The 267,406-nt window shown below is 38.8% G+C and overlaps 11 protein-coding genes and 2 long non-coding RNA genes across 55 annotated transcripts in view; 8 read left to right on the plus strand and 5 right to left on the minus strand.

Annotated features, from left to right (window-relative positions):
* Positions 1–2,444, minus strand: part of LOC128016742 (histamine H3 receptor-like) — a 3,167-nt gene extending 723 nt beyond the window's left edge. The window contains exons 1-3 of the mRNA XM_052601456.1: positions 2,103–2,444; positions 1,840–2,006; positions 1–753 (exon numbers count right to left, since the gene is read on the minus strand). The exon at positions 1–753 is cut by the window's left edge and continues 723 nt beyond it. Coding sequence (XP_052457416.1) covers positions 1–753; positions 1,840–2,006; positions 2,103–2,442 — 1,260 coding nt within the window. The 5' untranslated portion in view covers positions 2,443–2,444. The remainder of the gene's footprint in view (positions 754–1,839; positions 2,007–2,102) is intronic.
* Positions 2,445–14,495: 12,051 nt separating this feature from the next.
* LOC128016741 (ADP-ribosylation factor-like protein 5B) lies at positions 14,496–27,716 on the plus strand. Its single transcript, XM_052601454.1, has 6 exons — positions 14,496–15,023; positions 19,300–19,360; positions 23,506–23,653; positions 25,079–25,162; positions 25,273–25,424; positions 26,089–27,716. The coding sequence occupies exons 1-6, from the start codon at positions 14,978–14,980 to the stop codon at positions 26,135–26,137; spliced, it is 540 nt and encodes a 179-aa protein (XP_052457414.1). The 5' UTR covers positions 14,496–14,977; the 3' UTR covers positions 26,138–27,716.
* A 1,354-nt stretch (positions 27,717–29,070) lies between these two features.
* LOC128017506 (MAM and LDL-receptor class A domain-containing protein 1-like) lies at positions 29,071–58,598 on the plus strand. Its single transcript, XM_052602926.1, is given in 28 exon segments — positions 29,071–29,125; positions 37,946–38,074; positions 38,463–38,615; positions 38,928–39,032; positions 39,092–39,460; positions 39,558–39,820; positions 43,067–43,154; positions 43,341–43,433; positions 43,436–43,501; positions 43,886–44,045; positions 44,182–44,338; positions 44,546–44,656; positions 44,837–45,050; positions 45,828–45,982; positions 45,984–46,023; positions 46,026–46,079; positions 46,169–46,312; positions 47,899–48,056; positions 52,002–52,161; positions 52,290–52,442; positions 53,493–53,650; positions 54,581–54,686; positions 54,883–54,949; positions 55,867–55,964; positions 56,072–56,165; positions 56,258–56,318; positions 57,054–57,137; positions 57,567–58,598. Coding segments are annotated over 28 exon segments (3,570 nt in total). The 3' UTR covers positions 57,642–58,598.
* Positions 58,599–62,046: 3,448 nt separating this feature from the next.
* On the plus strand, positions 62,047–144,724 carry LOC128016737 (plexin domain-containing protein 2). The gene is made up of 14 exons (XM_052601450.1): positions 62,047–62,731; positions 111,508–111,707; positions 113,091–113,237; positions 113,657–113,726; positions 115,244–115,366; positions 117,038–117,156; positions 118,497–118,596; positions 128,653–128,748; positions 129,006–129,087; positions 134,999–135,059; positions 135,582–135,735; positions 139,531–139,569; positions 141,956–142,116; positions 142,800–144,724. Exons 1-14 carry the CDS (start codon positions 62,629–62,631, stop codon positions 142,917–142,919), a joined length of 1,575 nt encoding a protein of 524 aa, XP_052457410.1. The 5' UTR covers positions 62,047–62,628; the 3' UTR covers positions 142,920–144,724.
* A 3,847-nt stretch (positions 144,725–148,571) lies between these two features.
* Positions 148,572–161,297, plus strand: LOC128016745 (transcriptional repressor NF-X1-like). Of its 36 annotated transcripts, none has more exons than XM_052601472.1 (26): positions 148,572–148,744; positions 149,112–150,215; positions 150,291–150,365; positions 150,441–150,611; positions 153,067–153,228; positions 154,174–154,251; positions 154,420–154,525; positions 154,814–154,885; positions 154,975–155,114; positions 155,194–155,293; positions 155,557–155,774; positions 156,227–156,324; positions 156,410–156,440; positions 156,551–156,633; positions 156,720–156,828; positions 156,914–157,033; positions 158,081–158,160; positions 158,278–158,508; positions 158,814–158,887; positions 159,038–159,136; positions 159,422–159,463; positions 159,567–159,659; positions 160,127–160,193; positions 160,296–160,441; positions 160,617–160,721; positions 161,164–161,297. In XM_052601472.1, the coding sequence occupies exons 1-26, from the start codon at positions 148,723–148,725 to the stop codon at positions 161,237–161,239; spliced, it is 3,702 nt and encodes a 1,233-aa protein (XP_052457432.1). In that variant the 5' UTR covers positions 148,572–148,722; the 3' UTR covers positions 161,240–161,297. The 36 variants fall into 36 exon arrangements, with proteins under 36 accessions (XP_052457432.1, XP_052457439.1, XP_052457441.1 ...); XM_052601479.1 differs by having other exon boundaries at positions 149,112–150,140; XM_052601481.1 differs by lacking the exon at positions 150,291–150,365 and adding an exon at positions 150,240–150,290 and having other exon boundaries at positions 149,112–150,089; positions 150,366–150,611.
* An 861-nt stretch (positions 161,298–162,158) lies between these two features.
* On the plus strand, positions 162,159–198,081 carry LOC128016748 (SWI/SNF-related matrix-associated actin-dependent regulator of chromatin subfamily D member 3). 3 transcript variants are annotated; one of them, XM_052601499.1, is made up of 14 exons: positions 176,655–177,156; positions 184,015–184,211; positions 187,844–187,933; positions 189,176–189,218; positions 189,907–190,029; positions 190,474–190,596; positions 192,153–192,248; positions 192,529–192,630; positions 192,858–193,019; positions 193,211–193,308; positions 193,767–193,902; positions 194,102–194,224; positions 194,774–194,875; positions 195,002–198,081. In XM_052601499.1, the coding sequence occupies exons 1-14, from the start codon at positions 177,079–177,081 to the stop codon at positions 195,053–195,055; spliced, it is 1,527 nt and encodes a 508-aa protein (XP_052457459.1). In that variant the 5' UTR covers positions 176,655–177,078; the 3' UTR covers positions 195,056–198,081. The 3 variants fall into 3 exon arrangements, with proteins under 3 accessions (XP_052457458.1, XP_052457459.1, XP_052457457.1); XM_052601498.1 differs by lacking the exons at positions 176,655–177,156; positions 187,844–187,933 and adding an exon at positions 162,159–162,499; XM_052601497.1 differs by lacking the exon at positions 187,844–187,933 and having other exon boundaries at positions 176,658–177,156.
* A 1,792-nt stretch (positions 198,082–199,873) lies between these two features.
* LOC128016747 (chondroitin sulfate glucuronyltransferase-like) lies at positions 199,874–206,270 on the minus strand. Of its 2 annotated transcripts, XM_052601496.1 has the most exons (5): positions 205,616–206,270; positions 205,040–205,522; positions 203,354–203,918; positions 203,028–203,210; positions 199,874–201,876 (listed from the first exon to the last, which is right to left on the minus strand). In XM_052601496.1, exons 2-5 carry the CDS (start codon positions 205,300–205,302, stop codon positions 200,605–200,607), a joined length of 2,283 nt encoding a protein of 760 aa, XP_052457456.1. In that variant the 5' UTR covers positions 205,303–205,522; positions 205,616–206,270; the 3' UTR covers positions 199,874–200,604. The 2 variants fall into 2 exon arrangements, with proteins under 2 accessions (XP_052457456.1, XP_052457455.1); XM_052601495.1 differs by having other exon boundaries at positions 205,040–206,270.
* Positions 206,271–216,079: 9,809 nt separating this feature from the next.
* On the plus strand, positions 216,080–216,751 carry LOC128016306 (uncharacterized). Its single transcript, XR_008184137.1, has 3 exons — positions 216,080–216,255; positions 216,434–216,487; positions 216,663–216,751. It is a non-coding gene; the product is annotated as an uncharacterized LOC128016306 (long non-coding RNA).
* A 4,594-nt stretch (positions 216,752–221,345) lies between these two features.
* LOC128016760 (uncharacterized) lies at positions 221,346–223,344 on the minus strand. Of its 4 annotated transcripts, none has more exons than XR_008184274.1 (5): positions 223,124–223,344; positions 222,313–222,345; positions 222,161–222,230; positions 221,931–222,029; positions 221,346–221,502 (listed from the first exon to the last, which is right to left on the minus strand). It is a non-coding gene; the product is annotated as an uncharacterized LOC128016760 (long non-coding RNA). The 4 variants fall into 4 exon arrangements; XR_008184273.1 differs by having other exon boundaries at positions 221,931–222,036; XR_008184276.1 differs by lacking the exon at positions 221,346–221,502 and adding an exon at positions 221,702–221,778.
* Positions 223,345–232,979: 9,635 nt separating this feature from the next.
* Positions 232,980–238,627, minus strand: LOC128016752 (GRB2-associated and regulator of MAPK protein 1). Its single transcript, XM_052601528.1, has 6 exons — positions 238,263–238,627; positions 237,084–237,224; positions 236,328–236,458; positions 234,911–236,089; positions 234,274–234,443; positions 232,980–234,175 (listed from the first exon to the last, which is right to left on the minus strand). Exons 1-6 carry the CDS (start codon positions 238,381–238,383, stop codon positions 233,323–233,325), a joined length of 2,595 nt encoding a protein of 864 aa, XP_052457488.1. The 5' UTR covers positions 238,384–238,627; the 3' UTR covers positions 232,980–233,322.
* Positions 238,628–240,392: 1,765 nt separating this feature from the next.
* On the plus strand, positions 240,393–245,189 carry LOC128016753 (uncharacterized). Its single transcript, XM_052601529.1, has 2 exons — positions 240,393–241,929; positions 244,140–245,189. Exons 1-2 carry the CDS (start codon positions 240,825–240,827, stop codon positions 245,186–245,188), a joined length of 2,154 nt encoding a protein of 717 aa, XP_052457489.1. The 5' UTR covers positions 240,393–240,824; the 3' UTR covers position 245,189.
* A 2,444-nt stretch (positions 245,190–247,633) lies between these two features.
* LOC128017507 (uncharacterized) lies at positions 247,634–254,824 on the plus strand. Its single transcript, XM_052602928.1, has 2 exons — positions 247,634–248,996; positions 249,064–254,824. Exons 1-2 carry the CDS (start codon positions 247,634–247,636, stop codon positions 252,534–252,536), a joined length of 4,836 nt encoding a protein of 1,611 aa, XP_052458888.1. The 3' UTR covers positions 252,537–254,824.
* Positions 254,825–255,653: 829 nt separating this feature from the next.
* Positions 255,654–262,781, minus strand: LOC128016758 (regulator of G-protein signaling 9-binding protein B). Of its 2 annotated transcripts, none has more exons than XM_052601540.1 (8): positions 262,613–262,781; positions 262,210–262,263; positions 261,967–261,999; positions 261,731–261,808; positions 261,107–261,180; positions 259,264–261,010; positions 257,496–257,802; positions 255,654–257,175 (listed from the first exon to the last, which is right to left on the minus strand). In XM_052601540.1, exons 6-8 carry the CDS (start codon positions 259,351–259,353, stop codon positions 256,808–256,810), a joined length of 765 nt encoding a protein of 254 aa, XP_052457500.1. In that variant the 5' UTR covers positions 259,354–261,010; positions 261,107–261,180; positions 261,731–261,808; positions 261,967–261,999; positions 262,210–262,263; positions 262,613–262,781; the 3' UTR covers positions 255,654–256,807. The 2 variants fall into 2 exon arrangements, with proteins under 2 accessions (XP_052457500.1, XP_052457501.1); XM_052601541.1 differs by having other exon boundaries at positions 259,264–261,033.
* Between the last annotated feature and the right edge of the window lie 4,625 nt (positions 262,782–267,406).

Below are 267,406 nucleotides of genomic sequence, written 5' to 3' on the forward strand. Positions count from 1 at the left end.
GTGCTGGACGCACTGACCGTGGCATGCTGCCCGAATGATCATCAGCAGCGTGTAGGGCGCCCAACAGAGTCCAAAAACACAAACTATTACAGCTAGAGACTTTGCCACCTTTTTATCTCTAGACAGACGAAAGCGGCTGGCCAGACTGGCAACCATATCAGGACGGTGTCTGTGTGATCCAGCCGAATGATCCACGTAATGAAACTGTGCCTCACTGGTTGTCAGGATCCGGTCTCCGACCTGCAGAGGAGGCAAGTCTGCGATCGTGCTGTCTCTTCGTTTAGTCGGTCTTCCGTTGCCGAACTCTGCGGCAGACACCTTTACAGTAGAAGGTAACCGGCAGCAACGTGGCCTTGAGGACAAGTCGACCCCCCTTTCCTCGACAGGCCTCACAAAAAACACACGCTGCACATCGCCGGTCCTGACCGGCCTCATCTTGAAGCTCCTAAGCCGGATATAAGTGGGCTGTTCTTCCCTCACTGCACATCTGTTGCGGATGTTGATGTAAATGCTGAGGTTGAAGTAAGTGACGCTTATGAAAGGTGTGAAGAACTCGACAGTGGAGGCAGTCATCAGAAAATACCAGTTGAAGTAAAATTCAGCGTAGCACTCTCCATCTGGCACTACACTTCCTCCTGTGATGTGTTCCCAGCTGATAATAGCTGGACCATAAAGCAGGAACGCTGCCAGCCACACGCAGAGCATCTTCAAAACAGCCTCTCTGGTGATGCCCTTCTGGCAATGGTAACTCACCTGGAACACAGATTTAGCATTGATTTAATATGCATTACACTCAGGCCTCGATGGAGGGATGGATGGATGGATATAATTTGCACTAGAAAATATAGCCTTTTCCCTGGTTGCCAGCTGAAATAATTAAATATTATGAACTTCACTATGGACTTCACAGTGCATTAATCTCCAAGTCAGAGACAAAAGGGTTCACGCTTTTGTGTGCTGTTGCATAATAGGATACAAATAAAAGGTGACCGATGATTGTTAAATGTAAAAGTGCATGGCATTTGCACTCATTGTGTCTGCCCAAATAGTTATGTATATGTGATTTTGTTTCAAAACATTCCGCTTTATCTTGTGACCAGCTGACTGAGTTAAACTGTCTGAACACATTCAGAATTTATCTTAATAGCTACTCGTTATTTATTAGGAATCTAACATTTCTAATTTTCAGCATTATCCGTTTTACTTTATTCTAAAGTTATTAAAACATGTATAATTATGCTATTTATTTCCATCAGCATTCTAATATTGAAGTTTTTGTATCGGTTCATACTTATTTACAATGTACTTGTTAATCTGATTTATCTATGTTCAAATTCAAAAAGTATTTTCACCTTTAAAAAAAGTACATTTAATGGCCTGATAAAATATTATTTCTGTACTGTACGCTATAGTTTGAAAACATTTCAGACAGTATTTCACGCAGACATGAAATCTCTTTTTTAGTCACCCTCCTGTCGTTCCAAACCTGAGCTAAAACAAAACTGAGCCCATATGTTTTCTACTGTATTCTTCAAGAATATCTGTTGTGTTCCACAAAAGAATTTTCATACAAGTTTGGAACGAGATGATGACGGTATTTCAATTTACGATGAACTATCCTTGTGAGTAGTCATCTTTATGTTGGTGTTATTTTGTGCTGCTCTTCTCTGTAAAAATGTAGATAAGTACATTTTGTTGCAGTGTCTGTCAGTGGTGGCTCAGACTTGCCATTCTCCAACACAGATTTGGACAAATTATGGACGAAAAGGATTCGCCCAATTAATGCCATTGTCAAATTGCATCACCAGCACATTCCCTGTGTGACCGCGCAGCACTCACCGCTTTAGTGACGGACTGAAACCTGTCGAAACTGATGAGCACTATGTTGAAGACCGAGGCGGTGCACAGCATATAATCCACCACCAGCCACAGTTTACACAGACCTCTGCCCAGCCTCCACTCACCCGTCAGGACATAAGGAATATACACGGGGATGCAAAACCCGCCTGAAATTTCAATAAAACACACACACACACACACACACTTAAACGACACAGTAGAGTTGATGCCAAAGCTGAAATGCAGTCATCAAAATCACTCACCGACAAGAAAGTCCGCTATGGCCAAATTTAAAAAGAAAAAGTTCCCTTGTGTGCGTAAACTTTTTTCAACCACAAAAGCTAAAATGACAAGCGCGTTCCCGAGAACTGTGGCGAACACCAGCAGTGTCATAAGCACAGTTAGGAATATTGCGGTGGATGGAGAGAACTGGCCATACTGCGCGCGCCGGTTCTCGAACGCGTCCAAGTCGCCGAGACTCGTCGTGTTTTCTCTCTCCAGCCCGGTCCAGTTGGGCGACTGCGGATTTCCTGATTTCCACATGAATGAAACGGCTGTAGGTATCCCGGGAGAGTGTGCGGCGGACAATAAAGAAGTCTGCATGGTGCTTTCCTCGTTAAACAAGCAATTACGCATGACAGTCCGCGCGCAAAAGCTGCCGAGCCATCCGCGCGTCCGACGGAGACCGTGAGCTGCTCATTCACAGATCAGCGAGCGAGCGGGCGGTCACAGGTTTTTATACCGACGGGGAACAGAGCGTTCATTGGCTGCTTATTTAACGCTGCTCGGTCTGATGTCGATGACTGGGTTAGAAGTTCATCCAGGATTAGTTTAACAGTGTCAAAGCTCATCTCTCGTTGTCTTATATGTTCTGCACACCTCTGATAACAGCCTAGTTTGCTGTGAAACCATGCTGCAATTAACTTGCTCAAAAATCAGTTTCACAAAATGTGATATAAAATCACACGTCCTGCTCTGGTGAAAAATTGAATTAATCTGACTAAAATGGTTTGTTGGTCTTAGCTGGTTAGCTGGTCTCCCAGTCTGGTGGTCAGATGTTTAAGGTGTCTACTCACTGGGCCAAGCTGGTCTTCACCTAGTCTTGCTAACCACCAATCTTGACCATATGAAAAATGGCTAAATCCTCTCTAAAACCACTATAGGACCACCAAACAAAGACCAGAAAATCAGATTAGGCTGTGCAATGTTCTATAGAAGATCATTATTTTAAAATCCATTTTCTGATGCTGTTTAAGCCTATCAATGAGTCACTGTAACCTAGATGATCCTCTGACACGCAAGAAGGTAAAATAGCCTAAACAAAATGCATCTTACTCCAAATGCATAGCAGATTAAACAGCAGGTTTTGTTGTTATTCTTTTATTACTTTGGGAGATTATCTTGCCATTCCTTGCCCAAAGGACTCTGAAATAGCAGGTGACATTTAATTCTTACTGTCTCGCTGGAGAACTAAACTCAAAACGTGATGTCTGACAGGTTGAGTTTTGTCATAATTAAAAACACTGTGCCTGAAACGATCTGCAAGGAATTAAAACAAATACCCAGGGAGATCAAATAAATTCATGCAGATTTAAATGTCATATCTCTTGAGAATTTACTAAAGAGACATGAAAGGCACGTCAGCATTAATGAACAGCCGCATGTAATATACAAAGCTGCTCCTGTAGAGAACCGTCTGCATTTTTTACTTTTTTTTTTTTTTTTGCAAAACATCAGAAACTCTGTGTATTGTTACCTATGTTTTTAATTGTTAATGCCTTTTAAAACAATATTCATTGCATAACTAATTTCATGTGCAATAAAAGCATTTAACTAATGCACTTCTAAGAAAATCTTTTTTGTCAGTGTCTCTCTGAATAGAGTGTAATCATTAAGTCTGATTCGGACACATTACAATCATATTACAGGTCAGATATTAGCAGGCAAAGACAGAATAAATATGGTATGTGGAGAAGGAACCAACTGAACACTGCAGAAATAGGGAACATTTAAGCTTGTGTGGATGAGCGTCTTATTGTAAAACTGGGACATTGTGACTTGTCAAATTCCTTTCTGGATCTGAAGTTTCATTATCGTTGTCTTCGACAGCACAAAAGCATATCTGTAGAACACCCAGTACTTTTTCTGCTTCAGAGTAATGATTCGAGTCAATGAGAACATGAGAGTGAAAGAGATTCATGCACAAAGCACATTTCTGTGTACAGATGTGCCGAGAGATGACACACAAAAGAAACTGAAATGAACCGAAAATTCAAAAAATATGGACAGTAGTGCATCTGATGCAAAATTAAGATGTCCAAAATATTGCTAATGCTCGCCTTTTATCAATCATATTTGAGCATCATTGAGAAACATCTGGGTATGAAAGGAATATAGACAATAACAAGATGGCAGCAAAACCTACTTGAATTCACCAAAATAGATCATCATAAACATGGAGCTTGTGTTATGCCAAACAGAAACAGATGTGTTCTCTCCACACCCACTTACATCATCATAGACTCGCTCTCTCTCCCTTCTCACCTCATTCACAAACACTCACTAATTCATGTTAATTGCAAGAAGTGGGAACTATAGGCATATCACATGAATTATGTTTTTGGAAGCAGCACATAATTATAGGCTGAAGTTTTTGGTCTTCCTGTTTATCAGTTTCACTTGGCTTTCACATATCTCCTCACACAAAGCAGGCATCCTTCCCACAAAAGGGAGAAAGATGCTTTTGTCAGAAATAAAAAAAAAAAACATCTCTGCCCAAACTCCTTTTTTATCTGAATTTGGGCAATTTATGGTTCTGGAGAGATGGATGTGTTGGGTAATTGCACCTGCAAGGGTGGTGAGTGAATGGGTGGTGAATCTTTTGAATGTTATTCATTTCTAGGTTCTCTACTCTCCTACTGTTCCAAACTTCACTTTTTTTCTCTTGCAGCAAATCCTTTATCTTCCTCCTCTTTACATGAACAGTCACACTATAGCTGATTTGTTGTTGCATGCTTATGAATAGGCATACGCTCCACATGAAAGCAAGTGTGCTTGTGTTCCAGTGTCCTTCAAATGCTTAGAATGATCCTGTAGCACATGCAACAGGTGCCTTTGTGGCCTAATTAAAGCACAACACAAGTGACTCTTGAGTCATCAATTACAGAATAATGTATTATTAGTCTCAGACAAAACTCTCTAGAGTTAAAGACATCAAATCATAACCCAAAATTACCCAGTCACATTTTACAGTATGAGTAATTACATGCTTAAATACTTATAACTACAGTAATAAATAAATAGTCTTTTAAAAATAGCACGATACTAGTTCAGCTAGTAGCATAAGTTGCATATTTTTAGTCAATTATTCTAGCATTCAGTGAAGTGCCAGTACCAGTAACAATCTATTTCTCCAATGATCACATCCCATTTCACACTGAACACTGTGATATCAGCAACAATCATTTCATTATAAGCAACTTCCCTAAATAATACATGTACATATTAAAATACATACATACTGTACACAATAGATATTTTAGCTTAGCAGGCTACAGTTTCAAAGTAGCTTTACCACACTCTTAAAATAAAGTTTCCAAATGGGTGTTTTCGCAGTCCTGCAACAGAGAAGCCATTTTGGTTGCCCAAAGAACCTTTCAGTGAACAGTCTTAGTGCGGAGAACATTTTAAAAATCTTAAGAACATTGTTACACTTTGAAAAATGATTTGTGGAATGGAAAGGTTCAATGGATGCTTAATATTCTTCATGGAACCAATTATAATTTTTTTTATATTCATATTTTTAAGATTGCAAAGCTATGTATTTATTTCAGATATTCACTTATAATCACACATACATTATTGTTTTTTTATGGGGTGGATAAATATATCAGCAATGTATGTGTAATGTATATACAATGTAATTAGTATGGATGCACATCCTCATATTACTGAATCTCTTTTAACATTTCATCCCCCAGTTACTCTGGTATTCATACTCATTTATCAGTCAGAGCTTTTAAAATCATACCATACCATTTTTTTTAAACATCCACTCTGCACTTGGTCTCTAATTGGAGTATGCCATTTAATGGCCCACAGTCTGCAAGTACAGAGAGAGCTAGCATGTAAGTTTGTCCACCAGCTGTCTTAACCTCATTTATTTTTAAAAAAAAATTTCTACAGGTGCTGAAAAAATGACACCTAATTTCCTGGTTGTCAAGCATCAATCTACATTCAACATTTGATTGGTGGTGACTTTTAAGCATAGTGATGATGAATCATGAGGTGTCTGCTAGTGCTAAACGTGTTCGCTCTCCACCTCCGCAGGGACTGACTCTAACTATCCACACCGCTGAGAGTTGGCCTTTTCCCCAGTTTTATTTGTATTTTTTCTTCTTAGTCTAGGAAGCTCACAGATCCATTCTGCTCCAATTCAGAATTTGCTTTTGACCATTTAGAAAGGTTTTGTAGTTTTATTAGATCTTTGTTGTTATTTACCCATACAGAATATACTCTGAACCACTGACTATTAGCTGAAGCACAATCATAACCTCATAGCAATGTTATGAAATGGGTTACCTCTGTCCTCCACAGAAGAGAGCATCAGGAAGAAACAAAAAATAGTGGAAATGCAGCCTATGGGTGACCGTTGCCATGGTCTGCAGAGATTGTGCCACTGAGCTGTAAATGTCTTAATGGATTGGCAGTCAGAGGTCTAATGGAGAAACCAGTGATGGACAAAATAATGCTCATACTGCAGGGAACGCTTCTCAGATTACAAACCAGCTCGCTTTACCAATTATAGCATCAAAAACATGTTTTAAAAAAGATGATCCTTCGCACTACACGTCTATCCTTGAAAAGTGTCACTTGGTTTAGTGATACTTATACAAACATTCTTCCACAGCAGAAGGCTATGGCTGATAATGCAGAACGAAGCAACACAACAGTAGCAATTGGCAATCGTTTTTAATAACCACTTTCCAAAAGAAAAGAGGTCATTATTTCTCAGACCCAGAATAGGAAGGTCGTTGCTGAGGGAAATCAGGGTTCATGAAGCCTTCTGGACGATGGATTTGGTTCTAACTCTTTCATGTAGGGCTGGGAATCGATTCCAAAAAGAATCGATTCCTCGATTCCGAGGCGTTGGGAATCGAGAGTCGATTTCAAAGGTTGGAATCGATTCCATCAAGGGGAATCGACTCCTCATTCAGAGTATTTTTCAGTTCAACAAAGCTTATCTATGGGAGTCTCTCTAACGGAAGGCTACATCCGACAAAGTCTGCACACATTTAAATTCACGAAAATAAACAGAAAGAAAACAAGCCGGCACTGATCATTTGAATTTTAGGACTACAATTCACCTAAGCTATAATAACAACAGCTGTGAGATAAAAGATTATTTTCAATTTTATATATATATATATATATATATATATATATATATATATATATATATATATATATATAAATGATTCAGAGGTTATTTTACGGTGGAACTGGCTTGTCTACAATTTTGAGCGCTGCATGAACGAATAGATCATGACGTCACTGAGGGTCTTGCTCGTATTACCATCTAATATATATATATATATATATATATATATATATATATATATATATATTTGAAAACATTTCTATCAGCCAATGATAATTATAAATAATATGTCACGAGCATAGATCAGTGGACGAGAGCGCATCTGATTGACAGAGCTCTATCAGTCATTAATGTTCTGGTTATTTTGTTTCAGTGAACGGTTTGTTAATATTATGAAAAGTATACAAAGTAAACATCATTCAGCTGAACTGTGCACATTTATTTTAGACACTTCATGTCTTATTTAATTCATGCGATAAACGCATGTCCCTGCTGAGCTGGGCTATGACTAATTTCAAGGGCAAAGCTGAAAAAGCTAAAATTTTCGTATCGTCATTTTTTTTTCCAGCTTCATATTATAGGAAGGATACATTATACGACCTATCCTGCAGTCATCATGGTGAAATTAGGTTCCTTTTAATCTAAAAAATAAATAAATAAAAAGAATTGGAAAATAATCGAAAACAATATTAAGGAATCGATTCTCGGAATCGATTACCTTCGATTCCAGGGCCAGGAATTGGAATCGGAATCGATTCCAAAAATGATGGAATCGAACAGCCCTACTTTCATGTCTTTCTCTTCACTGCCATCTCGTGGCTTTATTGAGAGACAGCATAGGGTCGATGCCTTGATGGAGTTTGTGAAAATACCGTTAGAAAAGATACTGGTTAAGGTTCAGAGTTGTTCGTGTTGTCCTAATTGAGGAGCTTGTAGCCTGTGTATTAAAGGTGCTGTAGTTAACTTTTGTAAAAAATATTTTTTACATATTTATTAAACCTGTCATTATGTCCTGACAGTAGAATACGAGACAGATAATCTGTGAAAGAAATCAAGCTCCTCTGGCTCCTCCCAGTGCTCCTATTGCCATTTGCAGAAACTCCATCGCTCCAGGTAAAAAATAACCAATCAGAGCTGCGGTCGGTAACTTTGTTTGTGTTCAAAATGTAGAAAAATGTATATAATAAGCGAGTACACCATGAATCCATTTTCCAAACCGTGTTTTTGGCTTGTCCTAAATCACTAGGGTACACCTATAATAAGTGAAAATAATGAAAAATGAAAGACTTCGATTATGTCATGATTTGCCTATAACTTCATAGAACACAGTTAATTATTAAGAATAGTATTTTTAATTATTGTGCTTATTACTACTTTTACTTACTATTACTATACATGATAGAACAACACTGTCACCACTGTTAATTAAGCGTTTTATGCTTATGCTTCGACCTTACATAAAGTTGTGCCAGTAAACAAGTTGGCTGTGGATAAATGTTGATACATCATTGTCAGAGCTCTGACTCTGACTCCTGTAATGACCTGAAAATACACACTTAAGTCTACAGTTGCTTTGACCTTTATAAACGCCTCACTATAGTGCACTGTAAGACTTCATATGTTTTATATGTTCATCTGAGAGCAACCGCCTGATATTCTATATCGTTTCTTTATACGACAATTTGAAAATTAACATACGAACAATAGTTTAGCAGTGATTTAGTGAAGTGAGTGAATAATATAGAAAATTGTTAACCACTAAGTCTCACTGTTACATTTTTGCTAGTTTGCTTCAGAATTTTTGTTTTGAAGAAAAGAAAAGAAAAACAATCAGAAAAATTGTCTGAAAGACATTTCTATTTGGGATATTTTTCTATTTAATAATATACTATATAAGTGAACTGCACATGGACAAATAAAGATGTGTGTTGTGGATTTTTGATATTTCAGCACTGCATTCTGCACATTAGGTGTGATATTTGTCTACATTCTTCAAGAATGTGACAATATATATACTGTATATATCAGGTTTCTCCATTTATCTTCAAGATTGCCAGTGTTTCTGGTGACTGGTTAAATGTCAGTGATTGGAATGAGCACGCCGAGTGGAAGTTAGTGAAAAGCTGGGTGAGAGAGTTTGTATTAACATTCTGGATTAAAATGATATGTACTGTATATACTGTATAATGCAAACATACACTGTAAAAACTAAAGGTGCCTCAGGTATCCTTTTGAGTACTCCAGGAACCTTAAAATGTATTTTAAGTGCCTCAAAGCTCTTTTTCTCATAATATGGTTCCTGGAGGAACCATTATAGTCTTTACAGTTCGTGCAGGAACTCGTGGGATCCTTGAAGCACTTTGTTCCCAGCTCTGAGGTTCTGGAGTCACCCTTTCATTACACTGAGACCTCAAAGTGCTCTGAAGGTTCCTGGAGGAACTCACATTTTAAAAAAGGGTTACTGCAAGCTCTGTTAACATTAAAGTGGTTCCTGGAAGATCTCACTTGTAAAAGCCAGCATCTGGAAGAACCAAGAGATTCATGTGACAAAAATGAAATTTGACTGATTATTATTATTATGAATAATTACTTTTTAGGAATGTGATGGAACAATGACTTTTGTGGCACTTTCCATGTGAAAAAAAAAAAAACTAAATGTAAAAATCTTCACACTTGTTCTGTCAAAACATAAATAAATAAATAAATAAATAAAATAACTTAATAACTTAAAATAGTTTTATTGAAATAGGCTAAATGTTAAATCATTTGAAGGTGGATAGTTTACCTTGAAACTTTAAAGCAAACATCAAAAATATGATTGAACTAAATATGACTCATTACGCATTACTTTAATAAAAAAAATATTCTAATTATAACAATCGGTACAATAGTAGCTAATATATATATATATATATTTTTGCCTAATAAAATAAGTTTAAATTATTCAGAAATAATTGTTCAGCTGTTGTCAAGAAGAAAATGCATGAGGTTTGGACGCGTCCTCGCGCTCCTACTGTTTGCTCGCGCGCGCGTGCGTGGAAGAGCGATTTCAAATACAAAGAAGTAACGGCTCCATTCCTCAAAGAGAGTAAGAAACAACCGCTGCGCAAGGTGAGTAAAGACTCCGAAATAAATACACAGATTTATTATTTGTATACTAATTCCTACACTGACACATTAGACTAAGTTTTTTTTTTTTTGGTATGTTTGTTTTAACCATTAATTTAATAGCCGCGATGCTTACGAGTCTAATGCACTTTGTGGGACGAAATGGAGACCACAAACACAAGGTCACAAACAATAATTATTAGTGGTGTACGCATGATGTTTACGTGTTTATTCATTGTTTACGTGTTTATTCATTGTAACTCTTTCGTTTACGTTTGTTAAATAGTTACACATCCATGTTAACGTACGTTACATTTGCACATAACGTACTTTAACTGGCTTTGATCATTTTCTCTCCTCAGAAAATCCAGTATGACTTCTCTGAAAGTCTCAAAAGCTTCACAGAGCAGCAATATGTAAGTTAAGTATTTAATTATTTATTTGACATTGAAATAACTGAAATAGTGTTTCAGCTTGGCCTAATCCAAAATTATATATGACTATACACTGTTACACTGAACTGAATTAAACAATAAAAAACTACCCATATGTTATTTTTTATTCAGCAGTTAATGAAGAAATGTGGCTCTGTAGTGGACACCTGTGAGGCAGTGGACAGACAGCTGCTGATGTCTGATGCTGACTGACAATAAACAGATCTCTGGACGTACCCCATCTTTTGCAGGTGTGTAAATAAGTGAACGGTTGCAGACACACACCAGAAACCCTTCTAAAACATTCAATTATTTATAGGTTATTAACAGTCCTTTTTTTATTTTTTTTATTTTAGAGAAATTATACCATTGCCCTTCCTGTTACATGATGATCCTGCTGTCCTGGACTGTATATGATGAGGTAAGTATGAGTTTGTTCATGTGTGTAGACCATAGACTGTAAAAAAATAGACATATGTAGTGTACACACACACATTATAGACACATTGTGTACTTAATTAGTCTACAATCATTAATCAATGCAATAATATGACATAAATAATTCCTGTGGTGTTCCTAATTTTTAAGATAATAAAAAAATACCTGTGCTAAATGAATAAATGTAAATATTTTATTATTTAATTTTATGTAAATCACTCTTTTTTTCAATGAACAGCCTACACAGAATCTCAGAACAGCAGTGATAATAACAGGAGATCCATTAGATGAGAGCGGCACTGCAGACTTTCCTGATGGTGAGGAGCTTCTTGCTGATGAACCTGCCGACATGAGTTCACCTTACTATGAGTAACTGTGTTCTGTTCAACATTATATAGAAAAGCAATTAAAAGTACACTAAAGCACACTGTTTTTCTGCTGTATCTGTTGGTCATTCAGGAGGAGATCATGGACCATTTTCACAAGACTGATGATGTGTTTCAGCTGTGTTTGTATCGTAAATCCTCACAATGTTTGTATATTTTGATTTTTTTTTTTTAATTATGTGCATTTATAACACTATACTTTGTATTTTATCACATTCATATCAAATTACAGAAAAAAATAGTTAATGCTAATGCAAGAGTGTTTCTAATCCAGAGTCTTTGAGAGGAATGCTAAATTTGACATTGTTCTCTCTTCTGACTGCTGTTATCAGTCGCTGTCAGATTTTTTCCTTTGATTGAAAGTTGTGAAAATGCTATTGTAGAGTTTTTCATTTTGCTATTTGAGTAAATGAGAATGCAAAAATATATTTGTGATACTCTCCCATTCACTGCTCTCGAAGTTAACCCAACTATAACCACTTACGCTGCTGAGAAACTGGTTTATTAAGCTAAATACATCTATCTCGAGGCTTATCAATTTCTTGAAATGTCCTGTGTGAATTCTCCCAATCAGTCACCACTATTTAGAACAGGGAAGAATATGTTACTATTAATTGCATTGTGTCTAAAATTTAAATCATTGTTTTAGGTACATAAAATGTTTTTTTTTAAAGTTCTAAGATTATTGAGTCACATTTATTTGTTTCTAATTTTACCAAGGTGTAAATGCTTTTTTTGCTGTTGTTGTTTATAGCAGTATTAACACTGATGTTGCCATGAATGGGATTGTGATGTGCAGTATTGTTATTATGGATATTGTTGTTGTTTATCAATAAACTGTTTTATACGCATTTGTTTTATTTTTAATCATTAAAAAGGTCAATAACAGGACAAATAAACCGGTGGGGGGACATTAAAGAACTGAAATTAGGGAAATGGTGCCTTGAAGCACCCCAGGTGGTTCCTGGCCATCATAATAAAAGGGTTCCTCCAGGAACCATTGAAAGTTCCTCAGAGAACCACCCCCATTTAGAGCAGTGCCTAGAGGCTTTTCAGACGGTTCCGCCGGTGTGGCGAAGTGAAGAACCCCAAAAGGTGCCTCCAGGAACCTTTAGTTTTTACAGTGTAGTTTGCATAAAAGTACCATGGCAGTAGGCCATTCTGAATTTAGTCAGTGTTTCACTTGAATTTACTTGACATTGACTTTACCCACGGGGATATTATTAGGTGAAATCTATAACAGAATCAAACTTTGACAAGAAATGTTGTCATGCCTCAAAAAGGATGATTTAAAAAACTTTACAGCTCAAATATATTAAAAATTAAAAATAAATTAAATAATAAATTTAAGTAATAAATCAACTTTTATTTAAAATAAATAATGTAAGAGCTTGACTTTACTTGCATTAATAACCTGTTAATATTCCCGTATAGTCTATACACTGATAATTTAATTATCCAAAACATGTCATGGGTGCTGAGCATTAAGGATCTGCTAGTTCTGATTTAAACTGAATATATAACCTGGAATATTCCTTGAAGTGTTCAGATTTCTGATGAATGTGATAAAGGCAAAGTGTTTATAAATCGGATTGCAGCATAACAGTCAGTGATCTCATGGATTAAAGTTCTCCTTATAGCTACGGATTTCCATTAATTGAAAATGCTGGGTTGTTTCAACCCAACTTTGGGTCAAATATGGACTAACCCAGCTGTTGGGTTAAATTTTGTAATTAAATTTTTAACCCAAAAGGTTGGGTTAGTCCATATTTGACCCAAAGTTGGGTTGAAACAACCCAGCATTTTTTAGAGTGTACGACGGATTTCCATCAATTTAAACGTAAAAAAAAAACTTAGCCTAGCGCACTGTTGTTGTTCTTCTTCCAGTAATCATCCCTGGCGCAGCTGCAGCTTCAGTGAGTGACAGTGATGCTGCTCGCATCATTCACAGTCGGGTTATTGGCAGGGAACACAGCAGAGCTTGAATCTTATTAATAGCAATCCTACTATATGTACTGTAAATTTAATTTGCATATTGTTTTTGTTTGTGCTATGTTTGTCATTAATTTAATTGTTCTTATTTTATTATCTACTGTTTACTTGTCTTTTTAAGTTAAAATAAATTCAGTGGGGATGGCGCGTGGTCCATGGGAAATAGTCCTGCAACCACAGCTGGAAAATATAGGAAACACTGCATACATTTAATAAAATTAGAAAAATGCCATTACAAAGGTAAAAAGAAAATGCCTGTAAATCACTTCGAGTCAAATGTTAGGAAGGCTAATATTTGATCTGAATTCTTTTTTGAATTTTTTTTTATTATTGATCAGACGTTGCTCCTTTTTTTTTTTTTTTTTTTTTTTTTAAGGAGGACAAGCGCTCCTAATTACAATAAGAAAAAAAAAACCTGCTCTTAAACTGTGTGTGTGACAGGTATGGCTGTGGAATGGGGTTTGGCTGAGGAAAAATCTTCAGTCAAAAGATTTTTATTTTATTTATTAGAGTTTAATTATATGCCACTTTTTGAAATGTTTTGATTAGTTAGATGATCTAGTTTCTTTCACCTTCTTAGCAGACAGTACTAGGCTCCATTTCTCTTTATCACAGAAATGATGAGCTGTGTGCAAATGAGCTCTGCTGGCAGGAAGGAAGCTGTGGTCAAAGAGTATACTCTTTGCTGTGGTTCAAATGATGTGTAACCAGCTCCACCTCATTCAGTGGTCTCTACCATATTGTCATCCATGTGTGATTTCTGGACCCTTTAATCTGACTTGGTTTAGGATATGTCCATGTCAATTTGAATAGAAAATTATAGTTATTATGTGTGTTTATCCTCACACGTGTAACCTGACACTGATGGGGGATGGTCTCTCTCTTTGTGTGTGTGTGTGTGTGTGTGTGTGTAAGAGAGAGAGAGAGAGCTAGCTCTTGTTGTTTACCCAGGAGCAGCACAGCACATGCGCGACTCTGCGAGCTCTGTGTGCCTGAAGTTTACTCTCTTGAGCTCTTCCCGAGCTTTTACACGAGTGTAGCCAGACAAAGGGAGCTGATGTGAGTTTTGTGTGTGTGTGTCCCTGATGAAAATGTGGATGAGGTCAGAGCGATCTGGGAAGTATAGAGACTTGTGTTTGGAGAGAGAGAAATGCATTTGTTGCACACTTGATCTGACCACACAACAAAAGCAGAGGTGCTCGGCAGCTGTTTACCTGTGTGTGAACACAACGTGGACACACACACACACACACACACACGGACAGACGGAGGCATGTGCTCCGTTACCGTAGCCGTATGGGGTTTATGAAGAAATAACGGCTTCACGGACAGCTGCTGTAAGTTAGGCCTCTCCGCTAAACTCAGCCTCACCGGAAACGGTCTCTCATCCACCAGGAGAAATGGGTCTAATTTTCGCCAAACTATGGAGTTTCTTCTGTAATCAAGGTAAGAGCTGGTGTTCTGGCTGTTTTTCAGTCAGTGTTTTTGACTGTTGTTGTCCCTCTCGGGCTGATATCCAGCGGAACTGAGCTAATGTTCATGCTAGTGAACTCGTTAAAACCCGCTGCTTCTTAACCTGTGAAAACCAGTCTTTGTCTTTTTATTCTTGCTATCTTTTAAACCAGAGCGTATCGTGTTTTCACCTCCTAATTGTTATAGTTTGTTAATCGTTAGCTAGTCCGTTACCTTCTCCTGGTAACGTTAGCTCAAACACATCAGATGTTCGTGCTAAAGGTAACGGATAGGGTCATTATAAATGTCTTTTAAATGATCTGCAAACTGAGTATCTTCCACTTGTAAATATAAGTGTTTTATGAAAACTGTAGGAAGTAACCAAGGTAAGATTTTTTCCTCCAAAATTACAGCTGTGATGCTATCAGGTAACGTTACCATGGAACTAAATGATTATTATACACCTTCATATTGTATTTAAGTGATATCTCACAGTAGTACTATTATGGTTCCTTGCCAGAAACGTGGTATTACCTTGGTACCATGTTGAAATTATGTATAATCATTCCTATGATGCCCAAAATATTATGTTTAGCAGCTAACTAGGATTTAAGGCAAGACACCACAGGTTAATAGTGTAAAAGAAGAAAAAACAAAAAATAGACACCACTAAACCATTCATCACAGTACATTAAGACAGTTGTTTGTATTACATGTTTTCTAAAATAAAATAAAAATCTAATGAAATATACATTTAAAGCTGCAGTAGGTAACCGTGTAAAAATGTATTTTTTACATATTTGTTAAACCTGTCATTATGTCCTGACAGTAGAATATGAGACAGATAATCTGTGAAAAAATCAAGCTCCTCTGGCTCCTCCCAGTGGTCCTATTGCCATTTGCAGAAACTCCATCGCTCCCGGTAAAAAATGACCAATCAGAGCTGCGGTCCGTAACTTTCTTTGTGTTCAAAATTTCAAAATGTATATAATAAGCGAGTACACCATGAATCCATTTTCCAAACCGTATTTTTAGCCTGTCCTGAATGACTAGGGTGCACCTATAATAAGTGTTTATATTCAAACTATTTTAGATTGCTTCGGGGGTACCGCGGTGGAGTAACCCAGTACCTTTGTGATTCTTCATAGACATAAACAGAGAGAAGTAGTTCCGGCTACAATGTTCTTCCGCAAGACGCAAGCAGTTCTGTTTATTAACCCCTAGAGCAGTGGTTCCCAAACTGGGGTGCGTGCACCCCTAGTGGTGCGCAGACTGAGCACCAGGGGTGCGCAAGAGAATGTTTGTAATGGCGGGGAAAAAGATCGCTCTTTATTATTTTTATGTATTTAACTGAGGTAAACTTTACATGCAAAGGTTTTATTAAGAAATAAAATTTCACATTTCACATTACATACTACATTACTGTATAAATTACAATTGATTTCATTTCATTTTACAAGCACGTTTGTGTCACAATAGCCCCGCCCTGTTCTTTTAGTTCAAATTAGGTGCTAACCATAGACAGTAAAAGAAATCAGTCATCGCTGTCCCTTCAGAAAACTTGTGCACATCTCTAGTCCTCCTATGTATTATATGTAGCTGTTGCTGTAATGTTCAAATATAACAATTAATTTCAAATAACCCAATAAATTAATTAAATAATTATTATTATTTGGATTTAAGAAAAGTCTGGGGCTTTCCTAAATTTAAGAAGATTATCTTCAACAATCTTAAGAAAAGATAAGAATATTCTTAAGATGAATTTTTTTGGGAATACAAAATATCCTTAAGTTTTTTCTAAAATTAAAAAATAAGAAGAAAATGGAAGTTGAGAAGAAATTTCTTCTTAAGAATGTTTCGTGAATCCAGGTTAAAAACGGGCACTTTAAAGAAATTAAATATTTATATTTATATATCATATATATTTAATGTATATGATCTGTGTGCAAACACGCAGGCCCATCCATCTCACAAAAAAAGGAAGTGATCTTTTATTATTATTATGTTTTCTAATTTACAGTGAATATTTGTATTTAGTTATTGCAATTAAAAATGTGAAATCTAACCAGAGTAAGGTGTTGGGGGGTGCTTGACAGGTGCCAAACACTAGAAAGGGGTGCATGCTGAAAAAAGTTTGGGAACCACTGCCCTAGAGCATCAAAAGTTACCAACTGCAGCTTTAAGGGCATTATGAATATCCATTTTTATCACTCCATAAATCAGGAAAAAACTGTCAACGGCTAGAAAAGAAAACCATCTTCAAAAACCTGCGAAATATAGATTGTGTGTTTTGTTTCCACTTGTTTGCTATGGAAGCAAAATAGCCCAAAATCTGAAAATTTACCAGTGTGTGAAAAAACAATGGTTTTGGTCTTGATGGGCTTGATCTAAAGTTAATTTTGCTACATACAACTGTCCCGAGATAAAACTCTATAAACTGTCCCGAGATAAAACTCGGACTATTCTCCAGTCTCCTAGCTCTTACACGTGCTCTGGTTTAATTTGTTCAGATCTGATTTGTTCTCATAGGTTTTGTTCTCTGACGAATGTTTGTTTTCACTGCAGCAGATATGTCTATCATGATGTAGGGCTCAGATATCAGCTTTAACTTGTGCAATGACAATAAAAAAAGCTGATTTTTTTCATTAAATGCTTTTGTGTAAAGAAACAGATGCCATGACCACCTGGCAAACAATAGTAGTGGGAAGAAACCGTTTTCCTCTCCATTGTTTGCCAGTTTCAGCAGTCCATTCAACCTGCCCAGAGAGATCCAGCCTACAGGACACACAACGATGGACGAAAACTGCAGAGTTTTTTACTTTAGCACATAGATTGTGTCTGAAAGTTACTCTTCTAACTGCATTTGAACCTGAATGCATATTTTTCTATAATTGAGAAGATGAAGATTGACAGAGTGTGCAAACAGCAGAATGTTATTCCCTGGTTATTTTTGTTTTGTTAATTTTATTTTATTTCCCCTCTTTTTTTAGCAGTTTTCTCCAATTACATTCCTGACCAGATCTAGATTGTTTGAATGTCAGACAGATGCTGCTTTAACACTGGAATGGACGTTTTTGATATTGCCTGCACCTTTCAATAATTTCAGACACCAGACTGTTTGCATTCCTATAACGTTACACATTTTATTTGTTGTTGAATGATGGTTACCTTGTTAGATTCATTCATTACAAATGAGCTAGCCAGTCCTCTGGGCTAGATGCCAAGTAGGTCCAAAAGCAGGAGAAAGTAGGATAACTCTTTGGCCTTCTTTTCTAGATGTTGGATTTGTAATCTCATTCTCGTTCCTAATTCCTTGGATTAGTGTCTTGAAGAGGAACATCACTTCATTAGTGTTACTCTCTAATAAACATTCCTGCAGTCATTCACAAAAAAAGAGAATTCTTGCAGTGTATTGTAAATATTGTAAATAGTTTAAGAACTTTTTTAATAAGTTAACTGTAGCTTTAACTATTGGTCCTGTAAATAATTACTCGAAGCTCATAGCTTTTGTCCTTTGGCTGAAGCTTTAAGGAGTAGCTTGTGTAGTTTTAAATTAGAGGCAGGTTAAATTTGTCATTGGGTTTGTTCTGAAAATTCCACCAAATCTGTGGGTGGCGTTAACTGTAGACTTGAGTCTCTTTATGGCTTCACTTTGTCCTGTAACATTTTTCCTGGAGGCTTAAAATAGTAAAATGGGGGTCAGTCATTGAGGAAGTAATAGCTGTGAAATATTAGTCTTTGGATAACTCATGTTATCTCTAACAGCTCGACAGTCCTGCTTCCTGTAGTTCACATTGAAGTTCAAAGGTGAAAAAAAAAATCCATTCTTTCTCACATACAAACGCACACACACATGCTGTCAGTTTTTCGTCTCGTTGCTCTGACAAAAGATGAATCTCTACTAGTTTATCTAATCACATCCTTATGCAAGCGTGCAGCTCACGTGGCAGAGCTGTGCTTTTCTATGGGATTGTTGGACCAATTATCTTCCAGTTAATAGAAATGAGAGGCCAACAGAAACAAGCTAGCAATAAATGAAAGAAAAGAGCACAGCTAATGTGACGAACCAATGTTAACATTTTATCTGAGGCTTAAAGTTTTCTCTTTATATTTCATGTACATAATTGATTCCATTATATTTTACATTTTATTGGCATACATATCCTAGTTTAGTGAGAAGAATTGATTGCTTTTCATTTGTTGTTTGTTTGTGTATTAGCGGTTTGACCATTCTCATAATCAGTTTTGTATTTTTATTTCTGTTATGTAGAACACAAGGTGATAATTGTGGGGCTGGACAACGCTGGGAAAACCACTATACTTTATCAGTTGTGAGTAATGTGTCTTTTGTTTTTCTTTACAGTCATGTAAAGCTTTAAGCAATTATGTAAATTGAATCTGATCACTAATTAATCTAGAAATAATGTGAAGGAACTCTGCAACATCTTAAGCTGCAAACTTTGACAAACACAAAAGTTTTCAGTTCCAAAACATTTGGCAATAACTGTAGACTATTTATTGCTCTTGTTATTTTTATTTATTTATTTTAATTAGTAATGAGTCTGATACAATAGAACAGAATAGTTTATTTATTGCCACACACCTGGGCCTGTCAAAACTGTTGTACCTAGTTACTGCTTTACAGGTTTCGTATGGTCATGAAAAACCTGGAAAAGTCATGGAATTTTAAAACTGCAACTTCCAGGACTGGAAAGGTTTTGGGAAATAAATAAACCGAAAAAGTTTTGGAAAAGTCTTGGAAATCTATTTTACAAATCTCATAGTAGAATTATGCTTAATGAGGCCCTAAACGGCAAATCCTTTTTGTCACCATAATAACTGATGGATATCTAAAATATAAAAATAAGGAGGAAGCCTAAAGCAAGCCGTAATGTGAAAATTGTCCCTAAGATAAGTGGGGGCCCATTTGGCTCAGGCTGAAATGCAAGGCTCTAAAGCACAGCTTGTTGTGTTTATGCAGCAATAATGCACACAAAATGACATTAAAATGGCCATCCTGGCAAGTATCTTGATAAGCTCTGTCAGTTTTTTCTTAAGTTAATTATAAACGCTTGCGAAAGAGAAAAGTTTCCAAAACTAAATTCAGGTTCTGCATTTAACTGAGTTAAATGATAATATTCAGTGATGCAATATGTTCTCTGTGTGGAGCAGAGTATTTTAACGGAGCACAGAGCGGTGTGATTTTGACTGGAGCAAGGTGCAGTTTTTTTAAAAGTAGGAGCGTCGGGGTTTTCACTCACTCCAGTAGTGCTCCACCACCACTCCATCACGAGTACAATTCATGCCAACAGCCCGTAATGTAACTGCATATTTAGCAAGAATTCACATTTAACATATTTAGGTAAAGCTTGACACAGATGGATCTCTCAAATCAGGAGGTTATAATGATGGCACAATAGACGAGCGGGAAATTACAGGCTAATTCTCAAGGAGTTTGTCTGTTAGATAAAATAACTGATGAAATTGTACCGTTATTTTCAAACTCAATTTGCTTAGCAGAAAGCAGCAATTATGCCTTTAATGCTGATAACCATGTTATTAGTTTGGCATGTGATAGGAAAAAAAAGTTTGCACACAATAGCCTGAGCCACTTTGAAACTCTCGTGTTATTTTAAATATTTTTTTAATTTTCATTTTAATATAGGCTACGCTACGTTATGAACATAACATTTCAGATATACTGGAATACTTTAGCCAAGGAGCGAAGGCGCAGTGGTAGCGGGAAATTGTGAACCCGGAGCACAGCTGGAGCGGAGTGATTATTAAAGGGGTCATATGATGCGATTTCAAGTTTTCCTTTCCCTTTGGAGTGTTACAAGCTCTTGGTGCATAAAGATCTGTAAGTTAAGACTCTGCCACGCCCCCCTAAAACATCTCATTCAAACACGCCCCACACGTCTACGTCTGCGTGTGTAAATATTAGCGTAATGCCGCCCAAATGTTCACGTAAAGAAAGAAGACATTGTTTCATTAACCACAGTTAGTGTTGAAGCAGTCATGTCAGAAAGATGCTGTTTGTATCTAGGCAAAAACAAAAGCACTTTATTTGGTCTTCTGAAAGTAGATGCATTTAGGAATCTTTAAGATTACTTACAACAGAACAAAAACACATTTTATGGACGAGTGTTTTGTGAACCTAGGAGAGAAGGTAATTCTGACTTTGCTAAGACAATCTCACTCTTCTGAATTAGCTACTGGAAATATGTTTTGTTTTTAGGTTAAGTATTTGCTATTGACTGTTCAAATTGTGCGTCTGTGTGAGTGTGTGTGTGAGAGAGAGAGAGAGAGAGAGAGAGAGGGAGGGAGAGAGAGAGAGAAGGTCACACAGTGGAGTCAGCTGTCTTAACGGTCCGTGGCTTCTGTACTGCAAAAGCAAACGAGCTTCACCATTGTGTGTCACACCACTCTGTTCCCCTTTTATGGTAAAACTAGGGATATTATTAAAGCTCCAGTATGCGACTTTTGTAATTGACCACAAGAGGGCGCATTTCCAACAATAACAAAGGCGAAGCTTGATGACGCTATGAAGCAGGTGACGATGGGAGATGTCGTTTTTAATGCATTTTCACCATAGCAATGTATCTAAATTGGATAAACGAATCATGATCATGGATGAGGTAATTTATTCGTTTTTGTATTACCTGTATATCTGATCGTATTCTTTTATGTCATCATAATTAATGAACTGCAAGGAACGTGAAATGTTATACAATATTATCCCGTTACAACTTACAGCTATTTGTTAAATGATTTGTTGGGTTAATGTTGTGCAGTGTTACGTGTTTATCATTAATGCCGTTTTGTTTAACGTGCTCAAACCAATCGTTCTAAAAGTAAATTTGAATGAACATTTGCAAGTAATGACTAAATATATTTTTAACAACACATATCCGATTGTAATTAATTGTACTGCCATAATCTCGGTCACCACTTGATAAAAATCCTTACCTTAGTACAAAGAGCAATATAACAGTCCATTTGCCACGTTATGTTATTTTCTCACAGGTAACGTTATTGATAAAAAAAAATGCTACAGTGACAGAATGTACAGGCATGTGGTGTAATTCATGTCTATTAAAATCATCTTTACTGTAACTATTACGTTACTTGTACAATAACAAAATAAATAATTGATTTGCTTACCTGTCTATCAATACACTCGCGAGAGCAGAGTCTCTGTCAAGTCCAAGATTTTCGCGCAGCTCTCTCCATCTCGTAAACGCCTGGCCAATATTTATCCTAGTTTTATTCCTCCGTTTGTCACACAGTTTGCGTGTATCGAATATGGACGCTTACGTTTTACTGGCACTTCAATACTCGCCAAAGAGTAATCGTGATCCATAACAACGACAACCAAACCATACGCGTGGCTATAACATAACCACCATTTCCGCATTTAACCATGTGATATTCCGGTGTGGTGGAACATCACATGGTCTACACCGGAAAAAAAGTATAGAGCAGACATTGCGTCACTGAGAGGCGACATTTCTTTTCCGGGACGGCCAGTTATTTAAAATCGGAATTTCTCTGAAATAAAAAATCTTTGGAGACTTTTGAGATATTGTAAGTACACAACTGGAGGAAATATATCACACTGTGATACATTCCTACATATTGGAGCTTTAACATTGCAACATTTAACATTTAACATTGCAATCTTTAAATTTATTTTGAAAGATGAAGCTTGTGATTATTGAAAGGGGCGTCACATTTCTGACGAGTTTTCGCGGTGTTCAGCCAATCACAATGCACAGGGTCAATTGGCCAATCAGAGCAGATTGTGCTTGTCTGAAGGAAGGACTTTGTAGAAAACTACACGTTTGAGAGAGGCGGGGCATAGAGGACCTACAATAATGTACAGTATTTTAAAAATAATGTTTTTTTTACTTTAAATCACGCCAAAGACACAAAATAGTGATCTTATAAAAAAGCATCATATGACCCTTTAAATACTCTTGAGCGCGGAGGGGATATTGTTGCCGCTCCTCTCCGTTCACATACTCTGGTGTGGAGTAACGTCTGGCACAGTTGCAGCTTGTAGCTATTAATTTTAAACCAAGAAAGCAAACAATAGCGTTAATAGTCATTAATTCTAGTTAACATATGCTAATTTGAACAGATTTATATTCTTATTGTAAAATAATGGAACATTAGGTCATGAATATCATCTCAAAAATCATGAAGAAGTCCATTGGTAGTCCAAATTTATTGGTAAAAATGTGTACGAACCCTCGATTTAGGACATAAGGTAATTGCCTGAACATACAATACACATTAAACATTACAACTTATTCATTATGTAATATCATGTGTGGTTTATATATTCAGCAAAGTAAAACAATAGCTAGAGACACTGTACTGATAGGTAAAGCAAGTTTCAGTGTGGTAATTAATGTGAAATATAAACTGAATCAGTGTAGTTTGTTTCATCTGAATCTGTTTTGTTGTGCAGTTTAATGAATGAGGTGGTGCACACATCTCCTACAATTGGCAGCAATGTGGAGGAAATAGTGGTGAAGAAAAGCCACTTTCTGATGTGGGACATTGGTGGTCAGGAGAGTCTCCGCTCCTCTTGGAACACATACTACTCCAACACTGAGGTAATGCACTTACTGCACTGCTGGAGGATGAAGGGGATAATTAACAGAAACCTTCACACACTTCTCAATTCATGTAGAGGGGACCTTTCTAAATAATAGGATTACATTAATTAAAGAAGGCTTGATAAGAGAAATAGAAGTGTATAAAATTTTTAGCAGTGATTTTCTGTGAACAGACACCAATCACATACAGCCTGTACATTGTAAATATGACCGGCACTGGTTGGAATGGATGGATTATGTGTGATTAGCTGCAGGCCTGCGTTTGTGTTCACAGAGACCTCAGAGTGGACAGGAAATCCTTGGCAAAAAATATAATGGGTTGGAATTGGGAACATGACGGTTGAGTTGAACCTTCATCTCCCAAATGAGCCTGACAGCATTGTTTTTTTAATGTGTACAGCACTCTTTACAGTATACATTATTTGAATTCCACTCTACAGATAAAAATTGAAGAGAAAATGATTGGGTTTGTATGCTGCCATTCAAAAGTTTGGGTTTAATTTTTCCCCCAAAAACCGATCATTTTGTGGCAACATTTAGAATAACCTTTGAAAATAAAGATTGAAAATATTTTGAAATTTGATTTAATTCTGTGATTGCAAAGCTGAATTTTCATCAGTCATTATTCTAGCCTACAGTGTCACATGATCCTTCAGAAATCATTCTAATATGTTGATCAAGAAACATTATTATTAATTTTATTTGTATTATTATTATTCTCAATGTTGAAAACAGTTGCTGAATCATTTTGTGAATGATTATGATTTATGACTTATGATTTTAATTTGTCCTTGATTAATAAGTATTAATTTATTTCAATAAATCTTACTGACAACTCTCTATTTAAGTGGACAGACTTATTCGGTTGGAGAGGTCTTAGAGTTTTTGCAATCTTAAAACAAAGAAACTTTTGTCGAAGCTTTTCCACTTCATAATGTTTTCACTATCAAAATAAACCTCCTTCAGACAGTTATTTAAACTGATATTAGTATCAGTACCTAACAACACATTCTATAATAATAGCATTTTTAAGGTAGTATGTTGAGATGGTTTCTGAGTAACAGCTGTGTGTTCAGTCTGCTGTGAACAATAGTTTGAACAAGTTAATTGAGTAACAGACCTTAGCAGCTGGTGTCTGATTCAGAGTTCAGGGTTACACAAAGAGTTTTGAATGGCGAGACCCCTGTCCAGCGTTCAGAAAGTGTGCGTATGTGATTTGTGGTGTAGCCCTGCTGTCAAGCTCTATTCAAGAACACTCGCTCTTGAGACCATGGATACATTGTCTGCCAAGGACATGCACACTGAGCAACAAACAATTCTGTGGCCTTGCTAAACTTAGAAACCACCCCTGAATGCAAGTGGAATAGTATGCTGCCTGACATCTGATAATAAAACTGTGTGCGTGTGAATCTTCTCTTGTAGTTCATCATACTGGTAGTGGACAGTACTGACAGAGAGAGACTAGCCATTTCTAAAGAAGAGCTCTACAGGATGCTAGCACATGAGGTAATGCTGCTTTACCATTTACAGCACACTGAGCATGAATATTAATCCCATCTCAAAAAAGCAAAATTTTGAGTGTGTTTTTCGGTTGTTTTCTATCTTCATTCTCTCAGGATCTGCGCAAAGCTGCAGTGTTGATCTTTGCTAATAAGCAGGACATGAAGGGTTGTATGTCTGCAGCAGAGATTTCCAAATACCTGACCCTCAGCTCCATCAAGGATCATCCCTGGCACATCCAGTCCTGCTGTGCGCTCACTGGAGAAGGGTAAGACCTGCAGTACAGACACCGGGATTACTGTCCTAGACCGTTGGTGCTGTACGGTGCAATAGACTGATGATGGCAAAACATACAGTCAACCCAACAGAACGATCATCCCAGGCTCATTGGAAAAATGTGCCCCTACCTACATTTTTGCTAAACTCTGCATGTACCTGTATGTAAAAATGTACCTATACACATAGTCCATTGCAGTTTCCAGCTTAAATGAATGAATCCAGCTTCCTTTTCACAATAATTGGTTTACGGGGCATATTAGTGATTAATAAATACTTATTTTCACATGGTTCATTGCACAATGCCATGAGATGAGATGACCTCACCATAGTACATTATTTGTAAATTAATATATTTTGATGTTTGCATTTCATTCAACTCAAAAATGCATTGGGATTTTCTGAGTAAAGTAAACTTTCTTCGTAGCTCACCTATTAATTATGAAGTCATGTAAATCATGAGTCAGAATGAAAGAGCTCAAAGCTTTTCTTTTCATATTTCTTCATATGCACTGGTGTAGGTATTAATATTGACCATGATGTGGAAAGAGTTTATCACATTTGTAAATATTTCATCATACTGGCTAGGATTGTAGTATTGGTGCATCCCTACTGAGTATGTTTGTGTGTGTGTGTGTGTGTGTGTGTGGTTTCAGGCTGTGTCAAGGTTTAGAGTGGATGACCTCAAGTGCCGGGCTCAGATAGCCTCTGATCTTCTTGTTGGACTGATTGACAGCCATTCTCACCTCCTCTGGTGGCATTGCCAGCTCATCCCATTGGCTGCTCATGTTTTATTTTTAATCTCTTAAACAGAATTGCCGCTCTGCAGCTGAACTCTCTGGACACCTACCTCAGCTGGGATTTATCAGTTACATGAAGTTACAGTTACATGAAGTATTTCAGCTTAAAGAGAGGCTCTACAGTGCTGTGTGTTTGTGAGGAGGGTCAACTCCTGCTCTGACAGTGGAACAGAAGTTCTCCAGATAAATATATTAAGATAATCGTGTGTTATACTTTAAATCTACTGGGAAGAAATTATTTGTATGGTCACAATGTTACCATGTCTTTTTCACATGGGGAATCATCGTTTCGTTAAGGTTTTTGGATATCAAATGTTTAAAGTGCCAATGGTACCCAGCAACACCACCACATATCATGAAAACACTTGAGCATATCACTTCGTACACATTACCTCAATCTTTAGTTACAGTAGAGGGTGCTGTTACCATTTTAGACATGGCCATTACGGCTTGAATGTCATTGATGTGAGATGCAATTTTAAGAAGGGGGTGGGGAGGGGAAATGGTACACTTTAAAAACACAGCAGTTGGCTGGATTTATTGTAATGTCTGTTACAAGTGTAAGTAACCATTCTCCTTGCTGGAGTGTGGTTATAGCATAAAGGTCCTTTGGTTTTTATGAGGAAATAATGTTCAAAAGTAACACAGTGTTATGATTTTTTTTATTTTTTTATCATCTTTCATCCCAATCCTCTTGGTGCAAATATTCTCTTCATATATTCTTCACAGGTCAACCAGCCATAATAGCTGTGTCTGTTGATATAGAAGTGATTTCCATTTTATTCCGATTTGTTCATCTTCCTTTTTTCAGGTTATATGAAACAAAATGAACACATGAGCACAAGTTCTTATTTGTTTGCTTGGTGATTTTGCCAATATGCTCATTGGTTCTAGATGAAACTAGAACTCTCTGTGTCCTGTGCTCAGTTAAGGGAAACTCTTACAAGACTTAAATGCAGTGACTACAAATTGGTGCTCTCACTGCTATTTCCCTCCCAACATTGAAATCTAGTTGCATAACTCTTATTGGCTACTGAATTAGGCAGATCCATCCTATAGACCAGTCTCGCTCTGTTTGCAAGGGTTTTATTGCAGTGGCTCTTTGACGTCTTGGAGACTTCGGCTTTGGTCAGACTTCTGTCAAATCTATTCTTTACCCGATCACAGTCTAAAGCAGTGTGTTTTTAGTCTGTGTTAATTTGCATCTTTACAAACCTGATATGAGTTTATATTGTATCATACCATGTTGAACGGGGGTCCTTTGGATAAAACAATACCTAAATTTGGCTTACCTATCAGAATGGGAGTGACATGTTATGCCAGTGGTTCAGAGGAGTCTAATATTCAGTTTCATTGCTGAAGATCATGGTCAAACCATTTGGTTGTCTCTCAGATGTGCCATTTCTAAAGGAGCAGGTGAAATCTGTAGCAACTTTCCTAATTCTTATAGTTTTATAATAAAAGCTTCTATTGTAAAATCTGAATTGTGTTATTGTTGCATTATTTGGTCATGCAGGTTTTTGTTTTTCAAGATCTGTAAGAATAATTCTCAAGTGAGTTTAGCAAGGTTTTGATTATGTGCAAGACTAAGGTAAGTTCCATGAAGCCATTTTTAGTATTTTTGAATGTTCAGGTTATCAGAAGATAAAACCCAGGCTCCACAGCATTGGATTAAATCTCGTGTATCCATTTGAGAACAGTCTATGCTTGCACTTTGTTTGAATGAATCTCTCTCTCTCTCTCTCTCTCTCTATATATATATATATATGTAACGATATGAACTCCATAGTCGTCGGGAAGAAGGAGGTGGGAACCGGCGCACAATCAAAACATAATTTTAATATTCAAAAATAAACAAAACAGCGCGTCAGCCCCTCACGGCTACTGACGCGCACAAATAAAAGCCAAAACATAAAATAATGTCCCAGGCCTGGTCCTCTCTCGTCCTTCACAGTCGTCACTCCAGTTTTATATCCTTCCATCTCCTACGTGGGACTCGATACTGGCGGTGGGGCGCAGGTGTAGCTCATTTCCAATCACTACACCTGGCCTCACTCCTCGTTCCCACGCCTCTCGGCCCCGCCCCACTCGCCACAATATATATTATCTGATGCACAGGAATCTGTGAAAGGAATAGATTCTGATGTAAATTGTCCATATGTTGAGAAACACACAGAACACAATCTTGCTGGATAAAGGGGGCACATGAATAAATCAATGAGTTACCGTTTTATTTTGGGGGTTTAGCTTTTTATTTATAGGAGTGTTAAACAAGAAATACTGGTCTGAGATTTGTACATGACCCAGACTGGACTCCAGTCCAACAGCTGTTGTTTTATTGTCTTAGGTTATGTTTAATTCAGTCCCCAGAATCGTCAAAGCTTCTGGAGTTCTCCATTTGCTGACCTAATAGTTTCATGTAAAGCAAGTACGATTTTTATCTGTGGCTATACATATCAACATGTAGAAAGCTTCACAGAGTACAAATCTTCTGTATAGTCAGACAATTCTGCAATCAAATTTAGTCAAAATAAGCACAGATGTGATTACATTTTCTGACATCCATTTTGCCTTTCGTTAGCCTAGCATGTTTCTCTTTGTATTTCATGCTTGCTCTCTGGAAAATGCTTTAGCTGGGGTTGAATGCTAATCAATCTATCAAGATAATCATAGCCTGTCACTTGGTTTAATGATCTATCTATCAAGTATTCCAGTAACACTGATATACGGTGCAGTGCTTACATCAGACTATGAGTAATCTTTACAGTTCCAGACTGTGAATTGTACGATGCACACTTGTCTTCTGATTTAACTGCTTACATTTAAGATCCAGTGGAAATGAACCTTACGAACCTCGGTCCTCTGTCATCAACAGCACAGGTCATACTGACAGGTATCCACTATGATGGATGGTATGTTCACTGTTAAAACAAGTCTGCAGTCTGTTCTGTGGCCTGTAGGTGTAGCTCTCTGTTACACAGAATATTTCTGCCAACAAAGAGAAAGCAAGTCAGAGACAAAAGGAATGGAGGTGAAGCACAGGGGAATCTGAAGATGAAACCACTGGATCAAATACAAAGTGCACCACTTCATTTGAACCCTATGTGTGTCAAGATGGGACTAGTCTGTTTTAATGCCAGGAATATAATTTTATTGTCTCTTTTAATAGGATGGGAATATTTAGTCCTAAAGTACCAGATAAAACTGTAGAGATGTAAAGGTGGTGCTGCATATAGTTCTTGACTGAACTGACAAAATATTTCCCCCTGATATCTGTCAATACTGTTCTGTGACTTTAGGTCCTTTTCATTTCTTCGTCTGCATAGTTTTGGCCACATCAATGATAACAATTAATCTCTTTTAGGTTATTACTAAAAGATGACCCATGGCTAAATTTCATTTCCCGAAGAAAATTTAATTCTGGCTAAAGCAATTAGAGCCAAAGCCATCGTAATAGGCCTATATCACGTCTGTCTGTCTGTTGTCAATGCTATTTTGGTTACAGGAACCTATTCTGTGACTGCAATTTCTAAGCTTTGTCCACAGAAAGACATTTTAAGCTCCTACAAAGAAAGACAGACTGAGCTCCTGCATTTTATCTATTGCTAAACCTAGTTATGTTGCTTCTCATCTGCCTCAAACATTTTTGATCATTTAAAGTGTTTGTGTAGCAGAGGTCAACCAAATATAGAGAATTTAGATGAGCTTGTTGTTATATTAAACCTTAAATTCATGACTGATGGCCAATTCTTTCATCTAACTTAAGTGCTAGCTGCATTTATGTTCAACATCTGGTGTCGTACATTTCCTTTTTGCCTAATTTTAAGAATTATTTTCTGAATATATATATATATATATATATATATATAAGACTTAAGCATCACCTAGAAGCAACACATGATAAAAGATTGATATGTAATGTTTTACCGTGTTCCCTGTTGTACAAATACATTAAAATCTTCAAACATATAGGCGATTAATCTTGACAGTGTGTGTGCAGCCTTGTTAAAGATTAAATTTATGTTCCATGACATAAGGATGAGTAAATGACAGAATAATAATTATTATTTTGCTGAACTATCACTTTATTTTGTTTTTATTTATTTTTAATGAAATGTTACTCTAAATAAGAAAAGTAAATTTTTCCTTTGCAAAACCATATTTTGTTACAAATGCAATCTCTAAAACAATTTTTTTAAGTAACTACTAACAGTGCACAAATTATGTTTATCCTACAGAATACAAACATTTTATGATTTATTTATATTGAAAGTTAACATCAACTGTTGTAAGCAGACTAGACCACTTGTCACCACAAATGAAGAATGACCCTGTTATTTACTCAACTATTGTTTAAAGGGTTAGTTTACCCAATAATCAAAATTATGTCATTAATAACTCACCCTCATGTCGTTCCAAACCCGTGAGACCTCCGTTTATCTTCGGGACACAGTTTAAGATATTTTAGATTTAGTCCGAGATGTAACCGGTAGGGGTGGGCAGATCGATCTAAATATCGATAATATCGATGCCAACACTGGTATTGGTATCGGATCGATACAATTGTAATTGAATCGATATTTTAATTTAAAAATCTCTCATCTATGTTCATTATACTTTGCTTGTGTCTTCTACCTCTACAATCCTGAACAAACACTGCTTTCACATCCTGGCCCACTTTGCTACTCCTCCCCCTCCTGCTGCTGTGCTGAGAGTCGTTGTTGTGTCGTCACGTGATTCACTGACACAACGCATCGAGGAGCAGCAAACTGAGTGAGCGAAGCTGATAGCACATTGTCCAGAAGTCCAGAAGGGGGGCTCAGGGAATGTATTGCACAGGTATATTTGTTCTTTGTTTGTTCTTCAGTAGTAATTGTGTGCACTTTATTTCATTTGCTTTTAAAACCAGAAAAAAGGGAGATATTTTTATTAATCTTTTTTTTTTTTTTGGGACTTACATAATAAATAAATTGATCATTCATTCACCTCAGAAATAATGACATAGACCTACTGCTCTCCCCTAAACAAAAGTGTTTATTTATTTTTTTTTAAGTAAAAAGTATCGCATTGGTATCGGTATCAGCAATACTGACCCTATATGTATTTGGTATCAGATCGATACCAAATTTTGCAGTATCGCCCACCACTAGTAACCGGATCTTTTTGAACCAGTTCACCAAATCGAACTGAATCATTTTAAACAGTTCGAGTCTCCAATACGCATTAATCAACAAATGACTTAAGCTGTTAACCTTTTTGATGTGGCTGACACTCACTCTGAGATAAAACAAACCAATATCCCATAGTAATTCATTTACTCAAACAGTACACTGACTGAACTGATGTGAAGAGAGAACTGAAGATGAACACCGGGCCGAGCCAGATAATGAACGAAACATTGACTCGTTCCTTGATATGGATGCTTTCCCAAGCAATTTGTTTGGATCATTGAGCGGTGAACACATAGTTGTAGTCCTAACATTTTTTCCAAAATAACTAGACAGACTTGCCAGTAAAAGACAAATACTGAGGTTACACCACCACCAGAGAAGCAAAGAAAGAGGATCTGATGCTGATGATACACTGGGCAACTTTTTGAGGAACTTTGCTGGGCAACTTTTTTTAGCAATGTTGCTTGGGCACTTTCCCGCTGAGAATGGGTAACAAATTTCTATCTGTATACTATAGATCGGTCGTGGGCCCTGTGTCTCACCTAGTTAGCCATTCCCCAAAGTTGCCCAGTGTGGCATCAGCCTGAGAGTTCCTTTCTTTCTTCTGTAAACCACAAAAGCAGATAAAACTAATATGTTTTGATGTATTGACAGGACAAAAAAACCCTGAGATTTCTTAAAATATCAGAAGTCAGTACAGGTTTGGAAACAACATTTTAGTAAGGTTTCTTAAGTGATTATAAAATATAGTTTTATTTTTGGGGCTGGACTACATTTGGTTGCCTAGTTGCAGATGTGGAGAACATTTGGGAAACCTGTTTGAAACCAGTCATTTAAATAAGAAGGATGAACAGTTTTCCTTTATATTGCTATAGAGTGTATGTAAATGTCTGAAAGTTTATTTAAAGACCAAAGATCAATGCTTAATATACTATGTCTTGTGTTGTGTTGTAATAATTAGTGTCCATTAAGTGGGAACACAGCCACTTAAATCTCCTGGCACTGACAATCAATAAACCCAACTAATCACATAGACCAAAAGTGACATCCCTGGTGACACAAGATTTGATTTGTGTGTCTTAAGACTCCATTATCACCACCCTCAGTCTCTAGATCTTAACACTCACAGCCAGCAGGATTATTAGTATAGTCACCTTCTGTTAGACAAGCTATTATCCTACAAATGCAATTTCAGCTAACGTCTTTAGAGGGATGATTATCAGTAATAAAAATAAAAAAATCCCTAATTATGTATTCGTTATTCTTATGCCTGTGTCATTTTGATATTATTATGGCCAACAGAGGTTCACTTCTATCCCACCCCATTAATGATTTTGAATTGTAGTCATAGATTCATGAAACATGAAATTATAGCTGAATGAACATTTGTAAAGATAGAGGGCGGGACTAATGCATGACTGATTACTTTGCCATCTTATATTTCATTCAGTGCTGTTCTTCAAACTGAAAATCAAGGCAATTTAGATCGTAAAACATTTCTATCAACACTTGTTTAAATAGTTTAAATAGCTTTTATATGTTTTCACTTTTATATTTGTTTAACTCAAACTTGTTAACTTGGTTTCATATTGAACAGAAGATTACGTCTTAAAATAATAGATTACGTTTTACTGCTACTTTATCACCAGCCAATTGCATGGAGTTTGATACACAGTTTGACATCAGGTACACAAACATGATACATAATGACAGAACGCAGGGCTATTGTGTAGCCATAAAGTTATATGCAATACTGTTCTCTGAGACACAGGTTGTCCATAGCACAAAGTCGAGAGGATACAGTACACTGTAGTGTATCATCTACGCCATGTCTGACTGAGGAGTTTACTTGTGCAAGAGGCAGCTGTGTGTCTGAGGAGCATGTATGTGATTTCAGAGAGAACTGTGAAGATGGCAGTAATGAGACTAAACTGTAAATATTATCTGCTCTTCTATTTGTGCTTGTGCAGGCAGTTCTTTGACAGAAATTGTCCTTTCTTTTCCTTTCTGTGCACAACATGATTTTAAGTGTCCCTAAAGACCTTCATGTAAATAGTGAGATTTATGGCACGCTCATAAAAGGGGCACACTGGGAGGTCTTTTGTAATATTGATAAAAAACTTTGAGGGCTTTTAAGAAGCAGAACATTACAAAATTGAGGTTGATTTATTAGGGTTGACCTCATACAAGGTACAAAAGTGCTTTTAATGATGCTAAGAAAAGATTTTTCATTAGCATTTTCATCTTGTGATGTCCATGTAAACACCAAATAAATATTTTCTGCATACCTGTTATATATATTATTCAACTTGTATTTCCTTATTTTGCATCTACTGAATCTATTTTATGACAACAGATTTTCAGTCAAGTGCCTATTAAATGCAGTGTGATGGATGCCGTTCTGAGTTGCATGTGTGTAATGGTGTCCCTGTAACAGATTTGAAATGAGTAGCAGATAGCAGTGTTTATTTTACTGTAATGGCCTGAAATAGCTTGGAGGTTCCCAGTTTGTGAGATGTGACTTTGAGGAAGGTTTCTGTGGTTTTCAACTTCAAAATGAACATCATGTTTGGATGAGAGGATCAGGTTTAAGCCATCCTATTACTGTGGCAGACCACAGAGAAAATGTTACAGGTAAGTAACCAGTCTTATATCTGTATGGATACTACTTATCTCTATAAAGCCTACTGTTTCAAATTTGATAGATTAATATACAGTCCTCACTTCCAGTCTTCACAGACATGTTGGGTACAGAAAAGCATCTTTTGGTGTTGTATTGCATTGTTTTATTAATTCTTTAACTCTTATACAACAAAAACCAGTAGTTTATTTGGTTCGACACCATAGATCATGACATACTCATAGATCGATTACAAAACTATACAGGTATTCAAGGGCAGGCTCTAAGATGGTTTAGATCCTACCTGTCCGATCGCTACCATTTTGTTTACTTAAATGGGGAGTCATCTCATTTATCATCAGTAAAATATGGAGTGCCACAAGGATCCGTCCTAGGTCCCCTTCTATTTTCAATATATATGTTGCCCCTTGGTAATATTATTAGAAAATACGGAATTAGCTTCCACTGTTATGCTGATGATACTCAGCTGTATATCTCAACGAGACCAGATGAAACTTCCCAATTATCTAAGCTAACAGAGTGTGTTAAAAATGTAAAAGATTGGATGACACACAATTTTCTCCAATTAAATTCGGATAAGACAGAGATACTAATTATTGGACCAAAAAACACTACACAGAATCTTGTAGATTACAATCTGCAACTAGACGGATGTACTGTTACTTCCTCTACAGTCAGAAATCTGGGTTTTATATTAGACAGCAATTTGTCTTTTGAAAATCATATTTCCAATGTTACAAAAACTGCATTCTTCCATCTTAGAAACATTGCCAAGCTACGAAACATGTTATCTGTTTCTGATGCAGAAAAGCTAGTTCATGCATTCATGACCTCTAGACTGGACTATTGTAATGCACTTCTAGGTGGTTGTCCTGCTTCGTCAATAAACAAGCTACAGGTCGTCCAAAATGCAGCAGCTAGAGTCCTTACGAGGTCAAGAAAATATGATCATATTACCCCAATTTTACAGTCTCTGCACTGGCTACCTATCAAGTTCCGTTTCAGTTACAAATTATCATTACTTATCTATAAGGCCCTAAATGGTTTAGCTCCTGCGTACCTAACTAGCCTTCTACCACGTTACAACCCATCACGCACCCTAAGGTCACAAAACGCTGGACTTTTTGTCGTTCCTAGGATAGCGAAGTCCACTAAAGGAGGTAGAGCTTTCTCACATTTGGCTCCCAAACTCTGGAATAGCCTTCCTGAAAATGTTCAGGGTTCAGACACACTCTCTCTGTTTAAATCTAGATTAAAAACACATCTCTCTCGCCAAGCATTCGAATAATGTATCTTTTTAATTGTGAGTGTAGTTGCATCTGATCAAAGGTGCATTTTTATTCATTAGCTTGGGTTAAACTAATTTTACTTTGTTGGATCAGCAGCTATGCTAATGATGTCTGTATTTTGTTTCTATGTTTCGCAAAGGGATTTACATCCCGTGGTAACTTGGATTTACACAAGCTCCAGTCTGGATCCAGAAAACCTGAGAAGAGATGATGCTGACCCCTCAGAGGACCCCAGATTATGCTAACCCTGAATCAACAAACAGAACTAACAATTATTGCTAAATGTGTGACTGAATCATATAATAACTTAATTAATAATATTGATAGTTCATCGTCTAGCTGACTAAGTCTTGTATTATTATTATTTTTTTTTTTTTTCTAAAATCCTGTCAAATGTGCACAAACTACTAGCTACTACTAAATATTGTAGAAACATAATTTTCTGTAAAGTTGCTTTGTAACGATTTGTTTTGTAAAAAGCGCTATACAAATAAACTTGAATTGAATTAAACTTGAATTTGCTAAACCACCATTTGCTTTTTAAAGCAAGCTATCAAAACACTAATTTCCATCAAATTCCATTATTACTGTGTGAAACTGCTTTTATACAACTGTTCAGTAAACCATAAATGAATATTGACTTACATTTTAGACACAATACATAATACCCCCTTTTTTTTTTACTTTATACATTTTTGCACCACCATTGAATAAAGTTCAGAATTTGTTCACTGTTTAAGAACAAATCAGTTAAATGAATGATTCTATGACTTACTCTGGTTTAGTTTCTGAATGAATAGTTTGACTGAATGGTGTAATCATATAGGCCCTTGCAAAACCTGCAACAACAAAAAAAACTTGCTGACAGTCTGTCTCAAACTAACACAGACAAGTGGAGTAATATAAACAATGAAAAGTCCCAGTCTCAAATTATATAGCCTATTAAAAAATATAATGTTAGTAGTTGAATAAATTAACCAATGCAATATTATTGTTTTTTGACAAAAAACTTGCAGAGTTTACCTCAAATCTAAGCAGCATCTTGTTAAGTGCTTAGCTCAAGCCCTCAATTATGTGTGTAGAACACTTAGCTGCCAGGGCTATACACTCTTATTGGCAACAGAGGGTTATGCAGGCTGTCAAAGCCCTGACACTGTGGGTAGTGCATTCCCTCATTGTGATTCATGGTTTTAGATTCTCTTTTATTGTGTCATTTATTTTGAGTGCTTCTCTGTTTAAACAAAAATAAGATGACATTGAACTTGGCAGTAAGATGCAATAATATAACCTCACTTCACAAAAAAACTGCTTTGAGTATGAAATGCTTTTAGCATTAATTTTGTCTCAATTGGCAAAATATGTTAGTAACTGTAATGTTTCAGCTTTAAAGTTCAACCTGTGTAATGAAACGAGCAATGCACCACTCGAATCCTTTGTTCACATTTTTTGATGATTTATATTTTCTCTCTCTTTGTTGTCCTTTCCTTTGAACAGCTAACTTTCTATCAGCATATTGGGATGCTGACAGGGGCTTTGCAAGTTCTGATCCAGTTCATATCTTCAGGAGAGATGCAGGAGGTTTGGTTTCAGTCTGCCATCCATACAGTCTTCCCTGGAATGCGAAGGGTGGTGGTGTTAAACAGCAGAGAGGAGTTTAAGGTTGCTGTGATTTCAGTACTTGTTGGTATATTAACATTATATCAGTTAATGAAATTACAGTATTTAACTGTAAATTTAAGTTAAAACCATAAAACCTGTTGTTACCATATTTTTTATGGTTAAAACAAATGTTTTTAACCATAAATTTTACAATTTTTTGCAGTGTAGCTGTTTGTAAAGGCAAAAATATGAAGTTATATGATTGCTTTGCTCACTGAGATGACGTTTCTGAAGGTTGTGAGGTGCACAGAGCTCAAGATATGCAGGGATATAAAGCTTTAAATAAGGTCTAATACATTTACAGCCTGTGCTGGACGGATTGGGATATCAGAGGAACCATTGTGACAGGCAGAAGAGAACCTCAGCATATTTCTAATTTACAGTTCAGCCCCAAAATAGAAATTGGGAGAGACATCACTGACATTTTTAATTCGAGTATATATAAGTGCCATGACAAAATCATGGTGTGATTTTATTATCTTCTGAAGATTTTATAGGTCTACATTTTAAGATTTAATTGCTGACACAGCTTTGCGGTAAGTCAATAAATTTTATTTTACACATTTGTCACAAAAATGCTTAAATGTTTATAGGAAAACATAATCATACTTTATTTTCCACCATAAATACAAAACTGCACAGAACAGAACAAGGCTGATTGTATATTTTCTTTGACCCAGTGTTTTAAAGGGAGGTTTATGTGTTATAAATGTGTGTGTGTGTGTGTGTGTGTGTTACGATACTGCATTATTGTGATTTATTTCAGTCATACCCTTGACAGTCAGATTAATCATAATAATGTGTCCATGTTCAGATCTACAGTACATGACACCGTTAACAGAGGTGATAATGCAGGAAGGAGCTCTAGCCACTCTTCAATTTATGAGTCCCATCTTGACCCTTTGCTTACCTTTACTATGAAATATGTATTTTGGCTTTATTGTTTTCTCCAGAGACTGACATCAAGGCACCTCTTCCAACTCAGTGCCCCCCATCTCAGTTTTAAAACGTCTGTGTAGATGGGGTGAAAGTGTGTGACTTTTCTTTAGATTGCCCAAATGGAGAGGACAAGTCCAAATGTTGTGAGTATCAATGTAACCGTGTTTATGACCATTTGTAAATTGAATGTGCAAGGCTTCAGGTGTCATTCACAGTTGTTTTTACTGTAGAAATAGTTTACTTCCACATTGCAAAAGACTGGATACTCAAAGATCAAAACAGCTTAAAGATTAAAGATTCTGCATAGGTTTTTGTTAAAAAAAGTTCACCCAAAAATTAATTTGTCTGTCATCATTTACTCACCTTCATGTTGTTACAAACCTACTGGATATGGCTTTCTTTCTTTGTGTGGACATAAAGTAATTAAGATATTCTGAAAGTTTTAACTGTTTTGTCAATATTTTGAAGGGCGGTTTTATCCTTTTAATTTATTGTTTCACTATTATTTCAAAATGTTAATTTGACTTTCAGCGGCACAGTGTGATTTTGAGTCTGATTCATGTGGCTGGTATGAGCTTGTCCAGGGTGATGGATTTGAATGGGTGAGAGGCTCAACTAATGGAGTCGCCATTGATTATCTAGACCAAACACTACCCCAAGACCACTCTACTAATACAAGTGCAGGTGACATAAATACACAGTATTTAATACAAAAGTTTTACTTAGTTTGTATAAACAGTAAAAAAAAAAAAATTCCCACTTGCATAATAATGTTTATCTACAAATCAGGAGTGTAAACTGTGTGAGAATCAGGAGTGTCATTTCAGTTTTGAGAAAAGTAGTGCTGATTTTCATAGTTTTGTTGCTAAATATCTGTTGATGTTTATCATAATCTACTAATAATTTACAAACAACATAATGTATAATATGATCGTACATGTTCAGGTTTCTGTTAATACCTTTTAATGTTTTACTATCTTTTTCTCCCCCTTCAAGGCCACTTCATGTTTATTTTCAAGAGGAGCAGCAGGTTTTCCCAGCAGGCTTTACTGCGCAGTCCTACATTCCAGCAAACAAGTTCAGACTTTGACCTTGCTTAGTGAAATTCATTCATTAAAAATGAATTAAAATATATGTTAATATTTGCAAAAAAAATCACAGGCACTATAATTCTGGCCATTCTGTTGGTGCTGCTGAAATGGACCTGGTGATAGAGGACTCAGACAGCATCACTATACTTTGGCAAACACTTTCCAACCAAGGTAACCAGTGGCACCCTGTAACCATCCAGACTGGAAGACAGACCAGGCCTTTCCACATCTCAGTTGCAAAACTGAGCCTGGCTGTGTATGAAGGAGTCTCCGCTTTAGATGATTTTATGTTCCATAACTGCTCATTGCCCGAGGCTGTGGAGATGTGCCCAACTCCTAATCACCTTCACTGTAGCCAGAGCAAAGCATGTGTGGACTATTTTCAGATCTGTGACCTGATCGATGACTGTGGAGCTGGAACAGATGAGGAAAACTGCTGTCAGTATTGGTGGTCACAAAACCGTTTATATTGTTTGATGTTAGCAGTCTCTTTTTTTGGCAGTCGGTTTACAGTGATCTTTTCTTCTCCTATCAGCACCAGAACTAATGTGTGACTTTGAGAAAGATCTGTGTAGCTGGACTCAGGAACATGAGGAAGACATGTTTGATTGGACCCGTATCCAAGGACCCACTCCCACTTTCAACACGGATGGCACATGGAAGGACCACACACAAGCCAGTGTGGATGGCCACTTCCTCTTTATCGAATCTTCAGAGCCACAGAAGTTCAAAGACACCGCCATTCTTATCAGTCAGCCTTTTCTCCAAACTTTTCGTCTAGGTCCTGAATCCAAACCTGTGTTTTCAGATCCCCAAGATTCAAGATTCAAGAACTTTATTTGCCATTTGTGCTTGCACACATGGGGCCCTATCTTGCACCCAGCGCAATTGACTTTGTACACCGACGCATGTGTCATTCCTATTTTGCACCCGCGCAAAGCGCGCTTTTCCCTCCACAGAAGCACGTCGCTAAACTAGTGAATGAACTTGCGCTCCCTGGGCGGTTCGGCGCAAAAAAGGAGGCGTGTTCCGGCGCAAACAATCCCTGGTGCTATTTTACTGTTCCATTAAACAATTGCGCCACTGACCAGAAAAAAACTAGTCTAAAGTCAGTGGCGCGTTGCACGTTGTTCATTATGCTATTTTAAGGGCGAATGCTTGACCATAATTTATAGCGTGCACAACGCGCATACACTTTGCTCATGTGATCTACACAGATGCAAAATCAATTATTTTTGCAAATCATAAATTGTTACACTAAAAAATATTAACACGTGAGATGACGGAAATCATTGTGGTGTGCCACGAAGATGTGAAAAAATAGGCATAAATCTAGCTTACAAATTATTCAGGCTAATTGTAGTAATTAAGGATCAGACCTGTTGGCCAAATAGTGGCAAGACATATGTGTATATAAGTACATCTGACAAATTGTGGCTATTTCCTCCCACGCCTGTTTAACCGACGCTATTTTGGGTGGGTTTCTCCCATCCCCATACAACACAACTTCTCTGTCTTTCACTGCTCTTACAAGAACATCAGTCTCCTCGGCTGTGAACCGCTCCTGGCGTGCGCCTGGTAAATACGTCATAATAATAGCAATCCATAATGGAACTTGCGCACCTGCTTTTAAAGGGAATGTTGGATGACGCTCTGATTGGTTTATTTCACGTTACGCCCAAACCACACCTATGAATAATGAAGCTACTTAAGACCAACCCATTTTAGATTTGCGCCGGGCGCAAGAGCCATTTATCCCGCCGGGAAAATAGCAACAGCGCCGAGACCCGCCCACAAACTTACTTGCGCTTCGCGCTTTGACACTTGCGTTTCAGATCGTTAAAATAGGGCCCATAGGAACTCTTGTGCGGTTGTTGCTCAGAGAGTCAAGTCAAGTTTAAAAAACACACAAGGAAAACATAAATCTACAGTATCTATAACACATATACATTGTAAATTGCACAAAACCCATAAAAATGTAGATTTTCATTCTGAATTGCACTAGTATATTGCATATTGCACAGGCCCCAGAGATAACAATAATATGTTACGTTATAAATAACTAAATAAAATACACCGGTATATTACACAGGCCCCAGAGATAACAATAATATTATAATGCAAAAGTTACGTTATAAATAAATAAATCAAATACACAGGCATATTACACAGACCCTATAGACAGTAGTTCATTTTGTTTTGGCCAAGAGTCTCACTGTGGCTGGGAAAAAGCTCTTATAAAAACGTGATCTGTTTGTGATAATGCTGTCCGCTTGTCTGTGCCTGAGATTGTATGTACAGTTTTTGTGAATGAGCAGGGAGTGAGCTGGATGTAGTGTGTCTCTGATAATTCTCTCTGCTCTTTTCTGACAATGCTGTGTGTAAATTGTGTCCATGGAGGGGAGTTCTGTTCTGATAATCCTCTCTGCAGTCTTTATGACTCTTTGCAGAGCCTTCCTCTCTGTCTGTGTGGTGTTTCCATACCATACAGTGATGCCTGTGGTGAGGATGCTCTCTATCAGTCCTTTGTAGACCTGGGTGAGAGGACGACAGTGCAGACCAGCTTTTCTAAGCAGCCTGATGAAATACAGTCTCTGCTGAGCTTTTTTCACTGTGGCAGCAGTGTTCAAAGTCCAGTTCAGATCTGATGTTACTTGCAGTCCCAGGAATCTGTAACTGTCAGCCCTCTCCACCTCAGTCCCCTTGATGATGAGGGGCTGCAGGGGGGGTGGGTTTTTCCTGAAATCCATGATTACTTCTCTTGTCTTGTCTGTGTTAAGGCAAAGATCGTTCACCTCACCATATAGATTCCACTATCACATGTTTGGCCAGCATGCGTTTAGTTTGGCCGTGTACATGCGCACACGTAACAGTGGCCAAGGGAACTTCGTCACCCATTGGTTTCCGAAGCCTTGCCAAATACCCACACTTGCGGTCTTTACACTTGACTACTTCTATGACGTATTTCCTGTATTTGTCCCAAGTGTTCAAGTGAGGATGAAGACCACAAGTGTGTGTAGAACTTTTCATTACCTGAGGAGACACACTTATAGTATTGTAAAAATGCAAGTGTTTGCATAGCTTAATTTTAATTTTAAATACTTTGCATTTTAAAATCAACTTATAAATGTCTATTAGTTCCTATAACATGACAATTTAAATTTGTGGTGCTTATAATTAAGCGTTAAAAAGCAGTTCCAAATGTTGTACAACATAAAAACTAATCTATAAAGCAATAAAAAGTGTAGTAATTTGTTTTATATTATATGTAATAGCCTATCCAAGCAGCAACCTCCCGCTGTCTCTTATGAAGCCAATAAAGAAGTGACTTAACTCGTAACTAGCCATGTCCCTGAATTGATTGTTTTGCTAAATTAAGCTGATCTTTAGGCTAACAGATGAACAACCCACTAAATTTAATTAAATTTTTGAAAATTTGATTATTTTATATCATCAGAGCATGAGTAAGGAAATGAAAAGGATATACTAGTATTGTTTTAATTTATAAAGCATGACAAGACAATTAGTGTTACATATAATTATCTGTCATGCAGTTGATAAATAACGCCAGAATATGCTAATGTGTCTGCTATCTGCCATTTAAATTTTCATGAAACTTTCATTGTCTTTACTACATTGCAAAGCATAGACTTTTTCCTCCCCTTTATTCCCAGATTATTTTAAAATAAAGAAATCAAGAAACTTTTATTTTTACCGGCCAGTGATGATTCTGAAAGGACATACCTGTAGTCTGTTGCAATAGTAACGAACGCAATTTCATACACATCCTGCTCTTATTTTAGTGCAGTTGTTAAGATTGTTGTTATTTCAGCAAACATTTTCTATGCATTTTAACAGTGTTAAGTTAAACTTTTATATATCATTCAATGGTACTATTTAGAGATTAGTGATGTGCTAGTGAACACTTTTGTGTTTTTACTCAGTCCATGTAATAAATGCACACCCTTGAATAAGCAATGCATAATTTGAACTTCTGCAAGCTGCAAAATAAAGATATACTCTTCTTTCCTCTTGCTGCTACAGATTGTAGTGGAGGGGACTGTTGGTGATGACTTCAGAAGAGATATTGCCATAGACGATCTGTCTTTCCTTGGCTGTCAGCCATATGATGGTGAAGTAAAAATTGCATGCAATTAGTTTCAGGTTAAAAACAGAAAAAAAGGAAAATAAACTTAAAGTTACATTCTTATTAGGACTAGTAGTGTCAATTTGAATACAGTTGTCTGTTTCAGGATAGCCTTAAGCTAGAATTCTTGGATTTAATGTAGTTATGTGTCTATATCTTTGTATACTGTAGGTGAATTGCCCTCAAAGGAGCCCAGCATCTTTGCCCCCGTCCCCACCTTGTCTGCAGCACCCCCTCACAGCTGCCCTTCTGACCAGTTTGTGTGCTCAACCTCATTCAAGTGTGTAACATCACACCAGACTGCTCCGATAGCTCAGATGAAGAGCACTGTGGTAGGCATCTCATCTATCTGTCTACCAACTGTTCATAAGTTGTTGTTTTGGATAGAAATTAATACTTTAATTTATCAAGGATGGATTAAACCGATCAAAGTTGACAGTAAACACACTTTTAATTTTGCAATATATTTTTATTTCAAATAATTGCTTTCTATTCATCGAAGAATCCTGATTGATAATAATGAAAAAAAATTTTCTGAGCAGGAAATCAGCATATTAAAATGATATCTGAATGATTAAGTGACTGGAGTAATGATGCAAAAATAAATGTATTTGCCATCACAGTATTAAATTGTTATTTTAAATTGTAATTTAATGTATTTAAGTTGTAACCCACCCCAATCTATCTATCCATCCTACTGTTTTCTCTGTCCTCAGTGAAGGAGTATTGTGATCTTGAAGGTGATGCTCTCTGTGGATGGTATTTACGTGTCCCAGCCACTCCTGTTCCTCCTCATGCCTTTCGCTGGCAGACAGGACAAGGAGAGAGTATCCACCAAGGAGAAGAGAACCACAGACCTGCTAATGACCACACACTGTGAGCAATAAACTGCATCATTTATTAGAACGTGTTTGTGCTCTTGTTTATAAAAGCATGGTCAAGTTTGCATTACATTTTGGGGTGTTTTTTGCTTTACTATGTTTACTCATCTGTACACGGGCTTGTTTTGCAGTGGTTCATCAGAGGGTCGGTATATATTTGCGGAGAGCTCCAATGGAGGATATGGTCACACCACTGATCTCTTGACTGCTCCCATTAAAATAACAGGACCCCAATGCACTCTTGTGTTCTGGTATCACATGAGTGGCTTTACTGTTGGAACGTTACAGGTGCAGTTATCTAGAAATGATGAATATAATTGTTATTCATTTGCTGCACTGGTAACCCATGCCTAGAAAATATCAAAACATCTTATCAATGTGTCCGAATACATTTCATGCTTCATTTTGTCTTTCATTGTGTTTAAAATCTAAAATGGTTGGTTTCCAGAGAGCAATTTGCAGTGTGTCAAAACAGTCTCAAAATTGCATCTGCAGGTCTTTATCAAATCAGGTGCTGCCACTCATGAAGTTTGGTCCCAAAATGGTAACCAAGGTAACCGCTGGGGGCGGGGTGAGGTCTTCATAGGAATCTGTCATAAAATCCAGGTCAGTGTTTCTGTTTTATGAGGACTAAAAAATGCTTTTTCAAAAAGTAAATAACTGAAAATATATTTGAAAATATATTTTTGAGAAGCAAAAAATGCACCAACAGATACCGTGGAGCAAATGAAGATGTTTACTGCAGTTTAAAAGCATGCATATCTTGGTTTATGAATGCATCAATAGGTGGGTCTTCCCGCCAAGTGAGTCATCAGCTACATGGGTGATATTGTTGTTGATGATGTGGCATTTGTGGACTGTGTTCTTCCAATAACGTCAGATCTTCCTTGTGCTAACAATGAGTTCATCTGTGCCAACGGTCACTGTATCTCTGAGGACAACTTGTGTGACTTTATTGATCACTGTGGAGACGGCTCAGATGAGAATCATTACATATGCAGTGAGAAACAAATCTATCACCCTCTTCTCTGTCACTTTTAACAGATATTTTCAGCTGTATTTCAGTGGTCAGTCACAGAATTAGTGTATGGAATAACATTGTTACAAGCATGGGTTTATGCTAAACGAAAGACAAAGAGCTTGAGGAGGATAGGGATCAAATGAGGAGTTTACTGACGATAGAAGGAGAATACAGACAATATACTACACTTACAATACATATACAAATATAATCACTGACGAGGAAGAACTGAACAGAATGGGTATTTAAACACACAGGAGGTAATCAGGGAACTGGAGACAGGTGGGGATCAATCAAATACCAAAACAAGAAAAAGAAGATGACCAAATAAAAAAACAAAAGTTCATTAACGTAACAAACATAACACCTCACATACTGTATTGAACGTACAGTATTTTGACCCTAAATGTATTTTGCATTTACAACAGTGTTTGTTTTAAAGGGTTACTTCACCCAAAAATTTAAATACTGTCATGATTTACTCACCCTTGTGTCTTTCCAAACCTGTTTGATGGTTTTTAGTTGCCTGAAGCGCATAAGAAAATTCTGTAAAACATTTTGAATTAGATTTTTTTGTCCATACAGTCTCAAAATCAGTGGGTCCCAATGTATTTCAAACAAAGTTTGCAAAATACCTACAAAGTTCTTCTAAATATCTTTTTTTTTTTACAGGTTTGAAACAACATGAGGGTGAGTGAGTGATGACGAATTTTCATATTTCACTATCCCTTTAACAATATTCATATTTTTCCCCAGAGGGATTTAGTGGTCGCTGCAATTTCGAATTTGACCTTTGTTCCTGGAGACAGAGTCAAGATGATGACTTTGATTGGTTGATAAAACCAGGAAATATGCATACACATGGGACTGGGCCATCCACTGGTCATACCCTGCGTAAACCATCAGGCCATATACTTATATCTAGATGGGTCCTTCCCACAGACAACTGGACACCCTGCCGAATTCTAGGACCTCTTTTCCACCACTGCAGCAAAGATGGCAAAGTAAGTGCTCACTGGTGTTTTTATGTGATTAATTCACTCCAGGATGAGTTAGTACTTGCATTATATTATTGATCTATGTGTGTGTGTTCACAGGATCCTGTCCTCCAGGTTCTCTACAGTGTACCAATGGCAATAGCTACAAACGAGAGCAGAAATGTGACTTCACTGATGACTGTGGAGATGGAACTGATGAATTAGATTGTGGGACGTCCTGCTCATTTGAACATGGCCACTGTGGTTGGAAAAGCAGCCTGGCAGACACCTCTAGTTGGGCTCATGGTGTCGGCTCCATTCATATGATCAGACCCCCTGATGATCACACACTTAAAAATGAAAACTTTACTATATACCACTGCAGATTTACAACAAAAAGGCATGGATTTCTTGCGGAGGCTTAACCTTCACAACCCACATAAGAAACATATTGCAAATAGCGTGTCTACAGGACATTGACACAACTTAAACAGATAGAAAGCAAACACTCCTGAACTGATATCCCTTTTAATCCAGTGTAATTACAGTGTTATAAACATACTTCATTAATTACAGAAGCATTCATAATTTTAATTGCAGTACATCCTTCACATGCTACTTAGATGTTTGAAATAAGAGACTTAATTTCTGTGGAAATGTTTGCTCATTATCTGAAGTTGTGGGAACGGTGTGATACTTGAACTAACTACTGTATCAGTCATTCAGCAAGTAAATATTTATTGTTTAACATATGGCCCTTTACTTTATACATTTCACGAGTTCGCCTGCCTATCCAGTCACAATGAATAATGATAAATGAACATGGTTTGCTGACCTCTGCTTGGCTCAAAGTCCAAACTAAAACCCCTGATAATTGTAGATTATTGGCTAAAATGAATAGAAAAAATAGAAAAAGGAGGAGAGATGGCAGAAGAATCGTCACTGAAGTGACTCAGTGACTGCTGTATATGATAATATTTGACAGGACTGATCAGGCTCCTCCTAAACTCCTCTCCCCCCTTTTTTATATAATACACTTAGTCTGGTGGAATAAAAATGAACATTTCTCCTGCAAACTATGAAGTCTTACCAGTCTTAGACATGGTTTTATGATTTCAAGGCCCCGTCTCTTCGGTGTAGCCTCCTTTATTGATTTGGTGCTCTGCTTCACTTTATCTCAGCAATATATCTTTTTCTATAAAGTAGCTGGGAGCTTGTGATTCTGTGTATATCCTTCCATAAGCAAGGTTCTCTACATCAACAGAGCTGTACGAGTCCCAAACTCCTGTGAAAGATGAAGTAAGTGGGAAAGCCATGTTCAGATGTTCTAGCAGAGACCTATAGATCGCCAATTGGCAGTCCTATGTTTCGATTATTTCTGACTTCAACAGCAGGCATGATTTCAATTTAGCATAATCCCTGTTTGAGTACATCTGTTTGTAATTTTCAGAATAACTATAGACTTTAATTTGGTTTTATGGCAGAATAGGATTAGTGCATCCAAAATTATATTTGTTACATTAAAAATACTAAACTTGCCTGTTTAATCTACTGTTTTCAATGAATATCCTTGCTTTATTTTCCTAATCAATGGAAGAGGTGGAGTTTGCACTATTCAACTTTCAGGGTGAATGCATGCAGATATTTTTTATTTTGTTATTTTTTGCAATACTGCTGAAATGAGTTCTTCTTAAAGTGACAGCCTATTTACAAAAGTGTGTGAAGTTTGTGAAATTAAATCTTGACTAATGCTGCCAGAATGTATGTTTGAGCACCACTGAGGATGTAATTTGTTGATGATATAAAAGCTATTACATGTGTATTATTAATGTCAGTTTTTCTCTATTCAGGCCACTTTGTATATCTGGCAGCCACTCCTGTGGGATTGAAGGCTGATGAAGCTCACATGAGAAGTTCTGTGTGGAAGGAGTCTAGTGCCATATGTAAACTCACCTTCTGGTACTATATTTCTGAGAAAGCCACAGGAATCATCCGGCTCTTCGTTAAGGTACATGACTTGATCTTACCAAGCTGACAAACCTAAAGTGCCACTAAAATATATTATTATTGCTTAAATCAGGGAAGGTGTTGAGGTCTTTAGCTGTTGAAATACTGAACTAGTGTTGCTTGAATTATGTCAGATTGCTAAACATGTTCTTACATGACTTTTCAATGCTATGTTATGTGATTCTTAGCTGCGATGAACCATGGGAGTTGATAAATGTAGCTTATGAAACTTCAGAATTATGAAAATGTTTTAAATAAAGTGAAAAAAACATGATTTTACTTAGTATGAAATGGAAATGTGATTGTCTTTTGTGCCTACTGTGACAAAAACCCAAATGAATCGGCTTCTTGAATGGGAAAAAGTATAGGATGGGACTTGATCTTGTCCAGTGGGAATTGGTTGGATCATTGGATTGTTGTCGTTTTCTGTTTGCTGTGATGATTTTTGATTAAAGATTATTAGGGCACATACATAAAAAAGATGTGTATTAGAGGTGTAACAGTACACAAACATTTTAGTTTATCAAACGGTTTAGATATCACAGTTCGGAAGTTTCGGTCAGCAGGGGGGGAAACTATAAATATATATTAAGCAGTGGTTTACTGAATAAATTGCTCTTTCTTGAAACAAACTTAATTAAAATTTCCTTAGGGATAAAAATCTACTTCAGATCTAAACTTAAAGGCATAAGGTTACATTTAACAAAAGAGCCCAGACTTAAATTATTATTATTATTTTTTTATTAGTATAACAAGCAACACTTAACTTAAAAAATAAAAAAATTATGCAATCATGTAAATTTGCATATAATGTAGTTTTTAAATTAACATCAAAATTATAAAAATTATATATGTTGTTGAAACATGATTATTTACACAGTGCCTCTCATAATTCGTCTTCTAACAGTTTTATTTAAACATTAAATAATGAATACTTTGCTATCATGTAAAGTCAAATATAATGAGAATATAATCTAATATTTCGGGAAATGCTCTTCTCTAGACTTCATTTATATTGCGCTGGTGATCTGTGGATGCTGATCACTGCCTGAGGTAGCCTAAATGAAATGCTATGTGACATTTTGTTTACAAGCTGTTTTATTGCCATCTTTCCATGTTTGAAAAGCTGATTGAACGATTACATGAGGCATGAGATGTTCATTCATGTTTATTTAACATTAAAACAAGAGGGAGAGATGATCGTGCTGCTGTTTGACCGAAGGCGTTTATACAGCGATCTATCGCACCACATCAAAGACCGCCAGAACGGCATTTATCGTTTGAATTTTCTGGGAAAAAAAAGAACCTAATTTGAAAGATGAGATTTTGTTTCCTAATCAAAAGTAAGAATATACAAAACTGGAAGTTTGCAACAAAGTTCTGCTCGCACCGAACTGAAAGACCCAAACCGAAAATGTTTGGTATAAATAAGTGGACCGTTACACCCCTAATGTGGATAATAACCATGTATAAATGAATTAGCAAAAGCTATATGTTTTTTGCCTTTTCTGCATTATTACACCCCGGAGCAGTGGGCAGCCATTTATGCTGTGGTGCCCGGGGAGCAGTTGGGGGTTCAGTGCCTTGCTCAAGGGCACCTCAGTCATGATATTGCTGGCCCGAGATTCAAACCCACATCCCTAAGGTTAGGAGTCAAACTCTCTAACCACTAGGCCACAACTCCCCGACTCAGCTTAAATTTGATATCTAATGTAAGCTCTATGAACAAGTGAAAGCTTGAGGAGAGTTTGACTAGTTCAAGCAGTGATGCTTAGAGGGAAGCAACATTGCCTCCGGTTCATCTCCACATGTATTTTCCAGAAGTCTCTTTTGCTTAATGTTCTTGTATAAGCTTGACCAGCTCAGGGCTCTGATGGTTGTGCTCAGCAGTGCCTGATGGAAAGCAGTACTAACATCTAATTGGATGAGAATTGGTTTGCTAATTTTGACAAGCCATCGGGGAACAACATGAAAGTCAGAATAAGTTCCTCTTTTGGTTCTCAGACTTGACATGGAAAATGTCATATTTAATTTGCATACTGGTGCATCTAAATCACAGTAATTACACTTGAGCTTTTGGATCGTTTAGTGAAACTTTGTGTGTAAAGCAGATGTGAAACAATCTGTAATCAAAGCTTAATTCATTGTTGGTTTGTTTGTTTGTTTTTAAACAAATACAATGTTTTTTATTAGAAATTGCGGTTGCACTTTATTTTACAGTACGTGTACTAACATGTATGTGGCGAGTGGGGCGGGGCGAGAGGCGTGGGAACGAGGAGTGAGGCCAGGTGTAGTGATTAGAGATGAGCTGCACCTGCCCTCACTACTCGTTCCCACGCCTCTCGGCCCCGCCCCACTCGCCACAATGTACTTATAGTGTACCTACAGTGTATTTATCTAAGAAAGTTCTGGTAATACAAGGTAACTACATGGGGTAGGGTTAGGTTTAGGGGTAGGTTCAGGGTTAGTACCTAGTTATTACATAGTTATTGTAATTACTATAATAAGTACATAGAATGTACATGAGGAACAGGACTGTAAAATAAAGTGCTACCGAAATTGAAATTCGTGACTTTATCATGTATTTTAGGTGTAGGAACCTGACGCTTTTTGCATTTTTGGTCTTTAATTTTTTGTCTTGAAATGTTCAGTAATGTATATAATTAAACTAAACTAGAGTTACTCAGAGTTGTCTGCAATATAATAGGCTTTTTAACTTTGTATAAGTGGTAGTGTAAATAAATTAGCTCTATCAAACCATGAAGAGGTTTGATACAAGCTGTTTTATTACCATCTTTCCATGTTTGAAAAGCTGATTGAACATGATGTCACGTTCGGTGATACAAGAAACACGGGAGAGATCCAAATGCAGGTAAGAGGTTTATTGAGGGGCAATCCAAAAGGGTAAACAGTCCAGGCAGGGTCAAAACCAGAAAATCCAATAAACATAAAAACAAAACAAGAACACACGGGATGAGCAGACTCTGGAAGGTATCACAAATAAGACAAGGACTCCGTAATACAGACTCAGACAGACCGGGTATAAAAACACAGAAGGATAATGAGGGAACTGGAGACAGGTGGGGAACAATCACTTAACTAAAACAAGGAGGAAGGTGACCAAATAAGGGAACAGGAAGTGATAAGGTGACAGACACCGTGGGAACGGAGGACACCTAGTGGAAACCCAGGGAACACAACCCAGACACTGACACATGAGGCATGAGATGTTCATTCATGTTTATTTAACATTAAAACTAGTGGTAGAGAGGGAGAGATGATCGTGCTGCTGTTTGACCGAAGGCGTTTATACAGCGATCTATCGCACCACATCAAAGACCGCCAAAACGGCATTTAGCGTTCGTGACTTTATCATGTATTTTAGGTGTAGGAACCTGACGCTTTTTGCAGTTTTGGTTTTTAATTTTTGGTCTTGAAATGTTCAGTAATGTTTATAATTAAACTAAACTAGAGTTACTCAGAGTTGTCTGCAATATAATAGGCTTTTTAACTTTGTATAAGTGGTAGTGTAAATAATAGGCTTTTTAACTTTGTATAAGTGGTAGTGTAAATAAATTAGCTCTATCAAACCGTGAAGAGAAGCAGAGAAATGAAATCAATTTTTTTACAACCCATTTCTTCGAGTGAATATGTGCTTGATTGAATTTCTGTTCCTAAATTTCTAGGCTTTTCACCCACATGACATTATAACTCAACATTTCTGACAATTGTACAGGACACATTTAAGCTTGAATGATCTTACTTTGCAGTCATGTTACATTCAATGAATTTGAAGCTGTTCATACTAAAAAGCTCTTAATTAAATGATGTTTTATTGCTATTTTGAGCAATGATGCTGAATATGATCATACTTTCATCTTTTCATTGTTAGATGATCATTTTCTTTATTCGGTTACCTTTAATTTCTTTAATGATGCGGTTTCAGATCGGTGAGACTGAAAGGGTTTCTTGTATTTCAGGAGCTGTGTATCCTGGGTCATGCCCTGCTGTTACAGATTTTGTGTGTAACAATGGAGACTGTATAGAGAGTCATCCGGAGTGTGATGGTAAAGCTGACTGCTCTGAGTCTGATGAGATAGACTGCAGTAAGTACAGTACATCTGCCCTAACCTTGAAATTCTTGACTGTTAATATAGATGCAATGCAAATACAAAATAGATATTAATACAACATCTATGGAGCTAATATCTCATCTGTTCATGTGGTCTATTAGTGAATGTTCCAGGAGCTTGCCATTTTGATTTGCCCAGCGACCATTGGCAGGAGAGCTGTCAGCTGTCTCAGGATCCTCTCGATGACTTTGACTGGGAGATAGGCTATGGCAGAATGTTTAATGGGACAGGACCATCAGCTGACCACAGCGCCAGTTAATATAACCTAAACTTCACATTGACCTTGAATCACCTGGGTAATATAAATATGAATATTAAACACACACATATATACACCAAAAGTAACATGAAATTTTTAGTTTGCTTCAAGTAATAGGAAAATGTGCATTACTTAGTGCTAAAAGCTAAATGTTATTTTTATTATGTGTCATAATGGCTGAGATTTGACAGTCCCTGTGGATCACACGGACTGTATTGCCTGGACAGTAACTCTTATTACCCCCCTTTAACAGCAAAACAGACAGATTCTGGATCCAGACAACCACAAATGAATCGAAGTCCAAACCCTTCTACTTTATGTAAATATCTGTGGACAAAATAGCAGTTTTGTACAAGTTTCCCATAAATATGGGATGCAGTTTCTCTTAAATTGAAGCCAGCCGTCTGAATCATCTCATGAGTTGTTGCATAATTTAAAAACCAAAGGGTTGAAGCTCAGAAAAATCCATCACCAAAAGCCATTTTCCGGTTACTTCATCAATGGGTTTAATTACGATCTGGATTTCTGCCCCTCATGTACTCATGTTCTGTTCTGCTGAAAGATCAGCGTCTCTCAGATAAAGTGTTAAGTATTCATTACTTTAATTGTGAAAACGAGTCTGCCCTCTAAAAGGTGATTGATTTACTGAACCTATTGATTTTAAATGGCAAACATAGAGTCAAGGAAATTACTGCACATGTCTTTTTGAGTAAAGTGGTGGAGGAGTCATGCAGTGAAATCTAGTAATGTTGTTACATTCTCTACCATAACACTATAATCTGATTTTGGACAAGAAAATAAATTGTTTCTTATATTTGTAGGAGTGTAGTGCTGTAAAAGTATTGAAGTCTATGCAAAATGAAAATTCACCCAGTCTTTTTTGTTAAAGCATATCATAGATTTTATGTTATAGTTTTTTATGCTTGTAAAAGATTACATTTTTTTTTTAACTCCTGGGTAATTTTTATGTAAAAACGTAGCATGCTAATGTGTTTTAGCAGGCAATATCCAATGCTGTGAAGATGACATTTGGTTTATCTTTCAGGTGGAGGAGGGGACTACCTGTATGTGAGCTCTGGTGCTCAGAGAGAAGGAGATATCGCCAGATTAATAAACCAGCTGGAGTTTCCTGCGAGTGTCGGTGTATCTCATCTGCACTTTTGGTTCCACATGTACGGCTCACGTCACATGGGTACACTGAAGGTGAGATAAAAATGTACTTTAATACAAATCAATCACACAGATCTATTACATAAGTTCTAACCATAACATTCAAAAGTTAATGTTTTTGGAAAGATTTCTAATGCTTACCAAGGCTGCATATATTTAATCAAAATACAGTGAAATTTGTTTCTTCAGTGTCACGAGATCTTTCAGAAATCATTCTTTTATTCAGATTTTCTGTTCAAGAAACCTTTTTTTTTTAATAATTATCAGTGTTAAAAAGAAGACAGTTGTGATATTTATTTATTTTTTGTGCGTGTGAAATGTGAGACATCAGCGTTGTTCAAGAGAACAGCATTTACTGGACATTTACATAGACATTTTTCTTTAAAAAAATTAACCACGATGAGTCTTCACCTCTTCCCTTTGCATCATGTGACAGTAATCAAAATAAAAATTAGCATATCGGAACTTTACAGTCTGCTAGATATCAGTCATAACGTAAATTTGAGTAATAATATGAGTAATAAAAAATACATTTTAAACTTTTGCAGCCAACTGTGCAGGAGTTAAGTGAAATTCCTTCCACTGCCTTTAATTTATATCGAGAACACTGATCTTTAAAGCGGACATCAGATGCCCATTTTCCGCAAGCTGATATGTTTCTTTAGGGGGATAAAAAAAAAAAAAAAGAATTTTTTATCATTGAAGGGTGGTTGTGTGTGCTTAGACATATTACATATAAGGGGAAAAATCATACTGACTGTTCATCAGACAATGTAAGAGAGGATGGGAAGAAGGGAATAGACAAAGACAAGATCAGTTTGTACTTCTCTGACTTCATTGCCTAAATGAAAGGTTAAATGTATAGCTTAAAAATGTATGAACAACATAGAGTACATCAAATTAAAATGACTTTTTTGGAGTTACATAATATATTACTTGACATTAAGTGGGTGGTTTCTTCAGGGGACTATCCCTGCAGTTTTCAGATTAAAGGATCTGTGGCCCAGGAGTACTGTACGGGTGAAGTGCCTCGGTCAAGGACACGTCATTAATGGAGTGGAGACTATCAGTATCTCTCTTGTTGAGGGTTAACCCTGACCGAGTTGGAACCTGCCCGTGACTTTAACCACTATTAAAGTATTGCTTAATCTCTGGTAATTAATGATGTGAAACCAGGCCCTTATCACATTTTATTATTCAGTTATTGTGATGTTTTTGTCATAAGTCATTATTAAATGTGGATGTGTTTTTTTTTTATTTTCCAGAGTGTCCCATTGGGTACTGTCTCAATGGAGGGAGGTGTGCAGTAAAGGAAAACGGACAAGTGTGTATGTGAGTTTCTCAAGCACAATAGTATTAAAAAATATGAATAATCAAATGCTGACTCTTTTTAAAAAGAAATAAGAGTATTCATTCAAAACTGTCCATTTAAAGCAACCGATTAAGGAGGCTTTATCTTACTGTTCACTTCTCTTGTACTCAAATGCCTATTAACATAATATTGTAATGGACTGTAGCTGCTAATACAGATAAATTCAAAGTATATGTTTGTTATGGGAGACAAATATATTCTGATTTTTGCTGGGATACAGAAACCGTTTGTAAAAGTCTTACCGAAAATTCTGACCTTTCAGTTTTATCTGGTAAAAAAAAAAAATCCCTTCCTTCACCTGTAGGTCATGGTCAGGCGGGTGACAAGACCCTGTTGGAGATCTTTGCATTGAATTATTCAGTGCCAACCGAATATCTCATTGAAATGTGAGCGAGTTATACAAAGAGTATCAGCACACTGACTCTCAGTTTAAACATGTACTTTTCAGCAGACTGCCAAAGCAGGCTTTCTGTAATTACTGTTCAGCTTGTGCCAAGAACCACAGTCTTTATCTAATAAATCATCTATCATTGCTAATAAATTACGAGAATTACTTACGTCTCTTGTCCACAAACACTACTAGTGTATCTGCGTGGGCACGAGGTTGATTGCAGACTAGCTTAAGGACATTCTTTATATGAAAAGAAAAAAAAAAGAAAAGAGAAAGGGACAAAGGGAAAATGTGTGTCTTTTTCTCATTACAGGAGCAAAGGGAAGGCTGTTTCTGATATTAAGCTCATGTGGATGTCTCCAGGCAAATTTTCATGCACTTTCTTGGAAAGTTGAGGAGCCAGCATTCCTTTATGAATTATCTCTGTCATTCAAAATCAGTCTGTGCGTGTTTCTGCATTAATGATGTTTTTCTCTCTTTCTCTAGTTGTCCATCACAGTGGACTGGTAATCGTTGCCATATCAAAGAAGAAACTTTTTTCAGAACTGCTTCCACAACACCTGTGATACCAGATAGGTATCTAGGTAATCTGATTGGTGAGTATATGCGCATGCAGTTATTTGAATATAAATAAACTAATTTCCACACAGAGATAAGTGACAAAATGTGTGTGTGATTGTGAACTCTGCAGCTGTCAGTGTTGGATTAAGTGTAGTGTTGATCCTGGTGGTCATTGCAACTGGAGTCATTTTGTTCTCGTTATTTCAAAGGAGACATTCACTAAAGTAAGTCCATTCACATTTAAATGAACTCTACGTATTTTTGAAAGTGTCAATAAAATGTTTGGGTATTGACTGCATTGTTCTTGACTGAACAGAGACTCTAGTCTTATTGATAATGAAGAGTTAGATTGCTCAACCTTTGACTTACAGATAAAGGTAAGTCTTATGCCTCAGTATATGAATGCTATGATCAAATAAGTTGATTTCTCTGACAGCTCACATTATGCAGTTGCATGTTTGTTTTCGATACGGAAAATTTTTCCTTTTCTGTCATGTTACATCATACATTTCCTTTTCATGTTACGTCTCTCTAATACACCCCCTAGACTCTCTTTTTCCTCCCACTCTATTTCATTTAGTTTTTTTTCCCACTTACTGCCTTTTTTCCACTTTGGGGCGAACAGTGTTCTTCAGTAATTTGAACCGCTCTGCAGGTGTGAGAGAGAGCTCTGTCACACTGCTGACAGGAAATATTGACCCCAAGCTTGATTTAGTGCGTTTGTGTTGGTGAGAGCATGTGTACATTCAGCTCTCAGTGCTAAACTCGCTGTATTTTGCATGCGGCACACAGTCATTTTCACTCTTCTGTGCAGTAATGGGTACTTTTTAGAGAAGTCTGGCATATTTTAATGCTAAACTGAGATTTCTCCATATTGTGTTAAGTTGTGCTTTCATGTAAGTGAGCTAATTCAAAAATGTAATGCAGTAGGAACCCTAGTGTTTTGAAGACAATTACTGATTTTCATAATTATTAGAATGTTTTAATTCTAGCCTATAATGCTGATCCAATTTGCTTACTTTGGAAGGATTATATATTAAAGCATTATTACTGTTGTTGTTCCTATAGCTGTCTTGTTATTAAATAAGATTACTGTGTAATTCTTATTTCAGCTGCGTTCTCTTGACGTTAGACCCAGGTGGCCAGTACATCCTCGACTAAACATCAGCGTTTACCCCTGGAGAGAGGAACCAAAGGTATGAAATTCAGGTTGTCATTATTAACATAGTGATTATTCAAGTTCCACCCCCCCCCCCCCCCCCCCCAAAAAAAAAACACATTAGTTTTAAAAGACATAGCGGTGATGTACAATGCAATCTGTGAACTGTTTTATTGCTCTGCACTCATTTTTACTGCCTGCAGTTATAGTTTTGATATGCAGTGATTTGATCGAGGGTTGGGACCAGAGGACCTAAATAATACTTTAATCATCTGCTTAAGCAATAAGTTAAAAAAAAAAGGTACCAGAGGTGAGAAGGCAACCAACAAATCATAATGGAAGAAATGTCCATCCTAATGTCTCATCATAAGGACCCTGTGCTCAAGAATTGCTCTTTATAAATGGATAGAGTCAGTGGTTTTCATTTGTTCATCTGGGCCTGTCTTTGCTTGTGTGTGCTATTCAGGTCTCCAGCTCAAAGGAAAACAAGCTTTCTTTCTCCAACCCACTCTACAAGTGCTCAAACAGTTCTGAAGCTTGAAGGAAACGCACACGCAAACACTGCCTGTCACGTTCCTATAGATTTACAGTGCTTTCCACTTCATTCAAGTCTCCCTGATAACATGGCTGTATTTGCTTAAGGTTTAGAGGGCTTTTTTAAACACAAACTCTTGGGAAGAACAACTGTGACCACAAACAATTTCCAATTAAGCAAAATGAGGCAGTTAAACTATACCTGTCGTGGAAAGAAAGTTTCTTGTAATAATCTATGACATGTAACACACTCCATTTGTTGCGAAATCTCTCTGAGGCACTGCAATTAAACTTCCATCATATTACAAGAGCTAACATTTTATGTCAGTGCCTGCTTTAACATGAGGGGCTATGCTGAAAGATGCTTGTATGTTCAACAGCTCAGTTAAAAGTATCTGATATAACCCTGCGAATGGTCATGTTCAGTTTTAAGACTTTTTAACGTTCCTTCCTATTATTTAACATTTGGCATTTCTTGAACATGGTCTTGTTTAATTGTTTCATTGAAGATGTCAAACAGTGTCTTTCAGAAAATAAAGGTAAATAATTTAAGAAAATCATAGCTTTATTAAATAAAAAATTTAAGATGATCACGATTTAATCTGGGAAGGTTTATCAAATCTAGAATGGACTTGTTTCAGAGATTGTTTTGTTTTAGCCTGTTCTCCTTCCAGTTCTCTGTGGTTTTGAGAACATTGTATTTTCATTACTTTAAATGTGTGTTCAATCACCACTTGGTCTCCTTTAGGATTCAAGCAGACCACATTTTGACAGATGATAAAATTGAAAACCATAGTGTTACCAAAACATGAACAAAGACAAGTGAAGTAGTTAACTGTGCAGTGGCAGTGTTTAAGTGAAAATGAAAAATGTTCTTGTTTCCAGAACACTGCACAAAAGCTGTAAATATACAATAATGAACTCTGGTGAAATATGGAATGTCTCAGTATTACAAATCGTCAGGTTGTGGTGTTTTAATCCTGCATTGTTCTTTTTTTTCTGGTTCTCTTTTATCAGAAGTCAAAACAAATGCTTTGATTTTTCATAGCTCAAAAATGATATAAAAAGCATGAAATAAAAAATTATGATTTGATATGTATACGCATGTAGATGAATTATTCAGGAAATGTCAAAGAATTTTTTGAATTTAGAATACACATAGATCTGAATTCAAACTGTAATGCAGGGAATTCTTGTAAATTTTAAACTTCGGATTCTTTTTTTACATTGTACCCAATTTATTTTCTTTCTCTCTTTTGATATAATCTGATTTTATCTCACACAAACAGATCTAATTAACACATTCAGTGGTTTCTGATTGTGTTTAATAATACAGCATGTTTGAAGACTTCTACACTTACATATTTAGTTTACACTTACTTGAGGGACTTTAAAAAAAAGATTTACATGTTGGCAACTGGCTTACAGTTAAATACATTACCTTGCAAACCCCCATCAGAGGAATGCTGTCATAAACATGAGCACAATAAATCAAGGACCTCAGATCCAAAACCAAGGTTTTCAGGCCGCATTTCTACGTGTTTTGGCTCTTGATGCATCACTGTAAGGGTATTTAAATTGGAATGCTAATGTGTAGGCTTTAGCATGCTTCATCCTTAAATGTTTTCACTAGGCTGCTTGTCCTGATCTAAAGGAGCAGAGGGAGGTGGTTAGCACTCAACCACAGCTCAATGCCTCTCGGTGCTCTAGAGGGACTCTTTCTGGCAGACGGTGTGGAAAAGCATGCCAGTGCCATTCCCAAACATTAATGATCCCCTCATACACCCCTCCATTGCCTGTCTTGCCTCTGGGCTCTCAGGAAGAGACAACAGAAGCAATCTTTACAGAATTTAATACTAACATCAAGGACAATTAGTACAGAGAGCGATTCAACATACTGATCTGTAATTCTCATCCATAGAAGATATAACTTAGTAAAAGCCTAAATTATGTGAATCCCTGGTTCTTAAAACAAGGGTCAAACAGGCTTGAAAAACAATATATTCAGTTTTATATTTTTTTTTATTCATTTGGAAAAAAGAAATTCAAGATATTTATATATTTTATATATGTATTATATATTAATATTATATTACCCCCCCCCCCCACCCCAATATGATGTGAGGTCTCAAATATTTAATAGAAAAAAATACAAAATGTGAGATGTTACATTTACTGTATACTGTGAAAAAACAAGTCGTCACAGCATATTAGTAAAGTTTATATTTATTTAATACATATTTTATTCATCTTTTTTTATATACTATATTAAAACATCTATAGCTATAAATAATATGTCGGTCTATATGAAGTGTTGAGTTACTACTGTCTAAGGCAGGCATGTACTAGCCATCGGGACTACCGGGAGATTCCCGGTGGGCCGCGGTCTGGTTGGGCCAGTGTGTTATGTATTTTGTTTTTAAATCATTATTTATCGCAAATATATTCATAAGTATAGGTTGTACTATTATAAGTACTATTGTTGTACAGTCCAATTCCGGCCTTATGTGTCTCTCTCATGAAGCCGCATGATGCTTTTTTTTTTTTTTTTACGTTAGTCACAATAATTTATTTAAAACATTACAAAAAGCAGTATAAAGAACAGATAAAACGGCGCTTGCGCATGATGCTGATGCGAGCTGCGAGACGTGACGTGTTCACTGCTCATTGGGCAATCAGAATCAAGTTCTAGCCTTGAAAAGCAGCTGTTTTACAACTGCGATGAAATAATAAAATATGTAAGCGTAAAGGAGGGGCCAAACGTTGAGAGAGAGAAAACGACAAGCACTTGAGGCATATGCCACCAAATGTGTCAAGATAAATAAATAATTTGCTGGAAGGCAAAAGACTTCAGTGAAGATGTCCTCAGGGCGGGACTTGACTGCTGAGGTGAGACAGAAATGTAATGATACACGTAGGCTACTGCATTGTTTTGTTTCAAAAAGTTAGGATATTCCAGATGTAATATGCCACCACTCACTGATCTATATAAATTACATTTAAAATTCTCAGCTCTCAGGTTCAGTCCATTTTATTACAAAATTCAGACAATACCGTTTTGGCGTAAAAAAATGTGACGTGACAGATCGCTTTAGCGCCTCAGTTCAAGTAAACCGATCATCTGTTACTTTCTGTTTAAAGATACAGTACAACTTACCGAAATGTATATATGCCTCAGAAATAATATCGATCAGTTATCAGTCAAAACAGCAGGAGAACAATTATTTCACAGAATGTTACATTTACCTCAAGAAAGCCCTTTAAAGACCATAGCAGGTTAGTTGAGATTGAAAAATAGCCATAAGAAAGGAGTATTTTGCTAAATATGTGCACTACAGAACATATTTATTATATTTTCACCTAAAGTATTTTACATTTGATTATGCAATATCTGTACCTGAAAACGGTGCTATTTATGATAGGCCTAATTAAAAAAAATGTATTACTGACTGTTCACTTGTCTTCATTAATGTTTGAACTTAATAGTTTTTGTTTATTGTGGTATTGGAATTAGAATTGTGAAATGAGATTGCAGCTTATTTACAAAGAAAACAATAGCAATTTTATTTTTATTTTTGTTTATGTATTTATTTTTGGCAGGGCAAGAAAAGTTCTGAACCCTAGCATTGAGCTCTGCATTTGAATAAAGTGAAGTGACATTCAGCCAAGTATGGTGAACCATACTCAGAATTCTTGCTCTGCATTTAACCCATCCGAAGTGCACACACACAGAGCAGTGAACACAGCAGTGAACACACACACACACACACACACACACTGTGAACACACACCCGGAGCACTGGGCATAATTTATGCTGCGGCTTTTTAAAGGCCTTTGATTATGTTATGAAAAATTTAAAATAAATCACTACACAACGTTCTTTGTCTTAATTACTCTTTTATTTTATTGTAGATCAGTGGTCTTTATAAATAATGCTTACATACTATATAGTTCAGTGGTCTTAATACTAGCCTACTATAAGCAGCCAACAGGTCAGAGGTAATTTGTGTGAATTAATATTTTAAAAAAAATGTGTTGCAGCACATGAAATATAGTTACAGCAGAGATTGTGTACCCTAAGCATTAATATTTTATTAGAATAATAAGAAGCACATAAATTAAGACCTTTAGATATTTAAAATAAAGCCTGATAAAATAATTTACATTTTCTTTGTTTATTATTTTAATAGTTTTTCCTTGGTTTTGATAGTAATACATTCTTATCAGTAATTTTACATGCAGATTAATGTATGTATAGACATGTAGTGTGTGTGTGTGTGTGTGTGTGTGTGTGTGTGTGTGTGTGTGCGCGCGCGCGCGCTCATGTTTACATGCATGGTGGGCCGGTCTGGTGAAGTCCAGGGCTGGTTTTTTGTCCCTGTCCAGCCCTGGTCTAAGGACAGGTGGTTTGAGGGCTTGTGAGTTAAAATGATAAAGAGAAAATCTAGCCTAATCAAATTATTTTTGTTCAGAACATTAGTGATCGTCACTTGTGACTTTAAAATAGTGGAACTGTTTCTATTTTAAAAACGAATAGCAGATAAAGTTGCGTGACATGTTTTGTTTCATGCCTGAAGAAACAGTGAACTAAGCTGCACTAAGACCAGATCCACCTCATGTCTGAGAGCCCCCGTGCAAGTCCGAGTCAGGACACTATTGGTGGTACATGTGTGACGCCATCTACACCTCCTGGTTTTGTGGTGAATGCTTGGATGGATGAGAGGCGAGCTGGACGAGATTATTTTCTAGACTATCTCGAACTCTGCTAGGATTTGTTTGGGTCTGGAGTCTCAAGAACCGAGAGCGCGAGCCCTCACTTCAAAGGAGCGGTGGGGCAGTAGCTTCAGCAGCGGGCGCGACTCTCGGAGTCCGGGAAGGAGCGCGGAAAGCTCAGCGACGGACCAACCGCTGTTTGTCGTTATCTTACTTTTCTTTTTTTTGGCGACGACTGAGCAAAAGAAACTGAGGACATCGATCTCGGTGGATATCTGATATGGCTGGTTCAAGCACGCTCGATGTGTTTGTGGGAATTGTTCTAGTTTTACACGCTTTGGGAAGTGTTTTCCAGATCACCAGAGGAGAACTAACGGCGGAAGGTGAGTGAGTGCTCGTGGACTCCAGTATATGCTGCATTCATGACAGGAGTTTATTTGGCGATAGGGATGAGGAAATCAGGTAACATTCACAACATGACCTGAGCCTATGTCTATTAGTCAAATATATAGCTACCTTTGATATATATGACTTTTAAAATATTGAATGCATTTCCATAAGAAGTTGATAGAGTACTTTCATCTCATCTGAATGCGTAAAAAAGCTGACACGTCAGTGCATATTTTTTCATTTCTCACTCATGGGGCTTGAGGTTTTCTACGCATTAGCCTATTTGATTCTTAATAATGCGATGAATATAGGCTATGGGTGGTTTTTCTGAGCTGTTTGTATGCATTGACGCGCTGTTTATCAGCAGCTGTTTACAAGCGGTATTTGAACGTATTATCGCTTCCTGCAGAAATAATATGAGTGGGGAAATCTTGTCCCTTAGCTTCTTTTATGTGGAGCAGGATTGTTTTCGTTGACTTTGCCCTGAAGCACATAACCTGTTCATCACTGGAGCAGCTGGGTTTCTAGTCGCCTTCTGCTGTGTCGTTTCAGATTGCGCAAGGCTATTTAACGTGAGACACAGGAGGCTTCAACACACTGTACTGAAACTGTTACTCATCATGTTTATAAAAGCATGTACTCTGTTTCGTTTGGAGATGCAGTTTTTTAAGAGGATTTAAAGAGGATTAAAGTTTTTTAATGGAGTAATTTACTCTTCCTCAAGTCATAAATTCCAAGGTGTTTTCCATGTTCCGACCCATCCGACTTAGCTCATTGTGTCCGATTTATAACCTGCCTTTGTCTGTCTGTCTGGGTCTCTGTCTTATATAGAGATACTATTTAGACTGATATCGCAAGCTGTATTTCTGAACATCACCACGATTTTCAGAATAACAGCACAATAGCGGGTGTGATACTGGGTCAATAGTTCACCCAAAAATGAAAATTTTCTGTTATTTACTCACTCTCAGCAGGCCATCCAAGAAATAGCTATGTGACTTTTTTTTCAGTAGAACAAAGAAGATTTTTAGCTGAAACCATGGTCCTGATGCATAGCCTAAATTGCAAATCAGCAGCCACTGGTTTTTGACAATTAAAAAAAGCATATCAAGGAACACAAAATTAATACCAGTGGCTGAAATGTGAAAGTCTGATTATTTTCAGCAAAATGGTTATTTTTGTTTCTGGTCCAAAAACTGATTCACCATTTCATTGAGGTATTCACGCAATGATGTAACATGTACGCAGTTAGCCTATTAAAAGCACACAAGAATGATGTGAAACGTGGACTCATTCAACATATCTAAAGCATATAGAGTGAATGAACTAGTCTTCATCAGCGCACCTTTTTACATAAACATTGGGAAACCATAAAAACTTTAATTTCACATCTTCATTCATGTGCTTGGTTCACGCGGTGGTTATCACGGCTCAGCAGTTTTTCGTTCAGAGTCAGTGACTGTCAGGACATCTGAAAGTGAGTTTTGATTGAGATCTGTGCTGCTCGTCAATGTTCTTGTTTTTAACAAAGAATTCAAAATTCTGAAACAGAAACAGAACTCTGTGACCTAGTTTGTAGCCTACTTTACAGGCCTTGGCAGGATGGAAACTACATGTGAGTTGTGAAAGAAAAGAAAAAAGACATAATGCTTTTCACATGTGTGTACATTGAGTGTTGTGGTCGTCTGTGTTTTTGCATAATAGTTTATCTTAAATTTCTTGTGATAGAGAAAAACAACAAAGCAGGCCAAGGGTTGTAAAAGATTACGTAATCATATATTTAAATCACCATTGTGATAACCATGACTTCCCTGCCTCATACAGATACAGATCCTGAGACTGAGCGAATGGTAAACATGTTCAGATGACTCTAAATACTAAAACACAGTTCAGGTTGGTAGAGAACAACAGTCAACCCTCAAAATGACTTTCAGTTCTTCTTTTAATACTAGAGAGTTCTGTATAAATGGAATGTCATATCTTCAATTGGAACATTTATTTGGGTTAAGATAGTTTAAAGGGGACAAAGTCTTATTCTGGTTCTCTAATAAGCAAAAGGTGAAGAGAGTCCCTAACTCAACAAGGGGGGTTTATTTATTGTGGTTAACATTTGTTAAAAGGAGTATGTTGGCACTCTGCTTTATATGATCAGTAAAAGCAGCTCTGAAAACTGCAGAGATATAGAATAGGACAGATGATGGGAATGTGGGGCCCCCATAGTTCATCCAGTGGGTTGGGTTTAGGTTTGTATAGTCTGTCTTTGTGACCCCTCCCTTTGGCTGCTCTCCTTTTCTCTCTCTGCCCTCAATTTCTTCCTAAGGGTTATACTTTTTACTATAACATTTTTTTGCTTTTGGTTAGCATGACAATAGTAAAAAAGCATTTTTGTATTTTGTCGAAAAAAGCAATATGTATTAGGAAGACTCCCTCCACTATTTCAGTCTGAGTTCAGATCTCAGTCCATATGGAGTTTAAAGCCTGAAGTCTGAGAGTTTGTTTCTTGTGTGGAATCTGTTAGCTTCTTAAATTGCAAAACATTACCCTGTGGAGATTTTTTAGCAGTTGCACAGGTCAAATTCTCATTGTTTTTGCTCCTTGGCACTGTACATCTCCCCACTGTGAAATCTCTAAGGGAGTGGTATAGAGCTTTGATATCTTATCAGAAAATTGAATCCAGAGCTGCTCCTGGGCTGTAGACCACCTCAGAGCTTGAGTGATGTCTTTGGCCCTGGATTATCAATCTGTTATACCTTGGCAGCAATATAAAACTACATCTTGGCAGCTCAAACCCATCACTGAGTATATTGCTTGCTTATCTGCTTGTATCCAGTAATGCTTTTCTTTTACTTGAACCGTCACAGCTCACATGAGCAGTCGGGTAACTTCATCTCTTCATGTGGTCGAGATGTGCATCTCTTGTACACATAAAGTATCTGTCTCTCGGCTCGTGGCCCAGATAAAGCTTTATTTATAGAGTGTGCTGGCCATCAGCAGTGCTGTGTCAGAAAATACTTTATCTCACTACCGATACAACAATATTAAGAGATTGTTGCTCAATTCGGTGGAGCAAAGTGAGAGGTCACACAGGTGGAATCCCCCATTTGTGGACCAGATTTTGATACATTAACTTATGCTTACAGTAAAAGCTATTCAAAAAATTCTGTTATTCTACAGATATATTACAGGTACCATATTCATGTTCACACACACACACACACACACACACACACAAACTTGAGTAGTTTAGCCTGTTCACTTAGCAGGTTTTCTACATGTGATTACAAACCGCATGAAACAATCATAATTACTGATTATTACAGGTTTTGCCCACTTCTCTATAGAAAGTTGCCATGTTAACACATCTGATTATCTTAATCTCTTGTGAGTCAAGAATACAGCAGATATTTATAAAGGATTAGAGTGTGTCTATCAGGTAGTATAAAACGATCTACTGTGATCCCTCTTCTTTGTCATTTCATAGTGTTAAAAGGGTTGCCAGTAGTTGGTGTCATTCTTATCATAATACGCCAAGAAGTTAATTTGTTTTTGTCTCCAGTGAGTCTGGTCTGAATTATGTGCTGGACATGTACTGGCTCTGAAAATGTTCATTTAAAGGGACAATAAGTAACTTTTTAGGTATTTTATTATCTAAAATCAATATTTTTATTCATAAATATGCCCTCAATGGTGTACAAATACCTATGCCAATGTTTAAACTAATCCTCGTAAATGAAGAATTTATTATCTTTATATACATGGGACGGGTAGGTCAACGGAGGCTTCCATGTAGTTCCGCCATCTTGCAAAACTATAATAGCAGAGAGGGACAAAAAGCACTAAGCCAACGCGTTTCCACAGCGCGTTTTCGGTCAGAGCCAGAAACGCAGGTGCAGAGCAGTGAGAGGCGCTTGAAACTGCACCGGCAAGTTTAAAAGTCTGGATTGCATTCTTATTATGGACCATACATATGCCGCGCCACAGGAGAAGAAAACATCGTCGCCAAAACAGTCAAAAATAGAACGTAAAAGGAAACGTGACCGTAGATTACAGAAAACAAGAGTTAATGTCGGGGAAGCTTTTTCTAGGTGGAAAGAGCTAATGCTGGATAAAGATTTCAAAAGAGACGCTGAAGTGGCCATTTTTCTTCTCGACAGGTAAGTCAGTGTTACAATCTATATTACAATATTTTTTTATATCTAACAATGCACATTATTCAGAAAATATAACGAATAAAGACATAACTACTAATTACAATATTTCATGTTTTCCACAGTCAGTAATTCATACTGTAACATTCGTTTGTTTATGGTCATGTTGCAGTTTGTTTGAAATAACACACCTGTTCACCTGAAGGAAAACTCGACGAAGTGCTATTAGAAGACATCCCGTCAAAGCTTTTTGGTACATATCGCCTACCGTAGATGCAACGCGCATTTGAAAAAGCCAGGCGCTGGAGAGCAAAATTAGTTTGAATGCAAAATACAATTTCACCACTAGATGGGAGTAATTCCTACTTAGTGTCCCTTTAAGCTTAGTATTGATAGGTGGACATTAAATGTTTTCTTGAAACATCCTGTTATTATTATTTTTCCTTCCACCCTTGAAGAATAAGGAAATTATCCTTTAAATCTGTATATTGAGAATATGTCAAGTGTTAATTATAGGACTATTGGAGTTGTCCTTTAGTAACAGATAGTTGTGGTTGCTCCATCTGGACGTCATTAGAGTTGCACTTCCTTCCTGCATATTTTCTGTCCCTCTCTCCTTTTCTGTAAATCTTTTGCTGAATAAGACTACCTGCAGTCTGTTTGAATAGAGTCTGTAGGTGTGACCGATGTGTGAGTTTGAGACAGTGAGATGTTGATTGTTCATTGGCCATTTGCTATTTCTGATTGGCTTAATTGGCAATGAATAGACCCCCCCCCCTCTCTCTCATGCACACACTGTTTAGACCAGGGGTGGGGAACGTTGATCCTGGAGGGCCACTTTCCTGCGGCGTTTAGCTCCGACCCTGGGAAAAAAAATGCATACTTGTATCCTGAAGACCTTTAGCTTGTTCATGTGTGTTACGCTCCATGCGTATTATGTTTTCATTGATCTGTGCACGCCGGTGTATTGAGCACGTGTCGGTTGTTATGCTCATTATCTTCTCTGTCTCTAGTTTACTCTCTCTGCTCACAGGTTGCTGTGATTGGCCGAGTTGGACGTCAGTCATCATCAAGGCGCCGCTTCAGAGCCAATCGGAGGCTGCCCAGCTGGTTAAAACGGGTTATGTGTTCATTCATACTTTCTCTCCGGAGCACATTGTGAACTTCTCTGTGGTAAATCGAGCGCTTTACAGCGGAATGAGTTTATCTGGTGTAAACTGAGGTTTTGACTGTTTCTGCCTGCCAATTAAGTTGTGTGCTATGTGCTGTGTTTCTAAGTATTTGTTACGCCTTAACATGGGCGAGATTAGTTTGTGTCTAGCTTTTTATTCGCTTTGAGATATCTGTTAAAAACTGCCATTCTGGGAAGAGAACGCAGGTTAGTATATCGCGATATACACTGCACCCGTAGCCGATGATTTGTTAGACACACTAGGTAAGGAGTGAGCGCCATCCTTTGTATTTCTGTTTTATAGGTAATTTAGTTAGGGTGCCGGATGCACTGAAGATTTCGGTTTGTGTTCTACATTTTTGTTTTGGTTAGATTAGGTTTAGATTAAGGATATTTTTGTTATATTTTGTTCTTTCCTTTAGGCGCCACTTTTTGTTCTTTTCCCATTTATTGTTTGTTTGTTGTTTGTCTTTGTTTATATCACATTGTATTAAGCGCACATTATTGTTGTTTTGACTGGGTCCAGTGGCCTTTTGGCTTGTTGAGAATAAAGCCCAGTTTATTTTTCCCTTTAAAAAGAGTCTGTCATGTGTTCTTCCACCATATCCCCACCTTCAGCAGTACGTTAATATATAAATGTTGCGGTACATGCCCTAGACAATTTCAAGTACGTAACATTAAATGGGGGCTCGTCCGAGATCTTTAAATTCTATATATATATTTTCCCGAGATATTAATTACTGCTGGTGTGGATGGTGGAATATCCATGTTCAGTTTTTTATTTGAAGAGTTAGTGTTGTGTGAGGTAGTAACTAGTGTGTGGGGTTTAAAACCTTAGCTTCAGGAGTAAGTATGGCTGATTTTGATTTAGACACTTTTGTCAGTGCACCTACAGTTGAGCAGTTAAATAAAAGTAGAAAAGATGACTTGCTGCGTATTGCTGCTCATTATCAGATTGCTGTTTCAAGGCAGCGGCTAAAAAGAGAGATTAAGTATACTGTGTCTCAAAAGTTGGTGGAGCTAGGTGTTTTAGTGTTGCCTGCAGTAGTTGAAGGTGTTGGTGGTCGCCCTGGCGAAGCAGAGCGAGGTGGAATGGCTGAGGTAGAGGATTCTGGTGCCAAGGCCGCTCTGCCGCCCTTTGAGCCTTTTTCTCCGGGCTCTGCTGAGTCTGGAGGAGGTGATGTGCGGCTTAAAGTCCGCTTAGCACGAGTCCAAATGGAGTTGCGTGAACGGGCAGAAGATCGTCGGGCTGATATGGAGTTTCGACTTGAAGTTCGCCGACTCGAAATTGAGGCGGAGACTCAGGTTAAGCTGCGTGAGCTTGAATTGAGTGCAGCTAAAGTGACACCGGTTCCAGTTGTGCAACCCTTACAGCCAGCTGATGTTTCGACGGGGGCTGGCTCGATGGGGACCAATTTTGATGTCAGTACACATATTTCTCTTGTACCGCAGTTTCGTGAAACAGAAGTTGACTCCAATTTTAGCGTGTTTGAGCGGATTGCATCAACTCTTCACTGGCCTAAAGAGGTTTGGCCATTGCTGTTACAGTGCAAGTTGACTGGTAAGGCTCAAGATGCTTGCGCTACATTGTCCGTAGAGGATAGCGTGAATTATGAGGTAGTGAAAGCTGCAATTTTGCGTACATATGAGTTGGTGCCAGAAGCCTATAGGCAACGGTTTAGAAGCCATAAGAAACATTCCAGTCAGACATATGTTGAATTTGCGCGGGAGAAAGGCATTTTATTTGACAAGTGGTGTACTTCGAGTAAGGCAGATGATTTTAAAACCATGCGAGAGTTAATTCTTTTAGAAGAATTTAAAAATTGTATCCCTGAGCGGGTTGTCGTTTATTTAAATGAGCAGAAGGTAACTTCTTTGTCTCAAGCTTCTGTCCTGGCAGATGAATTTGCATTAACGCATAAAAATGTGTTTATTCCTGCACGTTCTGAGAAAGCGGTGTCTCTTCAAGTGAATTCGAGTAGTTAATCACGACCAAAACCAGTTAACTTGAAATCAAAGGAAGATCGGGAATGTTTTTATTGCCACAAACCGGGGCATTTAATTGCTGATTGTTTTGTGTTAAAACGAAAACAGTCGAGTTCTGTACCTAAGAGTGCTGGATTTGTGAAACTGGTGGATTCTGTTAAAGTCGAACGTAGTGATAAGCCTGATTCTAGCTATGCACCTTTTCTGATGGAAGGGTTAATTTCCATTACTGGGAATTCTGCGGAACAGATAAGAGTTAAAATGCTGCGTGATACTGGGGCAATGCAGTCTTTTATTAGTGCAGAAGTACTGCCATTTTCTGAAAATACTTTCTGTGGCAGTAATGTACTAGTACAGGGCATAGAGATGGGTCTCATTAAAGTTCCATTGCATCAGATTCACCTAGAATCAGAACTGTGTACAGGTTTTGTGAAAGTAGCCCTTCGTGAACGATTGCCTGTGAATGGGGTAGAATTTATCCTTGGCAATGATTTAGACGGTGGGAAAATCATGCCTTTGTTGGAAGTTTTTGATAATCCAGTTGCATCAGATCAACCTGATGAACTTTTGAGTTCTTATCCTGACACTTTTCCAGTTTGTGTGGTGACGCGAGCTCAGGCTTGTAAGATAAATGCAGTGGATGATTTGGGTACATCTTTTATGGCACCTGTTTTTATCAGTGACGTTTTAGCTGATGAGAGTAAAGCTGTAGAGAAATCCCTTGTTCCGAGTTCCTTAAATATAAATCTGTCTGTGACACGCGAGAGACTTATTTCTGTCCAAAAGGAGGATTAAAGTCTTCAAAAGTGTTTTGTTGCTGCTGTTTCTTCAAAGCCTGCTCAAGAGAGGAAAGTTACATATTATGTGGAGAACGACTTATTGATGCGTAAGTGGCGCTCTGATATTGCAGATGATTCTGAATGGGGTAGTGTGTATCAGATTGTGATTCCTTCCTGTTACCGACAGCAAGTTCTATCTTTAGCTCATGATCACGATTTGGCGGGACATCTAGGAATTAAGAAAACTTATCACCGAATTTTGAGACATTTCTTTTGGCCTAGATTAAAAACTGATGTCACACAATTTTGTCGCACCTGCCACACCTGTCAGATCACCGGCAAACCGAATCAAGTCATTCCGTGTGCTCCACTTGTTCCTATTCCAGTGATAGGGGAACCATTTGAGCATGTTATCGTCGATTGTGTCGGCCCTTTGCCTAAGTCGAAGACCGGTAACCAGTTTTTATTGACTGTAATGTGTACTGCGACTAGATTCCCGGAGGCAATTATTACAGCACCTGTTGTAACTAGAGCACTGGTGAAGTTTTTTTCTACGTTTGGTTTACCGAAAATTGTGCAGACAGATCAAGGCACTAATTTTCTTTCGAAAATCTTTTCTCAAGTGTTGTCCAGTTTAAATATTTCCCACAGGGTCGCAAGTGCCTATCATGCTGAAAGCCAGGGGGCACTTGAGCGTTTCCACCAAACGCTGAAGGCAATGCTCAGAAAGTACTGCATGGATACGGGTAAGGAATGGGATGAGGGTGTACCGTTACTTTTGTTTGCGATCAGAGAAGCAGTTCAGGAAAGCCTTGGATTCAGTCCTGCTGAATTGGTATTCGGACACACTGTCAGAGGACCCTTGAAAATGCTCAAGGAGAATCTTTTGTCTTTAGAGACTAATCCTAAAGTGAATGTGATAGATTATGTGATCAAGTTCCGTGAACGCTTGCATAAAGCTTGTTCAGTGGCAAGGGAGTCACTTGAAGTTGCTCAGAAAAAAATGAAGTGTCGCTACGATCGTAAATCTGTACAGCGTACCTTTAACAAGGGCGATCAGGTGTTGGTGTTGCTGCCTATGGTAGGGTCTGCTTTATCCGCACGATTTTCTGGACCGTATGAGGTGGTGAGAAAAATCAGTAATACAGATTATGTTATCGGAACTCCCGATAGGAAGAGGAAGACTCGTGTGTCATGTGAATATGTTAAAGACTTTTCACAACAGAGAAACTGTCCAGAATGTGTTACTTTCAGATGAAATTACTGTCCCTGTGTCATCTCCTGTTTTAGTAGCTTGCACGGCTGTAGAAATCACTGATCCTGAGGACGATGGAGTAATCTTACGTCACACTTACCAGCAATGTGCTCGACTTACGAATTCTGAGGTATTAACTAATTTTGCATTTCGAGTGTCTCATTTAACTGAACAACAAGGATGTGATATTATGCAATTGGTTAATGAATTTCCAACTTTGTTTAACGATGTACCTTCTCGTACTACAGTGTTAGAGCATGATATTGACGTGGATGGTGCTGCTCCGATCAAACAACATGCGTATCGCGTGAATACAGCAAAAAGAGCTCTGATGCGGAATGAGGTTGAGTATCTGTTAGAGCAGTGTTTCCCAACCGGGGGTACGTGAGCAGTCCCCAGGGGGTACGTGGGATGATTCTCAAAACATAATAATCATGTTATAATATGGAAACCATTCAGTTAAGTCACCCTGTCCTTCCCCCCAACTGATTCTCAGCTGCTTGTCCGTGGCCGCGCGCGCGATGCCTGGCGGTAGTGTAACCATAGCAACAGGCAGAGAGTCTAGCTTTGAGTAAACAGAAACACTAGCTAGTTATGGATCAATGGCTAAAAAAACGCGCCGCTCCAAACAGCAGCAGTGCTAGCGGCAGCTCATGTGAACCAATGGAAAAAAGAAAGAAAGCTGATAAGTCAAAGTACCGTAAATTTCATGAACAATATGTTGTTTTCGGTTTTACGTCCACATCTACTGAACCGCCTCAGCCGCTGTGTTTCCTCTGCGGGGATGTGCTCTCTAATAATAGCATGAAACCAGCCCATTTACAACGTCACCTAAATACCAAGCATCTTTCCTGTGTCGGTAAGACAGCAGAGTTTTTTCACCGAAAACTATCGGAATTTAAGGGAAGTCAAGAAAAACTAAAAAAAGCGACTGCAGTGTCAACCAAAGCATTGGAGGCTTCATATGCTGTGTCGCTACTTGTGGCTAAATCCAAAAAGCCATTTACTGTTGCTGAGGAGCTAATTTTGCCTGCTGCGGTAATTCTGGCAGGAACAATGATTGATAAGAAAGCAGCTGATGCACTGAAAACGGTACCATTGTCCAATAACACAGTGTGCCGGAGGATTGATGACATGGCCGTTGATATTGTCGATCAAGTAGTGGAAAAGTTAAAACTGTCTGGTTCATTCGCGCTGCAGTTGGACGAATCAACAAATGTTAGCGGAGAAGCCCAGCTTATTGCGTTTGTGCGATACAGAGACATTTCTGAAATTAACGAGCATATTCTATTCTGCAAGAAGCTAACGGGGAGCACTACTGGTAAAGATGTGTTTCACGTTATCGACACCTTTTTCTCAGAGCACAATCTGGATTGGAAGTCCTGTATTCATGTGTGCACGGATGGTGCTGCATCAATGACTGGGAGGGTGAAAGGATTAATAGCGCAGATTAAGAAAGTAAACCCCGACGTTCAGTGGAATCACTGCATCATCCACAGAGAGGCACTGGCCAGTAAGAGAATGAGTCCCGAGTTACATGAAGTTTTGAATGACGCAGTGAAAGTGATAAACTTTGTCGAATCGCGGCCTCTGAATCACAGACTGTTTGAAAGGCTCTGTCATGACAGTGGCGCTGAACACCAACAGCTACTTCTTCACACCGACGTACGTTGATTATCGAAAGGGAAAGCACTACAGAGGCTTTTGGAGCTGCGCAATGAAGTAAGCGCTTTTCTGGCAGAACACTCACATCCCCTTGTTGTTATGTTGGAGAACACAGACTGGGTAGCCCGCCTTGCATATCTCACTGATTTTTTTAGCAAACTGAACAACCTGAATATAACTTTGCAGGGTAAAGACACACACATCCTAAACATGTATGATAAAGTGTGTGGATTCATGAAGAAGATCAAACTGTGGGAGAGTAAATGTGAAGATGGGGACACAACTTGTTTCCAGCAGCTCAACAGCTACCTTTCTGCAGGTGATGTTGACAGAGCTCCTATAGTGCAACTAGTAAGCACACATTTATCCAGACTCAACAGTGAGTTCAACCACTACTTCCCTGATATTGAAAGCAAGTCTGCCAAACTTGACTGGGTCCGTAATCCTTTCATGACTGAAAGTACGGATAACAACATTCCAACCAGACTACAGGAAAATCTGCTGGATGTGTCCTCAGACCGTGGATTGAAGATGAGGTACTCAGAAACAAACCTGTCACAGTTCTGGTGTGATGTGGAGAAGGAATATCCTGATTTGGGGAAACATGCACTGAATGAACTCCTGCCATTTGGATCTACATATTTATGTGAAGTGACATTTTCATCCATGGCCGTAATCAAGTCCAAGCACAGGAACAGACTCAACTTGGAGAAAAGCCTGATAGCTGCTGTTGCCACACTGCCCCCAAGACTGAACAAGCTTATGAGTGAGAGACAGGGTCAAGTTTCTCATTAATTGATGAGTCCTTTTGTGTCATACACAGGTCTAAACATATTTAGAGTAGGCTGCTACTATGTATATAAAATGTGATCTTTGTTTTTGTATAATTGTTCTGGACATGTGAAGATGTGAAAATAAAAGTCATACAAATATTGAACGAAGACAAGTATGAGTTATTATAGGAAGTAAAAATATTATTATTTACAGGTAAATTAGATGTTACACTGTGCAAACCTAAAATTTACACCAAATCTAAAAATCACACCGATCACATGCGCTTGTGGGGGTACTTCAGGAAGGATAAAGTGTTTTGGGGGTACAGTCCCCTAAAAAGGTTGGGAACCACTGTGTTAGAGCATGGATTTGCTCAGTCCAGTTGTAGTCCCTGGAGTTCTCCGTGCTTATTAGTGCCAAAGAGCGATGGTACTGCGCGATTTTGCACTGACTATCGAAAAGTAAATGCCGTAACTGTACCGGATTGTTTTCCACTGCCGCGCATGGAAGATTGTGTTGATAACCTTGGTTCAGCTTGTTATGTCAGTAAATTAGATCTGTTAAAAGGTTACTGGCAAGTTCCTCTTACGTCTCGTGCTTCTGACATCTCCGCATTTGTAACACCTGATAGTTTCCTTCAGTACTCCATGATGGCTTTCGGCATGCGCAACGCACCAGCCACTTTTCAACGACTCATCAATATTGTGTTGGCTGGGGTGCCTAAGTGTAATGCATATCTAGATGACCTAGTGGTTTACTCTACTGACTGGTCAGAACATGTGTCTTCACTGCGAACTGTTTTTGAGCGTCTTGAGAAAGCATCGTTGACCTTAAATCTAGCTAAATGTGAATTTGGGCAGGCCACTATCACATATCTTGGGAAGGAAGTCGGTCAAGGTCAAGTGCGCCCAGTAGAAGCAAAAGTTACTGCTATAGTCGAGTTCCCTGTTCCCATCACCCGACGTGAACTCCGTCGATTTTTAGGGATGGCTGGCTATTATCGTGGTTTCTGCAAAAACTTTTCAACGATTGCGCACCCGCTGACTTCACTTCTTAGTCCATCCCGAAAGTTTTTATGGTCTGATGAATGTCAGTATGCTTTCAACTTGATCAAAGGTCTTCTTTGTAATGCACCCGTTTTAGCTGCACCAGACTGTGATTCTGCTTTTAAACTCGATGTAGACGCAAGTGCCGTTGGTGCTGGAGCTGTGTTAATTCAGGAAGGTAAAGATGGTATTGATCATCCTATCTGTTATTTTTCCAGGAAGTTCAACAGACATCAGTTGAATTATTCGACGATCGAGAAGGAGGCACTAGCACTCTTAATGGCCCTTCAATATTTTGATGTGTATGTCGGATCGAGTAGTATTCCAGTCATGGTGTTTACAGATCATAACCCTCTAGTTTTTCTGTCACGTATGTATAATCTGAATCAACGGTTGATGCGCTGGTCTCTGATTGTACAGGGTTATAACCTGGTAATCAAACATAAGAAAGGCGTCGAAAATGTTATAGCTGACGCACTATCTAGAGTTGCTTATTGCGGGATTTGATCACTGTTTGAACAACTATATGTTTGATCTATGCCATATAGTTGGTTCTTAAGGGGGGAGGTGTTACGCTCCATGCGTATTCTGTTTTCATTGATCTGTGCACGCCGGTGTATTGAGCACGTGTCGGTTGTTATGCTCATTATCTTCTCTGTCTCTAGTTTACTCTCTCTGCTCACAGGTTGCTGTGATTGGCCGAGTTGGACGTCAGTCATCATCAAGGCGCCGCTTCAGAGCCAATCGGAGGCTGCCCAGCTGGTTAAAACGGGTTATGTGTTCATTCATGCTTTCTCTCCGGAGCACATTGTGAACTTCTCTGTGGTAAATCGAGCGCTTTACAGCGGAATGAGTTGATCTGGTGTAAACTGAGGTTTTGACTGTTTCTGCCCGCCAATTAAGTTGTGTGCTATGTGTTTTGTGTTTCTAAGTATTTGTTACGCCTTAACATGGGCGAGATTAGTTTGTGTCTAGCTTTTTATTCGCTTTGAGATATCTGTTAAAAACTGCCATTCTGGGAAGAGAACGCAGGTTAGTATATCGCGATATACACTGCACCCGTAGCCGATGATTTGTTAGACACACTAGGTAAGGAGTGAGCGCCATCCTTTGTATTTCTGTTTTATAGGTAATTTAGTTAGGGTGCCGGATGCACTGAAGATTTCTGTTTGTGTTCTACATTTTTGTTTTGGTTAGATTAGGTTTAGATTAAGGATATTTTTGTTATATTTTGTTCTTTCCTTTAGGCGCCACTTTTTGTTCTTTTCCCATTTATTGTTTGTTTGTTGTTTGTCTTTGTTTATATCACATTGTATTAAGCGCACATTATTGTTGTTTTGACTGGGTCCAGTGGCCTTTTGGCTTGTTGAGAATAAAGCCCAGTTTATTTTTCCCTTTAAAAAGAGTCTGTCATGTGTTCTTCCACCATATCCCCACCTTCAGCAGTACGTTAATATATAAATGTTGCGGTACATGCCCTAGACAATTTCAAGTACGTAACAATGTGTGTTTGATTAGAGTTGGAGCTAAACTCTGCAGAGACACAGGCCCTCCAGGTTCATCATTCCCAACCCCTGGTTTAGACAGAACTAGGCCTCCTGGTATCAAATAGGCATCAAGTTATCTGACCATAGCACTGATGCACGGCCTGTTTCTAATACACAGCCTGGCTCTAAGTTCATCATCCATCATAATGCCAAAAGCAGAGGCCTCCAACACACTTAAAATCACGCACACACAAAAAAACGTGCCCTGCCGAGGCAGCCAGTAAAACTTCCACTGACCTTCATGTCTCTCAGAAGTGACTGCTGCAGAGGGAGAAGGCCATTTGTTGGAAGATCCTGGGAGGAGAGTGGGAGAGAAGCTAAGAAAGAGATAGTCCAAAAAGGAATGCATGCATGCAATGCAAAGATAGCATGAATAGAGCTATGAAGAAAAAGATAGAGGGGTCCTTCTGGGTAGGTTTGATTGCACTGTCTGACCATTGTTCCCATGCACACAACCATACATCCGCTGATCCATTAATAAAAACTCATATAGAACTTTATGAGTGAACAGTGATGCTAATATAACATTTTTCAGTTACATTTGCCACAAAAGAAGGTAAAAGTATGCCTCGACCTTAACCAGACTGAATCACATTTTAAAAAGTGCACCACATGCCCTCAGTGAATACAGCTGTGAAGGAGAGAGGGAGGAGAAAGAGAGTTTCTTGGTGAAAGTCACAGAGTTTTCCAGTAGTTGTCTTTTGTGCTCTATGGGTCTTGTGTGTTTCACATGCTTACAATGCTTTTCAGGCCTCCTGTGGTGCTTTTGTTATCAATTCTTCCCTGCTTCTCTTTCCATCTTTCTCTGTCTTTCTCTCCAGGGGTGCAATAATGTTACTCAGTATGAGGTCCTTTTCTTCATAGCTTAGCTAATAATTTTTCGACAAAAGTTAATTGCACCACTCTGAAGTGGTTGTTATTCTTTCACAAACATATTCAATTAACTATTCTCAAACATAGCCGACTAACAGCAGATTATGTGTGCTATTAACCTCAGTTGTGCATTTACATGTTAAAAAGTTTAGACTAGAAGCTAGAAGCTGTGTAGATGCTATAATCTGCTCTCGTGACACTTAAAAGGATTTATTGTACTGAATGCAGAGCATCTAGTGACTTTCGAACAGAGCCTATAGTGTAAATGAGATGAAATGGGTGATGAGGCAGAGATTGGAATAGCAAGAAGTTGTAAATGTGTCCCTCAGGATTTGTACATTCATGTGTGCGTGTGCGTGTGCGTGTGCGTGTGTTTGTGTATGTGTGTGTGCGTGTGCGTGTGTGTGGAGTGTCACTGTGGGGGGTTTAGCAGAGGATAGCTGTATGGGAATGAAAGTTTCAGTTCACTCAAGCAAACTCACAAGCACTTGAGCACTAGGCATCCTCAACCCTTACAATAATGCAAATACAGTAATTATATGCTGCTGGTTGCTAAAGACCCGAGGAATGTGTTTTAGGGTTAAAGTGGAAAACGGTTATTTTAAAATAAATATAATATATAACAGAAGTGCTGTTTTACTGGTTTAATCAATTCAATGAAATCTTAATGAGCATTAGAGACATCTTTCAAAAACATCAACCCAACGGCAAACCTTTGAAAAGTAGTGGATGTTTTGATGTGTTTATAATGTAACACATGCTATTTTATGCTCACACAGTAGAAATGCATTTAATACAGGAAAACATAGAGCTACCTAAATATTTTATGAAGTTGCTTCTTCACAAGGGGATCATCATAGGAGGTTCTTGACATCAGAAACCCTGATCATAGAAGATATTATGGAGAATTTCAAAATATGACAGAGTTGGACGGATTTATTCTGAATTATATTGTTATGTTACTTTGTGTACCCCTTGTACAGCTAAGTATGGTTATCACTTCTCTTTTCAGTGTTTAAATGAGGTGCAGTTTAGAAGTTCACAGAAAGAGTAGTATGTCTTTGCAAATGTTGATATTGTCTTTCTTCATATTATTTTCTCAAACACACAGTCCAGAGAGATGGTGCTTTTTAAAAGCAGCACTTTAACAAGCATAAACAAAACACCACACCCTTGTACCAGGGCGCTAATATTTCATCAAAAATAGCTAACACCAATTGGCCAGTGGCACTTTCAAAACATTGGTCTGTTTGTTTGAGCATCCCCACCAGTCCAATGCAGCAACGCTGACTCAATTAATAGTGTGGGTTTGGGGAGAGACCGTCTGTTTGGCTGCCTGATGGCCCATAGGGCAGTGTTTGTAAAGCCTGTCTGAAAACAGTCTTTATTTTTGCATTTTTATTTAATGCTATTAGGGCTACTACTAAGGTTATTGAATCTTTTTTTTCAATTTTTTTTCTATTTTTTTCTTTTTTTTTTGTATTAACAAACTGCCTGCTCATTTTTTGCTAAAATGTAAAAAAAAAAAAAAAAGCCCATAAACTCCAGACTCGTGTTTATAATGGTGTTTTCAGCTGCATGCAAGCCTTAACAGGACCGTGTGGGCTCTGACTAACTCAGTGTTTCTGCAACTGGAACCATGTGTGTGTCTGTGTGTGTGTGTGTGTGTGTGTGTGTGTGTTGTTGGTTGAGGGAAATTTACTTCAGCAGAAAACAGACAAAAACACTCAGATCTGCAGGGCTGAAAAGCATAAACACATACTTAGTGCTCATGAGCATTTTTATGAGAAACTCCCTGGGCCTCATTCACTATAAAACACCAATGTGTTAATGCTTCTGTAAGTAAATAAGAGAAAACATAGGCAGGAATTCATGGAAGAGAAATCAAAGACAGACGGTGCTAGAAGCAGCTAATTCTCATCATCAGATCATGTAAATCAGTGGAAAATGAATATAATTTATGGTTCTGTCTAAGCAATGCGTTTTAAACCGAAACGCACTAGTGTAAGTATAGCCTAGGGACATTAGTCCTGGGGGCATCATCAGTGAAGAGAGGTCTGTCTCCTGAAAAAGCAGACATGCTCATTTTGAAGAACTGCAGAGTGATTTAAAGATCTTCAGTATGCAGCAGTGAGCCTCATGTACTGACTTAAAATGTTCATTTTGCACTGAAAACTATTCAAAATACTTGCCCTAATTTATTGTGTTGGTGACATTTTGTTCCTTTGTGCTTTTTTGTTCCTTTGTGCAGTGGCTCGGGAGTCTGTTTTTGAGTGTGTAATAACCTCAACAAACTGAAAAAATGTATGTGTTTTATGAGGTAATATGTAATGTAATGTTGTTAAAATGGATTTCATAAAACTGGTATCAAAAAAAATTGTCATTCAGGAACCAGTATCGAAGTCAAGATATAGGTGTCATTGTCCATATAAAAAAAAAAAAAATGTGAATGACACCCTGCCCTATTTTTATGACTGTTTAAAGTTTGCATTGGCTTTCTGTTCGCATTTGTATTATAAATCCATCGGAGATCAACTCTTAAAATGGGGTCATATCCTATACTCGTCTTATGGCTTGGCAGTCTGGTGTTGTGGATCCTTTTGGACGGCGGACATCCTAATGCTGATGAGGGGAGCGATGAACCTGTGCTATATTTGCGGATTATCCCAAGAGCTGTGACTTCCCCAGAGCTGGTTGGTGGAGGTTGTATCCTGAGGACTCAGGTGTTTGAGATGCTCTTCATTCTGAGACTTGAACCGAGAGGTTTGCGATGCCTGCAATGGAAAAAGTCTCCCTGTGCGATGTCCATCTGCAGCTGGTTCAGTGAGGGGAAACTGGATGGTCTTTCTTTTGCTCTTAATATTAGGCAATATCCGTCCTTATCCAGGCCCAGAGCTTGCACGGCTTCAAACTTGTGATTTTCTATTAGAAAACCTAAATGTTTTGAACTCCTTGCAGTTAAATTACTTTTTTAAATGGTCCTGATATCATCATTGTCAGATGTTATCATTCACCTTCAGCTTCAAGTGGAGCTATTACTGCACTATGGACCTTCTTCACAACTGGACTAAATCAGAGTTGATATTACTTGGGACTTAAACAGGGATTGGTCATCTCATGATCCATTCAAAAGTATTTCCGACTCTTTGCTTGGAGCAATTGGTAAATTCACCCACTTGATTAAATCAAAAAGATCTTGTTAAATCCACACTACTTGACACCATTTTATCTAATGTTCCTTTGCGTTTTTTGTAATGATGTTAATGATCATTGTGCAATACTATGCATGAAAAACTGCAGGATTCCAAAGGGTTAACCTCATTTTATAATGAAATGACAGTTTAAATATTTTAACAAGAAAGCAAAGAAAACAAACCATCACATGGACTGGATTAATTATAGAACAATAAGAAATAATTCTACAAACTAAAAAAAAGAAAAGAAAACCCTAAATGTTACTACTCTAAATATGATAAATTTACATTTAAATGGTCTGTCTGAATTTTGGAAATGACCAAAAATATTTTTTTTTACCAGAAACTGTCTGGTAAAAATAAAAATAAAAAAACTACCTAAATGAGAGTATAATGGGTATGAGAGTATTAAAAATAATGAAAATATTGTGAATTCCTTTAACAGCCATTTTATTTCAGCGGGATTAACTTTAGATTCTAGCAATTTAATGGAATAAGCAGAGGCGAACAGAGTACACCGCTTCATTACTTGAGTAAAAGTACAGATACCCCTTGCTAAATTTTACTCAAGTACAAGTAAAAGTACTACAGTCAGATCTCTACTTAAGTAAAAGTAGCGAAGTACTTGTTTTTAAAAGTACTTGAGTATAAAGAGTACAAGATTACATTTTCTAAATACTGCATTACTTCTGCCACAGTGCTTACATTTATGAACAGAAACGTCCTACATGGAGTTGTTAATGTTAATACCTTGGAGAATGTAACAGGAATTGAAAGTAAAATCAAGTCATTTTCATCTTTTAACTATGTTGCTTTATTTAAAGGGGGGGTGAAATGCTCGTTTTCACTCAATATCCTGTTAATCTTGAGTACCTATAGAGTAGTACTGCATCCTTCATAACTCCAAAAAGTCTTTAGTTTTATTATATTCATAAGAGAAAGATAGTCTGTACCGATTTTTCCCGGAAAAACACGACCGGCTGGAGGCGTGACGTGTGGGCGGAGCTAAAGAATCACGAGCGCCAGTAGGATTTTGTGTTGAGAGCGTTTGGAAGCTGTGACACTGTGAGGACAAAACCAACCAAAACAAACCATGGCTAACAGTCAGATTCAGCGTATATTTATGATCCAGAATCAGATCCAGAGGCTGAAATTTAACAAGAGCAGCATCAGCAACAACGTCTCTATGTGGTATGTACTGAAACTGTATATATTTGCTTAGCGGTTTTGGAAATTGACTAAGTTCCACTTTATGTCGTTTTTTTTTTTTTTTTTAAGCTGTACATGTGGAAAGTGCAGTTTGATGACAACATCGCATGTTGTTTACTTTATGTGCTTACACGCCGATAGCTAAATTAACAACACAGAGATATTTGAAGCAGTTTTACTCACCGCCTGCAGTTCCAACACACGATCGTGACCCTTTTTCGTTGGGACTGCATCATCCTTAAGAAATAAACGATGTGCAAATCCGGCTTCAAACTGGGCCTTGTTTGTAAAACAAGCATCTTCGAAATGCAGGGAACAAATACAAACACTTGCACAACTCCGTTGATGCTCTTTAAAAATAAACTCCATCCACTGGTCCCTTAATGCTGTTTTTTTTTTTTTTTGGTAATCTGTGCAGGGTTGTCTTGCCCTGGCAACCAAAAACACACTTCTTTTGTGACATTTCGCGACGCTCTCGCTCTGATCAGTGAAGTCTGTTGTGCTCTCAGTGCTGTGCTATACGGGAGCACGCGCTCTTCTTCTTCTCTAGTAAAGAGCGCGCGCTCTTTCGGCAGACGTGCCCTTAGGACCCATATAAGGAAATTCCGCTCCATCTAACGTCACACAGAGCCAGACTCGAAAAAAACTTTCCGAAACTTGTGACAAACCGGAAGGAGTATTTTTGGAACAGAAATACTCTTTCAAACGTACAACTTAATTTTTCAAACTTTGCCCATGTTTAGCATGGGAATTCAACTCTTTAACAGTGTAAAAAACTCAGTATGCATGAAATAGCATTTCACCCCCCCCCCCCACTTTAACATTTCTCACTTGCCCACGAGGCAATAGCACAATGGCAATGCTCTGACAAACCTCTGCTAGAGTTTAATGGATTTTTTGGACCCACATTTGAACCTGACTGTATTTAACACACTGCATACTCAAGAACATCAAAGCAAATGCTCAGCTTACATTAATGTGTAATATCAGAAAAGAAAATTCAGTTAAAAATTGTGTACATGTTAGTTTCTATGTTTTTTCATCAATCAAATCAATAAACATAAATCAGCAAAGAAGGCAATAAAGCAATGCTTTGAAACACCTCCAAACCTGACCGTGTTATACACGCAGCATAGAAGAGAAAATAATAATAATACATTTTATTATAAATAATAAAGCTAATCAGCTGTTTTTAGGTCAGTGTACAAAGAAGGAAAAATTAAATTCAGCTCATTTGAGAGACAGTTGTAAGGGAAACAGGTCAATTTAGCTCAAAGGGAATCATTTAAGATTTTAAAGGGAATTTGAACAGAATCACTGTTTCATGGCTGATCATTGAGACGCCCTGCGATTCAGTGAATGAGCCGTTTAACATCAAATCTGCGCTGGATACTAATATCCAAACTATAGTGAAACACTATCAATTAGCACAGTAACAAGATCGGCAGTTTAAGACATTAACTTGTAAGCACAAAACACAAGATACTTCTCTTTTCAATATGAATAAGGCTTTATTAGATAAATCTAAGACATATAAACTAATCTAACACATAAACGCACGCACTCACACATTCACACAAGTTGCAGGAAGATCGAAAGTTAGGAAAAGATGAGTTTAAGAGAATGGAAATATGGAATCCCAAGTTTACAGCAATACGTTAAATTGCATAGACATGAACAACCATCAATCACGTAATTAGCGCTCGCATTGAGTTCCTCAATGTGACTAAAATTATATTAGATACACCAGCACAACAAATATCTGGGGATACGTTGCCTTCGTGTCCTGTGAAAGGGACTCCCGTTGAAAGGGGTATCCCGGTGTCGCTGATTGGCTGGAAGTTCAGTAGTGGCTGAAGTGACGTCTTGGGAAGCCCGTGGTTGTTGGGCGTTGGCTGAAAGTGCAGAGTCGTGTGCGCTGGTTGAAGTTGAACAGGCACCCGAGGTCAGGCGTCGGAGACTTGACGTTACAAAACTTAACTCAGAACACGAAACTATCAAACGGAAAAGAAAAGAAATAAAGTTTGACGAGACAAGGTTGTGTTCCTTCTCATCGTGGCTAAGTAGCAGCAGGCGTGCAGGCTGAAGCACGCAGAACCGCGCTCAAAGAACAATGACGATTAACCGCATGGCTAGATGCTACAAGCTAGCCGAAGCATAGCTAGAGACTAGAAGCAGACACTAAAAGCAGACTAAAAGCAAGGCATGACTGATAGCACAAGCAATGCTAGAACTAAAAGCAAAGATTTTACGATGTCCTAAGTATTTAAACTGGCCTGTTGGCCACACCTCAAATGTTGTCTTGACCAATCAGATATTGTCTTGGCTCGGGGGGTATCATAAATCATTTGTTTATCTTACCAAGCATGTGGTCCGAATGTTCCTGCTCTGGCAGGGTCTAATTTTGGACATGATTCCTATTACCAGGTTATGATATATATTTACAAATAAATGATTGTCAGGACAACATCAAGCAAGAAAATTCGATTATATCAATACTAGACATGACTATGTATCCTATAGTTATCAAAAGACATACACAATAAGTGATTATACATGATAGTCAAATGTGTGGGTTACACATAAATGAATATGGAGTTAAGCAATGGAACGATTCATTTATAAGTCTTTTTGAGTTCATTCTGGTTCATTCTGGGGGGGGGGGGGTCCAATGGGACTTGTGCAGTACTCTCATGGGTTTTCATGTGATGTCCAGCGTTGCATTTCAATTATGAACAACAAATTTGACAATCTCTTCGAATTGAAATTGTAAATAATTGCTCTAGTGGTGTTCATGTTGAAAGCTGTTGTGTGAACAAGTTGGTTGGTTATCTTGCTTGGTTCTTGTGGCACTAGAACTGATTTATGACTTCCTGAGGAATTCAGCTCGTGTTTCAAACATCGCTTTGATAGACTCTTTAATTTGTCTGGTTCGACTCATTTCTGTTACACAGTATTAAGCCTTTTCCTCTCACACTGACATACAGACAAAGGCAGGAGAAAATATTTCAGCTGAATAACACCATTCTCAAACACACAATGTGTGTGTGACAACTCTGTGTGTGTGTGTGTGTGTGTGTGTGTGTACTGTACTTCAAATCAATCAAATGTCATGAAGTCTTTGGCGGAAAGCTGAATGTGATTGCTGATAGGCTGTCCCAATCAGTGGCACCTGCACAATCCAATCACGTTTGACAGGGAAACAAATTGAGGGTTTCCGAGATTTTTCTTTTTTCCTTTTTTTCCATGCACACGAAGACACATTTTTTTAATCGGATAGGCGTTTCGTCCACATGGAATCAGCGTTTAATAAATGTAGATTAATAAATGTATTGTTGCATTCTTTTGTGTACTACACGCAAGGTTTATGAGCATAGTCCATGTCTTCTCCGTTTGAAGTGTATCTCTGTGGCAGAATTACAGCACCACATGCTGGTCTGGCATGTATACTACATTGTTTTGTGGTTTCATTTTTGAGACGAGGAAAATAAAAGATCAGATTTGGGGTAAGCTCCGTCTCCATGTGGACGGGGCCGAAGAAGTAACAGGTACTTACGGTTATGGATAGAAATATAGCGGAGTAAAGAGTACAATATCTGCCTCTCAAATGTACTCGAGTAAAGTCATGAGTACTCCCCAAAAATGATACTCGAGTAAAGTACAGATCCCTCAAAAATGTACTTAAGTACTGTACTCAAGTAAATGTACTCCGTTACTGTCCGGCTCTGGGAATAAGACATTGTGGAATCTGCTTCCTCCCATTCTACTTACCTTCTACTTTTCCCATTTTAGCTAGAATAGTCAATAAAGCTTTATCAAATTTGGATCGTAAAAAATCAGCAGAGTCTGATAAAATAGAAACACCTCTATTTTCATCCTCAAATATTTTAACTTCAAATGTTATTCCTTGTGCATGGAAACAGCACTTTGTTTTGCTCAGTTCATTCTAATCATGGCAAGTTTTCCCCTCATCCGGAACAAAAATCACAGATTTTAGTAGTTTTATCTGTTATTGCTACATTTATTAAAATGCATCCCTGTAGCTTAACCAGAAGAGCATGGTGCGACAACAGAGTCACAGGAAATGCATAAACATTGAGTGTTGCTTTGGATGAATAAATGTAAATGTATATCTAATTAATAAATGTTAATGTATTAATAAATGTGTTTATTTTTAATAAATGCAAATATATGTTTTATTTACGAACAAATGAATTTGCACAATGCTGTAGATTTACTGACATTTGGTCCACACTCCGCAGTCTTATTAACATTGTGGTTTGAGGCAGACTGAACACTTGTGCTAAGGGTTTGCCTACATGCTGATAGTTATTGTTCATTACTGAATGTCTTGTAATGGGAGTGGGGAAAAAAAAGAGAGACCCAGCTCCAGCTTTGTGGGTGAGTTTCTGAACTGCTTGATCTAAGAACAGCCCCAATGCTTTTCCCAAGGCAGTCAACTGTAACAGCATCATCCGTAACTGATGCTGTATTTCTGTGTTTATAAGTGTATAAATTAGAGTTAAACCTCATATTATCACTAATGTCAATGATCATTAAAATATCTATAATATATCAACTAAATGTAGCTTTTTACTATCTTGGCACTCTTTATTTTCAATGTATTCTCCTATCAGTATAATAATTTTAGCAACCTGTGTGATTAAAAATCACTTTTTATATCCAACTAACTATGTTAGAGCACCATTGCAAGTGCCCAAACACTGTATATTGTCTAGTCATATTTTAAGAGTAAATTAATTGTAATGGCCTTCAGTGTTTTTTTTTCCTCATTTTTTTTCTCATTCTTTTGAACTTGTTGTGGAGTATTGAGGGTTTATGCTTCTAGGATTATTTAATCAGCAAAACCTAATTGAGCTTAATGAACATGCTTTTTTTGTGCTGTGGCCCTGCTGACACATTCTAAGCACAATGAAATTAAGTCTGACATGTTAATTACAAATAAATTATGCATAGTATGCACTGTCCTTGGCGGGAGCTCAGGGTTAATGTCAGTGTGTTGCCAACTAACTATGGTAGAAAATGCATACAGCCAAGTGGCTGATATAATGGAGGAAGCTAGCTATGGGATCTTCTGGTGTTTGTGTGTCATGCATGCCATATAAAGGAACACAAAATGAAAATTCTGTTATTATTTACTCACCCTCATATCATTCCAATCCTGTTTAACTTTCTTTATATATTTAGTTTGTAGGTGGCTCTGTATATGTTCCTTCTCTGATTCAGATATTTTTAGGTGCTCTGAGTTGGAGATATATTGATTGTTTCATGTGGTGCTGCTGTTAACTCACTGGTCTACCAAGTTTCATCAGTCTTGAACACGTTAGTGCTTCTAATGTCATGTGGATAGTTTTTTGTGTGTTAGAGAAAGCCAACATCCCTCTTTCACATTTTTTTATTTTTCTATAGGTTTATTTTAACAAATTATCATGCACCTTCATATAAATTATTACGCACCTGCAGCCCTACATAAAATATTTTTCACTTAAATAACAAATTAAGATGACAAAACGAAAACACGCACTGAATACTTCGATGTGTTTTGAAGAACAGTATGTTTCCTCAGGCATAAAAATAAAAATTAGGTCTACCTCAGTGCACAACTTGTGTAGTTTTTATTTTAAAAATGCATGTGTCGGTGTGCTGTGGGGACATATTCTGTTGCGCAGCATGTTCCCCAGCAGAAAATACTGGTTTCTGCAATGTTGAGCTTTTTAGCCAATCACAGACATATATGTTGATTTCATGAACACAATGGCCAATCAGAGGTGTTTTTGTTCAGTGTTTCTGAGTTGTGCACACTCCTAATCCTGTCATTAGAATAAACAAACACACCATGTAAATAAGGGATTAACTGTGCAGTAGTATATAGAGCTTCATTGAATATATCTGAACTTTTTGAAATTGCAAAGAACTGAGGTGAGTGACAGCTTTTTAATGATTATAAGGGGGAGCGTTCTTCACATACTTTCTAGGCTATAATCCATTCAGAATTTGTAAACATTCACCCACGGATTCAATCTCTGATAACCATTTATCCAGTATTGCCTTTTTCCATCTCATCTTTGTTATATCGACATGTCCCCGTGAGTTAACAAATATGTATAGAATATTTTTCTCTAACAATGCAGCAAAAAATACTTGAAAAAAAAAATACATTTAAAACCTTTTAAACCTTTTAGCTGTATTAATGAGTCAAAATTCTTACTTGTGCTTAATGGTTAAACGGACAGTATGAGCATCACTACTTGCTAATAAGGACAAATTGTTTATTTAAGCATTATTATGTGTGTTCAGATGTGTTCGGTCATAACAGATTATGGAGCATTTAGTAATAGTTACAATATGATTCGTGAGTACATTGGTCTCTGTCTGTTCAACAGCAGCTGGTCTGGAAGACATTTCTTATTAATGTGTTAAACTGCAGATGTCAAGGTTTCAAGCCTTTTTCAAGGGGTTTTGCTTTTCATGAGTCAGTGTTTGCTACAGAACACTGCTCTTGCATCAATTCAAACTGTTCAAATGCCCTGACAATTGTGCATTACGATGTGTTAAAAAGTGATGCAGTTTTGGTAAATGTTAGGGATTTAAATATTTAAATTAATAGTGTTGTAAGGGAATTACAGTTAAAACCCAAGGACCAGATATGATGAATGAAGACCAGGATTCAGAGATGCGTTTAATTAAAGAAAAATTTACTGAAGAACATGGTTTGCAGTTTCATCAGCAGAAGTCAGCTTAACTCTCGATGGAGTTCGTAGGCTGCTCTGCGTACAATTCAAAAATAACAACAATAATACTCTGACAGAGGATACTAATTGCATCAATGCATAAAACAACAAAATTCTGATTGGTTCCAAAACCTAGATAAACATAGTTTCCGCATATGGACGTAAATGATGCAAACGTATCTTCTGACAACTATTTTGGTGATAAGTGATCCGAGGTCAGACGCAATATATTTCTCCAAACATGTATATCTGATACGCTGGACATCAGCAGTTGAATGTTTGTCCTGGGACTGTCTGAGCTTCTCCCTGTACAGACAGATACTAACACATATACGCAGAAAACTTATCAGAACTTGAAGGCCACCATGCCCTAGCTAGAATTTTATCAGTATGGTTCTTTACACACACACACACACACACACACACACACACACACACACTATGAAGGCATCATCTTCGAGAGTAGAAGTACAGCATAAAGCAGGATTCTTTAATATCTCATAAGCACACATAAGGTTACACATTTTACTCTTGCCATAACTTGATTAATAGTCAAACAAGAAATAATGTAAAAATATAATTAAAATCAATATAAAGTATATGGCAACTCTGCATTCACTCTTTCAGTGTAATGTTGTTTAAATTAAAATTAAAATGTAGTTTATTATACAAATTGCAAATGGCCGTCCCTTACTACATGTTGTTTTTTAAACAACCAGTCATGATGATACTGATTTTTACTGAGCTTTTACTGAAGTATTACGAAACTGTTCTTTGCTTAATTTCAAGTATCACGTGATATTCAGTAAATGAATCAGGTGATGATTCAGTAACCACTTGGAGGGATACAGTGAATTCATTCAGTGAAGGATTTGTTTTTTACATTTAAGATGATTTGTTGATGCTGGTGGTGATGGTGGTGAAGCACTAAGAGGCTTTTAGGTTGAGTCACATATGTCATAAACAGTAGGACCATGCTGTGTGATTGCAAATCTGGGCCATGTGTTGGGAGGTCTATTGGTTTCTCAGAGGAAATGAGCATGGCAGTCAAACCAAAACATAGAAAATCCACTTTGAAGTTGCTAGTTGAGGGAAGATCCTTGAGAATCATATGTGCCTCGTCTGAGGTACAGTGCTAATAAAACCTATAAAAACAAAAGCATTATAAATTTACATATACATGTTACACATACAGTGTTTGCCTTGTTACTGCTTATATAGTCAGTGTACAGTATAGAGATGTTTTTTTTTTTTTTTTTTTACCATTTTTATTGTAGAAAGTTGGCTTAAGATTTTAAGACATCTTTTTTGCTTAATTAAGAAAAAAAACTTTAGCATATAAAGTAGGAACAGCGGGGAATGGGTTGCTCAAAGCACTGTTGCTCTACACAGTATGTTTGAGTGCTGAATACAAATGAGAATGTTAGAAATAATTGTTATTTTGCTGCTTTGCTCAGGCTGGGGTAAGACAGGCGCATCAGCACTGCAAGTGCAGACATAATCTTTTAAAGAAAAACAAGAGATTTAGTCAACTAACATACAGTATGAAGTACACATATAGTACATGACATGTGTTTGTAGTGCTAATAGCAATGCTAGTAGTGCTAACTATTTGTGACTTATCACAACAAAAAATCACCAGAATAAATACATGTAGGTAGAGTCGTATTAAAACAAAATAGACACAGTCATTTGCTGCCTTGTTTGTAGCAGTGAAAAGAACAAGATATGTTTGGAAGATTGTTGTTGATGGGCCAACAATTTTCAAGTAGATTTAATCAAGACTTTTTGGCTTTCTTTGAAACAGATCAGTTCTGTCGAATCCCTTTGTTATCATTATTTTTTTTATTAAATCTGAACATGTGATTTCCTGGAAAATGTCATTAAAGCACCAGTTTGACATTCTGGAATGTGAGTGTGCTTGGTTATCTAAATGGCAACAAGTTCAAACTTTCTTTAACTTTTATTGTTATCCACAACCATTTAACTTTTAACATTTCACATTAATTACACACACTTATAATGTAAACATATGTATAAAGAAATCACACGGCATGTATGAACACAGTTTGACACAGTTACAGTGCCCTAAGGGAGATTAATAAGACATACAGGGTGAGGTTGTTTCATCCCAGACCCGCCGTCTTCCTTTTACAGCCCTAATAAATTTGAGGTAGAGAGAGAGAGAGAAATGTATGTTGGGTTAACTCTTGAGCCCTTTAAAAACAGGAAATGACAACACTCTTGCCTGTTCTTGTGGATTCCTTAAAAGGATTTTTATGTAACACTGAGCATTGCTGTTAGAGTGCATAAGAGAGCAGATAACAAAGCAGAGAGTTTACTTTTTGTCTGTTAATGCCATTTCAGTGGATGCTGGATTATTTATCATGCATACATACAAACACATAAACTTTCATAACCTTTTGTTTGAGAATGTCTGATATGTGTATAAAGAATAAGTGACTCTCCCTTATGTGAAATGAAAATGTGATATATCAAAAATGTCATGTAATAAGATTTTATTTAATTTTTCTACGAAAATCATGATTCATGATTTTAAAACGATTCTTTGTTATGTTTGTTTTGCTATTTTGCAAGTTGTCTGAGCAGTACTGCCAAACTAGTTTCCCTATTTACCACGGTAACAACCTATGTTCCCTACGGTAACAACATATGAAATAAAAAACAATGGTAGATAGATATTTAGGCTAAAGTGGGCAAAGATAAACATCTTTGTCATTATTTTATATTTGTTGTTAAAAAAATAAGAACAAAGATATATATTATCAATACACATAATATAAAAATAAAACAAACAGTTCTTTATTTTTCAGTTACCGTTATGTGTATTTAGCAGTAGCAGTCAAGAAATTGAATTAAATCTAAAAATAAAATGCTATATATACTCACTGTATAATTTATACAGTGATATATACATATTATACATATTACAGTTCTTCAGTTAAGTGCAATGAGTGATTTTTGTCTTTGTGAGAGAATTTTTTATTTTTTGGGGTGAACTATCCCTTTAATGACAAGCGGCAGCATGTTTAGTACTAGTCTGCTGTCACTGTATACATCTAATATACTGGCACGCATGCATTTTTCTCTTGACTGTGTTGCTTGTGTTGCTTGGAGACGCATTACAATTCTGATACTGCTCTTAGTATTTTGATATCATACACTGATCTGTCTGCATTAATTGCATCACTTCAAAATGTATTTTATTTTTAACTGATGGAAAAAGGCTTTGGTTAGTGTAGTGACCAAGAACCTGATTGTCACTCTAGTTGAGCTCCATGATCATATGTGGAGATAGGAGAAATCTACAGAAGGATGAACATCTCTGCAACACTATACCGATCTGGGCTTTATGGCGGTGTGGCAAGACTTAATCCTCTTTTCAGTGAATTCCTCTTTCACAACTGGTCAAGGAGGCAAGCAGGCAGATTCAAACAAGCAGGTGAGTTTAAGGCAACTGAGGAGAAGCTTCCAACTTAGGAGAATCAAAGCTGAATTGATCAATAGAAGCAGAGTTATCTGAGCTGAAAATTCTAGTTCTTCAATAGACAGCCGAGACTTCCAGGATCGACAGGCTGACAGGTAGCCAAGGGATCCTCTTGAGAAGCTTGTAACCTTGAGTGGTGAGTGTGTATTTGAATGGTGTGGTAAGTGGATGCAGGTGGCCTTGATAACCAGGTGATTGTGAACGGGTGTAGGAGGCTGGTTTGTCTGGTGAGGCATTTGATTCCTTGACACTACACAACTTGTAAAAACATTTTTTGGAGCATAACTATAATTTACAGTAAGATAAAATTAAAAATGTATTTCTGAACCAAATATTTGACAATCCTATATGCTATGCTGTGCTGTGCTGTACTATGTAATGCTGTGTTATGTTGTGTTATGCAATGCTATGTTATACTTTGCGTATCATTTTGGTTGTGATTGCAACTAACCAGTATATGTTCATTCTGAGACAAACACGCCTTTATGGCTCTGCACTCATTTAGTTAATTGCATTTGCTTGTCAGCTGAAGCTTTTATGTGAAGAGGGGATTACTGGAATGACTTTACTGATATACACGCCATGTCGTGACATTTCTAAATATCTAAATGCTTGTCCCTTCAAATTAAATGCTTGTGGCAAATTAACCAGTGCCCTAAAGAGCAACTTTATCATACATTTTATCATGTATGATGCTGATCTTTAATCCTTCTTTGACAATGTGTATTTGACTTATGTTTCTGTTATTCTACACTGTCAGTAATTTCCTAAAATTGTATTATTCTGTTTTTGTATGTGTTTGTAAGCTGACTTGTATGTGACATAATTCATGTGTTTTAGATCCTTTTATGATCTAATGTCACCTTCCACTCATTAGCACTTTAAATTAGCAGGATGTTTAGCAGGTCAAAGGAAATAGAGCCTTTTGAAAAAAATGACTGGTGTGACTGAGCAATGCAAGATAATGACCTGCTCTGTGAGAGAGCAGGAGATGGATGAGGTTAAATGGTGAGGACGACATTAATTAAAAGCCATTAAGCAAAGGACGAATAACCTACTCTTAATTATGCGCTGCACACACAAACGCACTAGTTTAAAAATGAATGTGTCTATGAATGCGACTGCTTCATATGAACTGTGCTAAGATATTAGATTGGAGTATTCAGTGTTTTAGAGGTACACAGCTTTGTTTTAAGATTAAAGCAAGCAGCCACACAGTGGTTTTTGAAACGGGGCAAAGAATTTTGGTGTCCGTGTCAAGAAAAAAAAGTAACTTGTAGAGTTGTCATTGCTTGTGGGGGTAATGTTCATATCACATGTTTTACATTTGGCAGTACATTCAAGCTATACATGAATGTACTGCCACAGAACAGATGTGAAGTTAAACTTGTCTTCATTCTGTTCATCATAGCATTATACTAAAAATGATGTTCTGAAGCTGTTTGTGGTTGGAGCATGTGTTTGGGGTCTGTGTTTAGCTGGGTTAAGTATACCTCTCTGTGTATATGGTTAGTAAACGAAACCTTGTATCACCCTAGGCAAACCGGCCCATCTGTATTCTGTCATTATTGTCAGCCACAGACCATACAATGTACCCAAACTATCACCCAGACATACACTATGCAATACTCTATGCACTCAAGTACTGTACATACACATAACTCAATTATGTGACACTATCCGTCATACTAAAACAAAGTAGAAAATAAATGTTTCCATGAAATTAATTTTCTCCTGGTACAGTATGTATGCCGTGTCCAATTGTTTATGCATGTGCATGGACTGTAAGTCTTTATGAAAACTCTATGAGACAGATGTGGATATGTTTTTCCATCACTGTAAGCAGCTGTTTACTGCTGATACCAATAACAACCATGCTGTAAGTCCGTTCACCTTTAATGTACATCAATACTGTCTGTGAAAATTTGGTTACATGAATATATATAAACCATATCATTTAGACTTTTTGTGATGTTCCCTAGGTTTGATAAAGGTGAATGCTATGATCATTGATTACTTTTTCGTTCTTTCACATGTAGAGGTTTTTTATGTCAATCAAACTCCTCTAGACTTCTGTAGCTATATGTCTGCACTGTACATTGGAGTGTGTTTTAATGGTTTTGACCTTTAAAGTGCCCTGTGAATGCTTCTGAACCCCATGACCCAGGCACCCCTCAACCAAATGCCAAACACCTTATTGGTACCTCGTATTATTATTATTGTATTAATGTATACTTATAATAGTATTAACATACTATTGTACGTTTTCTTTTGTTCCAGAGCAGTGACTCAAGATGCATATGGTCTATTAACTTTTGTTTTTCGCCTTTTTTTTTTCATTTGTTCTCTCCCTCTGGCTGTCCTCAGATTAATTAAGAGTAATATATCAGTCATTATGATCTTTTTAGGCATTTTAATTAAAATCTTTGGGTGAATTTCTCCTTCTTTCTCTCTCTTTCCTCTCTTTGTCACACACAAACCGGTTCCAATTCCTTGTAGCAGAAATGAGTCGAACCAGACAAATCAAAGAGTCTATCAGAGCTGTGTGCATTGAAACGAGAGCCGAACTCCTCAGGAAGTCATAAATCAGTTCTAGTGCCACAAGAACCAAGCAAGATAACCAACCAACCAACTTGTTCACACAACAGCTTTCAACATTAACACCAATAGAACAATTATTAACAATTTTAATTCGAAGAAGAGATTGTCAAATGTATTGTTTGTGATTGAAATGCAACGCTGGACATCACATGTAAACCCAGGAGATCATGTTAAATACTTGCATTGACTTCCCCCATCCAGCAGAACCAGACTGAAATTCCTAAGGGGGAAGGGCTTTAAACCTTTGTCTTCACAGAAAAGTCCCTTTGCCAGAGAATGGCAAAGAAACTGCTTGTTGAACATTATATATGGACCAGAATGAACTCAAAAAGACTTATAAATGAATCGTTCCATTGCTTAACTCCATATTCATTTATGTGTAACCCACACATTTGACTATCATGTATAATCACTTATTGTGTATGTCTTTTGATAACTATAGGATTCATAGTCATGTCTAGTATTGATGTAATCGAATTCTCTTGCTTGATATTGTCCTGACAATCATTTATTTGTAAAATATATCATAATTGTGTTATAGGAATCATGTCCAAAATTAGACCCTGTGAGGCAAGAACCACATGCTTGGTAAGATAAACAAATGATTTACGATACCCCAGACCCAAGACCATATCTGATTGGTCAAGGCAACATTTGAGGGGTGGCCAACAAGGAAGTTTAAATACTTTGGACATGATTAAAGTCTGCTTTTAGTCTGCTTTTAGTTCCAGCCTTGCTCGTGCTATCAGTCATGCTATTAGTCATGCCTGCTCTTAGCTTTTAGCTTGTAGCTTTGCTACCTAGCTTTAGCCTGTAGCATATAGCCATGCGGTTAGTCATCATTGTTCTTTGAGCGCGGTTCTGCGTGCTTCAGCCTGCACGCCTGCTGCTACTATGCCACGATGAGAAGGAACACAACCTAGTCTCGTCAAACTTTATTTCTTTTCTTTTCCGTTTGAGAGTTTCGTGTTCTGAGTTAAGTTTTGTAACGTCGACCTCGTCTGCGAGTTTGAACTCCAACCAGCCACACAACTCCAGCTTCAGCCAACGCCCAAGCACGGGCTTCCCAAGACGTCACTTCAGCCAACTGAACTTCCAGCCAATCAGCGACACCGGGATACCCCTTTCAACTGGAGTCCCTTTCACAGCAAACGAAGGCAACGTATTCCCAGATATTTGTTGTGCTGGTGTATCTAATATAATTTTAACCCCATTGAGGAACTCAATGCGAGCGCTAATTACGTGATTGATGGTTGTTCATGTCTATGCAATTTAACGTATTGCTGTAAACTTGGAATTCCATATTTCCATTCTCTTAAACTCATCTTTCCCTAACTTTCGACCTTCCTGCAACTTGTGTGAATGTGTGTGTGCGTGCCTTTATGTGTTAGATTAGTTTATATGTCTTAGATTTATCTAATAAAGCCTTATTCATATTGAAAAGAGAAGTATCTTGTGTTTTGTGCTTACAAGTTAATGTCTTAAACTGCCGATCTTGTTACTGTGCTAATTGATAGTGTTTTCACTATAGTTTGGATATTAGTATCCAGCGCAGATTTGATGTTAAACGGCTCGTTCACTGAACCGCAGGCGCGTCTCCGTGAACAGCCGTGAAACAGTGATTCTGTTCAAATTCCCTTTTAAAATCTTAAATGATTCCCTTTGAGCTAAATTGACCTGTTTCCCTTACATCCTCTTCTCCTATTAGTATATACATTTTACATTTAACTTAAATACACGTTATTGCTTCCAATTGGTTTTTATGATTCATTATTTCAGAATGTTGTCCTGTCTTCCTCTTTTTAGGAAAGTTTTTGTTGTGCAAAGTTTTTGTCGCAGTATCTGTATGTATAGCCTGATATGTATTCACGAGTTCACATCTACGTATATTAATTCAGTAAGGTTATGCGTATTTGGCGTGCTGTCCGGGTGGAGGGCTCCGAGCTCGGGATGTGGCCCGAACCCAGAGTACTCCCCCCGGTTGTGGTAAGAGTAGATGGATCTATAGTGAGGAGAATGGGGTGGAGGAGGGATGCTGAAAACTGTAAATGAACAGAGGTAGGTTCTGCTGTTATTTATGCCTTGTCATGAGTTGATTACTGGTTGGTCTCCACTTGTGTTAATCAGGTTAATGAACTTCGACTGCTTCTCCTGAACTTTGTTATAAAACTACATTTAATTCATTGGACATCTTAAGAGCTGAAAAGAAAGGTACCTTCCTCTGATAGAAAGAGAGGGAAATGTGGGACTGGATCTAGGTTACGTCCACATGAATCCAGAGCTTTCCCTATTTGATCATTTTTTTTCCTTGTCTCAAGAAATATTTGCGTCCACACGAAACCACAAAACGATGTAGTATATGCCAGACCAGTATGTGGCGCTGTAATTCTGCCACAGAGATACACTAAAAACGGAGAAGAAGACATGGACTATGTGCATAAACCTTGTGCGTGGTACACATACGAACATGGAACAATACATTTATTAATCTGTTTTAATGTTAGTAAATAAAAAGACAATCGTTCAGTGTATGTTCATGTTTTTGTTGCTGTAACGTGACATAGAGGTTGACTAGGGGCTGATGACATCATCGTTTCAGAAAATATATGGACTCGCTGTCCAAACGAAAAAGCAAAGGCGGCGTTTTCAAATTGCTCCACTCTGGGACCCGGTTTAAAAAAATATTGGTTTCACTCTCTCAAAACGGCGTATTCGTGTGGACGAAATGCCTATACGATACAAAATGTATGCGTATACAGTGAAACACGTCTCCGTGTGGACGGGGCCTTAGTCTGGCAACAAAAAGAAAGCACAAGTACGAGAGAAAGAGATCCTGTCCCTGCTGCGGTGGCTTTTCAAAGCATGTCATGGACAGACACTGATTTCCACTCAGCAACAATAAAAGTCAGTGACAGCCGTATCTTTGAATCCTCGGTCCGTGTACGTTTTGATAGTTTGTTTTCCAATTTGAAATGAAATAAGCAGAAACGAGAAAACGGCCCCTTTATTCGTTTTTCGTTTTTTTGAAAAAAACGAAAAACGAGATTTCGGCTTGATTTTTCGTTTTTTAGTTCAGAGACATAAAACGAATAAATGACTTCAAAATTCGTTTTCCACATGTGGGCGGTGCTAAGACGCCCCCTTCCGCCGATTGGTCAAGCAAATCTGAGCATGTGACGTCATCAGTTGTCGCTCAGGTCTGTTCAACAAAATAATAGTCCTCTAACGTTACTATGGCTACCGATTCTTAAACTGTGCAGGGCAGGTCCTGTTGGGCTTTCTTCCGTGCAACTTTACGCGTTTTACAGAAATCTTTACATCAGAAATATTAAATATTAGTCTGCCACCAGCCCGTTTTAATTAGCGGTGCGGGGTTAAATCTGTGTGTTGAAGCTGCCCTAGACAGCGCCGAGCGGGAGAGGATCAATGACCAGTGTTCGGTCAGCAGTCAGAACTTGGGTACCGATGATGATGAAATACATTTTTACTGAAAATGACCTGCGAGTATGATTGACAGGACGATAGCGGAGACAATTAGAAGCGCAATATAACGTCTGTAAAAAAAAAAAAAAAAAAAAAAAATATATATATATATATATATATATATATATATATATATATATATATTCATATAAGTGACTTTGTCTTTGTTTTTAATAAAATAATTGTGAACCACAAACCGAGCCTTCGTTTTAAAGGGCGATTTGCAAATATATTTTATTTATTTGTTATAATATGGGTATTTTATGTCACCCGTCTTATTAGTTTGATTATAGTAGGCTATACGCGATTTTCTTTTTATTATTGTACTATTTTACTGTTGTTTTTTAATTAACAATATATCATAACAACTTAAAAAGATCAAAATCTGCAGAAGATATTAACAAATAACATTGGTGTTGTCATAAGGCTAAATAGGCAAAACACATCTGCTTTACAGTGTGATGGAAATAAACTTTTCTTAAAGCGTGTTGTATGTCACCACAGCTTTATTGCCACCCTTCTATATGTGTTGTATACTGTAATAGACAATTATCCTGCAAAATGATGAGTTTTGGTAAAATAAAAATAAAAAAATCATTGCGATCATATGTCAAATTGTGTTTTGAAATTTAAATAAACAACGTAAGAGGCTTCAGGCTGTCTGATGAATTCTGTATGAACAAACATCCAGCTTTGCAGTATAGGTTGCACAGAAACAGCATCTATAAAAAATATTATAATATTATTATTATAATAATATAAATATATATATATATATATATATGTGTGTGTGTGTGTGTGTGTAAAAGCAGGAAGTCCAGTCCTGGCTGTATAATCAAACAATAAAACGAGAAACAATGAATGCCATCAAGAACATTTTTTATTCCACAGGAATTTGATCCAGTTCACTTGTTAAAGGATACTCCACTTTAAAATAAATTCTGTCATCATATACTTGCTCTTATGTTTTTTTCAATCCTTTATGAATTTCTTTCTACTCTCTGTCAGGAACACAACTGGACACAGATGCAGGTATGGTGTGAGAATTTATTCAAAAAAAAGTCCAAAAGAAAAACTCCCTCCAACTAACAAAAACAGGCCGGGAAATAATAGAAAAATGTCCAGCAGGAAAATAAGAGGCTTGAATGTCCTTTCGTAAACACCCGGCAGGGGGCGCCCGATGGCGCGGCCGCGTAGGAAGTGGAGGAGGGAGGAGAACACGAGAGAGCCCGTCACGGAGCAAACCAAAAACACTTCTGAGGAATAAACAAAAGAGAACTGGAGCGCTGCTGGAATCCCTTGTATCCTCTGGTGCTCTTGGAAGGGTTAAATATAGAAAAAGATTTTGGAAAAAAATCCAAGTCCAGGCACTCAATAGGATGCAAAAGTTAAAAAGCGGACTTCTGAGGAATGTAGGGGTCCGGTCTAGTAAATGAGGGAGGGGAAAAAATAGAAAAAGCAAAACAAAACCAGTAGCAGCAGACAATGGCACGACAGAGCAGGACTAGACAGAATGACTACACATGGGCTGTAGTCGAACGACGATCTGGCACCGATTGGCGCGACAGACGGGAATAAATAGAGGAAGAGATGGACAAACATTGAATGCAGGTGAGTGGATTCAAACAATTAGAAGCGGAAACTGTAGTAATGAGGGGGAGGGAGGAACGCCACAGATAGGTGCAAGACGAACGATCAAAACCAAAACAAAACACCATGTGCACATGAAATGACGACATAAACAAAAACACACACCGAAAAACAGGGTGATCAGACAGCTGACATGACAGTACCCCCCCTCTGACGGACGCCACCAGGCGCCGCAGGAAGGGGCTCACCTCGTCGCCGGTAGAAGTCCTCGACCAGTGTCCGATCCAGCTCCTCTCCTCTGGGCCATAGCCCTCCCAGTCCACAAGGTATTGAAAGCCCCGCCCCCTACGTCGGACATCTAGCAACTTCCTCACCGTATAGACCGGGGAGCCATCCACTAGACGGGGGGGAGGGGGGGTTGGGGCAGATGGAACAAGATGGGAATGGAACACAGGTTTAACCCTGGAAAAATGGAAAACAGGGTGTACCCGACCAAGCGTGGTAGGGAGCTTGAGCTGCACCGCCGCCGGACTCAGGACCTTGGTGATCCGGTATGGGCCAATGAACCTGGGTGCCAACTTGCGTGAGGCTACCCTGAGAGGCAGGTCCTTGGTGGAAAGCCATACCCTTTGACCACACACATAGCGGGGGGCAGGAGTCCGGTGACGATCGGCCGCTGCTTTGGTCCGCCTACTAGCCTGGGCCAAGGCCGCCTTAGCTTTCTTCTAGGTGCGTCGACACCGTCGGACAAAAGCCAAAGCAGACGGGACCGCAGCTTCGGGTTCCTGTGTGGGAAACAAGGGAGGTTGATAACCAACAGAACACTGGAATGGGGACATACCTGTGGCAGAAGCCGGAAGGGAGTTATGGGCGTATTCTACCCAGGACAGCTGTTGACACCAGGAGTTGGGATTGTGGGATGCCAGGCAGCGAAGAGTGCGTTCCAAATCCTGGTTTGCCCGCTCGGACTGCCCGTTGGTCTGGGGATGGAAACCTGATGACAGACTCGTAGAGGCCCCGATCTGCCGACAGAACTCCCTCCAAAACCGAGAGACAAACTGGGGACCCCTATCGGAGACCATATCGACCGGAAGACCATGAATCCGGAATATGTGATCAACCATCACCTGAGCAGTCTCTTTGGCAGAGGGGAGCTTGGGAAGGGGAATGAAATGGGCCGTCTTAGAGAAACGGTCCACCACCGTAAGAATGACGGTGTTACCCATGGATTCTGGGAGGCCAGTGACAAAATCAAGGGCCAAATGTGACCAGGGGCGGGAAGGGATGGGCAACGGGTGGAGCAGACCAACGGGGGGCGCATTGGAAGTCTTGTTCTGAGCGCACACAGAGCAGGCAGCCACGAACTGCCTGACATCCTTGGCCATGGATGGCCACCAAAATCGCTGACGGATGGCAGCCAGCGACCTCCGGACTCCTGGATGACAGACTAGCCTGGACGAGTGACCCCACTGGATCACTTCAGAGCGCAACTTGGTGGGAACAAACAGATTACCCGCTGGACCCCCCTTCGGCACAGGACCCTTAAGTAGAGCCTCCTCTACTCGTCTCTCGATGTCCCAAGAGAGGGATGCCACCACCACCCCTTTGGGCAAGATGGTGTCTGCAGACTCCCTCCCCTCAGGAGCCTCGAAAAGACGAGAGAGTGCATCGGGCTTGATATTCTTGGACCCGGGCCTGTATGACAGGGTGAAATTGAACCGACCAAAGAAGAGGGCCCAGCAAGCCTGTCGGGAGCTTAGCCTCCTGGCCGAACGGATGTACTCGAGGTTCTTATGATCCGTCCAGACCATGAAGGGCTGAGCTGCGCCCTCCAACCAGTGACGCCACTCCCCCAAAGCCAGCCTGACTGCCAACAACTCCCGATTACCTATGTCGTAATTCCGTTCTGGGGGACTCAGGCGGTGGGAGAAGAAGGCACAGGGATGCACCTTACCATCTTCGTGTGACCGCTGAGATAGGACCGCGCCCACACCGACATCTGAGGCATCCACCTCAACAATGAATTGACGTTCAGGGTCTGGAATAGACAAGACAGGAGCAGAGATAAAACGGGACTTTAATTTATCAAAGGCCTCCTGTGCCCCAGTATTCCACTTGAACAGTACCTTGGGAGAGGTGAGTGCCGTTAAAGGTGCAGCAATCTGACCAAAGTTCCGGATGAACCGCCGATAGAAGTTGGCAAACCCCAGGAACCGCTGCAGAGCTTTACGAGAGTCAGGAGCTGGCCACTCGGCAACGGCCCTTACCTTACAGGGGTCGGCTTTGATCTCCCCTGCCGAAACAACGAACCCCAGGAACGGAACCGATTGGGCATGGAAAACGCACTTCTCCGCCTTAACATAGAGCTGGTTCTCCAGCAGCCGTTGTAACACCTGGCGAACATGCTGAGTGTGTACCTGCAGAGATGGGGAAAATATCAAGATATCATCAAGATACACGAAGACGAATTGATTCACCATGTCTCTCAACACGTCGTTAACCAGGGCCTGGAAGACAGCTGGGGCGTTGGTCAGACCAAATGGTAAGACCCGGTACTCAAAGTGTCCCGTGGGCGTGTTGAAAGCTGTCTTCCACTCATCCCCCTCACGTATACGAACCAGGTGGTAGGCATTTCGAAGGTCCAGCTTGGTGAAGACCTTGGCTCCCTGCAATAGCTCAAAGGCAGACGACATAAGAGGCAAGGGGTACCTGTTCTTAATAGTGATGTCATTCAGGCCTCGGTAATCTATACAAGGACGCAAGGAGCCATCCTTCTTCTTGACAAAGAAGAAGCCAGCACCTGCAGGAGATGAAGAGGGTCGGATGAGACCGGCTTTGAGGGATTCATTAATGTATTTGTCCATGGCCTCTCTTTCAGGGCCTGTAAGGGAAAACAAGTGACCCTTGGGCGGAGAAGTGCCTGGGAGGAGCTCAATGGCACAGTCATAAGGACGATGTGGAGGTAACAAGGTGGCCTGGGACTTACAAAACACCTGGCACAGGTCGTGGTACTCCACTGGGACCCCCTTCAAATCAGCAGCCTCCACCTGTAAGACAAGACACACAGACACAGGAAAAGAGGCAGCACCCAAAAAAGACGCATGACAAAACTTACTCCAAGACAAGACAGAGTTGCTCGACCAATCCACGTGAGGGCCATGTTGCACCAACCACGGGTGCCCCAGGACAATGGGAGCACTCGGGGATTCAAGAAGGTACAGCGTGGTTACCTCACGGTGATTGCCCGAGACTATTAGACTGACAGGAGGGGTAGCATAGGAGACAGTGGTGATCAAAGTGCCATTCAATGAACGGGCAGGAATAGGTTCAGGAAGAGGAATGACAGGAATCCCCCAACGGGTGGCTAGGGAGAGGTCCATAAAGTTGCCCTCAGCTCCCGAGTCAACCAGTGCTGCACAGGAGTTAGAAATATCACCAAAATGAATTGAGACAGGAAGGAGAGTGCGAGAGGAGGGGGAATGCAATAAAGGGGTAGCGCTCACCAGGATCCCCCTCTTTACTGGTGAGCCTTGACTTTTAACGGACAGCCTGCTGCGAAGTGACCGGACTTGCCACAATACAGACATAGCCCTTGGGTGAGTCTTTGCTGCTTCTGTTGCGGAGTGAGCCGAAGGCGCCCCACCTGCATAGGCTCCGGCTCAGTGGTTTCGGTGGGGGAAACAGGTGACGACTCCTCGGTCCTCCAGGGTGGACGAACTGCCAGGCGCTGACGGCGGCGGCGAAGGCGACCCTCGATCCGCAACGCCATATTAACGAGATCGTCAAAGTCCCGTGGCAAGTCCTGAGTGGCCAGCTCATCCTGGATGTCATCATCAAGCCCTGCACGGAACATAGCTCGACAGGCCCCCTTATTCCAATCGCAGGTCGCTGCCAGAGTCTTAAAATGAATAGCGTAGTCCGTTACTGAGCGACCCGCCTGACGGAGCCGTGCTAGCTGGTCAGCCGCTTCCTGACCTCTGGCAGAGCGGTCAAATAGCCTCTCCATCTCCTGGCGGAAATCCTTAAAAGAGGCGCAACAAGGGGCTTGAGTCTCCCAGACGGAAGTACCCCAGTCTCTAGCTTTACCAGTTAGAAGAGTCAATACATAAGCCACTTTGGACATCTCAAGAGCGTATGTGCGTGGCTGCAAGGCAAACACCACCGAACACTGGGACAAGAAGGCCCGGCAGGAATTGGGGTCTCCATCGTAGGGTGGTGGGTTATTGCATCGGGGCTCAAGCTCATGGCGAGGAAGATGGTGAGCTGCACCACCCTTTGCAGCCTCTCGTTGCAGTTCTTGGATGCGGGTGGTCAGCTCAGCCACTTGGTTGGTTAAGAACTCCACCTCCCTTGTGGTGTTCGTCAATCTGGCTTCGTGCTGGCCTAAAAGAACACCCTGCTGGGTGACTGCGGTTCTGACAGGATCTGCGCCTGCTGTGTCCATCTTGGCCAGATCGTTCTGTCAGGAACACAACTGGACACAGATGCAGGTATGGTGTGAGAATTTATTAAAAAAAAAGTCCAAAAGAAAAACTCCCTCCAACTAACAAAAACAGGCCGGGAAATAATAGAAAAATGTCCAGCAGGAAAATAAGAGGCTTGAATGTCCTTTCGTAAACACCCGGCAGGGGGCGCCCGATGGCGCGGCCGCGTAGGAAGTGGAGGAGGGAGGAGAACACGAGAGAGCCCGTCACGGAGCAAACCAAAAACACTTCTGAGGAATGTAGGGGTCCGGTCTAGTAAATGAAGGAGGGGAAAAAATAGAAAAAGCAAAACAAAACCAGTAGCAGCAGACAATGGCACGACAGAGCAGGACTAGACAGAATGACTACACATGGGCTGTAGTCGAACGACGATCTGGCACCGATTGGCGCGACAGACGGGAATAAATAGAGGAAGAGATGGACAAACATTGAATGCAGGTGAGTGGAGTCAAACAATTAGAAGCGGAAACTGTAGTAATGAGGGGGAGGGAGGAACGCCACAGATAGGTGCAAGACGAACGATCAAAACCAAAACAAAACACCATGTGCGCATGAAATGACGACATAAACAAAAACACACACCGAAAAACAGGGTGATCAGACAGCTGACATGACACTCTCAGTCCAGCCTCTCTCATTGTTAAACCATGGTTTATCACATGATCGACTACTGTAGCCCTAATCTCATTCGAGACCACTCTTCTTGTTCCTTGTCCTCCATTTCTGACTCGTCCTCTTCCTTCCCTTGCTCCCCTTCCAACTCCTCTTAGTCGAACTCATCCTCTGGCTCTCCCTCCAACTCCTCTTACTCTGTCTGCATTGTTTGCATCTATTGTCCAAAACCTATTACTTGACCTTTGGCCTATTTATAGGCCACTAGTAAAGTCATGATTGGTTGTTGTTAAGTAAAGCAACAAGTGTCTGCACATGTGAGGAGTTAGTGTGAGGCACGGATGAATTAGTGTGGCATTTTGATTGGTTGTGTTTATAAAAGGAAATAAAGAAACTTCCTGTCAGATTTTTGTGTGTTGTATAGAAAATTGTGTGTCGTGTTTTGCAAAAAGTGTTTAACGAAATTGAAAACTGAGTAAAAGGCCAAACATTTGTGTATGGTTTTGCAGATTTAGTGTGTGGTTCTGGTGTCTGAGTGTCTTTAGAAATTGGTTTTTAGAAATTGTGTGACAAGTAATAATTTTGTGTAAGCAGTTGAAAAAAAAACTGTAAGCATTTTAGAATATTCCCTTGCTTTGATAATAAATTCTTTGCTGAAATGTATTAGCTTGTGGCTGATCTGATTGATCATAAATGGGCAAGCAACCACAATTTTATCTTTTTTACAAAGTGTTGTTTTCATTTAATGTTTGCATTAGAGTTATTTAAATTAGTATTAAGCTTATTTAGATTAATTTAGTTTCTTACATCTGAAACTTATACTTGCATGATATTTTAATATACATCACAAAAATTTAAACTTGTCATTACCAAAGACAATTTTTTAAAACCTGTTCTTTATTGCAATACTATTAAAAAACTTGAACCTTAAGTAATTACTGTGATATGAAATTTTGATACTTGTACATGCCTATTACATAATTCACATTTAAACTTTGTTTTACCTGGAATCCGGTGAGCATACCAGGACTGCACCACACGGTCAAGACGAACTGTAGTAACCTGACAAGATAGCGCAGACACGCAATAACGTTTCAGGTCATCTTCCATGTCCAGTTCCTCCTGGTTCACTAATTGCATCAGTGCCCCTTTCACTGGATAATTCACTCTGTTATTTAATTCAGGACATATTCTTTAAATTGTGTGATTCTGTTTATTTAAAAGGAAAAAAAGGAAAGCAATTAGACTAGCACAACAGCTACATACAGTTAAGGAAGTTAGTTTATTACATACAATCTTGGACCTCTAGAGCAGTGGATCTTAAATCTGGTTGCTTTAAGGAGGTATTTCTACCTGATTCTACATAGAAATTCTAATGTCGTCGTTGTGACCTACTTCAATCAGTTCGTTGAAACATAAAACAGGGAAAAGCTGTTATAACCTAATTGAGTTACATTGACTTAACATACAATTTCCATTAATGCTTGCTCAGGATGGAATGTGTCTGTCTCCCTTTTGCTATTTTTAGTTCAAGAACGTTTCCTCTAAAAATTGTAATGTTGAAAATCTTTGGATGTAAATTATTCTACAGCGCATTCAGGAAAATCTAACACTTTTGGCAAATATTATTTCATGATAGGCCCTGTTAATTATCGCAGTAAATCTTACAGAGTACAGGCATATGTAATTGAATCAATCGACTGCCAATGTAAATGCCACAGGCCATGACTGTGTCAGAGTCAAGAATGCCTCCGATTTTGTAAATTACCTTCTATCATCTGTTAAAAGTCCCTTTCCTTATCAAATTACTGAAATTATGTTGATAAGATACATGTTCTTTTGTCTAATTAATATTATTATTATTATTAGAAAAGGGGGTTCCTAATGTTTTGGCTCATGGAGGATGCCAAAAGAGAGTGTCTGTGGATCTTTTGCCAAATGCAGTGGAGGCTGCAGACTGGTATGACCGTGAAGCAAGATCTTCATTGACACCAGTTTCAACTTTTGGGCAGAATCCATTTCAGTCAACAGAGGACCAGGTTGCTGTGGAGAGGCAGTTCTCTATGCAGTGTCCTGATATTGCATCTCTTTTTGAACGATGAGGGGGTGGTGTTGGCGCAGTAGATAAGACACATGCCTTTGGTGTGAGAGACCCGGGTTTGAATCCACTGTGAGACACCAATGTGTCCCTGAGCAAGACACTTTACCCCTAGTTGCTCCAGAGGCGTGCAACCTCTGATATATATAGCAATTGTAAGTCGCTTTGAATAAAAGCGTCAGCTAAATGTAAATGTAAATGAACGTGTTGTCAATTTCCAACAAGAAGAGTTCCAAAATGCTTTGAAAATACTAATTGATCTTTTTTGAATTCATGCTTAAGAAAGAAATTCATAAAGGATTGAAAAAAACATAAGAGCAAGTATATGATGACAGAATTTATTTTAAAGTGGAGTATCCTTTAACAAGTGAACTGGATCAAGTTCCTGTGGAATAAAAAATGTTCTTGATGGCATTCATTGTTTCTCGTTTTATTGTTTGATTATACAGCCAGGACTGGACTTCCTGCTTTTACACACACACACACACACACACACACACACACACACACACACACACACACACACACACACACACACACACACACACACACACACACACATAAATATTTATTTTAATTTTTTCATGGTATAATTATGTAATCTGCTTATTGTGAGCCTAAATTAGTAAATTGGTATTTAATCATTATCAGGGTGACTTGCTACCAACTGCTGGTGTTTTTTATATATATATTAAAAGTAGTGTTTCATGTTGTCACTTCACATTTAATAGCCTCTTAGAATGAAATTGCAATGTAAATTCACAGTGCCTCCTTTGAGCTGCAATAGACAGTGTGTAAAGTACATCTAAAGCCAGGTCAGATGCTGTTTCTGTGCCACCTATACTGCAAAGCTGGGTGTTTGTTCATACAGAGTTCATCAGACAGCCTGAAGCCTCTTACCTTGTTGATTTAAATTGCAAAACACAATTCGACATTTGCTCGCAATTATTTTTTTTTTTTTTTTACCAAACCTCATCATTTTGCAGGACAATTGTCTATTACATTATACAACACATAAAGAAGGGTGCCAATAAAGCTGTGGTGATATACAACAAGCTTTAAGAAAAGTTTATTTCCATCACACTGTAAAGTGATCTAGAGGAAAAGCAGATGTGTTTTGTCTATTGGCATACATAGCCTATTACGTGTTTTTTTATTTATGCTATTATAATCACACCGGGTCACCAACTAATGAAAGATTGAATAAATTAACACATCCTTCTTGACTCTTCAACTGAATGTGATGGTATTTAAGAAGCCTTTAACATTATGTGCTCAACATTAAATCTGTAACATGTAGCCAACATTAAAAATAGGGTTGTGCCGGTGAGGAAAATTTCCCATTGATTAGTTAACTTATGACAACACCAAAGTTATTTGTTAATCTCTTCTGTAGATTTTGATCTTTTTCAGTTGTTATGATATATTGTTAATTAAAAAACAACAGTACAATAGTACAATAATAATAAATAAAAAATCGCGTATAGCCTACTATAATCAAACTAACGGGTGACATAAAATACCCTATATTATAATAAATAAATAAAATATATTTGGAAATCGCCCTTTAAAACGAAGGCTCGGTTTGTGGTTCACAATTATTTTATTAAAAACAAAGACAAAGTCGCTTATATTAATATATATATATCGTCCTGTCAATCATACTCGCGGGTCATTTTCAGTAAAAATGTATTTCATCATCATCGGTACCAAGTTCTGACTGCTGACCGAACACTGGTCATTGATCCTCTCCCGCTCGGCGCTGTCTAGCGCAGCATCAACACACAGATTTAACCCCGCACCGCTAATTAAAACGGGCTGGTGGCAGACTAATATTAATATTTCTGATGTAAAGATTTCTGTAAAACGCGTAGAAGCACAGAAGAAAGCCCAACAGGACCTGCCCTGCACAGTTTAAGAATCGGTAGCCATAGTAACGTTAGAGGACTATTATTTTGTTGAACAGACCTGAGCGACAACTGATGACGTCACATGCTCAGATTTGCTTGACCAATCGGCGGAAGGGGGCGTCTTAGCACCGCCCACATGTGGAAAACGAATTTTAAAGTCATTTATTCGTTTTATGTCTCTGAACTAAAAAACGAAAATTCAAGCCGAAATCTCGTTTTTCGATTTTATCAAAAAAACGAAAAACGAATAAAGGGGCCGTTTTCTCGTTTCTGCTTATTTCATTTCAAATTGGAAAACAAACTATCAAAACGTACACGGACCATCCTCATTGACCTGTTATGTATAATGGGCTTCACAGAAAGACTGGGCACTAAGAATCTTTCCTCACATCGAGGGTTTAAAGGAAGAACAGTAGACCGTGATAACATAGAAACAAAGTGCATTCTACAAGTTGTGAATTTTTTCACCCTTCATTCTCACTTGGGTTGTTTGGAAGTGCAGAGAACAGCTTAGATACTCACCTGAATGAAGAGAGATGTGTGCTGGGATTATCAGTGTAATTAGGGTTGGGCCAATAGACGATGCCATCTTCCTTCGCTGATGACTAATAGACATCACAATGTTGCGCCTGCATCGTTATACTACCATACTGTAGTATTTTGTTGCACCGCACCACTTGCATCCGGTGTAGACACAGTGATTAGAATCGTTAGTTGTTTTCAGTTATCACTGGTCTTGTGGTCCAGGGTCACAAATGGTACAATCTTTCTTTCAGAGTTAAATATTTTATTATCCTAAATGTATACCTTTTGAGGGACTAACTAAGATTTGTTTCTACAAAACAGAAGCACAAAGCAAGTAAGTGAGGATGAGTGTGAGCTCTGGTTCAGGCAAGAGGAGCTGCTGCATGCTAATCAGAGGTGTTTATAAACAGAACAAACCATGCAAGCTATAATGAGTAGACAGAGAATTGAGAATCATTCTGGGTAGTTTTTGTCAAGCCTGTGTATTCTCTAGGAAAATTTTTATGTATTTAAGCGTTCATTATCTCTTAAGCATTAAAATAAACATTAGCCATCTCTGTGTGGAATGTGAATGAAGATCAACCCAAGCTGTTGAGGCCTAAACTGATTCTGTCCTCACTCAACCTCAGCTTCTAAAAACAGAGAGATTATGACTAAACCTGTTCAGACAACTGAATTGGACTTTTAGTTTAGATTAAGCTGGTGCTCGGAGAGCACTAACCCACATTCCAGGGTGAATCATTGATCTCTTTTTTGTTTTTTGTTTTTCCCCTCCTCTTTGTTTAGTCTGCTGAATCACATTATGAGGTGCTTTTGTGATTCCCATTTTGGCCGTTCAGTTGCCCTTATTTCTAGTGTACACACTCCCATCATCTCTCACATCTTTATAATGAGAGGACTAGAGAGCAAAGTAAATAGAAGGTTTAATTAAACTCTGACCACATGAGTCTTGATTTGCATAAGCATTTGGCCCTGTGTGTGTTTGTGGGTGAATGAGAAAGAGATTAGGCACATAAAGAATGACATACAGACCATAGAAGAAGAAAAGCAGACTGGGATTGACTGAGATTCTTGGCTCACAGCTGAAACCGTTTCTTTACTTTTCACCCTCGGCTCTCACAGAAACCATTTTATCATCATAACACCATACTCAGTTTAACAATAAACCAGTTGTTAGGAGTACACTGGACTGTCTGCTTGAGTACAACCACTGTTAAAGCAGGTTAATCTGGAACAAAGAATAAAGAGAAGGAGAATAAAGAAAAAAGTTATGCTTTTTGTGTCTGTATAAACCATTTGAAAATACATAAGTGCATGTAATGTTTCAATTGTGAGTGCCAGTAGTAAGACAAATGAGGTTTGTCTGGATTGGATTTGACATTATTGAGCAATGATTCTCATGACCTTCGTAAACCTAGAAAATAAGTTTTGAAGAGGGATTTCTGTCTGCATTTTCAAAAGAAACCAGCATCCTTTTTTCTGAAATGAAGCTTTGTGTATTGTAATATCAAAATGCTCTCATGCTTGTAGGATTGACTGTTGTTTTTGCGTTGTTCCAGGAGCTGCTTATTCAGTTCTTCGGGGATGGTCACAGGATGGTGATGTCTCTGTGGAGCTGTTGAGGAGGAGACGCTGGCTTCTCCAGGAGCCCCTCCCAATGGAAAGTAACAAAGCCAGTCAAGACAGTTTGAAGCCTGAGTCTCAGGATTCACCTGGTATACTGACTGATGACGACACAGACAGCAGCTCCCAAATAATGGTAGCCTTTAATCTTTAACAAAATATGATTTTTTTGGGGCCATTCATGCCTTTTTCCATTCCACTGCGCTACTTTTCATTGTTTTCCTGTGTACTGTGTAAACACATGCTTGACAGACATCTTTGACCATTATGCTTGCATCTTTTAATCTTATAGATAACTATATTAGCATCCACATCAGAGGCTTAGGTTTATTATTCTAAGTGCACACTCATCTACCGCTTCAATCTCTCAAGCTCATTATAACAGGATTAATTCTGATTGGGTGTCAATGTTTTTATCATTCATCGGCTGGAAAAAAAATGTTCTGAAAGTGATTCCAACGATATTGTTTCTCTGTGCCTTTATCGTTGTAGCTGAGGTGGGGATTCTTTAATATTGAGAACATTTTTTTTAGAACTACATCTCTTTATTTATCGTCCTTAGTGTGAACAGGCCTCAATACAATTAGTATTCAAACTTATTCCTGTATAAAACATTCATGCACATACAGTAGGTGCATCATTTACTTCACACACAACAAAGTGCTTCTGTCATTTTTTATTTTGTGAGTTTCAAAGGATTGAATTTCTGTTGCTTTTTTATGACATGGCCCCAGGCTTTAATTTTGGCTTTTAGGCTTTAGTTTCAGCCTGTGCCGCTCTGCTTTTGCGCTTTAATAGATTAAACTTTCAAAGATCACATACCTTATATTCCCCTCTCTTTAACTCTGACACATCTCTTTCTTTATGAGAATTGTATTATTTATATAATTCCATGTGGAATTCTTCAGCGCCAGAGTGTTTGATAAGACAGTGCAGACATTTTTGAACAGTTTTCTTCCTCCTAAGGTTTTACAGACAGTAAACAATCACAGTTTAAGCCAGGATGATTTCATCAATGCTCTAAGTGTCATGTCCATTAGCTCTTCTTTTGGATTGTTTTGTTTGTCATGCATCATATCTTCTACTCACAGAGCATGTGTCCATATGGAAACTCAAGTTATAATGTTTTTTTTTGTTTGTTTTTTTACATTATTATTATGACATGAAAATGACAACATTCTTAGTCACTTAGTCACCATTTTTCATCTTTTCCACTTGTTCTTATCAAGTGGATAGGGAGAACTGGGCTAAAATAACACCTATACAGGTGCTGCCAATCAAATCTCAGTTGGTTAAATTATTTGTTTGTGATGTGAAAATCAGAATGGGCTCGTGGCCCTTGATTGTTAAAAGCCTATCATAAACAAATATGGATTGTGTTGAGCTGTTTCTTCTGAGTAAATTAAAGTGATAGCTCACCGAAAAGTGAACATTTCATTCTGTTCCAGACCTGTATGATTTTCTTGACATTAAGTATTGTATCCTTTAACCGGACTGGCTGTTTGATATTTCCCTGCAGGAGGACACTGATCATAACTACTACACCTCAAAGACTTATGTCCCCAGTGACCCTATGAGCAAAAATTTATGGGTAAATATCGATCTAATGCACAAGGAGAATGTGAAGATTCATGGCATCCTCTCCAATACACACCGTCAAGCAGCGGTAAGACAGTATTCATTCATTCATTCATTCATCACTCACACACAAATAGAAAGCAGTAGATTTCTGAAATCTTCTGAAATGCAAATTATATGAAATTACAAAATTTAAGAACAATTACTGTTCACGTTCATTTTCAAATAAAAATAAATACTTAAACATCTCTTTGTGTGGATTATGAAAGTAACAGACCAAGTGTTGATCCTCAAATGCCCCATTTCTCTGAAATGGGATCAGGTTTTGGTGTGTCGCCATCCCATTACTGGAACAGACTGAGATATCCTCACATCCCACTTTCCAAACAAAAGAAACCACAGCGGACAAACACACCATATATTTAAGACAGAAGTCAAATTTATTCTGCTTACTGTTTAGATCTTTTTATAATTGCAAGCTAAACTCTGTCTTGTTTTCATCCTCAGCGGGTCAATCTCTCCTTTGATTTTCCATTTTATGGGTATTTGTTGCGAGAGATCACTGTTGCAACTGGTGGTAAGTAACCTGGCCTCTAGCATGTGATGTGTGCAGCACAACCAAAGATGAGGCTATAAGAGATCATCTTCCTGCCTCCATGCGATATGAGTATTATATAGCTAAACCAGGACATATGATCTGTATGAGCTTAAAGAGGAATATATAATTGATTGGTTCTTGCTTGTAGGCATAAGAGCTTGACTGTGAGTCACTTTGTTCTAGTGGATCAGGCTGTGTTTATCAGCTGTGAGAGGTTCCTGATATCTGGGCATGGGGATTTTTATTATGATGGTAGTTCATGTGACTCACTGCCTGCTGGAATATGTGTCTCAGATGAATGAGTGAATGAAAGATAGAAAGAGAAAACCACCATATGATTTCTCCCTATAATCACATCAGTCATCTCTCTGTGGTTGGAAACAGTGAAACACAAGTGATGTAAATATCCCAATCCCAGTGATGTTTTGTCAGGAGCAAAAAATTGTGCACCATATCAGTGATATAAGAGGTACTTTTCCTGCTTTAAAAATAGGTAATGAACAGCACAGGAAAATGCTTGCTAAATCATGAAAATCTGAGTATCTATTTACATTAAGTGGAATCAGCCCATGAACGCTTTTTGCATCAACTCTGTTGTCTGGTTAAATAAGACAAAATTGCTAAAGAAAAAACTGCTTTGGTAACTAGGATAGGAGTCCAGAGATCAAGGACAGTGGATTTAGCTTTTGATGTGACCAACTTGTTTGAATAAGCTTTTTTCAGATCATATTTGTCTCTCTGTTCCCATTTCAACTGGAAGAGGTTTATTTTAAGTACAAATGGCAAAAAATACAAATAAAATAATAATAAATTGAGAGGTGGAAATAAAGTTCCTTTGAGGACACCTATGCGGATCAGCAAGTTCAATATGGTTAAGGGTAGGTGTATGGTTGGGCTTTAGAATTAGGCACAAGTAAGGAAAAATAAGTGTGCACATTGCTATAATAAATCGATTTTGAAGATTTGTTTTTCTTTTTAATTTTCTTGGATTGTCAAATGATATGAGTCCTGGTTTTGTCTTAATTATTTTCTTTTTATTAAACTGAATATGAGTTTTTAAGTGCTCTGTGTTTACAGGGTAAGTTGGTCAGTAAAGTCCAGGTTAGCTGAATTCCTGTGGTAAGATTCGCACACAAATGTTGAAGACACATTTTAGATTATGTATGTGTGGAAGGTCCTTTCTATTTTCTGTGAGTGGGAAGGAAGGAGGCATTTATATGGCTAATTAGAGTATTAATCACTTTGGAGACAGACCAGGGCTGTTTGCCAGGATGCATAGATGAGAAAGGAGGAGACCACAGAGATTAAGTGTAGAAAGACAAGCACATGTTCATGCATTGGTGCCAAAAAAAAAAAGTTTTTATGAACAAAATGAGTAGTTTTATCTTATTTTCATCTTGAAGATTAAATTTTAAATGCCTTTTTAATATTATTCTATATTGTGAATTTGTATTGTAAAGGTTTATAGATTGTGTGTGGTTGTGTTGTGTTTTCAGGGTTCATCTACACAGGTGATGTGGTTCACCGAATGTTGACAGCCACACAATATATCGCTCCACTTATGGCAAACTTTGACCCCAGCCTCTCCAGAAATTCAACTGTCATCTATTTTGACAATGGTAAGAGACAGATGCACTGGACTGTGTGTGTGTGTGAGTGCGTGCGTGTGTGTGTGTGTGTGAGCGAGAGAGACTGAGGGTGTCTTGTCTGACAGAAATATACAATGGAAAAATATATTGGTACAGAAATTGGTCAGACCGAGTTATGTTCACATGCACACACCCATCAAAAACACTCTACCTTGACTTGAAGAGAGAAATGTGTCACTTGTTGTTTTCAAGATGCTCTTATTTACAGAGGCATACAGGATCAGAAACTGAAACTGTTATTAGTAGAGAATATAAGTATTAAACTACCTACTCATCTTTTTAAAGATGTTTTTTCTACCGTGAGTTCTAGCCTAACAGCTATAATTAATAGTTCTTTGATGAGTGTAGTAGTACCTAACAGTTTCAAATATGCAATTCTTCATCCCTTGTTAAAAAAAACTAACTTGGATCATACAGTCTTTAACAACTATAGGCCAATTTCTAAATTGCCACTTATTTCCAAGATATTAGAGAAAGTGGTTTATTCACAGTTATATTCATTTCTGAATACTCATGATATTTTAGATACATTCCAGTTGGGTTTCAGGACCTGTCACAGCACAGAATCTGCACTGCTCAAGGTTACTGATGATATATTATTATCGTTGGACTCTGGATCACATGTTGTTCTGGTTTTGTTGGATCTGAGTGCTGCCTTTGATACGATAGACCATGAAATTCTTCTTAATCGTCTGGAGTGTTGGATTGGTGTTCAGGGTATAACTCTACAGTGGTTTGCATCGTATTTAAAAGACAGGACAGTTGCTGTGAATCTGTGAGACTTCTCTTCCACATTGGCCCCTTTAGTTTGTGGTGTCCCTCAGGGGTCGAGTTTGGGACCGTTGCTGTTTTCTCTTTACATGCTTCCTCTAGGCACCATTTTTGGAAGTATGGTATTTCATATCACTGTTATGCAGACGATTTCCAGTTTTACTTTCAGGTGAGCTTAGATAAAACCTGTTCATTGGATAAAGCACAGGAATGTTACAGTGACATTAAAGAGTTTGGGGGTTATAATGGACTCATCACTTAACTTTACAAAACAGATTAGTGCCGTTGTTAAAGGTAGCTTTTTTAACCTGAGATCAATTGCTAAATAAAGCATTTTTTATCTAGTAAGGATTTAGAAATCTTTACATTGGCTTCCGGTCAAATTCAGGATTGTTTTTTAAATTCTCCTGTTTGTCTACAAGGCCCAGTCAGGCCTTGCCCCCCAGTACATCAGTGATCTTATTGTCCTTACTCTCCTTCTAGAGTCCTTAGGTCCACCGATCAATGGCTTTTAAAGGTTCCTCGTTGTAATTTAAAATCAAAAGGAGATCATGCTTTTTCTGTGGTAGTTCCCAAACTCTGGAATAGTCTCCCTTTCCATGTGAGGTCAGCTCCATCGTTTATAATTTTTAAGTCTTATTTAAAAACGTATTTGATTTCTTTAGCTTTTGAATAAGGTATGTTTGTTTTGTTGTATGATTTTAATCTTGTTATTTTTGTAAAGCACTTTGGGGCAGCGTCTGTTGTTTAGGAAATATGCTATATAAATAAAATTGCTTGCTTGCTTGCTAAACATAATGTATAAAAGATGTATAAAATGTATAAAATATTACATTTAAAATATTATTTAAATGTGTATATGTTTCATAGGAACTGCTTTGGTTGTCCAGTGGGATCATGTCCATCTCCAGGATTCTTTTAATCAAGGAAGTTTCACCTTCCAGGCTACATTACACAGTGATGGGCGAATTGTCTTTGCTTACAAAGAGGTCTGATAGATTTTTTTTAATTCCTCCATGTCTTTCATCCTTTTTTCTATTTCTCTCCCTGTCTGTGACACGGCTCTTCTGTGATTACTTCTTTTCCATCAGAGTTTGTATGATTGTGTCAGTGTCACTCTCTTTTCAATTTTCCACTTACAGACACAGTGAGGTACTGTACCATGCAATGGCAAAATGATGTAACCAGTACTGTTAAGATATTCCATTAGTTTCACAAATCATGTGCAATCAAATGTGACATACTTGAAATGCATGAATCCATTTTAATCATCAAATAAATCAATTGTTTTTAACATTCTAAAATAAAATATGTAGAATTGGAGATAGAAATTGTCAGGGTTTGTGGAAGGGATGAGGCAAGGACTCAAAACACAAAAACACAACTGGCAACTTGAGGCAGGACAGGGCAGAAAACACAATGGCAAATATTAAACAACAAACTGGCACAGGACTGCCAACACAAGGAGAATAAATAGGAAGCAAACAAGGAGGCTAATGAGGGAAAATAGGTGGCCAATAATCAGCTAACAAGGTTGGTGGGGTTAGACAGTAGACATGAGAGTACATGGCAAACAGAAACAAACAAAATAAGATCCATGTGCTCATATAAATCAAAAGCACAAGCACATGGCCAGCAAAACATTCAGAAGCCATGTGCTTGAACAAAACAAGACATGAACACGCAGCTAATGAGAAGACTCATAAAACCGACTGAGGGAAACCTGAGCAGAGTGCTACAGAAGACAAAACATAATATGAAAGCACATGGCTGATATAAGTATGAACTGCATGCTACACAGAACACCACAACACATGCGGTAAGAAAAGCGTATGGCCCCAGTGATCTCAAAATTACACTCTTAACACAACAAGACAGAACATGGAGCACGAGTGTCCGAACCCCAACACAAAACCAAAACTGAACAAGACATGAGTGCCAGGATCTGAACACCACGCTCCAATATGAAACAAGGAAAAAGGGCACGCAGAAAACAAGACATGACAGGAGTATCAGGGGTCTGTCACAAAAGATAAAACCAGGAATAAACTGAGACTGATGAGACAGAATCCTGACAGAAATATTGTAACCCTCTAGTCAGAAGACATTCTTGTAAATGCTGTTGAGATTTATTTGATTATTGCAAATCATATTCAGCCCACAAACTTCCTAACTGAATTATGCTTCTCCTTCTCCCCATGTCTGCCCTGCTCACTCCCTATCTTCCTTCTTTATTTCTTTTTTGCTTTCCTTCTTTTGATCTAGCTGTCTAACCTCACCTCCTCAGGTCAATGATGGATGAATTAACTAGGATGTGCTTTTATTTCAGGTCCCAGTGCAGATTGCAAAAATCAGCTCTGTCAATCATCCAGTGAAGGTTGGACTGTCTGATGCCTTTGTGGTGGTTCATAAGATTCAGCAGATCCCCAGTGAGTGAACATAGCAAATAACACCAATGACAAGTTGCATTGTGTAATCCAAGTGTATTTTTTTTTTTTTTTTTTGGAGATTTGAGTTGATGACTAAATTTGACAGGTGCTATTCAGCCCATCAGAAAACTGGGAATATGTTTGTTCTGACAGTCGATTACCTCTGGGTTGATCTCACAGCTCCATCCTTCTCCCCTCTCAAGCAGTCTGTTTGTCTGGTGTGCCAACAGTGAGCCCGGCAGAACCAAACCCGACAAATTTAGCAGATAGATATGCCTGAAGTTGGACAATGAGTGAGTGTGGGAGAGAACAGGAGAAGAGGATGTGTTTGCTGTCAGGACATCATGAATAGATTTTCCATAACGGCTTATTCTTTCTGAGCATATGTGTGTCTGTGTTTGTTTGTTTGTGTCTGTCTGCTGAGAAAGGGCAGAATTTGCATAATTGTGTCTGTCTGTTACAATATGAGAAAGAGGTGAAGGAGAGAGTTGAGAATGAGGTGGAGTGATTGAGAGTGTTAATAGCCTGTGTGGGTCTCGCCTCTCTTTCACTAATTAGTGTCTGGAGACTCATCAGGTGACACTGTTTAAGATGCATAAGCACAGACATGCATATCTCCAGGCATTATCAGCATGCTACTAAGGATTTTTGTGACACCCCATGAGCAAGAAATGTAATTACCCACAGGAAGAGAAAAACTGTCTACACTGAACAAGCTGAACAATAATTTCCTGTCTTAAAGTTTAGCTGCTCATTAATGTATTAATAATCCAGCGATGTAGGTTTCAGCCAGGTCAGACAGATACATCCTCAGCTGCACACACACATTCACTTTATCAGAGAGATTCTCCCCTACCGAACACATTCATCTAGAGAGGTGACACACAAAAAGCCATATACACAAACACAAACACATTGGTATCACTCTATTAGAAAGGACACTGTTTTATACAGAGGTGACCCCAACTCTTTACACAAACCTGTAGACACCAGTAAACGTAAATCAAAATGTGATTTGCATAATTTATGAGCCTTTTAAATAGCAAGGAACAAAAAATTAATACTAAAAAACGTCTAAAGCCCTATTCGGATGGGACTAGTTTTACATGGGGTCGTTAGAGAAATCTGCGTTTCACAGACGTACTTGGTGATTTTAATCCCGTCCGAATCTGCCACGTCTGTGTTTTTCTCACACAACCTCTGTGATAATTCCAGAGCAAATTACCTACCGTTTTTCAGCAAACTCAGTGATCCTCTGAGAAAACTAATCCCGTCCAAATGCGAATGTCTGTGATTGTGAACGCGTTTCCATGTGTGTTTTGGCCAACGTGAATTACCGTAGATGCTCTTACCGCGCGGATGTTTGATATATTTGCTTAGCGGCAAATAAATAATAATGAAAAAAATAATACAAATAATAAAATTAAGAGCAAGATCGCGTAAACTGTTAATACCAGCTATTGTAATATCTTGCATCAGGTAAGACTACTCACGTTCATTTATGTACTCAGTTACATAATGTTTTAATTACACTTTAATAAAAAAAAAATTTAAAAAAGGAAAACAAGTTAAACTAAAGGAACCACACATTAACATGGTTTTGCTATACTAGCCATTTAGTATTTATTGTGTAATAAAACTAAGGCAATCATTCTGAATGAATGCAATGCACGCATACAGAGCGCGTGATCTCTGTGACGCCCAGATGCACAAATCAGACCCTCCCACCTCTGTAATAAACACGGAGATACTAGTCCCGTCCGAATTGGTACATGAAAATCACAGACGTCAGGTGGTAAGAATCTAAACTCAAACGTAGTTTAGAAAACTAGTCCCATCCGAATAGTGCTTAAGGTTACGTATGTAACCCTGGTTCCTCGAAGGAACGAGACGCTGCGTCGAAAACGTTTGGGGAACGTGTCCAGCATGACGTCTCTGAATAGCGTTTATAATCAGTCCAAAGGAAGGGCGAGACGTCATAGGCGAGTGACGTCAGAGACCAGGAAGCATAAAAGCATGAGCGACGAAGCCGGTAATCAGCCTCAAAGGATGAAGAAAGCGCCAGCCAGATATGCCGGAAGTGTAGCACTGCGACGCAGCGTCTCGTTCCTTCGAGGAACCAGGGTTACATATGTAACCTTAGACGTTCCTCTTCAGGAACTCGAGCTGCGTCGGGAACGTTTGGGGAACGAGAATGCCCACGCCGCCAGACTTTCAAATCTCTGCCTAGTGTGGAAGAGCACAGCTAAAGCAAGAGAAGGAGAAGGAGCCTGGCAGAAATCGGGGACAACCCGTCCAATGGCCAAACTTCAGAAGGAGTGAGTCTTGACCCCAAGGAGAGGGGAGATCAGAGGACTCGAGGCTTAGGATAGCATCCTGATCACCGCTTAGCATAAGCTTCTTCTGGCCGGAGGCCTCAGCCTCAGCGCACCATGGAGGAAACATGTAACCAGCATGTAACCACCTTCAGGGTGGAGTGTGTCAACCCTGCGTAGATCCTGCAGGAACTCCAGCACTGTACCATCCGGGCAGTTAACTGGGTCCAGCTGGCGGTCTCCGCACCAAGAAGTGAAAAGCTTCCACTTCAAGGCATAAAGTTTCCTCATTGAGTGAGCTCTGGATTGGAGAACAGTCTCACAACCTCGGTTGAGAGACCAGAAGCTAAGAGTTGTGCCTCCTCAGATACCATACCTACAGCCTCTAAACTCCCTGCGGGGGCGCACCCTCCGCCTGCGAGAGGAGATCTCTCCTGACGGGAACCTACCATGGAGTGCCGTCAAAAAGAGAAATCAGGCCCAGGACCCATTCCCGTCCCGACCAGAACGGGGCTACTAACAGCAGCCGGACTCCGTCCCTACGCACTCTCTCCAGAACTCCCGAGAGCAGAGCAATCAGGGGAAAAATGTACAGATGAAGCCTCTGCCACGTCTGTACCATGGCGTCCAGCCCCAGTGGAGCTGGATCAGTCAGAGGAAGCCAGAGGGGACAGTGCGATGTCTCTGGAGTCGCAAACAGATCCACAGAGTCTGGCCAACCTCTCCAACTCTGATTCATCACCTCGGTGTGAAGTCGCAATTCCCCGGGCCTTTGCCCCTGCCTCAACAGGATGTCTGCTCCCATATTAAGATGCCCAGGAATGTGAACTGCTCTGAGCGAGAGGAATTCTTCTTGGGCCCACACAAGGATCTTGTACGCTAGTTGTATAAACGGCGTGAGTGCAGACCTCCTTGGTGGTTGATGTAAGAGACCACTGCTGTGTTGTCGGTGCGCACCAACACATGGTGACCTCTTAGGTCTGGGAGAAAATAACGAAGTGCACAAAGCACGGCCAGCATCTCCATGCAGTTGATTTGCCATGTCAGATGGCGACCACTCCACAGACCACGGGCAGGGTGGCCACTCATGTCCGCACCCCAGCCGGTGAGGGATGCATCCGTCGCTAGCATCCTGCGGCGACAAGGAGCTCCCAGCACCGGGCCCTGAGACAAGAACCAAGGCTTCCTCCACATATCCAAGGCACGTAGCTAGCACCGCGTAACCTTTAGCATGTGAAGTGGGTTTCCCTTGATCTTGAGCCACCACTGTAGGGGTCTCAGGTACAGCAGGCCAATAGTATTCACGCTGGACAAAGCTGCCATCAGACCCAGCAATCTCCGTGACTGCTTGACAGTGAGTGACCGGCCTTCTCTCACTCTCACGATTGCAGTGAGGATCGACTCAATCCGAGCAGGTGACATACGTGCCTGCATCGTGGTCAAATCCCACACCATGCACAGATAAGTGGTTCTCTGAACTGGAAAAAACACCACTTTCCTTGGCGTTAAGTCTTAACCCTAGCTCTTTCTTGTGAGTGAGAATGACACCTCCATGCCGAACCGTCATCTGCTCAGATTGAGCTGATATCAACCAATCGTCAATGTGGTTGGGTCGTGAAAGTGTGGGGTTGGAGTGAGAGTGCAAGGCCAGTGGAAGATCAGTATTGGTAGGCTTTTGCCCCCAAAAGCAAACCTCAGGAACTTCCGATGAAGAAGGATGGAGATAAGTGCATCTTTTGGTAGATCGTGACACACCAGTCCTCGGACTTGGCCTGTGCAGGCTTGCTAAACTTCAGTCCCCTGACTGAGAGGTTAAAAAGCACAGATCTAGAAAAGGACACAACACCTCATCCTTCCTCGGAACAGTGAAGTACCGGGTGTAGGACCCGGACTCTGCAACCCCAGGAGGGACCACCTCGATGGTCTTCGTCCTCAGAGAGAGTCTACTTCTGTTCCATTACCAGAGCCTGCTTGGGGCCCACCAGAATTGGATTCTGTGGCCTCTCACTACAGTGTGCAGGACCCACTGAGACACATTTGGCAGTAGTTTTCACGCTGCAAAATAGTCTACTAAGGGAATCAGCCTCTCAAGACTGATCTCTGGTGGCATCAGAGCAATTAGCTCGGTGCCCTGAAGCGGCGCACTGGCAGGAGACGGCCGATATAGCTGCTCTGGAAACCTCCCAGGAGGTCGCGAGCCTCTTAGCACCGCTACGTTTCTGGTCGGTAACTGAGAGAAGTGCTCGCTGGAGACTGCTGCACCCTTGAACACCGGCAGGGTTGGCAGATCGATCTCCTGAGGGCACTGAGGAGAGACGGGCCCTGAGTAATGCGGTGTACACTGCTCTTCCCCAGAGGGGCCTGCCCTCCGAGGTCCTGAGCCGCAGCATCAGGACTCTCATAGCTGAAGTCTCCTAAAAACGACGGTCCTCAGACCCACATTGTCTGCTAGGAAGATTAGACCAGACCCTGCTCAGGGCAGGACCACGTGAAGTTCACTTGGCAGGAGCTCCCACACCGCCATGTGACCTCCTAAGGGAACCAGTCTCGCGAGACTGGTGCGCCTAGAGCCACTAGCTCGGTGCCCTGAAGCGTTGGACCGGCAGGGTCGACCATACTAGCTGCTCTAGAGACCTCCGTAGAGGTAGCGAGCCTTTCAGCACCGCTACGTTTCCGGGCTGTAACTGAGAGAAGCGCTGAGAAGATCGCTGCACCTTGGAACACCGGCAGGGTTGGCAGAATGATCTCCTCAGGGCACTGAGGAGAGACAGGCACCGTGTAATGCGGTGTACACCACTCTTCCCCAGAGGAAGCTGGCCCTCAAAATGTCCTAGGCCTGGGCATCTGGGCGTTATGATGAAGGCTATCCTGCAAAAACAATGGTCCATAGAACTGCTTTCCACTAAAAGACTCCGCCTGGGAGCGCCACTTTGACTCTAGCGTCTGTGGAGTACAAAAGTGACACTCCCAGCACGAAGGGCTGGAACACGGTTGGGACTGCTCCCCACAGCAGCCCCTGACTGCCTCGACCTCCTCAGAGGAAGAGCAGTACACACGTGTTCTCACACAAGAAATTACATCCCTAGAGCCCCTGTACATCTAACTTCACATAGCCTTAGAATTAAATGTAGTCAGCAACCAGACTAGTCAACACGGTCTGTAGAAAAGACTCACATAAAAATGAAACAATGTAATACACGCATTGCCTCTGCAGCGTGCATGTCTTTATATATATATATATATACAGTTTTGTTCAAAATAATAGCAGTACAATGTGACTAACCAGAATAATCAAGGTTTTTAGTATATTTTTTATTGCTACGTGGCAAACAAGTTACCAGTAGGTTCAGTAGATTGTCAGAAAACAAACAAGACCCAGCATTCATGATATGCACGCTCTTAAGGCTGTGCAATTGGGCAATTAGTTGAAAGGGGTGTGTTCAAAAAAATAGCAGTGTCTACCTTTGACTGTACAAACTCAAAACTATTTTGTACAAACATTTTTTTTTTTCTGGGATTTAGCAATCCTGTGAATCACTAAACTAATATTTAGTTGTACGACCACAGTTTTTTAAAACTGCTTGACATCTGTGTGGCATGGAGTCAACCAACTTGTGGCACCTCTCAGCTGTTATTCCACTCCATGATTCTTTAACAACATTCCACAATTAATTCACATTTCTTGGTTTTGCTTCAGAAACAGCATTTTTGATATCACCCCACAAGTTCTCAATTGGATTAAGGTCTGGAGATTGGGCTGGCCACTCCATAACATTAATTTTGTTGGTTTGGAACCAAGACTTTGCCCGTTTACTAGTGTGTTTTGGGTCATTGTCTTGTTGAAACAACCATTTCAAGGGCATGTCCTCTTCAGCATAGGGCAACATGACCTCTTCAAGTATTTTAACATATGCAAACTGATCCATGATCCCTGGTATGCGATAAATAGGCCCAACACCATAGTAGGAGAAACATGCCCATATCATGATGCTTGCACCTCCATGCTTCACTGTCTTCACTGTGTACTGTGGCTTGAATTCAGAGTTTGGGGGTCGTCTCACAAACTGCCTGTGGCCCTTGGACCCAAAAAGAACAATTTTACTCATCAGTCCACAAAATGTTCCTCCATTTCTCTTTAGGCCAGTTGATGTGTTCTTTGGCAAATTGTAACCTCTTCTGCACATGCCTTTTTTTTAACAGAGGGACCTTGCGGGGGATTCTTGAAAATAGATTAGCTTCACACAGACGTCTTCTAACTGTCACAGTACTTACAGGTAACTCCAGACTGTCTTTGATCATCCTGGAGGTGATCATTGGCTGAGCCTTTGCCATTCTGGTTATTCTTCTATCCATTTTGATGGTTGTCTTCCGTTTCTTCCACGTCTCTCTGGTTTTGCTCTCCATTTTAAGGCATTGGAGATCATTTTAGCTGAACAGCCTATCATTTTTTGCACCTCTTTATAGGTTTTCCCCTCTCTAATCAACTTTTTAATCAAAGTACACTGTTCTTCTGAACAATGTCTTGAACGACCCATTTTCCTCAGCTTTCAAATGCATGTTCAACAAGTGTTGGCTTCATCCTTAAATAGGGGCCACCTGATTCACACCTGTTTCTTCACAAAATTGATGACCTCAGTGATTGAATGCCACACTGCTATTTTTTTGAACACATCCCTTTCAACTAATTCAACTAATTGCCCAATTGCACAGCCTTAAGAGCGTGCATATCATGAATGCTGGGTCTCATTTGTTTTCTGAGAATCTACTGAACCTACTGGTAACTTGTTTGCCACGTAGCAATAAAAAAATATATACGAAAAACCTTGATTATTCTGGTTAGTCACATTGTACTGCTATTATTTTGAACAATACTGTATATATATATATATATATATATATTATCTTATGCTACTCAGTCACACAAACAACATCAATCTCCTCAGAGAAAGATGGATGCTGCAGCGAGCTGTCTCAGAGGGTGAAGAAATCGCAGCGCTGGTTTCCAAGCCTCGAGAATGAACTCTAGATCTAGTGAACACGGGTGGAGATAGGACAAGCCGTCTCCAACCCGTTCCGCCAGATCATGAGCTCATTGACGCCTTTCCACATCAATCTCCTCAGAGAAAGACAGGCAGCGCGTCGCGCCCTCTCATCTGAGAGAAAGTACCACAAACGCGGGCTTCCGACCCCCGAGAGCGGCATCGGATCTGGTGGCTAAGAAAGAAGATAGGGACTTGCCCGTCTTACATTCCCTACATTCAGAGAGCCTTCTGAGAGTGAAGCAAAGGCTCGCATCGCAGCCGTCAAGTCCCTCGAGAGCTGACACTGCGCGCTTCACTCTCAAGCAGACAACACACGAGCTGCATGTGTCCCTACCTTTTTTTTGGGGGGGGGGGGGGGGGGATGGGGGGCAGGAAAAACACACAGCCTGAACGCTGCCTGCTCTCTTGATTGAAGCTTTGACAATGGAGTTTATCAGTGGACAAACGACACTAAATAAGACTCACAAACAGATAGCGACTGACACACACACAGAGCGCTTGCTGAAGACACAAGACTGATTACTGCTCATGCTTTTATGCTTCCTGGTCTCTGACATCACCCGCCTATGACGTCTTGCCCTTCCTTTGGACTGATTATACACGTTATTCAGAGACGTTACGCTGGACGCGTTCCCCAAACATTCTCGAAGCAGCTCGAGTTCCAGAAGAGGAACTAATAAATTTGCAGATATTTTCAAAACTGTTTCTCTATTGCTTAAGTTTAGGTAGTTTTGGTAGTAATTTTAATCAAACCTGCACACACATACACACACATATAGAAATATTGCTACACTACCCACCCTCTCTTCATTCTAATTCAATTTTCCATTTCACTGCTTTTTGGGTGATTCAGCTACCAGTCATGTAGATGATGATCATTCATTTGATCCAGTGTGTGCCGATGATGGTGAGCTTAACTTTAACTCGAAGACTATTATATACTGAATTACTTCCAGATGAAGCACATCAACATAAAGTAGGTTTATCAACCAATACATTTAAATTATGAAAAGTCCATTCTGTCTTCTAGGGTGTCATAGGGATTCATGGCATTAGAGACCTGAGTATGAGCACTGAATAAACAATGTATAGTTCACCAACAGATGCTGATGAATGGCAACAGACACATCGTCAGGTTTTGTCTGATCAGTGTCACCCTATTTGCATCTGATGACATTGATCGGTACTTGAACGCCAATTTAATTTAATTTAAATTTGTAATTTAGTTTTTATCTTGTAAAAATTCCAGTTACAGTTAAAAGGTTAATTTAGCCAAAAATGAAAATTAGGCTGAGTTTTACTCACCCTGAGGCATCGTAGGTGTATATGACTTTCTTCTTTCAGAATTCTATAAAAAATTGTCTTTGATCTTTCAAGCTCTATCATTGCATTTAGTCCGGGAGCATGACGTATGGAGGTCAGCGTTGTGCATGCGCCGGTGAGTCTCGTGAAAACCATTGTATGTTTACAGGATCAAAAGAAGCAAAGTTTCCTTACTTACTTTTTACTCACTCTTGGCTTATATGGAAATCCTCTGACATTCTTCTTTACAAATCCTTTTGTATTTCCAATTAGTGACCATTGTTTAGTTTTGAACTCTCCACTGCTTCTCCGTGCGCGTCAATTCTGAGCGGAGCATGCGCAACGCTGACCTCATATGTCATCCCCCGGAACTGTTTTCTTGTACAACAGTGAGCCCAAGCTGAATTAAAGTTATTATTATGTTTTGAATATGGATATTTTTCTTACAAAAACACATCAGTTTGCCACAGAAGGCCTTTGTTCACCCCCCGGAGCAGTGTGAGACACTTTTTATTATGGAAGGGTGCTTTTTTTTAAACTTCTTTTGGAATGATGCACTGCAACACCCGCTGAGTGCAATGATAGAGCTTGAAATATCAAAGACAATTTTTTATATAACTCAGACTGGATTTGACTGAAAGAAGAAAGTCATATACACCTAGGATGCCTCAGGGGTGAGTAAAACGCAGCCTAATTTTCATTTTTGGGTGAACTTATCATTTAATGTTGACACATTATTCCAAAATAATAGACAACAACAGAGTAACAGATTTTGGATTTCATGTATGTTTTATTGCGAACTGATGTTCTTTTGAATAGTCAAACGTAGATTTGGATCATCAGTCATCAAACACTGCAGGTGTAATGATGTAAACATTGATTCAAGATGCATAAAGTGCTGTTTTTGTACAATGAAAAAAGATGGAAGCAGATTATTAAAGAAGCCTTGCACATTCAAGTTAAAAATGCCCACACATTAAAAGTAAGGAGAATTTAACAAGTTAAGTACTTTAAATGTGTTCAAAATGGCAACTAAGAGCTAATGTACATGAGAAAACAGAACTTTACAGAAAAATGCTGCTCCTCCCTCTCTATTTGCTTGTGCTATAGAAGTTTCGGTAGCACTTTATTTTACAGTCCTGTTCCCCATGTAGTAATTACAATAACTATGTAATAACTAGGTACAGTACTAACCCTGAACCTACTCCTAAACCTAACCCTAAACCATGTAGTTACCTTGTATTACCAGAACTTTCTTAGATAAATATACTGTAAATACACTGTAAGTACACTATAAGTACATGTAAGGACACGTACTGTAAAATAAAGTGCAACTGAAGTTTCGACAACTTGAATGATTTACATGGTAATTGTAATATGTGTTTGTTTGGCTCTAGATGTGCGGAGAAAGACTATCTATGAGTATCACCGAGTGGAGCTGTTAAAGACCAAAATTACTAGCAGTACAGCTGTTGAAATAATACCACTACCCAGTAAGCCAATGGACACACACAATATATATATACACACACATAAACAGTCTTGCTAATAGAACTGGGAAAAAAAAGAAGTGATTATAGCTAGTAGAGGCTTATATTGTTATACCTCTTATCTGCAATGTCAGATTTTGTGTTAGAGTTTTTATCACAACTTTTATGTAAATCCAGCTCATTGTTATATTAGCCTTTTGCTCTATTCGTGATGAATTCTGTGCTGATGCATTTTCTATGTCTTTTTTTCTTTTCTGCAGCATGTCTTCAATTCACAAGCTGCACTTCTTGCATAGCGTCTCAAATTAACTTCAACTGCAGCTGGTGTCACCGGCTCAATAGGTGAGAAAACAAACCGCTATTCATTCTGTCTCTCGTTCCCCTATTCTAATCTCATTTTACTGGAATAGAAGATGCCGTTCTCAGACCACTTGCCTTGAGGTGGTGCAATGTGCAATGTCTGTCAGCAGTTGAACTCTCAACACAGACCTTCACAAGATGTGTGGAGATAATTCACCATTTCTAATTCCGCAGTCACAATGTTACAAGATTGCCTTTGTATGTAAAGATGGCCTAAAAATTGAAACGAACTGTAAACCATGTGTAAACCATTAACAAAATGTAATTTGAATTTTTGGAAGCGATAAGGCTTCAAATGTAGCAGAGATTCTTCCATACCAGGACTGCTTTTCCTGAGAGTGTGAGAAAAAGAGGGGAAATAAAGTCACATTCCTGATGATTCATGCCTGGCCCCTCACCTCTCGAACCCAGACAGCTTTTCTCTATAGATCACTTACCAAAGAACAGACGAGACCAAGACAACCAACCTCGTTTTGCTTTATTTTCCTGGCAATCCTTCCATCAGTCTACTCTTTCAATCCCTCGCTCTCATTCTCAAGCACATGTATACACACCCCCACACATGCATGCACATACTCTTAGGGATTCAGGAATATAATATCCCAGGTGGTGTTTATTATAAGATTTAGTTCTTGACAGGCAGAGAGAGAAAAGACCAGTTCGCTTGTGTTAGAGGAGTTGGTTTTTCCCTATCAAGTACATCCTGCACACATTTTTTGAGCTGTAGCATTTTTCAGTGCAGTTTGTTATTTTATACATCATTACATACCCACAATAATGATGCACAAGCACATCTTTCATTGTCAGCGGGGCCTTGGTTTTTCCATCTACTTTTGGAAACCTACTTCTAAATTAGCTGGATTGTGTAATTAAATCGGAAGTCGGAGTCTTGAATCGTCTCCTGGTAGACGAGGGAGTCATATTCAGACTTCATCAATATGCATAACCATTTTTGTTTGGCTGGAGGTTATGGAAACAATGTGGAGTTAGAAATTGCTGCAGTAATTAAAGTCAGTTTTTTTAGCTTGATTACGGCTGTGTTTGTTTGTGAGGGAGAATAAAAGAGCAGACTAATGATATAGTAAATGCAGGTAAATGCCAGGTAAATGCCTTCCAATGCAATTTATCAACAATATAACCCTTGTCTTTGGAGAGAGCAGACAAAGTCTAATCTGATGCAGCTGACACACACAAAAACAAACTCTAACTGAACAGAAGACCATAATACTGTAGTAAAGTGTTGCACTTAATATCTTTCATATTTCATTACTCTGAAAGAATGAAATTACTTTAACATATGAGTGTATTAGTAACGATTATGTACATCAAAAAGAAGATGTACACTAGATTTGCATACTTGGAAAAGCATTCTTTCACTCTCAAGGTCAGATTATTACGGGATCAGAATTTGAGGTGATTGCATTTGCAGTCATTAACAGTACCTTCTGTTGTACTGAATCATTCATATATATATATATATACAGTACAGACCAAAAGTTTGGACACACCTTCTCATTCAAAGAGTTTTCTTTATTTTCATGACTATGAAAATTGTAGATTCACACTGAAGGCATCAAAACTATGAATTAACACGTGGAATTATATACATAACAAAAAAGTGTGAAACATCTGAAAATGTCATATTCTAGGTTCTTCAAAGTAGCCACCTTTTGCTTTGATTACTGCTTTGCACACTCTTGGCATTCTCTTGATGAGCTTGAAGAGGTAGTCACCTGAAATGGTCTTCCAACAGTCTTGAAGGAGTTCCCCGAGAGATGCGTAGCACTTGTTGGCCCTTTTGCCTTCTGTCTGCGGTCCAGCTCACCCCTAAACCATCTCGATTGGGTTCAGGTCTGGTGACTGTGGAGGCCAGGTCATCTGGCGGAGCACCCCATCACTCTCCTTCTTGGTCAAATAGCCCTTGATGCCTTCAGTGTTACTCTACAATTTTCATAGTCATGAAAATAAAGAAAACTCTTTGAATGAGAAGGTGTGTCCAAACCTTTGGTCTGTACTAATATATATATATATATATATATATATATACATATACTGGGCTTTTTGATAGGGTTCGGTTTCGGCCGAACCTTAGGTTTTTTTTTCACTGAATCGAACCCTAGGCTAGCGCTACGCTGGTCGACGTCACGCGGCCGTTGATTGCGTGAAGGTGTTTATATGAGGAGGAACATGGCCCGACAGTTCGCTCTAAACTAAAATGTTCAGGAATCTTGAGCGGCTGGGACAATTTATAACGTAGCAATACAGAGCTAGCCAGTCACATCGGGTGCTGACGTGGAGATAAGCATTTTTTTTCAGTGAGTCTTTGATTCCTCTAAAAGAGAATCCTCTTCAGTGGTGGAAAACAAACCAGCAGCGATTTCCACTGCTGGGAAAAATGGCAAAAATCTACCTCTATGCCCAGTGAAAGACTTTTCAGTACCACTGGGGACATTAGTTCCCACACTAGCGGCTGTCACCTGTTAATGCAGAGCGTCTTGTTTTTTTTGTTTTTTTTTTTTTATTAAACTCTCATTTCATGTGAAAGATTAGAGTTTTTACGTTAATTTAATTATGATGCAGAAGATGTGTGTGATCTTCCGTAATATTTTTCGTAATATTTGGTTACTGTTCTAATTGTAGCCTATCCTATTGTTATAAACGAAAAATAAACAGCCTACTATCCATGTTTATTGAGTTAATGTTCAATTACATTCATTTCAGTTAAAGGTGCCATCTGTCATGTCTGGCAAAAAAATCAAGTCATACTCCACATTCCATACCAGATGGGGGCAGTATGCCTCAATAAAGTGAATTGGTCTACTCTAGAGTAACAAACGAGAAACGGCATAGTCTCTATGCTCCGCCCCTACCTTCACAACAACCCTACAGTCATAGCCAAAGCCTAAGAGGACGTTTTGATTTTGAAACATGACATCTTCAAGCTACTCCCCTTCACCTTTACCAGTGAATATGTTCCTATTCGTTTTGTTCATATTACATTTTGAGTTGTATATACACATTATTTGAATTAAATTAATTTGACAGACAACATTCTGTCAACATCATTGGTCAACATCAGACAGCTGATGTTGACCAATCTAGCGCCAACCAATGTAACCAGAGCTGCCAACTCTCAAGCATTCACCGTGAGACACACACAATTGACTCTTTTCACACGCTTTCACGCCACACATCAATTTTCTCACGCACAGAAAAACCACGAAGCAAAGAGGACACGGAGACCAACAGACTAGACAGAGCAGGTTAGTTATGATATAAAAAAATGGGTAAGTTATAGCTAGCTAATTATCAAACGCAGCTATGGTTTGCCATCGCTAACATTAGCACGTTTATCGAACAGCCTTCAATAAATTTCTATGTTATAACTTGGCAAAAAAAAATACACAAACATATAAAACAAACTTCTAGCGAAATACTAACAGCATCTAACTTACCAATCCAAAAGAAATGTTGCAAGTTCGGAGTCGAGTCTCATTTCTTTCAGGTCCACCAGTTGTCTCCAGCGATGGAAAGCAGTGCCGATGTTTACTCTGGTTCGGCTCCTTTTCTTATCGGATTTGATTTGTGATTCTGAGCCCGGTTGTTTCCCTGTAGCGGGTGGTGGTCTCTTGCCAAGGGCTTCAGTCATCCTTCCGCTCTCTTCTCTGAACTGAAAGTAGTGGGCTGTACTTTCCACATGATTGAAATCAGTTTCAGGTACGCCCTGCGAGTTATTCGTGTATTGCAGATTGGCTGGTGGTTATGTTGCTCGCATACTGCCTCCCATGGCCGAAACTGGTATTACGACACCTGTCGGGCCAGGGCTAGTAATGCTAATGCTAATTAAGGTTGATATCTCTGCAGCACTATAACTTGAATTTTTTCAATGACATCATCGCCCTTATTTCTTCTCATTCTTTTGATGCGTGTAGGTCATTTTTTTGGATATTTTACCTCAATTTTTGCAAATGGCACCTTTAAGTCACCAAACATATTCTGACTTTTAAAAAGAAAAGAAAAACACTTTTCTTTGCATTGCTGCACTTTTATTGAAAGGTTTTGGTTGTTTACTTGGGTAAGCGTAAGCTTGGTAATTGTCAAAACAGTTTCTCTCACTAGTCATCCTGGCATAATGTAGCCTATTCTTTTTTTTTTTTTTTTTCAGTTTAAATAAAATAAAATGAAAAAATGCATTGCTGTGGACGTTGTTTACTTCATTAATGTGTTTTACTGTGTTAATGGAATATGCGAGTAGGATTCGGTATTCAGTTTCGGATTCGGACGAATCATGAACAGTGGATTCGGTATTCGGCCGAACCCCAAAAATCTGGATTCGGTGCATCCTTAATATATATATATATATATGTTAATGACTGCAAATGCAATCAGCTCAAATTTATTCTGATCCAGTAATAATCATATATATATATATATATATATATATATATATATATATATATATATATATATATATATATATATATATATATATATATATATATGATTATTACTGGATCAGAATAAATTTGAGCTGATTGCATTTGCAGTCATTAACATATATATATATATATATATTAAGGATGCACCGAATCCAGATTTTTGGGGTTCGGCCGAATACCGAATCCACTGTTCATGATTCGTATATATATATATATATATATATATATATATTTTTTTTTTTTTTTTTTATGATAATTATTTTAATGTTATTGCATTTTATCTAAATTAATAAAATAAAAGCTTAAAAAGAATATTTGACCATTGGGCAAATGCAGCAGTAATCAAAATGTAAAATAAGGGGAAATGTAGGGTGATAGAAAATGCAATTTGTACAGTTTAAAACCATTACGCTTATGGAGAGTCCCTCCAAAACCACAAATGCAATTATGTGTGTGTGTGTGTGCATGTGTGTGTGCGTGTGTGTGTGTGTGTGTGTGTGTGTGTGTGCACGTTCCAGTCAGTAGCTGCTCAGAGCACAGCTCTGCCTCCCTTCTGTTGGTCATGAAATCTCTAATCACAATCTTTCAGTTAGACAGTGACGCACATTATAGTGCCCTTATGCCACCACTGGTCAATTTGCATCCTTCCCAAGAGCACATCATGTGTTTAGAGCAGTGTCTTTGTTTGCTGATGCCGACTCTCTCACACAATATTGCAAGAGCTGAGTATAAAAAAAGGAACAAAAGAAAGAAAACACATTGAAAAATACTGTTCTAAGACACTCAGATCCCATAGACTGTCAGTTTATATTACCTTATTGCATGTTTATTTAATTGCTTTGTCCATTTACATCAACTCTTGAATAAAATCTGTTTTTTAAGCACAAAAAGGAATAGGATCCTTTTGATTTTAGTTTTTATGTGACGGGTTTCACACAAACACACACACATAAAAACAAATGGTTTGTTTATTACATGTGAAGCAAATGTGTGTCTCCTTTTCTGACCCCAAAATATCAGCAAGAAACACAGGGAGAGATTATGTGATGTGCGTGTGGTGAATTGTACTAAACTAAAAACAGATAATATATCACGAACAGATGAATGAAGAATGGGGAGTTGCTGAAGGATATGGAGTAAGGGGGACTGTATCTCAGCAGACATCAGGAATATCAAGCAGTCGAGGCCCATTGTGTTCCGTTCTGTGCACAAGAAAAAGTGAAGACATGGGAGGAGGAAACAAAATACTATGTACTGACTCTATTAGCCAGCATCTATTAGTGATATACTGCTGTAGACAGTCCTTCAGCTTATTGAATTTCTTGTTCTGGACCACAGTGAACAGAGTATTCTTAAATAAAGTTTCTTGGAGGACTCACAAATGAAAATTAATTTCATGATTTATTAGTTTTTTGTTGTTTTAAACTAATGACTGTTATCATTTAAATTAACAGATGCTCCAGTGGCTTTGATCGCCATCGGCAGGACTGGGTAGATAACAGTTGCCCAGATGAGGTATGTTTGTGGATGTGTGTGGATGTTTGTATGATGGATGAAAAGAAAAAGATATGCTATGCTCTCTCTCTCTCTCTCTCTCTCTCTCTCTCTCTCTCACTCTCTCTCTCGCTTTTTCTTGTACAGTGAAGACCACTAGTAATTAACATGTACAGTATGATAAGATATTTAGGGTTTTGACTATAAGAATTTATTTATTTATTGCTTTTTTTGTTTGCACATGATGGTGTTTTTGATGTTTTTAAATTTTTGGTCTACTGTAGTACAGTCTGACGTCTTTGGCTGTTATTGCCTTTATTATGGAAATTCGATTTAAAAAGTGTGTGTGTGTTTAGCACATTATTTTATTTGTATTACTTTACTGCACTAAATTAACATCACATTAACATGACAGCCCTAGTTTTTAAATAATAAAATATTGCCACATTTAATGTTAGAGTATCAAAATGTATGCCTGAATCCCAACCAACATATCAACCATATCTCAGATTTCACCTGTGTTCATCTGCCTTTCATTCGCAGACTAAGGACAACACCTGTGACATCATCAGCACTACTGATCTCAGTATGTTGACCACTGTATCAGTTGCTAAGAAGACCACAAGGAACAAAGGAACTACTGAGGGTCAATCTACCCAAACTCCATCACATGTGCCTACCAGCATCCCAACAGAAGGTACTGTCATGCCTGAAATAACACACATACCACTTAGAGGCTATTATGTGAGTCTAGGAGAGCATAAGTCTAAGTGGACGTCCATGACATGTGGAGTCCCACAAGGCTCAATTCTTGCACCGCTCTTGTTTAGCATGTATATGCTTCCTCTAAGTCAAATAATGAGAAAGAACCAAATTGCCCATCACAGCTATGCTGATGATACCCAGAAAAACTGAAGTCATTTGGAAACAAAGATGAAGTGTTCATGGTGAATGCATACCTTGACTCTAGGGGTCAAACAACTAAAAATCAAGTCAGGAATCTTGGTGTGATTCTAGAGACAGACCTTAGTTTCAGTAGTCATGTCAAAGCAGTAACTAAATCAGCATACTATCATCTAAAAACATTGCAAGAATTAGATGTTTTGTTTCCAGTCAAGACTTGAAAACTTGTTCATGCCTTTATCACCAGCAGGGTGGACTATTGTAATGTCTCCTCGCCGGCCTTCCCAAAAAGACCATTAGACAGCTGCAGCTCATCCAGAACGCTGCTGCCAGGATACTGACTAGAACCAGAAAATCTGAGCATATCACACCAGTCCTCAGGTGCTTACACTGGCTTCCAGTTACATTTAGTATTGAATTTAAAGTACTTTTACTCATATATAAGTCACTAAATGACCTAGGACCGAAATATATTGCAGATATGCTCACTGAATATAAACCTAACAGACCACTCAGATCACTAGGATCAAGTCAGTTAGAAATACCAAGGGTTCACACAAAACAAGGGGAGTCCGCCTTTATTTACTATGCCGCCTGCAGCTGGAATCAGCTTCCAGAAGAGATCAGATGTGCTAAAGCATTATTCACATTTAAATCTAGACTTAAAACTCATCTGATTAGCTGTGCATTTATTGAATGAGCACTGTGCAATGTCCGAACTGATTGCACTATATTTTCACAGTTTTTTTTTTATGTAAAATCATTTTCTAACTGTTTATAAATTTATTTTAAGTAAATGTTTTAATCATTTTAAAAGTTTTAAAATTGCTTGTTTTATTTTTGTTATTATTTTTCTTCGATTATTTTACTTTCTTTTATGTAAAGCACTTTGAATTACCATTGTGTACGAAATGTGCTATATAAATAAACTTCCCTTGCCTTGCCTTGCCTTTTAATCCTCTGATTACAGCAAACCAATGGGTCACTGATCTAAACCATTAGTTACAAGTGAATGCTCACTGTAAGAATGCATCAGGATAATGTTAAGAGGCCACCAATGGATTCTGCGTAAATCAATAGACACGGAAAAAGAAAGGATTTGTGCTTTATGAGTCTGGAGAAAATCAATTACTGGAGAAGAAAAGACATTTATAATGTAGCTGAAGGGGTTTGCTAATAAATAGGTTCCAATAGATAATCATCATTCTCCTTCGTGGCACATAAGATTCTTTCTTAAATAAACACTGACACTTACAATAAACACATTGAAAATACACCCTCATCCATATACCACTTAACTATTGTTTAACTGAAAACTCGTGTTGTTTTTCTGTGTGGTTTGTGCAAACACATTATCAGACAGTAAACAAAACAGCATAAATCATAAATCTTGCCCGTGAATTATGAATACACTTATAAATAGTTCAAATCTAGAGGAGCAATAGTTGTACCCAAGAACAAGAATATAACATTCTGATTTCATTTCCTTATTTGTTAGCCAAAATAAAAAAAGTTTTTTTTTTTTCTAATTATTTCTTGCTTATTATTGCAGCAGTTTTATCAACCGTGTCCTAACAAGGTGCAAATTCCTGTAATTTTTTTTCTTGATGAAAGCAAAAATGCTGCATGTCTCTACACAGTCACAGCCAGGGAGAAAATATTTGATGTGCAATGCACATTTATTAAGGGGGAGGACTTTGGACCGGTGAGGTTTGCTGACAGTTCCATAATGAATAATCAAAACATTTATGTACGTTTAAAGTAAAATTACCCTAAAGGCACAGTTCAACCAAATACAATCATTTGGCATCATTTACTCTTCCTCATGTTGTTCCAAACCTGTATGATTTTCGTCTAAATACAAAAGATATTTTGATGATATTTTTGGATATTTTCAAGTCAAGTCAAGTTGAGCTTTATTGTCATTCCGCTACATGTGTGGACATACAGTGGAACAAAATGTTGTGCCTCACAGGACCACAGTGCTACATAAATACATACATACAACAATGACGTAAAACAGTATAAACCTATACACAACTTACCTACTGACATATTTTGACTATTTATATTACTATATATAAAAGTTTAACTGTACATAAGCTAAAAAAAACTACACGAATGCTTCACATAAAACTATACTTATACAAAACTAACCTAAGAATATTGTTAACCAAACAGTTTTGGTGACCATAGATTTCCATTGTATGGACAAAAATCTTTTTTTCTGTTCCACAGAAAAAAGTAGGTCTTACAGATTTGAGTAAATGATGACAGAATTGTTATTCTGTTAAAGAACCTTAAATGTAGATTTGTTGGCGTAATTTTGTGTCATAGTTGATTCAGTGAGGTTAAATAATATGCTTTAATTAACAAAAATTAAAATTAAAACTACCACTGGCTCTGCACCCATTTACCTAAATTTGTTACTTCAGACTTATGTGCCCTCTAGAAGCTTGCGTCCTGCAAGTGAACGTTGCTTGATTGTTCCATCCCAAAGAAGCACAAAGTCACTTTTACGGACTTTTAAATTAAATATTCCCTCCAGGTGGAATGACCTCCCCAACTCAATCCGAGCAGCTGAGTCCTTAGCCATCTTCAAGAATCGGCTTAAAACCCATCTCTTCCATCTTTATTTGACCCTCTAACTTTAACACTCACTATTCTAATTCTGTTCTTTAAAAATCTAACAACCTTTCTAATTATATATGTGTGTATGTATAAAGACCTCTAACTAGCTTGCTCTATTCTTTTTTAAAAAAATTTATTCTATCTGTTTTCTTTTTATTTATTATATTATTTAAAATCCCATGCTAGGTGTACTGTGTTAACCTAACTGAGACTTGTTATAGCACTTATATATCATTGCTCTTTTGTTGTTTTTGATTGCTTCCACTGTCTTCATCTGTAAGTCGATTTGGACAAAATCATCTGCTAAATGAATAAATGTAATGTAAATGTAATAAATGTAAAATCTATGAATTTAAATGTAAACAGCATGAAGCACATTTTATGTTAATATTTTATATTAATTGATTGAATTGGATTATTACAGTCATCCCGAAACAAACTTTCACATACTTCTCTCCATCTCTAACCCTGATGTAACATATGCCAGCAAATCAGGTGTGTGAATGAAAGCATGTAACATGCTGGGAATGAGAAACTTGATATCTTATGACACATCAGATCCCTTAGCATCATCAGCTGTTATTGTGCTGCTTCTTTCACTTCAGTCTCCGCTCTCAGAAGAATTGCCTGCAGCAGATGTTGACCTGTCTGTCTCACACAGGAGCTCTTCTGCTCACTAGAAAGCATATTCAAGAATCTTGTAGTGGATTGCTCATTAACGATTCATTACAAATCTGGAACTTGCTCTCCAATCACAGACATATTTTCCAATCACTTTGAAGTTCTCATCACACACTTGTGCGACCTGTGTACAGCTGTTGATGAGATGTGGGTGTTTTCAGAGTCTGATATTACAGTTCACTGTAAATGAGAAATTGAGAAACGTGTAAAAATTAGCTTTAATATTTTCTCCCTTTTTTCTCTCCCTCCTTCTCTCTTTTCTCATCTGTTTTTATAGACGACACCAAGATTGCGCTACATCTCAAAGACAACGGAGGTAAGGTCTTAGCATTGCTGCAGTGCATGTGGTTTCAAAGTGTGTCTGTGATCTATACAGCAACATGCTGCTTCACTCTGATCTCACTTTTCTGATAAATAATGAATTGTTCCTGCTTATAACCAAATAAACATGTAGCCAGAAGACAGCACTATGAATGTTATCATTCCTGACTAAAAATGATAAGAGAGCTATCCACTATTTAAGGTGAATATATATATATATATATATATATATATATATATATATATATATATATATATATATATACACACACACACACACACGCACACATACATGTACATACAGAATTATATTAATTAAAAGTACAATTTATTGATATACGCCACCCTCATTATAGAAACAAACTGTAAAATCCCCATCTACCTGTATTTGTTTCTGGTGGCAAATCTGGCTGAAACTGGAAACTTTGCTCCTTCTCATATCAAATGAGCCATCTGAAATAAAATTGAAAAAATTAAATAACATGCATTTTATTGCCAAGGAAAAAAAATGTGTTTTGATTTTCTGAAATGTTTTCATGAGGTACCTTGGGGTCCGTGCCAATTTAATTAGTGCAGCCAACTTTTCATTTAACTAGCGCTGCCACATTAACTAGTGCATTTGATTAATGATTGATTTCAACAAAATGTCACCATTAGTTTTATTGGAACTAGACGAAAATGTCACAATATTATTCAATTTCACTGAACTCTAGAAAGGAATTTGACGGCATCAGATAAAGAGTGATGTCTGGTAAATGTGTCAAAACGTTAGTGGAACGCAGAAGTGTTGTTTCACAGCACACAGCCTGCTCACGGTTTTCTGTGTTTTGTTTCAGTATGGCAGTCATCAAGCCAGGCTGCTTTTGGCTGCCAAGCTTCAGTCTCCTTCTTATTGAAAATAAATGACTTCCCATGCTTAAGTGGTCATGGGCAATTTTTGGCAGAAACCCTGCCTCAGGATTAGTTCTGCCCTGTAATATCTGTCAATCATTTGGGCACCTTTTGGCTTAAAGAACTGTATAATTTACATTTTATTTGGCTTTTCTGATAGAGAAAATTGATTTTTACTTTTAAAGTCATTAAATTATCCGAAATTGCTGGACAACATTGAGTTAACATTTTGTTAAAAAATTACAGGTATGATTCTGCATTATAGCAGTAACATTTTATTCTGGACATATTAACATTAAAACATGATTACCTGCTCTTAAGAAATATTTTATACTTATGTATTTTAAATAATATTGTCTGTGTGTATTAATTCAGACTTTGTCATGGGCATAAAACAGTAAAAATTTCTGTTATTTTTTTTTCAGGTTCAATGAACTCGGCCCATTACTGCAATATGCAGATAACAAATAGATTTCTGGTTGTTTTACTGTGTACACATATCTGCAGAGAAACTGTTGGAGAATGAAGTGCTAATATAATCATCCAATAAGGAGCCATATGTGAGCCATCTGGGTGCTGTAATAAAAAAAAAACAATATAGTGTAAAGTTATTGGCAGAATAGAAATTCAATGACACCCTGTCAAGATATGTGCAGAGACAGATGTTTTCATTGATCATTGAGCCACAGAGATATCAAATCAAATATTAAGTGAGTTGGAACACAAGACTATATGTTGAAAAATAATTTTTCCCCCTCCATATAATGAAAGTCAGTGGATGTTGTTGGGAGAAAATGGACAATAAACAGCTGAAACATTCTTCAAAATATCTTGTTTTGTAGGTTTCATGTAACCTAATGTATGCTGGTTAATTGACTCTGTTGCATGTTTTTTTTTTTTACCTAAAAGCAGTTTATTTAGATGTTTCTACATGAAAGTATTGCATTTTTAGTTTATATTATTAACATTTAGATAAAGCAGATCCAGCTGACATCTGTAGATCCATAACTGACATTGTAAGAAAAAGAAGGAGGTTTTTCTACTCTGGTATATTCTCTGTACACTGAATCTGCTCAGCAGTCTTAGGTTTATGGAAGGGCCTGGATGTGGTGCAAAAACACAAGAACTGCAGACCACAGTAAAACGTTCTCACTGGGGCCAGCTGGAAATATCCATAAAATGTATGGCTTTGTCTCTCTTCTATCATTAATCTTTTTATCTGCCTGTTGGACAGATGCACAAGCCACAGAAATCTTGATACCCAAAGACAGAAATAGCTAAATTACTGTGAAAACAGTGCTCTCTTCTGTTTCAAATAAGAACTACAAGATTCACACCTGTTTTTTAGGCAAATATTGTTTAGGGTAAAATAAGGAGTCTCCACTCTTGTTTATGTGTGTAGAAAGACACACTGATTTATTCTGACAGTAGAAGTGAACTGAAGTGCATCGGTGTTCAGAACTAAAAATACAGTAAAATGTGTGTTTCAGCTGCGGCAGCGAAAAGTACAGCAGAGAACAGCACTCACCCCCTGCACATGGGGCTGATCCTTGGGATGCTCCTGCTTCTGCTGGTGATGGTGGCCATCGTCCTGCTGACCGTCTACATCTACCACCACCCGAGCTCTGCCGCGGGACTCTTCTTCATTGAGGTGAGTGTATGGAGGATTACAATAAGTCACAGAAACAGTTTAACAAATAAAGAAATCCAAAACTGATTGACTTTTTCATCTGTGGGACACAAAAGGTGAATTTCTAAAGTCTGTGCTGGTCTGTCATTTCTATGCACTTGCAATGAATGTGTACTGAAGCTGTAAAGCGCCAGAAAAAAGGTTGTAAAAAAAAAAAGTATCCATTCTGATTCATGAACAAATAATTCAGAGTATTTCTGTGAATCGAATCACCTGATACATTGCATCCTTTCTGATGCTTGAAAGTTTCAGTCTCCATTCATTTTAGTTAAAATTATTATTTTTTTCTGCAAAAGCAAGAAAGTCTGAAAAGGTAAATGACCACAGGATTTTCATTTTATACAAACTATTTCTTATTAAGGGGAATAAATGGATGCAGAGATTTAATTGCAAATTAAAGCAACTGTTTGAAGTTTTTTTTTTGTATTACTGCAACTTTCATTTTATCAATGTCAGTGGATAACAGTAAAAAAATGACATTCAGTATTTCTAAAGTCATGAATTTTGGATGGTTTGAGCAAAAATGTATATGTAAAAACATTTATAACAACCTAGTAGAACACCTAGTAATATGTTTTGTCTTTGATAGGGGACTGCATTTATAACAAAAATCATCTATTTATATCAAATTCATACGTTTACAGAGACGTCCCAGCCGATGGCCAGCGATGAAATTTCTCAGAGGTTCTGGTCATCCAGCATATGTGGATGTGGAGCCTGTGGGTCAAGAGAAAGAAGGCTTTATTGAATCAGTGCAGTGCTGAGATTTGACCTCTGACTTCTTAAGTCACACACAGCCCAGCAACCTTCCTGATGTCTGTCTACAAATTTACACTATCTCCTACCATAAAGTTTCACCAACCCTCCAAAACACTGATGAAACTGGAAACAGTGAGGGTGTGGTGACTGAACAGAAGAGGCATCCAGAAACAAATGCTTGGGGTCTAGCTTTTAACACTCAAAGCAAAACAATCCACATTCAGAGGAGACGTCTGGTAATCAGCTGGAAGGACAGCGGCCCAGCAGCTTCTGACTTGGGGAGCAGCTTTTGTTTGTTGATTGTACAGGATGGGGTTTTGACCTTTCACCCTCAAAATCATCATTGAACTGAATGCAGGTAAACTTGAGTCTCTGATTTGATGTGCCTCTGAGAATTTTTCTTTTTTCTTTTTGTCTTTACAGTGTCTGAAATGCACATTCATACAGTATATGTTTTGGAAATCATATACAGACCTTTATATTAAATTTCAGAAGGGTTTTGTAGTGTTTTTATCTTTTTTCCTTTTCCTTTGTGACTTCATCTCTTTGATTTGAACGGATATTTTGGAGTAGGTGGATGACTTTAGTTGCAGACACTGTGTCTCCTCTTCTTGTTTGGATACAATTGGAAAATGTTCTGTGAACAAATGTGTCAACAGTATAGATTAATATGTTTTTCATCCAACCATATTTCAACTATTTAGGACATTTTTGCACATGTCCACTTAAGGCACATATAATGCTTCCTTTCAAGTAATTTTTTTTCTCCTCTTATGTTAATAATGCATATTTACAAGACAGGTGCTTGTGAGATTGCTTGTGTGTGTCTTTGTTTAGATTTTTTGTTGTTTTGTTGTAATATTGTGGTACACAATGATCCCATAAACATGCTTTTGTTGAAATCAAGCATTGGTACTGATTTCAACTTGAAAGACAAGACAGGTGTCGTCTACTGACAGCTGTCAGTCCTTCACCAGACAGGGACATTTGTATGTTTTATAATATTCGATGTAGTGAAATAAGAGCTCTTCTACTACTGTCATGGTCATTTCAGCTTGATAGATTACAAGCAGTATTTAACACAGCCTAATACAACCTTATATGATAAACATCCAATTTGCTCTAAATAATGTTTTCCATCGTGTTCAATAATAATGGATTTTGAGTCTGAAGGTTTACAATCGTAAAACCAGTCCGAATTTCCTTAATAGTGTACAATCAGTTAAAATGGACTCTGTGGTAGATATTTTTGTCTTCTGTTTGATTATTTCAGTAAACCTATGCACTGGGGCAGTTTCTGAGATTTTCTTTTCTTTTCTTTCTTATTTTATGTTAGGTGTTTAAGCATGCACGCAAGGGAGATACATTTGTTTCCAATTTTATCCTCATAAAAGGGTGTCTCACCAAAAATCAAGGTCTAAATTCTATTTTTATTAACTTTCACAGAGAGACCTGATTATTTTCTGCAGATGTAACCTGAATTTGTATGTATGTGTTACATTGAATCTTTCTGAATGTGTATGAGTGCACACTAATGTAAGGTCGAAGAGGATGTTTATTTTGTGAAACAATCTGAAACAGTGTTTGGTGAAAGAGATCTGTTTTCTGTTCAGCAGTGATGCCTGCTCTCAAAATCCGTGGAAACAAACCTATCTGTAACCTGAATTTTTGATAATCATTATCTTCATGTTGTGCCACACATTGAGAGACAGTGAAATACACAATGCTGTAATCTGTGTACTCTTGTGTTACTACTGTCAATTTGATTACATTATACAATTTGATTAAATAATAAAGTTGTTTAAACAGACAGTTTTCCTTCCATGCATCTGCTGTTCCAAATGAATGTCTTTATTCCTGTTCTCTCAAGGCTATGTGGGTATGTATGTGGGTATGTATGAATATTTATAGCAGTTAGGTCAGAGTAAATGTTATGGCAAAATGAATGTATGTAGCAGCTCAAGTCGCACAATATCACTATCCTTAAGGGATAGTAAAATCAGAAATGAAAACTCATAATTTACTACAACCCTCAAGTTGTTCCCAACTATTATGAGTTTCCGCAAGTGAAAGTGTCCAGTAACAGGTGAGGTACATAACGAGTAAAAAGTCAGATGAGACAATCTGGTCCATACAAAATAAAACAGCTTTTGGGTCATTATACGAAAACGTGCCATTTCCCACTTTTAATGTTTGATTTTCAAATTTCTGTTTTGAAAATCTTTAAGCCCCTTTTTGGATTAAGTAGATCCTTACCTCTCAGGAAAATGTGGCGTGCCATCTCAGGCTATCTTATTTTTTTCATTTTTTTCATTTAACTAATTTAAATGTGTGTTTTTGGTCAACCCTGTTACCAACATATTAATTACTTTTTGAAAAGGTTTTAAATACATGTATAGAACAAATCTGATATACTGTGGAAGATATACTCCCCCTTGTTACATTAAGAGTGTTTGTGAATTGAGAATATTGAAAGTTTTATTTTTTTAAGGGGATGAATACGTTCATTTCCAAATTACACTCTCCCAGCATCTTCTGTTTTAAGAAAAATGTATGGAAACAAAAATTAAACACCTCAATTCAATTTTGAGTGGATTATTAGCCTCTCTTACTAAACATTTACAATTAATTGATTACATTTTTATTTACATTTTTTAAGTTATATTAGAATATTATACAAGTAACAGGGTTGACACATCAGTTACAGGGTTGACAACAGCTACCGTATTGATTATACTGCTTGTTTGAGTTACAATTATGGTTGTAATGGAGTCTTAATTGGACATTCATAAACCTTTAATTCAACATGACTAATCAGCATATTATGTAGACGGCTCTATTGAGATATTTTAGCATAAAAATGATGAAAAACCGAAACTTATCTGTTTGCATGAACTTTAACTTTAAAATGTTTTAACTGTTGCCCCGCCTTCTACTTCTCAAACCTCATACTTTCTATGATATTGTGCTGAGAAAACACAGATTTACCCATTCTGTGTTGGTAGTGGCGTGTACCACAGTTTGCTTTGCCAATTGAGAAACTTGATTGGTAAACGGTTTGCCAGAATATACCCTGACCCAGATCTATCCCGTTAGTGAAGCATTGGTTTCCACACTGGTTTCATTAAATAAATAAATAAAGGAAATTATTATTTTAAAAGATTCACGAATAAGAATCATCTGTTCACGAATTGGATCGTGAACTTGCATTACCGAGCCAAAGATGATACTGAACATTTCGAATGAATAAAGAAGTTCATCTGTAAACCACATAAAGCTATTGTTTGACTTCATAAACCTTTATTTTATGCATGCTTCGTATGGATCTGTTGACTGAATGCATAGTGTGATTTCTAGGAGAATGTTTGTGTCGTTATGTGCTTGTAACGGGAAAAAATCAGTCGCGGTATTGTTTGAAATCCCCAAACTTAAATATTAAATTAATAAATTACATCAAAATAAAAGTAATCACTGGTAATCTAAAATAGTTTTCAGATGTTACTGTAATCTGATTACCCCTTATTTAAAATGTAATTTTAACGAAATACAGTTACTCATATTTTGTATTTTACATACGTAACGCTGTTACATGTATTTCGTTACACCCCAGCCCTGATTATTTATGATTGTGTAGCATACTGTAAATGTAAGTAGTTCACATGCCATCAAATAATCATACAAGTCACACAAGCTTGATTTATTTTTTGACAAGAAAACTTTTTCAAACTATTTGGATGGAGTGCATGTATGGAGAGTATCCCAAATGCAAACTGAAAAGCTTGTTAATTTATTGACTTCTCATAATAAAAAAAATAATGACTTTTGATTTATAAAGCACATTTATAAAACCCAATGCACTTGTGTGTATCAGTATAGATCAGTAACCTCAACATATTTTAGCCTATCTATCAGTAGAATAAATAAAAAAACATGATTTTTAGGGATAAAAACTGTAAAAACATGTATATTATGTATACTATTTGTAAGAAAAGTATGTCTGTTAAAATTCTCAGTCATCCAGGTCATAGTTATCCAAGAAGGGTTGGCTCAGGGGTGACAACCCCACAGAGGTTAAATGCCTGGCACTCCCCATCAGTCATTTAGAAATGAAGAAACCCCTTGGATGAGAGGCAATAGCTTCAAATATGGACGTACCTAGTCCAGTTGCCCTTGATTTAACCCTTCTTGTGTATACAACATGGGTAAGACACACAAAAGCGTACTTGGGTCAACCCTCTTACCCTGGAATGGTTACAGGGTTGACGGTAACAGGGTTGACGAAAAAGGTTATTGCCGGCCATTACTAGCCATGAGGTATAGGTAATGACACTACATTACGTGCCTTAATGAGAGGCTTAAATATTATCATATATGTAAATTTTTAAATATGTACAAAAAACTTTTTAACATATGCTTTTCTGGTAACAGGGCTGACACAATGAGCGTGTCCCTGTCTTTCAGACATTACATAACCTCAAAGAAAATTCATTAAAAAGAAGAGAACACTTACTTGTCTTCTACCATCAACTTCATGAAAGTCAGATAATGTCACTTCCTGGAACTGATGCAACTTTTGGAACAGTCCATTATCTTTAAAGAGGTGTTTTTATAAAAAGTAACAGGGTTGACGAGAACCTAGGGACCCGACTAAATTGTGTGTTTTTTTATTTTATTTGACACGTTAAGAATAAAATCCATTTATGACTAATGAACTGACACTTAAGGCTTTATACAAGTATATGTTTTTTTATGATAGTTTGACTTTTTTGGCCTCGATAGCAAGTAGAAGTAGAAAAATCTTACTGAGGGACAGGCCATTTTCAACATTTCTTCAAGATGCTTTGTACAAAAATGTGATTAAAATCCTTTAAAAACCAAAGAAACAGAAAATAATTTATTCTTATATTATGAGACATTATGGAAACTAAAATATAAAATATTCCATTTCTTTTATGTTTTATTAAGATTTACAGAGCTTTTTTTTCCTGAGGGACACAAAATGGCACGTTTTCGTATAATGACCCTTTTACTGCAATTTCTGTCGTAGCCGTTTTATTAAAGCTGCAGTCTGTAACTTTTGACGCTCTAGCGGTTAACCCTTGTGGATTGTTCAAATTCACTACCCTTTAGGTTTTTTTATCGTTTTTATTATTATTTTTATTTAAAGCTGCGGTAGGGAACTTTTGACGCTCTAGTGGTTAATAAACAGAACTGCTTGCGTCTTGCGGAAGAACATTGTAGCCGGAACTACTTCTCTCTGTTTATGTCTATGAAGAATCACAAAGGTACTGGGTTACTCCGCCGCGATACCCTTGAAGCAATCTAAAAAAGTCTGAATATAAACACTTATTATAGGCGCACTCTAGTGATTCAGGAAAAGCTAAAAACACGGTTTGGAAAATGGATTCATGGTGTACTCACTTATTTTTATTGACTTTCTGCAAATGGCAATAGGAGCACTGGGAGGAGCCAGAGGAGCTTGATTTTTTTTCACAGATTATCTGTCTCATATTCTACTGTCAGGACATAATGACAGGTTTAACAAATATGTAAAAAATATTTTTTTTTACAAAAGTTACCTACTGCAGCTTTAAATAAAGTTCTGTTGGTCCACACTCCAGTAGGTAGGTGGCGGTAATTCACCTTAACGTTGGATGCCACCCGCCAAAACAAGAAGAAGAAGAGCAGTCTCAGCACTGATAGCACCAACTCAGTGTAGCTCACAAACAATTAATCTCAGTTTAGCTATCGTATACTCCACACAGTTCTGAGAAAATCTCGTCCAAAGCTGTCTCGAGTTCCGGCTGAATGGCTGAAGCGTCCGTTATAGGTAACATTAACGTTTAGCGGTTATGGCTTCTCGCTTCGTGAGAGCTAACGTTAACTTCTGTAGTGAAGTGAAGTGTGCTTGGCCTCATATCAGCAATATTAGATTTATTATATTTCAGCAATAATATTCAATTATTTGAGAACATCATCAATTTACTTTACTTCACGTCATGTACAAAGGGCGGAGTGGAAGTTAGTTTGTCAATGTATAACCAGTTAAAAGCACAAACAGTGTCATTAAATCCGTGAATCGTCAGTAAGTATTCGCAGAATGTGCAGAGCAATGTATGCAAAGAATCCGTCATGGCTGTATAGATAATGCGATAGTATTATAAATTAACCCGACTATCGATTTTTTTCACTTTTAGATGCACCGAAGTTGAATCCCGAGTCTGCGGAGTTTGTACCCCAAGCTAAACCCAACCAGCCCCCCTTTAGGAGAAATTACAGGCAGCAGCACCACGGTCAGGACTGGAGGGCTCAACATGTTAGGCCTCATCACCACTTTAGACAGTCCAGTGCGAGTCAAGATGAGTTTGAAAACCCTGCCAATAATACATTAGCTCCTGCTCAGCTTCCCATTAGAGAAGACTTGAGAGGTAGGGGTCGAGGAGGGAGACAAAGAGGAGGACGTGGTGATGGTCGGCGCAGTAATGACCATTGCCCTCCGTACGAGAGATGCAAGAAACCTGGAAGTGATCATGACTGCTCAGGAAGAGGCCGTGGAGCTTGTGGCCGTGAGCGACCTAACTCACCCACTTCTTATAGATCCACAGATGAGGAGAAGAAAGAAAGAACAACTGTGGAAGCCCATGTGAGAAAGTCTTATAATGACAGCCGACGCAAGCAGCCCAATAGAGCACAAGCTGAGAGATGGATAAAGGGGCCTCTTCCCAGGGACCAAGAGGAGAACCGGGAAAACCAGACTGATGCAGGAGACACAAGGCCTGCAGCAGTTCACGAACATCCAGAGCCTGAGCAGAGGAATCATAAGGGATGGAGAGGTGGAGAGCGGTGCATGCACCCCAATTCCCGGAGGAAAGGACAGGCACCTAACCATGGGATTGAGGGTAACTGGAGAGAAAGAGAACCTGCTCAGAACATCAGGGAGGAGAGGAGAGGTGCAGAAGATGAGGGTGGAAGACAGGAGGAGTCTAACAGGAACAGAGGAGCTATGAGAGGGGAGGAGAGAAGAGGTGCAGAAGGTGAGGGGGGAAGACAGGAGGAGTCTAACAGGAACAGAGGAGGTGCGAAAGGGGAGGAGAGGAGAGGTGCAGAAGGTGAGGGTGGAAGACATGAGGAGTCCAACAGGAACAGAGGAGCTATGAGAGGGGAGGAGAGAAGAGGTGCAGAAGATGAGGGAGGAAGACAGGAGGAGTTCAACAGGAACAGACGAGGTGCGAAAGGGGGGGAGAGAAGAGGTGCAGAAGATGAGGGAGGAAGACAGGAGGAGTTCAACAGGAACAGACGAGGTGCGAAAGGGGAGGAGAGGAGAGGTGCAGAAGATGAGGGTGGAAGACAGGAGGAGTTCAACAGGAACAGACGAGGTGCGAAAGGGGAGGAGAGGAGAGGTGCAGAAGGTGAGGGCAGAAGACAAGAGGAATCCAACAGAAACAGAGGAGGTGCGAGAGGGGAGGAGAGAAGAGGTGCAGAAGATGAGGGAGGAAGACATGAGGAGTCCAACAGGAACAGAGGAGGTGCGAGAGGGGAGGTCAGAAGACATGAGGAGTCCAACATGAACAGAGGAGCTGTGAGAGGGAAAAGGCCACTTCTGCAGAATGCAGGACTGGGGAGAGGTGGGGGTCCTGAGCGACGGACCGGACCGGTGAAGCGCATTGAGCCTCCCAAAAGCAAAGAAACCCAGACAGGTGATGAGCTTTAAATTAGGGGCTTGTATCATGGAGCTGGTTTAGATTAGTTTGTGCCAATCCTGGGTTTTAGGTACCATGAAATTGGTTTATCACCAAATGTTTGTCACTTTATAACCTCAGTTCCTCAGCTGACATGCTCTGTCGCAGGTTTTGTTTTGAGTAGGCAATTTAAAACTAAAATTGTATCAATCAGTTCTGAGCAATGTGATCTCTGACGCAATGAAGTCACTCCGCCACTTTCAATTTAAGACTTAATAGGAAACTTTGTTTAAATGTAAATAAATCTATACAGTGTACTGTAACTTTAAGACTCAATATATGAAACTTTAAAAATGTTTTAAAAAATGATGTTGTGGACTGACCTAAAGATATAATCAACTTTACTAAAGAACTGTCCTTCTAGTCCCCTTTTTCCTTAATATTCAGCAGAAAAGGGAAGTGAATCTCACTAGCTAGAAGAGTGTTGGACAGCATGTGACTGACTATTCACGACTGATGTTACACTTCACTCTTTCAAATCCTCAATAGCTATTAATTAACTTACGATTAAAGCCTGAGCTGACAGAGGAGGTTGATGAATAGCATCGTGGTACTAACTATAACTGATTTGTCAGCTTCAAACCAGTCCTGTAATCCGGAGTTTGTTCAGCTAGCTCCATTATACAGGCCCCTGGACTTTTTTCAAATATAAGTGTCTTGTTTTATTATTATTCTTTACAAATGATTGTCACCTATAACATTACCCTGGTTGTAAATAATTTGTATGAAAATTAATAATTGACAAATTTCTGAGTCTGATAGTATTTGTGTCTCTCTATTATACAGGTGCTGGTCATATAATTAGAATATCAAAAACAAAAAACAAAAAGTTGATTTATTTGACTAATTCCATTCAAAAAGTGAAACTTATAATTTCATTCATTACATACAGACTGATATATTTCAAATGTTTTTTTTTTATTTTGATGATTATAACTGACAACTAAGGAAAATCCCAAATTCAGTGTCTCAGAAAATTAGAATATTGTGAAAAGGTTCAATATTGAAGATACCTGGTGCCACATTATAATCAGCTAATTAACTCAAAACACCTGCAAAGTCCTTTAAATGTTCTCTCAGTCTAGTTCTGTAGGCTACACAATCATGGGGAAGACTGCTGACTTGACAGTTGTCCAAAAGACGACCGTTGACACCTTGCACAAGGAGGGCAAGAGACAAAAGGTAATTGCAAAAGAAGCTGGCTCTGTGTCCAAGCACATTAATAGAGAGGCGAAGGGAAGGAAAAGATGTGGTCGAAAAAAGGTGTACAAGCAATAGGGATAACCGCACCCTGGAGACGATTGTGAAACAAAACCCATTAAAAAATGTGGGGGAGATTCACAAAGAGTGGACTGCAGCTGGAGTCAGTGCCTCAAGAACCACTACGCACAGACGTATGTAAGACATGGGTTTCAGCTGTCGCATTCCTTGTGTCAAGCCACTCTTGAACAACAGACAGCTTCAGAAGAGTTTCGCCTGGGCTAAAGACAATAAGGACTGGACTGCTGCTGAGTGGTCCAAAGTTATGTTCTCTGATGAAAGTAAATTTTGCATTTCCTTTGGAAATCAGGCTCCCAGAGTCTGGAGGAAGACAGAAGAGGCACATAATCCACGTTGCTTGAGGTTCAGTGTAAAGTTTCCACAGTCAGTGATGGTTTGGGGTGCCATGTCATCTGCTGGTGTTGGTCCACTGTGTTTTCTGAGGTCCAAGATCAACGCAGCCGTATACAAGGAACTTTTAGAGCACTTCATGCTTCCTGCTGCTGACCAACTTTATGGAGATGCAGATTTCATTATCCAACAGGACTTGGCACCTGCGCACAGTCCCAAAGCTACCAATACCTTGTTTAAGGACCATGGGATCCTTGTTCTTAATTGGCCTGCAAACTCGCCTGACCTTAACCCCATAGAAAATCGATGTGGTATTGTGAAGAGGAAGATGCGATATGACAGACCCAAGAATGTAGAAGAGCTGATGGCCACTGTCAGAGCAACCTGGGCTCTCATAACACCTGAGCAGTGCCACAGACTGATCGACTCCATGCCACGCCGCATTGCTGCAGAAATTCAGGCAAAAGGAGACCCAACTAAGTATTGAGTGCTGTTCATGCTCATACTTTTTATTTTTATACTTTTCATTTGAACAAGATTTCAAAAAATCCTTTCTTTGTATTGGTCTTAAGTTATATTCTTATTTTCTGAGATGCTGAATTTGGGATTTTCCTTAGTTGTCAGTTATAATCATCAAAATTAAAAGAAATAAACATTTGAAATAAATCAGTCTATGTGTAATGAATGAATACAATATACAAGTTTCACTTTTTGAATGTAATTCGTGAAATCAACTTTTTGATGATATTCTAATTGTATGACCAGAACCTGTATTTCCAATGCTGTTTGTGTGTGTATATAGGTTGTCTGATTGAGCAGCTGACGGAGGAGAAGTATGAGTGTATGGTCTGTTGTGAAGTGATTCGGCTCATTGCTCCAGTTTGGAGCTGTCAGAGCTGTTACCACGTATTTCACCTTAACTGCATCAAGAAATGGGCTCGCTCACCTGCATCTCAAGCTGATGGTATGTAAACTGCCTCTCACCAATGATGGGGACATTACGAAAGACCGTGTATAACCCAAAATATGGGAGAACCTGCAACACACAATTTGGTGGCTGCAGTAATGCTGTAATAATGCAATTTCTGATATTTGTTTTTTTTTTTTTGGAACAAGGTCTGTTTATTCAAGATTTTACAATATACCACAAAAAACAAAGGAGAACTGAAACAGTACAGTGTACAACAAACCCCCAACACAACCCATCCCTCTACCCATCAGACAGAAATTATTGGGTATATACAGTAAAAAAAAAAAAAACACTAGTAAAGATTATTAGAAAAGGATACATACATAGACATGAAATAGATAAAAATACATATATAGATGAAAATAATTTTGGGACAGTATTCTCTACTTGATTTTTTCAACAAATGTCAAAGAAGTGTTGCCAGATTGCATAAAATCTCTGGACAGACCCTTGAAGAGAGTATCTTATTTTCTCTAGTTTAAGATATTGCATAATCTCCTTAATCCAATGAGAAAAAGTGGGAAGAAGAGAGTCTTTCCATTTAAACAATATTAATCTTCTGGCAAGAAGTGTGCAAAAGGCCAACATTTTACAATTATAACTGCTCCGGTGCATGTTCTGTGGTGTCAATTTCTGACTTTTAAATGAAGTTGGTAAACAATCTCATCGCTGCAGCTGCCGATAAAAACTACAGTTCCCATTTAGAAACCTGAGACTTCAGATTTCAGAACTTGAGATTTCAGTAATTCCTCATTAAAAGTAGATAAGAGTTGGTCTTGCATTCCCGGAATAACAGCCTGGAGGCATCACAAATTACAGAGACTGCAGAGTGAAATAACTTTCTGGAAAAAAACTTAAGAATGCAAACAAAAAAAAATGCTAAATACAGTGGGCTAGTCCCTAGTTTTATAACAAATTTAAATGGTTCAATATTTACAGATGCCCCTGAAGGATGGCGTTGTCCTGCATGCCAGAATGTGGCACTTAAAGCCCCAAATGCGTATACCTGCTTCTGTGGTAAGATTATTTTGGTTTCTGCATCTTGCGTGATATTTTTGTCTCTGTTCTAAATCTCTTACAGTTTGTAAAATGATAAAGTGACTTTGTTTATAATGAATGAGGCTGTAAAACTGAAGAATTTAGTCCTCTAGACTTCTGTTTTTCATCTTTCATTTTAATGGACAGGGAAGGTGACCAATCCTGAGTTTCAGCGCACTGAGATCCCTCATAGCTGTGGGGATATGTGTGGGAAAAAGAGGAGTGGAGGGGAATGCAATCACCCCTGTAATATGTAAGAGCCCAGCAGCACAACCTGATTCCTTCATAATCAATACATTTACATGGTTTTGGCTTAGATTGGGTGACCATGGCTGAAAAATATTTACTGTTTTTGTCAGAAAAACATTTTCGAACCTAAAACTAATTATATGTTTTTCTTAATAGTGATTACTCACTAGTCATTCAGGCAACTCACTTGTTTGCACAGCTGTAATTTTGTGCATGTTTAGATGATATGTGCTGTCATTGGTCAATCCAGAGTTGACATTCTTGCGTGATAAGAATTTCTTTCTCTGTGCAGCTTGTGCCATCCTGGGCCCTGCCCGCAGTGTCCAGCTTTTATCACAAAGTCCTGCATTTGTGGTAGAATGAGGTACTATTCACTTTTTGTAATTATCTCTGTATCTAATACTTCACCCAGATATGTGCAGGGAAAACAACACCTATTTCTTGTGTGTGCAGTAAGCAGGTTCGTTGCAGTCAGGCTGGACCTCTGCTTTGTGAGGAAGTCTGTGGGGCTCTTCTGAACTGCTCAAAGCACTTCTGTGCCCAGGTGTGCCACTCAGGGCCATGCCAACCCTGCCCACTTCGTGTTCAGCAAGGTAAGTATTCCTTGTGTCATTGAATTGGTTTCAGTGTTTATTCAGTCATCTAATTTCATGCATTATAATCCCCTTTCAGCTTGCTTTTGTGGTGTGGTGTTCAGGGAGGTGGCATGTGGGACTGATTGTGGCCATTTTGATGGATCAGGATATTTCTCCTGTTGCAAAACCTGTGGAAAGTATGTATTAATATAACATATCTTCACTTGTCAATATCTGACATTAATATTTTAAAAAGTTTTTTGTATGCAGAGTCTTAACAAAGACATTTAAATAGTCCTAAAAGTTACCTAGTCTTAAATAAATAGATTTGTGACCTTTTTAATAATGTGTTCGTTTTTGGCCTGTTTGACGGTTTCATTTTGACATTTGTATTCAGTTATTTTGCAGTGCTTTTTCAGTTAATGTGTCTGAGCTGACATCTTTCAATCTGTTATTCTAGGATGCTGGACTGCCAGTCCCATCGCTGTCAGCAGTTATGCCACCCTGGGCAGTGTCCGTCATGTCCACTCAGCCCCAAGCTGGTGCGCAGCTGTTCGTGTGGACAGACTCCATTATCTAAACTTCTAGAGCTCGGCTACCCAGAGAGAAAGAACTGTACTGACCCGATCCCCTCCTGTGGCAAGACCTGCAACAAACCACTGCCATGTGGAGATGATGGTATGGGTTTGATTTTTGTTCATAAATTTGAGCGGAATTTAAGTTTGTTTAATTGAAATTATTAACTTCACAGCTTAATATCATGAACGTGGCACATCATGAAAATCTGGCTTCTCCAGGGTTTAAGTGCTATAATCAGGTCCCCGTAGCATCTACCAAGCAAACGTGAAATACGTTAACCCAGTAATATGGTTTTGGTTGGCCTTTTTCTGCAGGCGTCTGAGAAAACGAGCACGTCATATTTCGCTCCCTTGGTGAGGTGGCAAAGGGATCTCATTATAATATTACCGCCTTAATAAAAATGTTGCTCCTTTCAAATTCAAGGAAAGAGCGTGACTATAGTTGGGAGTAAATACTTGACAGTCTCTAATCATTTCCATTCTCTCACATTAGCACAAAGTGTGATGTTTTCAACATAAAACTGTTCAAAATTCTTATATTCCTTGCACTAGATTCTGTCCACTTGTGTGAAAAGCTCTGCCACGAGGACAGCTGTGGGCCGTGCTCTTTGACCTCCTCTATTAAATGCAGATGTGGCAGCAACAGCAAGGTTAGATGGTTATCATACAGCTGCACAAAGGTCAGGAAGTTCTGAAAACTGCAGATGTAATTCATACTCTGTCTTGTCTTCATAGGAAGTTCCTTGTGCAGCCATTCAGACTGAACGTAAGTCTTTTGATGATTGTGGGACAACATGGCAGTTATATGTGCAGCACATTAATTATACGTACTATACCAAAGTAGCAGTTGCAATGCTAATGTTTAATCCTTAACAGAAGACATGATGTTTACGTGTGAGAAACGCTGCATCAGGAAGCGCTCCTGCGGCAGACACAAGTGTGGGGAGATGTGTTGTGTGGTGAGTCTTTTATATTTTCATGAAAGGTTTATCTAGGTGCAGTAGCCACAAGAATGGCTTCAGTAAACATTCTCTCTCTTTATCAGGATCTGGAGCATAAGTGCTCAATGATTTGTGGTTACAAGCTCAATTGCGGTCTACATCGATGTCAGGACCTTTGCCACCGTGGGAACTGCCAGCCTTGTTGGCAAACCAGTAAGCCTGGGCTTCAAGAGCATCTTCGCGCATGTCCATCTCTTTTATTTTTTCTTCTTACACAGCACTGTGTGTTTTCTCTAAGGTTTTGATGAGTTGGCGTGCTACTGCGGGGAGACTGTGCTCTTCCCGCCCATCCCTTGTGGAACCAGACCCCCTGAATGTAAAAACTTATGTACCCGAAGTCATGATTGTGATCATCCAGGTACTTCTGTCTGCTCAGTCAACCACAAGCATACACAATCATGGATATTTGGCAAGATGTATACACACACTGTATGATTCATTATGAAGGTGGCCAGTCTTTAAATGATAATGAGCTACTGCTCACCCCACCCCCCTCTTCCGTTTTTTTTTTTTTTTTTTTTTTTTTTTTGTATTTGGTGGGGCGTTACTATCAAAAACTTAATTAATCCACTGGGGCTTCAGTCGCACTGATGTCGGGAGAAAATGAAAACTCTTATGTCCACTTTTACATCCAGCTGCAAAACACCTGCATTGCTTAAAAGAAAGACGTTGTCGCTATAGCTGCTTAAACGCAGAGAAAGTGGCATACAACTGGCTGAGGGTGGAGATATGGCAATACGTGACTGTGCGTCAGCGGTTATGGGCATGGCCTGAGCAGTATGACGTCTTACTGCTCAAAATCAAAACAGCTTGATAATGAAGACTGTTTGGTTTTTTGGGGGATTAAAAAAAAAATAGTAAATGGATTTTAATCATTGTAGTATGGTTGTGTCCACATACTATTAGACATTTATATGCAGACACCATGTAAAAGTGAATCTTGCTTCCAATGTCACCTTTAAAGATTTTCTTAAAAAAAAAAAAAAAAGTTCTCATGCTTTACAAGTCTGCATTTATTTGTTCAGTACAGTAAAAACAGTAATATTGTGAAATGTTATAACCATATCAAATCAATGTTTTCTATTTAAACATTTAAAATGGTAATTTATTCCTGTGCTGTGACGGTAAACCTCACTTACTCCAGTCTTCAGTGTCACGTGACCCTTCAGAAATCATTGTAACATGCTGTTGTAATGCTCAAGACACATTTCCTATTACTATCAATGTTGGAAACATTTGTGCTGCTTAAAATTTTGATGAAAACTGCTTATTTTATTTGACTGGATGAAGGGAAAGTTCAAAAGAATAGTATTTATTTGGAAATGGTTATCTTTTGTAACAATATAAAATTCTTTAGTTGTCACTTAATGCACCCTTGCTGAATTGTTTTATGATTTTTCTATAGTGTTCCATTCATGCCACACTGAGGAGAGATGTCCACCCTGTACCTACCTCACCAAGAAGTGGTGCATGGGTAATCATGAGGTAAAAATACATTTTATAAACATTTTAAATGTTAAGCATAGACAATCCTATTTTGCACTCTATTAAAGAAAAGTTCAAAATCTCATCTTGCACACCACTTTGACAATTCTCCCCTAGCAAAGGAGTAATATCCCATGCCACCTGCAGGACATCTCGTGTGGTTTAGCGTGTGATAAGCTCTTACCCTGCGGTTCGCATCGCTGTAAGAAAATATGTCACCGTGGTGAATGCCAGGCAGAGGGAGAGTGTAAGCAGCCATGCACTCACCCTAGAACAAGCTGTGGACACCCCTGTGCTGCTCCCTGCCACCCAGGCACCCCCTGTCCACCCACTGTCTGCAGTGCCAAGGTACTGCCCTTCCCTCATCCAACATCTACACAGTTGGTTTATACATGCAGTTATGGCTCAAAGCAGTCCTTTGTTTCCTCAGCTGCAGCGTGCTTGTGGTCTTCTGGCACATGCTTATAGACACATACATTATGGGTTATGTAAAATATTGGCATGAAACAGTAAATTATGGTTTTCATAAATGTTATCTGAATATCTAAGCACAAAAACTCCTCAGCTATATCCTTTATTTCTGTAGACACTTAGTGTTCAAAACGGTGAGCCTTACATTATAGCCGTACTTATTTCCCACTTTTGATCTCTAGGTGGCACTGAAGTGTGACTGTGGCCGAAGGAAAGAGACTATTCCTTGCACTGATGCAGCTAGTTCCTATCAAAGGTAAAACATTCCCTGCTATCAAAGCATTCATAGTGCACAGATAGCAAGCCAATACATTTAAAATGAATGATATACACAAAAAGTGCTATCAATTTCATATGTTGTAGCTGATCAGAGGTCAAATATAATTTTCATCTCTATATTCTGCAGATATGCAGCTATTTCCGTTGCCAGTAAGCTGTCAGATATGCAGCTGGGAGAGTCCGTAGACATTGGACAGCTGACGAAGAAAGAGCAGAGAAAGGCCAGGTATACTCCCAGACTAAAGCTTGCAAGGCTGTTTGGTTTTATTAGTTCTCCAGAAGAATCATCTGTGGGTCAGTTTATCTCATGTAAATGACAACAGCATTAGTTTTAGCTGTTTCTGACAAGTTCAAAGCTGCATTGAAAGAGAGCAGGGTACAGAATTAACACTCACTAACCTCAAAATGCAAGTAAAAATTGACATGGCACTTTTACCTAAACGAATGTAAACATTATTAGTAATGTGCTTCAGTTGTGGAGTAACCTTTTTATTTGGTTGTTCTCTCACAGGTTGGAGTGTGATCAAGAATGTGCTACACTGGAGAGGAACAGGTGAACATAAGGAGTTTATTCACACAATCTTTCCCTGAATATATTACTAGATATGTCTATGTGTGGGTGTGCAGGTGTTGATGGGTTCTGTTTCTGCCTCCAGGCGGCTGGCCGAGGCCCTGCAGATTGATCAGGCGGTGGATACCTTCAAGTCAGCGTCTTCCAAATATAGTGACTCTCTCAAAGAAGATGCAAGGTGGTTCAAATTCTAAAATACTTCAAGAATGTATCAACAGTACATAAAGCTAGGGCATGGTTGTATGAGATATTTCTAAGCTCAAATTCTGTAAAAGAGCTCACAATGAATGCTCCATTTTACTTCTGTTGCATTCTTGAAAATAGTCTTATAGTTTTATTCACTACATTTAATAGCTTCGGTACCTTGCCAATTGTATGAACTGAACAGGAATGAATTTTCAAAAGCAACCATGCTCCACATATAAAAATGAATGGGGATGCAGCCTACTTATAACAGCAACAAATGCTTATCTTTTATTTTTTAATGACTGAACATCAATAGTAATGAGTTTGGGTTCTTGCACATTTGCTTTGACAGTTAAAAGAAAAACTGATGTGTATAATAAGTTAAATATATAGTCTACTATAGAGCCACTATAGGCCTGAATGCATAAACTAATTAAACGTTTTTGTTTTTTAATTCAGGAAAGATTTCAAGTTTGTCAGTGAAATTGAGGAGGAGATTAAGAATTTAGTTGAACTGGCTAACAAGGTAAAATGTAGACCAATGATCAGACTATAAATAGTTAACTGTCCACTATCCAAGCACTTCTGGTTTCATTTTTCAGAGCTCTGTAATTGTGTTTTTTCGCAGGGTAAACAGACTAAGAGGAGTCACTGTTTTCCACCTATGAAGCGTGAACACAGGAGAATAATCCATGAGCTTGCGGAGGCTTATGGTGTGGAAAGCGTCAGCTATGATAGTGAACCCAAGCGCAATGTAGTGATCACTGCCATCAGGTCAACAGAAACTGTCAAATATTAGACTGGGCCTCCAACTATGACTAGGGAATACTTGTGTTTGTTTTTATGCTTAAAAAAGTAAACTTAAAAGGTGTCTCTTAGTTAAGCAGGTGTCTTTGTGTCATTAGCACTGGCTAGGTACGATTGATTGTTTCACATGTTGTGTTTTCAGGGGGAAAGCAGTGTGTCCTAACACTAGTCTGGCTGCTTTGGTTGAAAGGGAAACTGTCTCCAGAGCCCCCCCTCCTATTGCCCACATCAAACAACAAACCAGCAAGTATGTTCACACATCTCTCTACACTTATAATGCTAATACAGTTTAAAATAACTGTTTTCTATTTTACAACATTTTAAAATGTTATTTATTCATGTGATGGCAAAGGTGAATTAACAGCCTTTTCATATTTCTTCAGTGTCACATGATCTTTTAATAAATCATTTTAATTAGGATTTTTTTTTTATAAATAGCTCTAAATTTATTTGAAATAGAAATGTATTACAGATCTGCATCCTTCCTTGCTTAACTTTAGTATTTCAAAAAAATTGAATTATGTTAATTATGTGCAGTGATTAAACCACACTCTCTTGTCAAAGTAAATAATACTTCTGTGGCCTGTACATGTTTGTTCTTTAATATTTTGTGTGCTCATGTAATATGAAGTGTTTTCATTGTAAAGTATGTCATAACTAATACAAGTTTTTATTCACATTTGTTTCAGGGCCGACAACAGTGATGCTTGGAAGAAACAATCTAGAGAGGATCTCTCCATTGATTATTTTGATGTGCAGGATTGACATGAAATTTTGAACATTCAATGTATTAATCACACAAAATAAAGCTGTCCAAAAACTTCTTTTCATTATAGCGTCACAGTTCTGAACACAATCACGGTGAGAATCTAAAGCTATAATTTTTGACTATAGTATCTCACAAACTTTCTGCAGTTCATGTGAAGTGTAATATTAAACAATGAAGGGACATCAGTAGTTCTCCACATTGTGTGATCATGTAGCCTAGTTTTGCTTTCTTCTGAGCCCAACAGGAATTATATTGTGGCACTCCATAATAATTAGTTTCTTCTGTGAGAGTAGTGACCCTGACATCAACATTCACTTATATCAGGAAACATCTGAAGGTACATAAAAAATTTCTTCTTAGGGTTTAATGACAGTGAAGTGCTGGAAGACTACCATTGTTCAGTGAATGCCTGATGGCACAAAACTAGAAACCGATGGGTCTCTTGCTTACGAAAATTAACCATAAATAATAATAATAAAAAAGCATAGCTACTACACCTTTGCTATAATGAAACTATGGTTAATTTTCGTAGCTAGACGCTTGGATAGAGCCTTACTGGACATGGGAAAAACAATGCATCCTTAAAAATTAGTTCAATAAGGTTACGAAAAATGATTGTTCACTGTATGATTGATCTTGAGATAGTCTACATAACGATAATCACAGAACTTTAGTTTTGGAGGGAACTATCCCTTTCTAATCACTTTTAATAGCTGTTGTCGACGGCGGTCATTGTGAGGGAGAACCAGCAGCTCTTGGCTGTTTGTGTGTGACCACTAGTCTTCGGAAACTTATTTGATCTACTGCCATCTCTTCTTTACTCTCATCTTCTTGTGCAGATATTTGGCGGACTTTTCCCGCTCATATTGCGTAGTATTTAAGGCCTGTTCGACAAAGTCCCCACTGTATTCCGACGGCTCGTGTTAGTGGCTGTCAAGGCGCGCAGGGAGCAGCGCGTAATTTGCTGACGCTCCCTCCGAATTCCCGAGTTCTATTCGAAGCAGCGGGGAACGCGCGTGCGCCTCGGCGCTCACACCGTCTCTGGCTGCATCCCCTCCTCACTCCACTGCCTCTCAGTCTCCACTCACTGACTGTCCAGTCACTCCAGTACCGAGCAACAGGGTGTGTGTGTGTGTGCTTCAAGCTATAAAGAACTCCATCTCCCTCGCGCCGGACACACATCCGCTTCTTCATCTGCTATTTGCTGCCCTTTCGCTAACAACCAGCCTCAGTAACCATCAGCCATGGAGAGGAAGGTAGGACATTTACAGCAACATCATTACAATGTCATCTACTCCACTGAGCACTTATTAATCAACAGTGTTCAGTGTCTGCGGTCCGTTAACGTCCTGATGGTGTATAATCCGCCCATCTCATCACAAACATTCAGATTAGTGCGCGTGGGAGTTTTCCGACTGGATCTAGTTTATTTGGCAATGTAAAGAGCAGAAAGAGACTGTATATGAAGCCAGATAGAACACACACACACTGGTGCACGTGCTAATCCTGTCTTCTCCATCACTGATCTTCAGTACTGATGGAGGGTTCTTCATGATCATGATGCTGAATGGAGTGAGAGTTCAGAGCAGTGTTTAGTGTTAGTGGAGATGTTCTGAGACATCAGATGCCCCCATGTACTCTGCTAAGAGCCTAATTACCTCTTAGCTTCAGTTGTTTGGTGTTGCAACTAGCAATATAAAGATGCCTTTCCTCAAAATTCACTATTATTGTCAATGTGAACTCTGTTTGTTTGTCTTTGAGTGAAGGTATGGGATTTATTGGTATTTAAAAGTATGTTTCTGTAAGTAGTTTTAACTGTCACCCTGTCTCGTATGGGACGCCTACATTTACTTCACTATATTACAATTAAATCTAATCTAATCTTGACAAACTTTATATCGTTGGAAAGGTCTAAGACTCCCAAATATATATTTTACCAGTGTTTTTTGTTAAAAATTATGTAGGAAAAGTAATAGATTAATTTATGAAAAGAGTGCACCCTCAAAAATCTACATTATAACAGGAGTTCTGACCTTTGTTTAAAAAAAATAGACTTTTCTCTATCACATTTTAGAAATCATCAGAAATTATATATCAACAGAAAACTTAAAATTTCAAAATTCATCCTTTAAAACCCATTTTCAAATCAGACATTGCATTATCATGTAAATGGTACATCAATATCATGTTACAAAATGTTTTCATGAATTATAAAAATGTAAGTTTGGATTGTGCACTATAAAGTCTATGTTCAAAAATGTGAGTGACAGTTAAGGGGTTAATGCTGGAAAAACTTAGCTTTATAACTAATAAAGCAGTCAGCTATTATTATAGCTGTCATTTTTTTAAGCACCAGTCGCGGACCTTTAAAGAGAAAAACTGTAAAGGTCCGTGCAGTGATGGGAAACCTGGAAATTTCAGGATTAAAAAAAAATGATTTTAAAGCCTGAAGTCATGGAAATATCTATATTGAATATAACATTTTATAGTTATAGAAATGGCATTTTGTGAATGCAGTCTCTGAAATCTTGTGTCTCTGAAAAAAAAAGTGTTATATTGGAGTGTGTGTGGGGTTTGTATTGTATATATTATTTCCTGCTCTTACACAGACTTGAAGTCTCTGAATCTGACTATTTCTCATTTCTCATTTTCCTTATAGATATACACCAAAGTAATAGTTTACACTTTGCCAAAAGATCAAATCAAATATTACTGCTATGCTATGAGGCACATTATGATTGTCTAGAATCTGGTTGTTGTATTTGTTAGTGTGGTAACTCACATATGGACTTGGGAAGTCATGGCCTAGTGGTTAGAGAGTTTGACTCCTAACCCTAAGGTTGTGGGTTTGTGTCTCGGGCCGGCAATACCACGACTGAGGTGTCCTTGAGCAAGGCACTGAACCCCCAACTGCTCCGGGTGTGTGTTCACAGTGTGTGTGTGCACTTCGGATGAGTTCAATGCAGAGCACGAATTCTGAGTATGGGTCACCATACTTTGGCTAAATGTCACTTTCACTCACTTAACTTTCTCATTTTTGGGCTTGAATACATTTCTGTGTTTTCCTCCATTATTAATTTCCTTATCATGTACATTCAGTACTGATTGTTTTGATATTACTAAGAGTAGTTTTGATGTACTGTAAGAGTAAGAACCATATATCAGAGTTACAGTAATTCTTTAAAGTCTTTAAAATTAACAGTTGAAAGCACTTTACATTCTACAGTTAAAAGTGTAAAGGCATATTGATTTGGATGAAATTAATTTATTTTTTATTCTTTTTTTTCTGTCCTTCAGTGCATTTGATACATTCTGTTTTCCACGGGAAGCCTAGTTCTTAATATGTGCTTTTCTGCGCCACAAGCACTGATATTATGACACTCCATAATGCCATGAGGGAAGTGTTATTTTAAGACAACATATTATAATATGGCACAGATTCATAAAAACTCAGTTCCTTGTAGAATATATCACATGTGGTTGCTGAGTGAATCACCAGAACACAAGGAACTTTTTTTTTTCTTCCTTATTCAAGAGTATTCAGTAGTTGTGCGTGCAATAAGTTTTTGTCTGTGGTGCGGGGCATGTGCTGGAATGCTCTGAAACTGCCGCGTCGCTTCTGCTTGGACGCACTGCAGGAACGTACAGCGCCATTGACTGAAGATAGGCTGAGCATGCAGGAGCACTCACAACATAATACATGTTGAGCAATCTAACCGTGCTGGGGCTGTACCTTCAGTGTTGATGGTCTCTTGTGTGCGTGTGTGCAGTATTTCATGTTGAATGTGAGTTTAAGTGTAACAGCATGGTCTGTGGTCATTACATCTGGTCCTCCCCTTGTTTTCTTTGATTTCATTCAAACTTTACGAAGGTTTCTTTACTTATTCAGCTCAATATATGTTTCTCAGCCCTATATGTAGGTTTATACTGAGAAACATGATAGTGTAATGCAAATGCATAAACCTAGAATGACTAATTTCAGGATTAACTTGCATAAACAATTTTTTTCTGACTGCACAGCCCTATCTTCTAAATGCATTCTAAGGGACACATTTATTTTAATTTTGTCATCATCATTACTTTTTTAAGCAATGAAGCCTAAAATAATTCAGTTTGATCAGCCTTATTCAACTTTATACTCTACCATTCAGGTCTGCAGTCTGTAAGATATTTTTTATATTTTTGTAAGAAGTCTCTTATGTTCACAATGGCTGTAGTAATTTGATAATGAGTTCACCAAAAACAGAAATATTGTGAAATATTACAATTTAGAATGTTTTTATTTGAATATATTTTAAAATGTAATTTATTCCTGTGATGGCAAGGAATTTTTGTAGCCTTTACTCCAGTCTTCCGTTTCAAATTGTCTCTTAACTGCCACACTTTATTATTCTATTGTGTCCTTGCTGAATAAAGTTATTAATTTATTATATATATTGCTTACATTTTGTGTATATTAATATTTTAGGGCAATATATAATACAAAAAATATATATAGCTTTTGTAATATCTTGTCAACGTTTAATAGGAATACCTCAGTCCTCATGTCTTTTACAAGGGCCATGTAAAAAAAAATCAATGAAAATGATTTACAATAAACAACACATCAGTGGTTCCTCAAATGTTTGAAACTGTTATTTCAAGCATGTCTAATAACCAAGCGGAGAAAGTCATGGTCAAACTCTAAACGTCTTGTTTTTTTTTTCTCTCTATAGAAGACAAAAATTGTCTACATTTCAAGTTTTTAAAAGCCATTTGACTGCTTTGTGTGAGAAACAGTAACTAAATTATTAATTACAGTAATTTGCGGTATTGTGTAATATTTTATATTTACAGTTAATTGCTGTACAGTAAGTGTTGTAAAATTTAATACGATTAAAGACATTTTTGTACTGTCTGCTGTGTCTCTCAGCGAGACCTCTATTAAATGTTTTAGTCTTTGGGGATTGACTGTACACCGTGTGGCCAGGTTAGCTCCGAGTACTAAGTCTGTTGTTGCAAATGAGGACATTTTTGTAGCACTAGATTGTAGTCTGAAGTACCAAGTCGCAGGTGTGTCTTTGAGCTCGAGGGATTTGTATTGTCCCTGGAAACAATTCCAGCGAGGCAAGCAACATTAGAAAGGATCACAGAAGTTTGCTTCAGTGCCCAGCAATCTTGGGAGAGTGAGAGAAATCCCATTAGTATTCAAGCGCCCACTTTCTCAAGCTGTCACACCTCAAGAGCTTTAGGGAGAATTTGCTCTTTCACAATTGAGAGTGCAGACAGAGAGGATGATTATTAAATACTCGCTTTCTTTCATCCTCTTTCTTTTTCTCCTTCACTGCCTTTCTGCTGGTCAAACTGTGAAGAAGTAGAATGATAGGATCGCTATGGCTGTTCTCTAGAAACACTGGCCTTTGTTCAGCTCAACAGTACCCCTTTCATTTGTTAGGACACCTGCAGTATATGCATCTCTCTTTTAGTTTTGTATTAATGCTTAATCAGAGCCTGTTCATGTTTTTGAACCTTTTTTAAGATATTATTGATATACATGTATGCATACTTTCTAAATTGTGGAACAGTGGTAATTGTTATGAAAAGCAAAAAGTTGTTTAAAAGAGGATCTAAATGTCTTTGATTGACCTCCTGGCCTAGTACAACAAAGACAAACAGACTTTGCAGAGTAGCTTTTGAACTTTTTTTGATTTATTACTATGTTGTTTGTGAGTTAATAATACATTTTATTATTGTTTAAGTGTTTATGGTTAAGTTTTATTATAAATAATAGTATTTATTTATTATTTTCCCATTAGAAACAAACAGTTCTGTTGTTTTCCATGCATGAAAATTCTGGGCGATCATTGACAGTCGAGTTCGGTTGCCTCATAAAAACTAGATGCCCCTGGTTGTATCGCTGTGATGCATGAGTGTTATTCAGTTCAGAGCCAAACCTCCCCTGTATTGATTGTTGATGCACTGATTACAGTGCCCTGGCCTTATGTGTAATTACATGTGAATTGCACTGAGTTTAAGTCTGTGGATGCTGTGTGGTACTCAGTACTTTTCACACATCTCTTTAAAGTCCTGGACCCAAAGGGGGCTCAACTGTGAGTCAAGGTGGTCTATATCTTATAGATGGCTTACGATCTGAGTCTGTAGTGCAGTGTGCTGCTTTGCACGACTATGATGCTTTTTGACTGTCTGGCTAACAGAGAGCTGACCCATTTTTTTCGGGGGAAAGACTCAATATCCCATTTAGTACTTCCCCCACTACCCCAGTAAGCGAGGGGAAGAGAGAGTCTGGAATAGCTGAATGGCTTGTTATTGTTAATCCGTACTGAAATGGCATCTGACACATGGAGTTGATGTCTTTAAAGCTGATTGGGTGCTTTTCGGATGTTCTGCGTGTCTGTTATATAATCAGAGGACATGAATGTTCACCTTTGTGCTGAAAAATGTAGATTTGAAAGGGGTTCTTTATAGCAGGCTCAGTTCGACCCCTCACTGTTCCTGGCCTCATTCTGTCCATCCTCTCTCTGTGTTCACTTGCACAGTATGAGAATGAAGGATGTAAGTTAAAGAGACACCGAAGTCTTTGTATATGCATATGGTTTGATGAGAGAAACCGATATAAGATAGAGGGAAATAAAAGAAACCGTATCTGATACATGTTCTGGATCTCGGTAGTTTTGCTTAGTCGGATTGCACTGGTCTATATATGTTCAGTAGTGTGCAATACACAACATTCAACATATCTGACAAGGTGTTTACACTACTGTTCAGCAGTTTGAGGTCACTAAGATTTTTCATGTTTCTGAAAGAAGTCTTATGTTCACTAAGGCTGCCTTTATTTGATTAAAAATACAGTAAAACAGTAATATTTTGAAAAATTAACATTTAAAAATAGTTTTCTATTAATATTTTACAATTTAGTTTATTTCTGTGATGGTAAAGCTTAATTTTTCTGCAGCCATTACTCAGGATTTGGTGCTCAGGAAACATTTCTTAGTATCACTGTTAACCTGCTTAAGATTTGTGAAAACTGATATAATTTTTTCAGAATTCATTGTAAAATTATGGGCCCTATCATACACCCAGCGCAATGCGCCGCAAGTGTTTTTGCTAGTTTCAACCAGACGCAGTTCTCATTTTCCCGTCCTGCGCTGCGTTGTTGAAATAGAAAATGCATTTGCACCCATTTGTGCACTCATGGGCGTGCTGGTCTGAAAACGAGGTGTGCTTAGATGCATTTTGAGGAACTGAAAATAGACTGCGCCATTGACCAGCTCAAACCTGGTCTAAAGTCTGGCACAATGTTTTTTTTCTTTGTTATTTAAAGAGTGCGTTAGTAATATGTGCATATAGGCGGGTGCACAATGCATGTACGCGCTGCTTATTGCACACACAATAACAAACATGCCAAATATATTTAAAAAAAATACAAATTATAATGTAAAATAATATTATTGTGTAGACTACATAAATATAAAAATGCCTACATGTCATGATGGATAGTCATCACATGTTTAAGACTTGGGCTACCTGTTTGCTCGCGCTGAGCAGCTCCATTTCCTTTCTAGAGGCGCGTTCTGTCTTTGCACTTGCACATTCTGCCATGTAAATGGCAAATTAGTCATGGCACGAGCGCAACTGGCTCTTAAAGGCAATGGGAGATGACTCTCTAATTGATTTATTGCACATTACACCCAAAAAACACCCATTACTCATTAAGAGAATAGGGGCAACCCGTTTAGACCATGTGCCCGGGTGCGCCTAGCGTTTTCTTGTTATTTAACTATTCGGACATGTCCTGAGTGTGTGCTTTAGACCATGCATTCAGATGGCTCCTTTGTTTTCACCATCCTTTGTTTTCACCATCACTTTTGATCAGTTTTATATATGTCTTAGCTGATAAAACATATTTGGAAAAAAAATAAAGACACTTACTGACTACTTCTGAACAGTAGTTTATTTCAGAAAGTATCAAGTAATGTTAAATTAAACAGTATTGCCCAGATTTCAGAGTTTGCTAGTTATTAATTAATACTAACGTTATCAAGGTATCATTAATGGCCTAAACATATTATTGTAAGATGTAATATTATTTTTCTTTACAGTTTAATTGTTTTAGATTTATCATTTATCACATTTATAAGTTGCTAGTATCAACAGCTAAAAAATATTAATTGCAATATAAGAGAACAATTTGTGCTGAAAATATTGTGGGTGCCAGATGAGTCGTTCAGTTTATTTATTTTGGTGAGGATTATGAGATGATCGTTTTCCAGAGAGACGGAGAAACTGGTCGTGCCAGGAACTCAAGACAGAGGATAGAGGTGTTTGTCAGTCCAGACCAAAATCTTGCTGCGTTTAATATTTTCTGCATTTATCAATTAAAACATGTTCTTATAAATTAACAATATCTTTTTAGCAAATCTCTTTTGTTATTTCAGGTTTACATGTATTTTGTTTTCCTTTGGTGATTTAAATATAAAATTTGCCATGAGTTTAAAATAAGTGCATAGTTTGCGACATCAGTTTAAACACAATAATTTCATAGTACAGTAATTACTGCAGCAAATATAGAGCTTAGATGTTATTACATGCACTGTAATTCAGAATCACATCAAATTTGCCTGGTTTTAAATGAATGAGGCGGCTTGCTTTTATTTTCAAATGGTCTGTTTGGTTTGACTACTGATTATTTTGCCAAGAGTGCATTTAGTCTGAAAACGGACCACCCAAGATACAAGCTTTTGATAAAGGAATATTCAGAAAGTTTAAATACTTGGAGGAGGAGGCTGAGATGAATCAAGAAAGAGGTCCTATCTTCATTAAGAGGAAGTACAATGAAAACATTACAGCCGTATCTCTTTCAGTTCAAGCTGGAGCATTTTTGCCTGTTCAATAGTGTCAGCAAATGTAATTGCAAAAAATAAATAACAAATAGATTTTAAAAAAGTTCATCGAGACATAATTTTAACTTGGCTTGAGAAAGCCAGAACAGAAAGTTTGTAAAAGTTGTAAAAGTTTAATAGTTTGAAGTTTAAAATGGTTTTATAGGTTTTAAATGTTTTGAAGGCAATTCCCCCCTGTTTTGAATGAAGCTCTCCATCATCTCATCTGTACATAAAAGAGTGTGATTTAGAAGTCACTCTGTCTGTATCTCAAATTGCCATCCCCAAACTCACTGTTTACAGCCAGTTCTAGGCGCTGAGAATGTGACGCTTCTGTGCTTTGGCACATTGGGAGGCATATACTGACCTCTGCAGGAGAAACCTAAAACTGCAGCTCGAGGTCAAACTGTCCCTCGTTCTCCAACAATAGACACAAACACACAAGCAATTCCAGCATTATGGATGTGACATTCGCAGTCAAAACCTGAAATATACATTCTCATAGAATGTATTCATTACCAATATATTGAACAACCTCTGTATATCTTATTTTGGGTGACAGCATGTAAGCTATTTTGTAGACTTTTTGTGATTTACAATGCTCAACCGAAGTAAGAGAATAAAAAAAAAAAAAAAAAAAACATTTACAAATAATTTCCACAATTTGTCCTAAAGTCTGCTTGTGCCTATTTCTGACCTGGACAGCAAATGCAGTCTTGGCTAAATTTCCTTGATGTTCTTGTTGAAAATGTTATTAGAATAAATACATTTCTAAAATGTATTGATGGATACAGTAACCCTGAAACAGATCACAGCAGTAGGCTTGACCGTATCAGTCTTCAGAGCATGTAAACACGTCCGTAACGCATTATTATGATTGATAAGAGCAAAGAATGAAGATGAGTTGTTAATCATTAAAATGGACATAAATTGGCTTTGTACAGAAAGTTTCAAGTTAATTTTATTAATAATTACTTTGATATAAAATTAATCTTTAAAATGTTACTTTCTACAAAATGCTTACTGTTAACATTAATAAAAAAAGAAACAAGCAGCCTTTGAGCTCTATATGCACAGTTTAAATATTGTTTTGTTTGTTTGGTAAAAAATGTATTTTTTCATGTTGGTAGACATTTGCATGGAATTGCTCACACAATCTCTCTCCTTACCCCACACAGCACTCCCCCACCCCCTTTACCTCCCAGTCAATGGGACCTGAGCTTTTGGCAGAGCTGTAAAGGGAAAAGGGAGACTTGGGGGGGCTCGAAGGGGTACCAAGACCACCACATCTTTTCTGCTCTTTGATGAGATGCTTTTGTAGAACTAGATCCTGAAATGGGGTGATCAAAAATAAAGCGGGCTCACAATGTCAAATGAAAAAAAAAAAAATAGTTTTTTTCCTCCAGACTTTAAGCAGGCAAAAACAGGACATTTTTCTGTGCATTGTAATCATATGTGGGCTGCTGCTTGTTTGCTTTTTAAGTCAGCGTTAGGTTTGTGTCACATATCACCACTTCTCTCATCTGACCACAGCATCATTTCCCACACCACAATTGGTCATTAATATGATTTTGGCAGACTGCAGACATGCTTATATTTTGAGTAATTGTTCCTTGCCACTCTCCCATAAAGGCTTGTTACACAGAGCTCTTGATACTGATGCACTTCATTCTCAGTCTCTTTCTTTACAAACTTGCTTATTGTTAATGCATACAATTTTGATGAATACCTTTAGACACTTTCGAATTATTCAACAAACAATGACCACTTGTGTCCAAACATTTGGTGTGGATTTTGAAAGTGAATTAGTCTTCATATTCATAGCTCTCCATCAGAATCATAGCATGAATATTGTGGTAGTTATTTTTGTGATTCACAGGTTGAAGCCAGTAGTGTGTCAGTTATGTCCTTGTAAGGCCAAATCCTCTACATCTGAGTTTCTGCAACATTGAATGCTTATTAAAGAGGCATATTTTAGTATTGTTTTCAAATGTCAAAACAAAATGCTAACAATTGAACTTCAGTGTTATGAAACAAAATATCAGAGAAAATAAATAAATTTGATCTATCAGTCTCTTGTTCTTAATTTTTTGAAACATTTCTGTTCACAATTCACTGTTCACTATTAACAACCCCCGCCCTTGTAATCTTTAATTAAATATGAGTCACTTTCTGTTTGAAATGAGTCAAGCCCTTATTTTTTTGTTTTTACCTCTGTCCTCTGTTGCCTGAATCTATGTCTTGACAGAGGTTTCCCATTTGACAGCTTCAGGTGTGAAGATTTTCAGTACTTGCCACACAATTAATTTTCCATTTACAACACATAATGAATCATTTAGCATTCCCTGCTAAATGGGAAGTCAAGGGGGATGGGAGGTGACTTGTGGCAGGCCTCATCCACAAAACTATTTTCAGAGACCTGCCATTAGTGACAATTTCAAGTAGAAAAAAAAATAAACCCATATATATATATATATATATATATATATATATATAAAATGACGCTGCCCTCTCATTCACTGATCTGCTCCCCCCATGCTCTGCTCACATGCTAATGTACTGATATTTAATATGAATATAATTTCAGTCTCTTTCATTAAAAATCTTACAAAATTACTTTATATTATTTAATAAAATAATAATTAATTATAACAAAGTATTTTCGGTTTCATCCCGAATTTTCAGATTGAGTTCAGAATATTCATTTCGGTGCATCCCTAGAACTTTGTGTGCTAATTTTATCACCCAACAACCTCCGACTAAAGATTTTAAAGGGGGGGTGAAATGCTCGTTTTCACTCAATATCCTGTTAATCTTGAGTACCTATAGAGTAGTACTGCATCCTTCATAACTCCAAAAAGTCTTTAGTTTTATTATATTCATAAGAGAAAGATAGTCTGTACCGATTTTTCCCGGAAAAACACGAGTGCCTGGAGGCGTGACGTGTGGGCGGAGCTAAAGAATCACGAGCACCAGTAGGCTTTTGCGTTGAGAGCGTTTGGAAGCTGTGACACTGTGAGGACAAAACCAACCAAAACAAACCACGGCTATCAGTCAGATTCAGCGTATATTTATGATCCAGAATCAGATCCAGAGGCTGAAATTGAACGAGAGCAGCATCAGCAACGACGTCTCTATGTGGTATGTACTGAAACTGTATATATTTGCTTAGCGGTTTTGGAAAATGACCAGTTCCACTTTCTTTGTCGTCTTTTTTTTTCTTTTAAGCTGTAGATGTGGAAAGTGCAGTTTGATGACAACATCGCATGTTGTTTACTTGATGTGCTTACGCGCCGATAGCTAAGTTAACAACACAGAGATATTTGAAGCAGTTTTACTCACCGCCTGCGGTTCCAACACACGATCGTGACCCTTTTTCGTTGGGACTGCATTATCCTTAAGAAATAAGCGATGTGCAAATCCGGCGTCAAACTGGACCTTGTTGTAAAACAAGCATCTTCGAAATGCAGGGAACAAACACAAACACTTGCACAACTCCGTTGATGCTCTGTAAAAATAAACTCCATCCACTGGTCCCTTAATGCTGTTTCTCTTTTGGTAATCTGTGCAGGGTTGTCTTGCCCTGGCAACCAAAAACACACTTCTTTTGTGACATTTCGCGACGCTCTCGCTCTGATCAGTGAAGTGTGTTGTGCTCTCAGTGCTCTGCTATACGGGAGCGCGCGCTCTTCTTCTTCTCTAGTAAAGAGCGCGCGCTCTTCCGGCAGAAGTGCGTCAGGACCCATATAAGGAAATTACGCTCCATCTAACGTCACACAGAACCATACTCGAAAAAAACTTTCCGAAACTTGTGACAAACCGGAAGTAGTATTTTTGGAACAGAAATACTCCTTCAAACGCACAACTTAATTTTTGAAACTTTGTCCATGTTTAGCATGGGAATCCAACTCTTTAACAGTGTAAAAAACTCAGTATGCATGAAATAGCATTTCACCCCCCCTTTAAGTGAAGGCTACTGTGAAGCAACATATGAAAACATGAATGACACACAGTAAACATTTCAGTTTACTGCATTTACTAATATCACAATACAATAAACTATTTTGTGCCCTTAATTGTTCGTACTTTACTGACCTTCCACGAAAGTGCTGCTGCATGACTACAAGAGCCTCCTGGCTCTGTAATACATGATGTTATCTGTCAGTGATAATATATGTCTTATATGATGTGATACATGTAGCCTCTGGATCTGCTCGATGTCCGCTTTCAGAATCATATAAGGTTGTTTCCGACATCCTTAACTCCCGAGTGACTTTATCACTGTGTAGATACTGATATGATATGTATAAGTTTTGTTCCCACATTGTTAGCAAGTTTGGATCGCTATATCTCGAATGACTGACTGTTATTTGTGGAATGAATGAGTGTCACGTCTTGCTTGTTTACTTCGAACTGGATGATGCCCGGACGTTTGACGCAAGGCCTCATGGGGCGTAGGAAACTTGTGGATGTCAGCCATCCAGCAATCCTTCTGTCTGACAGTGACACAAAGCAAGCCATTTCTGTAGGACTTTCTTTCTTCTGAGGAACACAGAAAATACAATGACAGAATTTTCATTTTTATGTGAATTATCCCTTAAAATCTTTATTTTTGAAGTCATTTTTTAAATTTATAATAGACGTAGGAAACCTAACATTTTTCAAAAAGGTCAAAAATCTAAATGTTGATCAGTGTGTCAAAGTGAAGTTTTGGCTTAAACATTTTAATTTGTAGAGAAAATAGACCGCTTAAAGTGATGATGATAACTTAATGTACATACCAATGAAAAAATAGTAAAAATACCTCATACATACGGTATTTTCCAGTTCAGAGAATTGTCTTGAGATTTTTAAATGGCAAATATGGTTAATATTTGTTACAGCTGGATTGATCATTCACATAGTGTACTCACACAGTGACAGTATAGCTGAATGTTAGAGAATATTTGGATAATATTAACTTTAGATCATGTTGTTTGTTCAAAGATTTGAAGTTATGAGGAAAATCAGGCACATGGACATTTGAGAAACTGTCTCATCACAAGAGCATGGGAATGAGGAGACGACTAAATCAGAATCCAAATCAGAATGACATTTATGGCAAAGTATTCTTACACAAAATAATTTGTCTTCCAGTACACACAGAAAAAATTATATAAATGAGTAAAAATGATAAAACAGATACTACTTCAAATGGGGGTTGTGTGCAAAAGACTTCATATTCTGGCCTTTATGCTTTGATTTAATTGATATTTGATTATCATAAAAGTCCATAGATATTGGCATCAGTTCATACTGCTGTGAACACTTTCTTCAACAAGTGGATGCAATGATGCTATATGCAGAAATAATTATGCAAGCGAATTTAAATGAGAAAGGAGCAGGATATGTTAATTAAAAATATAAATAGTGTATTGGATATTGCACTTTTTTGGGAAGATCCTGGAAATATTTTACCTGTTCATTATCACTGATGGTGAGGAATGGCTGTAAAACCCACATTTTCAACAACGTTACCCATTAATACAGCAAAATCATTCGGACAGAAAAGTACGATGAATGAATTATTATTGTAGGTAGAATTATGAATTATATATTAGTATTTAATCAACACAGATGGCGATTAAAATGTTCAGTATAACAGGTAGAGTAAAAAATCTGTCTCCAGTGCTCTCTGAGCCTGTTTTATTTTCACCTCAATCTGAAAACGGGCAGCTTTTCCTCACTACGGCTGCTGCTTTAAGGATCCTCCCTCCAATTTTTTTTCTTTTTTGAGAATGGCAGCGTGTTCCAAACATTGCTGGGTTTGACTGCAGCAGAGGACATGATAGAGAGAGAGAGAGCAGTGTTGCCAACTTCTTTCAATGGAAAGTAGCTAAACCGTGCCTGAAAAGTCGCTAAATGCCGCTAGATGACGTCATATGCTAATTAGCATATTCATGACGTAAGTGCGTCATATTATTTTGCACTTTCTGTGCTAATGTACAGCATTTTAATGCAGCCAAATTTCTCAATAAAACGTTTTTTATTATTATATGTTAATGTTTCTGTTGTCCGACAATGGAATTAATATTATAATGACTGAAAAGCGGTCTGTTAATACTACATACCAGGTCTCAAAGATGTTAATCTCTGCACTAAAATCCTATTCACGACATTGTCTAATGAAATCACATACACATAAGATTAAGATAATGATTGTACTGTGATTTCGGCTATACTTGTATGTAAAATAGAGTCGGAAGCAACAGAATATCTTTTTTTAACTGAAAGTGCTGCTCCTCTCTGCTCGTTGAATAGAGCAGATGCAGAGAGAGAGAGGCGTGTGCGCACGCTGGGAGAGAGAGCGAGAGAGAGAGCTCGTGCTGCAGTACCGGAGAGTCTCAGAGACTAAATAAGGTCTGTCAAAAAAAGTCGCTAGATTTGTCGCTAGTCGCTTTTTTGGAAAAAAGTCGCTGAGAGGGTCTGAAAAGTCGCTAAATCTAGCGACAAAGTCGCTAAGTTGGCAACACTGAGAGAGAGCAGTAGTGAAGGCAGAGGAGGAGGGCTTTGGTTAGTCTGCGAGCGACCAGTCAGCGAGCCTTCCCTTATCTACCAATGGAATGCACCAGCTGCTGCCTGTGAGCGCGTGCTGTTCGGTCAGTGTGTTTGTAAAGGGGGAGGGGGGACGGTCATGGTGGGCCAGCAGGAACCCCCCTGAAAGACCCCCAACTCTCAACCACCCGCGTTCTCTCGCAGCCGGGCTCCTGAAAGACAGCGCAACCAAACACAAGCGTGAGAGACACAGAGAGAGCGAGAGAGACTCGACAGAGCGGCACACTCCGAGACGGAGAGAGAGAGAGAGAGAGAGAGAGCAGAAAGTAAGGGAAGTGGAGCAGGGAGCCTCGGAGGGGGCTGAGGAGGTGAGCGAAGGGTGAAAAAGGAAGAGAGGCGAGGGAAAGACAAAAGAGAGGGAAATGGCTTCGGAGGAGATCGCTGGAGGAGCTCGCAAAGCCACCAAGAGCAAACTATTTGAGTTCCTCGTCCATGGAGTGGTACGTACCCTCTCGGCGCGCGCGCATGTGTGTGTGTTTAAGCTCCGCTACAGACACAGCCCGTGTGTGTTTGACTGATAGCGGTGAACGGTGTCCATGTGAAGGTTATTTCCAGTCCTCTGTATCCGGGGTGGGGAGGAGAGGCGAATGAGGGAGATGAGCATGTATGAAAAAAAGAGCGAGACGGATCGGCGAACATGAAAGAAAGGCCAAAGGTAGCCACTTGGTCACTGAAGGCTGCATGCGTTTGGCAGCGAGCCGAAGGAGACGGGCGCCTTCATTCAAAACACAAGCCGCTGTGTGACTCCACACACTGTTATTACACTGATTTAACTCCGAGAACACATCGGACAGCATCTACTACGTAGATCGGCGTGTCTGTTGTCATGTCATTCATTAAAAATTCAAGCTAGTCCTAGAGCCAAAGGATGCTCTAGTAGCGAGTAACAGTTAATAGCCTACTGTATCACAGACTGCTGATACTATCGGTTTGAAGCAGAGGAGGCTGTAAGCATCCACTTATTGTCTAAAGCTTTATGTACAGTACAGTAGCGGTGTGATCTTTTATTTGTGATTAGCAGGGCTTTGTCTAGCCAGAGCAGATCAATCTGAAGTAAAAAGCAGTTTGTAGTAGAGTCAGTGTGATCCATAAAAGCATTTTCATGCTGTTGTTTGTTTTCAGTTAATTCTTGATTTCATGTTTCTTGAGCTATGTGGTTTTGTTTCTGTGAAGCAACATCAGATTTTAGAAAGGTGCCATGTTAATTATTATCATTGCTTGTATTATTACATGTATGTGGCAGAACTATGATATTTTGGAAGAGCTTCATTAGTTGGTGTATATGTTTGATTGTTTTTTCTATTGAGTATTCAGATTTTTTATTATATTATAATTAGAAAGATAATTCAGCAACTGTGAGATGTACATTACCCTTAAAGGGTTGGGCTGAGGAAGGAATTTTTATTTTTATAAATGAACACTTTTATTAAGAAAGAATACATTCAGTTTATGAAACATGACAGTAAAGACATGTATAATGTTGCAAAAGATTATTATGTTCTTTTATATTTTATATTCCTCAAAGAATTCTGTAAATGGATCACCACAAAAACATGGATAATAGTATTAATATCCACAGCATGTAAGAAAGATTTTTGAATGATCACGAGACACTGAAGACTGGAGTAATTCCTGCTCAAAATCCAACTTTACCATCACAGGAATAAATAACATGTACATTTATGCATTTAGCAGATACTTTTATCCAAAGCGATTTACAGTGCATTCAGGCTATACATTTTTTACCAGTGTGTGTGTTCCCTGGGAAATGAAACCATGAGCATTTCATTTCAGTTGTACTAATATTTCACAATACTATTATAATTATTATTATTATTATTATTATTATTTTAATCAAATAAATGCACCGTTGGTGACCTTAAAAAAGTACACTTTTCAATGGTGGTGTATAATAAGTTCCTTGATTAATAGTTCATTCTAGTGTGCTTGTTTAAGTAAAGACTTTACACTTTGCAGTAATAGTCTTGGCATCATAAACAACCTTTTGTTCACCATTTGCCTCAGTTCTGCATTAAGCTGCTAAACTTCAGGTAACAACACATAAATGCTGAGTTTGGAGGATGAATGTAGAAAATGATGGTGTTATAACAGACTAATTAACCTTGACGAAGCACTGATTGTTCCTGGGCAAATGTTTCCCGCTCCTTATTTTGGCTTCCTCTGCTCTAATGTCCTCTCTTATGCCTGTGTTGTTCTCCTCGGTGTCTTCCGTGCTTCTTTCTGGACTCTGTTTTCTCTGAATCACCCCAGCCTGACCTTTGCTATTGTTCACTGCGTCTCTGCTGCACTCAGTCTGAAGCCTGGCATATGAAAGTTATGCTGTATATTCTTTGTTACATGACATTGTGTGTTTGACCATAGTTTGATCTGCAAGAATGCAGTGGTTCAGCCTTGTTCCCAAGGCAAGGAACAGTACGTGCACATCAAGGTTTGCAATTAAGTAACAGTTTAAACAGCCACTAGTATGAGTGAAATGAGTAGGCTACTCAAAGTTTGTTTTATATGGAAGGAAATCTGTGGCAAATACTGTACAGTAACCATCTCTCGTTTAAGAAAACTTAATCAGAGTATTTGAAATTTGTTGTATTTAGAGTATTTTGTCTCTCTGTGATAAATCACCTGTGCTTAGACGATGACTTGTTGTTAGTTTTATGCATCTTCTGTCTCAATCCTTATTTCGATCTCCACTTCCAAACATTTAGTTTTGGCTCAGTGTCGAGTTCAGATGAAGTGGTAGAGGTTCAGTGTTTCTCTAATACACATTACTGCTAATCTTCTCTCTTAGGCACAAAATAAAAACTTGGTTAATGACAGACTCAGTCGTACAGTGTAACTGTGTGGATAAATAAAGATGACCTACAGGTCATTACACTCTCGGAGCGGAAACTCTCATTCCAGTTCACTTAAATAAACCAAACTTACTGTGGTAAAATAGAGTCAAATGAGGAGGAACGCTATTTTACACTTTAAGTTTCGGATTTACTATGATAAACTGTTTAAAAAAAACAAAACAAGGATAGGTCCAACCACTATGACTTTTACCCTGTTTTGTTTGTTGCTTTAAACAAGAAATCATATTGTGATTTTAAAACCATCCAGTGAAATAAAAGTACCTTTAATGTGTCCTGGTTATCAATATGTTTGTATTCACAAACTTATGTCATTCTGAATGAACCCAATCTGATTTTAGATTCTGAAAGTTATGTTTATATGAAGACTAAACTTTGCAATGAGATTTGTATGTTTCTAAGCTGACCAGTTTCTAAGACAAAGATATGTTTCTAAGACATAGGCAAGACGTATTTGCACCCATGTGAAGTAGGTTTTTAACAGAGATCTGCACCGCCCCTTTCAAATCAAAATCAAATTCAATCTAAATCCAGCTCAACGGATGAACTGAGTGAGGTGTTTAACTGAACATTTTAACTGATGATTTACCTGATAATAAACTAAATTATAAACTGCTTATTTGGTTGCTAATGTAAACATTTTCAGCAACTCATGGAAAGCACTGGAGTCAAATAATGTCATCTATCCAATCAGATGTCTGTGCAGCTGGCAGTTAACAGCAGGCAAAGAAACTCCTGAGGGACGTGCATGCATGATCTTGAGCAAAAAGGTGTTGTTTCTCAGCAGGAATCGAGCAGAAGTGCTCATCAGTCAAAGCTGATTGACAGCACAAACACTGCCACTCTCTCTGAAGTGCAAATCCAACATGGTGTGAGCTGCTGGAAAATATTCCTACCTGCATCCAAATTTATATTCAGTGAACAAAGCAGCCACACAGAGATAGACAGCAAAGGACAGTAACGGTTTAAACTATTTTAAGTGGTACGTTTTTCAAGACTATTGAAATGTTCAGTTTTTTTGTTCATGCACAAAACCGCTATACTCTGAAAACAAGAGGAATCTGATGAAAGGCTCTCATTTTTCCTGCCGGTCAGATTTTCCTGTGTTAATGTGACGGTAAGACAGCTCAACAGCAGACAAAGACAGTTAAAAGCATCTGGCAGCACATCAGACAGAGAGAGTGTTTATCTGCAGCATTCAGGGAATGACAGAAATCTTACACCTGCAAGTGTGTGGCATTATAGAATGCTAAATATCTCATTGAAAGTCATTGTCTTTCATTGCTCTGCAACTCAATGCTCACTGCACAGTCTGCTCTTATTTCACAATGGTCTAGAGTTCACTTCATCAGTCTCCTGACCTGCAGACGTAACACAGCTCAAGCCCGTGTGAGGTACATCACAATCACTTCCTTTGTATAAATTAAACAAATAACCAGCAGTTAGATGTTACTCTCACACATTTGTTTCACATACCACATCTGCAGCAGTTCAGTGTGAGCCCTTCCTGTTGAACTGAAGTTCAAAGAGGTTTCTCACACAGCAGCCACAAGATGAAAGTAATCGTGTTTAACATAGCTGTCAAAAGATTACTTCACACCATTAGGAAGGGAGCTTGACCGATTCAGATCTTCTGTAGTGGTTCTTTGGCTCCAGCAGCTTTGTAGAAAATGTTTTAACAATGCTTAATAAATGAGATGTGGCCATTCACACACAATGCGTTTTGTACAATATAAGATCGGAGAGTGCAATATGGTGTTTTTAGTTGAACTCATTTCAACTGCATTTGTTAAGAACCCTGTGTCATGTGTGAGATGCTGTAAAAGACGTGAGTGCAAATAAAAATAACATCTGTCTAGTGTATATTTACGTAGAAAACAATGCAAAAGTACAGTAGCAAAATGGACTGGAAACAATTGTTAAGTTGTTGTGAAGCAGCCCTAGCAGGCATATACAGTGATGTATATAGGTTTAATCACCCTTCACTAAGCTCCGCCCCCTTCAGTTACTGCTGCTACAATAACTCAGACAACCTTTACAGAATATCCCATATGAATGAATTGGAAATTTTCATAAACGGATTAGTGATTTTTAGTATATTCTGTTTACCAATTGATAAAAATGTTATGCTTGAGTCTATGAATCAAAATTTGAAGAAAACGCTTCTCCCAGTCAACTGAAAAGAGAACAACCTTCTTTAATGCCTGTTTTAATTGATAATGTAAGTGAATTTGATTTGATTATTTTGTGGTATGATTCATAAGCATTTTCAGGTATATTCAGAAGACACATCTCTTGCAGAGGTGCAACTGAAAACAGGTCATCATGAACTGTATTTTGGATATTAAGAGAATGCGTAATACATGGAATATATAACTAAAATTGCTGTCAATCCATAAATTCTATAATCAGTGTGTTTAATTAATTTATGCTTTGTGATGGATCAGTGCATTTTTCCAGCAGATTTTCTCCCATGATCCATCTCTTCTGCTTTCTCTCTTTCAGTGTTATGTCACTATACTGTATCTTCCTGATTTTTCAGGAACATGTTTTTGTTGTATGATATGAATTAAGTTATTCTCAATATCCTCTCTTTATGGCTTTAGAAAAGACATGGAGTGTACACTTCCTGCAGTGCAACTACATTTGTCTATTTTTGTCTGATTGGAGTTTCTCTTATCTGTTCTTTTGACCACTGTCTGTGTATTTGTGTGTTTGCTCTGTCACTCCAAGCTGTACCTTTGACATGCTCTCAGATTGCCTGTCCAATTTCACTACCGCCGTGACCCTAACACTCTGCTTTCTTTTCTCTTTCTAAAGAAAACCCTGTCTGCCGTCATTAACCTATTGCTATCCTGTCCATCTTATTGGCTGTTTCTTCTTCATGTAAGGTGTTGTGTAGTATCGAAGGAAACTTTATCTTTCATCCATCAGTTGTATTGTATCCTTCACTCCCTGTGCACCCATCAGCTCTGTCACTCTCAATAACATTTTCATTTGTTGTTTCTTGGCAGCCATAGGCATTATTATGTCACTAATATATTGTCAATTGCTTCAGCAGATAGCTAAGGGTGCAACTTTAATACCAGGAAAAAATATCTTTAGTAATAGCCCCCTTTATTTTTACTCATGATCTTAACCATCATTTGAAGTCTTCCCAGTTGTATTAGCAGCCAAAAAGATCAATATTGCCTGGAGAGTAGTGATGGGAAGTTTGATGCTTTTCCGCGAACCGGTTCTTTCGGACGGTTTGATTCAATAAACCGGTTGAAAAAACCGGTTCATCCGTTCTTTTACGGTCGACGACACATAATGACGTCATTGGCGATGACGTAATGGCGTCACGTCTATCAAACATTCAAATATATAAAGTCAGTAATCAACTTTAGTCAGTTAAAAACCTCATAATCATGAAACGTTTACAATTAAGTTTTGCAACAACGCCTCCTCGGTTCTCGAATCAGATGCGTCAGAAAGAAACGGTTTTCAGTTCAGTGTAGTGATTATCCGAAAACCGATGCAACCGGTTCTTGACTCGAGAACGAGAATCGCTCTAACCGGCACGTGCTGCAGTTCAGTGTCATCAGCTGCTCTACTCGTGTTCATGTTCTGTTTACTACAAACTCAATTTGTGAATGTGTCACCATTAACTATAAATACAGTACAGATATTTCATAAATCATCCCTTATTCCTATTAAACATAGTCTTGAGAGTCTTAATTATTGTCCAACTTCCCTGAAAACCCCTTTTGGCCTATACATTATCTACAATATACAGATTAGAAACATGCATCTTGAAAAAAAAAAATGTGATCACACTTTCCGATGTTTAACAAAATACTTAAAAAATTACACGCATGAGCAGTATCATCAGTTCATCGTTTCTCAAATTGGACGTGTCCGAAAGAAACGGTTTTCGGTTCAGTGTACTGGTGATCCGAAAACCGATGCAACTGTTTTTTTGTGGGTTTTTTTGGTCAATTTCATGTCATGTTTTTTAAAGCAGCTACATCTCTCATATCTCTTTAATATCTCTGTACTTGATGTAAAATTCTGTGGAATATTTATGTTACTATTAATATATTGGCAACACCATTGTATGACCTTTGGAGTTGAAAAGATTGCACTTGGGTTGTGTGTGTGCAGTTGCTGCTGCTGCCAAGGAAAGCAAGCAACAGCTGCTGTTGTATTATTAAGTTACAACCGTTCTAACAGTGACAGATATTTACATCTTCACCTGACTAAGCACAAAAGTGCACTTATTCTTCACTTACATTTCAAATTATTTATAAGTTGACCTCTTGTAACTGATTGTTCGTTATTAATGTGTATGTTTAAAAAGCCTCACTATACCAACTATATATCTGTAATCTCTTGTTTTAGAGTCACCTTCTTATATCATTCCTTTTATTGTCATCTTTTTTTCAGCGGCCCGGCATGCCATCAGGAGCACGAATGCCTCATCAGGGGGCTCCAATGGGGCCTCCAGGACCACCGTATGGAGGAAGCCCTGCTGTCCGCCCTGGACTCACCAATCAGGCCATGGAAGCCAGTCGCAAACGGCCCGCTCCTTCACAGCAGCAGATTCAACAGCAGCAGCAGGCAGCGCAGAATCGAAACAGGAAGTAAGTATAATGTGACATATACTAATCAAGTCAAGTCTCTTTTATTTATATAGCGCTTTTTTCCAATTCAGATTATGTCAAAGCAGGTTTACAATATTAAACAGGTAAATAGTGTATTGGTAATGCAAAAGGACAATAGTAAACACTACATTTTTCAGTTAAAGTCAATTCAGTATTCAGTGATGTCATTGTCCAGCTCAGGTCAGTTCAAATAGTGTCTGTGCAGTCAAGTCAGCAATATTGCTAGAAGTTAAGGGTCCCCAACTAAGCAAGATAAAAGCAGCAGTGGCAAGGAACCAAAAACTCTATCCGTGACAGAAATGGAGAAAAAACCTGAAACCAGTCTCAGTATGGGGGCCAGTTCTCCTCTGACCAGAGGAAACCAACCTGGTGGGGTTTAATTCTAGGCTGCAATGCACGTCAGATTGAGCAGAGGACTGGTTTTTGTGGTGTTGTCCCGGTGGCCGTCTAGTTGACAAGGTCTTGACTGTGGATCTGTCTCTGGGGCGCATCTAGTTTTCCTGGTCTCTGCTGTCTTTGAGGGCTATAGAGGTCCTCTCTAGGTGCTGATCCACCATCTGGTCTGGATACGTAATGGATCTGGGCGACTGCAATGACCATCTGATCTGAATACAGACTGGATCTGGATGGCTACGGTGACCTTGGAATAAGAATAAAACAGACTAATATTAGCATAGATCCCATTCTTCTAACACTGTAACAAGTACATGGGGGGTTATGGGAAGTGTTCCTGGTTCTGGTTGACCTAATTAATGCAGACTAACAATTCTATAATGGATTTGAATGATCTGCCTCCCAAACGACACTAGGTAGATTGTTCCAGAGTTTGGGCGCTAAACAGGAAAAGGATCTGCCGCCCGCAGTTGATTCTGATATTCTAATATCAAATGAGCAGAGTTTTGAGATCGCAGCGTTCGTGAAAGACCATAATGTGATAAGAGCTTGCTCAAGTACTGAGGAGCTAAATCATTCAGGGCTTTATAAGTAATTATCAAGATTTTAAAATGTATACTTTGTTTAATAGGGAGCCAGTGCTATATTGACAGAACTGGACTAATATGCTCATATTTCCTGGTTCTATTAAGAACTCTAGCTGCTGCATTTTGGTCAAGATAGAGTTTGTTTATTAAGAATTTCAACACTATCAACATCAATTCCATGTGATAGTATTAAATCTAAAGTATGATTACGACAATTAGTAGGTCTGTTACATGTTGTCTAATCCAATAGACTTCAGAATGTCTATAAATGCTGATCTCAATGCATCTTTTTCATTATCAACATGGATATTAAAATGGCCAACAATTAAGATTTGATCTGCAGTCAGCACTAACTCAGACAAAACAATCTGCAAATTCTTTGATAAAGTCTGTATGGTGCCCTGTATACAGTAGCCAGTACAATTGTCAACATGGATTTATCATTAAGATTACTAGATAATGTACTTGAAAATTGCACAGTTCCTTCAAACAAATTATACTTGAAATCAGGCCTCTGAGAAATAATGAAAATATTGCTATAAATTGTAGCAACAGCTCGCCCTTTACCTTTTGAGTGCAATTCATGTTTATAACAGTAATCTTGGGGGGTAGACTCGTGTTGACATTATTCTTGGTTATTTTAGTAGTAACCCTGCTTTGGAGCAGTAATCCAGGGTGCTTTTTAACTTCACAGATGTGAAAGGTGGTGGCCTAGTAACTTGTAACCCGAAGGTTGTGGGTTCGAGTCTCGGGTCCGTCAGGGACTGTAGGTGGGAGGAGTGAATAACCAGTGCTCTCTCCCACCATCAATACCACGACTGAGGTGAGACCCCAGCTGCTCCCTGGGCACTGCAGCATTATTGCGACCGTCTGCTCCGGGTGTGTGTGTGTGCCACATGTCACTTCAGTTGTTTAAAATGTTCTCATGTTGTTTCAAACCTGCTTGACTTTCTTTCTTCTGTGAAACACAAAACAAGATATTTTGAAGGCTGTTGGTAACCTAACAGTTTTGATGACCATTTGCATTGCATATGCAAAAAACACTGAGATTTTTCTCTTTTTTCTTATTTTTTTCTCTTTGATATTTCACGGAGGAAAGTCAGTCATACAGGTTTAGACTGACATGAGAGTGAGTAAATGACAGAATGTTCATTTTTCTGTAAACTACCACTTTAACCTAGTGTCAAGAATAGTGTGAAAAAAAAATTAATTTGTGGTGTATTTGGAAGCTCTCATACTAGACACCAATCTTGTATGAACCCCTGGGTGCTGCACAGGACACTGTCACTGACTGTATAACTATAATCTATAGAACAGAAACACTCGAATTGAAGTGTTCACTACAGTCAGAGCTGAATCAGTTATGATTGAAGAGCTTGTAAATTGTCTCTGTTGGATGGGAAGATGTGGTTCTTCCTCTGACAAGAACTGTTACAACAGACTGGCCTGATCTTGTCTGACATAAGATTTGATTACACGCATCTTAATGGGAAGCAAAATAATTTGCAATCACAATATTATGACAAACAGCTGTTAACAATAAAATGGTAATGGCTGTATTGATGTAGATATCATGAGTTGTTTTTCTAGTCTTACACTGTCCCCTACCCAGGTATTTTCACTGATAGTATGCTGTAGTGCTATCCAACAATCCTGATCCTATTCCTAGCCTTTGTCTCCATATGAAATCTCATTGACCAGACAGTGAATCATCTTTTCTGAATTGTTTAAAATATTGTTATTTGGCACTAGTGTACTGTACACCATGAGTTTTTAAAAGCTTAGCTTAAAATTGCATTATGTCACAGAGCATTTTCACAATCAATGTGAAGAAATGCATTTCTTGTCGCTGGAAAATGTTTAGGACTGTTATTTTTTACATTCTTCTCCTTAAGATGTTTATTTCTTCTGATTTTGTTTGCACTGTTTGTTCTTGCTGTCATGTGTTGACTGTCTTTGTATATTTTTGATCAGATATGACCCAAGTTCCATTCTTGTAAATCTCTGAAAATTCCCAGTTGTTTTAAATGGGGTCACTCTGTTGTCTTTTATCACAAATCTCTGTGAAATATGTCTTAGGTTGCGCTGTGGCTGTTGTTTAGTTGCAGTTAATCGGATCTGTGCAGTCTTCAGTCTGCTGGCCAATCATCTGACTGTGCTGTTGTGACAAAAATGGGCCACACACTGAGAAATATTGTGTACAATACTAATTTCTTTATTTTTCTTGGATCTCTTTATCTCTCTCTATCTCTCTCTCTCTGTTGTATCCTCTCTGAATCAGCTCCATTGATTCACATAATTTCTCATTCTGTCTGCCGACCTTGTCTGACACATTAGTGTAACAATATCTTGCATTGCCTAGAACCCTTCTGTCTCACATCAGACTAATCAATGCACTAGTTGTGTGTGTGTGTGTGTGTGTCATAACCACACATGGCATATCGGATAATTTGTCCTTTACTTCTGCTGTTTCTTGTACAACTCCCATGTTGTCTGTTTTGTGTATTCAGCTTTTTATAATGTGTCTCCAACATCTACAGCAATTCTAAACTTGCATACAAACACATGCTCTTGCAACCTATACAAACACACTCAGTACCCTCTAATGAAGGACTCTTCAAATGCCATCAGGAAGCCTGTTGGATGTCCTGGACCAAATGAGATGCCAGGGAGACAGATGGACATGAGAGAGGCCCAATCAGATCCCACACTCGGATCAAAGTAGGAGTTTATTCTGCTGCATGATAGATTCCCACATTTTGATCCCATCCTTGTCCCAAGCCTTGACCCCGTGCCCCCTCTGATCCTAGCACATCTAGCCTCCGAAGACATATCCCTAATGAGGGATACCCCCCCCCCCCCCCCCCCCCAACACCACTTCACCTCTGATTGATGTCTAATGGTTATTATCAAAGATTATTCCATCATACAGCAATGATTTAAGTTACAGATCAGCTGATGTTATTCATGTCATGAGACCTTACAGGACATTTGAGTCAAAGATATTATAAAATCAAAGGCATTATAATAATATTAATATGTTAATGTTAAATCTTTTAGCATGGATGCGCTTGCATGTCCTGTTGCATGGCATGAAGGCAGTATGTGAGAGCTTGTTTTACACTTCAATGAAAAATGTTGGCTCTAAATGTTTTCACAAATAACTAAACCTATATTAATATGTCAGGCTGACTGATTTGTGAATTTTAGTTGACAGGATAAATATATTAATATAAATTAAAATTTTTGCTCAAATCAGTACTGACTTGAGACCACTCATAAACTAGCTAGTTCTTCCCATATGTTCATTGTGTGATAAACATTGTATTTGGTCATTCTTTTCCTGATCTCCTCGCAGTGTTTGTTTGGGTGATGGTCATCTGTATGGATCCTGCGTTTGAGTGTACAATACTTTTTTTTTTTTTTGTAAGGGGGAATGAACATGCAAACCCAGCACTCGTTTCAGTCTAGTTAATAGGACCAATGATTATTTGCTTTCACAGGTAATGCCACATGCAGCTTCCTCAACCAACAGTTTTGTGCACATCTGATGTGAAATAGAGAAAAAAGCACAAGGGGATAAACACCAAAACAATGCTACTTGTGCTCAAAGGAATAGAATTCATAAATGAGCACAGATTTACTCGCATGCACACCACAGCCATGTTGACACCTCATGAGCACATCATGAGCAGGTCCTGTGAGCTTGTGAAGTTTGAGCAGTAATGATTCGAGTTGATTCTAGTAGCGTCCTCTGTGCCAGTGGTTGCCAGCAACATCTGGGCTGGTGTCACACACACACACACACACACACACACACTCCCACACAGTCTTTCCCGCATCCTGGACCAGCCCCAGAATTTTAGCAGATGTCCCGGGTGCTCCACTGTCAGTCTCCATAGTAACATCTTGGGTTTTTTTTCTGCCTTTCCTCTCCATTTCCCCTTTCTCCCCTTTCTGCAGTGCCAAGAGGAGGAAGATGGCTGATAAGATCCTTCCACAAAGGGTGAGTAAGAGATCTGAGCCTTTTCATTGCTTTTATTGGTTTAGCCGGGTTTTTGTGTGTGTGCAAATGTGCACGGATGAAGATACACGGGTGTGCGTCTGTTCTCGGCCTTTTAGAGAGGTGGAAACCTCTTCCAAGCAAGCGATATGATAGACAGAAATGTTTTGGAGGGCTTTTTCATTCAGTAATTTTCACCTCACCCAGATTTTGCAGATATATTCTGACAGAAGGTCATTTTTAGAAATATTTTGTATATTGCAAAGAGTATGTAGATTTTTTCTACATAATATATGTTCTAGTTAAGGTCAGCTTCCAACTGTGCATCATATTCTGAGATATTTCAATATTACAATATATAGTAAATAATCTATAATATAAGACGGCATTACTGCTGTGGGATCATGGTGATGACTATTATTGAAAATATTTTTTTGTTCAAATATTCTATGAATGATTCTGTTCTTTGTTTTTTTTTATAGTCACTGTGTTACTATGAGTTGGTTGTGTTAGATAAGATAAGCAGCATTATGTGTGTCTTATCATCTCCAGTGGAGACGCCAGATGCATTAGTCATTGACAAAACACTCTGTCTATCGTACACAGAACAAGGAAAATAACTAGGATAGTTTGAGTTTCCTTACCAGTGCTCGCATTTATTAAAAGAGGTTTTATTGAACTCCTTGTTCAGATTCGTGAGCTTGTTCCTGAGTCACAGGCGTATATGGATCTGTTGGCATTCGAGCGTAAATTAGACCAGACCATAATGCGCAAGCGGGTGGACATCCAAGAGGCTCTTAAGAGACCTATGAAGGTATTTCTCATCCTCAAGATCCATATGTTATTTTTAATTACATTTTCCAGGATAGACTGTTTTAATTATCCCCTTTTAAAAAACATACATGCATTTGCAATTTTACTTGTCTGACTTCTGGTGTCATTTGATTCCAGCTATTTTTAGCTGTTAAAAAACTTGCTATGCTGCTTGAAACGGCAAACTGGTATTTTTACCATGTTATTTTAATGTGTTGTCTTAATTCTAAACACAGTGCTTTGTAGCTCATATACAGTAGTTTTACCATTTCCTGCATTTTGATATTCTTCTTGTTATTTCCCTTTAGTCATATTTTACCACTTATCAGCTTAAAAGCATTTTCCCAACATAATGCCTCTGTGTTTTTGTGAGCATACAGGATCATTTTGAGGATTGTATGAAGATAAATATCCTGAATTATGATTCTTTTTTTCCTATTTGAAGCAAAAGCGAAAACTGCGTCTCTACATCTCTAACACATTTAACCCTGCCAAGCCTGAAGCAGAGGACTCTGAAGGTAGCATTGCATCCTGGGAGCTGCGTGTGGAGGGCAAACTGCTGGATGATGTGAGTCAGTTGTACTTACATCAATAACTGGACAACAGATTTAGTTGAAATCCTTTTTACTATGAAACACAGAGGTGCTGGTGCTCTTGTTTTGGGGCTTTTTTGGGGAAAACTATGACAAATAAACAGTCTGCAATGTTTGATCATGTGCTTTTTGTATGTGACATCATACCTTGTCAATGGCAGCTATGTGCATTTTGAATTAGTGAGGTTAGATGTACTCTCCCAGACTCCGCGTCTTGACCACAGACATGTGCCTCACTTACCAGTGAGTTCACTTCCCCAAACATACACGCCAGAAAGTTCTGTGGGTCCCTTGGCTTGGACTGTTTTTCCTTACTTTGCTCTTTTGATAGTTTTAACCAATAATGCATTAAGGAATATTCTCGCTTAATTACATCTGACACTGTCAACTGCTATTGTGGCATGCTTTTATTTTCAAAAGGAAAATTCATACTAAAAAGAATGCACTTAATGACAGTCTAGCAGACAAGTGTACAACACCCAGAATAAATGTAAAAAATATGCCGCAATCACTCTTTTGAAGTGTATAAGCATAAAACATGAATATTATACATATTATACATGCTTTACACTGGTTTGAAAGAATCATTTACTTTTCCACTTTAAATAATCATTTTCCTTCCCACCCTTTTGCTTTTTTTTATGGTGTCGCTGTGATATACAAGGAAGGGACGTGACATAACTATTGATGAAGTGCTGTTTATATGCAGCAAACTCCACCTACAGGAATTACATTAGTAACGGATAACCAGAAGTTACTAGAAAATGTTTCCCCCTTTAAAATGAAGGTTAAGTTTACTTGCCTGCTCTCTTTAATTCGGCATTGCATAATTATATTTAGTTTGACAGCGACCTTAAATCTGTTTAGTGGGTCCCAACAATTTGATTAAATCGAACTCAAGTAGGAAAAGCTGAGGCTCATTGCCCATTTGTTTTTGCTCAAGCATGTTCCCTTCATCTCTAGCCACAAAGGCACCGGAGCATGGCTAAACATGCAGAAACGTTTATTAGTACCTGTACAAGTACAACAAATACTTTGACCTTCATATCCATGTAATGATACCAACTACCTACAGTATGTAAAGATAACTGAAGATAGCTGCAATCAGAGATTTATTCATTTATTTATTTTTACTTTTAAGTGTCTTTTGGTTTATGATCTGAAATACCTGCTGAGGAATAGGGAAGTGTTCACTCAGTGCAGCATAAATCCAGCCTCCGGGGTCAGTCTCTAACCGAGGTCAGTTTAGCTAATACTCTTGAGGCATGCTTTTCCATGCCCAAAGAAATGAAACTTGTACTTATTGATGCTAGCTTGAAGGACTCATGCTGCCTCTGGGCTGAATGGAAAGTTGTCCTGCTCAGCAAATCATCCACCAGTATGCCACATTTGACATTCAGCCCGTTCTCTTCTATGGAAAGTTTATGATGTGGTGTAAAGTTCTTGTTTTCCAACCATGTCTTCATCCTTGAAACTGGATAGTTTGCTCAGTGGCACACACTGAAAACAGCATTCATGTTTTCTTGCACAGCCGGGAAAGATGAAGAGGAAGTTCTCCTCATTCTTCAAGAGTCTGGTGATTGAGCTCGACAAAGACCTTTACGGCCCTGATAACCATTTGGTTGAGGTTGGTGTTTGATATCCTGCTTATCCCTCTAAATGACAGTCAAACACGTTTTTTCATAATGGAAATTTCTTAAAACCAAGAACTAAAACTAATAAATATCTTCCATTTTAACTGCATATATGTTGTGCAGACACTGTATTTTTCAGTATAGTTCATAAAAACATGCTATTTGCTCATGACATGACATTTGCTGTCTATTACATTACTAAAGTAGCTGTGTTTAGGTTTTTGTTGTTTTTTGTAAGTGTGTGCAAGCATGTTGATTTCTTTTTTCCTGCAGTGGCATCGTACCCCAACCACTCAGGAGACAGACGGTTTCCAGGTGAAGAGGCCTGGAGATGTGAACGTGCGCTGCACCCTGCTGTTAATGCTGGATTACCAGGTAAAGACAACAAAATGCATCCAGTGATGTTCACTTGAAGACCACTGATCAAGAACTGCAGAATGGTGCAAAATGCAGTTGCAGAATTGTAATTGTACGTTTGTTTGTTATATTATTAATAGTTGATTAAATCTAAGCATGTGTCAGTCCTCTGAAATAAATGCGGATCCCAGCGAACAGTGAGGGAAAAGCATTATTTCTCTGAGAGTCTTGTGTTCTGTGTGCAGCCGCCTCAGTTTAAACTGGATCCGCGTCTGGCTCGTCTGCTGGGAATACACACACAGACACGCTCCAGTATCATCCAGGCCCTCTGGCAGTACGTCAAGACCAACAAACTGCAGGACTCTCATGACAAGGAGTACATCAACTGTGACAAGTACTTCCAACAGGTACACTTGACTGGAATCACTGATGAACATTCGTCACAATCTGTAATGAATTAAATAAAAACCCCATATCATGTCTGATATTTAAAATACTAGAAACACAGTAGAAACACATTGTTATTATTATATGAAGACAGTATACTGTATTTTAATCAAGAACTTTTTTTCGTTTCTGGCCTCATCTCCTCTCACAGATCTTTGACTGTCCACGTCTGAAGTTCTCCGAAATTCCACAGCGCCTCACCAACCTTTTGCTCCCCCCTGACCCTATTGTCATCAATCACATCATTAGGTTTGCATGTCTGATTATGTGGTTTTGATTGTCTACTTGCTTGCTTATATGTACAATCGTTTCATATTTATTTAGCCTGGTAATACCAGACTCTGCTACTTCACTTTGCTTCGTAGACAGAAGCGAAATGAAATTGAGCGGAAGTAGGAAGTCTGACATAGTCAGGCTAATATTTATTGCCAACATCTACCAAAATACAGTGTTCTTAATCTTTTATACTTCTGGTCAAAGGTTTGGGGTCAGTAATATATTTTTTGTTAAGAAATGAATCTTTAATTCAGAAAGGTCACATTCAATTGATAAAAACAATAAGACATAATCTTAAAAAAAAAACTCAAAGAATCCTGATACAAATTATTACAGTCCCTACTAAGCAGCACAACTGTTTCCAGTAATAAAGAACAAAACATGAGGTTATTTTTGAGGTTTAATATCTAATTGAGGTTATTTTTGCACAGCGTGGACCCTAATGATCAGAAAAAGACGGCGTGTTATGACATTGATGTAGAGGTGGAAGATCCCCTTAAAGCACAAATGAGCAGCTTCTTGCTCTCCACAGCCAACCAGCAGGAGATTGCCTCTCTGGACAACAAGGTTAGTGCACGTCTCCCACATCAGTGTAGGCACAGCGGAGCAGATGATTGAACTTCTGAATTATAGGGTCTCTGATTTCGCCTCATGTTATTACAGTTAAGCTACAGCAGGATAATAATCAGGATTTAACAACTTCTGCAGTGCCATCATGTCTGTGAGCACACCCTTGATTTTCCAATTTGGTTCTAAATGCGTGTAGATCCATGAGACTATTGAGTCCATCAATCAGCTGAAGATCCAGAGAGATTTCATGCTTAGCTTCTCCAGAGATCCCAAAGGCTACATCCAGGACTGGCTCAAATCCCAGAGCAGAGATCTGAAGGTCGGCAACAACTTTCATTCTTTCTTTCATTATACCATTTTAAAATTCATACTATTTTTGAAGATGAAGTATGTTTTCTGTGAAAGTACTTTTTCATATTTCAGTTTAATGTGCTGAGACAGATGTAGGATGATGTCACAATAAGTGTAAATACAGTGGCTTTGTGCCCGTTTCAAAACATTGCTCAGTTTGTTTGAGTGGTCCGATATGTCAGCCTCTGGCTCAACCAATGGCATGAGTCTAGGGGGGGACTGCCTGTTTGGAACAGGTCAGAAGGGGCAGTAGGAGTGTTTGGTAATCTGTTTGGAAAATTGTTACTGTTAATGATACAGAAAAGACACATTTTGACACATTTTGAACCAGATTTATATAAACTTCAACAAGGCATTTACTTTCCACTAGCTTCAACAGATCCCATACATACAGTACCATTAAAAATCATGGGTGAAGATCAATATACGATTTCTTTCTCTGCAAGCATGCTTGCATCATGTTTGTCCTGATGTTGTCCTGCATTTCTAACTGAGGTCACATTTTGATTATTTGTAGCTGATGACAGATGTTGTTGGGAACCCAGAGGAAGAGAGGACAGCAGAGTTTTATCATCAGCCTTGGTCTCAGGAGGCTGTTAGCCGTTACTTCTACTGCAAGGTAAGAATATAAAGATATACGATGACTAGTATGTGAACCTTCTACTGGTTATAACGGGCTGCACTTTGTCAGTGTCTGAACTGCACTGGACAACTACTGACTGACTCTGTCTTTCCACTTCCCAAGATCCAGCAGAGGAGGCAGGAGCTGGAGCAGGCCTTGGCCATGAGGAACACCTAGAATCACACCGACCACACTCAGAAAAACATGGCTCAGTTGTGACAACATAGCCTCCACATGGAGGTCCCTGCATTATTTTCTGCAGTGTATGTGGGTTTATGTGTGTGTCCGGTCATCATTGTTGTCACTGTGACCTACAATCCACCATTATGGACCAATCACACTCTGTTACTCCAACAAGCCCCTGAAGCCCCATTGTGTAATACAGTATGTGCATTTCAACCAATCACGGTGCTGTGTCTTCCATTCCTGGATGAAATCATCTCACAATGCACTACTGGATTTCTGTTTTTTAATTCCAATCACATCCACCAGCATTTTGAACTTGATGACTTCAGAGCCGGCTCAATACACTAGACTGTGGATCCAACGTGATTCCACTTTCCTTCCTTTCAGTCAATTCCTGGTTTTCAAACACATTTTCCCTGTTAAATAACGTGTGTTTTGACTCAGGTATTGATGATGTCTCTAATTTAGTCCATACTTGTACCAGTTTTTTTCTTGGGTATTGATCAAAAGGGTCATTTTGAATGTCTGTCAGTGTTGGGAATCAGTGGAGCTACAATAATTATCTCCATTAGTAACACTTTTATTTAGAAGTGTATTTATGAAGTACTTTGAGTCAGGCAGCTTAAAGAGGAGAATCATTCAGTATTAACTGAACTGGTGGCTTACAGGGTTATGTTACTCTCTGCTGTCTGTCCCTGTCTCAATAATGACATCTAGCTGCAATTCACTCGGGAGAGAATGTGTTTTTTAATTTTTTTTTTATGTTTTGATCAATTTTCACTTTTTTTTTTTTTTTTTGATTGAATTGTGTAGTTGCTGTGTTTTGCCTTTGTAGGACAGTACTGACATAGTCATTAGTTCACTTTGAAGGAATTTGAAAGGTCACAGTTTTTGAGAAGCTTTCACGTTTGATGAAAATGGGCCATACTTGCATGGTGTTATTCAGTTATTCAGAAATATAATCCGTTCATGACATATCAAATACAGTTTCTGGGTCCAAGCCTTTACTTCATTTGAAGTAAGAATACAATCTCACCTGCCGTTTATGAGCACTGTACATTAATGGTACTCCTTTTAGCTAAGCTCCCAGTGTACACTACAGTCTCTGAATCTCTGTCTGAAGCCAACTGAGATTTCAGTATGAACTTAAAGGTTAGGAACATGATTTTTCAGTAGTACTATAGCACACCATAAGTGTGTATGTTTTTGGGATCTGAAGGAGCATCTGGACCCGGATGTGTCAGACTAGAGCGGATTAGTCAGATCAGCATTCAACTATTCTTTATGCTTCACCAAAACCTTTTTTGTGCACATGACATTACCATGTTCTTGGAGAAGTTCCTCTGAATCCTGCATTATTATTATTTGTTTATCAATTTCAATAGTGTTGTTTAAAATAACAGACTGTGAGCATTCGTGTTTCTCGCTTATGTGACCGTTTCACAGTTTTTTTTAAAGCATTAGTGTCATTTGATGTTTTACCAAAGGTCTAATTTACTTTTTTAAAAGATAGTGTGCGTACTTTAACATGAGGAAGGACTTTTTAAAAGATGAAGGATGCATTTGTATGGAATACACATTTTAAATTCCCATTTTTCCGTAGCTGTGAAAACAGTGCTTTTTAAAAATGCTTTATGACTCAGAGTCTTTGCACTAAATCGTGGAACATAATAACTGAGCGCTCTGAACACTTTCCAAGAAATGAAGGATGAACTAGGGAATAAATGTTGTGGAATGTGGATACTGCCATCTGGTATTACAGATTGCTTTCATCATTGCAGCATAGTCCTGATTTCTTATTGGCTTTGGGTTTTGATCATTAACCCTCTAGACTCCTTCTTTACGGTCAGCAGAAGGATGCTTTTTCCAGATCAATTGTTCTGAGTTCTTGCAGTTTGCCTGTGATCCTCGCACAGTTTATCACAAGGAAAGAGGAGTTCTGGTGACCGGGATGTTGTCACTAAGTATTTTTCAGACCTATGCATGCTGCATGGACACGTTTTTATACTTTCATACAAGGACACGAGAAACCTTCGGACTGCTTGGGACTTGATCAGAAAAGCACCGAGTTCCTTTAGTTTAGTAACCCTATGTGTCTTGGTCACAGCCTCTACATACAGGCTATTTGTCTTTTTTTGTCTTTTAGAAAGACTGAGCAATTTAATATGTGGATAAGAAAAGCGCACCAATGATTTTTACAGAGCCTGTTGGGCAACAACAGCACCTCTCGTTAAATCTTATGGGTACTACATGAAGAGTCATCCATTTTGAACATTATAAACTTGAAGTATAACATGTACTTGTGTGGCTACACTTTCTCATATGCAAAGTAACCTCTTCTCGAACTCTTGAAGCCACCAAATGTGCTTTACCCGACCATCCTGGGGTCAAGTGTTCAATGTTACGTCTCTCTTGCTTCAAGTCATAGCGTGGATCATGCTGCCCTCCAGTGCTTCTGTAAGGGAAAATATCCAACAGTTTGGGTGCTAAAAAATCAACACTTTACTGGTATGGCTTAAATTGAATGGCACACAAGTATTGAAGTATTCAGTACCTGAGTTCTGCTGGGCTTTGAAAGCAGGTTTTGGTTATAGTGTCCGTGTTATTCCTTTGTTTGTTCATAGAAGTACTTGCCAGCAGACATCTGAACAAGCAGGTTTTAATGATCCACTGTTTTTTCTCTCTCTTTCTCATGGTCTGTATATGTTTGCTTTCTCATCTTGTTTCACTGTTCAGCTAGAGAGATCAAAACTACAGACGTACATATGTAGCATAGTGAGGATGTAAATAAACAAGCGCTTGCCAAAGTTTGTGAATGAAACACCATAATGAAAGTGTGATGAGTTTATTTTCGAGATGTGCATTAGTGCAGTGGTACTCAACCAAGGGGTCAGGGGCCCACTAGGGGGCCTCAATAAGTTATATCAAATGATTTACATTAACAGACACTTTTATCCAAAGCAGCTTACAAAGGCGCACAATAGAATAAATCAAAACCAATAAAAGGGCAATAATAAGTTCTGTGACAAGTCTCAATTAGCCTAGGATAATAAATATAATTTATATTAATATATAATAATAAATTAAAAAGAAAACAAGTAAATAGAATAGGGGAAAAAGAGGGTCATTTTTTAATTACAAAAAGAAAAGATACAATAGAAAAAGAATAGAGAATGATATGAGTGTCATTTTTATAATAAATACAAAGAAAACGAGAATAGAATATATATATTTAAGGATAAAATAAAAATTTAATAAAACAAATATTTAATGATAAAAATACACCCAAGAAAAAAAGTACCAGAGGAAAATCTCTCTTTAGATTGGAGAGCTTTAAATATTTTCTTGGACAAAGGGGATTTTGAATCAACAGTTGAGAACCACTCCATTTGTGTGAAATCCAAGGGAGAAAAAAAATAATTAGATCAAATGAAGTTATAGATGGTTTGATAATACGATAATAATGTGGTAGTTGAGAATAAGACTCATCTGTGATAAACATTATTTTTGTGATTACAGCAGGGGAGTATTGCTTTTTCTTTTTTTTTTTCTTAATGGGTTCGTTCACCCAAAAATTTACATTAGCCCATAAATTACTCCCCGTCAAGTCATCCTAGGTGTATATGACTTTTTTCTTTCAGATGAATCCAGTCGGGAGACGTATGGAGGTCAGCTTTGCTCATGTGCCGCTCAGATGTGACACGCGGAAACGCAGCAGAGAGATCAAAACAATGTTCACTAATTAGAAGTACAAAACGAGGATTTGTAAAGAAGAATGTCGGAGGAGTTCAATATAAACCAAGAGACTGGTTTTTCTTTGTTTAAGTAAGGAATCTTTGCCTCCTTTGCTCCTGTTAACAAACATTTGTTTTCATGAGACTCACTAACACATGCACAGTACTGACCTCATGTTATCCTCCTGGACCTGCCTCCATGTACTAGGGTTGGCACAAGTTACATTGAAGTGATTATTACATTTTGAATATGGATATCTTTCTTACAAAAATGCATCGAGTCAATACAGGAGGAGCCATGTGAGACACATTTTATTACGGATGGGTGCTTTTTATTTCACTTCTCTTGGACTGATGCACTGCTACACTGAGTGCAATGAAACAACTTGAAAGATCAAAGAGCATTTTTCATATAACTCCGACTGGATTCGTCTGAAAGAAGAAAGTCATAGACACCTAGGATTACTTGAGGGTGACTAACTTATGGGCTAATTTTCATTTTTCAACTAACCCTTTAACTCCTCTTTTAGGATAAATGTGTCATTATGGCAATGAGGAAACTGGTGTTTGTATTCAGAAGCTGGCCACACCCTCAGCTTTGAAAGAACCTTTCACTACCTCTCTGCTCTTGACCTGGTAAAATCCACAGGGTGTCCCTCTGTTCTCCGAAATACATGAAAATAGCAGAGTGGAGAAAAAGACTTCCATACATACAGTCGGATGGAGAATGTTCCCTGTGGAAAAGCACCATGTCAAGTCAATGTCTCAGGACCCTCTAAACAGTCATCTTTCCTCCGTTGAAAAATAGGAGGGGACTGAAACTATGATTTATAAGATTGTGGTGAACCAGACCAAGCTAGTTAAGCAATTCTCAAGTCTGATTCACAGACGCCCATATTTAAATATGGACTGTCACTTCTGGTTATATGTGAGAACCAGCGCTGTTCAGTGTCAATGATGTCAAATCAAACAGAGACTGCAAGAGTAGGTAAAAACACAAACAAATAACCCTTTAAACAGTTGCTTAGTTCTATGTAGCACAAGATACTTGAAAAGTCATAGTAATGATTCATAATTAGTTTTCACAGATAATTTGTTTATTCAGTCCTGAAATATTTAGCACATTCCGTTCAAAGGACATACAATCATAAATCTGGAGGAAGAAAGATGGCTCAAGTTACATTTGAAGCTGAGACTAAAGCCTTTACAAACCACCGAATGTGTAAAAGACAAATGTGTTGCTTATGCTTTCCCACTGCTAACTTCAGGTTCCTGCATTCAGTCATCGGTATTAATGTAAACAAGGTTTAACTCATTCCTCAGGTTTTATAAAAAATTAGTTATGAGTTTATTTGAAATGAAATGTTCTCTGGTTAAATAGTCACACATATATAGCTTAAATCCATTTTTGTAGATCCTTAAAGGGACTCAAAAATATAAATTCTGTCATTGTTTACTCATCTTCAAGTCTGTTCAGACCTGCATTTCTTTCTTCTGCAGAACACAACAAAGAGAACGGGTCACCTTTGACATTCATTGTACAGACAAAAAAATATATATATATTAAAAATATCATCAATGATGCACAAAAAGTAAGACATACAGATTTTCAACAACATGAGGCTAGTTAACTGATGACAACTTTCTATGCTTTTAACAAGGTGACGTCACCTAGTTGAGCTGAATTGAGATGACTGGATGATCTGTGCAGAGAAGTTCACTCGGTCAATATCAGTAGGTCATTTAAGGCCACCTAAATGAGAATCAAGACGTTTAAGCCATCTTAGGGTTGCAGTAGTAGTAAGTTCAGGTGCTGTTAGCCTGCTCCTGTTCAAACAGAGCCATCGCTAGGTGTGATCGAGAGGCCAGCCCCTCCAGGTTACTGAGCACACAGCGGTGATAGATGTCCTCGCTGAACCGCGGGTTACATTCTCTGTGCACATACTTCTGAACTAGCGCTGGCTCGACAGCCCGAAACACGTGCAGCCCCGAGTAACGGACAAAGATCTCATAGACGTCCATGCTCTCAAGCAACTCGTCATTGTCCAAAATGTCAGCTGCCATCTTTGTGCGGGCAGCCATATAATCTGCATTGTAGAAGCAGGCTTCTTCAAAGACGTGGCGGTCAAAGTGGCCATCGCGCAGCGCCTCGGACGCAAACGATGAATCGGCAGAAGGCTGTTGGTCACGGTAGACCAGAGCGGGACTGTACTCTTGAAAGTGGATCGGGAAGAAGACCTGCCAGTTGCTGATAGCATTCATACGGCAGCGATTAAGGAAGTCGGCATTGACCTCAGTCCATACACTGGCCAAAAAGAACAGGGTGTCTACTGGGTGCTTCTTGGAGATGATGTCCATCAGCTTGACCTGTGAGGGAACTTCAGTCTTTACACTAATCCAAGGAATCTTTACATCACCGTAACGTTTCTCTACCTCACCAATCATGGCTTTGACACCTGCAAAGACATCCGTCTGGCTGACTCTTTGGGCATCAAAGGGGTCGTACACAAACAAGAAGGTGAGAAGAGCATTGTCATGGGTATCCAGAGCATTCATGACAAACATGTCAAGGAAGTTACCCACAAAGTCTTGATCGTGTGCCGTCACGGGGAGGATCACCTGTACCCGTGTCGCTTCTGTTACATATGGCATTGGGATGATCTCGACAGCACTGAGCGGTTTCAGCAGACTCACCCGTTTGGCGATGACCTGACTGTGACCTTTTTGCGTAAAAGCTTCCAGGGCCAAATCCAGCACGTACTCCATGCCTCGTGTGGGATCGAAGCGGCGGTACCCATTCAGCAAACGCTGCTTACGGAAGCGCAACTGAGGCTGATAGCGCTCGTTCAGACGGCCCACTGCGGTTTCCAGGACTGAACTGACGTCTGCCCTGTCAGCGCCTCGAAGCTCACACTTTGGAGAGCTGTCGGCACATGAATAAATGTGCTCTTCGGTGAAGTATTCCCAGTTGATCACCTCAAAGCGGGTTTTGGGTCGGAAAGGTGGGTTGATTCCGATGGGCCAGGTGGCTCCGGCTTTGCCCTCTGGAGTGAGCTCACTTATGTTACTGATCTGGTTCTATGGCCAAAACAACAGAATAAAGAGCTGCAATAAATGAGAACAAGTTCTACTTTCTGTTCTTTTTGATTCTGCCACAGTATGTCTATCAATTGCCTTTCCTCTTTCTTTTATTATGCAGAAAGGCAAGTTTTCTCCTTGAGTCTAAGTCAAAGTCATCCTATCCAATCTGAATTTCCAGCTGTTATGTGATGTGTGATCGCTGCCTGACAGCTGCAAACCCCTTGCTCCATTACCTATGCAGCATCTTTGCCCAGACATGAAACGCTATACCAGGGGTGGCCAAAGCTGGTCCAGAGAGTCCTGCAGAATTCAGCTCCAAGCCTAATCAAACACTTCTGAACAAGCTAATCAAGGTCTAAGGGCTACTAGGAAGCCAAAACGCAGATTGAAGCAACATTTTGCAGGTCTGTGGCTCTCCAGGACCAACCTTGGCCACCCTTGAACTATGCATCAAAGCTAAGCATTACATTAAGTGAAATTTTATTTTGGACTAAAGCTAGGATTAATCTTTTTAAAATAGAATGTAAATCTTTTAGTGTGATAGTAACAAGTCTCTGTCTAGCATGTCTTTGTTTCTTTGCTTGATTGAGCTGTAGCTCACAGAGACAAAAGGTGAGTTCCATAAACAGAATGCATTTAATAAAATGGATATTTGTGTAGGTGTTAGTATAGATAAACTGAGGTCTTAATGATTGTGGTATGTGATATGACATATGATTGTGGAGACATGCATAAGGGCAATTCAATTTAGGCAAGACACTACAACTGAACAGGCGAGACACTGTAACCAAAAGAAACACATACTTTTCCCTGTTGATTAATCCATTAAGACACATTCAATAGTATTCTACTACAAGAATTTGGAAACTCTGAAATCTGAATATTGGATAAAGCTAGCTTTATTTTCATTGGCATTTTAAATCTAAAAGTTAAATGTTATAACAGACAGGGTTTCATCACTCCATAAATCAGAAAATACTGTAGAGAGCCAGAAGATAAATACATTTTTACCATACTTTTAGGAATAAATATTCTCTGTTATCAGGCAAATGTTGTATGAACAAACCCTTCTGCAGTATCTTGCCTCAAACCAGCTGTCTAGAAGTTAGCAGCTTCATCAGAGGGAGAGATGAGGTGCAGAAACATACCTGTAACTGCTGTATTTGAGCATAGGTCCAGTCCAGCTCAATCTGGTTATAGCGTTTGTGTAGGTGATACATCAGTGCAGGTTCAGAGACAGGATGGACAGTGAAGGCGTTCTTGAACTGTGCACTGTCCTCACGCTCAGGGTCCACGTTCTTCTGCAGCTCGAAGTAACGGTATGCCATCTCCTACATCATTTTAAAAGATCACAACACCGCTAATCATAATTCAGGTTAAAATAGATTCTCTCTCTTTGTATGCCTTTGTTTTTGTCTTCGTATGTCAACAGTTTTAGTAAACCGGTTTAAGCTTTTCATTAACATTTCCCCACCTGATGCTTCTCCACACAGCTGAGACCCAGGTAATCAATGATGCAGCGACCGAGCCACTCGTCTGGCCGGACACTGAGGATGTCATTTCGGCAAGAGTCGAGGTGGGGCTGCAGTCGGGCCAGTAAGCTGCGTGACAGCAGATACCCGTATCCACCATGACAATACCGGGCACGTTCTTCACCCCCGATGAACTCCTCTGCCCGTCCCATGTACATATCCTGTCCTGCACTAAGATGATTAACCAGCTCCATGACCCTTTCAGCTTGTGTGTATGTATCATCTTGTGCGAGGTAAAACCAGTCGTACTCATTGCCGTGGTGCAGGTGGAGGTGGCGTATGGTTTCATACATCAGCCAGACGGGTCGGTCATCACCATGAGCAACAACAGCCATCCCATGCGGTGCCTTTGTGCTCCGAAGGCCAGTGAAAAAGAAGGTACGGTGGAAATGGTGAGCTACCGTTTTATTGACAGCCACCCCTAGTGTGTTGAGAGTGGCACGTGAGCTCAGGATACCCACCAGAAGACGCTCTCGGATGCCCAGCTCTGTGTGGATGTAACGTGTCCTGTGACAAAAAAACTTTTACATTTAACAGTTTGATTTAATTTTTCATAGAAAAAAAAAAAGATTTTGAACGGTAGTGTTTTTCTTTTTCTTATCTAATAATACCTATATAATAATGTCATCATAACTCATTCCTGTGATCGCAAAGCTGAATTTTGAGCAGTCATTACTCCAGTCTATTGATCCTTCAAAAATAATTTTAATTAGCTGATTTGCTACATTTCTTATGATCATCGCTGTGCTGATAAATTAATTTTGTGGAAACTTAAGAAATCCCTTTGTGCATTTAAAACTGGTTAAAATACTTCAGTGACCCTTAACTTCTGCTCTGGCACCCTAGATTTCTCAGCCTAATTATTAATAAAATTGGATAATGAAAATGGCAGTGTGCGCTCAACTCAAAGATTGACTAAAACATGACATGTAAATGTTAAGACAATTGTGGAGATCAGTTGATATAGTTTTTAACACATTTTTGTTTACAGTACATGCCCAATAACCAGTATCCAAAATCATTTTGTAATGCTTTATATTTCATTATTAGTAATGCCCTTCTATTTATGCAAAATTGTTTTGTAATAAAAAATGAAGCCAATATTGTTTTTAGCGGTTAAGTCTAAAATGATGAATAAACAGGCACTTTCTTATTTTTTATATACAATTTACATAAAGATGTGACACAAAGAGTTACTGTTGACAGAAGTGAGACTAAACATTTTTAAAAGTCTTAACCGTTCATCATCTAACCCTCTCTTGGGGTTCTGGCAAGGTTGAACTGAATACGCAGTCGTGGGTGTTTTTATGAGAGGAATAATAAGAGACTCTATGTCTGTGGCTCCACAAAGTGGTGAAAAACTCAGCTGTAAGAAAAGCACAGAGGCGAGGTGAAAAACACTCGACAGAGACCTTACTATTTACTTCTAGGTCAAACAAACCCCTCTCTCTAGTCACATTTCTTCACCGACTACTGATACTAACATGTTCAAAAGGTCATAGCTGATTTAATATCATTTTAAAAACATTTTTAAATCTTCATAGTTCATTTATATGATGACCTTCTTGTCAAATTTTTTGAATAACTTTAGAAAGTCAAACTTAACTGATATGCAGGGACTCACTCACCTGAGGACTTTCTTGTGTGGTTTGTTGGGGTCCTTGTGATAGGGCACAATGCGAGGCTGGAAGTCCTCATTCCCATCCCCATCTTGGCCATCCCGGATATGGCCACTTTGTACGAGTCTCCCATTGCCCAGTTCATCTCCACAAGCCTCATCAGTCTCCTGTGTCCAGGACACCATCAGGAGGCTGAGGCTGCAGCCCAAAGAGAGGCCCAGGATGAGGGGCAGAGCAGGCCGAAAAACAGCCAGGAAAGAAGACAGGCGCATGGTCGAACAGAGGCTCTGCAAGCCAGTCAATGGATGCCAAGGTCTTGATAGGTCTCCTTAGAGAGCAGTTCAAGTAACAGCGAAGGCTCGTTTACAGTGGATTACAGAAGAGGCATTTGACAGGGACTCTGTAAAGGTTAGTATTTAAATTGCTGATTCCATGCGTGCTCGTGTCTAATCATAACATGACTAGTTGAGTCAGTGTTGATGTCTTCACAATCTGATAAACGGAGGACAAAGATGTCAAGTTCAACAGCCAAAAGCCAAAAAAAAACAAAAAAAAAAAACGAAGAGCAACAGCAACCAATCTGACCTGCCTCTTCACAGTCAGATGACTAACACCAGGACATATGGGTCTGATTTAACATCCAAACAAGTAAAACCGGCACACTACCACTCCCTCCATATAAACCAGTCCACTTTGGTCTAGCCAGACATCCTCCTGCACGCAGCACGCGCGAGCGGCACGTATTATCTGAGAAATACATTTACATTATTAGATGAGAAATAACCCCCTGGTGCACTTTCATGCACAGATGACCTGAAATATTATAAAGTTCAGGATATCAAAGTGTTATATCCATTTTGTGGTCCGAAAGACGACTGATGATATATTACATGAAATAAAAAGTCTCGTAGCTTCGTAGCTGCTTTGCTTGCACAGTGAAGCGGAGCGATATTTCCACCGGAACACACTGACGTTAATCCGCTGAGACTGCGCTCACTTTGGATGAATTCCTGCGCCTCTTCAGAGGATTCCGCTTGAAAATACAAAAACACTCGCGAAATAACTCTCTCGGCTTTGCTTTGAAAGTCTCCAGCATCGTCGGTCACGTATTAGTTCTCCCTAGTACGGATGTGCTCAAGAGGAAGATTGACTCGATGCGTAGAAACCGACCCGAGGAAACAAGAAGCACTCGCACAAGAGTTCCACGTCCACAGAACACAAGAGTCCCGTTCACGGCTTCAGCTCCGAGATCCGGGACATTACACTGAGTGATATAAAAGAATAGCTACAAAATAAATCAAAAGGAATAATATTAATAACAACAACAACAACAAGAACAAGAAAACAACTGCACAATAATTAACTCTGTTCCTCAAATCTCATTTGTGTTAAAATATGTCTAGCCTACTCAAAATATTCTTCAGGGAAAGTTAAATAACACATTTAATTGTTATTTAACAATTTAAAAGTAGATTTTCTCAGTCTTTTGAACAACACTTGACTGTAAGACTCTGACAACACATGGTAGACTGAAACCAATATTCTGTTACCAAAAATCTTATAGCTTTTTAGGCATTGAAGGATTTTTTTTAAGGATGGCCAATAGACTGTGTTTACTTCTGAATTCAAAATCATCTGTCTTTAGCAATGGTCATATTGCTTTAGGTATAAGACTTTGGTGTGGACAATAATAAACTACAAAGATGAATGAGATACAAAAAAACACAAAGAGAAAAACTCATGATGCAATGCACAATGTCTTTGATTTGATACGTATATAAAATATTATAGGTATGTTTTTGTTTGCTCTTTAGGCCAATGCCTGTGTTTCAAAAGGTCTCAACTAAAATACAGACTCAGTTCTACTTTAAGGGGATAGTTTTAATTCCATCATCATGATTAAAAGTTGGTAAAATATTTATTTTGGGGTCAACATATTGATTATTGTGATTGTCCTACATACGCTTGAACCCCTTTATTATTTTCTAGTTTTATACTTGTACTGCAGTGTTTGGTGGTACGTATTGCTCAGTTTTAACTAATGCCATTGTCCACAAGTAGGCTACAGCTGTTTGCTGTTATCTGAGCTGAACGTAGGGCCCTGAACCCTCAATCTGTCACCGAAGCCAGGTATAATCCTGATACAAATTAAGTCACTCATGATTGTAAATGTATATTTTTTTTTATACATATAGAAAACTGTAAACTCTTCAACTGCAAAATACACTCACCTAAAGTATTATTAGGAACACCTGTTCAATTTGTCATTAATGCAATTATCTAATCAACCAATCACATGGCAGTTGCTTCAATGCATTTAGGGGTGTGGTCCTGTTCAAGACAATCTCCTGAACTCCAAACTGAATGTCAGAATGGGAAAGCAAGGTGATTTAAGCACTTTTGAGCGTGGCATGGTTGTTGGCCCCAGACGGGCCGGTCTGAGTATTTCACAATCTGCTCAGTTACTGGGATTTTCACGCACATCCATTTCTAGGGTTTACAAAGGATGGTGTCAAAAGGGAAAAACATCCAGTATGTGGCAGTCCTGTGGGCGAAAATGCCTTGTTGATGCTAGAGGTCAGAGGAGAATGGGCCGACTGATTCAAGCTGATAGAAGAGCAACTTTGACTAAAATAACCACTCGTTACAACCGAGGTATGTAGCAAAGCATTTGTCGGATGGGCTACAACAGCAGAAGACCTCACCGGGTACCACTCATCTCTGCTACAAATAGGAAAAAGAGGCTACAAATTTGCATGAGCTCACCAAAATTGGACAGTTGAAGACTGAAAAAATGTTGCCTGGTCTGATGAGTCTGGATTTCTGTTGAGACATTCCGATGGTAGAGTCAGAATTTGGTGTAAACAGAATGAGAACATGTATCCATCATGCCTTGTTACCACTGTGCAGGCTGCTGCTGGTGGTGTAATGGTGTGAGGGATGTTTTCTTGGCACACTTTAGGCCTCTTAGTGCCAATTGGGCATTGTTTAAAGGCCACAGCCCATCTGAGCATTGTTTCTGACCATGTCCATCCCTTTATGGTCACCATGTACCCATCCTCTGATGGCTACTTCCAGCAGGATAATGCACCATGTCACAAAGCTCGAATCATTTCAAATTGGTTTCTTGAACATGACAATGAGTTCACTGTATTTAAATTGCCCCCACAGTCACCAGATCTCAACCCAGTAGAGCATCTTTGGGATGTGGTGGATCGGGAGCTTTGTGCATCCAACATATCTCCATCAACTGCAAGATGCAATCCTATCAATATGGGTCAACATTTCTAAAGAATGCTTTCAGCAACTTGTTGAATCAATGCCATGTAGAATTAAGGCAGTTCTGAAGGCGAAAGGGGGTCAAACACAGTATTAGTATGGTGCTCCTAATAATCCTTTAGGTGAGTGTAGAGCAGTCAGTAAAGCACTGTAGTAAGCTAGCAAGGCCCGATGCCGGTGTTCTGTCATAACCCAATGAATCAACATTGAATTACCTTTCGATTTTGCAAATTGGATCAACGCTGATATTGTGACATTGACTCACCATTGAAATCGCGGCATTGTTTCACTGTCTTATCTTCATCATAGGTGAATTATGGTCGTTCTGTAGACATTGGATTAACGCTGAATTTGGTGTTGATTTTGCAAAGTGAATCAGCGTTGATAATGCAATGTTGTTTCACCATCGTACCTTTCAACATGGGTGAATACACAACTGTACGTTCAATTAGAGCTTAGTTTGCATTTAGATCAACACTGTACATAATAAAGGTTAAAAATCAACAATGACTGGCAACAATGGCTTTACAATCAACTAATCTACCATATGCTCAAAATTGTATAACAGCAGTTTTATTTTGGAACGGATGTATAAAACGGATGAAAATAATTCCAAACTTTAGCTTGCAGTGTTGGTGCATGGATGTATTATACAATAATACAAATACAATAATATTTAAAGGTCTTGGTAAAATAATATGCATATTTTGTGCTTCACTTGCAAGAGAAATCTTTGTACTTTTATTACTGAAACCAGTTGATCTTTTATTTTGGTGGAAAACTAGTTTCTGTAAAAAACATCCACATGCTACCACATGTTGCCATCTGGTCGATGCTACAGAGCTCTGAGAACCAGAACGACCAGACACAGAAACAGTTTCTTCCCCCAGGCAATCCATCTCACGAACACTTGATGATAACTGTGGAACACACAACATACACTCATACACTTATTTATCTAATGCACATACTTAGTCTTCACTCCAAATTTGCACATAATATACCTGTACATACAAAACTATCTATTGAAATATCTGCACATACAATTGTCCATTTGTTTATTGTTATAAACCTTACTTGTTCTATTTTTTTATTCTTTTATTATCTGTGTTTTTTGTTCTGTTGCTGTCATTCTGTTGGACTGTGGACGCTTCTGTCACGAAAACAAATTCCTCATATGTGTAAACATACCTGGCAATAAAGCTCATTCTTATTCTGATAAACATGTTTTACTAATGTGTCTCATTGACCACACAAGAGATTTGTGTGGTGAAAATGTGTTGAACAGTTCGAGAATGGAACCTGCAAGCAGGGGCACTGTAAGGGGAGGGATGATTGCAAGCTCAAATTTAAGACCTTTTTAAGACCTTCTCAAATAAGATTAATACATGAGCGGGGTTGGACAATGAATATAGTACCATATTAAACTTTGAAATTACTGTAAAGAACATCATTTACAGTTTAGATACAAGTTTTCACAAAAACAAAACATTTTATAAAATGCTAAACTTTACATTTCAGCCTTTAAACCGTTTTTAAGAAAAACTATTTACATTTAACATTTATTATCAATAAAATATTATATAAATTAAATCATATAAATTAGGGGTATGTGATATCGACAAAAAATGATATCTTGAACATTTTCTGGGATTTTATCGATAACGATAATTGGATAATATTTTGCTATAGAGTGTGTTATTGTGCTGATATTTTATCTCTAATTGTGCTAATAGCTGGTTCCTTTATTTTTTATATTCTTCATCTTCTGTTTAGTAAGTTCACAGCAATAATAGAAAATAATAATTTTCAACTAGTTTTATGTCCATTTTTACCTTACAATAAAGATGAAACTAAAATGTGTTATACCAACAGTACTCTACTTAAATGTAAAAAAAAAAAATTATAAAAAAAATACTATACCGAATATAAAATGCGCTTCAGTGATTTTTTAATAAAGTTCTTATTTTGGTTTTCTTCATGTACAATAGTGTATTCTCATCACTTCATCATTTTTTACAGTTGAAACACTGATTGCAGATGATCTATTCTGATGATGCTTTTCATATTTTCTGGACTTTGACAGTGCAAGTTACTTGGTTACAAGCCTCCAGGTTTTCATTTAAAATATCTTAAATTGTGTTCCAAAGACAAAAAAAGCTTTTACAGTTTTGGAACGACATGGGGGTAAATGATTAATCACCAAATTTTCATTTTGGGGTGAAGTAATCCTTTAAGTCGTGAGCACTGTCTTCTGTGTTCATTAGATTTTCTAGTACACCAGTAATCAAATGAGATGGAAATTGTCAGGCACTTAAACAAAACGAAATGTTAAAAGAGTTTCATGCAATACTAATGTGAAGGATAGTTTAAGTTGACAAACCATACATAGGGGAATTTTTTAAGTAAGAAATAAAAATAAAAAAATAGTGTGAGGTTTTTCTTATATTTAACTGACATTTGTATTTATTTATTTATTTATTTATTTATTTATTTATTCAGTTTTAAGCGAATCCTTGTACTCATCTCACATTCTCAAGACTTTCTCAATGGTGCAAACATCATTAATCTCCACCAGAGGAAGCTCAAGTACTACACTGTGAGAGTTTTAGCACAACGCTCACACTTGTTTTTTTTTTTGGTTGTTGTTGTTGTTGTTTGCCTTCAATATAATAATCAGATAAACTGTTGAAAGCAGTGAGGGATAGTTCACCCCAAAATTAAAAGAAAACTGCCATCATTTATTCACCCTCATGTTGCTCCAAACCTGTATGACCTTTACGTCTCTGTTTTTGTCATAGTTTTTTTTTTAAATGTTCAGTACATCGAACCCAGCCATTTATGCTGCGGCACCCTGGGAGCAGTTGGGGGTTCAAGGCATCCAGAATCCAAACTTTATCTATGTTTAGGAGGTTGTATGTAAATGCTTCGTCGTCCTCTAAAAATCCGTACCACCACCTTTAAGAGGAGACCTGATCCTGAGGCTGCTCTTTCTCATGCTCTTCCTTGTCTAGCCTTAAAAGGCCTGAAATCTGATGCTTTTTTTAGTTGTTGCTAATTATGAATTGATGCCGATCCTGAGTCTAGTTTTTTAAAGGGGGGGTGAAATGCTATTTCATGCATACTGAGTTTTTTACACTGTTAAAGAGTTGGATTCCCATGCTAAACATGGACAAAGTTTCAAAAATTAAAGTTGTATGTTTGAAGGAGTATTTTTGTTCCAAAAATACCTCTTCCGGATTGTCACAAGTTTCGGAAAGTTTTTTTAGAGTATGGGTCTGTGTGACGTTAGATGGAGCGGAATTTCCTTATATGGGTCCTGAGGGCACTTCTGCCGGAAGAGCGCGCGCTCCCGTAGAGCACAGCACTGAGAGCACAACAGACTTCACTGATCAGAGCGAGAGCGTCGCGAAATGTCACAAAAGAAGTGTGTTTTTGGTTGCCAGGGCAAGACAACCCTGCACAGATTACCAAAAGAGAAACAGCATTAAGGGACCAGTGGATGGAGTTTATTTTTAAAGAGCATCGATGGAGTTGTGCAAGTGTTTTTGTTTGTTCCCTGCATTTCGAAGATGCTTGTTTTACAAACAAGGCCCAGGTTGACGCTGGATTTGCACATCGTTTATTTCTTAAGGATAATGCAGTCCCAACGAAAAAGGGTCACGATCGTGTGTTGGAACCGCAGGCGGTGAGTAAAACTGCTTCAAATATCTCTGTGTTGTTAACTTAGCTATCGGCATGTAAGCACATCAAGTAAACAACATGCGATGTTGTCATCAAACTGCACTTTCCACATGTACAGCTTAAAAAAAAAAAAAAAAAGACGACAAAGTGGAACTTAGTCATTTTCCAAAACCGCTAAGCAAATATATACAGTTTCAGTACATACCACATAGAGACGTTGTTGCTGATGCTGCTCTTTTTAAATTTCAGCCTCTGGATCTGATTTTGGATCATAAATATACGCTGAATCTGACTGGTTTGTTTTGGTTGTTTTTGTCCTCACGGTAATGTCACAGCTTCCACATGCTCTCAACGCAAAAGCCTACTCGCGCTCGTGATTCTTTAGCTCCGCCCACACGTCACGCCTCCAGCCGGTCGTGTTTTTCCGGGAAAAATCGGTACAGACTATATTTCTCTTATAAATATAATAAAAATAAAGACTTTTTGGAGTAATGAAGCATGCAGTACTACTCTATAGGTACTCAAGATTAACAGGATATTGAGTGAAAACGAGCATTTCACCCCCCCTTTATCACAATCATCCCACATCCCACAAAGTACCCCTAATATACTATTTCCAATACTGCCTTTCATGCAGTGTGTAATGTATGTGAATGTAAACAATGAGCAAAGTTGTAAAGGCGAAAGTGCATGTTAAATAAAGTTCAGTCAGAACCACTTGTTAATGTCAGAATATTGTAGAGGTCTTGAACTTCATGTTTGGTGGCAGGCTTTGCTCTGAAGGGTTCAGGTTCTGAGCTATCCACAGTCAAAACTTCACTGAGCTTTGAACCCCCGAAGCCTAAGCAATTTCCAGATATTTTTATATGCACAGTTATATACCAAGTAGAGTAATTCAGTACTGTGATAATTTTGAACAATCTGAGTAACATGTGCTGTATAGATGATATATCTCCATGGGCAAGCAGTTAAAGGGATAGTTCACCCAAAACTCAAAATTATGTCGTTAATAACTCACGCTCATGTTGTTCCAAACCTGACCTCGGTTCATCTTTTGGAACACAATTTAAGATATTTTAGATTTAGTCCGAGAGCTCTCAGTCCCTCCATTGAAACTGTGTGTACGGTATACTGTCCATGTCCAGAAAGGTAAGAAAAACATCATCAAAGTAGTCCATGTGACATCAGAGGGTCAGTTAGAATTTGTTGAAGAATCGAAAATACATTTTGGTCCAAAAATAACAAAAACTAAGACTTTATTCAGCATTGTCTTCTCTTCCGTGTCTGTTGTGAGAGAGTTCAAAACAAAGCAGTTTGTGATATCCAGTTCGCAAATGAATAATTAGATGTAAACCGGATCTTTTTGAACCAGTTCACCAAATCGAACTGAATCGTTTTAAACGGTTCACGTCTCCAATACACATTAATCCACAAATGACTTAAGCTGTTAACTTTTAAAAAACAAAGTTCAAACAAACCAATATTTGAGTAATTCATCTACTCAAACAGTACACTGACTGAACTGCTGTGAAGAGAGAACTGAAGAAGAACACCGAGCCGAGCCAGATAACGAACAAAAGATTGACTCGTTCACGAGTCAAGAACCGTTTCTGTCTGTTTCTGTTTTCTTAATAATTGCTCTTGAAAGATGGTGCAGTGCCGTTTATTTGAACCAGCTGGCTCCACTGAATCACAAGTTTTATAAATAATAGATAATAATACTAATATAATAATAATAGCGCTTAAAATATGGAACTATGGCAATGGGTGTATTGTTTCAGATACATGATGTATGTGCAAGACCAATCACAACAGATTGGGCCATCTGACCAATCAGAGTAGAGTAAGCTCATGGGAAGGAGGGTTTTAGATAGACTGGATCTTTGAACTGATTTGAATTAATTGTTTGAGAGTCGCTGGGAAATTGGGTGATATTAAATCATAGACTGTATAAAAACATGGATGTAAGTGTCCCTGTAGTTTTCTGAAGAGCGTTTCTGAAGCTCAAAGTTGCCGAGCGGGCCGTCGCCATTTTGGCAGTGCCTTACTGCATGTCCAGATCATATGGTGCATTCAAGTAATCTCTTATAGATTGTATTTACGAGTTGAATGCACATGAACACCACCACAATGTTCTGTACCAGTGGGGAGCTCGGGATTTTCTTTAAGCCCCGATCGGTACGAGTTGGGGGCGTGTCAGTGATTAACATGGCGGAATACACAATAGTTAATTGTATTTAGCTGTGAAATTGTCAGGCTTTTCTATTTACATTGCAGTAAGTTAATCGACGATGCATAATATGATGGCATAATAATATAACAATGCAACTTGTAACAATAAAGTTGGCAGCGGCTTCATAAAATAATTTAGAACAATAAAAAACGAAATATACCTAATGCACATTTCTTTGTTCTTCATTTTCTAGAACAAGAGATTAAGAACATCGCTATATTTTTGTGTTTGTAATTAAGAGAAAGTACTCCGCCATTTTGCTCTGATGAAAGTGACTTGAATGCACATGCCGTCGTAAGCACGACTTCCCACCTCGTGCGTGTGTACTTTCCAGGAGAACTTGAACGCACCTGTGAGCTGGTTGCTGAAGCCACGCCCACCTAGCTCAACGGTGGTGACAGCAGCTTTTGGAGCCAGCCTCTAGCGGTCAGTCAATAAATGGCAGTTTTAGTCACTTGTTGGCTTCATGAGAGAGAGCGGGAGGTTGCTGTTTGTATTAAATGAATATTTTGAGAAAACGAAAGCGTTTTTTTTTTTACCTTAAATGCATGAAAACCTGTTGTAGGAGACTCCCAAAACAATATTAAAGAGCAAAGAAAAGACACTGCAAAACATGGTGGCCACTGGCCCAACAGCTCGTGTGGTCAAGGTTTGTCATACAAACAAATACACATTAACACACACACATACACTGTAGCTGGTCAGTGTGACATTTTGGTGTTCTTGCATGTCATTTTTTCTTGCCAAAGATCTGTTATCATCATGAAGCATCAGTTGAGAAATGCTTTGTTCTGACTTTGTTCAACTGACTAATACCATGACCAAGAAAAAAGTGAACAAAACAAAAACCAGATAGACAGGTTTGATAAAAAACAAAAAACATTAAAACTCCTGTTTCACTAGAGTATCTGAAGCTGTCATTCTGCACCATGATGACAGGAGCAGGGATCTTCGCACAATAAGGAAATAAAATAAAACGACAAGGTCTGATGGAGAAATGTATGGTTAAAACCAAGAGCCTAAGAATGTTTAAAGTGACTTCAGCAAATGTCTGCTTAGTAAAACCAGCTACTTATTGTTTTAGAAATTACTGACAAGCATTGTAAAATAATATCTTAGATTGATTGGACATTATTGCTGAAAAACAATTTTAGGTTTTTCACCATCTAGCATACATAATATTGTGGAAAGATTCAGGGAATCCAGAGAAATCTCAGTCTGTGTAGGGCAAGGCAGGAAACCTCAGTTGAGCTGTCATGCTGCAGTGTTAAATATAGACACATGGGCTCAGGAGTACTTTGCCTCACTGCAGTCCAGATCTGTTTAGTTAAATTAGAAATAATATTTAAGAAATTGTTCAGTAGGTTAATATATACAATCCATATATATTTTTTATTCTAATGTCAAAATATTCTCAAGGTTTACTGTTTTATTCCGTGATTCTTTTGTAGTGTGGGTTTGGTGGAATGTATTGAAGCATATGAACAAAACTTAATGAAGATGATAATTATTAAATCAATCACAATATATGAGATGATACAACCTTTTTGATATAATACATGATTCGATTACTAATGTACATTCAGCCGTGTTTGTCTATTTTTCAATTACTAGTGAGAATAAAAATAAGTGGAAATTTCCTTCCAATACCCTGTTTCATGCATATATTGTCTTGAGAATATATAAAAAATATATAGTGGACATTTCCTTAATCAGAAGTGTCTTACCAAAGTTTTAGAAAATATCCTTATCTCTTTCATTTGCAGCATATTTCATATCAGGAACATGCACATTTTGTCATTATTGCAAATGCACATGACTATCTAACAAGGGTTGAATATAAATATTGCTGTATAACTTCCTCCTCACTCTCACTCTCACTAGAAGAAGATAGCTCAAGTGTTTAGGCTCTGGTTATCCTGCTGCAATGAAGCAAAAATCAACTCTACATTTGACTGGAGGCAAAATTTTCCTTATTTTTATCTTTATACAAGGAGCCTTGACATATAAGAAGTCCTACAATCCATGGGTGAGGTGACAACTTTACTTGTAATATCAATATTAATATATTAGTAATAAATATAGCAAAATAGCAATATTACATTTTATAGTATGACAAATGTTTATGAAGATGAACTCATTATAATGTTCCTTATTAAACTCGTTTATGTTAAAGATTTCTTTCTTGCTGTTTTTTTTCTTCTCAGAAATATGGTTACCCACTAATAGCAGCATATGGATTTGAAAGAGTGAAAACAGAGGTAAGTATTTCAGATTTCACCCTACTGAGTAGCCTTGTCAGATAATGTCAAACACTTTAGATAATTTATTTCAAGGTTTTTTTTTTAGTTTTTCTAGTAAATGTTTGATGCAGGCTATTGTGTTCCAATTTTTAAAACAGAATACCATGTTTGATTTCCCTGTTTTAATTATTAGCCACCGATGGACATGAATCAGTCAGGATCTGATGATGACAAACCTATGGGGACTCAATTAAACTTAGGATCTGAAAGACTACAGCAGGCAATTTAAACATTTATAATTTTCTCTCTCTCTCTCAACTTATTTTCATCTAAACAAACACATTTAGGTTAAAATAATTCATGTTGTGTATTATTTTTATTCCTGTAGTTATTCACAAAGAAGAATGAAGTCGATTAGCAGAAGAGCCAAGATGATTAAAAGAGCTTGTAGACATGATTGTACCACTGCCTGTCTGCATTAAAACATTTTTATTTTTACATTGGAATCAATGAATTGGTTAATTAATTAAAATGTTACATGCAAAAAAAAATAATAAAAAAATAATATTAATATTCAACAAATAAAAATGACAATGTTTTTTCTGAATGCTATGTGTATAATTGGACAGGAAATATTACGAATAAACATGTTTCTGGGATTATTAGCAGAAATAGATTTGAATACAATGCAATACAATATCAAATTAAGATCACGGTTGTACTGTTTATTACGGAGCCCCTAAAGGGACCTTTGCAAAAAAATAAAAACACAGACTTTCGCGTTCGCACGAGAAACTATGGCGTGCTCACGAGAAACTATTGAGAAACTATGGCGTGCGCACAAGAAACATTTGCGTGCGTGCGAGAAACTATGGCGTGCTCACGAGAAACTATGACGTGCACAGAAGAAACATTCGCGTGCTCACGAGACACTTTTGCATGAGCACGAGAAACTTATGGCTTTTACTAGCCGTCACAACTTCCCTTTTATGCATTTTGATTTAGCATAATTTTTAATGTGAGGGTGAGAGTGTTTAGTGCAGAATTTTTCAAAAAATCTCAACATAGAAGATTTTGTAGTTTTTTTTTGAGGTCACGAGACATTTCTCAAGATTCAATTGAGAAAATAAAGGATAAGGTAAATTGTTACAGTTAGGCTAGAATTAATATGCATGCTTTCGTTGCCAATGTATTTATAGCTGACATTTCCTTTTACATCAACATAAGTGTTATTGCAACAATGACCGAAGGCGAACTTGGAAAATATATTGTTAGATATGTGGATCGTCTTGCAGTTAGAGCATTTTGCCATCAAAGACTCGCAGCATGTGAAACCACCAAGTCCACTGCACTGCAGAGATTAAGAGACAAGATCCAAAAAAGAGGCAGTACATCAGGAAATGACGACGGTTTATTAAGCATGCACTGTAAAAAATTGTCCTGTAAATTAACGGTAGTATACTGGCAGCAGGGTTTCCAGCAGTGTACCGTAATTTTACAGTTTTACTACCGTTTTCTGAATTACGGCTTTTTTGTAAATTAACGGTAATATACTGGCAGCAGGGTTTCCAGCTGTGTACCGTTATTTTACAGTTTCCAGAATTACAGCTTTTCTGTAAATTAACGGTAATATACTGGCAGCAGGGTTTCCAGCTGTGTACCGTTATTTTACAGTTTTCTGAATTACAGCTTTTTTTGTAAATTAACAGTAATATACTGGCAGCAAGGTTTCCAGCGGTGTACCATAATTTTTCAGGATCATTACTGTATTCTAGTTTTTTTTTCTTTTTTCTAAACCGTAGAACTGGCAATTTTGCCAATCATTAACTTTATTAAAAATATCTGTATTTTAAAAGATTCACAAACTGGCATTTCATTTATACTAAAAAGTGGCAGCAAATAGACAGAAAAGAGAAGACCAAGGGGGTATTTCTTATAGAACACTATTTATTTAAGTGCCCAATCAATAATTCAAATGCTTTCTCAAAAAAAAAAAAAAAAAAGCAATCAAAATGGAAGAATCAGTCTTTGTATGTGTTAGAGAAAGATGAGATGAAGAGAGAAGAAAATTAACCAATTTACAAAACAGACAAATGTGCAAAATGAACCCTGCAGAAGTCTGTGGACATATTTAAACTAATTTAAGTTGACCATATAAAACACAAAACAAGCAGCCATTTTAGGTCTAGCTTTGTGCTATGAGTATGACAATGCATGGGCATGGGCTTGGAGTGTACGTTCCCCTAAAAACAGCCTTTAAGAAATGGCAAACAACTTCTGAACAAGAATCTTATTTTGGTGTAATAAGTCAAAACCTGGCAAGGATTTGTAGAACAGTCCAAGAACGTTTCAGAAGCATAAAACTGTCACCAACTCTGATGCAAGTGTAGCCAGGGAGGGGTGTAGTCTGAAACATAAACATTGAGAAAAATCCTTTTTAAGTTAAAATAACATCAGCAGAATTTTAATAGAACGTAACAAAAAACATGTATATTGTATAATAATATAAAACATTTCAGAAACTTAGGACCCTACGATTTCCACGATGTGAAAAACATGGAGGCAATCACGGAATCAAATCATGAAAACGGAATTAGGCAAATAATGTGGATTGTCACAGAATTTGTCACATTTGTGATGAATACAATAAAATAGTGTTGTACACTAACTGAAATCGCAATGTGGATTAGTGTATTAATTAATAAAAGTTGCAATATTATGTTAGAAGTTGTACTTGTACTTGTAATTTTTGTAAAGTTATCCAAAGGATTAATTAGCTAATCAAAAAAAGGAACACTAGATTAAAGAGGAGATTAACATCGACAAAGTTTCAAAAATTAAGTTGTACGTTTGAAGGAGTATTTTTGTTCCAAAAAAACTCCTTCCGGTTTGTCACAAGTTTCGGAAAGTTTTTTTCGAGTATGGCTCTGTGTGACGTTAGATGGAGCAGAATTTCCTTATATGGGTCCTAAGGGCACTTCTGCCGGAAGAGCGCGCGCTACCGTATCGCGAGGCTGAGCACAGACATTCCCTGATCAGAGCGAGAGCGTCGCAAAATGTCACAAAAGAAGTGTGTTTTTGGTTGCCAGGGCAAGACAACCCTGCACAGATTACCAAAAAAAACAGCATTAAGGGACCAGTGGATGGAGTTTATTTTTACAGAGCATCAACGGAGTTGCAAGTGCAAGTGTTTTTGTTTGTTCCCTGCATTTGGAAGATGCTTGTTTTACAAACAAGGCCCAGTTTGACGACGGATTTGCGTATCGTTTATTTCTTAAGGATGATGCAATCCCAACGAAAAAGGGTCACGATCGTGTGTTGGAACCGCAGGCGGTGAGTAAAACTGCTTAAAATATCTCTGCCTCCTTGTTAGTGCGTCCGCCTCCCATGCCGAGACCCGGGTTCGAGCCCCGCTCGGAGCGAGTCGTTGCTGCTGCTGCTCTCGTTCAGTTTCAGCCTCAGGATCTGATTCTGGATCATAAATAAACGGCTGAATCTGACTGTTAACCATGGTTTGTTTTGGATGATGGTTTTTTTTCCTCACGCTAATGTCACAACTTCCAAACGCTCTCAATGCAAAAGCCTACTGGCGCTCGTGATTATTTAGCTCCACCCACACGTCACATTAGTTTACAGAAAAGATAATCAATAGTTGCAGCTCTATCACACATACACAAAAAAAAAAAAAAAAAAAATCAAGCGTCTTCACATCAATCCTTCAAAATAAAGGTTTGGTCTAATGTGATGTGATTGTGACGGAAATATATCACTTTTGTACAGTAGAATATGTCATTTTCAAAGTAATATAATAATACAAATAAGAATTATAGTAATAAAAATAATAATAATCATTAAAAATGATGTTTAAGGAATAATTACACAATTGTTATTCCATGTTTTAATTGTAACAGGAATAAAAATGGAATTTAAAAATAAAAGGTATTTCTAAAATGTATTTTAACCATTAAGATGTAATTTGAAAAAGTTAAAACAAAACAAAAAAAATTATAAAACATATTTACTTAATTTCTTCATGAGTGTTAAGTTAAATATTAAGCAGACTTTACCTGAGAATGACAGGTGAGTTGCACTTTATATTAGAGCAGTCAAATTTACTTAAAATATATTTGTGCAAATTCTTTACTTTTCGCAAAGTAAATCTTATTTAATTTTTTTCAGAGTTGAGCGCTTGCATACAATTTTTTATAATTCATAGAAATGGAAAATGCTTCTTTTCTCTTTTTTTTCTCATTGTTTCAACACTATTAGTATGACCAGTACTTAATTTGTAAATTGCTAGGTCCCGGAATAAAGTGGGGTGACCGGTTAGAGGACGGAGAGATAACGGTGCATTTGAGCAACATTAGTGGACCAACTAAACTGATTAATAGTGTGCATGTACTCAAAAAAAATAAATAAATAAAAAATAAAAAAATTCATGGTTTTAATAAAATCATTATATTATTTCAACCTCAAATTTTTTTTGTGTGTTTGGATAGTTTTTGTGTAACCTGGGACTGAACAGTCGCAACAACATAGGGGTTGTAATGAGTGCGGACTGTATCCTCTTCAGGGTAGTTGTCAGTGCCACTGACGACTTTTTTTTGGGTCAAATATAGGTTTGTGGATTTTATTTATAAAACCGTTTCTTTGCTGTAAATTATTTTATTTTATGAAATGCAAACTACAGGGACGCAACGTTAGTAACCAAAATGAGTCACACCAGTCTTTTTCAACTGACTACTTTTAAATGTTGATTTTTTTTTTTTTAAACAAGTTTAAATGTGAGAAATATTCTATGTGTGTAAACTGTGAAATAAGTTGTATTAAGAACTGTATTTAATGAAAACGTACGTGTAACTTCACTTGCCTAGATGAAGTCCCATTTGAAGTCCATTCGATTTTTTTGTAGAGTGGCAACCTTTGGATTGACTGTAGTGGACTTCTTATTCACCACCTTTCCCGTCTTCTTGGAGACTACCTTGCCTCGGCAGGTCTTTGAGCCTCTTTCTGGGTTTATTCCATAGAATCATCTAAGGAAAGTTGCATTACACATTACCGAAGTGTATAATAACCATTTTTCAAAATTCTGATTAATTAATTTGGTTTAGAATTTAGATTAATTTTGTAAAACTTTATAATAAGAATAAAGTAATAAAGCACTTATAAATCATTTGCAAACGATCTATATATATATTCTGACTCGTTTGGATTTAATGTGGATCTACATGCCTTTCTCCTATTTTCTCCGTGTCTGGCATGCGAATAAAACCACATTTGACAGTGTTTCAGATGATGAACTGAAAAAACTGAAATGGAAGAACACAAGTAGAACACAGGAGAAAGGTTGAGGTAACTAGTTTGCAAATAATTTATTACTTTACTACTGTATACTTATTATAAAGTGTTACCACAGATCTAAGAGAGTGATTAAAACATACGCAAAAAGGAAAACACTTACCTTTGAAAAAACTCTAACGTGCAACAAGCCGCCTCTTGATACTGCAGGTTGAAGATGTAGTGCACAGCAAACACTTGCAACTGCAGTCAAAAATGTTGACTGGACACTCACAAAAAAAAAAGAAAAAAAAGAAGCAATTTTAAAAATTGTGCACAACAGCAATGTTAACAATTTTATATCTCAGCCATCAGTAAATGTTTCTTCTTCATCATGTGCAATGACACACTAACCTAGCAAAATCAGATGAGGATTGGCAGGTAGATTGAGTGTCTTCTCAACCTCAGATGCAGATGCTGCAACCTGTAGAGAACACACAATACACAAATAATAATATTACATAATATAATGTGGTGAAGTGGAAAGAAGAAAATTAAATACTTACATCTGCATGTGAAACCAGTCCATCTTCATGTTCCTGGAAGTGGGACATTAACGTTAGAATCTTGACAAGCAGGTGTACCATATCTATGTTCTCATCCTGGGACATCCTCCAACTTTTCATTAAAAACACTTAAAAATATTCTGTCTACTGCTCTCTCCTCTTCCTCTCTCTCTCTCTCACACACACACACACACACTCTCTCTCTCTCTCTCACACACACACACACACACACACACACACACACACTCTCTCTCTCTCTCTCACACACACACTCTCACACACACACAAAACTGTATTTGAGGCTGAGGAACAAGTTAGAATGTAAGTGAATGAAGTAACGTTTCCTCTGTGATATAGAGATTTGTGCCAATAAATCCAGTGCAAAATTAAAATTAAAATGTGCTCACATACAAAGCCCACTTTATTAACAATAAGTTCGAATATATTTAGATTACACTCTTAACTAGTTTTAGATACGACTTATATTGAAAGACTAATGTGTCACTCCGAAAAAAACAAACGTTTCTCACCATAACGTTAACGCTACTCTTTCCATCTATCCAGTCAAGTGCTCATGCAAAAGGCGATGAGTTTATGCTTCCAAAGTAAAATTAAGTTTACAGGCCTATTTTCGATTTCCCAATATATAAGGATAATATATAAGTTACCAACTTTATACGCACCTAACTTAGCAACATTAATGCAAATAAAACAAATCCTCCATTTTAAACTACACTGGGTTGGCGCCATTGCAAAATGTAAATATAATTGTGCAAATAAGTGTTTCAGAAAATCAGGAAAACACACTAACTTCATATCCTCGTTATCTGCAATCTGTAATCGAGATTATATTTGAGATAATATCCGTTTTATTCACAGAGACTTTTCTCTGGTATCAGACGCTAACCGTTGCTCCCCTCCCCCACCGATCACGTGCTCATCTTCTAAAGTTGCCAAATATGTTCAATTCATATCCAATTAAATAATCAGCGAACGCAAGTATTTTATATTTAACTATTTACAAGTTTAACATTTACATGATTTTACACCTGGAAAGAAAAAAAAACGATGCAAATCCTTCACAAACACACTCATACACACTTAACTTTCAGGAGAAATTTGTAAAAAATTGCATACATGCTAGTTCACCTTCTTGGCAAGATTTGTCAAAGGTAAATTAAAATATTGTGCCCACATTAAAAAAAAACGCTGCAGTTTAAGATAAAAATGTATTCAGACTTTGATCTGCCTACCTGTAAATGAGCCTCAACTTGAGATGAAATCCATAAAACTTTGACTGAAATCATGCTCCTCCATGCTTCAGCTAGCCTTTGGTTCCCCCTCTCCCACCGATCACGTGTGCATTTACGGTAAAACACAGTAATTTTAGAAAACAGTTCAGTACTGTATATTTACGCTGTTAATATGCTGTAAATTTACAGAATTTTTTTACAGGTTCAGGTATCCGCAACAAACATGCGTCTAAAAAGACCAGACGACTGGAAATTGGGTGGCTTCATTTTTATAAAGGAGAAAACATGTTTGTGTATCCATGTTTGTAAACATTGTTAGATGTCAGCAATACATTGTCTGTATTTAAGTATAATAATCAATAAAATGACCCCAACTGTGTTAACGTCTTTATGTATTCAGTGCATTTGATGCAATTATATCAAGGGAGGAAAAAAAAAATTCTGCATACAAATCTAAAGTAATCGTTCACAAGAGCAACCTAAGAAAACATTGACAACAATTGTATGAAACATGTTGACAGAGGATGCTGATAACTGCTCAATGCACAGTCTGCTAAAACATTTGTGCTCCACAGAAGAAAAAGTCTGAATTTGGAAATGGTAAATAAATAACAATTTTAATTAAGACTAATAGAAAGTACCCTGCCTAAACAAATACATGTAATAACATATACTCAATAACATTAAAGGGTTAGTCCACCCAAATATTACAATTGTCTCAATAATAACTCACCCTCATGTTGTTCCAAACCTGACCTCGGTTCATCTTCGGAACACAGTTTAAGATATTTTAGATTTAGTCCGAGAGCTCTCAGCCCCTCCATTGAAACTGTGTGTACGGTATACTGTCCATGTCCAGAAAGGTAAGAAAAACATCATCAAAGTAGTCCATGTGACATCAGAGGTTCAGTTAGAATTTGTTGAAGCATCGGAAATACATTTTGGTCAAAAAATAATAAAAATGATGACTATTCAGCATTGTCTTGTCTTCCGGGTCTGCTGTGAGTGCGACTGCTGTGACTGTTGATGTATGACGCAGCTGACGTGTTTTCCGGTGTACCCAATAATAAATAAAACACGTCAGTAGCGTCAGATGAATGGAGGTCTCAAGGGTTTGGAACGACTTGAGGGTGAGTCATTAATGACAGAATTTCAACATTTGGGTGAACTAACCCTTTGAGTATTTTAGAGACAATTACTTTTCCTGAAAACTTTTGCCTAAATATTTACATAATGCATACAAAGTGTACCTTTAAACTGCTATACAAGCCTTTTGAAATGTATGTGGTAACATCATAGTACAGTACTTCTTTGGGCATCGGATATCCAGTTAATAAAAATGCCACTAACCCCTCTATTTATTTTCAGTCTGAGCACAGGTTACAATAAAGTCAGTATTGCATTCCTTAGATGCAAGTATAAGTCTATTGCTTGATAGGAGTCCTTTGGAAGCTCAAAGTTTGCCTTAGTCATAACAGAATTACAAATGTCATAGACATCACTGTCACAAGGTAAAGATGAACGAAATGTGCATTTTGTCTTGCACAGCTGTAGGTCTCCTGGGTCCGCTGGTGACATGTTGTTCTCTGTTCTGTAGAGCTCTGGGAATAAGTACATGACATTGGGTCTACCTCTCAGCACTCTGTCGTTTTTTGATGGTCTTATTACATGCACATCCCACACACGTGCAGTTTCATCCAATTCATCCTGCAATTAAATAAATGAATATAAACAAAGGTTTGCATTAAAGTTATTCAACCTGCAATTGGGAATGTCCTTTTTTTAGTCTCTAGATCATCAATATCCATAAACACCAAGTTTCATTTAGGTCTTCATTAAAGTGACTTTTAATATAAATGTAATATTTTGTAAGCAAATGGTGTTGAGAAAAAAGTACCCCCAAAACAGCATACATTTATAATTATAACATGACAAAACATGTTGTTCCAAACTTGAATGAGTTCCTTTCTTCTGTTGAACACAAAATAAAATATTGTGAAGAATGCTGGTAACCAAGTAGTTTTTTCTTACTATGGAAGTCGGTGTCTACCATGATCAGCTGTTTCGTTGTCAGCATGAAGGTAAGGACCTCATCCAGGTTTGGAACAACATAAGGGTGAGTAAAGGATGAGAGAATTTTCAGTTTTGGAATGAAAGGGATATTTCATGCAAGTCACACTTATACACTTGGGGAGGTTAGTTTGACCCCACACAGTAAATGATCACCTGTATAAAACAATATACACTTTTGATGATGCAGATTATGAAATTTTCACAAATAGGCATTAAGCTTTTTTTATAATGTGAAATTTTATTACACAATTATTTAGTTAAAATGTTAGTTTTTACTTCAATAAACTAAGAATTGTTACATTAATTAAATAAAAACTCTAAAATAAAACGAATAAATTGCAAGTTATGGATGATAACATGGATTTGTGATACTTTTGGCAAATTAGTTCCAAAGCAATGCTTTATAGGTAAATATGCTGTGCAGTGTGCACGAGGCCTACATCGTTAACTTTTAAGACAAAACTCACTGAGGAAACTGAGGAATTCCCACCAACTCTCTATTCGCTGATTGGCTGCGCTTGCACCTTCCATGTAGCTGTCAATGTTGGAGTCTTGCAGAATGTTGCGTCTGAGCAAACGCTGGAAGTCTCTCACGTGCCCGTTCTCTGTTCCAAAGTCGCCTCTCATGATCCGAGGACAGTCACCTGAACTCTCCACTGTTTCCACATAGTATCCTCCGACGACCTTCAGGTCACTGCTGGTTGTGAACACATTTAGCCACATTATCTTCCTTGAAAAGCTGTCAATACAGCCGTTAATACAAATACCATATGGCTTTAGTTTATCTTAAGAATCAAAATGCCAGATGTAATTCGGTCCTTTTGTGAAATAGTTACGCTGATGTAGACGTCGGACTTTCCTAAATTCTAATCCAGCAGGATCTAACAAGCTCAAAATTAAGTGAACATGTTCTTTTCTAACACCATTGCATGCATCCACCTGTATCCGTGGAACTGGCCTGACGTTTGGAGTTGATGCTGAATAAATGCGATAGCGTCTTCAAAGTTTGAATAGTCTTTTCGTCGAAACAGGCGTCTAGACCTCAAAATGCGTTTTAGATGTTGCTCAGTGATTACATATCTGTATGTGAAATGCAAGAACAGAAACAATTTCTCTGTACTGAAGGCAAAATAAATCTCAATTAATTTGTGCGCATCCATGCTTTTGCTTCCAGAGAGTGATGGCAGAGAGTGAGCCGGAAACTGTAGCGTGTAAACATGCAGAAACTATGGCGTGAGCTCGCAATAGTTTCTCGTGCGCACGACATACAGTAGTTTCTCGTGAGCTCGCAACAGTTTCTCGTGTGCACGTCATAGTTTCTCGTGAGCACGCAATAGTTTCTCGCGTGCACGCCATAGTTTCTCGTGCGAACGCGAAATTCTGTGTTTTTATTTTTTTGCAAAGGTCACTTTAGGGGCTCCATAGTTTATCTTGCTTGGGTGACAATAAATGCTTTGAAATAATAGGCCATCTGACATCTTTTCATGGACCAACATTTAATGCAGGCTATTGGTGAATCAGTGTAATAATTTTCAAAAAGGATACTCCACCCCAAAATGAAAATTGTGTCATTAATCACTTTACCCCCATGTCATTCCAAATCTGTAAAAGCTTCGTTCGTCTTCGGAACACAAGTTAAGATATTTTGAATGAAAACCTGGATGCTTATGATTGTCCCATAGACTACAAAGAAAAATACACTGTCACGGTTCAGAAAATTCTGAAAGACATTTTCAGAATAGTTCATCTGCCATCAATGGTTCAACCGTAACCTTATGAACGTTATTTATTTTATTCCTCTGTGGTTGCTAAATGTTCTGTAATTTATTAGTAATTATATAGCCTAATACAGCATGTAGTGTAGACCTATACCATGCATCATCTTATTAGTTTTTGTTAATAAATGTTTTGTAAGCTTGTTTGCCATTGGATCTTGCTATTTTATTGATGTTGTGCATTTTATGATTTTACAATGAATCCATCTTTATTGTTTTGTCTTAAAAGGTGAAAACTGTATGTATAGATGTTAGCAAAACAGACAGTTATCTTTTATTGTAAAACCTGACAAAATTGCGATGTTGAAAGTGAAAGCATCCAAAGCCGGGCTTATAACACAGTAAAAGAGGAACTCCATTCAAAAAATGAAAATCACAAATAATACTACTGATGAAAAAGAATGGGTTAACCACTTTCGTTTCCATATAACTAAAAACCACTCTGAAAGTTCGACCAGTGGGAAGAATGAGTCTGGAGCTCTGAATTGCCCAACTCCCTGTCAGTGATCTACAGTAGCACCCCATCAGCACCTCCATTGAAAATTTTCTGCCTCCGCCCCTGGTACATGTATTTTTGAAAAGCAAAAAAAATTCCAACTCTAAACCCAGTCCCCAAATAAATTAGGATATTACATAAAAAACCTAGCTAAACGAGTCACATGGTGTCCCCACCACTTTTTAAAGCAAGGTTATGCCACTGCATATATATATATATATATATATATATATATATATATATATATATATATTCACATATGTACATTACATACCTATTAACATATACTTATATATTCATTATTATCAATAATTTTATTTCAGGCCTCACAGAAAACATTTTACAAAATACATAAATAAACATACAGGTGCATTTCAATAAATTAGAATGTCGTGGAAAAGTTAATTTATTTCAGTAATTCAACTCAAATTGCGAAACTTGGGTATTAAATAAATTCAATGCACACAGACTGAAGTAGTTTAAGTCTTTGGTTATTTTAATTGTGATGATTTTGGCTCACATTTAACAAAAACCAACTAATTCACCTCAACAAATCTCAACAAATTAGAATATGGTTACATTACCAATCAACAAATCAACTCAAAACACCTGCAAAGGTTTCCTGAGCCTTCAAAATTGTCTCTCAGTTTGGTTCACTGTGCTACATAATCATGGGGAAGACTGCTGATCTGACAGTTGTCCAGAAGAAAATCATTGACACCCTTCACAGGGAGGGTAAGCTACAAACATTCATTGTCAAATAAGCTGGCTGTTCACAGAGTGCTGTATCCAAGCATGTTAACAGAAAGTTGAGTGGAAGGAAAAGCTCTCTCAGCTGGGCCTGCCTCACCTCCAGGTCATGAATCTGCTTCTCCACGGCCTCCAGCTCGAGCTGCATTAACGTGTCCTCACCTGCACTCAAAGGTAGACATACATTCACCATTAAAGCAAGAAACAGTGAGTAAAGCAATGGTAATGTGTGTGTATATACTATTAGCAATGCAAGCGGGATTAGTGGCAACCACGCTGGTGATGCAAACAGGCTATAAGCTAAATAGCGGACTCTGAAATCAAAATAAAACTAGTGATAACAAGTCGCTCTGATTGTTTTTCTTGTAGAATACGATAGAAGATATATTCACACGTTATAGAAACGAAAATTATGGTGTATAAAAGAGATTTTTAAGATAAAAAATAGTCTATAAAAAATAACATGACGGAGCTCAAACTCAATACACTCGGCAGTCATGAGCACATCTCACCCATTATCAAATAATATTTTATCCTGCAGTAATTGCTTCTGTTTTTGTCTCTAACAGGAAGCATACTTGCAGTATGTTGAAGCAGTTGCTGCTGGGAGAGAGATGTTCATTCTTTTGTTTGTTTTCTAGCTTGGCTCGGTGTTCATCTTCAGTTCTCTCTTCACAGCAGTTCAGTCAGTGTACTGTTTGAGTAAATGAATTACTCCAAGATATTGGTTTGTTTTAACTCAGAGGGAGTGTCAGCCACATTAAAAAAGTTAACAGCTTAAGTAATTTGTGGATTAATGTATATTGGAGACGTGAATCGTTTTAAACGATTCAGTTCGATTTGCTGAACTGATCCGGTTACATCGAATGATTCGTTCGGGAACCAGATATCACAAACTGCTTTGTTTTGAACTCTCTCACAACAGACAAGGAAGAGAAGACAATGCTGAATAAAGTTGTAGGTTTTGCTTTTTTTGGACCAAAATTTATTTTAGATGCTTCAATAAATTCTAACTGACCCTCTGATGTCACATGGACTACTTTGATGATGTTTTTCTTACCTTTCTGGACATGGACAGTATACCGTGCACACAGCTTCAATGGAGGGACTGAGAGCTCTCGGACTAAATCTAAAAGATCTTAAACTGTGTCCCGAAGATTAACGGAGGTCTTACAGGTTTGAAACAACATGAGGGCGAGTTATTAATGACATAATTTTCATTTTTCGGTGCACTAACCCTTTAAAGTATGCCAGCATTTCTCTTTGCATTATACATTGCAGTATATTAATTTTATGATGGTCATATAGTAATTAATTGATGATGGTTGTCCTTATTCTATAAGGAATTAATGGTGGAGTGAATGCTTGTTTTCAGGCGTGCTTTTGTGAGGATGAGTACCAGACCTGAAGCCTTTCTTTCACTGCATTTCAGCAGCTCTGCATCAGTCACTGGATTCTGGGCATTGGTGATCGACATATCTCTAACTTCATGATTAACACAGAGACTGACGTTACGATTGGCAATCGACTTCGGTCATGCTTTTGGATCTGCCACACAGGTGGGCTTTTTGTCTAGTATTCAGTAGTTTGTTTGACTGACAGTTCAATGATTCTTTAAGGTGACAACTACAAGTACAGTAACTGTACCAATTAAGAGATACAAGAATGATGAACAGCTTGACTTACATTTATATTTACATTAACATTTATTCATTTAGCAGACACTTTTATCCAAAGCGACTTACAGATGAGGACAGTGGAAGCAATCAAAAACAACAACAAGACCAATGATATATAAGTGCTATAACAAGTCTCAGTTAGGTTAACACAGTACACCTAGCATGGGATTTTAAATAATATAATATAAAGAAAACAGATAGAATAAAAAAAGAATAGAGCAAGCTAGTGTTAGAGGTCTTTACACATACACACACAATTGCATAATTAATAAAAATAAAATAGAATATAAAAAGATTAGAAAGGTAGTTAGATTTTTTTTAAAGAATAGAATTAGAATAGTGGGTGCTAAAGTTAGAGGGTCAAATAAAGATGGAAGAGATGTGTTTTAAGATGATTCTTGAAGATGGCTAAGGACTCAGCTGCACAGATTGAGTTGGGGAGGTCATTCCACCAGGAGGGAACATTTAATTTAAAAGTCCGTAAAAGTGACTTTGTGCTTCTTTGGGATGGCACAATAAAGCGACATTCACTTGCAGAACGAAAGCTTTAGAGGGCACATAAGTCTGAAGTAACAAATTTAGGTAAATGTGAGCAGAGCCAGTGGTAGTTTTGTAGGCAAACATCAATGCCTTGAACTTTAATGCAAGCAGCTATTGGACGCCAGTGCAAATTGATAAACAGAGATGTGACGTGTATTCTTTTTGGCTCATTAAAAATTAATCTTGCTGCCGTGTTCTGAATTAATTGTAAAGGTTTGATAGAATTGGCTGGAAGACCTGCCAAGAGGGCATTGCAATAGTCCAGCCTGGACAGAACAAGAGCTTGAACAAGGAGTTAAAGAAAGGGCTTGGAGAAAGAAAGGGCTTGATCTTCTTGATGTTGAATAAAGCAAATCTGCAGGATCGGACAGTTTTAGCAATGTGGTCTGAGAAAGTCAGTTGATCATCAATCATAACTCCAAGGCTTCTAGCTGTTTTTGAAGGAGTTATGGTTGAAGTGCCTAACTTGATGGTGAAATTGTGATGGAAAGATGGGTTTGCTGGAATCACATGCAGTTCTGTCTTGGCAAAGTTGAGTTGAAGGTGATGGTCCATCATCCAGGAAGAAATGTCTGTAAGTAACCTGTGTTACTTGTTGCATGTAGTTCCTCTAAGTGCCTGAACTGATGCCATTTAGGCTGACACGACAGTTTATTAACTTGATGCAACACATGGCAAAGTCTGGTCTCATCCTGAGTGTGATGGTACACTCACTGCGCGCCTTCAGAGATGACCCAGACCTGCTGCTCAACACCATGGATGTGTTAGTGAAGGAGCCTTCACTTGACTGGAAGGTAGAAGAACTCAAAGTATATTATAACCATGCAAACAGAAACAAATAGCTTGCTTTCATTATTGCCACATACAGGTAGCCCTCACTGTAGACCTGTTTAACTAGTTCCATTTATTTCCCCACGTAAGAGTTGAGGCTTAGACGTTGAGTCATTATCAAAGAGATAGGCTAACTGAATTGTGAAAGACAACAGCACTATTTCTCATGTTACAGAACTTTGAGCTGAAGCAGCTGAAGAGAGGAGGTACCTGGACAGAGAGTGTGACACCAAAGAAATAAACTATTTCCCAACTTTGCTCGCAGGAAGCTAGAGGGAGCCAATGCCTCAGTTATAACAAGGTAGCTTAATCCAATCACACAATTCTCATTTTTATGGATTTCTGGCAAATATACATGACCATTTTAACACTTAGATTGGCAGTATTATGATCATTTGTAATAAAATTCAACCCCCTAATTCTTGTGAAGACTTCAGAATAGTTTGACGGCTGACAAAACGTATCAGTTGTAGTTTCCAGAAAACACATTTTCTAACCATGTTGGTTTGTTGATGTTTTAGTGAGGAGCATTGTCTTGGATTTGAGAAGACTCCAGAATATAAGGCAATGTTGGCTGTTGCCCGAAGCGAAAAAGAACACAACATATGAGCTAGACACAATGAGAAGGACCTGAGCCTTGAAGACCTTGCTCGATCAGGCAACAGACCCCAGTATACTGGGCAGGGTGTGGAAAGACTGGGAGCCATGGATTTAAACCAAATAGTGATTAACATAATGAAACAAGTTCATGTGGTTTCTGAATATTTTTTTCAACCCCTTGTAAAGACCAGGCTTTCAGAATCACAACTGCTGTCATATGACAGTTTTGTAGTAATGTTCAGCTATATACTATAGATTAAACTAAACAGACCTTACGCTGATAAACTGAACAACACAGCTGTAAGATTCCATTGCACTACTTTGAAGGGAACTAGTCATCAAATAAAGCATCTATACATGTCAGAATTGTCATACTTGAGTCTACAAAGTCAACAAAATCTGATTTGAAATTGTAAGGCATCATTCTCTCCTCTTTTATATTTTGACACATCAGCTTTCATTAATCACTAGTGTGATTGTGATTTACATCATTTAGTGTAAATGATGATGCTGGGAGCATTTTTATTTACAGCAAGTAAGTGTGACTAGCACCAGGTTTAGTGTCACAACTTGGTAAAGGATAACTTAATTTGAATGAGGTGCAAATATTATTTCTTATAATTCTTATAAAAACAAAAAAAGATTTGTTTAAGTAATAAAAAACACCTAATCAGGTCAATCATCTTTATTAATCAGCAACCAAATAAATTTAGGCCACAGATTGGGTCAAAATATCTTTTTTTCCAAAGACTTTGGGTTTGAGCAAATAAAAGTCTGTTGTGCATGTACCATAAGGTCAGAGAGATTACATAGAGATGGGTACAGGTTAATACACAAAGCAATTAATATATAGATTTATATACATACATGTATATATTAAACAAAATGGCTATTAAAATCATTACAAGACTGTGCATAGCATTGAGATACAAAATGGTCTAATGCAATACTGAAGGCCAATATTTACGGCTGCATCGCTCCAGCACGTTGCATGTGTTTTGCTCTGGACTGGCTTACATTTTTGGCCTCCAGCCATTAATAAACTGCATGAGTTTCTTCACTTGAAGTTTGCTTAGCTTAAAGTCTTCTGACAGAATCTCCTCCGTTAGCTGCAGGAGCAAATTTCCATCAATTTTTTCTTGCACAAACAATGAGACAACTTCATCTGACATACCAATGAACCGTAGTGACTTAGAAACCTCCTCAATAGAGATACCTGATAGATTGCTTGGTGGCTGCCAAGACAAACCTGTAGCTACAGGATACGAAATGGAGAACACATCTGTAGTGCCGTGATGCGGTCGATCAAGCGAGCAGCCTTTGGACTCAAGTTCCAGAGCATCCACATCGGCTGTGGCTGTAGTAGTGGGATCTGCATCTTTCTTTGTATCGTTACATTTAGGGGTTCTTGGAGGCAATATAGGGCAGGACTGGTTTTGTTTAGTGTTACATTCCTCTGTGGATTTGTCTCTGCACATTTCCATGGTGTAGCTGGTGGATTTGGTGCAAAACTGGGCAGACTGGGAAACCTGTTGAGCCTCGGAGGCCGCAGCGCCCCCATCACCTTTCGCTCGCCCGTTGAAGTGTAATAAACCTGAGGGACAAGGTTTAGGAGTACCGGGGGTCCTCTTCCGAGGATAACTAGAGTAACTTCGGCGGTGGACTGTCGGGAAGTCCTCACCTTTATAGGAGTCTGCACCATAGAAATCGTTTGGCCAGGAAAGGCGGGAGAAAGAGGCATTGCCCGAAGGACTGAGGCAAGGGTGAGGCTTGGGGCCTTCGCTGGCATCTGGTCTGATCCAGTTACATGGGTAACATGCATGGTTCTGATCATCTGACTCACTCTGAGACTCACCCTCTCCAACTCTATTGAGAGATGGAGAAGAGGATCATTCAGTCATAAAGTAGTGCAGTTCACATAAAACCAATGTCCATTTTGTCAATCAAAACAGTGCATAACTCACATGTTGTGTAAGCCGGATGAGTAATAGGATAGTGTTGGGCTTGGGGAGCGCGTGTCCGTCTGACGTGGCTTGGCAGGAGGGTATGGCACTGTGGCACTGCTTGAGCCTGCCTGCTTGGAGCTCCGCGGTGGAATCGGTGGAGCGTTCAACAACCGGCACTCCTCCTTCACCTGCAAAGGTAACAAGAAAAAAACAGTTTGGCTTTAGAAATGTGAATATTGCAGTTACTTTATTGGGGGAGTGTATGAATCCAGATAGAGATGTCTCGAGCGTGCGGAAAAAATTATCAAAAAGACCTTGAAAACATACAAAATGTAACCTTTGCTCCTACTTGGAAAATAATTAGACCTCCAGTGACTGACCAGCAGAGTACACAAATAAGTCACTATGTAAGCCCAGAATAAACTTTGCCTTATCAGAGAATGAAAAGCAGACAAATAACCTTAAAATCATGGATTTTTTTAATCGGGAGAATCAATAATGATTTCTAAAAACATGTTAATGTAAACTCGATATCAAGGTTCCCATTTGAGCACTAGTTCAAGCAGTGATTCTTCCAGTAATGTGTGTTTTACTGGTTAAGGATTTTTTTTTTTTTTTTTTATCATTTTGATACAGACTATTAAGATGAACTCACAGCTTCAGACTTTGGAGGCACCGGAGGTGGAGGTAGACTGACATCTACACCAAGCGAGGCGCTTGTGGGGCTTGCTGTGGGGTATGGCAGTACAGTCGTGCATCCAGAGACAGTCGAATTCCGGACCCCCTCGATGTGGTCTAGCACACATCCAGGGTTCTTCACATGATCCAGCCAAAGCTCCTCGTACGGCACGTCTGCTTTAAGAGAGCCAGAAGAACTCTCCTGCAGCTCAGGGAACAGATAATCTGCATCCGGAGCTTCTGCTGGCACACAATCTCCACATAAGCTAATGCAACCCTGAAGATTCACCTCGCTGTTCCCATGGAGATTGTTACCGTAGACACAGACAGACAGGCGGTGAAATGACTGTGTGAGCTCATCTCGAGCTGAGCTTAGAGAACTTGGCAAATGCACGTGTGAGGGGCAGCCATCGCTTCCACTGCTGTTGCAGATGGCACTCCCACTTCCCGTTCCACCTGCGCTACTTTTTTTAGGGCTTTTGCCATCCTCAATCCAGTCCACCCGCACATCACGGACTGCCCTAGAGTAGTCATCAATGTCGAACTGCTCCTGGCAGTAAGCAAACCAGCGGTGGACCACTGTCTCCAGCCAGGCTTCTCCTTGAAGCAGTCCTTCAGGCACCAGTAAACGAGGCAGTGCTGTGGACACGTGCAAAGGGAAGTGCACTGGCAGTATTTTGTTCGACCGTAATGCACAACACACCACCACTGTCTTGGTCTGGATGTTGACCAGCTTGTATCGGTGGCCTTCACGGATCAAATGGAGGTCATGCGGATTACGTGGCGGGCTGCTGGGCACCATGACATTCACAGGTAACCTGGTCTTCTCCACAATTGTGCGAATAGTGTGTTCTCCTTCCTGCATCTGTAGCTCCAGCGGGGAGCAGGTACTGAAGCGACCGCGGCACTGGAAAGGCAGGCTGATGCTCTCGTTGGTGCGGTGGTTCATGCAGATAAGGCAGGGCATCTTTCCGCGACCAAGCTTACTGATGGAGTTAAGCTTGCCGATGCGTTTGAAGATCGTGTTGAAGCGTGACTTTTCTCGTGATGTTTTGGCATAGAGGATCTCAGCCTGGCCCATTAGTGTCAGCTCATCCCCAGTGCTCAGTGTGATGTTGTACACTTCTGTGTCCTCGTTGGATTCTCCTGATGCCATCTGGGAGAACAACAACAGCAATTTGAACAACAAACTAAATATGTATTCTAAATAATGCTAGTCTTACAGAAGACCTTGGACGGCTGTACATTTTGAAATCCTGAATAGATATTTCACATTACACAAACAATGCCTTGACCATTATGATTAAGGCAGATTAGGTTATGCCAATACTAAGATACATTAGTGCAGTGGGTCTAAATCAAAAACGCTGCCTACTGCAAGCACAAAACCAGACCTTGACATTGAAGGTTATTTCCTCCATGACATAAACTCGCTCAGGGAATGCTTTGGCCACTTCCTCCACGCTGTTAAAGTACTGGACTGGCTCCTTAATGTCCCTGTCCTGCTCCAGCAGCTTAAACTGGCCTGTAAACAACAGCAAACAGAGTAATTTTGTAAGTAACCTAATGACATCATTGCCATGCTTTGATATTATATATGCACATTACATTAAAAAAAAATAAAAATAATAATAATAATAATAATATATATATATATATATATATACACAAACACATCATTTCATGTAGATGTTGTTTGGCCATTTCAGTTCAAAGTAAAGAAATAAATATACATTTGGGAAGGTTGAAATGGAAAAATGAAAAAACAAAACATTTGCCAAATTATCTAAAAATGCTGCAACAGTGAAATATGTACATTAAACGAACAGTATGTTAGGTCTGTATGAACCACATTCAAAGAAAGGTTTATTTTTCCTTAAGTGGCCAACTGGACCCTCCCCATAGCCAGAGGAATATCTATTATGAAGAGACCAATTAGCTAACGAACTCCAGCTAAAAGCAGATGGGAAATAATACAGCAGCACGTTTTTGCTACCTCTGTTTTAATAAGTAGCAAGCAAACAGTGAATCTTAGCAGACTAACTTTTCTTTCTTTTGCCTTCTTTTTTAAAATGCATAAAGTGTCAGAAAGAACTAAAGACATTTCTAGACACAGTACACGCAGCACTACAACAACTGACTGGCCTTACCCTCATAATGGACAGGGATCTCGATTTTCGGTCCGATGACATAATGGCCCTCCTCTAGGCTATGGGCGGTAATTGTGGTCCACTGCCGGCATGAATGAATCAAGAGGTAGTCATTTTCTCTCAGCCCTTCCACCGATTCCCCTGAGGCAAAACAATATCACATCAGTGTGGAACAGTGACCTTAATAGTGTAGTTTTGTAAAGATATATAAAAATAATACAACGGTGCAAAAAAAAAGAAAAAAGTTAAGTGGCGCTTAAAGGTATAGCCATCAGCCCACTACAAAACAGATTTCAAATAACATGAAGGGCATAACCTGACTCTTGTTTATATACTGACAAGATATGGTATTTGTAAGCAGAGCAATCACACAAACTAATATGAGAAGTGAGCTATGTGTTGTGTCTGTTGTACCCAGTGATAAGGGATCACTCATAAGGGATCAGTCAGATCAGAGAGTGAGTATAATGATAGTGGCCTAGTTCCCATAATGATAATGATCTAGTTCCCTTGACATTATGACTTCCTCCAGCTTTACCAAAGCTCAGCTCACACACAACAGCACTTACAGCAATCAGTTTATAACAACGCAGTGATTAACAAACAACTCTGTTAAGTTATCAGACTATATCACTCGTGCTTTACGAATAGAGTTTCTCGGGTATAAACAACAGATTGCCAAACTGTAAATATTGATATAAGTTACTTGTGTGGATTTCTTTCTAAAGTTTCAGAACTGAGTGTGTTGCGGGGCTCGCTGTCTAGTTAGAAAAACTCGAAGAGGTTTTCAAGATGACACAAATTTAATGTTACGAGGTCGGTGTTTGACTCCCTGGATTGGAGTCAACTCTCTGGCCTCTGGCTAATTTGCGTTAGCTTGCTAAAATCTATGCATCTCTTTTTCGCGTTTTATTTGGATGTTGTGCCTGTATTCCAATCAGAACAACTACAAAATGAATAACTTTTGATGTCGACTGTGTAAGTTATGTCAGTAAAGCACTCAATTCGTGTATTCCTCTGAATGTGTTCCTGCAGTGAAGGGTCGCGTTAGCTTAGCGCGCGAAGCGGCTAATTTTTGGAATTCCGCAGGAGCGCGAGCGCGAGCGCGAGCGCGAGCGCCCACGCGCAGCTGCTACACAAAAACACCACAACGCCAACACAGCTCAGGACAAACCTTACCGCTGTCCAACCTCACGATCTGTGGCAGTCTGTAGGCACTAACAAGTCTATCCAAGGGTAGTGTCGTCGTACTCCATGTTACATCTTTCAAACTGTTGTAGAGCATTGATCCAAGGTCCATGTTAGCTCGCTAACATCAGCGCGTTAACCCACCGCCGCATGCATCTGCAGTGGAGAATGGCTCTTTCATTGAGAAAGCTTCGTTAAATGTCCTTTTGTTTACTCAAAGGCAGTCGAGCATTGTAAGTGAAGCCATGTCAGCCGACTGTCTATTTACACTGACAGGAAATGCCATGAATCCCAAACCGTGGCGCTCTTGAAGCTGGACTGGCTGTTTCCTCTTCCCTGTAGCTCCGGCGGTTGCTCGGGTAACCAGCGACTTAAATGCTGTACCTTGGGTTTAAAACTGACTTTTCAAAATATGTTTATCAAACAACTTAAATAAACACGTATTTCTCTCTATCTAACTTCGAGAGAGACACAAACGTGCTGATGGGTGCGAGCACAGACATGTCTATGGATGCGCGTGTAATACAAAAGAAGACTTTTCATTTTGAAAAAAAAATATTTATTGGTGTGGACTTCTCCGAACTTGACTTAAATATCACTAACACAAAAATAACATGTTCTTCTGGACACTTACAATGCACAGCATTAATGAAAACGAAACACCCTCTCTAAAACTGAACAAGTCCAGCAATTAGCCTACTCTCTGTAATGTTCCGATAAGCCTGCTTGATCAATTACCAAAGAAGAACGTAGACATTTTTCAGCAACATAATATTTTCCTATCAAATAGATAAAATATTGTATTGCAAAAAGTAGTTCACCCTCCTGAAACTTACAAAAAAAAAAAAAAAAAGTAAAAGAAAGAAAAAAAAGTGATTATGATCAACAGGTAAAATATTTGAACCAAAACTTTTAAAGATAGCTCACTGAATCATACTCCGACTTAATGCTGGCAACAGTGGAAGCACTTTTGGGAGAGGACTGCCTGGTGACTTATTTCTTAGCATAAAAGAGGACAATAGTACAAGAGGAATACCAAATTATTGTTTTAATAGTGAATATATGGCAGAAGAAGCACCAACATAAAAAAAAGGTCTTTTGATAAGGCTCTTGAAATACTCACTTTTTTAAGTTTTTTTGCTAAAAAGAGCAGGAGAAATAACATGCAAGTGTTTCAGAGCCAGCAAAAGCTATTAAAAGCATGACACTTTATCTCACAGAGTATGACACAGCCTAAAGAAGTGACATGCATGCTTTTGTCGCCACTAGAGTAACCTGCTGTAGCCAAAGCAAAATTAACTAATTAACGTCATCTAACGCAGTAATTTAATTTACAATAGGCAGATAAGAATAATTTGACCTGATGTGGACACTTATAATTTTTAAGGATGTCATTTAACACAATCCTGTCCAGCTGACATCAAGGTTCGGGGGACGGATTCCAATGACGGTCCACCTGTTGAACATTTCAAATATATCAGTAAAGTCAGGATGTGCTGAGAGGAACTGCTGCAGTCTGCCACAGGAAGAAAGCGTAAATGACTTTGGCAGGGGTCAAAGGTCAGGGTGGTAGGTCACGCCCAAAGCGATTCCCATAGTGAAAATATAATACTTCTTTATTAGGTGAATGTACAAAGCTGTTACAAAATAAATTCAAGGCAACTGGCATAAACAAATAGCAACCTTTCTATATCACAGATGTTATGTCATCTTTTTTATTGAATTTATGAATTTACCAAGAGAACGAGACAAACTGCAGAAAGAAAGATTTATATCTATATATATACACTACCATTCAAACATTTAAAGAAAAAAAGAACACTTTTCTTGAGCAAGAATGCATTCATTTGTTCAAAAGATTTATAATTTTACAAAAGACTTATTTTAATTAAATACTGTTCTTCTGAACTTTTTATTCACCAAAGAATCCTAAAAAAAAATGTAATCCCCTTTTTTATTTCTAAGCAGCACAACAGTTTTCAACATTGATAATAATAAGAAATGTTTCTTGTACACTAAATCAGGATATCAGAATTATTTCTGAATGATGGTGTGATACTGAAGACTGGATTAATGGATGCTGAACATTCATCTAAATGCAACCTTGTTCAGCATAAAAGACTTCTTTCAAAAACAGACAACAATCTTACTAAGCCCAAACCTCTGAACGATAGTTAATAATCACAGTGAATACAGAAATATGATTTTCAAGTATACCAATTGAGTGGGTGATGATGATAATAGATCACACAACATAACCTCACCTCACCTCACCTCATTCTCTGCTAGTAATGCTGAGAATTCACTCTTTTCCAGAATGACCAAGTCATTTTTCAAAGCAGCAATTTGAGACATGACTTTCTGTAACATGATTTCCTGTCAAATTAAATGATGTTTTATTAACAAAGTTCGGGAGAAGCACGAGCAGATAATTAACACAGGTGGAGAGCACTCAGCAATCAATGGTAAGAGGTGTATATATACAGCAGTCTCACCTCAATTCATTTGACAGTCTCGCAGCAGTTAGTAGCTTTTGGTTCCAGCTCTGCCATTATGTCACAATCGAGCTCTTCATCTGATGAGAACGGAAACACCACCAAGGATGCACGTTCACATTCCGCCGGTCCAACGACCATCCCTCCAACGCCGGACGTCGCACCTGAGCCCCAGGCTTCTTCACGCGGCCGCACACCGGCCCGAACAGCCCTACGCTCACCAAGACGTCGAGGCCAGTCTTCACTGCCCCCGGCAAGGCTTCCACCTTCTTCCCCGGCCTCCTCCTACCGCTCGGCCGTCCCGACGATCCCACCTATCGGGAAGTGGACCGTAGCTGGATTGAGGGAAGCGCTCGGCAACTCAGACATACAGGCTTCGCGAAAAATGAACAAAGCGGAGCTGTATGATCTGTACGTTTCCCTACAGTCGACTCCAAAAACGACCCACAGGCAGAGCAAAGCCCGCAGGGCCCAAAATTCGCCTGCCCAGCTACCACCGTCGTGTTCCCGCACAGGATCTGGCTCGCTTCGCCCATCGAGCCGCAGAAACCGGTCTTCAGCGAGCCTAGGCCGCGCCCCAGATTCCGCCATGGCAGGTCCACACCCACCTCCCGATGAGGCCCAGCCCTCCACCACGGTTCCTGCTGCCACAGTGCCGCATGCAGCCAGGCCCAGCGGCCCCCCCACAGCCACTCAGTTTCATAATCCTGCTATACATAACCCTTTTTCTTTTCAGTGGCCTACAGCCCCCGTTGGAGACACTAGCGCGAGGCCATCGCTGCTACCAGCACAGACCCAAGGATACCAACAATTCTACCCACCAGGTTATAACCCCGCCCACTTCCAGTGGCCTGCGGCTCCAGTAGCTCAAACAAGCGCAGGCCCGCCTCCGCTTGCAGTTCAAGCCCACGCTTCAAATTATTATGCTCCTCCCTGTTCGTCATACCCTCCAACTAACTTTCCTTTTCAAACCACAGCAGGTCATCTAAGCGTGAGGCCGCCGCCGACATTCGCAGCCCCGGATCATACCTTTCCTAGCTCTCTCATACAAAATAAATCACCTTATTCTCTCTTCACAGCGACTCCGATGCCCGTGCCATCCAACGCAGTCGTCATGGAACCACCACCGGTATCCCAAAGCATCCGAGCACAGATCTTATCAGGTGCGGACATAGATCTTTCCTCTCTTCTCCCTCTACTCCCCGCAGCGGAACCAGACCGCCGTATAGATTGCGGTGATTTTTCAGTTACCCTAAAAAATACAAACACACACTCATCTCGCGTTCTTTCATTTCCTGAGTTTGCAATTGCTTTTTCCCGTTTCACTGAAATCATCTGTTCAGCTTTCCCCCACAGGCGGCGCGAACTGAACGATTATCAAGCAATCATAGCTGAGCTCGCGCTGTCCTATGGGGGTGGGCATTTCTACACGTACCATAAACTATTTTCAGCTAAAAGTGCAGTGCGAGTCGCACAGTGGAATCAAAGCGCATACTGGGGCGCACTCGACTCCGATCTCCACAGCAGAGTGTTTTTAGGCTGCAAAAACATCACTTGCGCAGTTTGCAGGTCAGTTACGCACGCAACCGCATCGTGCCCGCAGGTTAACCCTTCGACTCTTCCCTACGAGGGAACAAACACCGCTAAATCCACCAGCTACGTGCCTCGGGCAGCAACCACCCACGCAAACCAGGATTCTCCCTTCGACGAAAGCCGACAGCCCTGTAACCATTTTAACAAGGGTAAATGTCACCGAGCGCGCTGCCGGTTTATGCACATCTGTAATTTCTGTGGCGGTGCTCATGCCCGCATTGTATGTCCAGTTTACAAATCTGTGAATAAAAAATCAAAAAATTATTTGGCGACTCCTGTAAATATTTCGCGCATGCACTTCGAACTAGCTCATCATCCAGATGCCGAATTTACTCATTATCTGCTATCAGGCCTAAAAAATGGCTTTAAACCCGGCGTAGAGTGCCCACTCTCCCAAAACATCACATGTAATAATCTTCAATCTGCCCTCATAGAACCTGAAGTCGTAAACAAACTGATCAAAAGAGAAGTTGAGTCAGGCTTCATGATCGGTCCGTTTGACAATCCTCCATTTGATCTGTTTCGTATTAGCCCCATTGGAGTGGCTACAAGGAAATTCTCGGGTAAAAAACGCCTAATAATCGACCTGTCAGCCCCGCACAATTCCCCGTTCCCAAGCATAAACAGCTTGATCCCTCTTGATGAATTTTCGTTGAAATACCACGACATAGATCAGGCTATCGACTTAATCAAAATCGTAGGTCGGGGTGCTTGGCTTGCAAAAATTGACATTACATCTGCTTTCAAAGTAATGCCTATACATCCAGATTCATGGCATCTATTTGGAGTTTGCTGGCTCGGGAAATATTACTTCGCAGTGCGTCTAACCTTCGGATGCAAAAGCAGCCCAAAAATTTTCGACATGCTATCAGAAGCCGTCTGCTGGATTTTGGCGAACAACTACGCCATTCCCCACCTCATTCACTTGCTAGACGATTTTTTAATAGTCTCGCCTCCCAATGCCATCCCAGCCGCGCACATGCTCACAGTCCAAAACGTTTTTTCTGAGCTAGGAATTCCCATCGCAGAAGAAAAAACCATGGGCCCTGCTACATCAATCGAGTTCCTAGGAATTAATTTAGATTCAGACAAATTCCAAGCTTCCCTGCCCAAAGAGAAAATTGACCGAATAATTCTCATCTCCTCTGCTTTCCTTAAAAAATCAAATTGTTCAAAACGCGAACTCCTATCCCTACTTGGACATTTAAATTTCGCAATGCGCATCATTCCGCAGGGCCGCCCCTTTATATCACATCTCCTCTCACTCGCGTCCTCCGTTCACTCACTAGAGGAACTTATTTCCATAAATCAAGCATGTCGCGACGAACTCAGGCTATGGTTAACATTTCTAAACCAGTGGAATGGCCTATCCTTTTTCTATAACAACTTGGTTTCGTCCCCGACCAATATCCAACTGTACACAGACGCCGCCCCCTCAATCGGTTTCGGGGGATTTTTTCAAGGTCGTTGGTTCGCGGCTCCGTGGCCACCGCAGCTCCAGGACATATCTCAGTCCTCAGCTCTATTCGAGCTCTACCTTCTCGTAGTAGCTGCTTTCCTGTGGGGGAAAGAATGGGCCGCTAGTAGCATTTTAGTGCACTGCGACAACGACGCAACAGTGCATTGCATCAACAAAGGCCGTTCCCATTCACCTGCTCTGATGCCACTGTTAAGGCGTCTAACCTGGATTTCAGCTTGCGACCAATTTATCATAACTGCTAAACATATCCCTGGGTCAGAAAACCAAATCGCTGACTCCCTGTCTCGTTTTCTGTTTCAGAAATTCAGGACGCTGGCTCCAGAGGCGGATCAATTCCCAACTCCAGTACCTCGCTATTCAGAACTAATATTCCCGTAACCCACCCGTTAAAACCCCTGCTTGACGCATCGCTCGACACTATCCTCAAAGCAGTTTCTCCCAGAACCCTCCAATCCTACGTGACGGCTTGGAGATGTTTTAAAACATTCCATGTCTCTTATAACATGCCTTTCCCTGATTTCTCTCTTCTTTCAGTCACCTCTTTTATTACCTACCTTAATAGCATTAAGGGCCTCCAAGTCGGGTCCATCAAAGGATACTTGAGCGGCATCCAGTTTTTCCATAAATTGATGTACGGCGCTCCTTCCCCCGAGATAAACAACTCACAAACCTCCCTCCTGATCAAAGGGATTCAAAGATCCCAGCCCAGCCGTACCGACGCTAGACAACCTATAACGTTAGACATTCTCACCAAATGCATTCGCGCCCTCCGCACAGGCTACCAGCCCATCAGTACCGCTCGCACACTTGACGCTATGTTTGTCCTAGCCTTTTTTGGTTTTCTCAGATGTTCGGAACTCGCCATCACGTCCAACTTCGACCCAAAAATCCACCCCACCATCTCAGACTTATCAGTAATAGATGGGGAATCAATTTCATATTTGATTAAACAAAGTAAGACCGACCAAACCAAAAAAGGCCATTTCATATACATTTTTAATCTCCCATCGCCAATCCAACCATACCAGTCAGTTCTGGCATATTCGCAATGGAGAAGCTCTCAGGCCAAATCTCCTCTGGAACCCCTATTCATAGACGAATCCAAAAAACCTGTGACTCGTTTTTGGTTCCAGAAACACCTCAAAGCCGTTCTCCAACAGTCAGGCATTCCAGTAAAGAATTTTTCAAGTCACTCATTCCGTATTGGGGCAGCAACTTCAGCAGCCCAAAAAGGCCTCTCCCAACAGCAGATACAAGCCCTTGGGAGATGGTCCTCAGATGCTTTCCATAGCTATATCAGGACCAACCGATTCCACATTAAAAAAGCTCACCAAACCCTCATTGAATGAGAAAAAAAAAAAAAAAAAAAAATTTATCTTTCGCCCAGCGAGCATTGGTCTCAAAGCGGACGCAGTGTGAGAAAATCTCCCGGTCAAGGTCTCATTTTCTCTCTTTTCTGTTTCTCTTTCTGTCCAGCGAGCATTCGGTCTCACAGCGGACGCAGCGAGAACTTTTCCGGTAGAGCACTTACGTTTTCTCTTTCGTCCAGCGAGCATTGGTCTCAAAGCGGACGCAGTGTGAGAAAATCTCCCGGTCAAGGTCTCATTTTCTCTCTTTTCTGTTTCTCTTTCTGTCCAGCGAGCATTCGGTCTCACAGCGGACGCAGCGAGAACTTTTCCGGTAGAGCACTTACGTTTTCTCTTTCGTCCAGCGAGCATTGGTCTCAAAGCGGACGCAGTGTGAGAAAATCTCCCGGTCAAGCTCTCATTTTTCTCTTTTCTGTTTCTCTTTTTGTCCAGCGAGCATTCGGTCTCACAGCGGACAAAGCGAGAACTTTTCCGGTAGAGCACTTACGTTTTCTCTTTCGTCCAGCGAGCATTGGTCTCACAGCGGACGCAGTGTGAGAAAATCTCCCGGTCAAGCTCTCATTTTTCTCTTTTCTGTTTCTCTTTCTGTCCAGCGAGCATTCGGTCTCACAGCGGACAAAGCGAGAACTTTTCCGGTAGAGCACTTACGTTTTCTCTTTCGTCCAGCGAGCATTGGTCTCACAGCGGACGCAGTGTGAGAAAATCTCCCGGTCAAGCTCTCATTTCTCTCTTTCCTGTTTTTCTCTTTCTGTCCAGCGAGCATTCGGTCTCACAGCGGACAAAGCGAGAACTTTTCCGGTAGAGCACTTACGTTTTCTCTTTCGTCCAGCGAGCATTGGTCTCACAGCGGACGCAGTGTGAGAAAATCTCCCGGTCAAGCTCTCATTTCTCTCTTTCCTGTTTTTCTCTTTCTGTCCAGCGAGCATTCGGTCTCACAGCGGACAAAGCGAGAACTTTTCCGGTAGAGCACTTACGTTTTCTCTTTCGTCCAGCGAGCATTGGTCTCACAGCGGACGCAGTGTGAGAAAATCTCCCGGTCAAGCTCTCATTTCTCTCTTTCCTGTTTTTCTCTTTCTGTCCAAAAAAAAAAAAAAAAAAAAAAATTTAATAATAAATAAATAAATAAAACGCCTGATCGGTCCCCGTTGCAAGTCGGCAGGGCCTATCAGTCCAGGCACAATGAGCCGCCACCACAGGCCCACTGGCCAAACTTTCAGACCCTTTCTAGAGACGCCAGCACGCCAAACGCGGCACTCATTGGGGGGTCTTTTAGTTCGGCGGCTGTCCTCTGCTATTTAGCTTTTTGGGGGAGTACTCTGGGTTCGGGCCGAACTCCGAGCTCGGAGCCCTCCCTCCGGACAGCACGCCAAATACGCATTAAATCTTACCCTCCCAATTGTATGTAAGTGTGAACTCGTGAAATGATGTTTTATTAACAAAGTTCGGGAGAAGCACGAGCAGATAATTAACACAGGTGGAGAGCACTCAGCAATCAATGGTAAGAGGTGTATATATACAGCAGTCTCACCTCAATTCATTTGACAGTCTCGCAGCATCCCCCCACCACCCCTTCTCCACACTTCTAATCCTAAACCACTTACATAGGGTAGGGGGGAGTACTCTGGGTTCGGGCCGAACTCCGAGCTCGGAGCCCTCCCTCCGGACAGCACGCCAAATACGCATTAAATCTTACCCTCCCAATTGTATGTAAGTGTGAACTCGTGAAACTAGTTAAGTGGAGTAAATGACCTCTTTGACCTGGGCTCTGCTAATATGGAAGTTGTATAGACAACCACAGAGCCATTTTTTAATGAGTACATTAAAAACATCATGCCATAAATAACTGTGGTAACTGTTTACCAACTTTTGCCTTGAATCTCAAGTCAGGTCAAGTCTGCTTTATAGTCAGTTCTTTTTCTAACTTCGCTCGGTGTTTCACTATGGGAATCGCTTTGGGCGTGACCAACTACGGAAGCTCCTATGCCACCACGTCTGTCTTTGACAGACAGGTCGACCTGAGATCAGGCTCCGCCCCCACCTATATTACTCAGGTCGACCCCTACGAAGTCATTCTCGCTTTCTTCCCGTGAGGGACTACAAGCTCTCTCAGCAAGTCCGAACTTTTCGCTGATTTCGCTTAACTGTTCAACTGGCGGGCCGTCATTGGAGTACGCTACCGAACGCGACATCAGTGGATTGGATTGGTACTGTGTTGAGTGTCACACCGAATAGTGTCCGCGTCAAGGCGAGCTATTCTGTTCAGATTATCGCGTGTTATCACGACGATAGGATTTTCAGTGGTGTCAAGCCACCATAGGCTTTACGCGTCAGGGCGAGCCACGAAAAGGGCTAACTACCCTGTGAACCATTAATCGGACTAACGTGTTACGACGAGTCTTCGAATCTCTCTTTCTCTCTCCAGCCATCATGTCGACAGTCATTACCCCCGCCAAAGGGAATGAGTCGAAGAAGGAACCCGCACCCCGCCCGTGTCCATCATCATGTGGAGCAACCGTCTCGGGCAGGGATCCCCATCCCATGTGCATTGTGTGCATGGGCGCCAAGCACGCTCAAACGTCGCTTGCGGACCCACAAACGTGCGTTCACTGTGCGTCATTGCCGGTTAAAATTTTGGAGAGAAGGCTGAGAGTGGCGGTGGCTAGTCAGCAGGACCCATGTCTGGCTGGAGCCATCGCGAAAACTAAGGCTAACGATCATCAGAGAGCTACTACGACGAGCTGGGCTGAGATGATGGAAGCCGAATCCCCGGATATGCCTCCTCTGTTCGATGGCCTTCTCGCACACGAGGATGAGGAGCCGGGAGACGAGGACGCAGAGGGCGATGCTAACTCTGACCTCCTCGACTTGGACATGGACGAAGAGGAGGAGGAAGACAACTCTCTCTTCCCTGTCCAGCAGTCTAGACCTCCTAGCGCGACTGACACTGGCTCGCAGGCAGACAGTAACCTGCACGAGGTATGCAAGCGAGCCGCGGCAAAACTGGGCTTAGCGTGGCCCGCGGCCCAGGATTCAGAGGGAGCAGAGAGGGACCTTTATGACGGGAAAAGGCTACCGCCTGCTCAAACCACAACGAGACAACTCCTACCCGCCGTACCGGCGTGCATGAAGGAGATGTCCCGCCATTGGGGTAGCCCCTTTAAGAGCAAGCTCCCGACCAAGGGATGCTCTAAACTTGAAATCCAAGGAATGGGAGAGCTGGGGCTGGCCGGACCCCCAGCGATAGAGTCTTCAGTGGCCTATCACCTCCATCCATATCGTCGATCTATTTCTGCCTCTTCCCAAATTTCGCTGCCGAACAAGATGGAGCGCCTGACCGCGTCCATCTATCAGAGGATGTACAAGTATGCGGCGCAGTCAGTGTGCTCGCTGAACGCGGTGACTTTACTGTCAGCGTACCAGGCGGAGATTTTGGAGGAGATGGGGCGACAACTAGATACAGGAGTGCCGAACCCAGCTCTCTGGGACGAGATATGTGTGGTAAACGACCTAATTCTCCGCTCTTCTCGTGGCGCGGTTCAGGGCTGTGGCCGTGTTATGGGCTTGGCCGTTTCAGGTGAGAGAGCGTTATGGCTGAACCTGTCTGGTTTAGGCGACGCTCAAAAAGCTGAGGTGATGGACGCTGCGTTCGACCCAACTAAGGGCCTTTTCGGACCAGCTCTCGAGAAAATGAGAGAAACCAGCACCCTCAGGAAACAGGAGGACGAGGCTTTTAACCTCTGTTTACCGCGCAAGCAAACACCGCGACCACCCTCTCAGCCAGCACGGCAAGGTTTTGCAGCAGCCGCTGCGGCGAGAGGAAGGCAGACGGGAGCTAGGAGTGTGAGACCGCCTCCCAGCGGACAGCAAGTGGGCTATCGTCCGAGATCTGATGGCTCCGGACCCGGGGGGAAACATTCATTTGCGGCCGCGGCAGCGAGAAACCGCCCACCCCACCCCGAGGATCGGAAGAAGAAGCGTGCGACCTGACACGCGAATGTTCCCCGTCACTTCTCTCTCCGCCCGCAAAGAGAAAGAGGGGGTCCAGCCCTGTTGTTCTCAGTTCAGTAAGGGCTCCAGCTATAAGCAATCAAGTTCAAAACGTTCTCAAGTGTCACCAAGCACTTACACTGGGTTTTCAAACGCCCATCAGTTCAGGGGAATGTTTAATAAAAAATGCATTATCGCATCCAGGCCACAGGCTGAGGGCAACGTGCTCCCCCAACTCATTAAACACAATAAATGTTTCACTATCGCAGCCAAGCAGACAGCCGAGGGCGATAGATTGCAAAAAGATCCAAACATTGAGATGTGTATCCCTAGCCTCTCCGCTGGAGGGAGCGCGCGCACCTCCAGAAGGGGTCAGCGCGGAGACGGTAATGACGTCATCAAAACGCGCCGGCGTTGGGGAAGTATACAGGGGACCTCTCTCGGCTCGCATACTCAGTTGGCGCGCATGCGCAGCTCATCCGTGGGTTGTAAACACAATTTCACGGGGATACAGGCTTCAATTTGCCATGAAACCACCCAGATTCAATGGTATAATAGCCTCAGCGGCCGAGGGAGAGTCAGCTCGCGTCCTGACGGCCGAGATAGACTGTCTTTTAGAAAAACGAGCCATCAGAGTAGTGCCAAAGGAAGTGAGCTGTCAGGGCTTTTATTCCCATTACTTTGTGATCCCAAAGAAGGGGAGCATATCGCTGCGTCCAATTCTAGATCTCCGTGTGTTAAACAAGCACCTACGGAAATATTCATTCAAAATGTTGACACACAAGACACTTTGTCGATCCATCCGCCAGAACGACTGGTTTGTGACGATCGATCTGTCAGACGCGTATTTTCACATAGATATTTACCCGTCTCACAGGAAGTATCTCAGGTTTGCTTTTCGAGGCACTGCCTACGAATTTCAGACAATGTCCTTTGGTCTGTGTCTAGCACCAAGAGTATTCAGCAAATGTGTGGAAGCAGCACTTTTCCCATTGAGAAACAGGGGGATAAGAATACTGTCGTACATAGACGATTATCTGATTTGCGCCTCGTCGAAAGAGCAAGCAATCAAAGACGCAGATATGGTGTTATTGCATCTCGACAGCTTGGGATTCAGAATAAACATGGAAAAGAGCCGCTTAGAGCCAGCTCAGCACGCACAATATCTGGGGCTCAGTATAAACTCCCTCTCTTATCGAGTCACTCTGACAGAGAGGAGGATCGCGTCATTCACTCAGTGTCTCTCCCGTTTTCAGACGGGGAAAGTTGTCCCGTTCAGACTGTGCCTGCGAATGCTGGGCTTAATGGCTTCAGTGATATCTGTAGTACGACTGGGACTACTAATAATGAGAGACTTTCAGCGCTGGGTCGCGCATCTGCGTCTGTGTTCTCGGCGTCATCTCAACCGACAGGTGAGAGTGACGTATGCGTGCGTCAGAGCGCTCAGACATTGGAAAAGCCCCGCGATCCTCAGATCGGGGATTCCCCTGGGGGCAGTGTCGTCGAGAGTCACTATGACGACGGACGCATCATTAAAGGGCTGGGGAGCGACTTTAATGGGCAGAACTGTGAACGGCGTTTGGCCCCCTCAGCTAATTCACAAACACATAAATTACTTGGAATTGTTGGCAGTGTTTCTAGCGCTGAAACATTTTCTGAGCTTCATCAGGGGTCAGCATGTTTTAGTGAAAACAGACAATTCCACAGTGGTTGCTTATATCAACCGACAGGGAGGCACACGCTCTCTTCAGCTGCACAAGCTGGCAAAAGAGCTGATTGTGTGGTGCGACATAAGTCTTTTATCCATCAGGGCAACCCATGTTCCAGGGATATTGAACAGGGGGGCAGACTTGTTGTCCAGAGGAAATCCCCGGTACAGAGAGTGGAAGCTTCATCCCCAGGTGGTGAAGCAGATATGGCAGAGATACGGCCAGGCGGTCGTAGATCTCTTCGCCTCGCAGGAAAACGCCCAATGTCCTCTGTACTTCTCTCTGGCAGACGGAAATGCACCATTGGGTGTGGATGCTTTAGCCCACCAATGGCCAAATGTCCTGCTGTATGCATTTCCCCCTCTGAGCCTGATTTCACCCACTCTAGCCAGGGTGAGGGAAATGGGATTGTCGCTGATACTGATAGCCCCATGTTGGCCTTCCAGACCTTGGGTGGCCGAGATTGTTCAACTACTGTCGGGTCAGCCGTGGCCCCTCCCTCCCCGGAGGGACCTCCTGTCACAAGCGGGGGGGGAAATCTACCATCCTCACCCAGACAGGATAGCTCTCTGGGCCTGGCCCGTGAAAGGTGGAATTTAAGTGCAGCAGGTCTGCCCCCATCGGTCATACACACTATACAGAGTGCAAGAGCCTCTTCCACTCGTTCACTGTATAGTAATAAATGGCGAGTCTTTGATGAATGGTGTGGACGGATTCATATTGTCCCTTTTCAATGTTCAGTGAGGGACATTTTATGTTTCCTGCAGGATCTGCTAGATAAAGGGAAAGCTTTTTCTACGATAAAGGTATACTTAGCGGCTATATCTGCTTGTCATGTGGGTTTTGGTGACAAGACAGCAGGTCAGCACCCTTTAATAAGTCGATTTATGAAGGGGGCACGACGTAAGAGGCCAGGGGCCAGGCGAATGGTCCCATTGTGGGATTTGTCTACAGTCTTAGAGGCCCTTTCTCAACACCCTTTTGAGCCATTGGAAGCTATAGGGTTAAAGTTTCTCTCGCTCAAGACAGCACTACTGTTAGCGCTGGTGTCAGCTAAGAGGGTGAGTGACTTACAGGCACTGTCGGTTAGCCCATCTTGTCTGCAGTTTTCTGCAGGGTTTACAAGGGTTTCCTTTCGCCCTAACCCGGCTTTCATACCTAAAGTGGTGGATTCGTCATATAGATGTCAAACTACAGATCTTGCAGCTTTTCACCCTCCTCCGTTCTCTTCTCCAGAGGAGAGGAGGTTGAATGCCTTGTGTCCTGTACGAGCACTTCGTGTGTACGTAGAAAGGACAGCAGGTTTCAGGAAAAATGACCAACTGTTCGTGTCATGGGCTACTCCTCACAAGGGGAAGCCATTGTCACGTCAGCGACTGTCCCACTGGATTGTAGAAGCTATTTCCTTAGCATATGCATGCAGAGGTTCCCAACCTCCCGAGGGCTTAAGGGCCCACTCAACTAGGGGCATGGCGACATCATGGGCCTTACTCAGAGGTGTTTCGGTCCAGGAGATCTGTGCTGCAGCAAGCTGGGCCACACCGCACACTTTTGTGCGATTTTATAGACTGAACGTGTCTGAGCCATCCTTAGCTCATGCAGTGTTAGGAGTCAGCACGTCAAGTCCCATATGATTGGTATAGCGTATGTTGCAATCCGGGAGTGGTCTATATCTCCCATAGTGAAACACCGAGCGAAGTTAGAAAAAGAACGATGGGTTACTTAACGTAATCCCAGGTTCTTTGATAACAGAGTGAGGTGTTTCACCAACACTTCCCTCCTTGCATAGGAACGGGAAGAAATCTCTCTTAATGACTTCGTAGGGGTCGACCTGAGTAATATAGGTGGGGGCGGAGCCTGATCTCAGGTCGACCTGTCTGTCAAAGACAGACGTGGTGGCATAGGAGCTTCCGTAGTTGGTCACGCCCAAAGCGATTCCCATAGTGAAACACCTCACTCTGTTATCAAAGAACCTGGGATTACGTTAAGTAACCCATCGTTATTCCACATGTACAGTGCATACAGAGAATTTAATTGCATTACTCTCAGATCCTTGGTGCATACAGATAACACTACAGTAGAACATTAAATACAGATACAATATAAAGTACATCTATACAAATAGGTCATATAAAAAGAAAGAAGTAAAGCAGCACAAGGCACAAGGCAGATAGAGTGCAAACCAGTGAAGTAAACAGTATAGATATAATAATATAATCTGACAGTGAAGTAACTTTGAATACAGAAAGTTACACCACATGAGAGCTCTGATTCACCTCATATTAGCTAAATCAAGAAGTGATGGTCACAGGTCATGAGTCCACTCAAACAATCAGAACAGCATGGAAAGACAAGGAAAATCTCACCTGCTGCGCTTTGGCTGCCATTTCACCATACATAACGACTGTGTCTGAATTTGTGATATTTATCATTATATTGACAATGACCTCTGACTCTGTCATGAATTGTGAAAGGACACAGAACGTTTGATAAATCATTGAACTGGAATTAGCCCGAACATTTTAGAAACAGACAAGAAATTTTACCTCTTTCTTCAGGCAGATGAACCATTGCATGAGTGTCAAATAATAACTTCCTATTGCCAGACTTAGCGATGTAAGATTTTTTCTCGGGTTTTACTGAAGAGTTTTAACTAATGTGGTCAACTCTGAAATAAAGGGAACAAGTAGTGAGTAGAATACGCAAATCATAGAGAACTGGTCATAAGTAAACAAACGTGTGTATCACTTCTAATAGCAAAAACATACTGTAAATGCATACCTCTGGCCAAAATGCGTGAACCTCTCAACAGCCGAACAGACTCCGTGTCAGACCTTAAATAATGATTAGTCCTTATTCCGCTAAATCCATTTCTAATCGCAGAGATTATATGTAGGGTGGATCAGGGTAATGTGGGACACTTTTAGCCATTTTGACTTGTGCATCATTCCATATGAAGCCAAAATGATACATCAAAATTATATCATTATGAAATCCCCAAGATGTTCCCTATCTAAATCAGAATATTTTTTTTCAGAAATTGAAATTAAAGGGGAAATGGCACATATATTAGTGGACATTCAACTGAAACTGTCTTGCTCTCAGTTGTTGAAGCTCTAACACTGGCAAGAGCAGAATCCAAATCTTCAGTACTTATCCTGCTTGATCTGTCTGCTGCTTTTGACACGGTTAACCACCGGATCCTCCTATCAACCCTACTGCAAAGGGCATCTCAGGAACCACACTTCAATGGTTAGGGTCTAACCTATCAGATAGGTCCTTCAAAGTATCTTGGAGAGGTGAGGTGTCCAAGTCTCAACATCTAACTACTGGGGTGCCTCAGGGCTCAGTTCTTGGACCACTTCTCTTCTCTGTCTACATGGCATCGTTAGGTTCTGTCATTCAGAAGCATGGCTTTTCATACCACTGCTATGCTGATGACACTCAACTCTACCTCTCATTCCATCCTGATGATCAGTCGGTAGCTATTCGTATCTCGTGACCTGGGCAATCAGCGCTGATACATCGGCGCTGGTGTGTGCAAATCACAAGATGATTGCCCTCACATGTCGCTTGTTCCCATTTTCCCTTATATTCCCTGCTGTGTCTGTCCCTTGTTGTCAGTAGATTTCGTGTTGACTTTGTGACAGTACTGTGTGTCTGTTTTCTTACCTGTTTTCCACGGTGTTGCTCAGGACGTCTAGACGAGGAGTCTTACGTTGGCCGCGTGCCCGAGATCCTCTGTCTCATTTATCCATATCCCGCTGGGCATTGCACCAGTGGTGGTCTCCACAGCCTGTGTCCACAGGTGAGTGTACGGACGGCTCTGGAGTTGTAACACTTGGGTTTTTGTTCGTGTGTGTGTCTTCACACATTGGATTATTTTTGGATTCACGGTTGTACAAATAAACTGTTTCACTTATACTCTGCGTTTGACTCCTCTCTCTTCACGCCTGACACATCCTTTTCTAAAGTGGGACAACAAAGATTTCTTTAAATAGAAAATATTCTTAACACATTTTAAATAGCAAGATTTGATGTCAATCATCATAAATATAATTTTTAATTTGTAAACTTTACAAGAGGTACTTCCTGTTTGTTGATTTTCTTGGACACATTTCTGACATAATTTCCAGAAAAGTCAAGTGATTTCAATGACTTGACACCCTCGCTTGATCTCCAACACCAATCATGTTCACTTAATGTTGTAAAAGAAGAGATAAACGCACTAAAACTTAGGTTTAATCAGTGTCTCATATAACACTAATCCACTCTATATGGTGTGCAGACCTCATTCGGCCAAAAATAAGCACTTGTGTGTATATAAAGTGTAAGATCTGTGGCAGACTTCAAACTGTCATGGGATCGCCGCTGCAAGGGACCTGATGTGACCACATGATCGTGCTTTTCTCTTCGGTAGTCGGTATATTTTTCCCATAAAGTCATTAGATTAGACAAAACTTCTTAAATTCCTGGAATAATGCAGAAGAGCTCTATATAACTGGAACTGTAACACATTTTATTTTTTTCTCACAATAAGAGCTGTAAAGGTTTCCAAACTTATCTTCTTTCTCTGTGACAGATCCATGACCATCTCTGTCAAACTTCCTGTAACAGAGCGTGTAAACAATGACGTTTCACTTGCATATTAATACAAAACCTAATTTCTGAACGTAGGCACATCTTAAAGTTTATATAAATGATATAGGCTAAAGGGATTTTCCAAGTACAAAGTATTGCCTCAAACAATAAACAATTAAGCATTTTTATTGTTCAACACATGGTAAGTGAAAAGAGATGCTTCAGAACATGTTTATTGTCAACCTCAGGAGGTCAGATGAAATATTGCTTACAGTATTGTTTACACTGTTGACAAAAAATGGGATACCTCTACAGCGTAACCCCCTAATTGTGTGTGTGTTGTGTGCTTTTACAACTTTCTAGCAATAAACATGGAAATTGACACTAAATTTCAGTCTAATGTTGCCTGACAGATCTCATGACACAAATATAGTAAACATGTTCTAACAGTTTTATTGTATTGTAAGTATTGTCTTTTAATTTTTACAAAATATAATATTCATGAGATATTTGAAAGTGAAGACATTACAGTGCATGAAGGATGTCTTTGAAAAAGCAGCCTTCATACTGAGGTAGGCTGATTACAATATTTCATTTTTTTCCTGTAAATTAATTATTTTTTATTATCAGTTTACTCCTACTTGTTTATAATTAGTAACAGAGTATTAATATCAGGTAACGCTGACTAATATTTTACATTTTAAAACAATTCTATTGTGTCTGGCTTTTGTAAGAGGTTTCTACACCAGTTACAAAACGACAATTAAACTTAATCAAAAGCCACAATAGATGAAAACATGTGCACAACATATTAAAGCCCTATGCGTTTCGGTTGGTGGTGTTTTGAGAAGACAGTACACATTTGCTAGGTAACAGTTAAAGGATTAAATGTTGTGTCAGTGTTGATACTGTATTCGCTCAAAAACTAAACCAGATGATGAGCAAAGTTCTGAAGGTACAACATGAAGAACCAGCCTATGAAACGCCCATAACATGAGCTGCAGTAAACCGATCTTGTGTTTATGCACAGCATCCTGATAGTACATCAGTAAATAAATCAGATTTTACTACTTGCCCAAATTTCACATTACAAATCAGCTTTAGACCGAAGATTAATTCATCATGCTTACTTTTGCTATAAATGATCACACACTCAAAATTAATGGCAATGTTTTTTGATTTAAAAAGGAGTCACAGGCTGTTGAGATCAACAGTAAGGAACTGTTACATAGTTAATAAGTACACAGACTGTTGATGTTTGGCTGAACACAGCTGAAGAGACCTTGGAAAAAGAAAAAGCCTACACAAGACAAGTGATATGACTTCAGATCAGGAACACCACACACACTGATAGCACCACGGCAAAGATTGCCACACCACACAGCATCATTGCTGCAAACATCTGGCTGCGACTGCAAAAGCCCTGAGCTGCCTCTTCGTCGATGGACAGCAGCGCTAGCGAAGCGCTGTCAGTGCTGACGGGGTCACCATACTGAGGTCCCAGCGCCTCCACTGTCCAGCGCAGCACATTGACCTTCAGCTCCATGTCCTCCAGCGTACGGTCCACCTGTGCGATCTCCTGCTCCAGCTGACTCTGCTCCTGACCCTCCACGCTGTACGTCTGCGACCCGTCACCTGCCTCCTGCAGGTCAGGCAGACTCAGAGCCCGTGCTGCCACCTCTGTTGACCCCCCTGCTTAAGCAAACACTTTTATCAGGCTTATAACAGGACTGGGACAATTAACGTACAGTCACAATTACAGTTACAGTTACTACCAATCATTCCAAGAGACATCAATCAGACTAGCTCTTTCAAGGGAATGAAGCCATTGTAAAGACTGAATAATGGACAAAGGCCACTTGACAATGATTTTTCAAGCCAAATATCGCTGAAATTTTATTAATATCCACATTTTATCATTTTGAGGAATATACAGAAGTTACTTTGTCACTAGCTACTCAGTCTTAAATAATTAGTTATGAAATTTCTACAGCTACAGTATGCATGCTTACCCTGTATGCCTGTTTGCACCATGGTACTGTTATTGGCCAAGGAAAAGTGCTTGACCATGGTGAAGACCTTGCACATGTCTGCATGTAAGAGCTCCAGACAAGAGGAGAATGCCACCCATAGCAGCTCTGTTTCCTTCCTCTCAGCCTCCGCTAATGTTTTATCCCTCAGTCGAGCTGTCAGGTGGTTTCGGCAGGACATCGCTAGTGTCTGAGCTCGCTCTCGTGTTTGCAGAAGATCACGTCTTAGGCTGGAGTTGTCCGTGCATCCACCAATACAGGAGGCCAAGTGCCGATAACATGCCACCACCTGAGTCAGATCAGAACAGCTACGGTGTTATGACCTTTAACTTGAATGTATTCATAAATAGAAAAGTTTTGATGGCACCATAGGATTTCATGACATTACATCACACAGAATAACATGTCATAGGCTATATCAGCCAAACTTTCCTGAGTGCATTTATTAATAATGACAGTGACATAATGCCTGTAATACCCAAACATCATTGACTGGGTCCTTCCCAAGTTCTACAGCACAAAGAAAGTGTAAAAGAGAAAGAAAAAGAAACAAAGAAAGTCTTCTTTCAGAACAAACAATACTGCTTGTAGTGGGAAAAAAACTACTTTTCCAATTCTAGAAGTAAGAAAAAAGGACATATCTAGGAGTTTTTGGAAGAAAACTTTAAACCAACATTTTCCATATGTATATATTCTACACTATCATTCAAACATTTGGAGTTGGTTAGATTTTGTAATCAAAAAATGTCTCTTATGCTCACCAAGGTTGCAATTAATTGATCAAAAATAAAGTAAAAACAGTAATATTGTGAAATATTAAATTATTACAATATTTATTTCAAGTTTTCTATTTTAATGTGGGCAATTTTAAAATGTCATTTATTCCTGTGATGGCAAAGCTTCAGTTTCAGCAGCCATTACTACGGTCTTCAGTATCACATGATCTTTTTATGATTAAAAAGGTTATAAAATCAATGGTATATTGGTTTTATAAGTCAAGATAACTGTTCAGGTCATCAAACATCATAGACTAAGGACTGGTTTAAGTGGAAAATATTACTTATAATCTGCTTATCATAAGATGGCTATTTCAGGATAAGCTTTGGAAACTTTTGTGACCTTGGTTCAGTGGACTGCATGCTGTCTATGGCCATTTGTGTAATGCTGATCATTTAAAAACAACCATTTATAACTATGCCTGATGCGACTATGTATTAATGCTAAAAATAAGGTGAACCGATTAAACAGGTAATTTTGTTGGGGTAGTCACTGGCTCACACTGAAGATAATCAAGCAGTGGAGTGTAGATCATCTCTATTCAGAGATAGTGCCTTTTCACCCTAAGGCTTGAGGAACCATTAAAAGATGCTTTCATGTTCAGCCTGAAAATAAGGAGAAATGAGGACACGCACATGCTTCGACATCTTTGATCTAAACCTGTGTACGTTTTTCATCACGTCTTAAATATGATGGAAAAGAAATGACAAATGATTTTCTTCATTTTATATCTAATTTAAGAACTCCTCTATTTTTTTATCATAATATTTAGCATTAGACCACACAAGAGAAAACATGTGATAACATATAATATCCAGGGAAAGATTTAAATTATATTATGTTTTTGTATAAAATTCAGTCTGTTATCGAAAAATGAATAAATGGTGCTCTGATTATTAGAAATGATATCACCACAAACCTCTGTGGACTTTAGAGGAACGATCGGTTATCGGATCATGTAATATCAGCTCACCTTGACGAGGGAGTCCACCATTGCTTTCCCCTCTTCCTGCGGCTGTGCTGAAGTTCCATCGTCAGCGACCTTGTTGTTGGACAGTGGCATTGGGATATGTTTTCAAAGGTAAAAAGGTGAATCCCTGTTCCAAAAGCTACCATCCACCCCCTACCTCAACAACTCTTATACACCCTTTGTCTCAGCTGGAGTGAACTACGGTCCATATTTGAGCTGCCAGTCCTCTCTGAACCTGTGAAAGTTTAATGTATCAATTTTCACCTACAAGAACTAAGATCATAGAAAGGAAATAAAAATTAGGAAAGGTCAAGGTTAGAAAAGGTTCAAAGGTTTCCAAAAAAGAACTTAAAAACAGAGAGGTGCGGAGGATTGTGATGTCAAATTGGAGTGTGATAATCCGAGCGATTGACCCCGTTGCACTGAAGCTGTGTGGTTAAGCTCATTACTTGCTGCTGAGAAGTGAAGAGATGCTGGGGCCTGGGAACACGTCACCAGCTCCTCCAGGACCCCCCTCTTCTTCCTCCATCACTCTCTCTTTCTTCTGTCTCTTTCTCTTGTGTGTGTCTGAATGACAGGCCAGGCCTCGAGGGGCAGGTTGTGGTCCAGTGTTTACTGCAGTCAACCAACATGTCCACGGTGACACTGCTTATTCATCACAAGCTTACACAAAATTAACTCTAATACATAAAATCTAAAGTTTCAGTCTAAACATATACAATAATAGTGTAAAACTCATAAGCAAGGATTAGTCAGGCAATTATTAGTCTCCTCTGTCTCAGGTCAAATTAGATTAGGGGCATGTTAAAATAATCCCTGAAATATATCTGCTGGATTGGTCTGGTTATCTCATCTTAAACACAATCGTACAAACCATACAAGTCCAAATCCTTTATTGACTAACAAATGGGATATCATTTTGGACAGTATATTAAGTAATTTGACAAGAAATACAAACACATGAATGTGAGAAGACATAGGCCTAAATGATGAACATCCTCTTGGTTTTATGATTTCTCCATTCGCAGCATCTTAGAGGTTTAGGCCTAGGGTTTAAACCTCTACCCAAGAGATTATAAATCAGATTATCCTGGCACTGAACATTGGTAGTTTTGTAGGCTTGTTGGCTACTTCATATAGTTTTCATATTATGTTATTTAGGAACAAATAATCCCCGGATTATCACATAGAGATGTGATTCCAAATTAGTTATTACGTTTTTAAGGTACATCTTTTCCAGTGGAGAGTTAATTAAATTACTTTGACATTATCACAAAATACTGAACATGTAACCTTTGATAAGCATACACAGGCTAATAAAATTGTTATTTAACCCTTCCTGTATATGTGCATATATTCTTTCAACAGACAGAAACTTTAAGTAGTTTTTACAAAGACTAGTCATGACTGATCTTCGTAATAACTTTATTCAAGATTTAAGTAAATCAATCAGAATTTATTTTATCAGTGTACTTGTTTATATTTATTTCGTAAACAATTGCAATTCTCTACTTTTGATATACTCTAATACAATAATAGCTTACTCTTGATGTTATATCATTCACTGTGTAGCATAGCAGTCATGAGTTGGGTTGCTTATTTATCTTGTACATTTACACAGGCACATCTTTTGCATGTGATGTTACATATCGTACAATGCAAAGGTAATTTGCTCAACAAACATTAAAGCATGCCATTTTATCAGGGGTTGACTGTTTAACAGGTTGATATCCAGTTCTCTGTCTTTAATCTGAAAAAGAAGGAGTTAAACAACTTTTCACAAATAATGTATATAAACAATGCAATTGTATGCATGTTACTTGAATAGCATGAAATTTTGACTTACCTTTACAAGTCTTCGGGGTTTTGTAACCCTTGAGTTGTCTTTGAGTCTTGTGTGTGGTTTTGTTTCCCATCGTTCTGGTGAAAGAAAACCATTAAACACTTCACTATATGGGCCTCCATATATATATATATATATATATATATATATATATATATATATATATATATATATATAGGACAAAAACCAAGACCTCATGACTCCATCTAGTGGCTGACAGACTGCAGACTAAGAGCCCTCCTTGGTTTACATGTTATTTTACTAAAGGCTGGGCACAAGAGGGCCCTCATGTGTTATTTGACCAACCACAAGCCGCTATGGCTGTAACACTATGTAAATCATTTAAAGTAATGTTTAACCTTGTGTTATCATTTACTCACCCCCATGTATGTGGTTGTGTGAAAATAGACATCAAACTACTTCCTTTTGTGTTCCATGCAAAAAATAACAGTATACGGTTGGGAACACCATGAGTGTGACCAGAAAAACTCATATAACTTCATAAATGAGGTAAACTTTCCCTGAGAACCCTATAAGCCCTAGATAAAATTTTATTGTGTGCAGGATAGATATACGAGTAGTTTAGGTTCTTTTTTTTTCACCATAAATGAAAGCACTGGACAGTACCTCTGCAAGGTTCAGCACAATGGTCTTTTCTGACATACTTTCTTGGGTTGTATTTGTATTTAGGGTATGGTTAGTCATCTGTTGTGGATAAAAATCAGAAGATATATATCAAAGAACATCAATTTAATCTTGAAACTTTTAAAGCTCTTGATCTCACTAGAGGTGAGATTTACAGCATGATATAGTATGACTATGGCTTCTAATATGTTTACGTTTAAAGCAAAAATGTCACTCACCTGATCGAAATTACTTCCATTAACAGGTGCTTGCTGTAGATATTAATGAGGCAAAAAAATGTGTTTTATTCTCTTAAAGCATGATTGTTAAAGGTTATGAAGTCTCCATCATGAATTAATACAAAAGTATTTAGTGAATGTTCATACTTTTGTCATTTCACACTGCATTTATGAACACTTTGTCTTGGACACAAAAGTGTAATTGCTTGTTTTAAATGTATAATTTTAAAGGCAGCTAATTACCTCAGTCGGATCGTTTGCTAGAAATATGCCATCATTTATTGAAGCTGATGATGTCTGTGAAAAGATCAGGTAGTATTATTAAAATCAACACTAAAAGTGATAAAATAAAAAATAAAATTCTGAAACATTTTGTCACTACAGTATATCCACTATGAAAATTTGCTAAGATATACCGCTAAACCAATTCTGAACAGTACCGTGGACATAGGCTAAATAACAAAAACAATTGGGGACTTTATTTATTTTCATCATCAGTCATTCATCAATTAATCTAAATATACATAGGCCTACATCTAAAGACCAGAAATACATTCACTGTGTTAGTAACTGTTTTTCAATAACCGCAACACTGAAGCTTTTAGGAGCATCTGATTAATGATATAGGAGAAATATTTTTACATACCTTATGAACTAAAACTGTGACCAAACAGGCACACAGAACACAGATGAACACTTTTGTTTCCATTCTCAGTGTCTCTGTATGAGGTTTTGCAGTGGAGATGTCAAAGAGATTTAGAAGAGGTTTATCATATATGCCAGAGCTGGTTGCTTTTGACAGGGAGGAGCCATGAACAAACTGATGGTCATTCAACTGTTGGATCAATAGCTTTTTTTCTTCTTTTAGAAGAACCAAGACCCTCACAAGGTCAAAACAAAGGTTGACTCTCAAAAATAAACCCGTAGAATGTTTTTTCATTCGATTTAATCTTGTATATCAATGTTCCCGCTAGTGCCAAAACATTTTTGGTTAACATTTATGTATACATATAAAAATTTATAATATAGCTTCAGAAATATTTAACATGTCCATAATACTGATGCAGAAAGAAAGACTTTTCTGAGATTTTGGGGTTACGTTTCAATGAAAGTAATATGTTAATACTTTCACACATTTAAATTTCCTTTTGAGATACATATGTTTATGCATTTATTTCTTTGTTTCCTCAACAGAACAATTCATTGAAAGTCTTGTGGGGGTCCCATTGGAGGGGGGTTAGTGTTAGTGCAATATAAAATATTGTATATATTCATAACTATATACCATTTATTAAAAAAAGACTTTCATAAAAGAACAGGTTTTTGTATTTATCAAGAATATAAAAAAAATACATTTTCAGTAAAAGCAATGGTATATAAACTAATATTTTAAATGGCTTAAGAAAGACTGGATTTAGAGGATGACAAAGCAGCAGAACAAAAAGGGGCAACTGTGGCAAAAGATGAAGGTGACTACACATAAGGCAACTGAAGACCCGCAAGAAATATGTGACAAAAAGCTCTAGAAAATAATTAATGACTTCCAAACTCACTGAAGGGCCTCAGTCAGATTCAGCAGTGGCATTCATATGTTTCAGCAGTGATTAAAGCAGTCTTCGTTAACTTCAAAATAACCTTAATAAAAGACATTTAATTTATTTCAATGTTTTATCCACATTTACAAATAAAACTGTCATAATTCCAGCCTTTCACAGCAATGGTGCCAGCTGTCCCATTTGCACCCGCTGGTGGAGACACGGTTGTATTTCTGCGGCGTATTCTATAGTCTTTGATAAACACATTTTACGGAAGTTCTAAGTGGCCAAGCATTACAATTTTTTTCCTTCTTGTTTTCTCGTTATAACGACTTAATTTTCTCTAAGACAGTGATTCCCAACCTTTTTCAACTCGTGGCCCAAACAACAACATATGTTTGCGCGGCCCACTGCAAAAATTTTTTTAACTGATCCCACTATTGTTGGGATAATAACTTAGTACTCAGAAGCTGAGTAACTGTATTTATTGAATGAACTAGGGCTGTGCAATATGGATTTCTTTATTTTGCGATTTCTTTGATCAATTTTGCCATTTCGATTTTAATCGCAATTTTGACGCACCCAATATGCTTTACAGTCCTAAATGCATTCAGGGTGAATTTTAAACATATTTCCAAAAGAAAACCAATTAGAGCTTTATCAGAAAGTTGTAACGTCTCTAGAACAGACATAAGTCAAAATAGTCACTATAGTAAAAGTGCAACAAAATTTATAGACTAATGGCAAAAAATATAAATAAATAAATCCCGTGTCCAGGGACTTTTTTCTTTTCTTTTTTGCCATGCATTGTTCATAGAGCTCATTAATTGTAGCGGTTCCTCAGGTGTTGAAATATATTTGTTATACATTACAGAGGTTCACACGTACTCCGTTTGCAGTGTGTATTCAGTATGTGTGAGCGGTGCAGAAGCAGCTGCGAGAGCGCATTATTGTAATGCGAAAGCACATTGAAATAATGCACGAGCATGAATCTCTCGATGGACGCGTCAACTTCAGTCTGGGGAGCAGTGTGCCTGGGCGTACCTGCCTCAGGCCTGTGGTCAGAGTCACAGAGAACGTGGCACATAAACCGTTTGGAATTGGAAGCGCTGTCCTTAGCCCTGCAAGCCTTTCGGTCGAAATTGGAGCAGCAACATGTACTGATTCGAACTGACAACACGTCTGTGGTCTCGTACATAAATCGCCAGGGCGGTGTGTGCTCCAGAGCTCTATTCAAACAGGTAGCGAGTCTCCTGTTGTGGGTGGACTGACACTTTCTCTCCATAAGAGTGGCGCATATCCCCTATATCCTGTATCCTATATTCAGTGAGGGCAATTGCTTCCTCCTGGGCCTGGGCTAGAGGTATGTCTATCCAGGATTTATGTCTTGCTGCTGGCCTATCTTCCCAGAACACATTTGCCAGGTTTTACAAGCTGGATGTACCCTCTGTAGCATCACATGTACTTTTGGTGAATTAAGTTTTATTCATTCTGTTATAACAAGCTATATAGTAGTTACCATGGCTGCTAACTCTGTGTTATGGTTTAGACGTTTTATGCAGTTGTCACTGCAAAGCTGTCGACTCTGTTTAACTCTCATGCTTGAGTGCTTTTTGTGTTGTGTCTGCCCTGTTTAGTGCAGCCTTCACGTTTATTGCATGAAGATATGCAAATTTCTTTAGGGTCGGAGCAGATGCCTCATTGGTCAAGTTCCGCCTATCAGATGCGAAGCACTCTTAGCTACATGGCCATTGACTAGAACTGTCTTGCTTATGTGTGGGGGTGATTGACTCCGTTCAGGGCTTATCTTCACTGCTCTCACGGCGGGATTTTATACAGTTCCCATATACGTCTTAGCTGACGTAATGTTGAGTTACTGCCTCGAGAAGGGAACGTCTCCGGTTACTATCGTAACCTTGGTTCCCTGAGAGAAGGGAACAAGACATTAATTAGCCACCGTGGTCGCTGTTTGATTAGCTGTGCTAGCGTTCAGTCTTGATTCTGACGTAATTTTCGCGCCCATGCAATTTATATTGCCAGCAAACCTGTCAGTATTTGCATGCTTTGCATCAATTGGCCAGCTGTCCCCAGGGAGGAGTTCCCATATACGTCTTAGCTGACGTAATGTTATGTTCCCGCCTTACAATAGTAACCGGAGACGATTTCCTGGAAGAGAGTGTGTGCATGTCTCCTCTCACTTAAACTGCGTCCTGTGTGCTCACAACTCTCTCTATGCTCATGTGCTAGATATGAATTATTTTTGCACATTTTTATTTCTAGCCTTTTACCGCGTGCTGTGTGAATGCTCTTATCCGTTAACAGGGGGTTGAAAAAAGGTGCATCACAGACAGTGGGTGAACCTGAAGTTAGGCATATGCCCAGTCTGTTCTGTTCTAGCGCTAGGCGTGTTGCATTCTGATTGGATCGGATAGCATAGGCTTACTGCGGGAGGTCAGGGCCTCTGAAAATCATGCACGCTCAAATTGTGATTTTATGAAGATTTATAATGCAAAATGGGAAAACCAGATCCAGATGAAAACCAGATGAAATGGACTGGTACATAGCTTATATCGTTTGTGCGCGAAATGAATGAGAGTAAACTGGGTCAGTGAGCCATTTAGCATGTCAATCTCACAAAATGCAAAGCCCAGTTATATGTACACACGCTTGTTTTCATATTTAACATAACATAACTAGATCTTTAATACCCAATTTATTAATGTGAATATATAATATATGAACTGTCTGACCAAACAATTAAAATGCTGATTATGCAATAAAACCTGTTCATCTGAACAACTTAATTAGTCTTTATATATTGAATGCCTTTATGCACATATTTTCATAAAGCCAAATCAGTTTTTGTAACACGTGAAAACGTTCATTGACAGAGCGTCTATTATAACATCTCAAATAACTAAAATAATTGTGTTTTTGCTTAATTCTTGATGAGTTTGACTGACAGCAGTGTTAGCCAGTTGTTATCTAGGCTGTTTCACGCAGGTCGCGCTTGTACGAGGGAGAAAGCACGTCCATCAGTCGTAAATGTACTTTCAGTTCCACCAGCGAACCGGTTCATTCTGTGAGCTCAGTGAGTGTTTTAAGTCGGTGTCTAATGAATTTAAGACCAGCTGTTGCAGTCATCCTCACAAAGATTAGCCTATCCCATACAGCAAGCAGTTTCGGCTCAGATCCGGCCCACATGGATTTCATGTGGGCCAAATGTGGGCCGGATCTGGGCCAACACTATGTTGTTGTCTTATATTTTTTTATATGTAGGCTTATAATTTTGTGACTGATGCCAGCGATTAACTGCACGTTTGCTCATTTGTAGGCCAAATAATTAATATAATGATATGAAGAAAAAAAAAAAAAAACACAAACATGACATTTCTGAATAAAATTATTTTATGCACTTTGGTTATATATAATTTGCCATTTTCAATTAATGTAAGGCTGTTACATTATTCTGATTAATAGGCCTATTAATATTAAGTTACTTTTATTTAAATACATTAATTTGCCCTGCAATAATTTCATGACGTGCTGCCAGGATAAGAAAGATTAGTTTACAACTCACTGAAAATGTTTTTAAAAAGGTCTTTCAAAACAGGTTATTATACAATGAATTATATACATATAATTCAAATGGTTAACACTGCAATCATCAATTTAAAAAAGCTTTATTTAAATAAAAAAAAAATCTGTTTAACACAAAAGATGTTTCTTCTCTCTTTATTTATTATTTATTTAAATGTAGGCTATTTATTTATTTTTCCCACTAGCCTATTTTCGGGCCACGAGAAATATTGAGTGAGTAACTTAGCTTTACGGTTATCAGCATGAGGAGATTTGTCTCTCGTCTGAGAGAATATGCGCCGTTGACAGAGTCAAAACGCAGTCAG

This window comes from Carassius gibelio, chromosome A7 (assembly GCF_023724105.1).
Source record: "Carassius gibelio isolate Cgi1373 ecotype wild population from Czech Republic chromosome A7, carGib1.2-hapl.c, whole genome shotgun sequence".
Classification (NCBI taxonomy): Eukaryota; Metazoa; Chordata; class Actinopteri; order Cypriniformes; family Cyprinidae; genus Carassius; species Carassius gibelio.

What these genes read in the sequence shown, in the direction of transcription:
- LOC128016741 (XM_052601454.1), top strand. Translation starts at nt 14,978, where the DNA reads ATGGGTCTAATTTTCGCCAAACTATGGAGTTTCTTCTGTAATCAAG. An exon ending in ACCACTATACTTTATCAGTT is followed by an intron (nt 19,361 to 23,505) that starts GTGAGTAATGTG and finishes TTTGTTGTGCAG; the next exon opens with TTTAATGAATGAGGTGGTGC. An exon ending in CATACTACTCCAACACTGAG is followed by an intron (nt 23,654 to 25,078) that starts GTAATGCACTTA and finishes CTTCTCTTGTAG; the next exon opens with TTCATCATACTGGTAGTGGA.
- LOC128016737 (XM_052601450.1), top strand. Translation starts at nt 62,629, where the DNA reads ATGGCTGGTTCAAGCACGCTCGATGTGTTTGTGGGAATTGTTCTAGTT. An exon ending in TGTCATCTATTTTGACAATG is followed by an intron (nt 115,367 to 117,037) that starts GTAAGAGACAGA and finishes TATGTTTCATAG; the next exon opens with GAACTGCTTTGGTTGTCCAG. An exon ending in CGGGACTCTTCTTCATTGAG is followed by an intron (nt 142,117 to 142,799) that starts GTGAGTGTATGG and finishes ATACGTTTACAG; the next exon opens with AGACGTCCCAGCCGATGGCC.
- LOC128016745 (XM_052601457.1), top strand. Translation starts at nt 148,723, where the DNA reads ATGGCTGAAGCGTCCGTTATAG. An exon ending in GCTACACTGGAGAGGAACAG is followed by an intron (nt 159,464 to 159,566) that starts GTGAACATAAGG and finishes TTCTGCCTCCAG; the next exon opens with GCGGCTGGCCGAGGCCCTGC. An exon ending in TAGTTGAACTGGCTAACAAG is followed by an intron (nt 160,194 to 160,295) that starts GTAAAATGTAGA and finishes GTTTTTTCGCAG; the next exon opens with GGTAAACAGACTAAGAGGAG.
- LOC128016748 (XM_052601499.1), top strand. Translation starts at nt 177,079, where the DNA reads ATGGCTTCGGAGGAGATCGCTGGAGGAGCTCGCAAAGCCACCAAGAGC. An exon ending in GATCCCACACTCGGATCAAA is followed by an intron (nt 187,934 to 189,175) that starts GTAGGAGTTTAT and finishes CCCTTTCTGCAG; the next exon opens with TGCCAAGAGGAGGAAGATGG. An exon ending in CTGATAACCATTTGGTTGAG is followed by an intron (nt 192,249 to 192,528) that starts GTTGGTGTTTGA and finishes TTTTTCCTGCAG; the next exon opens with TGGCATCGTACCCCAACCAC.
- LOC128016747 (XM_052601496.1), bottom strand. Translation starts at nt 205,302, where the DNA reads ATGCGCCTGTCTTCTTTCCTGGCTGTTTTTCGGCCTGCTCTGCCCCTC. An exon ending in CCACACAAGAAAGTCCTCAG is followed by an intron (nt 203,919 to 205,039) that starts GTGAGTGAGTCC and finishes TTTTTGTCACAG; the next exon opens with GACACGTTACATCCACACAG. An exon ending in CTCAAATACAGCAGTTACAG is followed by an intron (nt 201,877 to 203,027) that starts GTATGTTTCTGC and finishes TTTTGGCCATAG; the next exon opens with AACCAGATCAGTAACATAAG.
- LOC128016752 (XM_052601528.1), bottom strand. Translation starts at nt 238,383, where the DNA reads ATGGACCTTGGATCAATGCTCTACAACAGTTTGAAAGATGTAACATGG. An exon ending in GATCGTGAGGTTGGACAGCG is followed by an intron (nt 237,225 to 238,262) that starts GTAAGGTTTGTC and finishes GTTTTGCCTCAG; the next exon opens with GGGAATCGGTGGAAGGGCTG. An exon ending in TGCCTCCAAAGTCTGAAGCT is followed by an intron (nt 234,444 to 234,910) that starts GTGAGTTCATCT and finishes TTACCTTTGCAG; the next exon opens with GTGAAGGAGGAGTGCCGGTT.
- LOC128016753 (XM_052601529.1), top strand. Translation starts at nt 240,825, where the DNA reads ATGTCACAATCGAGCTCTTCATCTGATGAGAACGGAAACACCACCAAG. An exon ending in CCGAGCACAGATCTTATCAG is followed by an intron (nt 241,930 to 244,139) that starts GTGCGGACATAG and finishes TTTCTGTTTCAG; the next exon opens with AAATTCAGGACGCTGGCTCC.
- LOC128017507 (XM_052602928.1), top strand. Translation starts at nt 247,634, where the DNA reads ATGTCGACAGTCATTACCCCCGCCAAAGGGAATGAGTCGAAGAAGGAA. An exon ending in CTCTCAGCCAGCACGGCAAG is followed by an intron (nt 248,997 to 249,063) that starts GTTTTGCAGCAG and finishes ACCGCCTCCCAG; the next exon opens with CGGACAGCAAGTGGGCTATC.
- LOC128016758 (XM_052601540.1), bottom strand. Translation starts at nt 259,353, where the DNA reads ATGCCACTGTCCAACAACAAGGTCGCTGACGATGGAACTTCAGCACAG. An exon ending in TGGTGGACTCCCTCGTCAAG is followed by an intron (nt 257,803 to 259,263) that starts GTGAGCTGATAT and finishes GATCTGACTCAG; the next exon opens with GTGGTGGCATGTTATCGGCA. An exon ending in GGTGCAAACAGGCATACAGG is followed by an intron (nt 257,176 to 257,495) that starts GTAAGCATGCAT and finishes TTGCTTAAGCAG; the next exon opens with GGGGGTCAACAGAGGTGGCA.